Source organism: Pelodiscus sinensis, chromosome 29 (genome assembly GCF_049634645.1).
Source record: "Pelodiscus sinensis isolate JC-2024 chromosome 29, ASM4963464v1, whole genome shotgun sequence".
Classification (NCBI taxonomy): domain Eukaryota; kingdom Metazoa; phylum Chordata; order Testudines; family Trionychidae; genus Pelodiscus; species Pelodiscus sinensis.
In genome coordinates, this window is record NC_134739.1 from 11,558,072 (window position 1) to 11,772,447 (window position 214,376).

At 56.8% G+C, this 214,376-nt stretch overlaps 8 protein-coding genes and 1 long non-coding RNA gene across 23 annotated transcripts; 3 read left to right on the plus strand and 6 right to left on the minus strand.

Moving 5' to 3' along the window:
• The first annotated feature begins 994 nt into the window (after positions 1-994).
• PGAP3 (post-GPI attachment to proteins phospholipase 3) lies at positions 995-29,740 on the plus strand. 5 transcript variants are annotated; one of them, XM_075911398.1, is made up of 8 exons: positions 1,007-1,270; positions 3,763-3,860; positions 6,231-6,353; positions 13,793-13,855; positions 14,763-14,824; positions 17,338-17,474; positions 18,757-18,961; positions 20,559-24,333. In XM_075911398.1, exons 1-8 carry the CDS (start codon positions 1,084-1,086, stop codon positions 20,620-20,622), a joined length of 939 nt encoding a protein of 312 aa, XP_075767513.1. In that variant the 5' UTR covers positions 1,007-1,083; the 3' UTR covers positions 20,623-24,333. The 5 variants fall into 5 exon arrangements, with proteins under 5 accessions (XP_075767516.1, XP_075767513.1, XP_075767515.1 ...); XM_075911399.1 differs by lacking the exon at positions 20,559-24,333 and adding an exon at positions 28,787-29,740 and having other exon boundaries at positions 1,008-1,270; positions 6,201-6,353; XM_075911397.1 differs by having other exon boundaries at positions 1,012-1,270; positions 6,201-6,353.
• Positions 26,927-29,783, minus strand: PNMT (phenylethanolamine N-methyltransferase). Its single transcript, XM_075911402.1, has 3 exons — positions 29,630-29,783; positions 28,766-28,973; positions 26,927-27,362 (listed from the first exon to the last, which is right to left on the minus strand). The coding sequence occupies exons 1-3, from the start codon at positions 29,781-29,783 to the stop codon at positions 26,927-26,929; spliced, it is 798 nt and encodes a 265-aa protein (XP_075767517.1).
• Positions 29,784-32,926: 3,143 nt separating this feature from the next.
• Positions 32,927-36,188, plus strand: LOC102456618 (telethonin). The gene is made up of 2 exons (XM_075911403.1): positions 32,927-33,409; positions 33,794-36,188. The coding sequence occupies exons 1-2, from the start codon at positions 33,261-33,263 to the stop codon at positions 34,200-34,202; spliced, it is 558 nt and encodes a 185-aa protein (XP_075767518.1). The 5' UTR covers positions 32,927-33,260; the 3' UTR covers positions 34,203-36,188.
• Positions 36,189-38,179: 1,991 nt separating this feature from the next.
• TCAP (titin-cap) lies at positions 38,180-40,231 on the minus strand. The gene is made up of 2 exons (XM_075911404.1): positions 40,017-40,231; positions 38,180-39,474 (listed from the first exon to the last, which is right to left on the minus strand). The coding sequence occupies exons 1-2, from the start codon at positions 40,163-40,165 to the stop codon at positions 39,066-39,068; spliced, it is 558 nt and encodes a 185-aa protein (XP_075767519.1). The 5' UTR covers positions 40,166-40,231; the 3' UTR covers positions 38,180-39,065.
• Positions 40,232-43,135: 2,904 nt separating this feature from the next.
• LOC142821028 (melanoregulin-like) lies at positions 43,136-53,564 on the minus strand. Of its 3 annotated transcripts, none has more exons than XM_075911664.1 (5): positions 52,905-53,564; positions 49,879-50,013; positions 49,021-49,111; positions 48,557-48,720; positions 43,136-47,787 (listed from the first exon to the last, which is right to left on the minus strand). In XM_075911664.1, exons 1-5 carry the CDS (start codon positions 53,112-53,114, stop codon positions 47,635-47,637), a joined length of 753 nt encoding a protein of 250 aa, XP_075767779.1. In that variant the 5' UTR covers positions 53,115-53,564; the 3' UTR covers positions 43,136-47,634. The 3 variants fall into 3 exon arrangements, with proteins under 3 accessions (XP_075767779.1, XP_075767778.1, XP_075767780.1); XM_075911663.1 differs by having other exon boundaries at positions 43,136-47,856; XM_075911665.1 differs by having other exon boundaries at positions 43,136-47,856; positions 49,879-50,038; positions 52,905-53,038.
• A 1,285-nt stretch (positions 53,565-54,849) lies between these two features.
• Positions 54,850-95,259, minus strand: STARD3 (StAR related lipid transfer domain containing 3). Of its 5 annotated transcripts, none has more exons than XM_075911660.1 (15): positions 95,106-95,259; positions 73,074-73,355; positions 69,514-69,591; positions 68,596-68,673; positions 68,448-68,501; positions 68,215-68,332; positions 65,818-65,916; positions 65,112-65,167; positions 63,806-63,898; positions 62,993-63,055; positions 62,151-62,246; positions 61,524-61,603; positions 60,481-60,585; positions 57,782-57,875; positions 54,850-56,414 (listed from the first exon to the last, which is right to left on the minus strand). In XM_075911660.1, the coding sequence occupies exons 2-15, from the start codon at positions 73,287-73,289 to the stop codon at positions 56,310-56,312; spliced, it is 1,335 nt and encodes a 444-aa protein (XP_075767775.1). In that variant the 5' UTR covers positions 73,290-73,355; positions 95,106-95,259; the 3' UTR covers positions 54,850-56,309. The 5 variants fall into 5 exon arrangements, with proteins under 5 accessions (XP_075767775.1, XP_075767776.1, XP_014426122.2 ...); XM_075911661.1 differs by having other exon boundaries at positions 95,102-95,253; XM_014570636.3 differs by lacking the exon at positions 95,106-95,259 and adding an exon at positions 87,551-87,767.
• Positions 95,260-98,174: 2,915 nt separating this feature from the next.
• Positions 98,175-125,996, minus strand: PPP1R1B (protein phosphatase 1 regulatory inhibitor subunit 1B). 4 transcript variants are annotated; one of them, XM_075911265.1, is made up of 9 exons: positions 124,742-125,994; positions 119,474-119,534; positions 119,042-119,064; positions 116,337-116,412; positions 110,054-110,230; positions 106,165-106,242; positions 103,011-103,082; positions 100,987-101,136; positions 98,175-100,512 (listed from the first exon to the last, which is right to left on the minus strand). In XM_075911265.1, exons 1-9 carry the CDS (start codon positions 124,820-124,822, stop codon positions 100,439-100,441), a joined length of 792 nt encoding a protein of 263 aa, XP_075767380.1. In that variant the 5' UTR covers positions 124,823-125,994; the 3' UTR covers positions 98,175-100,438. The 4 variants fall into 4 exon arrangements, with proteins under 4 accessions (XP_075767380.1, XP_075767379.1, XP_075767381.1 ...); XM_075911264.1 differs by having other exon boundaries at positions 106,165-106,245; positions 124,742-125,983; XM_075911266.1 differs by having other exon boundaries at positions 106,165-106,245; positions 124,754-125,978.
• A 13,313-nt stretch (positions 125,997-139,309) lies between these two features.
• On the minus strand, positions 139,310-151,227 carry LOC142820993 (uncharacterized). Of its 2 annotated transcripts, none has more exons than XR_012898038.1 (3): positions 150,764-151,227; positions 150,514-150,668; positions 139,310-140,945 (listed from the first exon to the last, which is right to left on the minus strand). It is a non-coding gene; the product is annotated as an uncharacterized LOC142820993 (long non-coding RNA). The 2 variants fall into 2 exon arrangements; XR_012898039.1 differs by lacking the exon at positions 139,310-140,945 and adding an exon at positions 144,150-149,095.
• Positions 151,228-188,583: 37,356 nt separating this feature from the next.
• On the plus strand, positions 188,584-192,178 carry NEUROD2 (neuronal differentiation 2). The gene is made up of 2 exons (XM_006126220.4): positions 188,584-188,896; positions 190,560-192,178. The coding sequence occupies exon 2, from the start codon at positions 190,565-190,567 to the stop codon at positions 191,630-191,632; it is 1,068 nt and encodes a 355-aa protein (XP_006126282.2). The 5' UTR covers positions 188,584-188,896; positions 190,560-190,564; the 3' UTR covers positions 191,633-192,178.
• The last annotated feature ends 22,198 nt before the right edge of the window (positions 192,179-214,376 follow it).

Genomic DNA, 214,376 nt, shown 5'->3' on the forward strand with positions numbered 1-214,376 from the left:
TGTGATAGCTGAGCTCTGACAGCACTGCGGTCTAGTGGTTAGAGCAGGGAAGTCTGGAGGGCAGGATTATGGGAACCAATATCCAATCCCAAGATTCCTGACTCCCCTGCTCTGACCACTAGATCATGCTCCCTTCAGAGCTCAGCTCCCTCCGCGGAAACCTGGGAGTCGATATTGGTTCCCATAAGTCTCTCAACTTGGAGAGACAGACTCCATTTCCCATGATCCTCTCTTCTGAGGCGGTGCGTGTCCCTGTGTAAGAAAGTTATTACTTCCCATGATCCTCTCTGCCCTGAGTGGGGCTACACACTTTCCCATGATCCTCTTTGCTTTGGAGGGGGGGGTAAGACACTATTTCCCATGAGCCTCTCTGCCCTGGGAGCTAGACACTATTTCCCATGATCCTTTCTGCCTTGGAGGTGTAAGACACTATTTCCCATGATCCTCTCTGCCCTGGGAGCTAGACACTATTTCCCATGAGCCTCTCTGCCCTGGGAGCTAGACACTATTTCCCATGATCCTCTCTGCCCTGGGAGCTAGACACTATTTCCCATGAGCCTCTCTGCCCTAGGAGCTAGACACTATTTCCCATGAGCCTCTCTGCCCTGGGAGCTAGACACTATTTCCCATGATCCTTTCTGCCTTGGAGGTGTAAGACACTGTTTCCCATGATCCTCTCTGCCCTGGGAGCTAGACACTATTTCCCATGAGCCTCTCTGCCCTAGGAGCTAGACACTATTTCCCATGATCCTCTCTGCCCTGGGAGCTAGACGCTATTTCCCATGATGCTCTCTGCTGTGGAGGGGGTAAGACACTATTTCCCATGAGCCTCTCTGCCCTGGGGGGGGGACACTATTTCCCATGAGCCTCTCTGCCCTAGAGGCGAGACATTAGTTCCCATGATCCTCTCTGCCCTGGGGAGCGGACACTTTTCCATGAGCCTCTCTGCTGTGGGAGGGGCCGTCACTCTTTCCCATGAGCCTCTTCGCCCGCAGCGAGGAACGTTTGCGCGCAGCCCGTGTTTCCGGGGGGAAGCTTCCCCTTCCGGTGCGGCCGGAAGCGGCGGTCCCAGGGTCCGGCGGGATGACGGCGAAGGGGGCCGCGCTGCTGCTGCTGCTCGGGGCGGCGGCGCCGGGCTCGGTGCGGGGCTCGCAGGGGGACCGGGAGCCCGTGTACCGGGACTGCCTGGCCCAGTGCGAGCGGCGCAACTGCTCGGGGGCCGGCCTGAGACACTTCCGCTCCCGGCAGCCGCTCTACATGAGCCTCACAGGTACCGCCCCTGGGCCCTGGCCACGCCCACCCACCGTGTGGCCCCGCCCCTAGGACGCTAGCCACGCCCTCTTTCCTTGTAGGGCGCGCGAGCCCTGCCCATGCGACCTGGCCACGCCCCCTCTCCTAATAGCTCCACCCCATGCTCCTCATGCCCGCTCCCCAGTATGGCCTGGCACCAGTGGTAACTCCCCTCCCCCCTGCACGCACTGTGCCAGCCCCTCCCCGACCCACCCTCCAGATCTTTGTCCTCACCCTGTAACCCCTCATCCCCTGGTCCCCTAAGCAGCAGCACCTGCACGCGGTGGCATTCCCAGATCCTATTGGCTGTCGGGCCTCTGTTCCCCCAGGCCACAAAACTCCTGCCATCTGCATCTTCAGTAACCCTCCTCCACCCCAGGATTCTTCTCCTCATGCCATAAATCCCTCATCCCCAGTTCCCCAGGCAGAAGCACATGCATGCTCTGGCATTCCCAGACACCCCTTCCAGGAACTTGTTCCCCCAGAGCCCAGATCTCTCCCTTCCTTGCCTGGAACCTGTTTCCCTCAAGCCTTCTGATCAGTAGCTTGAAGGAAACAGGTTCAGGGCAGCTTGATGGAGGTGACGTGGGGAGACATTCAGGCTGACGGTGCAGCAAGCAAGCCAGGACCAGTGAGGTAATATCTTTTATTGGACTGACTTCTGCTTGTGAGCGAGACAAATTTACACAGAGCGCTTTTCAGATCTGGAAAAGGTAATTTGAGTGTCACACTAAATATAAAGTGAAGCAAATTGCTTAGCATAAGGAGTAAACATGTCATAAGAGACCATTCAAGGTGACCACTCAACACCTCTGCTGTAGCAAGACGGAGGCGGGCTAGTGGATTATTGATTGTTGTAATGAGCCATAAGTCCAGTCTTTTATTAACTCCATGATTTTTAGAGTCCAACAAGTTATGAATTTAAGGCGTTCCTTCTAGTTTTTCCCATCCTGTGTGGAATGAATTTTGTTATGTGCACCAGTATGGAGATAATATGTATACTTCACCTTCATATTGGTGCAAATAACAAAATTCATGTGGTGGAGGTGGGGCTGAGAGGATTGGAGTGTGGGAGGGGACTCAGTGCTGGGGCTTGGGGTGCAGGAGTGTGAGGGCTCTGGCTGGGGTGTGGGCTCTGGGGGCTGGGGAACCGGGTATGGGGAGTTCAGGGCTGGGGCAGAGTATAGGGTTCTAGGGTGTTGCTGGGGATGAGAAACTCAGAGGGCAGAGGGTTGGGCTCGGGGGTGGGTGAGAGCTCTGGTTGGGGGTGTGGGCTCTGGGGTGTGGGAGCCAGAGATGAGAGGGGTTCAAGGCTGGGGCAGAAGATTGGGGTTTGGGGGTGAGGGCTCTGGCAGGGGGTGTAGGCTTTGGGGTGGGGATGGGGATGAGGGGTTTGCAGTGCAGGAGGATGGTATAGTGGGGAGAGAGGACTCCCTCTAGCTTTTTTCCCCTGCCGTAGCACCTGAGCTGGGTGTGGGGAGATGTACCTCTCCCCACTGCAGCAGCTCCGGGGCGGGGACAGCAGGATAGGTGTCCCTCACTCCGTCTGGCAGGTTCAGGCCAGGGCTGGGTTTGGGCTGGGGGAGGGATGCCACAGTAGGTCCAGGTTGGGGCTTGGTTCAGACCAGAGGAGGGCCACTGCAGTAGGGCCAAGCCAGGGCTGGGTTCAGGCCATCCCTCCCCAGGGCATGTCCACATCATACAACCCACGTCCCTGTTGGAGATCTAAGCAGGTGTACTGAGGACTAAGTGAGCAGAGGCCAGGCTTTTCCTAGAGAAGTGGTTTCTTCCTGTTCAGACTGATGTATGTGGGTGTAGGGCCTTGCAGTGCTCTCGCCTGCTCTGTCCCCATTCTGGGCATGCCTACACAGAAGGAAAACCCTGGCTGGTCTGTGCCAGCTGACTTGGGCTTGTGGGGCTCGAGCTGTGGGTCTGTTTCATTGCTGGATAGATTTCTGGGCTCCAGCACCCTGCGAGGGTCCCAGAGCAACTCCGACATCTGCACAGCAATGAAATGGCCCCAGAGCCTGAGCCCCAACTGTGGTCGGCACTGGCCAGCCATGGGTTTTTCTCCGCTTTGTAAACAAGCCAGTAGAAAGGTCTCTGAATGCAGAACTCTCACTTTTGCCTGTTGGAGATCATATGCTCCGGTCCCTTGCTTATTTGTGAGCGTAACTTACAGCAAATACAGCAGAAGAGCAATCAGAAAACGCCCCCTAGTGCCGGCGCCTTCAGCACTGCGGTCAGTCAGTTGATTTCCTCGCTTAATGTATGTACAAAGAAGGAAGCATCCTGGACGTTGACACTACCAAAGGGAGGGTCAGACCCACTTGAGCAATAAACACATGGATGGAGCTACATTTCTGTGCCTTCCTCCTTCTCTGATCCACCCAGCCTGACCGGCTAAAATCAATTCTACATTGCACTGTTGTCACCTCCTAACAAGTGGCTCCCTCTTTGTGTCTCTTTCAGGCTGGACCTGCAAAGATGACTGTAAATATGAATGCATGTGGCTTACAGTGGGGCTTTATGAACAGGAAGGTCACCGAGTGCCTCAGTTTTATGGCAAGGTGAGCAGTATTTTGGCCCAGAGCCATTTGGCTCCTAATCAGAACTCCTATGACTAGTGCTGCAGTCATACAGTGCCTCTGTCTTTGCCTGGTTTGGTGAACTAGCAGCTGTTAGTTCTTGGACCAGCCCTGTGGAAAAAAAAGTCCTGTCATTTTGGGGAACTGCTTGTGCCTTGCTTATGGGCACTTGGTTCAAAGATGCCCCCCCACACACCCACACCCCAACCTGTGCCATGAAGTTTTTAAGTTTTTTGCTTCATAGAAGATGGCTTGCTTGGTCCCATTAGCAACCTGCCAGCTCAGTGGAAAGGAGGCTCATTGTTTAGAAACTAGTCAGCTCCTGCAAGTTCTCCTCTTTCTGTTTTTCGCCTCTTCATCTCTGCATGAGAAACAGGATCTTACAGGTGAGATACATGTGAGCGGTATCTAGCACTGTGGAAAGGATAGGCTGTGAGTGAGGCTGAGAATCAATAGACTTAGATTTGACTTGTACCTCCGCTTGTTACGGATGTTGGGAAATAATATATGGCCAGGTTTTCAAAAGTCCCCTCTAGTTAAGGCTTTTCTGGGTTTTTATTATTATTATTATTATTATCAGGGCTTGACAAATCATTGAATCTACTCGCCTGTGGTGAGTAGATTTCAGCCGGTCACCCTGTTCACAGGTGGCGCGTGCATGCACAATGCGGGTCTTGCGCATGCGCTGCGGGGCTGGTGAGTGGATTTCGCTGCCGTTTGTCAAGCCCTGATTATTATTATTTTGTAAGTACTCCTCTAGGGTACATCTACGCAGCTGCGTTATTTCAGAATAACTGACGTTATTCCGAAATAACATAGCGTGCGTCTACACTTCAAACCTTTATTTCAAAATAATGTCGAACTGGAGGACTTCTTACTCCGACTCCTGGTAACCCTCGTTTCACGAGGCGTAAGGGAAGTCGAAGGAAGAGGGTTCTTCCTTCTACTTCCTGTTGTGTAGACAGAGCCAAAAGCCAAATGAAGCTATTTCGACTTCAGCTACGCAATTGTAGAAATCCCCCTAGAGACTCCCATGACCTGTTTTTAGCAGGGCTGGGTGGTCACAACTTCCCTTGACCCCATTCGAAGCCCTGGGCTCGCTGCAGCCTCTGAAAATCAGGCCCACAATGCCTCAGCACGAGCTTTTCCTCAGAGAGCGTGAGCCTTAACCTCTTGGAGCCAAGGTTCCTGTGTAAAAAGCAAAATCACTAGTGGGGTAATTATATGCACCGACAGGAGGGTTATGTGGCTAAATCATTAATGTTTGCTAAGCTCTCCAAGAGCCTGGCATTGAAGGTGCTAGTGAGCGGCAAAGTATTCTGAATTATTCATTGTTTTCATATGTGCTGAAGGCTCCCACTGAGAAGCCTGCTGGGAACATCCAACAGAGACGTGTTTTATGATGCTTCTAAACAAACCAACCAAAAAAAAATCGTTTCCATCCTCAGTGAAAATCCATCCGCACAAGAGAGGTCCCGAATCTCTAGCCCATCTCTGCGACCAGGAGCCTGTCTGTGATCTGTGTGGATCCTGACTGGCAACTTCATAGAGGCTCAAAAGAATTTTAAACAAGATCCTTTAACCCCCTGTGCCACCCCGTTTCTGTGCCATATGCCCCTGATAACCTGGTGGCATTAGCATGCACGTCTGGGCTTGACTTCACTCTGATTTCAGCTCTGATCCTGTTTCCATTAGGCATCCTGAGGAATGTATATAGAGGCAGATTGGTCTCGTAGTTCAGGCACTTGACGTGCGTGGAAGTGCCAAGAATTCCCTGTATGACCTTGGGCAAGTTGGTCTCTCTCTCTCTGCTGTAGCTGTCTGCAAATCAGGCGGTAATTCTCTCCCTTTCTTGCCTATCTTGTCTGTGTAGGTAGTAACCTTTTCAAGGCAGGGACTTCCTTCCTGTATGCACATACGGCAGCTAGCATGGGCAGAGGGCTGTTTTTTAGGGCACGTTTACGTATTATTGTCATGTATACATTAGTCTTGCATAGATACAAGACTCATTTTTGTACAGCCTCCCTCCCCCTCACCCCCCCAAAAAAAAGTTTTGATAAACTGCAAGAGAAGAGTTGGCTAGAAAGAGGAAGAAGAAAATTCCGCTGGAAGGAGGTAAGGTTTAAAACAAAGCTCAGAGTTGTCCCAAGAACGGTGTTTGACTTTTTTTTTTTTTCACCTGGAGCTGCAATCTGACTGTTCCATCAGGGTGGAAGGTTTAATTACTGCCACGGACACCTGGCAGGAGGGAACTGGAAATGTGAATTTGTTTTGTTAACGATGTCCCTCTTTTTTCCTTCCCATTTTACTTTTATTTTCTAGTGGCCCTTTTCCCGCTTCCTGTTCTTCCAGGAACCTGCTTCTGCCTTTGCTTCTTTCCTTAACGGACTTGCCAACTTTGTGATGTTGACAAGATACAAAGCATCCGTCCCGCCTTCATCTCCCATGTACCACACCTGTATTGCCTTTGCCTGGGTAGGTAGCTTCACAACTTCTGTGGGTTCTGTCTCCTCATTCCTTTCCTTCCTCTTCCCCAGCTGCTTTATAGAACTTCCTGCTTTTATTTGGTTTTTAATAGTGACTCTGTGTATGATAATGGTCATTTAGATGGTGCTTTCCATCCCAATGTGATTTGCGGAAGGGACTGCTTAGGAAGGAACAATCCATTTCACACGTACAGAATGGGAAGCGACTGTTTAGGGAGGAGTACTGCAAAAAGGGATCTAGGGGTCATAGTGGACCACAAGCTAAATATGAGTCAACAACATGATGCTGTTGCAAAAAAAGCAAACATGATTCTGGGAGGCATTAATGGGCGAGTTGTGAGCAAGACACGAGAAGTCATTCTTCCACTCTACTCTGCGCTGATTAGGCCTCAGTTGGAGTATAGTGTCCAGTTCTGGGCACCACATTTCAAGAAAGATGTGGAGAAATTGGAGAAGGTCCAGAGAAGAGCAACATGAATGATTAAAGGTCTAGAGAACATGACCTATGAAGGAAGACTGAAAGAATTGGCCTTGTTTAGTTTGGAAAGGAGAAGAAGAGAGGGGACATGATAGCAGTTTTTAGGTATCTAAAAGGGTGTCACAAGGAGGATGGAGAAAAATTGTTCTCCTTGGCCTCTGAGGATAGGACAAGAAGCAAACTTCCTAACTGTTAGGGTGGTTAAACACTGGAATAAATTGCCTAGAGAGGTTGTGGAATCTCCATCTCTGGAGATATTTAAGAGCAGGATAGCTAGACATCTATCGGGGATGATCTAGACAGTGCTTGGTCCTGCCATGAGGGCAGGGGACTGGACTTGATGACCTCTCGAGGTCCCTTCCAGTTCTAGTGTTCTATGATTCTAAAATGCAGCTACGTCTGGAGTGGAGTTCAGGAGCGATCTGACAGCAGAAAGGGTAGGGAGGAAAGAAGTGCATCGGATCTGTTGAAAATGAGAGTATTTGAAGGTGGAAGAATGCAGTGGCCCAAGTGGGAATTTCTCCTTGTAAATGAGAGACGTGTGTGACATGGCTTTCACTTTGAAGAGTAGTTTTTTAGGAAGCACGTCACTGTTAAATGATGGCACAGATTTCATGCATATTGGCCTTGATCCCGAAATTGACACCACATGGGTTCAGCCATGCTCTGTGTGGAGCCCCACTATCTTCAACAGGACTTCTTGTAAGGGCTGGGTCGGTCAGTTGCAGGCGTGGGGCCCTTTTTAGGAGTGGAGCCTTCTGGCTGCTGAGTTGTTGGTTTCCAGCCTTGGTGGCAGACGGCCATGGACTGCTCAGGTGACCTGGAGGTCTGTCCAGTGCACATAGCCTGGCCAGGCACTGGGCAAAGGTCCCTCCATATCGTCTCCCTTGTGCCCGACTGGCCAAGCAGTTTCTGTCACTTTGGAGGCCTGGACGAGATTTTGACCTTCCACTTGTAAATCCCGGGTGTAACAACTGTGCCAAGGAGGCAAGAGTCTGGGGAAGCAATCGAGTGCCCAGCGCCGCAGAGGCCATGTCTAGAATATCGCTCCAAGTGGCGTCTCTCCAGTGAACTTGCTTCTGGAGCTCGGCTCCAGTGACACTTGGTGCATAGAGAATTAGAAATGAATCATGCTTTGTCTCTGGGCCTCTGTGTGCTCACCACAGCCCCTGTTACAACAAACCTAACTGAGGTCTCCTCTCTAAACAGCTGCCTGCAGGGCATATCCTTGCAATGAAGATCCTGCTAAAGAGAAATTCTCCACAGCCCTGTTGTTAATTTATCTCACATGAGCGGGAATTGCTCCAGAATTGGTGAACGTGCCTGCTCATTTTTGCACACAGTGCTTCTGTCCATTTCTGCGTCGCACCACTGAGGAACTGTGCAGTTATCTGCTCTCTAACATGGGCCACAGTCTCACCCAGTCACCCCTGTCTTGGGCCCGTTTTGTGTTTGGCTATAGCATCTCCTCCAGAAGAGCATCCAGCCTTGATCCGACGGTAGCTAGTGCCAGTTGCTAACTCTCGCTGCTTTAAAAAAAGGGAGACTTTGTGCCTGGTTCTGAGACCTTTTTATGTCGTCATCTGAGACGGCAGCAAACCTACGGTTTCACCCCACTTTCAGAGTTTTCCAGACAGGTGAGTGGGTGGGTTAGCCGAACGAATTCCTGGTTCGTGGCTTGCCTACTGCTAGGACGGTAAAAGCAGCCCTGCATACGTGCTGTTAGGATAGCGAGATGGGGGAGTTTGCTGCTCAGGTTTCCATTCACACACACAAAGAAACGTGACCTTGCTCCTTGCCCTAAGGGGATTACGAATGCCTCTTGTGTATTGTTCCCAGCCGCCCGTGATAGAGTACGGCTCTCCATGTAGCGATGAATAGTGCCGTGTGTTTGTGAAAGAGAGCAGACCCTCAGCTGTCACCGTCGGAGGCCGTCAGTCTAAATGCAGCGGATTAACTTGACTCGTTCTGTGTTGTTGAATTCCTCAGGTTACAGCCTCCTAGATGTGCTGTATTCTGAGGTGCTGGGTTACCCGACTGCTCTGTGGCAGCCTAAAATAGCACCCCGGCTTCTCCGTGCCCCCACGCCCCTCCCACTCCGGGACAGTAGAAGTCTTCCTTAGTATTCTGGGGTCCCTTGGAAAACTGCTCATTTTAATCCAGCCACGCCAAATTCTTCTGGGTTTCAGCAGCTAAATCAGGATGAGCGTCATCCAGATGAATCAGGTTACTCTGAGCCTGCAGTTGAGAGCAGGATGTGTCTCTGTCGTTAGCAAGGGGACTGCGCTTCACCGTTCCAGCTGTCAGCACCGGGCTATTCGATAGGATCAATTTTCAGCTGATTAAACCGTGTTTGCTTCCTGGTTTCTTAATGTAGCCTTTGGCCTGGTTCTCCTTCCTCCTTGAAAAGCAGTTTATTCCTTACGGCTCCACAGAGGGTTTCCCCTCCTTTGTTCTGATTCTTCCCTTACCCAGCTCTCATCTCGGCCCGTAAACTTTTCATCTCTGCCTTGTTTGGCTCCTTCCCAGTGCCCCCCTTGACTTTCTTGGGTGAGTTTGCTGGCACCAAAGAAAGGACTTTTGCTCACATGATCATTGGGTTATCGGCCCTCAGTAGCTAGGCTAAGCTTTCAGTTGGGACTTCACAGGCGATTGCGGTTCCCCTGGTCCATTAAGTCAGATGCCAAGAGCTGATGCTTCAGGGGAAGATGACAAACATCCCGCTCCTGGCTAGCTGGGCATAGTTGTATGAAGGGGGGACTTCCCTTCCTCGTGACGGCCGGGCTGTGCCCTGAAGCATGAGACCTGATTTTTCTCTCAGTGCATCATTACAGATGATACGGCTCATGAAGCTGTCCAGCCCTCACCTTGGATGGGACTACAGTGCTTTTGTGGCCCCACACCTGTGCGTTAGGGTCTGCAGCACACGGGCAGGCCCCAGGGGTGGGCTTGGCTGAGATCTGGGTGGAGCAGGTGTGCGTTGGACATAGCAAGCGGTGTCTGTAGCGCTGCCGTTGCTGGAGAGAGGAAAGGATTCTCCTTGTTGCCACTGGGAATTGGAATGCTACGGCCTTGAAAATCTGCAAAGCGAAAGCCCGGGTCGTCATGCAGGGCTGGGGGACCTTTTTTGGGTCAGGGACCACTGACCCACAGAAAAATCAGTCGGGGGCCACGCACACATGAGAAACAAACAAAAAAAATCCCCAAACAAATGATCCCTCGTTGACATGGGCCCCTGGCAGGCTCAGGCTAGTAGATTTTGTGTGCTCCAGCCCCCAGGGAGGGCGGCAGGGGCTGCAGTGCCAGCACAGGCTCCCCAATGCTGGGGGGAGCCCTGAGGGCCAGATCCAGGCAAGCTGGGGGCCACATCCGGCCCCTGGGCCTTAGGTTCACCCCACCCCCGTCCTATAGGGATTTAGAGTTCTTCATTCAGCCTAACTCCTAGGGGGCCTGGTGCCCAATGCAGCTGTCCACCCAGAGCAGGCAGTGAGGGGCAGGGGGAGCCTCGGGGAGGGGTTTGTAGGTGGCTAGCTGGGTGGGGAGCTCCGTAAGCTAGCCAGGGGTGGATACTAGGAGAGGGGCTTAGGCACCGGAGGAGTTGGCTTGGTGCCCCCAGTCTGAGAGAGGTGCCTTCCTCTGCACTGGCTCCTCAGCCACAAACCCTCTTCTGGAGCAAGGGCTGAGCTGGCTCAGGTGCCGAAGTCACCTGTGCCCGAGCCGCCAAACCTCTTGCTGTCTTGCCCAGCATTTCCTTGTACCCCCGCTGTCGTGCGCGGGCGCTCCGCCAGCTGGTGGGCAGCAGGAAAGGTAGTTACCCAGGCAGCAGAGGAGTGGTACCTGAATGGTGGATTTAGGCAGCCGTGTGCCTCTTCAGATGCCTGGGTGCCTTTTAAGGATCGTGGCCTAAGTGCCAACAAGGACCGTTGTGTGCATAAGCCAGGATGAGACTTGATGTGGGGTGGCAGATTATCCCTCATCTGTGGGGTTCTTGCACCTTCCTCTGCAGCATCCGGGGCTGGTGCCGGTCAGACAGGACGCTGGGCGAGACAGCCCGTGGCTCTGATCCATTCTTGCCAGCTCACACGGCGTGGGCTAGCTGGGGTTAATCCCCGTGTCCCGTGAAATGAGCGACGACTGGCTGGTGTGCGGTGAAACAGCAGCACTCCCTGGAGACACAGGCTGAGCCATGTTTAAGAGAAGGTGGTTAACACCTCTTCTGACCCTGGGCAGGTGTCCAAGTGCAGACCTCTTACTGCCGTGTTGCCATGGGAAAGTGCCCACACAGCCCTGTGGGGTGGAGACCGCAGTGGGGCCAGAAGTAGTGTAGGACCTGAGCAGAGGCTGCGAAGTGGCATTTATGGGCGCTGCACCGAAATCTGGCCACCTTTGGATCCACTTCTCAAAGCCCCCGCAATTACGGCGCTAGGCAGGCAAGGCGTTTGGATAGTGGACGCAGGCCGCCCGTTTGTCTCCCGAGTGTTCGGACAAACAGCTGATCCAGAAAAGTGTGCTGCTCCGTCAGCTGCTGCGTCTCCACATCCAGTGTTTGGGGCCCTCTTGGCAGGGAGATTGACGGGATGTTGCGTGGCTGTGTGACGCAAAGGAGGCTAATAGCGGTAGCCACGTCCTCTCCCATCTAGCCTGCCTCAGCTAACGAGGCGACGGAGCATAGCAGCTCGGTAAAGGGAAACGAGAGTCTTGCGCGACACTGGCCGTATTCCTCGCTTACCGAACACCACTGACTTTCCTGGAGTTAGGCGGATTTGGCCTGCTCTTGATTACCTCTTACACTCCTGCTCCTTCTAGAAATTCTGTTTGTCCTCTTCCTCCCTCTCTGGTCCCCATGGAGTAGTCTGGGAAATTGGTGCTCTTCCCCTCCACCTGCTCCCCATGCTGCCAGGAACTCCAGAGGACCTTTATGCTGCAGAAAGAACCCCCAGCAGCCAGTCTCAAAGCCCAACTCTGCATAGCAGGACGTGAGCGCCGGTGCTAAAAATAGCATGTCGACATTCCTGCTTGGGCTGTGAAACCCAACCTCCCTCCCCCTCCCCCTCCCCCTCTCCCACCCCCCGGGTTTCAGAGCCCAAGCTCTTACCCAGGGGCTGTAACCGTAGATTGTTTCTTTGCACTTAGTCGGTTTCTGGTTTCGTTAGTTCGGCCAGATGATTGATTCCCTCTGGTGATTTAAAGCTGCTTCCTGTGTCGCACAGGAGCATCCTTTTAATCTAGTAATTGGAGGCTCCGCTGGACTCTTCCCTCCATTCTAAGTCACTTTAGTGAGCTACTGTCAGTATTTGGCTTCCCCCCACCTGAGCTGCTGTAGGCTTGTGCTTCGTAGAATCCTAGAGCTGGAAGAGACCTCAGGAGTCAAGTCCAGCCCCCTGCCCAAGGCAGGACCAATCCCAACTCAATCAACCCAGCCAGGGCTTTGTCAAGCTGAGACTTAAAAACCTCTTGGGATGGAGATTCCACCACCTCCCTAGGGAACCCATCCCAGGGCTTCCCCACCCTCCTAGGGAAAGAGTTTTTCCTAATATCCAACCTAGACCTCCCCCACTGCAACTTGAGACTGTTGCTCCTTGTTCAGCCGTCTGGCACAACTGAGAACAGCCTCTCTCCATCCTCTTTGGAACCCCCCTTCAGGAAGTTGAAGGCTGCTATCAAATCCCCCCTCGCTCTTCTCTTCTGCAGACTAAACAAACCCAGATCCCTCAGCCTCTCCTCGTAAGCCATGTGCTCCAGCCCCCTCATCATTGTGGTTGCCCTCCACTGGACCCTCTCCAATGCGTCCACACCCTTTCTATAGTGAGGGCCATTAAACGGGACTTCATAAAATAAGAAACACTAGTCATGCCCTCCCCGCTTCCCCTTTGAAGATTCACTGGGGCTCGTGCACCCAGACTGCGGAAGGAGCCAAAAGGTTGGGTCCGTTAGAATCCTAGAACACTAGAACTGGAAGGGACCTCGAGATCATCAAGTCCAGTCCCCTGGGTGTGGGTCCGCTGAAAATCTCAGGTATGCAGCCCAAGGCTGTTGATTTCCTGATCTTATAATCCTTTTTGCGAGAGCTCATTTGCTTGCAGGGATTAAAATGTATCAGGAGAGAGCGAGAGAGACTGGGAGGGGGGAAAAGGGTGTTAATTGTGCACCAGGAGGCGTATGTGACTCTTATATAAGGTTGCAGGCACCGTGTGGAGGTTCAGTGTGTGTTCGCCTAAGGATTGCAAAGCTTTCTCCAGGCATTTAATTAAACTCGCAAAATCCCTGAGAAACAGGTATTATTATTGCCACTTCAGCTGTATAAACAGAATTGCAGCAAATGTCACCTAGGAGCTGTGCTTCAGTTCTGGCGTATTTTTAAATATATATGCTGCCGTGGCAAGAAAAAACGACGACAAAACCAGGCATGTAGAAATGAGCTTTCTGGGAAGTGAAACAGGCTCCGAAGGAGTGTTGGTGCTTCCCGCTCTTGCAGGTTTTACCCAGAGGTCGGCGGAAGATGTCAAACCGTGAGGCATGGTCATGGTGTGGGAATCACTGGATAAAGTTCTGTGGCCTGGGATATGAGATGAGACTAGATCACTGTAACAGTCCCTTCTGGCCTTCAGTATCTATGGAAGTGTTCGCACAGTGCGAGGGCCTTTGGCAGCGGCTGGTGACAGACGCCTGTGGGCGAGGTTGAGCCCCGAGTTCCTTCTGTGCAGTTCTGTGGGTGTCCGTGGCGTTTTGGGGTACATGAGGTTTGACAAATGGGTCAGCGTCCATTCTCCTCTCTGGTTAAATGGCGCCTTTGCTTATTAACCATGAAAGGGTTTGTCAAAAGCGTACTCCTAAGTTGTCGTTTCATGCGTGCTTGTGAATGGATCCAGTCTCCTGGGTTTCTCTTAGTCCCCTGCCCCAGAGACCTTGCAGTCTGCCCCCTACAGAACATCTGTCTGCCTCTTCCTTAGGTTTCATTAAATGCCTGGTTCTGGTCGATGGTCTTCCACACAAGGGACACCGATGTAACTGAGGTGAGTGCTACCCTGCTGTGAGGATCTGCGATTTACTCTGCTTCTCCACTCCCTGAAATCTACAAGGCAAACCCTGGGTGTACATGGGTTCGGTGTCTGCTGAGATATGGCTGAAGGGGGGTTGCCTTTACCCCCATAATGTTTAAAGATGCCCCTGTACTGCTGGTGTGAAATTAGAGGGGCTACAGAAGGGATCTGGTGAATCGGTCGGACCCATTCTGTCCAACAGCCGTGAGCGGAGTGAGCGCCCTCTGTGATGTGAGAGAAACCTGTGAAAATGTGACTGTAAAAACCACTTGACGCTACCTATGCTGGGATTGTCAGCTCTTTGGTCTGTGTTTGTCTAGCATCTAGCACGCTGGAGTCCGGGGCTGGGAGGGAAGCTGCCAGATGCAACTGCCAGACCAACACCAGAAACGGGCAGCCAGTTGTGGCGGGGACTAGCTGGCTGCATTTCTTCTTGGACCCCGTTGTGTCCCGTCTGGCTAGGCCCTGATCCAGCAAGGCGCTTAGGCGTGTGAAGCTAATGGTTCTACACTTGAACCTCCGTACTCCGGGTGTCCCTAATCCCAGCACACCCGTGGTACGGACCCTGGCAGGCGGAGGCGGAAGTGGTTTGGTGCGCTGTTGCTCCCTTCCCCCTAATGTCCCTGAGGCTTTTCCCTGCCCCTCCCATAGTGGCAGGGGATGGTGCCTGAGAGCAGCGGGGTGCACGGAGCCTCATGTGCCCCGGGGACCGCTGACTTCTGCCCATCAGGATTGACTAGATTAGAGAGAAGCGTAAATCTACTCTTCCCGGTTGCTATTAGCTCAGCAGTATGGCCCATTTATCTCCCTGCCTCCCATCGATGTCTGGGCTGTCCCTTGCCCTTCTACCGCTGACCTAACCAAGCCTCTCGTCCCACAGAAACTGGATTACTTTTGCGCCTCCACCGTCATCCTGCACTCCATCTACCTGTGCTGCGTCAGGTGAGCTTTGCCCCTCCCTGAGATAATTGGCGTCTCTCTGCCCGCCCACCTACAGAGTTGGCTGGCCGCCCTGCAGCTAGATATGCCATAATCTGGTCTTTACTTTCCTCCTTCCCTCTTTGTGTGAGAACCTGGCTGCTGCTTTGTTTAGCCAAGGAGCTGGGGAGGGCCCTGTCTGCGCACACAGAGGGAACGGTGTCTCCTTCTGAGAAGGAACATCATCATTGCTGCTTCCTCGCATTCAGAGAGACCTGTCGTAGAATGGTAGGACCGGAAGGGACTTTGAGAGGTCGTCTCCCCCAGTCCCCTGCCCTCACGGCCAGACTAAGGATTATCTAGAGACCATGCCAGAGTGGGGGTGTGGCCTCTCTAGGGTTAGCCACTCCAGGAACAGAAGGCACCATCTGTATGTGCCAGCGAGGTTTGTATTCTGCTGAAGAGGGCAGCTCGGGTGCCAGGTCTTGAGGCTTCTTATTGCAGTCCAAAGCTCTCAGCTACGCTACAGTTTACGAAGCAAGCCCTGGCGTAGAGTCAGGTATGGAGAGACACTGGCGTATCTGGGGCAGCAAAGTGAGCTGGGAGAGCCGTAGGCATTAAGAGGCAGGAAGACCTTCGAGCAGTGTTCCCTCTAACATTTTCCGTCCTTGGGCCGGTTGAAATTTCTTATGTGCACCATCAATATTGAGGTGGTTGTGTGTGTGTGTGTGGCTGTGCACCACCAATACAAACAAAACATGTGCACAGAATTGTAAGCAGTCCACGTGTGTGGAAGAAAATATATTCAAACAAGGGATATTTAACACAGAGCAATGCATATGCTATTTAATATGAAATTAAATAAAAAAGAAAAAGAACACTATCCTTGGAGTACATGTATCAACTTTTCTAACAGCTCAAGCTGGTACTTGCTATTTCTGACCCGTAAGAGTCAGAACTCTACCAAATAGCCAAGATCTGGCCTTAATGCAATACAATACAAAAATCGTGAAGTTCAGAGTTTGAGATCTCTGCAACACTCCCCAAACCATTCTGTGAAAAGAATCCTTTTCTTTCCTATGTTAAGCCATTAACTCCCATGTAAACTTTGGTTGAAATGCAGCCATGCAAATGTCCCGGCACACACACTTCCCTTGCTGCCTGTTCCCCCGCCTCAAGCCTATCAGAGAGGACTGTAGCGAGTCAGACACCCCAAACAAGCTGCCCCTGCCTCCACCTCACTGCACAGATGCCAGCACCCCCCGCTCCCCGCCCTCCCTGTTCCCAGAAGGCTTGAGAGTGCTGAGTTTCTGCCTGCCTCTCCTGCTGCAGAGGGACTCTCTAAACTCCCCTCTGACGCCCCATCAGCCAATTAATTAATTACTTCCTCCCCACTCCCCCTCCCCCTCTAATTGTCTCCTTATCTCCCTTTTTACGGCTGGGGAGCTCCTCAATTCAGGCAGGTAGCTGGCTCTGTTTAGCTGCTTACTCAGTGAGATGTCCCTCCGCCTGCAAATCAGCTGAGCTCCCTGCCCACACGGGACCTTTGAACTTCTGAGCGGGCGCGCAGCTTACAGGGAACCTTGCCTGTGAGTTCCCTAAACCCCGTGAACCATCCTCTGCCGGGGGTTGTGTCAGATGCTAACCTGCTTCTAGACTTCTGAGAATATCAAGTCAGAAGGAACCTTTGGATCTGCCAGTCTGACCTCGTGGGTGGCCCTGGCCACTAAATTCCCCCGGGGCCCTAGCCGGAGCTCAGTGGATGCCACAGGGAGATGCCATCAAGGCCCTGGGGCTGCGTGTGGGTTTTAATTTCTCCTCCCTCTCTCTGACGCATCAAGCCTGGCAGTGCCTGGAGATGGTGTGGGGGTGTTCCAGGGTTCTGAGCTCTCTCTCTCTCTCTCGGTTTCTCTCTCTCGGGCTAGGCTGGCTGGTTTTTGCTCACATTTCGGGGTCCAACAGGCCACCATAGGTGGGGCTGGGAAGGAATTCTCTCCCACGTAAGCTCGGCAGCGACCGAGGGAGGCCAGCCCTTCTGGCCTTGAAGTCTGAGGCTCTCCAATGGCTGGGAATAGGTTGGTGGGCGGGTGAGGGCCCAGCTCTCTGGGCTGGGAAGCGTTAGGATTGCCAGATGCCGTCACAAAAAATCCCGAACATGGTGGGGGGAAAAATTGGTTGAGCCAAAACAAAACAAAACAACCCCAGAGACCCCCAAAAAGTCACTGTGCCTATACATTCCTGCGCTCCCTGCCCCCGCCAGACACGGCTGGAGAAAAATGTCTCCCCGGCCTTCCGTCCGAGAAAAAACAGAAAATACCGGACATTTTACATATGTCCTGGGGTTTTTTTTTTTTACCGGACAGAAGACGTGATTACCGGCCTGTCCAGGTGAAAACCAGACACCTGGCAACCCTAGTAAACGTGCGAGGTGATGCAAGCTGCAGCAACTGGGGCAAAGCTTTTGGGGCATCCTGCGGGAGCTGTATAAGCCGCTGGAGTTTGCGAGCTTCTCTGCCTTGTTTTGGTTTCCATTGTAGGACCCTGGGTCTGAAACGTCCAGCCTTTGCCAATGCTTTTGGGGGTTTTCTGATCCTCTGCCTGGCCTGCCACGTCTCCTACCTCACGCTCGTGCGCTTTGACTACGGCTACAACATGGCCGCAAACGTGGTGATCGGTAAGGCCGGGGGGGAGGCAGCTTTTGGTTGGGGCCTTGGTTGCCGCGGGAACGGGACTGGGAAGGAACATGGGCCGTGGCACTGGGTGTGGTTCCCACGCAGCCTGGACTTGGGAGCTGCTTGGCGTTCGGTGTCGCCCCACGGGCGGGATGTGGCCGCTGGCGAGAGTCTGTCTCTGGGGTCTCCTCGCTGTTGCGCTGCTCCTGCGTGCTGAGGAAAGAGGGGCTGCTCCGTGCCCGGGGACTTGGGGCGTTCGTTGTCTCTCTAGCACGTGCTGGGGTGGCTCCTCAGAGTGCAGCAGTGTGCGTGGCTGGTGATTTCACCAGCACAGTCCCGACGCGGCGCTAGCCCAAAGGGCCATCTAGCCGGTGTCCTGTCGTCCGACAGCGGCCAATGCCAGGTGCTCCCAAAGGAGTGAGCAGAGCAGGGAATCGTCGAGTGGTTCTCCCCGTCAGTCGCCCGTTCCCGGCTTCTGACAACTCGCCTGCCAGGCTGTAGTTCTGGTGTTGCAGCGTCGGCCTGGCCATTCTGCCCCGGTGCCTCGTTCCCCGCTGCCCCCAGCTCTCGGGTTTATCGCGAGTCTCGCGTTCCTTGGAGCCCGCCCTCCTGGACTTGTGCGCATCAGTTTTCACCGCGTTTCACGGGGGCACTCGGCAGCCCTCGCGGCCTTGGGCAGCGTGGCCTTTGGTCCCTCGTAAAGGTTCGCACCCAGGAAGGCCGCTAACAGGCAGCGTGGGCTGCAGGGGGCTCAGAGGTGGATGCTGCGCAGCAGGAGGCTGGGAGCCACACGGGCCCTTCCCCTAGCCACACCAGGGGTCAGCTCTGTGGCCCGGCAGGGTCCTGAGGCAGGGCCCCGAGTGCGTGGCAGGGCACGGCTGAGACACCTGCTCTGGATGTGAGGGACAAACCGAGACGAGCAAAGCGACGAGGAACTGATCGGCAGGCAGCCTGCTAAGTCCATGGAGGCTGATGTGCACTTACAGGGCCCGGTCGCTACGGGCAGGTAGTGCCCTTGGGCTGGCAGAGGACAGAAACCCCTCCCAACAGGGCGAGCTCAGCCTTTGGGGAAGCGGGGGGAGGGTCATTGGCCAGCCCCGGAGGGGCCTGATCCTGGATTGTGGGCTCGGTAGGAGGAACCGAGTGCACGGGGAGAGGAGGCTCCAGGGGACGGGTGAGGGGGAGGAGCCGTGCGGCTCTGGAGTGGCGGAGGTGAGCCGTAACCCCCGGCCCAGCCCAAAGAGCGAGTCCTGCCTCTGACCACCGGCACCTCCTGCCTTCCAGGCCTCCTCAACCTCTTCTGGTGGCTCTGCTGGTGCCTGCAGAACCAGCAGCGTCTCCCGTACGTGCGGAAGTGCATGGCGGTGGTGCTGCTCCTCCAGGCCCTGGCGCTGCTCGAGCTCCTGGACTTCCCGCCCCTCTTCTGGATCCTGGACGCCCACGCCCTGTGGCACCTCAGCACCATTCCCGTCAACGTCCTCTTCTACAGGTCAGCCTCGCGCCCGGGCACCGCGATTCCTTCCCGGGCAGATCCCCGGCTTGGAGCCAGGCCTGGAACGGCCCCAGCGGCGCGCAGACCGTGCAGGCCAGGTGATCCCGGCTTACGCCGCCGGGCGGCCGTCCCTCCAGCCCCGTCTCAGGATGCCGAATCCCATTTAACTCATTAACCGATAAAACGGTTTAAGTGTCGCCGCGTAGCTGATTAAACGGGGGCGGGTAAGGGGGCTGCCAGCTCCTGGCCCCGTGCAGAAGGGGCAGCCCCGTGTGGGGGCCTGGCAGGGGCGGGGCAGCTTTCTGCCCACAGCTGCAGGCTGCTCCCCGAGTGACCGTTACCCGGCAACGTGCATCACCCTTACCAGGCGATGCTTACCGTCCCTAACCCGGCCTCGCCAGCCTGACAAGCTTGGGGGAGGCAGGCCTAGAAAGGTAGGAGGCGCTCTCCCTTCCAAGTGGGGCTGTCTCTAGCCTTCGGCATCTCAGCACGGAGCCGGTTCATAGGCGGGTTCTACCCAAATGGGAGCACAGCCCGGACAGCTGTCTCTTACGACCCACCGACTCTGAAAGCAGGGAGGAAGGGTGAGCGTGGGCATAGGCTGCTGGCCGGGGACTCCGGAGACCACAGCCTCCCTGTCTGATCTTGGACAAGTCACTTCGTAACTCCGTGCCTCAGTTTCCCTACCTGTACCATGGGCATAACGCCACGGGAGTAAATGCGTTAACAAGTCTGAGATGCGTAGGTGCTAGGAACAGGGGCCATACAAATACCCAGACAGCGCCCGGGCTCCCTCCGCATGGGCGTCCCACCAGCCCGCCTCACCTAACCCGGTACCCGCGCAGGGAAAGCCACCGGTGCGGAGCCGGGTGTGTCGGCAGCATGGCACCAAACGCGGGGCCGGGACTCGGAGCCGGGGATGTTTTCAGAGGGAGGAAATGTCCCGTGCGCTCGTTACGGTGAACGCGCTAATGGGGCGTGAGCAGTTGGGACTAATGGTGCGCCCGGTGCCCTTTAGCGCGTTGCTGGCTGGCAGCCAGGCCTAGCCGCCTCTCCTGACGGGCGCTCCCTACTGCCCCAGGACGTGCTGGGCAGGCCTGGGGGGGGGGGGGGGGCTGGGGGTTGAGTCCGTTTGTGTAGGGATCACATCTCTTCCCCCCCACCCCACTCCCCTCAGCTCCAGACTGCCGCTCTAGCCCGCCCGCGGAGGAGATGCTGCCCATTCCCAAAGCTCCCCCCAGGCCTCTCTGGGGCCCTGCCTGCTGCCGGAACCCCCCCTTCTCCTTGCATCTTCTGATCTGAGTGACACGCAGTCAGTGCCAGACTCTAGGGTGGGCCAAAGCGCGGGGGATTTCGGCTCGGTGCCCAGGCTGCCGTAGCGCTGACTTCCAGCCGGCTGGAGCTGGTGACTTTCAGACGGGATAATCTGCTGGCTCTTTCTGCCCTGGTCCAGATTTCCTACCCAAAAGTCCCAGCCCTTGTGAAAGCAGCCCCAGCTGGCTGCAGCGTTCTCCCAGGAGTGGCCTGGGCTCCAACCAGGCATCCAGCCGTGGCTAGGACCCAGCGCCTCACGCCGCGCTCGCTCTCCTTGCAGCTTCCTCCGTGACGACAGCCTGTACCTCTTGAAGGTGAACTCGGCCGTTATGAAAATGGACTGAAGCGGTTCGGGGGAGGCCTGCCCGTGCAGAGGCGGTAACCCCTCCCTGGTGGAAACTGTCCCTTGAGACTTTCCGAGCGCCGCTCCCAGCCGCGCTCTGGGTCGTCCGCGGCCTGAGGAACAGCGATGCCGGGCGCTTTCCGTGAGTCCAGTCCAGAATCCGGCCGTGCCAAGACCCGCTCTCTCCGCCTTCCCCTCCGGGGTGCGCCGAATCCTGGAGCAACATTCCCCCACCTTCCTTTTCTTTCCTCTTTTTTTTTGCCTTCAGAAGTTTTAATTCTCATCCCATGACTCGTTCCATTAGAGCATCCGTGATCCATCTCGCCCCCGCACGCCCCCGCACGCTCTGCAGTTACTGCTGCTCTGTGCTCCTGGGCCACGTGGTGCCTTTCCGTTTCCACTGTTACGAAATCTGTGTGAGTCGCCGCGTGCCGAGGGATTTCAGACCAAGTGGGAAACGTGGGTGAGCCAGCCCGGGGGGGGTCGATGGGAAGCCGTTGTGATCCCGTGGGGAGAGCTGGTCGTCGAACAGACTGGTCCACAGCGTCTCGGACTCTGCCGCCGGCCGCTGCCGAAATGGGCCGTTGCGGAGCTCCGTAAATAAGACGGAGGGGCCTGCAGGCAGCCATGGCTCTGCCTGTTGGATTCTCGTCCACAGCGCCTGTGGTTCTGAGCAGGGAAGCCGTCCGCACGTGGGAGGAGGTGGCTATCCCGGGTTAGCAGGTGGGCGGGACACACAGGCAGGCGGGACACACGGTCTTGTCTGACAGCGGCAGTCCCGCACTTACTGACCAACCTGCTGTGAAGTTTTGCAAGTAGCTGACAGCTCCTGTGTGCCCTGTGGGGGGGGGGGGGGTGCGCCACGCCACCCGCATCCTGTGGGCTACGCTGGGCCGTGGACTGACTCCCTGCAGAAGTGCTGAGCTGGGAGCCTCCTGGCTGGGGGGAGGTGCGGGGTCGGGTCTCCTCTCTCCTCGTTCGAGGGGTGCGGATGAAAATCAGGACAGAGTCGTGAGAGGCGGCACGAGCCAGTGGCCTGCTTGCTGGACGGAGCAGGCTTGTGGCCTTCGTGAGTCCAGCGAACGCCTGAGAGCTCTGGGCCCCGCTGGGACACGCAGAGAGTGCGAGTGCGGGGACCAGCAAGTGCCTTTTGCTTGCCGAGGGAAGGGAGCGAAGTAGATGGTGGCTCGTCCCCTAAGGGGTTGACTGTCGCTGTGTGGCAGCGCCACCACTAGGTGGCGAGCGTGGCCAATCTATCTGTGGTTGAGTTTGACGTGGGCTGGTTCGCGTTGGCATTGGGCTGCCAGCAGATGAAAGTCAAAGCGAGCTGGCATCCGTGTGCCCCGAGCCCCCCGGGACAGCTTGGGCCCTGGCTTAGAGAGCCTGTGAATCGCTGTATTGTTTACTCGCGAATCACGCCTGAGGTCGGTATGGGCCCAGTCTGTGTGGGACCCCCTTAGAGATAGCCGGGCCATTCCTGGCTCTGTTCAGTGCCTGGGGTTTTTAGCGCAGACTCCTAGTCTGCTGGAGGGGGGGCAGTGTTTGATTTGGGGGAGCGTGTGGGGGGTGTGCGTGTATCTGGCTTGTGGACAAAATTAGTGTTCGTTCTGTCGTTTAGGTAAAGTCCAGCTGTGTGTGTGGGGTGGGGCGGGGGGAGATCACACTCTAGTTGGAAAAGGAATTCTATATTTTGGGTGCAGCCAAAACGGAGGTTCCAGGGCCAGCTGGGCCCTGCGGCCGGAGGTGACGAGAGGGAAGGGGTTGTGCTATTCCAGGAGGTAATAGCCAAAGCCCTTTGCAGACAACGGACTGAGGGTCCACCCGTCTGCGCTGGGGGACGAGCACGCGGAGGACACGTCTGTGAGGGCCGATGCCCTGGGAAACGTTAGCCAAGCTGGGGAGACCTGGCAAGTGGCACCCGAGAGGGCTCGTCCTTCTGCTGCCCTTGGCTCGTGTTCGGTGCATGTTAGAGCCTGGGGCAGCAAGGCGGTGACCCCGCACAACTGTTTGTGATGGCTAACCGGGGGGGCGCAGATGGGACTGACTGTATTGGGCTGGGGGGCACACGCCTGTCTGGGTCTCCCTCACCACTTTGCCTTATCGTTCAACTGAGCTCCAGAGTGCATTGTGCTTGTAACGCCCTGGTCCTGCGCAGGGTGTCCGGGGCGCTGCCAGAATAAACCAGGAAGCGGGGCCGGGCGTCGGCTTGCGGGGGCCCAGGGCAGAAAGCTGAAGTCAGAGCACAAGCGGTTTCGCTTCACGGGTGGTGTCAGGCCCTGGGCTCTGCCCCGTGTGCTGGCCCTGCCTCTCACCGATGGCATAGGCAGAAAGCCAGCGGCTCTGGCACAGCTGGGCTGTGGCATGTGGATTGTGTGTTGGGGGGACCGGAAAGAGAGTGGACCAGAGGGCTGCGGCCTGTGACTAGCAGGAGTCCGGAGATGCCTGGGTATTCTCCCCTGAGCGCTTAGGCAGCTCTCGGCTTTCCCAGGTGGGGCTGGTGCCGGCTTTCCCCCGGCTCGGGGGCTCCTGACACGCCAGCCTCTGCGCCTTGTCAGCTGCCTCTGCTCTGTCCCTGGAGGCTGGCCTAGCAGGACTTCCCTGGCTTCCTCCTGTCCCTGAAGAGCCAGCAGCCCTTCTCCCCACTTGCTCCAGGTCTTGGCACCTGCTCTGCAGGCCCCCGGCTCTGATCTCCCCTCTCCAGCCAGAGCCTTGCCTTAGTCCAGCCTGGTGCCTTCAGTGCTCCCCAGTCTCAACAGCAGCATCTCCGGGGGGGGGACGCCCGACCTCTGGTTTTAAAGCGTCCTCGTTCCCTGCATGGGTGGACGTGCTCAAGCAGAGAGTTTTCAGGCCAGTTTAAAAATTCCTCTTGGAGCGGCGCAGCTTGATCCATCAGCCCCTCGCTTCCCGCAGGCGGGCGGCACCCTAGCGGGAGGGGGCTGGGAATGAGCCGCCTGGGGGCGTGGGGGCGGCCGGCAGGTGAGCGGACAGCAGGAGCAGCCGAGGTTTCTCACTTGCACGCGCTGGAACGATTGACCCCTGCCACAGAACCTGCGCCCGGCTCCTGTGAGCGGTGCCAGCTTCTGCCTGACGGGTGTAATTTTAGACCTAGCAAACAAACAAGTCCGGGCTGCCCAGCTCCCAGCCAGCACGGCACACTGTGTGCTCGCTCGCTACCCCCCAACCCTCACGTGGAAAACAACCGGCCCCTGCCGGGGCTTGGGAAGAGAATTTCCTGAAGGTGTCACAAGTGGGGGAGCAGCTGCGGGGGAAGGGGAGAATAGCTTCGTGGGTTTCTTTTTTCCTCCTTTTCCCAGGCTGTTTCCTTTTCTGGGCATGCAGGGGTTGGGCTGGGCTGGGCTACCGGGGCGCTCGCACGGGAGGTGCAATCATGGTAATCGGAGAACGGGGGCAGATTTGAGCTCCCTCTGCAGCCCACGCACGTGTCATGCGGGGAAGCGAACCTGACAGCCTGCTCTGGGTGCCACGGCGCTCCCGCGGCTCGGCGCAGGCCGCTGGCTTGATTGTGGTCAGGTGGCGCCCACGAGCGTGGCTACCGGCACAAGTGGCCCTGTGAGACTAGATCCGTGAGCCACCGAGGCCTCCCCATGTCCCAGAGCAGGCGGATTGTTGTTTGGTTGGGTTTTGCCCTCCCCTTCCGGAAAAACCATGTGGAGTTGCCAGAAAGATGAACAATAAAACGTCTTTAACCCTCTCGCTGCCTCGAACCCTGAATGGAGTGGGAGCTGCCCAGGGGCCCTCCGGGGAGCGGGCCTGGGAGGGTGACGCTGCTACCGCCAGCCCAGGAACCAGCCACCTCACCCAAGGGCCGGGGGCAGGAATCACGGGGATGGAGGCAGAAGGAGCTGGGAGATGGGGTGAGCTGGGAGCTGTGGTCAGGTCGCTAGTGCCCATGCTCGGACCTGCTGTGGTTGGGAGCAGCAGTGGGTTCCTTTCCAGGATACCTGATCAGAACCAGCCCCTCTCTGGACCCTCCCCCCCACCACCCGCGTGGATTTGGCTTGTGCTCTTTGGCTAAAGCTCGGTCTGTCGCACCAGCCTTCCCAGGGCGTCGTCCCCTCCCCTGCGATGGGTGGGGGCAGTTGCGATGCTCTTGAGGGGAGGCTGAAAACCAGAGCCCCCCCAGGAGGTGGTCTTGGGCCAGGGATTGCAGTAGGGCACAGCCGGCGTTCAGCCTGTGCTGCGGGGGGCAACCGCTCTAGCTACGCCGAGCTGCTTTCTCGACCGCCGCGTGTGCGCTCTGTTCCCAGGCCCTCGCCAGGCCCCCGACGGGAATGCAGTCGCGAGTCCAGCAGGGACGCAGCCGGCCCTGGCTCCTGTCTCCCACGGCAGCTGAAGCTGTGGAAGGGAAAAATCCATCTCACCTCAGATCAGTTAATCCCCAGAACAGAGCTCTCTGTCCTGGCCCCAGCGCTTACGTCCCGTGACGACCAGGACTTGGATAGCAACATCCCGCTGGCCAGCCTCGCACGTGAGCCTAAAATCCCACCCAGCTCATGGAGCAGCTGGAGACGGGGTTGGATTTATAGCCCGGAGGCTCTTTTGATGCCTCAAATGCCTTTCCCACACCCCCGGCAGCTCTGTAGAAGGGGGGGCAGGCCGGCTGCAGTGGGGCCCGACGGCTCAGGGCAGGGGTGAAACTCTTAACACAGCCTGGGAGACTGACTTCCCTAGGGGCGGAGGAGCCAGCCCACGCAGATTTTCCGTGTCCGCAGGTGGGGCAGCGTGGGGGCCCCTGAACCGTGCTGCGCCACCTCCCACCTCACCTGCGCAGCCCATGGACGTGAGAGACTCCGGCTAAGGATGGGGCCTTCACAACGGTTGTGGGGTTTTATGCTCTTAACTCACTTCTGCGCTGTTAAAATCCCATCCTGGGGATGTTTTGGAGAGAGAGTTAACCGGAGGGCGGGTAAACATGGGGTTTCTGCCCCCCCCATCTTCAGGAAAGACTTCTCTGCGCCCCCCCCCCCCTCCCAAAACATTTCTTTAAGGGGCTGGTTCTAATTTAACACTCCTGTGTTTACTTAAGTCAGCTGAACTATTAACCACTTTGCGACGACTTTAAATATAGACTCGCAGCTGCTTTGTAGGCTGTTTGTTTAACATTTACGCGTCCCCAACTCCGAGTCAATCCAGACAGCCCCGTTCGCCTTGAGTTCAGAGCGTTTATTTCCAATAGCTGCTCGTGCAGGAAAACAAAGGCACGGGGGTTCGCTCCCAGGTAACAGCAGGGGAATATACACCATAAATATCGAGAGAAAGTGCCAGGGAAATCGTGAAAACCTCTCTTGGTTATTAGGGGCTCTGACATGTTTTGAAACATGCTGTGAAAACCAAGCTGGGGGGCCTACGCTACGTGGGGTTCCCCCTGAAGTCTCTAACAGACGGGACTGGTCCCAAAACTCAGTTGTGCTAATTCCGCCGTTGGGATCCTGCTGAAATTCTACCTTGGCTCTTGCATTCTTCTTCTAAAGTGAAATTCCAGATTGGCATGTATATTCTGCCTCCCTCCCACTCCCCTTTGGGTTTCAGAGGGCGTGGGGGGGGGCAGCTTTTCGTGATCTGTTCTAAACCCGTGAAGAATGTTCCTGTCGGCTGGTTAGCACCGGCTGCGTCCTGCCCCAGAACGGGCCGCCTGCCACATAAGACGACGCAGAGAGAGACGCAAGCGCACGGAGGGCAGGGGTCAGGAATTGGGAAGTGGCCGAATTCTAATCCTGGCTCTTGCTCGCTTACTAGCCCCTACTTCAGTTCCGTGACTCGGTTTCCCTGCTTATCAAACAAGGCTGGTAATGCAGATCTGCTTCCCGGGGCGGCAGGCGGATTCAGCGGACCATGCGCTGTAAGCGCTTCCAACCCCCGGCAGCGCCGTATGAGCACCCCCAGGATTTCACTGGCCGTGTAAAGCACTAGGAGAACTCTGGGCCTACAGGAAGCCAACCCTGCCAGGTATCCCAAGAGCTGCCCATCCCCTCCACAGGAACAGAACCTGCCATTAATAGAAGCCTAGAATGTACGCAGGGAGAGCTCCGAACCAGCTAATCCACCGGCCTCCAGTTTTTGTTTTCTCTTTGCTGCTAAATCGGCCACCACCCGCGAAGGAGGCCAGCTCTGGAGCTGGAGGCGGGGGCTTTACTGAGGACCAGGCAGCCTGTGGAGGGTAGCTGCCTTGGAGGGGTGGCTCTGTTGCATTTCTAGCTACCAAGCTTCGCTTTGGGTCACATGCATCTCTGCGGCGAGTGTGGCTGAGCCACGGGCCATGGGCCACGGGTTTAAGGCCACGGGCGTCAGGCCACGGGCTGCTTCTGCGCGTGGGCAAAGAAGACCCCGCTCACGTCGTCCACGCCGATCTTCAGGCTGGGCGGCATGACGTAGGCGCGGAAGTCGTGGATCCAGTAGCCGCTCTTCCCCAAGGCGGCCTTCACGTCGGCCTCGCTCACCGGCACCACCGCGAGCTTGGCCTCGCCGGCCAGGTAGAAGGACTCCTCCAGCGCGCCGATGAAGAGGAAGTGCCCCCCGGGCCTCAGCAAGGTGGTGACGTGCCGCAGGGCTCTCTCGAAGCTCGGCCGGTCGGGGCTCACCGCCTCCAGGCAGAAGGTGGAGACCAGGGCGTCGGCCGGCTGGCTCAGCGGGGAGCCCAGCGGCTCGGGCTGGTGCACGTCGATGGGGAGGATCTGCCTCAGTTTCTCTCTCAGTTTCCGCTCTTTCTCCTTCCACTGCTCCCTGTGCGAGCCATGAAAGAGTGAGAGATGGTGGGGGGCACGGGGAGGGGGGTAGTGTCCCCAGCCACACCCGGGTGGGAAAAGGGATGGGGAGGGGGCTCCCCTAGGGCGGAGGGGGTCCGAGGAGCCAAAGGGCAAAGCAGGCCCATGGAAAAGCATCGCTTGGGGTGGGCTAAGAATCGATTTTAGGCCGGCTCCAGGTGCCACGGGGGTAACACCAGCATGACACGGAGCTTCTGTGCTGCAGAGATCAGAGTCCTGGGCCGCTCCTAGGGAGATGGAACCCAGTCTGTGCTGGGGGGTCCCGCCCGGCCGTTCCTCGCCCCCTGGCCTGGTGCCCAGCTGCTCACCTAGGGAGCTGTATCACCAAGGCTAGGCAGAGCCCTGTGCAGGCTAGAGCAGCGAGGGACTGCAGAACCGATCGGCAATGTTCCCTCTAATCTTTGCCACCCATGTGCGGAATAATATCTTATGTACACCCAGGCAGGTGCGAATGTGCACCACCACTAGTACCGCAAAACCTAGCTGTGGGCACTCTGCCAATCAGCAGGGCGGCAACAGAGTGTCTCCTGAGCGGCCGCCCAAGCGCCCAGCTTACAGGGAACGCTGCCGGTAGCAGAACCGGCCTGGCTCTCGGCAGGGTGAGCGCTCACAGCTCTGTGCCAAACCCGCCCTACGCACCCACGCGCTCCCCCTGGCTGGGATTTCCTGAGCACCAGGGCTGGCCCAGCGGCACGTCCGTGCTCCCTACAGCTTCCAGCCTCGGTGCAGGGGAGCCTGGCGGAAGGGGGACATGGGGTTCTGGCCCTTTCCAGCCCCAGCTCGCCCCAGACCCTGCCCGCGCGGGAGCAGGCTGGCTTCTCGCTTGTGGCTGTTTTGGCACATTCAGCCTTTTGGAGCACAGGGCCCTCCCAGCTCTGATTTCTGAGGAGCGTCCCCCCCGCCTACGGTGACGCTCACTTGTTGGTGTTTGGAGCCAGCAATTTGCTTTCCCCCAGCGGCTCCCACCCCCACCCCTGGCTCCGGGACTTCTCCTCCGGCCCTTTCGGAGCAGGGCTGAGTCTCGGAAGCCAGCGCCTGGCAGATCCGCCGCACAGTTGCTGGGAGCCTCTAGCCCCCGGTCTGGTGATGGGCTGGAGAGCTGGTGCCCACAGGGGGAAGGCGCCGCCCTGGCCCCTTTCACGCGGTGGCTCCGTAACCTTCCCATCCTCAGCTTGTCCCTCCCCCCGGGTCCATTCCCACTGGCAAACAGCCCCCCCCAGCTTTGGGGGGGTCAAACTCCACCCTCAAGTCAGGCTCCGGCCCCGGCCCACGGAGCATCAGTGGGGCCCCGGCCTGCTCACCCGCCCCTCCCTCGGGGAACCCGGGCTGGGTCTCTGGCTGCCCCCGCCCGCCGCCGCCTACCCTTTGCCCTCGATCTTGCAGACGTGTCTGATGTACGGGCTCCAGTCGAAGCCGCCGGGCTCGTCCTGCACCCAGCGGCGCAGCGCCTGGCGGTTCACCTCCAGGTAGTCGGTGGCGATGATCTCCTCGAAGTGGTCGCAGGCGCTCAGGAGCTGGTAGATGGTGGGGCCGGAGCCGATGTCGATGAGCGTGCGGCCGTGGATTTCACCTGGGGGCGAGGGAGACGGGTCCCAGGGCGCGTGCCGACGGGCGGGGGTGGGGGGCGGGTTTTGGTTGCCCGCTTTGCAATGGGGGAGGCTGGGAGAGGGGAAGGCGAATTTCAGCCCAGTCCTGGTGGGCCCTGGGCAGCCGGAGGGGCACTGCAAAACCCAGCCCTGGAGGGGCCTGGTAGCTTACACCAGCCCCCGCCCCGCTCTTCCCCCATAGGCTAAGGCATTTGCTTTCCCGGTGATGGCGCTTCGGGGCAGTTTTCTCCACCTCCACAGCTGCTCTGGTGGGGCGGGGGGCAGGCACCTGCTGCCCTCTGCCCGACCCACACGCAGAAGCCACAATACGTCCAGCTGCGCAGAGGTTGGGGAGGAAGGGGATTGTGACTCCAGCAAGGGGAGCAGGGTGTAGTGGGTAGAGCGTGTGAGACGAGGCACCAGGACTCCTGGGTCCTGTTCCCAGCCCTGCCACCCGTTCTCTGCATGGCCTGGGGCGTGTGATGGCACCAAACCGTGCCTCAGTTTCCCCATCAGTGGCAGGGAGACTCCCCTTCCTCCACGAGGCCTGCAAAACCTTTACGGGTTTTGAAAGGGGAGTGAAGCGGCTTCCCTGCTTCTGCCTCATCCCCGTCCCGTCCCTCCCCACCCCACCACCCACCTGTGGCGAAGGCCTCGGCCAGGCACCGCAGCTTCCAGGGCACCACGCAGTCCTCCGAGCTGAAGTCGGCCCGGGGGGGCATGTAGTTGTTTTGCAGGTAGGCGCGGGGGTTGAACTTCTGGTAGCTCTCCCCGACGGCTGCGATGCTGCTCATGGCTGGGGGATCGGGCGCCCGCCTGCTGCCCGGCTGGGGCCGTGGGAGCCCTTTATAGGCCCGGCGCGGGCGTCGCAACGCGCTAATCGCCCAATCGCATTAGCCAGGCTGATGGGATCTGGTGCTGGCTGCAGGGCGGGTGGAAATTGAGGCCATTTCTCGAGCTGCCCGGGCCCTGCCCGGCGGGGAGGGAGCCCTGGCGGGGGGGGGGGTTAATGGAGGCTGCAGGGACACGTCGGGGGTGGGCTGGGAGATTAGTTTATCTCGCACCGGATGATCATTTGCCAGGCGGATTGAAAGGCGACTTGATTGTGGCCGTTCATCCCGGCTAACTAGGTTAGTGTCAGCGCCGGGGGCCGGAGCCGGCTCCCCCCTGCCCAGGCGGCTGACGGGGCCTGTGTTTTCGCACGGGAAAGGGACGCTTGAGCGTAAGGGAAGTGTGTGCTCCCTGCCCCAGCCCTGCCAGCGCAACCGACCCCCATCCCTACCCCCCAGCCCTGGCGGCGCCCCCCGCAACCGACCCCCATCCCTACCCCCCCCGGCCCTGCCGGCACCTCCTGCAACCGACCCCCATCCCTACCCCTCCAGCCCTGCCAGCGCCTCCTGCAACCGACCCCCAGCCCTACCCCCCAGCCCTGGCGGCGCCTCCCACAATCGACCCCCATCCCTACCCCTCCAGCCCTGCCAGCGCCTCCTGCAACCGACCCCCAGCCCTACCCCCCCAGCCCTGCCGGCGCCTCCCGCAACCGAACCCCAGACCTACCCCCTCCCCAGCCCTGCCCCCCCGGCCCTGCCAGCGCCCCCCACAACCGACCCCCAGCCCTACCCCCCCCGGCCCTGCCGGTGTCCCTCACAACTGACCCACAGCCTCTGTCCCCCACCCCTACCCCCCAAGTCCTGCTGGTGCCCCTCACTCCCGACCCACAGCCCCTGCCCCCCCAGCCCTGCCGGTGCCCCTCAACTCCGGCCCCACAACCCCCCAGGTGCCCCCCCAGGACACACAGCTCTGTAGAGTCCTTTCCCTGTCAGCCCCTCTGGAGCCCAGAGGGTTAATTGCCCTGTAACCAGGCAGTGGTTTGTGGGGTGCAGCACAAGCAGACAGTCCCAGCTGGACCCCAACCTCCCCCGGCTCTCAGCCCCGACGGCCCCGGCCGACCAGCTCCGGCCTCTTGCTGCTAACGGGTCCCTGCTCCACCGTGGTTCCCTTGTGCTGCCCGTGTTGGGGCTGCCTGGGGGACCCCAGGGGTGCGACCCTAGCAGCTCCCTCGCCAATTTCAGCCTCTTTGCTCATTTCAGCCTCCCAGGCCGGAGGGAGCTTCCAGCCCAGGCAGGTGGACGAGCTCCGAGCCGGCCCGGGGATTGGATGGGGCTCCCCGGCTGGGCGGTAATGGAGTCGGGGGGCCGGCCTCCGGGCCTGTCCATTTGCGGCTGTGAAGATCTCTGCTGCGGCCGATAAGGCTGGAACCTGTGAGCGGCCCCGCGCCCTGCCAGGCGGGTTTGGAGACGCTGCCTCCGCTCATCACTCATGTCAGCGAGAGGCCATTAAATCGAAGCCATCCCGGGGGGAGGGGGGGGGGGCTCTCCGGTGAGGCTGCCCTGGTTTGATTTGGGAGCGGCTGGCAGGTTTCTCGGGGTGGGGTGGGGGTCACTGGCGGCTCAGCGGGGAGGCTGCCAGGGCCAGGCCGGTAGCTGGATCTCCAGCCCCCGCTGTGTCCGGGGTCCCCAGCTGACCCACACAGCGGGGGCTGCTCCCCGCAACAGGCCCCCCAGCCCAGGAGGGGAGGCACCAGCCTGTGCTGAGACCAACACCCGGGGGTCACTTATGTGCCGCGAAGGATGCCAGGGCCCATTCGGCCAGCGCAGGAATCCCGATGCCACTTCGTGCCCAGCCGTAGGAAAGGGCTTTTCAGGGAGGTTGGGGGGGGAGTGCCAGCGGGGGGAGGGGACTTGAACTGAGCCCCTGGGGAACCCTAATACACGTCCTCTATCCCCTGGCGCCCACCGGTCAGGGCTGACCCCAGCATCCTGGCTCTAGGTGGCCTGGTCTAAGCTGCCCCCCTCCCAGAGCTGGGCCTAGCAGTCCTGGGGGAATTCGGCTCGTGCTGGGCTTGCAGAATCCCCTCGGGACTGGACTAGGACCCAGGCGTCCGGGCTCCCAAACGCCCTCCCCTGCGCTAAGCAGGCTCCTCCCAGATCTGGTTCCCCGCCCGCCCGTCCCGATTCCCGGCGCTGCTGCTCCTCGCCCCACGTCGCCCCCTGGAGGAAGTGAGGCTTCCACGTGGTGCCCCCCCCAGCGCCCCTCCCAGGACCCTTTGGACTTTGAGTGTCTGTAATTAGCCCCTTCCCTGTGTCCCGGCAGGACAGACGGGCCGGGCAGCTCAGCACATTTTCTCCCAGCCGGGCGAGGTTTTCACATTGCGTCTCCGGGCCGGGGGAGTGTGCTGAGCTCATGGGCTCGCTCAGTTGTCACTGCCCCCAGGGGGCCCCACTGAACACAGGGCTGGGAGCTCGCCAGCCCCCTCCGGGGGGGGCACTAACACAGGGGGCTTCAGGGTCCGGTTTCAGGACGAGCTCACGTCCCAATTGGTGACTCGCAGGCCACGTGCTCCTGGGCCAACACGGAGCCCGTCCCGTCAATGAGAAACCCAATCCAAGAATTCCCCCCAGCTCTAGTTCCAGCTTCCACATGCTTTCTGGGGACACCTGGGTTCTGCCTGCCTGGACCCGAGCCATATGGGGCCAGCACTCACCTGTGCCCACACAGCCGGCCGGCCAGCTCCAGTGGTATCACCCCCATCCACCCTCCCAGCTCTGAGGCAGGGGGAGTCCTTTCAACCCCCCCCTTTTCCCCACTAGCCCTGGGCCTTGAGGTTGGGGGAGGGGTGTGGGGGGTCCAGTCAGTTCCAATGTGGGGAAGGAGGGGTTGAGATCCAGGACTCCTACGTTCCGTTCCCAGCTCTGGGAGGGGAGTGGGGTCTAGTGGTTAGAGTGGGGGAAGGCTACTCCTGCGGGGGGGTCTATTCCCAGCTCTTCAGAGAGGCAGAGTAGATCCGTTCACCTCTCTATGGCCAGAACGTTCCTCTCCCATTGGGCTGGGGGGTGGCGAAGGGTTAACAGTGGGTTAAGCCATGGGGGCGGGGGGGGTGTACAGTGGCCCAGGATTACATGCCCTGTGCCCCCAGCCGGCAGCGCCTGTAGCTCCCCCATGGCGCCATGAGGCAGGACGCTCTCAATGTGGGCCCAGGCGGGCGGTGCCCGGCCGGGGCTGGTGTCCAGTAACATACACGAGCGGCCGGTGTCCGGTGTCGGGGGCGCTGCCAAGTGACTGCGTGGGGCAGATATAGCCCCCGTGACGCACGGCTCGCAAATAGCTCCCGGGAGGCTATTTAAACCCGGCCGAGTGCCCAGGGCTCAGACGCAGCCGGACTCCCACAAGCAGCCGGACGCGGGCACCCCAGGCGGGCGAGCGGGGCGAGGATGTTCGGGAAGAGCGTGGTGCTGCGCAGCGCGGGGCTGCTCTCGGGGGCCGAGCTGGGCGCCCGGGTGCAGGAGGAGGACGTGGAGCGGCTGGAATCCTTCACGGCCGAATGGCGGGACCTGTCGCTCTCCACCAGGCCCGAGGAGGGGTGAGTGGGGGGCACACGGGCAGCAGGGCAGGGCCCCGGGCTCCCGGCTGCTTCCTCCCCCCCTCTGTCCAGGAGAGATGCAGGCCCAGCTCTGGGGCAGCCCCCCAGCCCTGGGTCTCACGGGGGCGGGGGATGGGGTGGAGCGAGGTCCCCTCTTTGCCCCCCCAGGCCTGCAGGGCAGCTCCCCCATCACGGGCGCCTCTGGAGCTCAGGGCACAAGGGGCCCCAGAGTCTCTCCCTGCCCCGTGGCCCCAGGGGTCGCAGTCCCCCGGCCTCAGGGGGTTGGTGGGGTCTTTGGGCTTGTCCGGCTCCCTGCTCCCAGGGGCCGATGGGGGGCAGCCGGGCGCCGCTCCCAGGTCCCTAACGCCCCCCCTCTGCCCTCAGCTGCTCCCTGCGGGAGGTGGACGAGCGGCGCAAGGAGACGTACTGGCAGCAGCAGGAGAGGCGCTTGGTGGTGCAGCGCTCGCCCTGGCTGGTCCTGCGGCTGGGCTGGCTGGGCGAGCCCCTGGCCCGCTACCGCCTGCCCTACCAGCGGGCGCTGCCCCTGCCCCTCTTCGTGCCGGCTGACCTGAGCGCCAAGGCCGAGCGGGGCGCCACCCCGCCCCAGCTGCGCCAGCTGATGGACTTGGAGCGGGCGCTGGCCGGGGGCGCCCTGCCCACCGGGCTGTGCCCGGACAAGAGGGGCCTGTCGGAGATCACCAAGGAGCTGCCGCCCGTCGTCCCGCCCAGCCGGCCCGACTTCGGCAAGGGCGGCTTCTCCCGCTCCCTGTCCCAGGAGGCGCAGAGGGGCTGAGGGGCCAGGCCCGCCCAGCCCAGAGGACTCTGTGTTCCTTGCTCGCGGCTCCCCCTGCATGAGAATGACCCACGCTGAGCCAGGCAACGCAGGGTTGCTCCAGAGGCCCATGCCAGGACTCCGTGGCTGCATGTGGCTTGTCGAGTTAGACTGTGAGGGACCACGGATTCGTACAGCGCCGTGCATGCTGGCGGTGCCGCAGCCAGGACACTGTCCATTTCAGACCGGTCTTCCCGGCCGAGCTGCCCCTCTGATAAAATGGTGCAGTGTGTGAGGGGAGTGTGGGATAGTGGTTAGAGCAGTTGGGCGCAGTGAGACAGGACACCTGGCTCTAGTCCCAGCTGTGGGAGAGGAGTGTGGGCTAGTGGTTAGAGCATTGGCGAGCCAGGACGCTGGGGGTTCTAGTCCCATCTGTGAGAGAGGAGTGTGGGCTAGTGGTTAGAGCATTGGGGAGCCAGGACACTGGCGGTTCTAGTCCCATCGGTGAGAGAGGAGTGTGGGCTAGTGGTTAGACCATTGGGGAGCCAGGACGCTGGGGGTTCTAGTCCCATCTGTTAGAGAGGAGTGTGGGCTAGTGGTTAGAGCATTGGGGAGCCAGGACGCTGGGGGTTCTAGTCCCATTTGTGAGAGAGGAGTGTGGGCTAGTGGTTAGAGCATTGGGGAGCCAGGACACTGGGGGTTCTAGTCCCATTTGTGAGAGAGGAGTGTGGGCTAGTGGTTAGAGCATTGGGGAGCCAGGACGCTGGGGGTTCTAGTCCCAGCTGTGAGAGAGGAGTGTGGGCTAGTGGTTAGAGCATTTGGGAGCTGGGAACCAGGACTGTGGAGTTCTAGTCCCAGCTCTGGCAGGGGAGTGTGGACTAGTGGTTAATGAACGTGGCTGCAAGCCAAGAGAGCTAGGTGACATCCCTAGATCAGGGAGGCTAAGTGCAGGTGGGAGGGGAGTGCAGTCTAACAGTTAGAGCACAGAAGGGCTGGCTAGGTACCTCCCAGGCCTGCTCCCAACCTTCCACCATTTCCCTTCTGTAAAATCGGGGCCTCAATCCGGCCAGGGAGGCTGCACTTGCTGGCTTGTGGGGAGCACAAAGTGATGCTGGCTGGTGCTGCAAGACAGGAGTGGGGGAAAGGGGGCGAAAGGTTCCCTGCCGTTGTCAGGCCAGGGGTGACCCCAGGTGCTCAGGTGCCCCCTGAATTCTCTGGGCTGATGTTCTGAGGCAAGGAATTCCCTGTCAGCGTCCCCACATTTCTCAGCCTGGTCTGGGCAGTCAAAGGAGCTGTGACGGTCCCCCCCACCCATGCTTTATGAAATTGGCTTTTGAATATAAACATGCATCACTTTTGCGCTTTGGGCAAAATGCCGCCTGTAACCCATCAATCGTAACGTTACAATCTGCTGGATCTACAGAGCCTCTTCTGGTGCACGGAGGGTTCTTGTATGTAACATTAGACTGTTTCTAGTTTTCAGTGTGGTAACGACAGCCGTCAGTGGTGCTCCGGAAGCCTTAACGAGGAGGTGATCAATGTAACGACTTGTAAACAGCCTGGTTTGTCCCTTCAGGCTAAACAGCAGGAAGACATATGACCATACCACCGTGTACTGGAATACCAGTTTGACCAGATAATTTTCCACAGCTGGGGGAGGGAGGAGAAGGGGGCGGCTGTAGCACAAAAGATTCCTCGGCCAAGAAACAGTCTGTTTAAGCAATGGGAAGTGAGCAGTTCCTTGGTTTTTGGCTGGCGTGGCAAACCCGGAAGGAGGGGTGGGGTCCTGGTTCAGGGAAAAAGAGTCGCTGACCTGAAGCTTGTGGCTAGGACAAGAACAGCTCTTTAGGTAGGAAATGGTTTGCACTAAATGTTAGGGTCTTAGAACTAGCTCTGCATTTTCTTTTCATTTAAATTTAGCAGCTTCCTTTGCTCTGTCTGTTTTCACTTGCAGTCACTTAACTCCTACTGTTTGTACTTAATAAAAACACTTTTGTTTACCAGCAAGCGCAATGTAAATACTAGTTAATGGGGGGGATGGGGTGGACAACCAGTGCGCATCTCTCCCTTTCATTGACAAAGAGGGCTTACCTGAATGAACTTACGCTGTGTAAAACTTTTGGAATAACTGGCTGCCTTTTGGGGCGGGGGGGGAGGAGAGCAGCACCTTCCCCCCCAACCACAGTCCAGGCCTTGTGTCAAGTGTAGGAAACAGGAGGTGAAAGTAAGAGAAGGTGCATCCGGGGAGGGGAGGGGTGATTATAGCAGGAGAAAACAGAGGCCGTCATGGATTTTGGGGGTGGAGGGGCTGCCCCCAGGTTTCTGTGTGGGGCAGGGCAGCACAGCCCAGTCGGGAAGTTCCCCTGCCCTCCGCCTGCGTCCCGGCTTCTCCCCAAGGACACTGGACAGGCAGAGCTGGGCTGGCAGAAGGTCGTGACCAGGGCATGGAAAATTCGGCCGGGACAGAACAGCTAATCCAGGGTGGGAGGCAGTGGTGGGGGCAGAGCTGCTCCCGGCAGGCCTTGGCAGGAGTTGCTGTTGTTTGGGGGCACAGGGAGCAGCTGGACCCCCCCTTCCACTTTGAAGGGCTCTAGCCAGGACACCTTCTGCCCCCCTCAACTTCCCACCACTCGCTGGCCCTCTGGGTGACGTGCTACCAGCGCCCAGAAACGCCAGGCTGGCGCCCCCATGCAGACGTGAACAAGCCTCTGGGGGCCCTTCCACCACCCGCCCCGCCCTCCCACATGCCAGCCGTGCCAAGGACAGAGGCTGTTTATGGCCTTGTTACAGCGCTGCGGGGGCCAGGAGCGGGGGCCGCTGAAAGGGCAGGGGAGGGGGTGGCACATGCGCTGTCCTGGCCTGCCGGGCCTACTGGCCAGCTCACACGTGGCATGGGCCTGGGGGGGATCCCAAAGGGGCATTTGCCCAGTCACAGCAAACTGCAGGGTGGCGCTTGCATCATGCTCAGTGCACGGGGCACCCCAGGCTGGGATGGCGGGGGGAGGGGTTGAGCAGGGCAAGAGCAGGGTAGTGGAGGGGGGGGGGGTTAGGCTGGGAGGGGGGAACAGCGAGGGGGACAAGCAGTGTGGTGGGGGCCATGGCTGGGATGGGGGGGTGTTGTGGGTCGGGACAGAGGGCACCGCAGCGCTGCCTGTGGAAAGTCCCCACAGTCCCAGCCTTGGCAGCCCCTCGGCACGTGGCCCGGCCCCGTGCGGGCACCTAACCCAGCGCTGCCTTTCCCAGGAACAGCCGCGCCTTCGGAAACCTCCCCTCGCCGAGCCCCCCCCAATGCTGCACAGCGCCTTGGCCCCCCCTTCCCCCCGCCAGCCGGGCACAGCCCCTGCTCCTGCCCCGGCTCCGGCTCCGGCTCGGAAAGCCCAGCCTTGCCCTGCTCCAGCGAAGCCGAGGAGGCTGTTTTGGAAGCGACGCGCCAGCACCAACCTGCAGGGCTCACCCCTCACTCCCCAGCAACCCCTATAATCCTTCCGAGGGCCAGCCTCTCGGGGGTGGGGGGGTACACTGGGCTGTGCTGTGTGTGAGTGAGGGAGGGGAACAGAACGTCCCCCCAACCTTTGTGGCCTGTCAGCTCGTTACCCCCCAAAACACTGTCCCCCACCACCATGGCCTCTGGGCAGGCAGGGACCAAGCAGAGCCCATGGGCAGGCAGTGGGGAAACTGAGGCACTGAGCTGGGGGGCGTGGTCACATGTCAGAGCTGGGCGTAGACTCCAGGCTCCCAGTCCTACGGTTCCTCCAGCCAGGCCCGACTGCCGGTCCCTGTGGGATTCACCCGGCTCCCCGCCTCTTCCCACCCTGCCAGGAGGCCGCCGGCTCTGGACAACGCCCCAGCAGCCCTTCGGCGGGTGCCCTGGGCCCAGAGGCACATCCAGCTGTGGCCAGTGCCCGCATGGGGCTAGCTCAGCGCCCATCCAGCTGGGGGGGGGAGCTCAGTGCAGCCCCCGGCGACGGCGCGCATGCCCCAAAGGAATGGGACCAAGGCAGGACGGGGGCTCGGGACTGGAATTTTATTGCCATACAAGGAAAAAAACCCCACATGGCTGGAAACTCCCCCCCCCCCCCCAGGGGCAGCTGGTCCCACCCCCGTCCCTGGAGTGGCACCGGGTCAGCCAACACTCCCACCCCGGCTGATTTCCATCGCGGCCCCCCCAGCCCACGACCCACAGAAGGGGCTGGGATTAGCCTTTCGGCTCCCCCCTGGGGGCCCCTTTGCTCCATCCCTTCCTGTGGGGCCCTCCTGCAGCCGGGGTGCTGCCCCCCGGCCCTTCCTGCCCCCTCACTATCACCACACTGCCTGTGCCCCTGCCCCCTTGGGGGGGGCAGGTAGGGGTAGCTGCAGCCCCTCCCCCACCTCCAGGAGCAGGGATGTGAGACCCCCCCCCCACCTCCAGCACTCAAAGCTCGTTCCTTGGGGACCCCCCAGCCCCCCAGGGGGACGCTCAGCCCGGCCCAGAGCTCCGGCCCCTCCACACCGCCCACTGTGGGGCCTGGGCCTGGCTTTCCAGGCCTGCCCTTGAGCGTCTCCATGGCAACGGCGGGCAGGGCTCCAGCTAGCAGCCGTGTGGACGAAACGCAGCCTTGGGCTTGATCCGGAGTCACATCCGGAGCTGTGGGGGTGCCGTGTAGACAAGCCCGTTGCGTCCCGGCGCCCCCGTTTCCAGCCCCAACCAGGAACCGCAGGAGGGGTTAACAGAGGAGATTCGAACCCGCTACCCTTGTACGGAGCCGGGGCAACTAAGGGGAGCGGGGCGAGGGGCAGGGCCCCGGGCACCCGGGCAGCCAGTGTGGTGCTGCGGAGACCCAGCGCTAAGACAGGCAGGGCGAGGGGCCATGAGCTTAACCCGGCGTGGGGAGGGACCCCGGCCCCTCAGCCCCTCTGCGCCTCCTGGGACAGGGAGCGGGAGAAGCCGCCCTTGCCGAAGTCGGGCCGGCTGGGCGGGACGACGGGCGGCAGCTCCTTGGTGATCTCCGACAGGCCCCTCTTGTCCGGGCACAGCCCGGTGGGCAGGGCGCCCCCGGCCAGCGCCCGCTCCAAGTCCATCAGCTGGCGCAGCTGGGGCGGGGTGGCGCCCCGCTCGGCCTTGGCGCTCAGGTCAGCCGGCACGAAGAGGGGCAGGGGCAGCGCCCGCTGGTAGGGCAGGTGGTAGCGGGCCAGGGGCTCGCCCAGCCAGCCCAGCCGCAGGACCAGCCAGGGCGAGCGCTGCACCACCAAGCGCCTCTCCTGCTGCTGCCAGTACGTCTCCTTGCGCCGCTCGTCCACCTCCCGCAGGGAGCAGCTGAGGGCAGAAGGGGGGCGTTAGGGACCTGGGAGCGGCGCCCGGCTGCCCCCCATCGGCCCCTGGGAGCAGGGAGCAGCTGAGGGCAGAGGGGGGGCGTTAGGGACCCGGGAGCGGCGCCCGGCTGCCCCCCATCGGCCCCTGAGAGCCGGGAGCAGCTGAGGGCAGAGGGGGGGCGTTAGGGACCCGGGAGCGGCGCCCGGCTGCCCCCCATCGGCCCCTGAGAGCCGGGAGCCGGACAAGCCCAAGGACCCCACCCGCCCCCTGAGGCCGGGGGGCTGCGACCCCTGGGGTCACGGGGCAGGGAGAGACTCTGGGGCCCCTTGTGCCCTGAGCTCCAGAGGCGCCCGTGATGGGGGAGCTGCCCTGCAGGCCTGGGGGGGCACAGATGGGGCCTCGCTCCACCCCATCCCCCGCCCCCATGAGACCCAGGGCTGGGGGGCTGCCCCAGAGCTGGGCCTGCGTCTCTCCCGGACGGGGGGGGGGGGGCAGCAGCCGGGAGCCCGGGGCCCTGCCCTGCTGCCCGTGTGCCCCACACTCACCCCTCCTCGGGCCTGGTGGAGAGCGACAGGTCCCGCCATTCGGCCGTGAAGGATTCCAGCCGCTCCACGTCCTCCTCCTGCACCCGGGCACCCAGCTCGGCCGCCGAGAGCAGCCCCGCGCTGCGCAGCACCACGCTCTTCCCGAACATCCTCGCCCCGCTCGCCCGCCTGGGGTGCCCGCGTCCGGCTGGTTGGCTGGGAGCCCGGCTGCGTCTGAGCCCTGGGCACTCGGCCCGGTTTAAATAGCCTCCCGGGAGCTATTTTGGGAGGTGTTGCTGGCACTGAGTGTGTGTGCGTGTGCTGCACTGTCATGCCCCCCGCCCCCGGGTGTGAGCGCATCTGTGGGGCCAGCCCTCGGGGTGCGCAGGCGGAATCCAGCCAGTCTCTGTGACCGGCAGGTCTCTCTGCACCCGGCTCAGCTCCTCCAGGCTCCACGCCGAGGTGAACGAGGCCCGTGGCTGGCGGCATTGGAGGGGGGCATGAGACCGTGCAATGCTGCTGCTCTAGCAGAGAAGGGGCGAGCCTGGGAAGGGGGCCGAGGGGGCTGGGAAGGGGGCTGGGAAGGGGGCCGGGAAGGGGGCCGAGGGGGCTGGGAAGGGGGCCGAGGGGGCTGGGAAGGGGGCCGAGGGGGCTGGGAAGGGGGCTGGGAAGGGGGCCGGGAAGGGGGCCGAGGGGGCTGGGAAGGGGGCCGAGGGGGCTGGGAAGGGGGCTGGGAAGGGGGCCGGGAAGGGGGCCGAGGGGGCTGGGAAGGGGGCCGAGGGGGCTGGGAAGGGGGCTGGGAAGGGGGCCGGGAAGGGGGCCGAGGGGGCTGGGAAGGGGGCCGAGGGGGCTGGGAAGGGGGCCGAGGGAGCTGCCAGAGAGCTCCTGGAGCCGACCAGGATGGGAACGCTCCCTTGGAGCCCAGACCAGGCCTCAGCCAGCCAGTCCTGTGACCTCACCCAGAGACAGTAGGCTGGAAGCCTGTTTCTATGGGGCTTTGCTTTCTTTCCCCCCGGTCGGTGCCCTGGCTGTGGAGATCAAGCCCCTCGTGCTGGGGGGTGGGGCAGGGACACAGCCTCAGAGCCTCGCCGAAAGGCCTTTTCCTTGCGGGGAAGCCGCACGGGCAGTGTAATGCAGGCAAGGGAAGGCTTTGCCTTCCTAACTCTGCCTACACTCCCCGACCCTCCAGGGGGCCAGGAAGGACCGGGCTGGGAGTTAGGAGGGGCTTGGCTCCATGGGGGGAGGTGTTGGTGAAGGGGGGGGGCTCATGTGGAAGGGGCGGGGCGGGGTTTGCCTTCCTCAGCTGCGCCTTCACCTGCCGCCCCTGCGGGAAAGGAATCCCAGCCCCCCACGAGGACTGGGGGCACCCCCAGCGCTGAAACCCACTTCGAGGACAAGACCCTCACAGGGGCTATGAACAGCGCTCAAAGTGGACACATTCGTCACGGGGCCTCTCCTCGCCCAAGCGCTGCAGCCACTGCAGATGCCAATACAGGTGGCACCTCCAAAAACCGGCACTCTCTGGTCTGGCAGGACCCGGGATGCTCCTGGACCAGAAAGCCCGGGAGCCCCTGGGTGGGAGGGCCAGCCAGGGCCGGGGGCAACAGTGTTGGGAGCCTGGGGGCAGCATGGGACTGGGGTTGGAGCCCTTTGGCAGCTCCACAGCAACCCCCATTACATGCAGGGCCAGAGCCCCATGGCAGCCCCATGGAGTATGGGGCCAGAGACAGAATCTACAGTAGTTCCATGGAATGTGGGGCTGGAACCAGAGCCCCACAGCAGCCCCATGGAGTATGGGGCCAGGGCCAGGGCCAGAGGCCCATGGCAGCCCCCAGAGTACGGGGCCAGAGCTGGAACCCCATGGTAGCCCCATGGAGAATGGGTCCAGAGCCAGAGCCCCATGGCAGCCCAGAGCAAGTGGGGCTGGAGCCCCGTTGCAGGAGCAGGAGCCTGGGTTGCCCAGGGTCCCGGCAGCAGCTGGGTGAATAGCCCAGCCAGGTTGCTGGAGGGGCGTGTCTGCTGGGGCAGCCTGCTGGCAGCAGGCGATGGGCTTGGGGGAGGTGGCAGGAGACCTCCCCTGGTCCGGCAAATTCTCGGGTGCCAGACCAGGGAGGTCCAACCTGTACTGAAGATAAGGAGGAGACAGTCTGGACCGGAGGTCTCCAAATGCACAGACCAGCTCCCCCACAAATGGATTGTCCTCAGCCCAACCCCGGAGGGCGCTGCGCTGCTTTGGGGAGAAGCAGCCGGAATACACTAGCCAGGCCTGGCGCTGCTGCATGCAGGCCCAGGCAATGCTGGCGGAAAGGGAGCTGGTTCGGTTCGGGTTGCAGCTGCATATTGCGATTGGAAAACTGCACTTTCCCCCGGCAAAGGCTCAGCCCCAGTGCATGCAGCGGCAGCAAGGAAGAGAGAAGCAGGGGGGCGGGTAATTTGTTGCTATGCCGACATTTCTGTGGCACCCTCGGGGAGAACAAAGACGCCCCCCCAAATATGCAGATGAATCAAACGGTTCTATTTTGTATACAATGTTACTGTGTAATAAGTCGAGCAAGTTTTCTCAGGAAAGCTTGTCGTGTTCTGAACCCGCGCGCTATACCAAGGGTTGGCTCCACACCATGGTTATGAGTTTACGTACTTGTGCATATAAAACTGCTCCTAGTTTGGGCTGCTAAGATCCACTAGAACAGGGAGGAGGAGGACTCAGGACGGGGCCATGACTGGAAGGGACTTTTCCCCCAGCCACTAGAACTAGCTCCAACTAGCGTTGTACAATCTACGAACAGACCCGGGTGAACTATTGACGTTACTAAGAAAACACTGAAACAGTGTGAAAGTAAAAGGAAAACCTGAATGGTGGGAAACTAAGAAAGGAGGGGAGTTTCACCTCCCCGAATAACGATGTCATCACGGCAAGAGGATTAAAAAAAACCCCAACAACCAGACTTGCGTTTTGAAAACCAGCTCTTCGGCATCTATAAGATTCAGAAAAGGGCAACAAAAATGATGAGGGGTTTGGAACGGGTCACATATGAAGAGAGATTGAAAAGGCTAGGAGACTAAGGGGGGATAGGACAGAGGTCTATAAAATCATGACGTGTGTGGAAAAAGTGAATAAGGAAAAGTTATTTACTTATTCCCACAATAGAAGAACTAGGGGTCACCAAATTAATTTAATAGGCAGCAGGTTTAAAACAAACAAAAGGACGTTTTTCTTCACTCAGCGCACAGTCAACCTGTGGAACTCCTCGCCAGAGGATGTGGTGAAGGCCAGAACTTTATCAGGGTTCAAAAAAGAGCTAGATAGATTCATGGAGGTTAGGTCCATCAATGGCTATTAGTCAGGATGGGTAGGAATGGTGTCACTAGCCTCTGTTTCTCTGGAGGTGGGTGACAGGGGAGGGATCATGTGAAGATTACCTGTTGTGTTCCCTCCCTCTGGGGCATCTGGTATTGGCCACTGTTGGCAGACAGGACACTGGGCTGGATGGACCATTGGTCTAACCAAGTACGGCCGTTCTTATGTTCTTACAAAATTTCAATAGCAAGTGATGTGGAAATGTGAATATCAAAGGCAGGGGAAATTGCCTTTGTAGTGTGTTAACTAGTTAAAATCTTTATTCCAGCCCAAGTTGATAGTGTTGAACACATAAATGAATTCCAGTGCTAGGAATGAGACACACCCAGCCTTGCTCAATTAGCTTCATTAACACAAGTCCTACAATTGACAGCTAATGGCTTTTGCTGTGATATATACCTAGGATTCTGCATTTCCACTCCAACTCCTCTGATGAAGTGGGTTTTACCCCACAAAAGCTTATCACCCAGTACATTTGTTAGTCTCTTTGGTGCCACGGGCCAGCTCTTCAACAAAAGAGGGAGCAATTTGACAGTGCGCATGCGATGGAGGCAGCATTTACACGTGCCGCCAAATGGCTCAAGTTCTCAGCATCACGGAGCGCTCCTCAGGATTCCAGTGAATACCAGCAGCTCCAGACACGCCGCAGTCTGGCTGGTGCAACCAGCGGTAAATTGCAGAGGAGACGTTCTGAGAACTCCCACGTCCCACGAGAGCGTGTCAGCAACGCATTCCACCCATGCGCCAGGCTCCCGGAGACGGGGATCGGGGTGCGCTTTGGCCGATGTGCTCGGATGGGAGACTGAAGAGGTGAAATCAGAAATGGCTGTTCTTCAAGCAGGGGCGTAGCTGCAGCCCATCCGCTTAGCGTCCATGTCCACCCAAAGCAGGGGCGTGGTGCTGCCTCAGTGGCCCGCAGCATCACTCGGGTACCTGAAATCCACGGGCATCAGGATCAGGAAGGGGGCGTGGCGCTGTGGGCGGGGCCGAGCTAGTGGAGTGTCGACGGGCAGAATTGAACTTGGGACCTCTGGAGCTTCGTGGATGAACCTCTCCAGCATGAGCTAAAAAGCCAGCGGGCCCTCTGCGAAGGCAGCACACTCATCCTCCCTCTCTGAGTGGTCTCAGTGCCGCGCCCAGGGGGAGTGCGGGTTACACTAGCACAGTCTGTCATCAGCTGTCCACCTAGAAGCTGGGCCCTAAATTTCCACCCCACCTACGCCTGTGACTCAAAGCACAGCTAGGCTGCGTCTAGATTGGCATGATTTTCCGGAAATGCTTTTAACGGAAAAGTTTTCCAATAAAAGCATTTTCGGAACAGAGCATCTAGATTGGCACAGACGCTTTTCCGCAATTCGGACACCATGCACCAGGGAGAAACCAACATCAGTTTACGGGCAGGTTGCGGCGTCACATCACACCTACGGCACACTGCTCTGGGCCAGGCCGACTCGGTTTCCAAAGCTTGGCCGTTACCCGGCGCCCGAGCACATCAGTCGGTCCGTTTCCCCCCCGATTGTACAAAATTAAAAAGAAGGTTCGGACGGACCCTGAGTTTCTTCGCTTAGTAAGTGAATGTCTGTGGGCACCCGCAACTCGCCCCCCTCCCCTGCGCCACCGGTGTCCTATCGACAGGCCGGCTATGGCCCTGTTGGGCCCCGGCCCTGCAGCGCAGTAGGGGAATGAAGTTGGCCTCCTTCCCAGCGGCCCAGGGGGCGGGGGCCCATCAAAGCCACTGGGATTAGCCAGGCATGCCCAGCACCCAGTTAACCGCACCTGACCGGGCAGCAGCTGATCCGGGTGCTGTCCCAGCCAGCCTTGGGAGACAGATTACCCGCTGGGCGCGCTGCCCTGTGCCCTGTGCCATTCCCCCCCCCCCCCCCAACACAGAGGTTAATGCAATTAGTGGGGGGCGGGTGATTTTGTGCCTAGCCCCTCCCTGCTCACTTCTACACCTCCCCTGGCAGATCACACTCTGGGTGCCAACAGACCAGCTGCACAGCCAGAGCGGGGGGAGGGGGGTCTATGTGGGGGGGCAAGAGGAGGAGCTTGAGAAGGGGGGGCAGGGCAGCACTTGCGGGTTTGCTAACAGAACCGCTGTGAATCCAGGGGAGCCGTCGCAACGTGCAAGGGGGACCCCCCCCCGATTTTTCCCACTCCCCTGGGCGCTGCCCCATTCCCGCTTCATCCCCCCCCGCGTCCTGCCTCCTCCCACGTCCCATGGCACGAGGGGGATCTCAGCCATGCGCACCCCCCGAGCAATGCGGCGACGCAGCCAGCAGCCTGTCAGCGCCTGGCCCTGTGCAGAGAAATCCTCCTCCCGGCGCCCGGCCCGGCGGCTGGCAATGCCCGGGCTGCGGCTCAGGCGGCACAGCCAGCCGGGCCCTGTCATGACCGCACAGCCCCCCCCACCCCCACCCCGTGGCCAGGCTGAGCCCCAGCCCTGCAGAGTGTTGGGAGGGCAGGGGCGGGCCCCGGCTATTCTGGGCCCCTGCCCGGCCACTCAGGGGCCCACTGCTGCCCTCCTGCACTGACCCACCACACCCTGCAAGGGGGCGGCTGGAGGAGCCCTGCTCCCCCCACCCCAGGGTGCTCCTCCTGCCCCTGCCCCCCCTCGGTGTCACGAGCCCGGAGCCCAGCAGCTAACACGAGATGCACCGGGGCAAAGCTGCCCACAGGCTTGTGTGCGAGGGGCGCCCGGCGCCCGGCTACCCCAGTGTGCTCGCCCCCGGGGCCGCAGCGGTGTAACCGCCGCCAGACGGCCCCGCCGCGGGCCACGGCCCTGCCCTCCCCTTGGGGCTGTTGGTTCAGGCTCGCTGCAGGCTCAGGCAGGCGGCAGCAGGGACCGGCCCCCCCTCCCCTTCCCTCCTCCCCCCCCTCCCGGGGTAACAGTTTTGCATTTTTCTTCGCCCCCTTGAGGGCTGGCAATAGGGTTGCTTTGGGTTTTAGAGCAAAACTCTCCGCCCATGACTCCAATGTGGGGCAGGGAACCTCTTTTGGGTCGGGGGGGGGGGCGCTGACACCCAGAAAAATCACGGGGGGGCTGCACGCAAATGAGGCAAAGCCAAAAAACCCCCCCAACCCCCCCACTGACGGGCCCCGACTGAGACAGACCCTCCCCCCGTTCCCCTCGCACCCCAGAGCCTAGGGGGGCCCAGCGGGGGAGAGGGTGGGGAGGGGGGCGAGACCGCTAACGCTGGGGGGGGAGGGCCCAACCAAGCCTCTGGCAAGCTGGCAGCTGGATCTGGCCCCCAGGCCTTATGTTCCCCCCCCAGACACGGGCTTGTGAGCGCCCCTTCTGGGGGTCACATTCTCTCCACCCCCCCAGCCCCCCCACTAATGCACCTTGTGCACGGGGCTGCTGGGCCCGGTGGACCAGAGTCATGTTGACTCCGGGCCGGGGTGGGGGAGAAGTACGGGGGGGGGGACCCTTTTGTCGGGGGTGGAACGGCCCTTCCGGACCCCAGCTCTGCCCTCCCGGCGGCACCGCTCCCCCGTGTCTCTGCAGCCGGGGGCTGGAACGCGGCCGTGGGAGGAGACCGCTCATCTCAGGGCGGTGCATGGAGCCAGGCTGCCCGTTTGCTGCTCCGTGCTCTTTGGACCGCCCCCCCCCAGCGCTAGACGGGGGATCGACCCCCAATGCTGTGCAGGGCCCCCCCGCGAGCCCCCCCCCCCGGCGGGGACACACGATCCTACCCGCGCGCCGTTCCGCGCGTACAGCCGCTAACGAGTCATTCGTTACAATTAGCGTAAGGGACGGACCGGCCTGGTCGGGTGGGGGCCTGGTCTGGGTGGAGGGGGCCAGGGGGCTGCAAGGGGGGGCGCTGAGAGGGGGGAGGGGGGATTGTCAGAGAAGCCACATCACGAAAGTGGAAACACCCTCCCCCTCCCCCCCCCCCCGGGACCACGACCCCAGCAAACCCGGCTTGTGTGATTGACGTTTATGACACTGGAATGACCCCCCCCCCCCACCCCCCGTGCCATGGCCAAGACATGCTCCGAGCCGCCCGCCGGGCCGGGTAACGCTCACGCAGGAGCCGGGACGGGGGGAAGCCGCCGCTGCGTTCCACCCCAGAGGTGGCTGCATAGAACCCCCACGCTACAGGCACCCCCAGCCCCTCGCTCCCAACAGGCCGGCAGCTCCGCCCCAGGCAGCCTGAGCCCAGCTTGGGGAGGGGGCTGCAGGGGTAAGAGGGCAGCCGGGGGCCGAGAACCCCCCGCCCAGCCCTGCCCATTCCCCGCCAGCTCTCAGCCTCAGCGCGGCTCCCCCCCCGGGCAGTGTCACTCCATGAGCTTGACCAGCAGGGACTCTTCATCCAGCACCACGGCCTCCTCCTCCTCCTCCTCCTCCTCCAGGTGGGCTCCCGGGCTGAGCGTCACTAGCACGGCCTCCGCGCTGGGGGGCTCGTCCTCGCTTGGGGCCCCCTCCTCTGCCTGCAGGGGGTAGTACCGCCGGGCGGCGGAGAGGAAGTCATCCCCTGCGTCCAGGATGAGCAGCCGGTCCTGGGGAGGGGAGACAGCCATGCTGGGATGGGGGGAGGCAGCTGGGGGGGGCAAAGGACTAGGACTAAGGCTGCCCAGCTCTGGAGGCAGCACAGAGGTGAAGTTGGCAAAACTGTGACCCTCCCCAAATCACCTTCTGAGCCCCCGCAACTCCCCTTAGGGGCAGGACCCCCCTCTGAGAAACACGCGTCTCCCTCTTGAATCTGTGTCACCTAAGGGAGAAGCCCGCACAAGACCTGATTTCATAGGAAGCCAGCAGATTTCATGGTCCGTGAGGCGTGTTGCAGGGCTGGGAATTTGCTAGGGTGCCAACGGCGACCAGCAGAAGGGACCCACATCCCCCTGACCCATCAGCAATGTTCCCACAAAGAGTTTCCATCTGTGTGTGGAATAAATGTTGTGATGTGCACCAAGGCATGTGCAGATGTGCACCACCTAGAGAAACACATTCTGCTGGCTGTGCTCAGCTGTGTGTGCCCATCAGCTGAGCGGCACCTGGACCGCTCCTGGGCAGCCGCGCAAGCGCTCAGCTTCCAGGGAACACTGCCCATCATCCCTCCCTGCAGTTGCAAACTCCGTACTCGGCAGGGGGATTGCAGCGGGGGAGGTTTCACTCCCCTCCAGACACAGAGCCTGGGGGCTGCTCCTGGGTGGGGGAAGGACGTTGCTGGGGCAGCCCCCTCCCCACTGCCCCACGCACCAGCACGAAGAGGTATCTCTCGGGGAGGCTGCAGTGGCGGTCGAAGAGGCTGGTCTGCTCGGCCAGGGCGGCGAGGAGCTGGCGGGCCCGCAGGGGCTGGCACAGGGAGCTGTAGGAGGCCATGGAGGTGACGTCGAGCAGGCCGTCTGCCTCGGTGCTGAACCCTGCACGGGGACGGGAGGAAGGAGGCCTCTGAGCCCACAGGAGTCCAGGCTTGTGCTGTGTGGGCCACAGATAAGAACCTACTACTGCTACCAGCCGGAGGGCTGGTGTCCTGGAGACTGCTCAGGAGAGGCAGGGTGAAGTTTGCTCTCTGGGCCCGACAGTGTGTGCGCCGTGGGGCCTGCAGCCCGTTGAACGAGCCCCTCTCGGCCATGTTGCCTGTGGGGACAGGGCCCCACACATTGGGGCGGGGACAGTGTCCTTCCCCTCCCCCCCATTCTGCAGGGAGGTGGGTGCCGTACCCAAGGCCTCGAGGATCTGTCTCCAGCGGTCCTTCACCTCGCGGCGGATCTGGCGGTGGGCGCTGATGTCGAAGCTCAGCCGGCGGTAGCCCTATGGAGAGGGACCGTCGGGCGGGGAGGGGTCAGGCCCAGGAAATCCAACGGCGCCAGCTCTCCCCCGCGGCCCGGTGCTGCTGCCTCGCCCTCACCCTGCTCCCAGGCTGGTGTGGGAGACGGGTGGGGCGTTCCACAGGGCAGCCTGCACGCCTGGGTTCTCTTCCTGGCTCCGGGAAGGGAAGGGGCTCTGGAGTTTGGGACTGCGGGGGCTGGGAAGTAGCTGTCCTGGAGTCCAGTCGCCGCACTCACTCCACTATGTGCCCTGGGCTGAGCGGCACCCTCGCCGTGCCTCAGTTTCCCCAACGACACAGCGGCGCTCCTTATTGTGAAGGCTAGGAGGAACCAGGAGCAGAGCATCCTGAGCAGGGCAGGGCATTTCAGAGCCTGGTAGGGCATTTCAGAGCCAGCCAGAGCGCAATCTGCCCCCCCAGCCCAGCTGTGTGCCTCAAGGGTCTTACACAGCTCTGCACTCACTCCTCTAGGGGAGTCATGTCCCAGTAGCACCTGGAGGTGCTCAGGGAGAGCAGGACCCTTCCCAGACAGCCCAATTCTGAACCGTACCCAGGCTAAGCAGTGCGACTGGGAGGGGAAACTGAGGCAGAGTGGGGGCATGGACTTGTTAAAGGTCAGGGCAGAGGCAGACACGCCCAATAGGCAGGGCTGCCGGGGCCCCCGGTGGTGCCCTCCACCCTGCGCCACCCCTGGGAAGCAGCAAGCTCCCTTCAGCAACTCCCAAGGGCCAGGGGGAGGGAGGGCACCGACCTCGGAGCCCCGGCGCAGCTTGGCCCGTTTCTGCAGCAGGTTGTAGAGCTCGCGGTCGTCGTCCCGCTCCATGTGGGTGTCGTCCGCCGGCTCGTTCCACAGGTTGGTGGCTTGGGCCCGTTTGCGCTTCCCGAGCTGGTCGAAATACCGGAGCATCTCACTGCAACGAGAGGAGAGCGGGCCCGGGCGAGAGAGCGGGGGGGCTGGGCCAGGCCGGGGGCTCGGGGCCGGGCTGGGGGCTCGGGCGCCGGGCCGGGGGCTCGGGCGCCAGCGGAGGCAGCCGGCTCAGAGAGATGTTGCAGCGCACAAAAGCTACACGCGCTAGTCTGGACGACTTCTTTTTGCGGAAACAGATGAACCCGGCTTCCCCTCCGCACTCAGCCTAGGGCACCGGGTTCTCTCACGGCCCTGGTGAAGAAAATGTCAATGCCGGGCCCCAGCATGACGTGACTAGAGGGCAGGCCCCTGGGTGGGCTGAGGAGGAGAGCTTTGGGGCGGGACGTGGGGGGGTCCAGCTTTGGCAGGGGGCAGAAGGGGCTGACCTTGAGCTGCTCCCAGTCAGTGGTACAGCAGGGGGGTTCAGGCAGCCTCCTGCCTCCCCTGGCCCCACAGATCATGCTGCGCCCCAGAAGCAGCCGCAGCAGGTTCCCAGCCAATGTGAGCGCAGAGCTAGTGCTCAGGGCAGGGGCAGTGCACGGAGCCCTGTGCGCTCCCTCACCCACCTAGGAGCTGGGCCTGTTGCCGGCCGCTTCTGGGGCACAGCATAGTCTATGGTGCCAGGCCAGGCAGGGAGCTGCCTTAGCCCCCCGCTGCTCACCTGTTCCCCCTGCAGCCATGAGCCCCCGGGCCCGACCTCCCACCAGTGCTGGGGCATGCCCCTCCCCCTCCCCCCACACTCATGTGGCCGGGGGGGGGAGAGGAGAAAATAGGGGGAGCTCCTGTCCCCACCTCCAAGAGACAGTTGAGCCTGCAGGAAAATCTCTTGGGGTCACTGGCATGGGGCAGGCGGGTACCAACATGGGTAGACCAAGGCTTCTTGCCCCAGGTGCCGGGGGGAGGGATAAAAAGGGGAGGCCTGAAAAGCCCCCTCGATCTTTGTGGGGTACGCGCCCGCGGGAGAGAGCCCAGCTCCGGGGTGGCAGCAGCAGAAACTCTCCCTCTGCAAATCCCGAGGCACGTGGGTGGCTGGGGGCCCCAGTATGGTCGCCCCCCCGGCGTTCCCTCAGCCCCCCACCAGAGATACCACCCGCCTTCCAGGGGGGGCTCCAACCTTTCTGAGCCCGAGATCACTTTTTGATCTATCTCCATATAAATACCCTGGCCCCGCCTCCTTCCCGCCCCTTTTCCAAGGCCCCGCCCCCGCTCTCTCCATCCTCCCTCACTTTCCCCAGGCTGGGGCAGCGGGTTGGAGGGCAGGCTCTGGTTTTGGGTTAAGGGATCTGGAGCGTGCGAGGGGCTCTGAGCAGTGGGGATGGAGGAGGTTCTAGGTGCCGGCTCTGGGAGGGCGTTGGGATGCAGGGGGGCTCAGGGCTAGCACAAGGAGGGGGGTTCATGACTAGGGGAGGAGCTTGGGATGTAGGCTCCAGCTGGGCGGCGCAGTGGGGCTAAGGCAGGGTCACCCCTGCCCTGGCCCTGCCCCATTCCCCAAGGCAGCCAGCAAACTCCCTCCCAGCCCGTTGTGCCCCCTCTGCTGGGTGGAGAAAGGATACAGGGTGGGAGGGGCACCTTGACATCAATCTCCCCCCCCCCCACCCTGCCCTGCCCTGCCCTGCCCAGCAAGCAGGAGGCTCCCAGGGGCAGGGGCAGGGGCAGGGGCAGGAGATGTGCAGCAGCAGGGGGAGGGGCAGCTGAAGTGCCAGCACTTGGCTTGGCCAAACCAGTCAGGATCCCCTGTGAGAGGCTCCAAGATCGACTGGCAGATCCCGATCGACTGGCTGGTGCCCCTGCTCTAGGGCAGCGGGTCTCACGCATGGTCTGCAACCAGCCTGCAGGTGGGCCGTGGGCTCGCCCCTCCCCCCACCAGCGCTGGCTTCCCGCCCAACCTCCCAGGCACCCCCCCCCATTTTGTCATCATGGTGGTGGGCTGGGGGTCCGCAGAGAGGTCTGCATTGAGCAGGGTGGGCTGCGGGCCAAAACGTTTGAGAGCCTCTGGACTAGAGGGAAGGGGGGCAAAGGTGATTAGGAAGTGGGGGTCAGAGGCATCTGCCAGGCAGCCCTGAGTGCATCTTCCCCCATCCTGGGGGCTGCCACATCTTGCTGCTCTGCCACACGCTTAGGGCCAGGCCCCCAGGGCAGAAATGCGGCTGGCTCTGGTGTGGAGCACGGCCGCTCCGGAACAGCACTGGGACACCCAGCATAGAGCCAGGCGTGCCGGGGTGACACCGGCCGCAGGGGTGGGACGGGAGACAGCAGGACGCGAGGCAGAACGTCAGTTGTTAAAAGCCACGGGCCTAAAGTTCTCCGCTCTGCCCAAAAGCAACATGGGACTTTTCATAGCCCCCTCGCCCCGGGTTTGAAGGTGGAGGGGGCTGCAGCACCAGGCTGTGAAGTCAAAGGACTCTACTGCTCAGGGCCGCTTCCTCAGTTCCCAGTCGTGCAGAACAGAGGGGAGGGCAGGATACGAGGGAACTTTTTCGGGTCAGGGGGCCACACGTGAGAAGCAAAAAACCCCCCAAACTCCAACGTCGCGGGGCCCCCGACGAAGCAGGAAGACCCTCCCCCCGTTCCCCTCGCGCACCAGAGCCTGGCAGGTTGTGGGGGACCCGGAGGCTCTGGGGGAGGTTCCAGAGTTAGGGTCTGGGGGGGAGGGTGCAAGAGCTTCGGGGAGAGGAATCTAGGCAGGCCGGGGGCCGGATCCGGCCGAGGGGCCAGATGGTTTAAAGCACCGAACAGGACGCGGTGCCACCCCTAGCTTAGCCACACCCATCAACCCTTGCTGGAGGCCTCAGTTTCCCCACCGAGATGGCAGCTAATTATTCGGGGAGAGGACTGCCCCTCGCCCCACGCAGCCTCCCCCAATTAATTACCTGAGCAGCGGGTTGCTCTCGGGCTCTTCTTGGACGCAGGCGCAACAGCAGAGCTGGTGCCAGACATCCATCCTGCCGGCGTCTAAGTGTCCATGGGGAGCACGCCAGGCCGCCAGCGCATCTCGGCAGAGCAACGGCTCTGGGGAAGGGCGAGGGGGGAACTCCGTGTCCCTCGGTTTCAGAAAAAGGCAAGTCATAAGCCCTGGTCATGTGAGAGGCCCCCTTCAGCAGGGCAGGCTGCCCGGAGCAAGGGGACGGCCGCCCGGCTAACCAGGAGGTTTTCTGCCTCGCTGGAGGTTACAGCGCAATGAAAGCGGGGTTGTTCCTCTCCTCGCACAGAGCAAACCCGTGGTGCGAATGGCTGGGAATCCCCCTCAGGCCTGGCTGGGGGATTCACGCCCGGGAAGGACAGGCAAGGCTGGGATGTCCTCTCGCCAAGGGCCTCTTGGGAGGAGCAGCTGGGCCCTGGTGGGATAGGGGCTGTCGGCCGACATTCAGGGCTTGCCAGCCGGGCAGGACAAGCCGGCTCAGGCCACCGAGCTGTCCCTGGAGAAATCGGTCTTCCCCATGGCTTTTGCCCACGTAGGAGCGTGCATGGGCGTGATCCACGGTGTTCTCCTCGCACGAGGGCTGTCCCGTCGGCCCCCGCGCTCGTGTCCCCTCACGCTCACGGCTCCGTTAGCCGCCCTCATCCCCTCCACCTCCAAAAGGTGGCGACCCTGCTGGAGACCCGTCCGGGGGCAAAGGGATGCCGAGGTCGGAGGAAGCCGGGCGCCTGAGTCTGGAAAAAGCCCTCGCACCCACCTTAGCACAGCAGGGGGCAGCGTTCCCCCCCCCAGCCCGGATGCGGCACCTTGTCCTGCGCCCTGCTGAGCAGAATCCCGCCAGACGCACGCGCCTTCCCCTGCACCCGAGAACTGCAGGATGCACCCGATACCGGGAGTCACTGTTCCCTGGCCCCCCAGTTACCCCGAGGGCGGGAGCAGGGGGGGAAGCTCCCTCCGCCGCGGGCAGGATGCAGCATTAGCTGCCCCCTGCTCGGAAGGCCCAAAGACAGGTCGGCTGCGAAGTTCAGCTGACCTGGCTTCTTGGCCGCGCTGCGGTGGGGTCTGGGTTATGGGCTTGTTTCACGAAGAGGGGCCAGAGGCAGCTGTGGGGCACGGAGGGGCAGTTCCGGAGCCTCCGGCGATGCCTCTGGACCAAGCAGGGCTGAAGGGGCGCAGCCACCGTCTTCATCACTCCCCACGCCAGAAGCTGCAAAATGCAGGCCAGGGTGCCCAGAGGCCCTCTGCTCATTTCCCCACCGACCAGCCTCCTACCCAGCCCCGGGCACCATCGTCCCAGGCCCCAGCGAGATCCCGGGCCCAGCAGGATCCCAAGCATGTTACCCAAACAGTGGGGGAGAGGCAGGGAAACCAGGCACAGGGAAAGAGATCGGTTTGCTCCGCATTCCCAGCCCTCTGCCGCTAGCCACTGGACCACACTGCCCGAAGCAGGGCCCCAGCCATAAAAGGCAGCCCCAGCGCCTCCCCTGCCCACGTTAACGCGACTGGCGATCAGCAACGGGCCACCGAATGGGCCACGAGAGCGGCCTCCACCTCCGTGGGCCGCAGGCTCGTCGGAACCAAGACGGGCTCCCGCCGTGGAGGGAAGCCAGCAGAATCCGGCCAGCCCGTGGGTGGGGAACGGTAACAGAACGTCTCATGGGCCGCAGGCTGCCCAGCTCCAGAGCCAAGCAGCAGGGGGCAGACCTGCCACTTGGGTCTGTCGTTACCCCCGGGCACCCGGGGCCCTTCTGCCTGGTGAACCACCCCACCCCCTTCTGCGCCTCCCTGCCCGGCCCTGCTCCGGGACAGGGCGGCTGCACCCGCTTTAGCATGGCTGCTCGCCGGGTGACAGCCGAGCGTGGGGCGCGGCGTAACCGGGCGACACACGTCAAAGGCTCTTCTCGGCTGTAGGGTTTTATTGGACGAAGGTACAAAGGGTCCAGGCAGCAGGTTAGTTGAGCGACACCCCCCCGGGGTGGAAAAACCCGAACACTCGCGTCACGCCGAGACCTGCGCCGGGCGGGGGACGAGCCAGCGGCGTGGTCAGCGCAGGGAGCGGACGGAAGACGGGAGGGGTTTCATGGTGCAACCAGCGAACAAGCAGAGGTTCCTATTTCTTGCGCCCCGGCTCACGAGCATTCGCCCACAGCAGGGGACTGCACTTGCTTCGAAAACCCCGGCGCCCCCTTGGAAGCCCAAGAGCCGACGCCTTCCCCTCCCCTCCCCGCCAGCCAAGGTTGCTCCCTCTGGGCTGAAATGTCTCCTCGAAGGCGGCCGTCCTTCTGAACGTAGATCCATTCCCGGCCCACGGGGGCCAGCACGCTCGGCTAAGCCTCCCTGTCAGAGCCCCTGAGCGGGGCTCTAGGGACAGGCAAAGAGCTTCAACAGCCAGCTAAGAACCGGGGTGGGGGCTCTCTGACTAGTGTTTATGGGGGGCGGGTTGCTTGGGGTGCCCTTCCCCCAGGCCTGGTCCCACTGCAGACCCACGGCTGGGCTGTACAGCTTTTTAGCGTGGCTGCAGGGTACGTCACAGCCCTTTGTGGACCCCACATGAGGATCAGCAGCAATACCGGGGCAAAAAGTGGGTGCCAGTGGGGGAGGGCCCCCCTCTGGCCGGGCACTTCATTCTTAACCGTTTGCCTGCTTGGCTCAAGAGCAGGGGATGTAGAGAACCTCACCCTCTTCCCAAGCTGCACTAAACCGCCCTGGATCAGCGTGCGCCCGCGTCCCAAGCCCCGGCAGGCGAGGAATGACAAGGGGCAGCCAAGTGCCCACCGGGCGTGACCAGCCAGCAGAGCAGCAGCCAAGGCTGGGGAACACGCCCCCAGTAGGGGTCCGTTTCCCACAGTCGCCGTTCCACCCTTCCGAGCGGCGCCATGAACCGGGATGCCTGGCTCCGCCTTCCCCTCGCCGCCGCAAGGCGTCTCAGGGAGGGCGGTCGCTCCAGGCGCATGAGAGTCACAGACGATCCGCAGAACATTTTAAAAAACGGACGGGAGACAAATGGGAGGGCTGGGGAGGGGGGGTATCCAGCCAGGACCCGCCCCCGCTGCAGGCGGTGGAGGGGGAAACCATGATCAGTAGGGCTTTTAGCATAGAGTTCGGTCCAAACAGGCTCTGTCAATTCCCACAGCTGCTCAGTGAGTTTGATCCTTGATTGGAGGGGTGATGAGGGAGGGACGCCTCTTCCTGCGCGCCTGTAAAGTCTGTGCGGGGTTCGCCACCCCCCGGCGCAAGGTCTGGCCCAGCCGTTCCTGGGGGAGGGAAGAGGCTGCAGTCCCTGTCCGATGCCTGGAACGGGTTCCCCACTTGGCCGGCGGCCAGGTAAAAAGGCCCCGAGGAGCGGCAGGCCGGGCTCTCAGGACCTGCCCGAGATCTCACCGACCCGCTGCCGGAGGTGGAAGGTGAACTCGAACATCGTGGCTGCCAGGCTCTGATGGATAAGATAGCGGGGAAGCCGACCCTACGGAAAACAAGACACAAACACTGGGTTTATGTTGCTGGCAAAGTGCATCCGCGGTTCCTATCCCGGGGTTTGGCACCGGTCCGGTCCAGAGGGTGCCGGACGAAGGAGGTTCAACCAGTAAGACACAGGCTGTCCCTGGCACACCGTTGGGATTGATCCACGGACATTTCAGAGGCGTTGGTTTTATAGCACAGCAGCAGAACAAATTCACCGGAGCCCTCCGCCTGCATCACAAAGGATGCAGCCAGGAGTCAGTTTCGCAGGCGTTGCTTCGGGAGCAGGGGGACCGCCAGGAGGGATGGACCCTGGCTTGGTACCCGGTCTCCGACAGCGGCCAGCCCCAGGCTGGCGTGAGCCACACGAAAGGCCATTAGGACTCGCTTGCCTGCGGCAGAAGTTTCTTCCTGGCAGGCAGTTGAGGCTGTCGCACGGCCCAGGCGGGCTGCCACGACCCTTTGCCATCAGCTGGGTGCTGCTGAGGCTGAACAAATTCAGAGCCAGTTCCCATCCAGGGAACCAGGACACAGAGCCCTGGGCACATCAGCCTGAGTGGGAGGTGCAGCTGGTTTGTGGCTGCTCTTGCTCTACCCCCCGATTTCATCCCCCAGCCGGACAGTGGATTTTTCAAGTGCTTTTCCGTCACCGTTAAGCAGCGGCGCAGCCAATCGGCTCCCCCCGATGAAGATGAATGAGGCCTTTGTGCTGCCCTGCTGCAGCAGCGGGTTACCACGTCAACCACCAAGGCTTCTGTACGCTGCCCGGGTCCGAGTGGACAGCAGGGTCCCAGCCCTGCAGCGCCCACCTCCGGATGGGAGCGTGGAAGGTGCCTGTCGCCAGGGGTGCAGACACTACCTCCAGGAGGGCCGGGAGAGGCCGTTTGTATCGCGGGCGGCTAGACACAAGGGTGGGCAGGCGGCAGGACAGCAAGATCAACTGTTGACTTCTGCTCCCTGCAGGAACGCACAGTCCCTCTCGCTGCATGTCTGCTCTGCACGGCGCTGAGGCCACCATTTGGTTTGGGGGACCCGGTTTGGCAGACCTGCAAGGGGCTGGATGTTCCCACAGGGCTCAGCACCTGCCCCTGGAAGAATCAGGCCCTGTTAAGGTGTCCCAAGCCCGGCGCCCAAAGTCGTTTTCGAACGTGGCTGCTGCACCCACGTGGCCAACCCTCCACAGCTTCGGCGCCGGGCTGCAGCCCAGCTGCCACGGGGACCAGGTGCATGAAAGGCGGGTTTGGCGGCCGCTTCCTGCCAGAGCATTGAGCCTTCCTGGACGGGGATTAGCGCTCACAGCTTGCAAGTCTTGAGGGAGCCAGGCCCCCCCATGGGCGAGGGAGCCCTGGGCGCAGGGGGAACCCGCTTTACCTTGAGGTCTGTGTTGAGGATCCAGACGAAGGTGCACACTTTGGGATTGTTGGCACATTTCAGGACGATGAAGCCTCCTGGCCCATTCTCGCCCCTGGGAAAAGGAACGGCACAAAGAGGGCACGGCTGTGAGGCTCTGTGGACTCGAGGGAGCAACCACAGACACTGCCGGGCAGCCGCACCCGCGCCGCACAGAGACACCGGCACAGTTTAACGATCCATTACATGGAGGAGGGAGAAAAATTATTCCCCTGGGCCTCTGAGGACCGGACAAGGAGCAAGGGGCTTAAACTGCAGCCAGGGAGGTTGAGGTTGGACATTAGGAAAAACTTCCCATCAGGGGGTCAAACACTGGGATAAATTGCCTGGGGGGGGGGGGTTGTGGAATCTCCATCCCTGGAGATATTGAAGAGCAGGTTGGACACACACCTGGCAGGGATGCTCTAGATCAGGGCCGAGGAACCTTTTTTGGGTCAGGGGCTGCTGACCCACAGAAAAATCAGTCGGGGGCCGTAGACAAAACCAAACCAAATCCTCACTGACGTGGCCCCTGACTGAGAAGGCGCAAGACCCTCCCTGCATTCCCCTCGCACCCCAGCCTAGGGGGCCCAGCCTAGTGGATGGTGTGTGCTCCAGCCCTATAGCGGGGCGGGGGGCCCTGAGCCCCGGATCCAGGCAAGCTGGGGGCCACATCCAGCCCCTGGGCCTTAGGTTCCCCACTCCTGATCTAGACCGTGCGTGGTCCTGCGGTGAGGGCCGGGGGCTGGACTTGACCTCTCGAGGTCCCTTCCAGTTTTAGGATTCATAGTCGGGTGCCCCAAGAGGCAGGAAGTCAGTGCTGGAGCAGTCCCTGGGCAAACCTAACTAGGCAGCAAACTGGGGAGGTTGTGCTGCCCGAGAAGGCCACGTCTTCAGCTGCCACGTGGAGAGTCACTCTCATCTGACGCCTTCAGCTTTTTCTTTCCCAGCAGATGGGTGCAGCGAGGCCCAGAGGCCTGGGTGGGGCCTAGTGGGCTTGTCCACGCCACTACACGCCCTGCCACCTCCACCAACGCCCGCCGACACGCCCAACAGGCGGCAGACTCCCCTCCGCGCCTGGCGGGGCCACTACGGCCGTATTTGCCCACACGGCAAGTGCTGCCTTGTTGCACAGCTGCTCTGTGGACAGGGGGCCTTGAGTCTCCGCCGGCTGCTGGAGGGGAGGGTGCGTGTGTCTGTCTCACCAGCGCGAGTCGCTGGACACGCCCTTTTTAGGGTTGCCAGATGGTTTAACCAAAAATACCGAACACTCCCCCCCCCAAAAAAAACCTCCAACACTGTTGAGAAAAAAAAGGGGGGGGGAGACCAAAGTTGAGCAAAAAAAGGACCCTGACAATTTAAAAACAAACAAACAAAAAAAACCAGCATGGCCCCTTTAAGGCCTTTGGGGCCTTTTTTTGCTGGCGGACATCTTGTTTTCCTCCATGCCAGAAGACAGCTTCCCTGCAGAACCAGGTAAGCGGAGGGGAAGGGGGCCCCGGTTGCTGAGTGTGTAGGGTTGCCAGGTGTCTGGTATTTTCACCTCCTGGCTGGGGAGGGGGGAGAATAATCAGAAAATACTGGACATTTTAGGTGTCCGGTATTTTCTGATTTTTTTTTAACCGGACAGGAGGCGAAAATACCGGATTGTCCGGGTCAATACCGGACACCTGGCAGCCCTGTCCCCTTGCTGATCGCTGTGAGAACCACACCCCATGGGGTCGGGGCAGCGACGGCTGGGCAGCTTGGTCACCACTCTTGGGCTGCCTGGTGGGGCAGAGCCCGCCTACGGACCCAGCCCGGACTTGTGACGAAAGGCGAGAGGCCCCCGCCCTTCCAGGTGGGATCAAGAGCAGGGACACGGCGCCGCGTCTCTGCTTCACGCCAGGAGGGATTTCTGCTGGCTACAGCCTTAAAAACAAAAAGTCTCGAGGCCTGAAAAGCCCCAGTGCCTTCATAGACGGGAGGCCGGGCCTGAGCCTGGGCGTTAAATGTCAATGACTCTGATCCGATTACTCAGAAAAACAAAGTCAGGGAGCGAGGCGCTGAGCTGCTGACCCTCCACCTGAGGCGCTGCCTGACTGTAACAAAGAGGCCTTGTCGGAAGAGATGCAGAGCCAGATTAATGTATCACAAGGCTGCCGGCCACTGGAGTTTGGGAGGGGAGAACGGCTGGAGAGCTTGGCAAGTGCTGCAAGTGAGGTTCCCCGCCTATGGAAGCACCCTCTGTTTACACCCCACGCTCCCTCCCTCTGGGTCCCGGGGCCTGTATTAGAACCATGCAGAACCCCAGGGCACGCGCCTGACAGACAAAACACATGATGAGTCCAGCGGCTTATTCCCCCTTTGAAGTTGCGATTGTCCGCCTGTGACAGCTCATTCCATGTGGAGTCAGCCGGCTGTCCCCACCCACATGCTGAGCGCGCGCCGATTGTTCTCTACACAAAGGAAGAGGGACACAGGAAGCAGGATACAGTGCCACAGACACATTGGCTGCCAGAGTTTTTGTAAAGTTGGCTGTTTCCATTTCAGTGTCAAGAAAAGGTCCCCCCCCTCCAGCTTCCTTCTTTAAACTCAAGTGTCTGTTTGCACTGAACAGATAATATTCCACAGGAGCATGAGTGATCTGGAAAAAACCACCCAACCAGACATTTCCCCGTGCCACTAATCCAAACTCTCACCTGACGTATTTGGACAGCGGAGGCTTCAAGCTGTGAGTGGTTGACATCCCTGAGGAAATATAGCGGTCTCGCCTTCTTTCAATGCGACGCACGTTTACAAAGTCCCTAAGGAAATACGGGGGGGAGGAATATAGGAACGGCCACAGTGGGTCAGACCAAAGGTACATCCAGCCCAGTGTCCTGTCGGCCGACAGTGGCCAATGCCAAATGCCCCAGAGGGAGGGAACACAACAGGTAATCCTCACATGATCCCTCCCCTGTCACCCACCGCCAGACAAACAGAGGCTAAGGACACTGTTCCTATCCATCCTGGCTAACAGACCTCCATGAATCTCTCTAGCTCTTTTCTGAACCCTGTTAAAGTCCTAGTATTCACCACATCCTCTGGCAAGGAGTTCCACAGGTTAACTGTGCACCGAGTGAAGAAGAACTTCCTTTGGTTTGTTTTAAACCTGCTGCCTATTCATTTCATTTGGTGACCCCTAGTTTTTATGATGTGGGAAACATAACTTTTCCTTATTCACTTTCTCCACACCAGTCATGATTTTCTAGACCTCTATCATCTCCCCCCTTAGTCTCCTCTTTTCTAAGTTGAAAAATCCAAGTCTTTTTAAATCTCTCTTCATATGGGACCCGTTCCAAACCCTGAATCATTTTTGTTGCCCAAGTGCACACGGCCGGGCCTGGGAGCTTTCGGACAACACAGACATGGAAGCTGCCACGTTCAATCTAAGCCCTCCAGAAAAAGGTCGTGGCAAACGTATTTTACCATGGAGACGCCGTGATGGTTACTCGAGGGACAGAGCAGATATTTAGTGCCTGGGCCAGACGCTGGGTTCTGGGTATGGCTTGGCTATCAATCTGGCACAGGACTCTGGGCAAGTCATTCTGCTAGGTAACCCACCCACAGGGCAGGTTAGACATGCCCTCTGGGTTCTGCTGTGTATTTCACGCGTAAGACGAGGGCTGGCCCAGAGCTCCCTCATGAAAAAGCTCCTTGATGTGTTGTAGGGGCTTGTACGCCTGGGGCGGAGTAAACTCACCTGGGTGACACTACCCCACCGGCAGCCCCAGCCGCAACATCATACGAGATCACGGTGTTATCTTCCACCCGCTGTAAGATCTGAGCGAGGGACAGAACAAGAGACGTTTCCTCTCCCCCTGCCTGGGGAGCCGCACACATGCCAACAGCTGCCCTTAAAATCGCCCACGGATCCAAAACAAGAAGAGCCTTTAGGGGCAGCCTCGGAGAGTTCAGGGTTCGCGTGGCCACGTGCGGCTTCGGGGGCTGAAAATGATCGGCGCTGCCCGCCTGTACAGCAAGCAGGCATTTCCTTCGCACCCTGGACACAGACACTGCCGGGAGGCTTTTGGGCAGGCAGCCTCCCCTGTCCTCCCCCACCCCCACTGCTTCTGTGGGAGGCAGCAAGTGGGTGGGGGGAGCAGGCAGCTGCACGGAGCCGGGCATGCACGGACAGCTGGCTTAAAAGCCAGCTCCCCACGTGGATCAGCTCCACTCCCTCCCTGCACTGTGCTGCTGCCTCTGATCCAGAGGCAGCAAGGGGGAGGGGGAGTGCATGTAGTTGACAAGTTTAACCAATAAGCCCAGGCTTATGGGTTCATCGAGTAGCCATCAACACGCTGACATCCCTACTGCACAATGCACGTACCTGGCAAGCTGCCACTGTTTTATTCCACAGGATCATCCTCTCCGGTTGCAGAATCACCTCCTGGTAGATGGTTTCAGCAGAACACTGCATGAAGGCCTGAGGGAAAGGACTCGGCCGTTAACCGTGTGACCCAGCTGCCTTCCCCTCGGGCGTGTATTCAACAGCCCAAGATAAAGATCGAGTGCTCATGGGAAGCGATAGCTGAAGAACTGGCTGCACCCAGGCAGGAACAGCGTACCGCCACCCTGAACAGAACCCCCGCTGTTATTCCACCCCGGGCTACTCCTGCGTCTGCCGCTTGTACCCAAGCGGGCAGCTGGTACAGGAGGTTCCCGAAAAGCTACAAAGAGCATTGGCCAAAACGAAACCCTCCGTTCACCTGCAGCCTCGGGTCGGTGTTTAGGGGCACTGGGAGAAAGCAGTAACACGGGGTCTGTTTACATAGGTGCCTTCATTAAGAGTCTTTTCACGTGCGATTTTTGCACATGCGGCAACGAACGCACGGAAACAAAAAGTCACCACAATGCGCCTTCGGTGAGCTAGGATTTCACGCTGAGCCACTGGAATGAATCATTTCCTAACAACATCTAATGCCCAACAGCATCTGAAGTGGGAGCCACCTGGTTTTGCTGGGCAGGCGGTCGCTATCCTACTGTGGTCCTAGAAAGAGGGGGTGGAACAGGGTGCTTTGGCCATCGGGTCCATCATTCTGCCGTTGCTCCCCAGCATATATTGGGGGTTGGAGCAGGCTAGTTTTAGGCAGCAAGCCCCGGTGTTATCCCGGAAAAGCGCTCCGGGGAAGAACGCAGCAGGCCGCATTACCGAGTCCTGCAGATCCTTACCTTTAAAATAAAGGTCTTGCCATGGAAAGGAATTTCAAAGGTGTAAACCACATCGCCAAACTCCTGCACAAGAGACAGTCAAGTTGCAGTTTACATGCAAAATAGTTCACCCGCCTACGGCACCTTTTCCCCCAAGATCTCCCAGCAAATTTTAGGCTTGTGCCACTGGCCGGGCTGCTCACAGGACAGTCCCGCTCCAATCACGCGAGTCAGCGCTGACACACTGTCCAGTGAGTTTGGCACAGGAAGTGAAGACAGTCCCCAGCTGAATTTTAAACGCGCTTCCCAAAATCCACAGGTCTACATGGCTGCAGACAAAACGCAGCCCGCTGCAGGTGAGCGCGAGGAGACACGGACACAGGATGAATCCGTAGCTGGATGCTTAGCGAAGGAGTCTTTTGCTTTGCCAGCTCCCTTAATGCCAGGCTGGTGTTTTGCAAGATGGCGACACTAACTCCCTTACTTTACCAACACCTGCTTTTGATCCTTTCCCACTCAGTCAACTGCAGCTCCCCATCAAAACTGTTAGTAAAGGCGAACCGCACTCCTCCACCTGCATGCGGCTGGGTGGGGGAAGGAGGAGGGAAGAGACGGATGGGTTCCCTCTTCTGTCAGACAAGAAGGTAATTTAACGTCTAATTAAATAAGAGGAGATTTACATTTAACTGAACGGGAATAAGATTCCTAATTCAATCACGTCATGGGAACGCTTGTTAATTTGTCACGGTGTAACCAGGCTGCGGGAGCCCCAGCGTTCCGGGGTCTGGGCTGAGCCCTCCGTGCGGTCTGCTGGCAAAAAGGGGAAATACTTGCATTGTTCTTTTCAAATTTCCAGTTTTCTTCCTGGGCTAGGATTTGGTCCACGACTGCCATTGCTTCTTTGCCTTGTTGGATGTATTCCTTCTCCTAGGAGGAAATGCAATCTATTTACAGCTCCCTTCGCTAACAACAAGGAGCGATTTTGCCTCCCAGTGTCCGGGCAAGAGAGGAAGGAACCTTCCATTATGGTCCCTGCTACAAAATTCCCCTTTCACTCAGGTAGCGGAAGGAAGCGCGTTGCACCCGGCAGGCCAGGTTTCTAGCCCGAGCTGCGTCTCACAACAGTTCAACCTTTCACCCGGGGAGATTCCCAAACCATTTTCACCCGACGAAATGGTACAAGCCACGAGAAGATGACTTCTCCCACTGAGATGCAGCCACTTCTGGGGCGAAACGGCAGCTACTTCGCTACACAACGATATGGGAAAAGATGCGAAGACGACTCCTGTGTCCAACTGAACGACAGTGGGACTTTACGGAGGCAGAAGGCCGCTCCTCAAGCCGGAATCTGATGCAATAGTGGAGTCAGCACTCGGGATGTGACGATTTAAGCTGTTAACCGGTTAGCCTCACCCTTAAAGGCGAGACTTACTGGTTAAGGTGAACCGGTGGGGCTGCAGCAACTCCCTGCCTGCCGTTGGCAGGGGGTGAGTCCAGCCCTGCGGAGGGAGAGGGGTTTCTTGTTAAAGTGCAGCCCCTGCCTATAGCGGGCCCAGGCGCCCCGCAGGCAGGCTGCCTGTGGCAGGGCGGGCGGGTGTCGTCCCAGCCCAGTGGCTGGTGCAGGGACGGGGAGCTCTCCAGCCGGGCTCGAGCTGGTTAACCCGTATGTTTAACCGGTTAGCCAATGAAACGGGAGTTTACATCCCTAGTCAACACCCCCTTCAGTAAATGGAAGAGCAAAGGAAACGGGAGGGACCAGGAAAGGCCACAGACCCCTTTAAAAGCCAACTAAGGGGGGAGAGGTGAAAGGGAACGATTCCCAGCGAGGGAGGGCGAGTCGGAGCAGTTTTTCCCAGAGCACCTGAGCAAAACCGCTCGGCTGCGGGAACGATTCTCCCTCCCCCCCCCCACCTCCCCGCTGCTCAGGACCCATTTCGTGACCTTCAGGTCTGAGCGCGAAGAGCAGGACTGAACCGTTCTCCCCTGGATTTCCTCAGCCCCCCGACGGGCACGTGCTGGCAGAATCAGCTGATTACAGACCCACACGTCAACGGGCACTGGGCAGCCAGCAGACGACAGACGCTCGGAGCCAAGGGGGGCCCAGAGGGTCCCCCAACACGATCCCCTCTTCTCCACTTACCTGCGCTGTTAGCAGCCTCCTGCCCACGCCTTCCTCATCTGATTCATTGTCTGATCCTGGAGAAAGGGACAGAGTCAGGAGGAAGCCAGAGATCCAGCTGGTTAAGATTTTTGATCCTGTGTGGGCCATTCCGCCCCCCGCATCTCCCCCCCCCCCCCCCCCCCCGCCACCCTGTGCAGGGAGAGGCTGCATGTTCTCTTACAGCATCCATGACAGAGGTTACGACAGAAATGCTCCCATCCCCCATCCCCGGTGCTGCCCCATCAGAAAACGCAGCAAACGCCCCTCTCTGCAGCAAGCTAGTGGGAACCGCACAGCCCTTGGGGGCCCAGGGCGCTTCCAGAGCGACCTCAGATTGTGCATTACAAACCCTCCGCCCCGAGCATGGGGTGCAACCCAGGAGTGGGGCAGTGCAGGAAAGTCAGGCCTCAGATGCCAAGTAGGGGGCTACTTTTCCACCTCCCGGCAATCTCTCCGACGCCACGGGGGGCACAAAAGCAGCTCTGCCCCCCCCCCCCAGCCCGTTCGCTGCACTGGAACGCTGCTCAAAGGTCGGGCTCATTAGACACAGCGCAGCGAGGAACTCCGAGGCGGATCACAGGGAAGCGGAAGCCCCCGGGATCCTGCGAGCGGACCAGGCTGAGGACACAGCCCCGGCCAGCACAAAGGTCACAGAGCGCCACAAGGAGGCAAAAGCATCCGTCACCTGCGAAGGACTCGGGAGGGGAATAGAACTGCCCGTCGGAGAGGGCGCCGGCATAGAGCAGCGGGCCCCGGAAAGCTGCCGCCTGCGCTGCCAGGTACCCTAGGGAACCAAGACACCCACTGTTAGTACACACAGGAGCTGGAGATCACTCCTAACGTTCGCCAGGCTTCCTTCTCCCCTCCAGGTTAAGTTACCCCTTGGAGCACCGCTCTGGGCCTGGAACCGGGGCTGTGTCTGGGCCACGCAGCCCAGCCCGGAAGGAGCTTTCAGTCCCGGCCCCTTCCCCTTTCGTGGAGACGCAGCCCTTTATCTGCCTGCCGATCAATGAGCGCCTTTGCCTGTCAAATCCAAAGGCGATTAAGCGCCTAATTAAATCAGAGCTTTCCCTCCGAGCAATCCAGCACACCCGTAATCCAATCGAAGCAGGACACGCTGGAGCATTTCTCATCTTCAGACCGCACCAGACCCAAACGGCCTCCGGTTTTTCCCAACCCAGCAAGACGGTTGCGGTCACGTCTCGCTCGACACGTTCTTCCTGAGACCCCCCCTCTCCAAACACACACACGCTTCTGGCTGGGAAGTCCTGAGAGGAGGAGACGCTCCTTTTAACACCCCACGTGCTGCCGCCGTGGAAGCTACAGGGCAGAACAGGACCCAGGGCCGAGCGCACGGGCCTGATTGCCAGTCGGGGCAGCACCGACCACTCCCACTCATGGTGCCCAGCACCTCAGAAACAGTCCTAGTGTTTAACGCCAGGAGGGCCCATTAGCTCATCTAGTCTGAGCTGCAGGACAGCACAGGCTAGAGCAGGGGTGGGCAAAAGGGCCTCGGCTGGCCGGATGCAGCCCGCCAAGAGGGTGGAGCCAGCTCACAGAGGCCCTGCTGCTCCCCTGCCCCCAGGCCAACCAGTTCTGACTTGAAGCTCTTTACTTGACAGAAGAACAGCTCTTTAGGGTAAAGAACTCGTATGCAACAAGCTTCTCAGTGGGTTAGAACTAACGAAGCATTTTTAGGTCATTTTAATTGAGTCATTTACTTTGATCTGACAGTTTTCACTTGCAATCACTGAAATCCAACTGTTTGCCCTTAAAACAAAAGTGTTTGTAGATCATCAGGCCCGGTGTAAATAACTGTTACGGGGAGGAGAAAGCAACCACTGTGCATCTCTCTCTTTCACTGCGAGAAGGCTGTGAAGGCTAGAACTATAACAGAGTATAAAGAGAAGCTAGGTCAGTGGTCCCCAACCTTTAGAGGCTGCCGGGCGCCAGGGGGCGTGGCCGTTCGCCTGCCGGGCGCCAGAGGGCGGGGACACATGCACGCCCGGGGGGGCGGGTGGCCCCCCCATAACCGCGTGCTCGGGGGCGGGGGGCCCCCCTGCAAGCGCCGTGCGCCGGCGCCCCCTCCAAATGCCGCGCCCAGGGCCGGCGCCCCCTCCTTCCCCAAGCGCCGCACGCCCGGGGCACGAGCGGCCAATTCGCGGCGCTCCCGGAGCTGGCGCTTACCATGCGCCCGGGCCGGCTCCGGCAAGACGCATGCACCACGATGGGCACCGTGTTGGGGACCACTGAGCTAGATAATTTCTTGGAGGTTAGGTCCATAAAAGGCTACTAGCCAGGGGATAGAAATGGTGTCCTTGGCCTCTGTTTGTCAGAGGCTGGAGATGGATGGCAGGAGACAAATCGCTTGATCATTGTCTTCGGTCCACCCTCCCTGGGGCACCTGGTACTGGCCACTGTGGGCAGACAGGCTCCTGGGCTAGATGGACCTTTGGTCTGACCCAGTCCGGCCGCTCTTATATGTTCACTGATAAAAGTGGGCAGCCCCTTATGAGCTTTCTCTGTGTAAAACTTATACATGGAGTAAAGTGAATTAATTGGGGTTTTGGCCCCTTTCGGGGGTTGGTGTCTGGGTCCTGAGCACGCAGAGCAGAGCCTCCCAGAGCTGAACTGGTTCCGTGTCTGCTGCTCTGTGGCGGAGGGGGGGGGACGATACCCCAATCTCCCTGTGCTGTGTCTGGGGGAAAACCAAAGGATCTGGCCCAGCAGGACAGGGGGGTGAGGAACCCGAGAGCAGGAAGGCGGGTGTCAGCAACATGATCAGCGCACCGGGGGACAAGCCCAAAGGGACTTCTGTGCTTCACCTCGTGTCACTTCCAACCACTGGTTCTCGTTCTGCCTGTCTCCATTTTGTCAAGCGACTTCTCGGGAGCCGGGATTGTCTCTGCAGGAAGGCATCTCTACCCCACAGCAGAGTCAGTTGATGCAACTGATCTTTACAACCTGCCTGGGGACACCTTCTAATCCTGGTCCCCCTTTGCACACACCGCGCAGAGACAAGCGGCCGCCAAAGCCCTGCCCGCTGTGTTTGCTCTAGCCACAAAGACGGAAAGAAACTTACACCGTTCCTCTTCTGCTTCCTGAGTTAAGACTTTGAAGTCCAGGAACCACGTTTCTAGCCAGGCGATAACGAAAGAGACGATAGGGAGGAGGTACCCAAAAGCCCCCTTGGCTAGCAGCTGGGGGAGGAAAGGGAAACCACACGAAGTGTTTACACAAGCTGGGCAGTCGCCACATGAGACTAATCACACAAAACAAACCCGCCCCTCCCACGAGCACCCCGAGAGCACTGACCTCCGAGAGGATCACCTTCACGATGAGGAAGGCACTGGACACCAGAGTAGTGAACTAGAAAGTGGAAGACAGTTACACAAGTGTCAGCTTCCATTTCGAAACAAGAGAAAAAGCCCGGTTCATGAAGTAGAGGAGATGGAGTCCTTACCGCAATGACCCACCAATGGCGGAGCTTTAAGAGTGCATAGCCCAGAAGTAACACAGAGAATCGGAAAAAAGCCAGGACCTTTCAAAAACAAAAAGAGCACCGATCAGAAGAAAACTCGTTATTATTTCCATTACACTCATGCCCAGACGCCCCAGCTGATCGTGCTGCACAGACAGCAAGATTTTCTGGGCAAGGACTAGCTAAATAGACAAGAGAAGAGAGGGGAATGGCCCCACATCTTCATTATCAGGAAGACTGACACTGCGGCGGTAGATCTTCCGGAGTTTGATTTAGCGGGTCTAGTAAAGGCCCAATAAATCGAACGCTGAGGGCGCCCTGTCGACGCTGGTATTCTTTGATTCTCAAGGAATAGGGGAAGTCGATGGCTTCCACCAATGTCCCACTGTGGGGACAGCGCTGAAGGTCAAATTAAGGTACGTCCACTCAAGCCACGCAATTAACGTAGCTGGAGCTGCATATTTCAATTCGGCCTTCCAGGTAAGGACAGACAAGGCCTTAGCAGGTTAGTGGGCGCGCTCAGCATGGAAGCCAGGACTTCTGAATTCCAGTCCAATGTCTTATGCAGAAAGCCCCCCGCCTCTATCTTAGGGTACGTCTACACAGCAACGTTGTTTCTACACCACAAGCCGATATTTCGAAATAATGTCGAGCTGGAGGACTTCTTACTCCTACTCTTGTAACCCTCATTTCACGAGGAGTAAAGGAAGTTGAAGGAAGAGTGTTCCTCCTTTGACTTCCTGCGGTGTAGACAGTGCCTAAAGCCGAAACAAGCTATTTTGACTTCAGCTATGCAATTGACGTAGCTGAAGTTGTGTAGCTTAATTCGGGCTTTGCCCTGCTGTGCAGACGTGTCCTTGGAGAGAAATCGCTCTCCCTTTGGTTGTTTAGCATACTTACAAATATATCAAAGAACGAGGTTTTAAACCGGTAAGCAATGATCTCGGTCTCCAAGTTCTTCTGAATGCCATCCTTGGTCTGAGGGTTAGAGAGATTGGAGACAAACAGATGTTGAGTGCACAGATAAACCAAAGAGGATAAGAATCAGACAATTCTGTTTCAACATCAGCCAGCTCAAGTTATGTATCCGGCTTGGCTGCTGACTGCATACATGGCCTCATGAGCAAATACTTAGCCATGTCAAAGTCCGCTCCGCTTCCATTTCGCTGGCCGATTCACACCTGGGGTACATCTACACAGCAACATCATTTCGAAAGAACTTAGTCTGCATCTACCCAGCAGAGTTATTTCTGGAGGACTTCTTACTCCGACTTCTGTAGCCCTCATGGTGCGAGGAGGAGGGGAAGTCGGCGGAAGAGCGCTCTATGTCGAAATAAGTGCTGTGGAGACGCTCCCAATTTCAAAAGACGCTACGCAGTTGACATAGTTCAGCTTTGCGTAGCTTATTTCGAGTTAAGCCCTGTTGTGTCAGCGTGCCCCTAAGTAACAGATAGCAGGAGCAGCACGTAGAGGCTTTGAGTGTGCTTATTGAGAAACACCTACAGGCAGTCCCCGGGTTACGTACAAGATAGGGACTGTAGGTTTGTTCTTAAGTTGAATTTGTATGTAAGTCGGAACTGGTACATATTGTAGGGGAAACTCTAGCCAAACATTTCTCCAGAGCTCAGTTTTATTCTCCCACACCTCACTTCCCTCAGTCCTTTATTCTCAAGCTGAGGTGTCTGCTGAGAAAAGCTGCTCTGCGTCTCCCTGGTCTGCTGGGGGGGGCGCTAGCTTTGTGTCTCTCTGGTCTGCTGGGGGGGAAGCAGCTAGTACGGGGTTGCCTCACCCCGTTTGTAAGTAGGGATCCGATGTAAGTCAGATCCGTGTAACCCGGGGACTGCCTGTACTGAGGTTAAAAAACAAACAAACCTCACACGCTGAAAACCAGCTTCTGCAAGAAAAATACTTGTGTGTCTTTTCCTCCCTCCATGTGATTCCCGTTGCTAACCAAGGACGCCTTGCCATCTCTCCTCCAGGCATCAAGTAGCCAACTTGCCTGGTAGGATTTCAAAGTGTTTCCTTTTTCTGATCCAATTATCGGAAGTAACTGCTTCTCTTAAAGCACCACTGACTGAAAGCACGCAGAAGGTGATCTGCCTGCCTGCCTAAGGATTCCTTTTCTTGTACAAGCCTGTGTCAAGACTCCATCAGGTTTGTCCTTGGATGAGATCGAAGGGCCGGCATTCTGACACTCACAAAACTACACTAAAAGAGGAGGAAGTTAGCACTTCTTCAGCTCCCAGGTCAGTGGGCTGTAGCTTGGAGCAGAAGTGCAAAAAAAAAAAAAAAAGTAGAGCATTTCCGCCTCGTTCTGCATGGGCATGCTAGTAGGGCCTACCAGCTACTGTGTCACTGTGACTCTACTTCAAACCATAGTTAAGGGCCTGCCAGCTGGATTTTTCATTCTTTTAAAAAAAAGCCCACAAATTCTATTTTAGAGGTTGGAACTGTGGTTTACGAGGGCCTGGATGGTTCAGGTAATTGGAACCAGCCATTCACCTTCAGGGAGCTGGATGGAATACAGCCCAGCTGGACTGGAAGTGGTTACAAGCTGACAGCTGTTTCACGGTCTACGAGAAACCAGTCAGTGGCTCCTGGTCCATAGCGGACAGCCATTCGCATCATAAAAGCCGCTGCTGTGCTATGCATCCTGTGCGGGACGCCAAGGACTGATGAGGCAGCTACCAAGACGTGTTCCCTACAGATCAGGTCTGGGGCCCGCTGGAGGAGAGCAGCGGTTCTGCACCATCGCTCCCCGGTCTGTGACGTGAGGATTTCAGTCTCCGGGACTGGCAGTCCAGCATGTTTCACAGCAGCGGCAGCTTAAAAATTCATTCCAAGAGTGAGTTTGACAGGAGATCTCGCCCCAGAAGGGCAGGGGCGAGGGATCTGGGCTAAACACCTTGGAGGAACGAAAGCTGAAACAAACATCGCCGCCCTGAGCAAAGGGCAACTGTTTCTGCAGCGTTCCTGTCCTTCAGAAGTGGACGTGCTTGGACAATTCGAGTCTGCAGGTGACGGGGCCACCTCCTGAGACCCGAACGAGTTGCCAACAAGCAAGAGCAGCCGTGGAGCAGTTTAGAAGCACTTAGTGATTGCACAAACCTGGCAATTCCCACCGCAGCGCAAGTGAGCCTTCGGAACATTTTCCAACTTACAGCCTCTGGACTCGAGGCCCACAGGTTACCGGTGAGTCCCGCTCACAAGCTAACACACCCACGAGACAGACTGGAGCACGAAAAAGAATTTGGCAGTTTGGACCCTGGTTTTAGTTCCAGGAACCACACTGCAAATCCACACACAAGTGATTCCTGCCCCCCCTTCCATCCAATGGGCTGTGGATGAGAGCAATTCCACAGGAGCAAGGGAATTCCCACAAGGAGTTTCTACTGTGACCGGTGGGTGCTAGCGGAGCACGGGCTGTTAATTTCCTTGAGCCTGTGGTTCCTCACCAAACCAGCAGTACAACCCCTGTAATTTCAGGGGGGGGCGGGAAACGCGTGTGGCAGGACCTGAACTGCAGACTGAGATCCACCGTTTAGCCCTGACTCTGGACAAGGTAAACAGGCCCAAAGGCAACAGCTGATAAGTCCTCCCAGGAGCCAGTCAGAATAAACAAGGCCAGAGGAGCAAGGGCTGCACATACAATTGAAGATGCATCAAACCCCAAGTGATTTAGCAAACCTCAGTCAAAGTTCCCTGTAAGCTGAGTGCCAGGGCGGCCACCCAAGAGACCCAAATGCTGCCCAGCTGACTTGCAGAGTGCCCGCAGTTGGCCTGCGTGTATTTCTACCGGCAGTGCACATCCGCACATGCCCCAGTGCGCATAACAAAATTTATTCTGCACTTAGATGGGAAAAAAACGTGGGGACATTGGTCCCAATCCTCCCGTTTTTTTACTAGAAGTCATTCGCACGCTCAGCCCCTCCCTGGCGCCTGCAGTTTCCCATCACAAGTGTGTCAGTGAGAGGTCTCTCCCTGTAAGGCCTGGCATAACCAGCACTTGGCAGAGGGCAGGGGACAAGACAGGCGGTGGCCAGCAAGAAGCCCAGTTCCCTTTACCGAGGAAGAGGATAGGGGAGAAGGCGCTTACACTCAGCAATGTAGCTATCCTAGGGGTCCCAAAACAGGCTGGTTCCCAGCTGGGATCTTAGCCAGACACACCCCATTCATAGGCCAAATCGGGGCAGCCCCCAGCCCCCCTCAGGACAGCCCTGATGGTAGCACCACATGGCGAAGCTGCTGCTTTCCTGACCACTAATTAACATTGCGAGCAAGGTCCCCACGTGCTCTGTGCCAAGCCCGGGGAGTGGTCGTGGGTCGATTTTTGTAACCGCTTTATGGGCCAGATCCTCCACTGGCGTAAAGTGCCCTGGAAACCAGCAGAGAACAGGGCTTTCCCAAACCAGCAGGAGAGATCCGCTCGCTGCTTCCCCCAGAAAGGGCCCTGGACTCACGTTGAGCTCGATGATCCACAGCAGAGACACGAACAGCAGGTCGAAGGTGACGAAGAGGCAGAAGGTCCTCCTGACGTCCGAGATGGCTTTCCTTTTCTCCGGGGAGCAGTAGTAGTGCGGGGAAAAGGCCTGGCTCCGCGACAGGGAGGAGCTCATAGACGCGATGGCCGGGAGGCTGCGCTCCAGGTCATGCTGAAAGTCTCTGGGCTTGCTCATTTTCGGCAGAAACAACTACGTCCGCCGGCAAAGGAAGCAGCATCCGGGAACGCGTCACCATATCACCTGTGGGGAAGACGAGGGGGGCCTTTTGAGACACAAAGGGATGCTCGGGGCTTTCCAAACCAAGCCGATTCCTACCCAATGCCTTGCGGCCCCAAAGGATGCCAAGCTAGGAAAACCGCTCCCATCCCATGCAGCAGAAATCCCCCAGCTAGAAGCCAGAGCTGGTAGGGAGGCCAATGTTTGCTCTTCAGTTTCTGGGAGCTCGTGTCACCAGCAGAAAGCAGTTGGGTTATTTTTCATGCCCTGGGTCGCTTCTCCACTGAGCCACTCAACACGAGTGGGGAACCCCCCACCCATTGTTCCAAATTGGTCCTGTCTAGAGCAGGGGGCTGGACTTGATGACCTTCTGAGGTCTTTTCCAGTTCTACGATTCTATGGTTCCCAGAGTCACACTCACTCAGGGGCACTGACCATGTGCCACAAAAGGGTCCGTCTCCAGGGTCATGAGTGCCCGCCACAACAAATCTGTCCACGTCGTCCTCATTCAAAGCACGTTTTGTCAGCATGGGACACTTGCCCTGTGGATCTTAGCAGCATCGGTGGCAAATGCTATCGGGATGCCATGGCATTGAGGACAGAGGTTTTTGCAGTGCCACAGACATGGGCAAGGGGGCTCTTAAATACACGCGTCCAGGGATAATCCCAGGCCACCCCGCTGTGGTGGAACAAATCAGTGAGTGGGGGCAGGTAAGGTCCCTAAAGGCGAAACGTTTCACACTGCTCTTGGATCACGTAACACTGCTCCACAGGCTGCCCATCCCCTCAACAGAAGCGCAGCCCAGGTTTAAGCCACATTACGATCCCTCGTGCGCCTGAGCCAGGCCCGCTAGCTACACAGAGACTTTTCTCAAAACTCTGGTTAGAATCGCCAGGGAGGTGGATTTTATCCAGCCTCATGTATCGACGGCCCCGAGAGCCAAGTGCTCACTGCAGCGTCTTTATTGCTGTCTGTACAGTCAAGGAGGTAGGGAGAACAGCTGCATGTCCACACCCAGAGACTGCAGCGCTAGGCATTCTGAATAAGCCTCTGAGCTGAGCCGGTGTGATCAGAAAGACCGTCTGGCCCTGATTTAAGTGCCCTGTAATAGTTTTCCCCTTGTGTGTGTCAACAGAAAAAGGCCACGCAGCAATTCTGTAAAGCGCCGTGTTTAACTCGGGGAGGCTTGGTGATACACCGAGGTGTATCTAATTCACGAGGGCTGGGTACCATGGGCTAGTGAGATAGAGCAGTAACTATCTGAGAAACTAATGCTATCAGATAGTTGACTAGTGACTCGACTAGTCATTTCCCTCCCACTTGCTGCCTCTATTAGAGAGGCAGCAAGGTTGTGGGGGGTAGAAGAGCAGGAGCTGGGGGGAGCTGGCTTAAAAGCAGGTTCCACCCAGCACCATCTCCGCTGGTGGGGGGGCGGCGGCGGCAGGGGAGGCAGAGGCGTAGCAGGGGACCTGGCACGAACCGGGAATCGGCTGATTCCTGGCCTGCACCCAGCCCCCTCTGCTGCACTTGTGCTTTTTAAAATGTATTACGAGCCCGGTGGTTCTGAATACATTTAAAAAGCAGAGCGGCAGCGGGGCTAGGTCCCGGGGCCAGGAGCCAAACCCCACTGCGACTCTGCAGTCCACCCCCCCCCACATATCAAATAATCGACTAGTCAATTAGCGGATTAAATGCTACGTAACATCCCTAGTACGTACTGCAGAGGATTATCAGCATTTCTGGTAGGAACGTGTGGATTTCACTTGATGGGGTGCGGCGAGAAGAGAAAACCAAAAGCAACGCACAAGATCTAGGGAAGACAACTCCGGTGCCCAGGCACAAGACAATGGGGCAAGCTACGCGGTTCGCTTCTCACAGCCTGTCTCCAAGGAAGCTGCAAGTCTGGTTTTGCAAATCTAGGAGCCCAGGGAACGAGAGAAAAGAGTTGAGCGTCCTGGGGGAGGGGGATCAAAAGCTATGCATGGAGACAGGCTGCCAGAGAGAGCACGCAGAGGGAATCTGAAGACGCTGGGCCCTCCCACACTCAGGGAATGGCAGGCCTCGGGGTAAACCTAGAGGTGTGTCCTGGCCGTTTCATTGTTTAAGATGTTTTCTCTCTAATTATTTTCACTGTGCGCAGGCTCTCTGGTCGCTGCATTACCCACTCTCAGGGAAGAGACTCAGGTCTGAGCCTACAGCTCGGCAGGCTCCAGAGATCGGCTGATGCTTGCTTACAGGAATCAGAGGGGCAGCCGTGTTAGTCTGAATCTAAACAACAAGAAGCCCAGTGATACCTTATAGACTACCAGATGTATTGGAGCATAAGCTTTCGTGGGCAAAGACCCACTTCCTCAGATGCATGTAGTGGAAATTCCAGAGGCAGGTATAAATATACAGGCACAGGGAAAGAAAGGAGTACCAATCAAGAGGAAGGCCAGAGATAAGGAGGTCAAAAAGCTGATGCTTATGTGGACTTTATTAAGGTAGTGCCTGTATCACGGCCTGGCTCCCGACACCGCCAATGCCCCACTAGGCTGATACACCACCACCGCCCCGAGACGCGTTGGGCTTACGTCGGCGACCATAGGGGGATGCTGTGACCAGTAGACACAGGAGGCTATGTATATTGGCTGTCATTCCTGTTAACTGCATGGATCCTTGCTGGGATGGGCCCACCTGAACCCTACTCTCCACTGGGAGCCCCCCACCCCGCCCTTAAAACAAGGGCAGCGTGAACACGTACCACCGCAGTAAGTACAGCAGTTGTCGTTGGACGTAGGCTTTTAGTGTCTACCCACCCTATGTGCAACCTGCTGAGGCCATCACAGTCAGCGCTAGGGCCTGGTCTGAAAGGGGGAGAATCAAGGGATACCCCTAAGCCAGGTGATGGCTTAAGACTTGAGAGCAACAGCACCTGATAAGCCCATGACAGCTCTTAGGTTAGGGATGTCAAATTTAAATGGGATCCCCTTCCAGGTGGGGGACTGCTCGGGCTGGGCTGGGGGACCAGTTAGCCACCAACTTCCCTAAGCCAAGGTGCAATACCTGTGACTGGTACCGATAATAAAAGACATTCCTTAACACTGCTGAAACATATTGTTCCTGTCCATACATGCAAGAAGCCATCATGTTCTACCACTGATGGCGCCCCATCTCATTCCCCAGCTGCAAGGGTCGCTGTAGGACAGGACAGGGCCAGGGAGGGAATCACCAGGGAGCCATACAAGTCACTTTCACAGTCACGTTTCTGACAACGGCAGCACTTTCGGAGAAAGACGGCACTTGGTATAAACAGCAGGAACAAGCCCTTCCTCTTCTAGGGGCGATGGGGGAAGAGTCTCCAGCTGCAAAGGTTAAGACATCTGTGAGTGCTAAACAACAGATCGAGGTGCACACACAGGGCCGCAGTCTCTAATTAGAGTGTCATTGCGTTCTCAGCTCAAACGCCACTTCGCACTTATAGTCCTCTGCAGCTTTCAAGTACAGGCAGTCCCCGAGTTACGCGGATCCGACTTACATCGGATCCGCAGATACGAACGGGGATTTTCTCGCCCCGGACTACAGGAGCGGCGGACGCCCAGTCCCGCCGCCCCCGTCCTCCGGGGCGAGAAAAGCTGCTCTGCCTCTCCCTGGTCTGCTGGGCGGGGGAGCCAGATCAGCGCCACGGTCCCGCCTGGGTCCTCCTCCGCTTTGCTCAGCGTCTCCCTGGTCTGCTGGGGGGGGACGCAGCTAGTGCGCCCCCCCCCACCCCCAGCAGACTAGGGAGACATGGAGCAAAGCCCCGGGCCTGTGGTAGAGCAGGTGGGGTGCTGCCGGTTGGCCCAGCAACACCCCAGCTGCTCTGCCCCAGGAGTCCTGATTCAGCCGCTGCTGATCAGTTTCAGCAGCAGCTGAATCAGGACACCTGGGGCAGAGCAGCTGGGGTGCTGCTGGGTTGGTCCAGTAGCATCGAGGAGCGGCGGCGCTACTGGACCAACCCAGCAGCACCCCAGCTGCTCTGCCCCAGGCGTCCCCAAGTCAGCAGCTGCTGAAACTGACCAGCGGCTGACTACAGGAAGCCCCTGCCCTGGGCTTCCTGGAATCAGCCGCTGATCAATTTTAGCAGCAGCTGACTTGGGGATGCCTGGGGTTCTTAAGTTGAATCCGTATGTAAGTTGGAACTGGCGTCCAGATTCAGCCGCTGTTGAAACTGATCAGTTTCAGCAGTGGCTGAATCTGGACGCCAGTTCCGACTTACATACAGATTCAACTTAAGAACAAACCTACAGTCCCTATCTTGTACGTAACCCGGGGACTGCCTGTATCTCACAATCGTCCATCAGTTCCTCACCATCTCCCCCCACCCCCCACACACCCAGTCTGATGCATGAATAGAATTACCCGCTATGGGGTGAAAAATACCATGTCCAAGATCACATGCCACCAAGACTAAGAATTCAGAAATGCCTAGTTCCCACACTCTGCTCAGCCTAGAATCTCTTCTAGATAAAGCCAAAACACACCCCTGCGCTCTGTGAGGTTTTTTTTTTTTAAGACGTGACATGCGGTGAGGCCAGCACACTAATTAAGAACAGCAGAGAGAACGCTAGAGATGTGCAAAGAGCAAGTGGAATTCTGCAAACCTGTCTTGCATCCAGCGAGAAACAGGCCCGAGGGAGAGGGGCCCTTTGTGTCTCCAAACAATTCTGAAGCTATGAATGCAAAAGCACAGGGAAGAGGCACCGCACCACACGGACAAGCAAGTGAGCAGAACACCTCATTAGGGATGTCAAGAAGCGTGTAAATTCATTAAGTGTGTAGACGAGCACATTTTTGTCGACTACACGATTAATCAATATGGGACAGCACTCAGCCCCAGCCCCTGCTGCGTCCGCCAACTGCCCCCGCTGCGGCTCTGCAAAAGAAGTAATTTAGGAGTCACAGCGGGGATAGCTCCCGGGACCTGGCGGGAGCCGGGACTGACCCCAGCTGCCTGCCTAAAATAATTTTTCTGCAGAGGTGCAGTGGTGGCTGCTTCAGGGACCCAGCATCAGCTGGGTCTGAGCCAGGCTGCTGGCCAGCCCTCTAAAAAAATTTACTGGCGGGGTGAGGGAGAGGGAATGCGTGTAGTCAACAGCATTAACCGAGTGCCCAGAATGTGTTGGCCACCCTTGGCCTAAGAGCTAAGACAGCAGTGGATCCAGCACAAAGAGCTGGGGCAAGGTTGTGGAGCAACTAGCAGCATCTAGCATGACCCCCCCGGGGAGGGGAAGAGCCACATGCAGCTCACGAGCCTCGGGTTGCTCACCCCTGCCATATGCTTTTGCTTATCGTTTAATTGTCTGCACTATTACAACTCAAACCCCAGTAGAACGTCTGATGCAAGGCCTTTCTTTTCTGGGTGCTACCAGCACCGGATGGTTCTATTAATTAGCAAAGGTGTTTGGAGAGGCAACAGGATTAGGGTTGCCAGATGGTTTCAACCAAAATATCGGACACACTTGACATGACATCATAATCGACATTCCATCGGATTTAGAAAATACCCGACATTTCTGTTCTCATTTCTATTTTCTCAATGTGTTTCCCGAAGAGAAAGTTTCAATACTGGACTGTCTGGTTCAAAACCAGACACCTGGCAACCCTAAACAGTACTGTGCCTGAGGGTTTATTTTGTTTGTTTTTACACAAGCTTTCTTCTGTGTGAAAGATTCATCACCGAGCACCCTAGTGCTCTATTACATATTCACATGTTCGCCAAAGTCTCTTGCTGTAGCAGGACGTCGGCTCAATCCCTCGGAAGAGACACCCTTAGCTTGGCGCTGCGGCTCACGAGGGGCTGCTCAACTGCCAAACGGCACGGGTTTGAGAAAGAGGAGCGGGGAGAAGAGGAGCAGCACTAGCGGTCTTGAGAAATTCCATTGGCAAGGCCCCAGGAAACGAGAACCCGATCGATACCCGTCTCATTCAGAAAGCAGCAGTAACGTTATTACAGTCTGTCAGGGGCAGAGTTCGTTTTCCTCCCTTATTCCTTTTTCAAGCATGGACCGTACACTGGGATAATTCAGTGACTGGCGTTCCCTCTCGGAGGAGGAAGGGTTTCTAGCGACTAGAGCAGGAATTCGGGAGAGAGGCAGCTCCTGCAGCACACGTAAGGTACTCTTGTCTTCATTTTCAAGACCTTTAACTACCCAGCCTCATCCAATCCTTCGTCTCCCGTTTCCTGATCAAGATACTGACTCCCATCTCCAACTGGCTGACAGCAGCATCTCGCGCCCACCTGTTAAGTTCCCCAACAAGCACCTTCTTGCTTTTTCCCCGCGGTAAGCACTCCCACCGCTACTGCACTATACCCCGCCAAATCCCTCGAGAAACTCGTCTTTGCTGCAATGCCTACAAAAACCAGGTCACTGGGGAGCTCAGACCCATCCCGTCTTCCCAATGGGTATCTCTTAGTGCCTTCTGGCGTTCTCCCTTCTGTCTGCACTCACCTGTTGTGTCTCCTCTTCTACTTAAAGGGTAAGCTCATGAGACGGAGAACACCTTTGTTCGGTGTCTGTACAGCACCTAGCACATCAGGGTTGCAGTCTATTACTGTGGAGCCTGGATGCTACTATATAGTACATAGAATAAAAACCCAGCTCTGCTATTGACTGCGTGGCCATGGCTGAGTCACTTCGGGAGGCTGAGATACCTGTACGGTTGTGCTGCAAGAATTAATTGGTGTTTATATGGTACTAGTAAGTGCCAAGTTTCATCTTCAGATGCCAAGAATGTACATACAGCCCTTACGCCGCAAGTGACAGGGGGCCGCCTCTCACCCAAGCCAGTGGCAGATCAATATTTGCGACACAAAGGCACCTCGGGATTCAGGGAGGCTGCCTACGCCGGCAACTGACCTACCTGGGCACTCATTAATGGATTTAACTGTCCCCTTCTTCTACAAAGGAATTTCACAAGCCAATTACAGAGAGTGCGCGCAGAATCCACGCCCAACCTGATATTGTTCCTGAACCCAGCACCAGTTTCCCCAGGGATGGACCTGGTTCCCCCATTCATGTTTCCCAGGGCTCGAATAAAGACATTAAGTGGATGTTGCATTATAAAGCCAGCCTTCCCTGCATTTAACACCTCATTTATGTCAAAAGCGAAGTCTGGGATACGTCCAGCTGCCTCATCAGCATCAGTACTACACCCCCTTCCCTTCTTTTACTGTTCTAAATTCTGGGTTAACCCGATCTCCACTCCAGGGTCCAGCTCATCTGATGAAGTGGGTTTGGCCCATGAAAGTTCATGATACTACAGGTTGAACGTCTCTCATCTGGCACCTTTGGGACCTGACCAGTTCCCAATGAGAGAATTTTCTGGACCACGGGAGGACAATATTGTCTATCAGCATCACCAACACTTCCATTACTTACTGAGTTCTTAGAAGACGTTTAGGGGATAAACTAGAGCTAAAACACAGCACAGAACACAGAGCCAGGACCGGTGGCTGTAAACAAACTTTATGGGACTGCAGGAAACTTGGCCATACCCATGAAAAGTGGACATCCAGTGAACTCAAATCATGCTGGATGACGGGCATTGCTGGACTAAGGATGCTAAATATCGAGTAAATGACTAATCGAGTTTGTATCAATACAATCTGTATTGAGTACAGGCAGTCCCCGGGTTACGTACAAGATAGGGACTATAGGTTTGTTCTTAAGTTGAATTTGTATGTAAGTCAGAACTGGCTCCAGATTCAGCCGCTGCTGAAACTGACCAGGGGCTGATTACAGGAAGCTGGAGGCAGAATTGCTCTGCCCCCAGCTTCCTGGAATCAGCCACTGATCAGTTTCAACAGCGGCTGAATTTCGAGCCTGGGACAGAACAGCTGGGCTGCCAGGTAGGTCCCTGCAGGACCAACCCAGCAGCACCCCAGCTGCTCTACCCCAGGGTTCACAACAAAAGCCTGGTCTGCTGGGGGGGGGGCACTAGCTGCGCCCCCCCCCCCAGCAGACCAGGGACACGGGGAGCAAAGCCGCAGCGGCGGCAGGGTGCTACGCCTCTGAGGCTTTGCTCTGGCAAAGCCTCAGAGGCGCGGGACCCCTCCACCTCCCCGGCTTTGCTCCAGGTGTCCCTGGTCTGCTGGAGACGGTCCCCAGCAGACCAGGGGCACCCGGAGCAGCTTTTCTCGCCCCGGAGGTGGAGGTAGCGGGACCGCTGCGCTCTGGGCGGTCCCGCTGCCTGCGAGCTCCGGGGCGAGAAAGCCCCATTCGTAAGTGCGGATCCGACATAAGTCGGATCCGCGTAACTCGGGGACTGCCTGTACACAATTAGTCGATAAGGGGCCACTTTGGCTCTGCAGTTTAAAAGTAGTAGGAGCCAGGCGCTCAGGAAGAGCCGCAGCAGGAGTAGGTCTGGGACTCGGCTCACGCCGGGTGCGGACCACTGCAGCTCTGCCTTTTAAATGTATTAAGGGCTGCCTGGCTTTTACTACATTTAAAAGGCAGAGGCGCAGCAGGGAACCCGGCGCAAAGCAGTCTCGGCTCTGTGCTCCACTCCGCAAGACATCTCCAGGGGCTCCGCGAGGTTGACAAACTGGAAACATCGATAGGTACAACACATACAATCAGTGGACCGCTAGGGCTCCGCATAAGTACAACACATACAGTCAGTGGACCGCTAGGGCTCCGCATCAATTTTTATGCATATAAAGGGCTCCAGAGCCCCAAAAGTTTGAGAACCACTGCTCTAAGGTGCGACAGGACGACTTTTTTTTTTTTTTAAAGTTACAGACTCACATGGCTATCCCTCTGAGCCAATAAAACTTTTGTTAGACAAGTCCCAGAGGAGAAGCCACATTAGTCTGTATCTGCAAAAACAAAGAGGAGTCCTGTGGCACCTTAAAGACTATTTAGGTATCAGCTTTTGTGGGTAAAAGCCACTTTGTCAGATGCATGGACAAACATTTTTCTTGTTCAGAGGTGCTAAAACTCTCCCCACACTGTCCATGACAAAAGTTCTGCAGCTGCACGTGCTCGTGTAAACAGTGCGCTGTCAGCAGACAAAGCCGCGCATGGGGGGCGAAAGTGGCCGTACACAGCGGCTAACCTGCCGAAAGCTGTGCAGCGTAGACAAAGCCTACACGTGGCCGTGGCTATTCATCTGTTGGAGAGGCCCAAGCCCGGAGGAGCAGATGGGGCTGCAGATCAGGGTTTAGGCACGCTGGCAGAGCGGTTTGCATCGCGCCCGGTCGCCCTAGTCTCGCCACCCCCTCCTTTTCTGCAGCCGCGCGTTGGCCTAAGAACCTGAATAGGAAGCAAGCCTGTCGACAGACTTTTCAAGTGTCAGATAAACGTTCCGAGCACATAACACGCCGAGTGCCTTTCACATGGATCTGCCCCATGAGGCCTGAAGTGCTAACACACACACAGATGTTATGGCCTGAAAGAGACACGCGTGTCAAAACGCTGCAGGGGGTTCGCATCCAAGTGTGGTTAGGTCATCGCCTACGCCCTACACGGATAGACGCTTCCGGCCTACCCTGTCACCATCCACCTGAAGTGCCTGGCTTCTGCTGACTCAAGGGTGTTTGCATGTTAATGCCATGTCTTGCAGTAAGACGACAGTTTAGAAAGAGTTTCTCTTTGCCGCACACTCCCTAGACTTCCTATTACAGATGTGTGTTCTCAGCTCATAAAATGGCTAACAGCTCATTCGCAAGTCACCTCCTTTGATAGTTGCAGATTTTACAGCAAGTTGTGTCAGAAGACAAACTGCCTCAAGAGACTATTAGACTGCGAGCCTTTCAAAGAGATGAACTACAGAAGGTTTCCTAGAAGTTTTTTAAAGTCCTGGGTTCCCTAGAGGATAGACATGTTTTTAAACGTAACCACCACTGTACTCCCGAATAAAGGGAAGAAATCCACACTGCCGATTTCTCTGTTTCTTTGCCTGAGCATACAGCTCCCATCTCTCTCTCCGGATCACAGAGAGACAGTTTTGTTAATACACAGCAATTACATTTTTGATCATAACAATCATTAGCACTTATGAACCACTTTACAAATGTTAATTAATGTTCAACACCCCAGAAGGCAGGTAAAGATTATCTACTGAATACGCTTCCCCTGGTGCTGGAATCTTAGAAAAATGTAGGGTGTGATTTTAAAAGCAAACTTTTACAGCTTCTCTTTAAAGTCTTTCTGGACAAAAAGTTTTTCAAGTATCGAAAAGGGTGTTACAAGGAGGAGGGAGAAAAATTGTTCTCCTTGGCCTCTGAGGCTAGGTCAAGAAGCAATGGGTTAAACTGCAGCAAGGGAGGTTTAGGTTGGATATTAGAAAAAAACGTAACAGTCAGGGTAGTTGAGCACTGGGATAAATTGACAAGGGAGGTTGTGGAATCTCCATCATTGGAGATATTTAAGAGTAGGTGGGACAGACACCTGTCAGGGATGATCTAGACAGTGCTTGGTCTGCTGTGAGGGCAGGGGACTGGACTTGATGACCTCTTGAGGTCCCTTCCAGTTCTAGGAGTCTATGAATTAACCTCTGCTCCGTGTTTCTGAATGTTTCCGGATCATTTTATGTATGTGTGGGAGCTGCCAGAAACAAGATGCTAAGGCCTATCCTAAAGTCTAACTGTAAAGTGAGAGAACAGAGACAAGGATGGAGGAGAAAAGCGAATAGCAAAGTACAGGAGGCTTGCAACGCGATTCATTCCTGAGGAAGCGTCGCAAGTCGGGGGCGTAGGCGCCGTCGTAAATGAGGGCCAAGGACGTAAGTCGGGAGTTTCCGGCCCCTTTCCCACTTACAAAAACGGCTGTAAGTGCTGGGGGTCGGAACTCAGGCGGTCGTATTGCGGGGGCCTCCTGTAGCGAGCCAGTAATCGCGTTCTTGGCTCCAGGCTGAGAATACAAAGTTTCACGGTTTCCACACGCTTTGGGCAGGGCCTTTGCCCCAGACACAGCCTCTACAAATCCTCCAGCAGCTTGATTGTTACTTCGAGAGGAGGGTCTTGGAGCCTAGTGGGATGGGAAAATCCCTGTGAACTAACTGAAGGGGGCTCCCACACCTGGGGGGTGGGGGGGACAGGACAGTTGCCCAGCTGTCTGCAGAAGCGCAACACGGAAGAAATTCTCCTCCCTTGCCCTGCAGCCTTTGCAAAGAGCATGGCTGTTAGGAGGGTGAGCTGGGCTCAGCGAGGAACAAGGTTACCTGGGTGTCCTCTCCCCGTGGCCGCTGCTGCCCTGAGGAATCCAGGCCCGTCCTTTCCCTGGGTCACTTCCAGACCTTGCTCAGAGCCTGCTCTGCACAGCATGGCCTCACAGGGCAAAGGCAGCTTCTTCTGGGGAGAAGCCCTTCTTATCCAGCAGTGCCACAGGCAGGTGCCATCCAGCCTAGGCCCAAATCCTCCCCACTCTCTCCAGCGAGCAGCCTGGCCTCCCAGCAGGAGGAAGGACCACGTGGGGGAAGCCGCCTCATGCTCCGTGCCACAAGGCTGCTGAAGGCCTCGGGCTCTATTCCTAAGCCAGGGGAGAACTCAAACCTCAGACCGCCCAGCCTGGGAGGGAAAGTGTGCCACAAGGCCAAATAGCAGCGGTGGTCAGAGGGGGGAGCCTGCGCTGTATTTAACCCAGAGGGGGGGGTCCTGTATCCCGCACCAGTGCCCAGATGAGCCGTGCTCTTGATTCTGTCCCTCCATACCAACACTTTGCCCCTCCTCTGCAGGGCAGAGCCCCGCAAGCTGCCTCCACCCCCCACCCCACGAGAAGCGAGAGCTCCCACAGCTCCCTTTCAGACCCCGAAGCGTGGAATGGCAGCCATCAGCTCTGACCCAGGGACACGTCTGACAAGGCTCCCTAGTCCCCCAGAGCAGGGATGGCCACCCAGTGATAGGAGGAGTCCTCCGTCCCATGGCACAGGCTTGCTGCTACAGCTGAACTCCAACCCCCATGATGTGCCAACGAGACTGGACCACACGCCGCTCTTCAGGTCCTTATTAGCGGATCTTCTCCTCCCCCCACCACCAAGAACAAGGTGACACCCCCCCCCCTTATGTCATAGCCACAACTAAGGCTGCAATAGTGCAGTCGATTAATGGATTAGCAAAAGCTTATCGGTTAATGCTATAGATTGCATGCATCCCACGACCCCCGCCAGTAAATTTAGCAGCCTGGCTCAGTCCTGGCTCGCGCTGGGTCCAGGACCGAACCCCGCTGAGGCTCTGCATTTAAAGCATATTAGAAGCCAGGCAGCCTGGCTCAGTTTGGGCTCACGCCGGGACTGGGAGCTCAGCGTCCTCCCACCGGACAAGGGCTGCTGCCACCCCATGCTGCTGCCTCTGCATCAGAACAGCGTCAGGGCGACAGGCAGCTGGTCCATGAGGGGGGCTGGTTTTTAAAACTGGCTTCCCTTGGACCAGCTCCCCCCTGCAACCGGTGGTAGCGGGCTCCTCTGGAGTGGGGCTGGAGCGCACTGGCCCCCGGTCCCACCCCCAGGGACTACAGAATAGTCGAGTAACTGATAAGAATCCAGGAGGTTACTTGACTGTTCAATTAACCGATATTTCACATCCCCAGGCACAGCCCTGATCACAGGTGGATTTGTGAGCCCTCTTCCTAGTTAAGCTCTTTGTGCAGACCGGTCACGTTCTCCTCCAAGACATCCCCCCCTTCATCAGCCGTCCCAATCCCACCGAGCAGCCAGCTCGCCGGCAGGCCCACCGCTGCCGCCCTCCTTCCCACCAGGCTCCGCTTCCACACGGGACTCTCCTTCCCCTGCCCGGTGAGCCATTCCATCCCTGAACTAGATGCTCCCCGCAGACGCCAGGCAGCACAGCCCCGTGACTTACCAGGAATCAAATGTGGGACCGGGTCACTAACAAGAGGAGGTGAATCAAAACCCAAGGCCGGGGGAGAACTCCGAGCCTTTGCTCCTGGTGCATCTCCCAAAAGTCTTGCCTGGGAAGGCCAAACATGCAAGACGGCCACACAGCAGCGCAAGTTGGAGCGGTGAGCCCCTCCTCCCCAACAAGCAGAACAGTGACCTTTAGGCCCCTTTACTTCTTCCGCTAGCCACCAGACAACAGCTAGGGCAGCAGGAACACCAGACTAGGGACTCTCGATCCTGAATCCACACTCTAGGTCAGAGGCCTTTTGACAACAGTGCACTTGTGGTTACCAGTCACATGGGGTGACTCAACAGCAGTATGGGAAAGGCAGGCCAGCCTCCTCGCTCCTCACATCGCCACTTCCCCCTGCTCCGAAGCCACTGAATAGATCAGCATCAGCAGGCTAACTGTCCCAGGCGTGCGCCGGCCCTGGGGACGTCAGGGAACCGAACCCGAACGGCAGAGATTAATTTGGATCCACACAGGGACCTCTGAGCAGGGGGGTTTGATTCCAGGCCACAAAGCGCACGGATACTCGAGCCTTAGGCGATCAGGAGCCAAACGAGCGTTCCACATTATCCCACAGAGCCACGGCGGCCGTGACTTCCCTGTTCACGGTTATCGTGATCGTACGGGATGTATGTTTTTTCCTCACAACAAAACAACCGACCAAGTATTATTTGATCAACGACAACTGGTTAATAACACATCCAAAGCCTTCGGCTTGGTTAATAATTAAATCATTCAGGGGTTTGGTATTCTGTGCTGTGGCCGCAGTTGACACGTTACAAGAGCCACTAGCGGCTCGCAAGCCTCAGTCTGAGTATCACTGATCTGGCAGAACGAGGTGATCTCCCCCCCCCCCCCCCAAGAATGATCCTCTGGCATTGAACCTCACCATGCACAAGAGCCTTCCTCCGACCCATGCAGCCGGCTGACCCAGACCGGCTGAGCATGCCCTAAGATAGCAAAGTCCCTCGCCTTTCCTAGAGGCAGAATACTTTGTACAGAGCATGCCGCGTGACTCATGATCCCTGCCAGCTCTTAGGGAACCCTCCCTCCCGCCTTTGTAGTACCCGCCGTCTGGTTATGTTACTGGGCCTTCTGGGCACGCCCAGGGCTCACCAGTCCCAGAGCACGGCAAAGTGTGACCACTGTCTGTGCAGAACGGGTGCTTTCAAAGCGCCGTGCCAACGGCAGACGCACTGTAAAGACAGAGGGCACTTCTCCACCATGTCCTGCAACCAAGGGATCAAAACAGCCTCCCGCCAAAGCCTCATGCCTCACCCCATTTTCCCAACATCGCTCGAAACCTATCGAAAAAAATCATAATCCCACTACACAGCCACATCTACATACCTTCTTTATTGAAAACTACCGTAGCCCGTCTGCTTCCAATTTGCAGTCACCCCCATTCAAACTAAGACCCCCCAGCGTGGCCGCCTCATTAGCCCTTCACACTGGCAAAACAATTTTCAGAAGGCTGCAGTGGGAACGTAGTTGTTTGAGCCTCTGATTCACACCCACTCCACCGAGCTCTCTGATCACAGCAATTTTGAGTCTAGCCTCCCCAACTCCCCTGGAGTTTCCTGTCTGACACCGACCACTTCCCTCCCAGCCCAGCGCCTGCAAGTCAGCAGAAAAAAAAAACACCCTGCCTAAATATTCAGGAAGGCTGATTTCCATGCCATCGATCAGCTGCAACACACCAACATGCAGACTGGCAACTCAAGGTCTCACAACTGTGTGATGAAACCTCAAGGTCTGATGTAATTAGTCACTGTTTTCATTAACAATCCCCAGCAGCTGCCACCTTGAGTTTGGAGACAGACCTTAATGAGCAGACTCTCAGGGCCTCATGTAAAGATTAGAATTAAACATGCAACAGATTAAGTTTAACTGCAAGTAGGTTTAAGAAACACAAGATCTGCTATTAGCCCATTACGGGTCTGGCCTCTGGCAGTGGCCAGTATCAGATGCTTTCAAAGGAGATAAAATTCATCTCCTATCCACAAAATACTCCGAGCATTAGGGGGTTCCTGGGCGGAGAACTTTTATGACCCCATCAGGCCTCACGCTAGCACTTGAGATGTTATTATGAAGCCCTGGATGAAATCCAGTTTGCCACTAGCTTCCTGGAATTGTGACTGCCACAGGCTGACTATGCTCCATGCCAAACAGCACTTCCTTTTATTTCATCAAAATTTAATCTGCCATTAATTTTACTAATAGACAACTTATTCACTCGAGAGCTTGGATTCGGTTTGCACACTGCTCAGAATGGGGGAAGTTTGTCTGGGAAGTTTCATGCATCCAGGACAAAGCACCCAGTAAGGAAACTGCTCAGATTTCACTGGATTTTTAATGGAGATTTTAAAAACTCCTCTGACTTGCGTCCTTTACTATAACAGGATCACCTTTCGCTGGGTGCTCAGCTCCTATGGTGAGCCATGTGACACAATCACTTAGAAAGGTTCCGATTTATAAACACGGGAAGAACGTTATTCTGCCTGAACAGTAGAAAGTTCTTCTAAACCAGGGTGAGGAACCTTTGGCCCCCGGCTTGTAAGGATCTGGCCTCCGAGGCTCAGGGCTCCCCCCAGCTTTCAGGAGCCTGTGCTGGCTTTTCAGCCACCCTCTGCCCCACTGGGGGGCTGGAGCACACCCTCTGCCCCACTGGAATCCTCTAGGCTCTGGAATGCAAGGGGGGTGTCACTGAGGGTTTTTTTTTTCTTCTCACTTGTATGTGGTCCCCCGACTGATTTTTCTGTGGGTCAGTGGCCCTCCTCGCGAGACTTTAACCAGCGTCACTGCAAGGTGGGGATAGTTGCGAAAGTCACCACAACGTTTTGTTTGCCCATGCCGTTGCTGCCAGGGCCAAAGCATACCTTTGCGTCTTTGCTGTCGAGTAGATCAACAGAAGGCGTGCCGTCCTAGGAGCACGGCATTGGTCTGAAAGCTCAAAGACAGGCAGCAGCCATCTCCTTGCACTGCAAAGTTTAAACCGCACTCAAGTTGGGACAATACTCGTCACAGCACCAAGTGAAAAATCATTAGCAGCAATGGCAAAAGCAGACCTATCCAACACACCTGCAGTGCAGGGATTCTAAGAAGCATGGGCAAGGTGCATCCGCAGAGGTCGGGCACGAGGGAAAGCAGGCTTAGAAAGAAGGGAAGCTACTGGTCCGGTTGGACAGGCAGCCCCCTGAAAGAACTGCCCTCCAGCCTTGAACTTAGCTCAGTGTTTCTCCAAAAGGTCCGTGAAACCACCCTAAGAAACTTGCAAACTGGCCGCTCCAGTGTGTTTATTTACCAGCCTCGCAGCTCCCATTGGCTCTGGTTTGCTGTTGGCAGCTAAGAGGAGGAGAACCACGGGCTCCCCTTAGCTGCCACTGGCGAACTGGAGCCAATGGGAGCCACAAGGCTCCACGGCCACGGAGCCGGTAAATAAACACACCGGAGTGGCCGGCTGGCAGGTTTCTCAGAGAGGTTTTGCAGACCACTTTGAGAAATGCTGCACTCCCATAAAAAGCAAGGGCAGCTACATGCAAGAACAGGAAAGTGGAGAACTACAGGTTCCGAGAGGATGACTACGCAGCACAGTGGAAAACCCGTTAACTAATACGATTTTTAACAAGGCTTGATAGCTAATGGCGACAGGACAAATGAGGGTCAATTACAGCCCACTAAGGCTTTTTAAATGTTTGCCCTCAGTACGAACAAAATTGAATTGATAAGTAAGAAAACCATTTCTTAAAATGAGTCATTCTCCTGGTATAAACATAGTCAAACCTCTGTGGAATGTCTCTGCACCCTCAGAAAACGGAAACAATAGGAGTATTTAGAGTTTTTTTTCAAAAAAAGAGTGCCAAGAAAAAAAACAAACGCAGCCTGCAGCTGCGTGGCTCGCTCATTCCCTTGCAGAGCTGAGGGTCACGATATGTTTTGCAACACAAGCCTGTACAAATAGAATATGCCATTGAACTGGCCACGATTCCATGAATGCCAGCCTTTCACGTTACATGTTGTAGATAAAACAAAAAACAGGACTAAGTAGCACTTTCAAGATTAACTAGATGGTTTATTAGGTGATGAGCTTTCGTGGGCCAGACCCACTTCCTCAGATCAAATAGTGGAAGAAAACTGTCACAACCATATATACCAAAGGATACAATTAAAAAAAAATGAACACACATGAAAAGGACAAATCAAATTTCAGAACAGAAGGGGAATGGGGGGGAGCTAATATCATTATATCATTATTAGCTCCCCCCCCCCCATTCCCCTTCTGTTCTGAAATTTGATTTGTCCTTTTCATGTGTGTTCATTTTTTTTAATTGTATCCTTTGGTATATATGGTTGTGACAATTTTCTTCCACTATTTGATCTGAGGAAGTGGGTCTGGCCCACGAAAGCTCATCACCTAATAAACCATCTTGTTAGTCTTTAAAGTGCTACATAGTCCTGTTTTTTGTTTCAGCTACACCAGACTAGCACAGCTACATTTCAATCATTAGTCCTATGAGTGTGACTATTACTGCACAGTACATAGCTTTATCGGCTGTGGAAGACACCACAAGCTCTAGGGATATTCGTGGCTTATCCTGTCTGGCAAGTGTTGTTAAACGGAGAGAGGAGGGGTTCTACAAGTCAGGAACTGACTTCTGGTGTTTACCAATGATTAGGCGTGACCTTAAGCAAATCGCTTCATCTCTATATGCATTAGTTCCCCTGTCTGTAGACAGGATGTGATACCGCTTGCCAGCAAAGGTCGGGAAGCTTAACTAGTTAATATTTATAATAGCACCCGGAGGTCTTTGGCTGGTAGTGCAAGGCAGCATTAGCAAACGCTGCCTGCTACAGCTTTTAGCTCCACATCTCTCTGCCTCTGCATGCTCCTAATAAATGTTTACTGTCTACAGAGCTCTCCCCTCATCTCCCTGCTCAGTTGGCTCTCCTGTTTATTATCAGGACTGCCAAAAAAAAAATCAGATTATTTTAAGCCACTGAAATGTAACGGCGCCCTTGGCGAATTAGCGCATAAAGCAGCTTTCAAAGGGTTTGATTAAAAACAGAAGATCGTTGACAATCACCAGTTTCTCCCTCCACCCAAACATCAAATTCCATTGTCAATCAAGATTCACAGTGAGAACATTAAACCATAGCATGGCTTCTCTTTTAGACAACGGGTGTCCCCGTTTACTCTCCGTTTTATCTAGTCATCAATAGCTAATGGGGACTATAAGAAAATGTGATTTTACTCATCGGATCTGCCTCTTTCCCCCTGCCTTTTATCTGCTTTGTCTAGCCAGACTGTAAGCCCTTTGCAGCAGGGTCAGTACAGGTTGAACCTCTGTAATCCGGCACTCTAGTCCGGCACAATTTTAACTAGTCAGATGTCTGGTGTGGCCAAGTTTCCCACGGTCCCAGAAAGTTTGTTTACGGCTACCAGTCCTTGTTCTCGGTGTTCTGTGCTCTTGTTTAGCTCTAGTTTGCCCCTAAATGTTTTCCAAGAGCCTAAAGCAGTGGAAGTGTTGGTAATACTACAAGACCACATTGTCCTCCGAAGCAAAATGCAGGACAATGTAGCACTTTAAAGACTAACAAGATGGTTTATTAGATGATGAGCTTTCGTGGGCCAGACCCACTTCCTCAGATCAAATAGTGGAAGAAAATAGTCACAACCATATATACCAAAGGATACAATTAAAAAAAAAAAAAAAAGAACACATATGAAAAGGACAAATCACATTTCAGAACAGGAGGGGGATGCAGGGGGATACATTGTCCTCCCATGGTTCAGCAAATTCTCTGGTTTGGCACCAGTCAAGTCCCAATAGTGCCAGACTAGAGAAGTTCAACCAGTGTATCTATGTGGCAGGGGCAATATCTCCATGTACTATTTACTCTTAACTAAGTTAATATTAATTCTCATTTGTAATCCTGCAGCATCTAGAGCAGTGGTCCCCAACCTTTCGTGGCTGCCGTGCGCCCGAGTGCAGGGCCACTCACAAGCCGGTCGTCCATGGGCAGGGCTGCTCACGTGCCACGCTTCCGGAGATGGGGCCACACATGCATCGCATGCCCGGGGCCGGAGCCGCCCACGTGCCATGCACCCGAGGCCAGCACCGCACACGTGCTGCGTGCCTGGGGCAGGGGCCGCCCATGCACCCTGCACGCGGGGCCGTCACCGCATATGTGCCGTGAGCCCGGGACAGAGGCCGGCCACGTGCTCTGGGCCGTCACCGCACATGTGCCGCACACCAGGTCTGTTTAGTCTGCAGAAGCGAAGAGTGAGGGGGGACTTGATAGCAGCCTTCAACTTCCTGAAGGGAGGTTCCAAAGAGGATGGAGAGAGGCTGTTCTCAGTAGTGACAGATGGCAGAACAAGGAGCAATGGTCTCAAGTTGTGGTGGGAGAGGTCCAGATTGGATATTAGGAAAAACTATTTTACTAGGAGGGTAGTGAAGCATTGGAATGGGTTACCTAGGGAAGTAGTGGAGTCTCCATCCCTAGAGGTGTTTAAGTCTCAGCTTGACAAAGCCCTGGCCGGGTTGATTTAGATGGGATTGGTCCTGCCTAGAGCGGAGGGCTGGACTTGACGACCTTCTGAGGTCTCTTCCAGTTCTGATTCTATGATAAGGGGATGGTTGGATGAAATAACATGATCTTGGTAACTAATTGACCATTCATTTCCAGTTGGAAATAGGTCAATGGAGGGATGATAGGAGTTGCTATAGGGAACTTTCTGGGTGTCTGGCTGGTGAGTCTTGCCCACATGCTCAGGGTTTAGCTGATCGCCATATTTGGGGTCAGGAAGGAATTTTCCTCCAGGGTAGATTGGCAGAGGCCCTGGAGGTTTTTCGCCTTCCTCTGTAGCATTGGGCACAGATCACAGCTGAAGGACTCTCTGCATGTTGGGGCCTTCAAAGTATTGGAAGGCTTCAATATCTGAGACATAGGTGAGAGGATTATTCTAAGAGGGGTGGGCGAGATTCTGTGGCCTGCACTGTGCAGGGGGTCAGACTAGATGATCATAATGGTCCCTTCTGACCTTAAAGTCTATGAGTCTATGAGATGTTTCAGAGGGTGCACATAAATGCCCCTGCGGGTGCCATGGAACACGCGGGCACTGTGTTGGGGACCACTGTTCTAGAGGATGATCATTCTAAGGGATAAGGCACTGGATGTGGACTCAGAAGATCTGGGTTCAAATCCCCGTTTAGCTCCAGACCACCTGTGTAATTCTGGGCAAATCACAAAACATTTCCTGTGGGCATTTCCCTTCCTCACTGTGATGCTGCAAAGATATGTCATGGGATGAGGATCATGTAAATATCTAGAGAGACTGGAGCCTTCTTAGGCTAGACAAACAGAAACAGCTCCTGTCCTAACAGCCTAATAATTTAAACACCACAGCACCCAAAAGCACAATGGGGATCCAACTCCGAACGTGGCCTCATGCTCTAATGCAATACCAAAATAAGAGTAGTACCGGTTGTTTGTTTGTTTTATTTCCTGCTACGACAAAAAGGTAAAAGGGTCAAATCTAGCTCTGATTTTAAGTTCCATACGTTTTTAAAAATTCCAATAGAAACCCAATACGTTCTCCCGAATGGCTGAAGCCAAACTTTAAACACTGGAAAAAATTAGAAGTGGAAATGTCTCAAGACTGACTGGAAAGATTGAACATTTATTCATAGAGCTGTGAGAAATGCTTATAACAAAATTAAAAGAAACATGTGACAAGCACATTGTAAGTGTTCATATTTTTTAAAACTCCAATCATTAGAAGTTTGGGAATTTGTAACACTACCATGAATCAGTAGAATGGTAACATTTGCAATAAACACTGGTGGTATCCACAGAAATTAATGGAGGGGAAAAAAGAATCTGAGCCCACAGCACATTATATAGCTGGTAAGAAGGGACCGGTGTGTGTCAGACCTTTTTCTGGGCCACAAGAACAGAGAGAATGAGCGGGGGAAATGATACAAACCCCCCTTCTCCCTGTAGACCTCAAAGCAATTTAAAAAGGGGAGTTAATCACACACACCCTGGAATACAGAGAAGGGATAGGACTTGCCCAGTTATAGAATCACACAATAACTAAGCCAAGAGTCCAGATCCACAACCCCAGACACCATTACTGTGTCACCTCCAGAGAGGATTTGTGGGAATCGGCGAACTGTTATTTCTGCTCTCCAAACCAGCTGTCTTTTCATGGGACTGACAAGCACCCAGTGCACAATGAGGACAACACAGAATGAGCGCCACTGCGGGCTATGAAAAGGGGTCAGCTGGGCCCCGCGGACAACAGTGCTGAACAGACAGAGCTGACACTTGGGGGCTCCACTCAACCTGCTAACCAGCCCCCACAGACCACAGCCTGCAACCCAGGAAGGGGGGCAGGCGGGAGGCGCAGGGTCAAAGCCTGGGACAGACTCGGGCTCGGGGAAAGCCACCCAGCGGAGTCTGACTATGGGGCCGAACAGACAGACAGACAGACGGGGGGAGCCCTGGGAGGGGCCGGACAGATACCAACTGTGGGTGGGGGGAAGGAATTAAAGGCACAGATGAGGGAACGAGAACAGAGGGGGGGATACCAAGTGGGGGGGGGCAGACACCAGGCCGGGGGGGGGGGGAGAATAAAGGCCGTTGGGACAGACACGGGGGGGGGGGGGGGTTATTGTAGAAGGGCGCTGGGACGGGCACATGGAAGTGGGGGAGGGGGAGATTGCAGGACAGACAGACGGACACGGGGGGGGGGGAGGGAAAGAGCTGAGGGGGACACGCAGACAGGAGGACGGACAGACGGACACGAGGGGGGGGAGAAGGACGGACGGGCAGACGGGGGGGGGGGAGAGACGGGCCCCCGGGGGCCCCGGGCCGAGACGGCCCCGTCGGTACCTGCCTGTGGCCCCGCAGCTCCCCCGGCGCCGGGAACCGCTTCAGGCCGGAAGCAAAACCCGACTCTGGGCGGGCGGCTTCCGGCTCCCGCGCGGCCCATAGGGCGCTTTCACAGGGCGTCAGCGCGACCCCTGACCCCGGAAAGGATCGGGTCCCTGCGTGCCGGTGGGAGAGACCACCCGGCACGGGCCGGCCGGGGGGGGAGTCAGCGGGGACAAACCATCGCGGGGAGGGGGGAGCCGGGCTGCTGGGCATTGGACAGCCAAAGTGGGGAGGAGAGCTCTTCTTTGTGGGGGAGGGGACCCCCCCTTCATGGAGAGGGGAGACCCTCTATGGGGGGAGGACCCCCCTTTATGGGACGGGGAGACCTTCTGGGGGGAGGACCCCCCTTTATGGGGAGGGGACCCCTCTATGGGGGAGGACCCCCCTTTATGGGGAGGGGAGACCCTCTGGGGGGAGGACCCCCCTTTATGGGAAGGGAACCCCTCTATGGGGGAGGACCCCCCCTTTATGGGGAGGGGAGACCCTCTGGGGGGAGGACCCCCTTTATGGGGAGGGGAGACCCTCTGGGGGGAGGACCCCCCTTTATGGGGAGGGGACCCCTCTATGGGGGGAGGACCCCCCTTTATGGGAGAGATGACACCCCCCACTTAGCCTCCCCTGTGCTGGGAAGGGTTCAATGCCGGAAGAGGCTGCCTGTGGGGGTGGGTGCAGCGCAGGCACCTCGCCCGTGCTCGCCCGCAAAGGTGCCAGCATCCTGATTCCTGCTTGGCTGGTGGAAGTAGGAGCCCTAGGACCCCTCCCCTCCCCCAGTAGAATAGGAGCTGGTGCCTCCTCTCTTAGCTTGGCTCCCCGTCTGTCTGCCTGGATGTCCAGCCTTCTCCAGAGTCTGGGACCAGCTGAGATCTGAGCACCGCTTGTCCCTGAAATTCAAGCAGCAGAGGGCCAGAGGACGGGGAGAGGGGCCAACTGCCTGTCTAGAAACTGTCCAAGGCTTTCACCAGCCTGGTATTCTCCCTTCGGAGCCTCAGCATGGCGCCTCCAACTCACTGGTTCCCGTCTTGCTGACGCTGGGGCAAATCGGGAGTAACTGCTGAGATTAGTGGAGTTGCTTTATCGCAAGATGAGTGTAACTGAGAGGAGACTGGGGTCCGGGAGGCTGAGGGTGCCCGGGGAGAGATGGATTGCGAAATCGCCTGCATTTGCTGGTAGCCCTTTCTAGTTAGGCAGCAAAGCCTGGATGGAGAGCTTGTGTCACCGAGTGGTGTGGGGGAGTCACCAGGCCCTGCACCCCCATCTGCAGAGGTGACTCTCAGCCGGCAGGTAGAACAGAAAGGTTATTAGTTCACAGGGACACAGCGTAGCACAGACTTGTCAGCACAGGAACCAGCAGCAGCCAGCACCATCCATCTTGGGAAAAACGGGGCCTAGAGCCAGGGCCCTCGGCCCTTCCCTGTATCCTAAGCCAGTCACACACTCAGCATCTGGTCCCAGCCCTGCCTCCTTTGTCCAGCTTCCCAGGCAAAAGATGTCACCTGTTTACATCCCCCCCCCCCACCGTCCTAGGCTCATGTTACAACGAGCCTGGGCCACTGTGAACACTGGGCAGCCTCCCTTCAGTAAGAATCACACCTAAAATTCCCATCCGGGCACTGGTGCAGTGCCAGGGAAACTGAGGCGCGCACACCCAGAGTTACTACAGAGCGGTACAGGACAGTAGAAATCACCGTGACATAAGAAGCGAACAGAGTGGAGTCATCCCCACTTTGTCACAGGGAGGTCAGTGGAGTCTGGGTGGCTCTAGACTGAGGAACAAGACTGGGAGTCAGGAATTCTGAATGAGGCCGCTGCATTCCTCACTGGATCAGCCCAGAACAAGCCCTTACATGTATGCCACCTTCCGCGGGAAGGGCTCAGGAGACGAGACAGGCCGGTGTTGACTGGAGAATACAGATTGAATTGGTTAAAAACATGAAACCGGCCCTTGTCCTCAGTGGGATGGTTGCCAGGGACTTGCAACTTGGCAGCTTTGTTGATTTCCTTATGGAAAATCAATTGGTGGAAAGAGGGTATTGCTGGCGTCTCTCCTGGCTGTGAGCAGATCTCATGCCAGCCAAAGCAAAAACCAGTTCCTGGACAAACACAAAGGTATGCCTATGAGGAGGCTGCACGAGGCAGCCAAACCCCTGTGTGGGACGGATAGCTCAGTGGTGTGAGCATTGGCCTACTAAACCCTGGGTTACCACCTCAATCCTTGAAGAGGCTATTTAGGGATCTGGGGTAAATCTGTCAGGGATGGTACTTGGTCCTGCTCAGGGCAGGGGACTGGACTCAATACTCTCTCAAGATCCCTTGTAGCTCTAGGAGATAAGTGTATATCTCCATATAAATACAGACCAAGAGGAGCCCAATAAGGCATAGCAAGGTGGGATTAGCTGGGCTAGTCACTTCCCAAGCCTAGAGCCTCCAAGCTATTTTGGCACCAACCTGCTGCTGATTTCAGGGGCACTGATTGTGTTCAGCATATAAGACTTACTGGCCAATTGTCACCAATAGCTAGCACTGCAGACGTCATGTACCCAGCAGCGAGCTGTGGAGACCAGCAGCAGCTCTAGGTTACTGCTCTATTCTGGCCCAGCTGTGGTGGGAAGTTATTACTGTCTGATCCATTGGTTGGTGGCTTCAGCAGAGAGGCCCCTGAATGCCCCACTGGCCCTGGTTTTATTTCCCCCACCTTTCCCATCCTTGGGCAGAGGGCAGTACTGTCAGGCTCAGACAGCAATCTCCGCTTTAACCAACTGGCACTGCAGCCCACATGCCCTCTGTCGCCATCTCTGCAGCTCCCCAAGCCCCCTGGAGCACGAGGAACTCCGAGTTGCGGCCGAGTCTTCTGCTTACCAGCAAAGAGGCACTGATCATGACACCAGGTCAGGTGCCTGCCTCATGCACTTACTGCATAAACCTGCTCCTGGGAGCTCTTGGATTTGTTCCTGGGCACTTGGTGACCTAGGGAGGAAGAGCCAGGCCTACTGTGCCTCCTTCCCCCTCTCCCAATCAAACAAACTGCACGTGGTTATTTACAAAGCTTTATTACAGCCACAAGGAGCTGGTCGGGTGCATGGAAGGGGCATTGCTCAATACAGGATCAAAGGGTACAGAGAGGAAAAGAGAGAGAGAGAGAGACCTAAACTAGGCTAAGAAGCTGCCTCTTGCTCGCAGCCCCCCCCCGTAGGGAGGACCGAACCATGGAAAACAGCATTTGGCAAATAAAAGAACTTCTTGCCTGTTCCATGTTAACGTTCCCTCGAGGGGGCTGGTTCCAATCCAGCTCAGGCCGCTAGCCGTCCGAAGCGTCCGTGGAACAAGGGAGGGGTTCTTGGCTCAGGTCCCGGAAGGTAAGTGGCCACGTGGCAAAAATCACCCTCCCTGGCACAAACCGGCCTCTGGACTCTCTTCTCCCTTGCCAGAGGTGGGGGCTCTAGGGGAGTTAGGCACCAACAACAGCTTTGAGGAACCAGAGCTGGGTCCTTGTGCAGATCCAGCTGGAGGCACGTTCCTGGGGGAAGCTGAGGCGGAGCCTGTCTGCCCTCAGGATATGAACCGGAGGACTTCAGGCTCCGGGGCTGGCAGTCCGCTATGATCTGGTCCCCCCTTCTATGTCACACTTTCCTTTTCAAGTGCTCCTGCCTGCCCTGTCTCCTGTGTTCGGCGTCCCTACACCTGGATTCTGCTGGACTGAAAGTCACGGAGATGCTCTGCTGAGGGAATCCTCTTCAAACTCTCGGGTCAGCACTCCCCGAGTCGCCCTGGGCTTCCCTCTGCAACAGGGAGCTGGAGTTTGCCCCGGCGGCCCCCTCACACGCTGCGGCTCTTCAGAGGAGCTAAGGCCTGGTTTGCTTTCATGAAACGTACACCCCAGTGGCACTAAAGACCTGATCGTCACCAGGAAGGAAGGAAGGGGAAGGAGAAGGGGAAAGGAAGGAAGGAATCCCTCCCATACCCTAGGGCATCTCATGCAAGAACAACTCCAAGACTCGTGAGTCTCAGGTCTGTTCGTGTGGGCAGGGGACCCGCCTCTGATGAATCGCTATTTGACACTCTTTGCTCACCACCCAACGTTTGGCAGGCCCCAGCAAAGAGGGCAACGCTGAGGGCTTAATTCGAAATAAGCTACACAAACCGAGCTACGTCCATTGCGTAGCTTATTTTGAGATCGGGAGCATCTACACAGCACTTATTTCGAAACGGAGCCCTCTTCCTCCGACTGCCCTTATTCCTCGTGCAATGAGGGTTACAGGACACGGAGGTAGAGGCGGGGAGAGAAGATGCAGCCGCTGTAGATTGAGCCCCCTGGGGCAAGGAGAGGGTCACGGGTTCGAGTGCCGGGTCCACCGGGGGTCCGCTCGGCTCGGCTCTGGTCGGGCAGAGCTGGGGCAGGCGGGATACCGGAGGTCTCCCGGAAAAACTCTGCCGCGTCTAAGGAACGCGTCTGCTTTTCCGAAACAAATTCAGAAAAGCAGGCATGTTTTTTTGGCATCCCTGCAAACCTCGTTTTATGAGGAAGAAGGGATGTTCCGAAAGAGGGTTTTTTCGACATTTGGTCCCGTGTAGACAGACGAAATGGTGGAAAAGCCTCTTTTGGAAGAAAAGCAGAAAAAGAGACACAAATTGCATCTCTTTTTCCAACTTTTCTTTGTGTGTAGACACAGCTGGAGTAAGAAGTCCTCCAGCTTGACGGTACGTTGGCACGATTTCGAAATAACTACCTGCTGTGTAGACGCGGACTCAGTTATTTCAGAATAGCGCTGGTTATTTCGAAATAGTGTTGCAGTGCAGACGTTCCCTGAATGGCCCCAAAAGACTGAACTCCCCGGTTGAGGACGCAAGGGAAGTTTGGCCTCTGTACTGCACCGGGACATGGGATTGTCTCCCAAGGGACGGATGGAAGCCCCAGAGTTTGGCACGTTTTGATGGATAGGCTAGAGCGCTAAGTAAATGGAGAAAAGGGAAAATCTTGCAGTAGCTTCCTGGCCTGGGATGGATTCAGCGCCCCGTAGCAAGAGGACTTGCCCACCTCTATCATCTAGATGGACATGCAAAGGCTTTCAAACATCTGTCAAGCTGCCGCCTTTCGCCAGCATTAAATTCACTTCACATAGACAAGCCAGCCACTGGCGGGTGACGGGAAAAACCAGAGAGATGAGAAAGGAAATTGGGGGGGAGGGGGGAATAAAGTAAACGAAGCCGTTAAGGAAAGAGAATCCACGGCGTGGAGCAGGAAGACGAGCGCAGTCCTTCGAGGGGACAGTTTCTTCTGTCTTCCTTCTGCCACCCAAACTAACTGTTCTCGACGTTCACAGAGTGCGGGGGTCTCTCTGCAAAGCCGACGTGTCTCCGCTCCTTGATGTGTTCTGGGGAGGAGAAAAAGGGGGGGGGGAGAAGATGCAGCCGCTGTAGATGGAGCACCCTGGGGCAAGGAGCATTGCTACTATTGGTTTGCATGTGGCCGGGTGCGCAGATCCTGAGTCGAGCGGAGTCCTCCGTGTATGGCTGGGAGGGGCAGGTTCTTGGTTTGTCCAGCGCCCGGGGCCCTGGATCTTGGACCCACCCTCGTCACCACCAAGGGAGATCAACAAAGCGTCCCCTCCCCAGTGGTGGAAGGCCACTGTTGTGGGTTAGAGGAGGCTGCTGTTATGGATGTTCGGGAAGGTCTGAGAGCCCCTTATGGAGCGGGGCCCCCGAGGCGTTGCATTGCCTGGCTCTGTTTACAGACACCGCATCTAGCACTGATTAAGTATGCGGAGGCTCCTCCTACACCACATTTCCCACCGCCACCCAGCCCGCACCCCCAGCCCTCTTCTGGCTCCCGAGGCTGAGGACCTTACCGCTTGGAGAAGGACTATCCTGCCCTGGATCCGGCTCCTGGTTCTTGGTCCCGTCTCCTTCAGTGGCTTCAGGTTTCTCCCACTCAGCGAGTGAGTTCAGCTCATCCCCGAGCTCCGCGATCCCGCCAGCGAAGGAGACTTTCTGGCCACCTAGCAGGAGCACACCCCAGCGGGTCACTCACACGACGGGCGTCCCCGGTCCCCATCCCTGCGGGCAGAGGGCTCCCGGCGGCAGCGAGACGCCTGCCTCACAAGGTCCCCCTGAGTCGGTGAAATCCTGAACAAGCAGCGGTGCCCCAGACCGATCCAGAGCCAACCCTCCTTCCCTCGACATTATCCCCTGCCTGGATACAGACCTGTCCTGGAGCCCCCCTGCTCCAAAACTCCTCCCAGTCAGCCCATCGCTCTCCACACGCAGGCAGGGAAAGCGCAGCTGGGAGGTTAATGAAAGACGATGGGGGCGGGGGGTGGGGGGGAGTCCTGATGGGTTTGCAGCCACGAGCGGCTGCTGCCTGAATTTCTGAGACCCCTGGGGCTCGGCTTGCAGAGGAAGTACATAAGAACATAGGAACGGCCGTACTGGGTCAGACCAAAGATCCATCTAGCCCAGTTTCCTGTCTGCCGACAGTGGTCAGAACCAGGTGCCCCAGAGCGGATGGACCGAAGACAATGAACAAGCCATCCATCTCAAGCCTCTGACAAACAGAGGCCAGGGACACCATTCCTACCCCCTGGCTAATAGCCTTTTATGGACCTAACCTCCAGGAATTTATCTAGCTTTTTTAAAACTCTGTTATAGTCCTAGCCTTCACAGCCTCCTCTGGCAAGGAGTTCCACAGGTTAACCGTGCGCTGTGTGACGAAGAACTTTCTTTTATTAGTTTTAAACCTACTACCCATTAATTTCATTTGGTGTCCTCTAGTTCTTAGATTATGGGAACAAGTCAATCACTTTTCTTTATTCTTGTTTGGGTTTGGAAGCAACATGGCTAAACTTGGAGAAGGAGAAGTGAAATGGACAAACCCAGGGGAGCTGGTGACCAAGGCTCTGAAAATGCGGCCCAGCCTGCCTTAGGCCTTGACTGCACTACAAATGCCAGCCTGGCACAGTCCCCGGCTATAGACGCTCGGGGATTGTGTAACTGCTGCGAATCTCGGCAATGCAGGACGGCAGCCGGGCTCCTCAGGAGTGGACAGGAGCCTGCATGTAACCGTTAACGGTAACGAATAAACCCAGGCCTATCGGTTAATTGTTTGAACGGTTACACTTGTCAATCCCTAATAGATGCAGCTTGTGCCAGAAGACAGTGTTCCTCTGTTGGCACAGTAAGACGGCCTCCCTGAACATAAGAACATATGAACGGCCACACTGGGTCAGACTAAAGGTCCATCTAGCCCACTGTCCTGTCTGCCAACAGTGGCCAATGCCAGGTGCCCCAGAGGGAGTGAACAGAACAGGGAATCATGAAGTGATCCTTCCCCTGTCACTCACCCCCAGCCCCTGACAAACAGAGGCTAGGGACACCATTCCTACCCATCCTGGCTAATAGCCATTGATGGTCCTAACCTCCATGAATTTATCTAGTTTTTTTTAACCCTGTTAAAGTCCTGGTTTTCACACCATCCTCTGGCGAGGAGTTCCACAGGTTAACAGTGCGCTGCGTGATGAAAAACTTCCTTTTGTTTGTTTTCATCCTGCTACCTATTCATTTCATGTGGTGACCCCTAGCTCTTGCGTTAACGACATTAGCTAGTCCGACAAGACTTTGTAGCGGACACCTGGCGTTAGAGACGGACTTGAAAATGGCGCTAAGTTTAGCCTTGTTGTTTCCAAACCCAAACAAGACACATGCAACACCAGGGCTGATAAAGTCTGGGCCCAGGTTAGGGCTGGGCCAGGTAGGAGCAGCCTCTGGAAACAATGGAGATGTGGCTGGGACGCTTAACCCGCGAGGCATTGCCGGGTCTGCCACCCACAGCACCAAATCGCCAGGGATCCTGTTCTCTACCCCGCCCGCAGATTACCTTTCCTTTTGTGCGACTTGGCGACAGCGGGGTAGATCCGCGGTTCAAAGGCTCTGGTCTCATTTCCTGGGGCTTCTCGGGGGAGCCGCGGTGACCGAGAAGAGAGAACAACACGGAATCTGCAGAGGAAATCACCAACAAAAGGGAGAACCCAACCGGCCAGGGACCCAACTCCTATCCCGGCTCGATGTGCAATATTCGAGCGCGCCAACTGCCCAGGGAGAGCCCCGGCTCAGGGTGGGTGGGCTGAGAGGAGAGCCCAGACGCTTCCTGCGTCAGGGTGATGCTCTGATTTACACGAGGCTTACTCTGAAGTGACTCCTTTTCTGCCAAAGGAGCTGAACTGGTTAGCCCCAGGAGATTAGCGGATCACGTCCCTTAGGCGGGGAGGAACCCAGTGCTGGGGGAATCACGTCTCTCAACAACCGGGTGCGAGAGCCAGGGCCGTCCAATCCCGCCGACCATGGTAACCCGATAAACGAACGGGTTAACCAGCCGGCCGCGCCCCCCGCAGCGTGACAGGCCCGGCTGGGTGACGGTTAATCAGGCACGGCGGTAAGCATGCGGGCAAGGCAGTCGGGGGAACCGATGGACCCGGGACCCCTTTACTGTCAGACAGAGGCGCCCCCGCCCAGAGGAAGTGGGCTGCGGAGCTGCCGTGGAGACCAGCCCAGGCGGGTTCCGCTTTCCCTAAAACTAGAGGGGTTGCCTGCACATTGAATGGGAAGAGTTCAGGGGCCTGTTGTTCCCCCACCCATGGAAACACCCTCCCCCTTAACTCACGTCCCTGCGGCAGGGAGAAGCCAACTCCCCCGGGAGCCAGCTGGTCTGTGAAAGCGGAGAGGCACTAGCCTTCCAAGCAAGGGCATACGCCAGCCCGTCCCCACACACCGCTCTGGGGGGCGGGGGGGCAGGGGAACGGGGGCCCAGAAGGGAACTGCCCCCCGTTGGAGAAGGGCTGAAGGAGGATTTGCCAAGCAGGGTGTCTCATTGGTGCGGAGTTCACCCTGCTTCTGCCAGCCACACGTAATCCTGACCCCTACGTTTGCCTGTTTTCCCTGCAGTTACCCCAGGCTCTTTCCCAAGTTTTAGCTCAAACCTCCCCCCAAAAAGCACCCCCTCTCTGACCTGGGTGTGGAGACCTGCGGCTCTCCTTTAACTCCAGCCACACCCCTGGCGTGCTGATGAGAGTCCCCCAGTGCCTCCCCCCAATTCCTCTTGCAAGGACAGAGCAGTTCGCCTCCTACTGGCTGGGGAAGAATCCGAACACGTCTCGGCGCCAAAAGCCCCGGGTAGCCCCTCCACTGCATTTGCAGGCAAGAGCGGAAACAGCTTGGATTCGCCTCCGGCGCTGTCCCACAATTCCCAGACCCTGCCCAGAAGGGCGGACAAATTCTCGCTCCAGCTGCCTGGCGAAGAATCCTTGGGTACATCTAGACTACAGGCTTCGGTCGACAGATACTGTCAACCAAGCTTCTGTCGAAAGAGAGCGTCCAGACTACAGCCCGTTCTGTCGCCAAAGCAAGCCGCGTTTTCGACAGTCTCGACGCTCTCTTTTGAAACAGCACAGTGTGGATGCAATCGCGCCTTTTGTCGACAGAATTCTATCGACAAAAGGCGTTCTTCCTCGTAGAATGAGTTTACCGCCATCGACAAAACTGCCACGTTCGGTCGACTTACTGTCGACAGAACGCGGGGGTAGTGTAGACGCAGGTATCGTTTGGTCGACAAAAGTCCACTTTCATCGACAAAACCCTGTAGTCTAGACACACCCCTAGAGTGGCCCCGCTCACTGCGCATGGAACCCCCACGGCACGTGGGGTTCGCTGTCCCGTGCCGTGGCTCTGAGACCACGTACGGCGAGGGATAAGAACAAGTTTTAGCTCAAACTTCTTACCCACGTTTTAGCTCAAACAGCCTGAGCTGAGCGCCAGCTGGCTTCGTAGCTCATGCTGTAGAAACGCCTACGCTAAGCTCCAGAGGGCCTAGGTTCAAATCCAGAAATGCAGCCACACACAGGAGTGAAACCCCACAAAGGAGGGGCCCAGTCCTGGGGTGGGCGAGGCTATTAACTCTGCAGAGTAGCTGCCAAATCGCACGGCCGGGTTTTGTCTCTCGCGGCTGCCAAGCAAAACGGCTGTAGCAGAAAGTGAAAGCGACCCACTTCGTTTCCTCGGGCGTGTAACTGGGACTGCTGGAGTCCGGGCGGGCTGCTCCCCCTCTTGTGACAGGGCCGTTAGCCCGCGTCACCCAGAGCCAGCCTTGCTCCAGAAAGTTCAAGTGGCACCCGTCCCAAAAGCGAAACCAAGCCTGGGTTTCAGTTCTAAGCCTCGTCGGGCTTTGTAGTGACCCAGAGACGGACACATGAGGCCAGATGCAGCCCTGGGTGAAACCAGGGTAAATCTGGAGCGGTTCCCTCGCCTCCGGTGGAGTCACTCCAAATGTAACATGGCGGGAAATGAGACCAGACTCTGATCTGGTTGTGATCCACAAGGGCCAGAGTGCGGTGATTGGTGTAAATCCAGAGTGACTCCATTCGTGTCTCTCTGGTTCCACCCCAGAGGAACTCACTGCTGATTCTGGCCCCGGGTTTTTTGCCAAACAGCCGCGCCGGCCCAACCTACTGCGGGAGGAGAGAGGCAGGCGTGGGGTGGGGCCGTGAACGCAGAGAAGGCTCCTTCACTAGGTTGCTGGATGCACACGGACAGCCCCGGTTCGCTCCGACGCCAAATCTTGCGCCACCAGCTGCGTTCCCGAGTGTCAGCCTATCTCCCCTCCGCCTGCCCCCCTCCCTGCACACCAGCCTGGCTGTCCCCTCCAGAAGCAGGGGGGTTGGGTGTGCAGGTGGCACGGACACCGGGGCAGGTGTGAAACCCCAGGCCCGTCGCCCCGAGGTGAGAGACGCCGGCGCGATGACAGGTGCCTCCTGGCCTGAGAAAACGTCTCTCCGCTGTAATCACCTGCTTCCCGGCGCCTCTGGAGCTTAGCGGGGGGGGGGGGAGGGTGCACGCACGCCGGGGAAGGGGTGAGAGCCTGTGAAAAGCGGCGTCAGCTGGTTCCCAGCTTGGGCTGGGGCTGTTTTCTCGCTGTGTGAGAGACTGAGGCTGCAGCCCCCCCTTCGCTGGTATTGCACGCGAGGGAGCCGTCCCCTTACCGGAGTGCTGCTTCGGCAGCATGGGCTTCGGGCGGGCGGCCGTCTCCAGGGCCAGAGGCAGCTCCTTCGTGACCTGGTCTTCTGGAAGGAATAGAGCAGCCAGATAAGCCTTCTGGGCGATACCGCGCCCAACCCCGTCCCTCCCCCCCGGCTGAATTTAAATGCCCCCCCCTTTTCTGTGACTCACCGTCCAATCGCCCTTGGTCCCCTCTGATGGCTGTTTGGTGGGGTGAGTGTGGCAGATCTCAGCAGACGGTGTCCCTACAGGGGTAGGGGAATTTCCCCCTGCCACCGCTGGCTCGGTGCACCCCCTTTGTCTGCAGCTGCGGCAGACTGTCCAAGGGCTGAACGGGGCCTAGGGATCGGCCGCCCCTCTCAGCCCTAGAGATGCTGCTGCCAGGTCAGGTGACAGACCCCCGCCGGGGGCTAATTCTTCAGTCCCACATAGTGGTTGAGTGGCTAGGCCCGGGGGAGAGGACTCAGGAGACCTGCGTTTTACTCTGTGCCTCAGTTTCCCCTCCCATCTTTACTCGCTTTAGACCGGGGTGGGGAACCATTTTTGAGGCAGGGGCCGCTGACCCACAGAAAAAACAGTCAGGAGCCGCACGCCAGGGAGAAGCAAAAAAAAAAACCCCTCACTGACCGAGGAGGAGGAAGACACTCTCCCCACATCCCCCGAATGTGCTCCAGCCCCATGGTGGGGCAGCGGAGGGGCCTGAGCACCAGCGCGGGCTCCCCAGTGCTAGGGGGGCCCCTGAAACTCAGGGGCCGGATCCGGCTCCTGGGCCTGAGGTTCCCCACCCCGATTTAGACAGTAACTGCGAGGCAGGGGCTGCGTCTTGCTCTAGAGACGTAGAATTCCCTGCACACGGGGCCCCTGCTGGCTGCGGAAGCCCCTGGGTGCCCCGGTAATACATCTAATCACGGAGCCCAAGGAGGGCCATCCGCAGCTGCTACCCTCCCTTCCTTCAGATGCCTCCGCTACCGTGCGGCCCGTCGGAAATCCGCCAGTCGGCGACGGCTGGGGGCTCCTTGGGACAGCTGGTGCGCTGGCTATCGCTAATTGCAGAGGCATTGCTGTCGGGAAGGCTGGGTCTGGCTGATTAGCTCCTTCCCGCTGGCCCTGCCCCCTCCCCACTTCATCCCCGACTTGTCTTCGGGGACTGTACGTTTGCCGGGCGTCGGGACAGGCGCCGCGGCTTCCCGAGTGCAGGGCCCTGCCTGGCGGGGCCCCGCTCCCGACCAGGCCAGCGAACGGCTCCTGGGACACAAATCTGAAACAGGACGAGGACGATTCCCCCCACCCCCAGTGCTTCCGGGAGAGGCGCCTTCCAAACGCCGGCGTTGATTTCTCGCTACTGTTGCATCGGCAGGGCTCTGAGGGCGTGGGGAGCCCGGGGGTGGACGGGGAGGGGGCTGCAGGGCAGGAGGGAGGGGCGCGGGCAGAGCAGGGGAGGGGGGCAGCCCGAGGCTGGGATAGCAGGTGGGAATGTGCCGAGGCCGGGGCTGGAGCCCCACCAAACAAAGAACTTGCCACTAACCCCTCCCAGCCTTTCCCAGCTCGCGCTGCCCAGCACAGACGGGTGCGGAGCTGCCAGAGCGCCAAGAGAAATGCCCCCGGCATGCCCAGGCCCATGCGGGCAGCTAGTGGCTCTCCCCCCGTCAATGCCATGGGGAGTCGGGTGGGGAATCGCTCCCCCCCGGCCGGCACAGGGGGAGCAGGTGGGTGGGCTGGGGTGGGTGAGCGTCTCTGCTCGCATGCCAAGGCACCCGGCTCCCCGCTCCTTTGTGCCAAGCAACAGCGATGTGGTTTCCTAGGTGACTGATGGCTCATGGTACCGGGAGGGGGGGGCGTGTGCTTGGTGTGTGTGTGGGGGGGTAGTTACAGGTTTCTCCCTAGCAGCAAAGGCGCTAAATGAAGGGATATTTTAGTATGCGCAGCGGGTCCCTGGCAAGTGGGATCCAGGAACGGGCTGGGCTTGAGGGGGGATTGCGAGGCCTTTATATAGAATTTTGCTATTCCGGCTGCCTCCCACCCGCTTGCAAAGCGCCCGCCCTCCCCGCGCCGATCCAGGGAAAACGGCCTCGGCTCACGCACACGGGCAGGAATTTGCTTGCCAACTGCTCTCCCGCCCTTCAAACCCATCACCTCCCTCGAGGGCCGGAGAGGTTAGAAGCCCCCCCCGCCCCCGGCCCACCCTGCCTTCCCCTCACCACAGATGGCCCAGAAAGCCCCGCGACCCTCTGCCTGCACGCGTGCCACCCCAGAGCCTTTGGCCAGCCCCTGACCCTCCCACACGGACGTCACGGCCTGTCCCAGGCGCACGGCTCGGGGTCCCACCCATCCAGCCCCTGCAGCTGGAAGATCTGAGCCTCTAGGGACCCTAAAGAGCTGAGACGTGGTCTGAGCCCCTCAAACAGGAATCTGGGGGGGCAGGCCAGCAGGATGCCCTTGGACGTGCCAGGAGCCCTCCAGCTGGAGCACGGATGCGAACGCTCCTGGAGGAGCCAGCAAACGCCCTAAGTGGGACCAGGCAGCCTGGAGCCCCCTGCAGGTCAGCGCCCTGGAGACTCGCCCGGCTCTCGGGTTTAGGGACGGCGCTCCTGGCTTGAGGAGGCTCCAGCGAGGAGAGCGGCGACCCACCCCTGTGCTATCGAATGGGACGGCCCTGCCAGCGAGAGAGCCGTGAGCCGTGCTGCGGTCAGGCCCAGGTGGAAGGGAGCATCACTGCCCGCCCCCCCGTGGGGAAACTGAGGCACGACCTGGCTGCCCCAGGTCAGCCATGAAGCATCGCTCCCGAGTCCCAGCCTGGCAGCGAGGGGAGAGCTGCAGCTGCCGCCAGCCACAGGCGATGCCCGCGGGCTGCGTGGTTTGCAAAGTGCCGTTCACCCGGAGCCCTGCGAAACCTGGCGCTCACCTTGCCAGACGGGACGCCCACCCTCCTGGCCCCCGGGGCCATCCTCGCAGCACGTGGTCCCGCTGCATCCCCCAGCCCCAAATCTGAACCTGAGCTCCCCTCCTCGGACTTCCATCCCCTCCTCCCCAGCGACGGCGCTGCTGGGCTACACAGGCGCAAGGAGCCTTCGCGACTCGTGGTGCCACTACTCACAGCAGTCGCCTGGCGGGGGGGCTGGGAGCTGCTGGGACCTCACCACGGCTCCCAGGCCCCACGGAGAGCTCCCCGGGGCCGCCTGGAGCCACGGCGAGCTCCCCGCGGCCGCCTGGAGACACAGCGAGCTCCCCGGGGCCACCCGGAGCCACGGCGAGCTCCCCGGGGCCGCCCGGAGCCACGGCGAGCTCCCCGCGGCCGCCTGGAGACACAGCGAGCTCCCCGGGGCCACCCGGAGCCACGGCGAGCTCCCCGGGGCCACCCGGAGCCACAGCGAGCTCCCCGCGGCCGTCTGGAGCCACAGAGAGTTCCCCGTGGCCGCCCGGAGCCACGGCAAGCTCCCCAGGGCCGCCCGGAGCCACGGCGAGCTCCCCGGGGCCGCCCAGAGCCACGGCGAGCTCCCCGGGGCCGCCCAGAGCCACGGTGAGCTCCCCGTGGCTACAGGGCCCCTGTGATGAGTTCAGAAGCTGCAGGGAGCTCACTGCAAGGGCCACAGCCCCCGTATTCAGAGTTTGTGCCATTCACAGTCAATGTGGGGACGCCTCTGCCAGGAAGGGTGAGGGTTTCCTGTACTGCACGGTGAAGTACCAACTGGCACCACTAGGGGTATCCCAGCTATCCCAAGGGGGCACTTCGGGAGCTGCAGGACGTGCGGGCAGCTCGGTGGGGCCGAGTCGAGGGGCGCCTGCCTGTGCCCCCTGCAGCCCTCCCCCCACTTGCTTTGGGCACCAGCTGCCCCTGCCCCCGCCCCGTGGCTACGGGTGCTGCGTTTCCCTTACCCGGCGCGGGGCTGCTCTCCAGCTCGCATGGGCCGGGGATCTCGGTGTCCGCGTCCTCTGGGTCACACGACTTGCTGTCCTCGGCCTCCTCTTCGGAGCTGTCCCCCTCCTCGGCCGCCTCCTCGTCCTCCAGCCCGCTGCCGGCCTCCAGGTGGGACTGCACAATGCGCTGCATGGCTGGAACGCACAAGGAGCACAGGCTGTCGCACGAGGGGGGTACAAGAGCCAGCGGGCAATGCCAGGTGCCCGAGAGGGAGTGAACAGAACAGGGAACCATCCAGTGATTCCTCCCCTGTCGCCCGTTCCCAACTTCTGGCAAACAGGCTAGTGACACCAGCCCTGCCCATCCTGGCTAATAGCCACTCATGGACCTAACCTCCATGAACTTACTTAGGTTTTTTTAATCCTTTCATAGTCTTGGCGTTCTCAACATCCTCCAGCAGGGAGTTCCACAGGTTAACTGTGCGCTGTGTGAAGAAATCCTTCCTTTTGTTTGTTTTAAACCTGCTGCCTATTCATTTCACTTGGTGACCTCTCCTTCTTGTGTTGTGGGAAGGAGTAAATAACGTTTCTTTATTCACTTTCTCCACACCGGTCGTGACTTTGTAGAGCGCTCTCCTAGCCCCCCTTCCATGTCTCTTTTCCAAGCTGGCAAGTCCCAGATTTATTAATCGCTCTTCATATGGCACCTGTCCCAAACCCCTGGTCATTTCTGTGGCCCTTTTCTAATCTTTTCCCCATGCCTTGAGATCCTTTTAAGTATCCTTATTTAGATGCCCTCAGGTGAGCTGAACTCAGCTGAAAGTCGGTTTTCGGACTTGCTGATCCTTCAGGAGCCCATCCAGTTGGGGAAAACTGACCTGACTGCAGGGGAAGGGGGCAGAACGTGATGCCCCACCCAGGACCCCGCTCAGATGTGGGGTTGGTTTTTTCCGACATAGTGTGTGGATTCAAGGTATATTTCACGGAAGAAAAATAAACAGATCGGGGTAGATGAAATGGGGGGAGGGGGGTTACTGGTAGGAATTGCCCCTGTATAAAACTATGGTACGCCCATATCTTGAATACTGTGTACAGATGTGGTCTCCACACCTCAAAAAAGATATTTTGGCCTTGGAAAGGGTTCAGAAAAGGGCAACTAAAATGATTAGGGGTTTGGAACGGGTCCCATATGAGGAGAGGTTAAAGCGACTGGGACTTTTCAGTTTAGAAAAGAGGAGACTGAGGGGGGATATGATAGAGGTCTATAAAATCATGAGTGGTGTGGAGAGGGCTGATAAAGAAAAGTTATTTATTAGTTCCCATAATAGAAAAACTAGAGGACACCAAATGAAATTAATGGGTAGCAGGTTTAAAACTAATAAAAGGAAGTTCTTCTTCACACAGCGCGTAGTCAACCTGTGGAACTCCTTGCCAGAGGAGACTGTGAAGGCTAGGACTATAACAGAGTTTAAAGAGAAGCTGGATAAATTCATGGAGGTTAGGTCCATAAAAGGCTACTAGCTGGGGGATAAAATGATGTCCTTGGCCTCTGTTTGTCAGAGGCTGGAGAGGGGTGGCAGGAGACAAATCGCTTGATCATTGTCTTCGGTCCACCCCCTCTGGGGCACCTGGTGCTGGCCACTGTCGGCAGACAGGCTCCTGGGCTAGAGGGACCTTTGATCCGACCCAGTACAGCCGCTCGTTATGTTCTTATGAATTGGAGGTGGCTGTAAACACAGCCAGGTAATAAACCACTGTCAACAGTGGATCACTGTCTCCCAAACAAGGCTGAGTGCATTCCTTGCTGAGGACTGCAGCCCTGCCACGGCGAAGAACAAAGGCAACGTTGTCTTTGTATGAGCGAAGTGCAGGGTACAAAGGATTGAAAAGAGGTGGCTGCAGGCTGGCAGGAACAGGGGTCTGAACAAGGCACGTGCTCCCCACAGCCCTGCCCAGAGGGAGAATCAGGGCGTGGGGCTAAAAGGGGTGAAAAAAGGGGGCAGGACTCCTGCGTTCACTCCCTGGCTGTTGTCTGGGGCAGGAGTCGGGTTTCTTGCTTCGTAACTGCGGGCGGGAGTGTGGTATAGTGGTTAGAGCAGGGACCGCCTGGCAGTCAGGACTGTGGAGTTCTGTTCCTGGCGGGGAGAGGGAATCCGGTCTAGTGGTTGGATCCCGGGGGTGACAGGAACTGGATTTTGTTCCGGACTCTGCGGGGGAGTATGGTCCAGTGGTGAGAGCGGGGCGGGGGGGGGGGGGGGGTTCTTGGCTGGTCAGTGTCGGCATCTCAGCCCCTGCCCCTCCTGCCCAGGTAGTGCTGATTTCTTTGGCGACCCGACCCTAGGAGCCAAATCCCAGCAGACCTGGGCAGAATGAGACCGGGTCCCTTTCCCACGCTGGTTGGCTTGTTCCGCCCACAACCAGGACTGATCGCAAGGGCCTCCCTGCTGGATTCGGAGGGAGGGGGGCAGAGAGCCCCATGCTGGGCCACCCCTCAGCCCCTGCCGGCTCCTGGGCAGCTCAGCCAGCAGGCCAGGCAATGCCCCGAGGGGAGGCAGGCGGTGGGCGGGCGGGGCTGCCCTGTGTGGGCTGGGATGCCCCATGGCCACTCAGGGACAGACCGGCACAGCACCTGCTCTCCAAAGGGCCAGGCCGTACCCACAGCTCCTGAGCTCAGGGGCCACGGGCAGAGCACAATGTGCCTCCCCCATCCAGGAGCCTGCTCTGGCCCCGGACAGAGTTAGAGGGGCCCCAAATTGACCCCTCCCCCACTTACAATGGGGCGTCACGGCCACTGTGGATCAGCCAGGGGAGGAGGGGGCTTGGGAACGCCCCGGCCATACCTCCTCCTGCCCCGTGCTGCTCCCGGCACTGGCTGCGGAAAGGGGGCGATTCTTGGAGCAGGGGGCTTCCGAAGCTGAACAACTGGCCCTTGGGCGGGTCGCTTGAAAGGCAGACGGGTGCCAAACTGCCGGGGGAGGGGGAGGACAAGTCAGGAGGGCGCAGTACTGGGGCCAGTGGGTGAAATGTACAAGGGGCCAGGCGAGAGGGTCCAATTGTCCCTTCCGGGTCCACGCTGTGGTGTATCCCACCACGTTCTGGGTCCCTCTGGCCCCGGCTGGCTGCGCCCGCTGACCCGGGCTGGGGGCTCGAACATTCCAGTAGCGGGAGGGTCTCCGCGCTGCTATTTTCAGCACCACAGACCACGCCCTGCGAGCATATGAGAGACGGGGGAGCCGTTGCCTTCCCAAACCCCCAGCCTGGCCCACCCAGACTCCGCTCCCCAAAACGCCTGCTGCAGGCATTCTGGGGGCGGAGTGTTGCTGCCCCCCGCACCTGCCTCGCAGTGCTCCTGGCCAGGGAGCTGGAGCTACACGCTGCCTGCCCTCCTTGTGCTCAGGCCCCTCCGCGCTGCCTTGCCTGCCCGTGGTATGGGGGACGGGGCGGGGCCTTCATGGAAGGGGTGGGGCCAGGAGTGGGGCTGGGGTCACCGACCGCCTGCAAGTCAGCTGACCGGGGCTCAGACCGCATGGGGGCTTGGCAGTCCCAGAGAAAGCCTGGGGGATTTCACCCTGAGGGACCGACCCAAAAGGAGCCCTGGGGATAGATTCCCGCTGGTGTAAACAGGCCCCACGGTGCTGGAGTGACTCTGGTTCACATCCGCTGGGTCTTTCTGGGGTTTTCCCAAGTGAGGCAGCTTTTGCTGACCTAGGCTCATCCCAGCTGGGCCCGACGCTAACCAGCGGGAGGCTCGATATCAATCCAGGGCATGATTTTCCCTGAATGACATACCCGGCAGCGTCGGGGGCCTTCCCTCTCTTGCTGCCATGCCGAGAGCAAAGCGCCTTCGAAGGCAGCGCGGGAACGAGGCGGGGGCTGGGAACGCGGGGGCGGGAGAGCCAGGCCTGACTCCTGGCAGCTTTCACAGCTCCTGAGATGCCAGAGAGACAGGTGAGAACAATACTTGCGTGCAGATCAAGTGGGAGCAGGCGGCGGATGGGAAATTGCCATACACGGCACAGAGCGTGTGCGTGCGTATGTGTGAGTTTGACGCAGTGTGTGCGCATGGGAGACATTGTGATTGTGTAAGAGAGGGGGAAGGAGGGGGAAGTGGCAGAGCAAGAGATGTGCTTCCTAAATCCACTCCTCAGTCTTCCTTCCCACTAGCCACCCCTCAGGGTGCCTGCTATGTGCCTCAGTTTCCCCATCTGTGACATGGCAGCAGCTGCCTTTGCCCACGCTGCGTTGGAGGGGGAGCCTGAGCTCTAGGCTGCCTGCCAAGCACCCAGAGACCACAAGGACGGCCGCCAGAAGGGGTGAGCGAAGCGGAGTGATGACCCTGCCTCTCACTTACCCTCCCGCAGCAGCGGCTCTGGCGTCACGCACCCCGCAACGAAATTCCTGCGTCGCAGGAAACTCTTACATACTTGGCAGCACCCGCAATGCAGACAGATTGTCAAACGCACACGCGGCGGCCAATTAGGGCTTTAAATAGATCATGTCAGTAAACACGCGGGGGCCCGATTCGGCTCCCTCTGACACGGGTGTAACTTCACCGGCTCTGCGCCCGGTGCCGCTGCTTTACACCGGGAGGGAGAGAAAAGAATAGAGCTTGGGAAGGCGGGAGAGAAATTTACCCTCGTGGAGAGGGCCCTTTCCAAACCTCACCTACCATCTAAGTCCCACATAAAGACCTCAAGATAAGGCTTAAGGCGGACACAAAAGGTATGCTGGCCCATTGCTCAAAAACAGAGGGAACTATTTGCCAACCAGGACAGCTGATAGGCAAACCCGGCGAGAAAAGCACAGACCTTAACTTCCCCACTGCCCAAGAGAACCCCAGCCTGGAACCCAGAGGCACTGAGAAAAGGACAGCGTACTCTGCCGCCCAGCCTTTGCTGAGAACCAGCTGCCTTTTAGCTCTTGCTGTAGAGGGACGTGGCTTTATCTCGCAACATCCCATGTTCAACTCCATGCTGATCAGGGTCCATCAGCTTTACGGTTCGATCTTAGAACTGGAAGGGACCTCGAGAGGTCAAGTCTAGTCCCCCACCCGCACGGCAGGACAAGCTCCATCTAGATCGGGGTGGGGAACTTCAGGGCCGGGGGCTGGATGCAGCCCTTGGCTTGTGTGGATCTGGCCCCTGAGGCTCAGGGCTCCCCAGCCAGCACTGGGGACCCCGTGTTGCGCTCCAGCCCCCCTGCCGTCTCCCCGTTGGGCTGGAGCGCACATGGGTCAATGGCCCCTGACCCATAAAAGGTTCCACAGCCCTGATCTAGATCATCCCTGACTCCCCAAGCATCTGTCTCGCCTGCTCTTACACATCTCCAGGGATGGAGGTTCTACAGCCTGCTTAGGCAATTTATCCCAGTCAGGGGCGGTCCGTGAGCCTAGGCAAACTAGGCAGTTGCCTAGGGAGCTGCCGGCCTGGGCACCCAACGATGACGTCACGGGGCGCCGGGGTGCCCCATGATTACGTCACGGCCATTGACAGCCATGCAGGCAGGGGCGTCGATCGCGCCTTCCACCTGGGACGCCAGCTGCCGCATCCGGACTCAGACCGCTCCTGATCCCAGCGCTTAGTCCATATAATTGTCAGAATCTCAGAGGGAGCAAATTCCCCAGGACAAGGAAGCTTGGACTAGTGGCGTGAACAAGGGACTGACAGCCAGGATCGCCCTGTTCTAAGCCCAGCTGAGTGGCCCTAGTGCAAGTCACTGTTCCCACGCTGTGCCTCAGTTTCCCTACCTGTAGCATGGGGATGGCGCAATTTAGCTCCCTCTTCATGTTGCGGCTGGGCTTATTTGATCTCTCTGGAGCATTTAGCCTTTTTCAAGTGCCACCCCTCAGGCCTGAGGCATTTCAAATAAAACACACTGGCTGTTTTTAATGGGGCGTAGAGGAGGGAAAAGCCCGAACAGCATCCCGGCTCCCCCTGCTAGCCTGGCTCTGCGGGAGCCCCAAAGCTATGATCTAGAGGGTCATGCGGTCTTTAAGGAGTTTCACTTTTCCCTTGAAGCTTTTGGAAACCAGACCTCAGTGCAGGGAAATGTGAAACTGAGGAGAAGCAGGAAGTGAAACTGACGAGGTGAGATGGCTTTACCGACAAGGAGGGGAGTGAAGGATGAAACATGCCTCTGTGGAAAGGCAGGGCATCCTTTGGGGGCGGAACAGGACTTGAGAGCGATCTGGACCTCACAGGTGTAGCAGGGTGTACGCGAGGCATAAGCTTTGCACTGTCTCTCGGCCCAGGGCTGGCCCCAAGCTCGCTTTTTACAAGAGATGGAATAAAAGCCAACGTACCTTTAAGGGAGGGTGGGGTGTAGGCACACGGGTTGGTCCTCTTGGTTTTCAGCAGGTGGCCCTCGCCCAGCGTTCTCTGGAAGGGAGGAGAGAGTCAAGAGCACCAGAGCAGAGCAACCCCGAGAGTCGCCAGGTCACACGGGCCTTGGAGGGCCAAGCTCAGGACTGGGACAGCGGGTCCAGCAGCCACCCAAGTGACTCAGCCAAAGAGGCCCCGGTTCAGCTGCCTTCCCTGGATTCACAGCAAGGACCCCCATGTGCTGCCCGCTGCCCCTCCCGAGGCGGATGCTGTTGTGAAGCAAAAAGCAGGGAATGCCAAGCCACCCTCGGACCCGGTGGAGGGCAATTTCCGCGCCCCTGTGCCAGGGCCTCACCCCTCCGCCCCGCGCTCAAACCAAAGCCTTGCGCCGGGGAGGCAGGTGAAAGGCCCTGGCTCCGACGCTGCCCTCCGGTGCTGTGCTAATTTGCCCACTTCTCGCTGGGTGGTTTCTTGGGACACGTGCGAACGCCTTGTGCTGAACAGCCTGCGGCAGCTGGTGTCTAGCTGGGATGCTCCCTCTTCCCCAGGCCTGAAGAAAAGCTGTCTGGGTCCTATCAAAGATATTACCCCATCCCCCACCTCGTCCCGCTCGCGTCCTGGGACCCACACAGCTCCCATGCTGCAAACTAAGGTGTTTAGGCTCTTAGCTATCCCCAATATTACCGCAGCGGGGCCGACAGCCTAGCCGGGCCCCTGGGCAAGGCGGGGGGGCGGGGGCCTGTGCCATACCTCTGGAAGAGGCGGGGCACAGGTGGAAGGGGCGGGGCTAGGGCTAGGCAGTCAGTAGCACAGCAATTTAAAGGATCCCAGGCCCCAGCCATCGGGGATCCAGGCCCTTTGTCCTGCCCCCCCCTTCCGGCGGGCCTGCATCCCTGGGAGTTTGGCTCCTAAACTCCTTTGGGGATTCGAGCGCCTCTATGCGCCACCCAGAGAGAGGGAGCGCAAGGTCACCGTGCACAGGAGAAGGGCTCTGGGGTTCTGCCGCCTCCTGGGGGTGAGTGGCTCCCTAGCCCAGTCGGGTGGCAGAGAAGTAGGAATGGCTTTCTGGGGAGAACAAGGAGCTGGTTGGCCGATGGGGGGGGGGGGGGGGGCAAAAGGGGCAAGCACCAGGGGGCCCAGTGATTCAGCAGCTGCAGCCCCATGTGGGACACTCTGGGTGGCACTGAGGGGTTGGGGGGAGGGGCTGCAGAGCCGCCCCCCTCCCCTCCCGCCTTGCTCAGGGGCCCGGTAAGTCTGCAGCAGCCTGCAAAAGTTTTTGCCCCACTACATTTGCTAGTCTTTAAGTGCCCCAGGACTCCTTAGTTTTTGCTGAGACTTTCCTGGGGAGAGAGGATCTAGGGGGTGGGCTGAGGACTCCTGGGGGAGGAGCCCTTGGTGCTGGCAGGCCTGAGGGAAAGGGGCTTGAACTGAACTTGGCTTCCCTGTCAATCCCCCAAACTCCCAGGAGCAGCGATGGTGGTCGGCGGATGAGAGGAGGCCGGGTGAGTTTGGATTCTAACAGGCGAGTGGACTGAGTCTGAGCCCACGCGAGTGGGCTGCCCCTCCTCAGACAGGGCGGTCCACGCCGCTCGCGAGACTGTCAAACCCCCGTCTGATGGCGACACGTTTCATTCGCCGTCAATGCGGACGGGGGCCGACTTTGAACTGGCCCCACGGAGGCCAAAGTCTCCGCAGGGCTCTGCCCACGACCTCCCGCGAGATGCCGGGGCTGTTCGGTCCCCGCCAGGCGGCGAAAGTTTGCGGCAGCTCTGGGCTAAGTCACAAATCTGCTACAGTCGCGAACGGTGCATTCTGCGCCTGGCGGGGTGGACTTGAAGAGCAGCCAAGCCCTGCACCGGCTCCTAAGGGCTTCATCTTCCATCCCAGCTTAGCCCTGTGCTGCGCAGCAAGGAACTTAATTTCATGCGAGATCAAGGAGAAGTCATGGGAAACGTGGGCAGAGATCGTCTCCCGCTGGGAGCTCCTGGAGCGCGGGGACTGAGCCGGGCTTGGCAGCTGCTGAAGTTGTTTGGGCGCTTCCAAGGTAACTCTGCACGAGGCCGTCTATCGCTGCCGGGCTGGCTTCACAAGGGCAAGGCAAAGGCCCAAGGCCAGGAGCCGGGGCCGGAGGGGGGGGCACCCAGCTGTTGTCAGGGGCATTTTCTCCCGGAAAATGAATCCTGCGGGACGGCAGTGACTTGCAGCGCTCCTGGAAGTGAGCGCCCGAAAGCAGCCGCCGTCGGCAACCTGCGTACACTTCGCATGCCAATGCCCCTTCTCCCCCCCCCCACTATTCCAATCCTCAGTTCTGCTGGTGCCCCTCCGTCCTGACCCACAGCCCATGCCCCACACTCGCCCCCACGCCCACGCTCGCCGGGGGACGAGGGCGCTGCCAGGGTCGCAGCTTCCCCCACCGGAGGGTGAACTGGGACAAGTCTCTCGGGAGACGGGTCAGGCCCTGAGGCTGCGTTTGTGCCTGTTCTGAGCCAGTTACACCCCTCGGGGGAAGGGACCTTTGTAGCGGCCCCATTGCCTCCACCTCCACCCTCCCAAGCAACCCTGGGGAGGGGGCTCCTGAGGCTGCCAGGCTGGGCAGATCCTAGGTTGTTTCACTGCGTCTCCATTTCCCCAGCCCGTCCACCCCCCTCCCTCCTTGCAGGGCCTGCTCCCTCCTGCCTCCACTGACCTGGTAAGGGGAATATTCCTCTTCTGCAGGAGCCAGAGGGCGGGAGAGAGGCGGGAAGAAGGAAAAGACAGTCAGGCCACGAGCCGGGGCAGCAGGACGACAGATCCCCAGCGCTCGGGCTCAGAGCAGCTAAGGAGGGAAGGCAAACGCCGCCTCGGTGCAGGGCCCAAAGGCCAGCCCGGAGCTGCCCCCTTTTCCCCGCTCCTTTTCCCTGCTTCTCCCTGGGAAGGCGTCGCCCGCTGTGTCTCCGCTGTTGGCCACAACCAGGAGAGATCCTGCCGGCCAATGGGTCTGGCATCCCCGCCCTCTCCCCGGCGGTGGCTGAGCCCCTGCCTTCCTGGAAACCTCCCTGTGCCTGGCCTGCCCCCTGCTCTCTGCCGTGCCCCCCGGGCTGGGATAGCAGCCCCAGCCCCCTCGCCGAGCGGACCTCACCTGGGGAGGAGTGCTCCGACATCTGGAAGAGCATGGCGGGCGTGGGCCTCCGGCGGCGGATCTAAACGGGGGCATAAGGGGGAGAAAGGTTTAAGCGTCACTTGATTACCCCACGGGGCAGTGGGGGAAAGAGCAAATACTCCAGACCCCCCTCACCTTCCTTCCTTCCCCCCCCCGGCGTCAGAGCCATTGTGGTCCCCAGGCCTGGCCTCGGGGGCCACCCAAGACGCGGCATCGGGCTGCTCAGCCAGGAAGCTCGCCTGCCCCAGAAACAACACGGTAAGGTTGGGCCAGCAGGACCCTGGTTTCACGGCCGTCCGCGCTGACCCATACGGTCCCACGCACCCCGTCTGACCCCGGCTCTTGTGTTAGGGTTGGATGGCCAGCAACTCGGGGCGTGTTTGGGTTTGTACAGCGCCTGGCGCAACGGGATCCTCGGCCAGGGCTAGGGCGCCTGTGAGCTACGGTAATACATGTAATAAATAACACAACCCGCCCCCCCGCCGGTAAACCAGCACCATCGCAAGCCCTCGCCAGCCCCTCACAGGCCCGCCAGCCCTGTGGCTACTCACTCGGGCCACTTCTCTCCCACTGCCCGCAGCGGCCAAACTCTGCCGTGGCAGGCAGCACTGTCGCCCTCTACTGGGCAGCACTGGGCGTGCATGTCGAAACCACGCAACATCAGCCCACGGGGATCCCCGCCACGGGAGGGAGCAGGTTTCCAACCCTGCCACGCAGCGCTGGACACTAGCCCGTCCTGCGGGAAGATCCCCAAGCAGCCAGCCTGCCCACCCGCCCAGTTTTCTCCTGCCACGTTGGAATCAAACACCTGGGATTTCGTTTTTGCAAAATGAGGCCGTTTGCCACGCCCGTGGCTGCGGGAAACGTGGCTCAGGGGAAGGCTCAGGCACCAGCAGGCGAAAAAAGCCCCCCCCATGGCAGATTATTTTGTTGTGTTGGCTATTGCCTTCCCTCTCTGTCCGTGGGGTGGCAGGGGTTCTGTGGGGTGTCATCAGGAACCACATTTGTAAGGTGGGCACCGATATTTGGGTGCCCAGCTTGAAATCTAAGGAGGATTGCCTAGTGGTTAGGGTCTCACTGCCTGCTCTGCTGTTCCGTATGATGGGGGTGAGGGGACACAGCAGTACCCAGGAAATGCATCAAAGAGACCTGATTCATTCTTAGCCCCCCCCAACATCTAGGCACCTGGGACCCTTTGAGACACCCCAAATCAGGGATCCAGGATCTGCAGCATCCACAGCGAGTGGTCACTTTAGAAGTGAATGGGGGCCCCGTTTTGCTTTAAGTGCTCCGGGATTTTGTCCGGCCCCGGCATTAGCTCTCAGCTGCTACGGTGGGTCACGGGGGAAAGCCCCCTCGACAGGCAGTTGGGGTGCATGGGACTGTGCTTCTCCAAGGGTGCCTGGACCTTCTGGGCGTGCAGCTCTTTGGATGGGGCGCGTGTGTGTGCGTGCACACTTTTGCCCGAGTGTGCCGTGATTTGACACGAATGCCTGGTGTGCAAGTTTGGGTGTTGGAGTGGTGTGTCCGTGTGTCAGTGAACTTGTGTGTGCGAGTGTGTATCGTGGGAGAATGGCTGTGTGGTGCGCGCCAGTGTGGTGTAGCAAGGGTGTAAGTCGGGGCAGGGGGAACCTTTCTTGGGTCGAGGGCTGCTGACCCACAGAAAAATCAAGCGGGGGCCGCACACAAGTGAGAAGACCCTGACTGAGTGGGAGAAAGACCCTCCCCACATTCCCCTCACCCCCCAGAGCCTAGGGGGGCCCAGGCTCATAGATTTTGTGTGCTCCAGTCCTGCGGGTGGGTGGCAGCGGGTGACCCCTGAACCTCAGGGGCCGCATCTGGCCCCCAGGCCTGAGGTTCCCCACCCTTTGTGTGAGTGGTGCAGTGTGTGTGTGAGAGAGCGGCTGTGTGGGGTGTGTCAGTGTTGTGTATTAGTGTGAGAGGTCTCGGCCCATCCAGTTTCCAGGGAACATAAGAACAGCCAGACGGTCCATCTAACTCAGTGTCCCGTCTTCCAACAGTGGCCAATGCCAGATGCACCAGTGGGAGTGAACAGAACAAGGAATCATCCAGTGATCCCTCTCCTGTCTCCCGTTTCCAGCGTCTGACAAACAGAGGCCAGCGACACCATTCCTACCCATCCTGGCTAATGGGTAGGACCTGGACCTATCCTCCACGAATTTATTTAGCTCTTTTTTTGAACCCTGTTACAGTGTTGGCCTTCAAAACATCCTCTGGCGAGGAGTTCCACAGGTCGACTGTGTGGTGCATGAAGAAATACTTCCTTTTGCTTGTTTTAAACCTGCTGCCGATTCATTTCATTTGGTGACCCCCTAGTTCTTGTGTTACGGGAACAAGTAAATAACTTTTCATAATTCACTTTCTCCACACCAGTCATGATTTGTAGACCTCTAGCCTATCAGCCCCTTAGTCTCCTCTTTTCTAAGATGAGACGTCCCGGTCTTTTAAATCTCTCTTCATACGGGACCCGTTCCAAACCCCTCATCATTTTTGTTGCCCTTTGCTGAACCTTTTCCAGTGCCAATAGAAGAAGAGGTGACCACATCTGTATGCCGTATTCGAGATGTGGGCTACTGTGGATTTATACCGAGGCAGTAAGATATTCTCGGTCTTATTCACTGTCCCTTTTTTAATGATTCCCAACATTGCTTGTTTTTTTGGCGGCTGCTGCACAGTGAGTGGATGTTGCCAGAGAACTCTCCACAATGACTCCAAGATCTCTCTCTCTCTCCAGTGGTTATGGCGAATTTAGTCCCTATCATATTGTACGTATAGTTGGGATTATGGTTTTCCAATGGGCATCACTTTGCTTTTATCCACATTAAAATTCATTTGCCATTTTGTTGCCCAGTCACCTAGTTGTGTGGGATCCTTTGGAAGCTTTTCACAGTCTGCTTCAGTCCTAACTCTCTTGAGCAGTTCGGTATCATCTGCAAATCTGGCCACCTCGCTGTTTACCCCTTTCTCCAGATCATTCATGAATATGTTGAAAAGGGAAGCTCCTAAGCCCAGGGACCCCCTTGTGAGGAGATGGCAGGAGAGGCTGGGCCAGAAAATCCAGCTGCAGCGGGTGCTTGCTCCAACCTACGGGGATGAATTGTGCTGGGCCATGAGACCTGATGCACCTCTCCTTGCCCCAGGGCAGAGTTCCCTGTAGGCTGAGTGCTTAGGCGGCCCCCCAGGAGAGATTCAAATGCCGCCAGCTGATTAGCAGAGCCCCCACACCCGGCAGCAGGAGTTAACAGTGGTGGTGCATGGAACAAAATTTATTCCACACGTGGATGGAAAGAGTGAGGGGGCCACTGCTCTGGGCGACTCCAGACTAAAAAGTCAGATGTGGATTTCACCCCGCAGGAGCAAGGGAGAGATGGAGGGAGAGAGACAGGCGCCTGGAGGAAGCGCCAAAGCCGGGTACAACTTACATGGGGCACTTTGGGTCATTCCAGGGGCACAGGCGGAGTCTCTGGGTGATGGGCCTGATTAATAGCACCCGGGCAAGGTGCCAGCCCCATGCTGCCTCACCCCTGGATTGGGTGGCACCCCCACGCGAAGGGAAGGGAAATCAGTCCCCGTAGCCCCTTGGCCTCCCTACTGAGGGTGCGATCAAGGGGGCCAATTGGTGCAAACGGCGTCATCTGTCGCTTGGCCACGGCTCCACCAGTCAGGCCTGTGGGCTCCGATCGCGGAGGCACCCGCCACGCGTCAGATGGTCACTTGACGGGCCCCTGGGAATGGAATTTCCCTACAACCCTGGGCAGCGTTTGGGGGGGGGGGTTTGTTACCCCTCCCCAAATTGCAAGCCTCAGGCAGGTGAGAGCTTTGCCCTCCCCCGCACAGTCCCATTGGTCTGACTGAAGCGCCGCCCCCCATCCGTTGCACGTGTCAAAACATGCCCATGCCTAGGAGGGGACCCGCATTTCGCTTCTGGCCGGTAACCCCGAGCACCACCGTTCTCTCGGGTGCCCAGCTGCACCGTGCGGCGTGTGCGCCCGGAGGACGTTGGCTCGACTCACCGCTCACGAGGGTGAACCGTGCAAGCGGAGCAGGCTCACTTGTGCAATTGCACCAGGTGTCAGGTGCTGGACCCCAGGGTGCTGCCGCCCCCCCCATCTTGAAGTGGATCTATAGGGGATCACAGCTTGGCTCGCTGGCTCCCCGCACCCCCACGACACACCTTGTCCCGGCCCTCCTGCCTGGCATGCGCGGATTGTGTCCTGTCCCGACCGGCCACACTGCTCACTTTGGAGCTCCACCCCCCACCCCCCCAAGACAGAAGGGGGCTTTGATCCGACCCCCTCCCCACCACCCTTCCGATCTTTGCTGGGGGCTCACGGGAGCGGGAGCCCAGGCACCTCCGGAGGCAGGAAATCCCTTTCCTAGGAGCCTGGCTGGAGGCACCAGGCGGCTCACTCGCACCTGTGCGGCTGGCGAGGGTTTTGCAGCCGGATTTAACCCAGCGCGGCCACTGACACGCACCCAAGTGGCTGCTCTCCCGCCACGGGGCCTGGTCCTGCAAAGAACTCAGGGTTTGCCCTCCTGGCTGCCCAGGGCAGGCGGCTTTTGTGACATTCCCTCCGCGTAACACACAGCAGCCTGAGCCTGCTGACAGCCTGGTCCTGGCTCCGTGCATCTCAGGGGGGATGGAGTTGGAGCAAAGGGGAAGAGGTGCATTCAAGGGGGGGGGTGCTCAGCCCTTGGCTAGCCAGGGATCAGATTGGGGGGGAGTCAGTCTATCTAGGGCCTGGCACTCAATTGGTGCAAATCGTCCCCTTTGGGGTCACTATAGTTGCACGGATTCACACCCACCTCCGGTGGCACGTGAGTGTGAAGATCGAGAGCGTGTGGGACCGTGCGCTGAGCTGCATTGACGCAGGTTGTGTCCCTGGGCGACTTGGGGGCGCCGCAATGTGCACACGCCACAGTGCATGCGAGGGCACGCACGGGCGCGCGTGCGAAACGGGGGTGCACACGAGTGGCGAGCAGTGGGTGTGCAGGAGGGCTGGGGCCGTGCGCAGGTGCGAGGGTACCCGGGCAGCAGAGGGTCCGGGCTGTGTGAATTGCGTGTCTGCGAGCGCGTGGCTATCGGGCAGGGGATGTCCAGGAGCGGGCGCCCGTGCGGAGGGGGAGGCGGAGGTGACCCTAGCAAACAGGCACCAGCCCTACCACCAGCACTTCTCCGCCGTGTCACCCCCACATCCCAAACCACCCCCACCGCGCGCCCGTTACCATTTCCACTGCCCTGGGGTCCAGCTGGCTGGGGGGCGCCGGGACGGAGAACTGGATCTTCTTGCGGTCCTTGGGATCCATCGCTCCCTCGCTCGCTCCCTCTTCTTCCAGTTCAAGTCTCTCTCTCCTGCCCTCCGGCTCCTTCGCCCGCTGAACCCTGCCAAGCGCTGCCCCCTCTACCAGCCCGGGAGGACCCTGCTGAGCCCAGCGGCTCTCCCTCTGCTCCTCTCCTGCGCCCTGTCCGCCAGCAGAGTTAGGCAGCTCCTGCGCCCTGCTCCATCCCCGCTGCACAGTGAGTCCCGGAGTAGGGAGGGGAGAGGCAGGGAGAGGAGGAGGAGGGGAAAAAAGGAGGGGGGAGCTAAACTGCTACTGGCTCTGTGGAGTCACAGCCTGAATTATTAATCTCCCTGGGCAGGGGGCAGAGGGTTCGCTTAATGAGCCCTGGCAGGGAGCGAGCTGGGGGGGTGTCAAACAAAACCAGCTGCATCTGGTCTTAACCCTTTCACCGCCCAGGCGGAGCTGCCCTCCCAAAGCAAATGGATAATGTCCAGGGGAGAAAGCACTAGGCTGGGAAGCAGAAGATCTAGGTTTGGTGCCTGGTTCTGCCACTGAGCGGAAAGCAAGTCATTTAGCCACCCCGTGCCTCAGTTTCCTCCAGCTGGACCGCAATGAGAAATGGCAGTTAGTGAAACAGCGTCGGGCACAACAACTTTCCCAGCCTGAAAACAATGTCAAAGAAACCCCCCTCCCCTCCAACTTTCAGGGTTTTCCCAGAATGAACATAATGGGGCACAGGGGCCCCCCAAACTTTCAGTGTTTCAGAACAGTGACAATATCCCACTGACAAATTCATGATTTTCTGGCACGAATCAACTTTTCATTCCGATCTCTAAGCTCATTTGACTGAAAAGACGTTTCAGGGCGAACGGTTGAAATCTAAACCGAACCCTTCCAAAGGATCAGACCGTTTTCAATTGGGTCCAAAACAAGGAGAAAAATCAAATTGGTTCTTCCGTTGGTGAATTCTTTAAAGATCTCAACTTTGTATCCCGATTTGAGATGGGGGGGCGGGGAGGATGTCATAGAATCATAGAACAGTAGAACTGGAAGGGAGCTCGAGAGGTCAAGTCCAGTCCCCCTGCCCTCATGGCAGGACCATGCTAGATTTAGATCACACCTGATAGGTGTCTGTCTAACCTGCTCTTAAATATCGCCAGAGATGGAGATTCCACAACCTCCCCTGGCAATTTATTCCAGTCTTTAACCACCCTGATAGTTAAGAAGTTTTTCCTAATGTCCAGCCTAAACCTCCCTTACTGCAGTTTAAGCCCATTGCTTCTTGTCCGGTCCTCAGAGGCCGAGAACAATTTCCCCTCTTCTTCCTGTGATACCCTTTTAGAGACCTGAAAACCGTTATCATGTCCCCTCTCACGTCAAACTCTTTAACCACTTCCCCCGAGCCCTAGATAGGATACATGCCTCATTCTTTGCAAAGCACGGAGACTGAAAGATGAAAATCCTACAGATCTAGGAGCCACTATTGTAAGTTTCGACAGGCAGCTACACTGGATGTGTACCTAAGACTGCTCTTGTCGTGTGTGTGCACAAGACCATGTGCTCTGTGCATGCATGTGCATTGGTTCTGGGCATGTGTCCAGTGTTTGTGTGCACCTGCGTGTGCATTTGGCGGAAAACATTGGCACGATGAGTTATGTTTTGTGTACGTGCATCCAAATGTGCCTTGGTTGCAAGCGTGGGTGTGGTGTCCACGTGAGTGTGTGCAAACTCTGTTTGAATGTGCAACGTGGAAGCCTGCCAGTGTGTGTGTGTGTGCGTGTGTGTAGTGCTTGTGGACTGACACACACCTCATTCAAACTAGTCCTCCAGCAAGCACCTGCTAGCCTGGAAGCTGGTGCATTTCAAAGGGCCAGGCTAGTAGATGGTAGTGGATGCAAGCACTAGAGAGGGGCGGAGGAGATCTGGCTTCGCCACAGACTCTTTGTGTGACCTTAGCAAAGTCACTTATATCCCCCCAGCCTCAGTTCCCCATCTGTAAAACAGGGCTCACACCTGCCTCACACAGGTATCAGGGTGGGAAAAAAAGGCCATGAACAAATATAAAGACCAGCTAAATATCTAATAGAGTTGGTTTTCCTCGGAGGAATTTTGACATTGCCATGTGCCCCAAATCAAAGCAAAAGGTCAAAAGACGGGAACTTATTTAGAAACGAAACATTCTAAAACGTTAACTCAGAAATGTCACCGTTTTCCAGCGCAGGGTCCTCATGATGCAGGGCCGCCACTCAGCGGGGAGACCACAGTGCATCCTGGGAGGTGAAGGCCAGGTAGGGAGGACGACTGAGGGGGGGAACAGGCATAAGGGAGCTGGAACTACAACTCCCACGAGACACTGCAGCCACTTGGCCGGGCCACAAAGATTATTAGGCAGCCGCTCCCAAACTAACCATTTTGTGTTGACTTTCCCCATGGAAAATTTTCCCAACATTGATCTTGCCCCACAGAGAAACTAGATTTGTTTAACCCACCCCATTTTCAGGGGTGAGGGGGAGGGGAATGTTTCGCTTGAAATGTTTCCATCAGCCCTAGAGTGCTGATAGCTAGAACTCACTGGTAGCAGGTGGTACTGATGCAGCTCCAGCTTCCCCATTAAAACTTTGATTAAAACTTTCCATCACTACTCATCAAACCCCGCCAGGGAGACTTGGAGTTATTTAAGATCCTTGCATGTGGAGTCTTTAACATCCTGGCGGGAGGCTTTTCTAAAAGATTGGCTCCCGTTCTGCTGTGGAACTTACGTGGCGAGGGAGACTCATTCTCTTCACCGTGAGAATGACTGAGTGGGCGTCTGGCCGGCGTTGTGCAGCAGGTCAGACTCGGTGGTCATGGGGTTCGTTCTGGCCTTTGCGCTCTCTCTCTGAAATGCCCATCTTAAAACCTCAGGATCCCCAGTAGTGCTCCCGGTAAGCTGGCCGCTAGTGAAGCCGCTTGGGAGAGATGTCAATGCAGCCCAGCTGATTAACAGAGCACCCACAGCTGGGTGTGTGTTTATGCAGGTGGTGCACATCCTCACATGCCTCAGTGTGTTTAAAATTTATTCTGCACATGGATGGAAAAGATTAGAGGAAACATCGGTGCCCAGCCGGTGTAAATCAGCGCGACTCTACTGAGGTTGTTGATTGCCACCAGCCAAGGACCTGGCCCGAGAACCATGCCTGAGCCACAATAAATAGGCTGTTCTCGCCACCACAGGGTACGACCAAGAAGGGGGCGTCTACAGCCCCAGGAAATAGGGAAGGGAGGGGCCTTGGACACCAACCCGCTGATTTCAGGAGCTGCCAATGGCAGAGGGGAAGCGGAGAACGAGGGCCTGACTGCCTGGATCAGCAGCACCTAAGGGGGCATGCGCAGGTCATTCTGCAACGCTCTGGCTCTGCCGAGCAAGCGGCTCGGCCCACGTGCTCTGCTAACCCCTGCCTGGCCCGTTTCTCACCATCCTGCTCCTTTAGCCGGATCAAGAGCCCTTGGGGACAGAAGGCAAACCCCAGAGCTGGTCGCATTCAAGGGTACCACCCCACCTGCTTGCAGGGTGCTGCCGGTAACGATCCGCAAAGCTACATCCTCCTCCACACTTCCCCAGAGACTCACTGCGCTGTTCTGAGCTGAGACACGGCCTCCCGCACTGACCAGTCCTGTCTCCTTGTGTAAGGCCAAGAGGCAGAACTGAACCGGGGACCTCTGGGAGCTTAGCGCAGGAGCCTCTCCAGCTGGAAGCGAAGGCTGTAGAGCAAACTCATTCTCCCTCCAAGTGCCACAACACGAGCGAGTGAACCCCACCCACTAGGCGAGTGTATAACACTTGCACTCCCCCATGGGCCTCTTGGCCTCCATCTTGCTTTGGGGCAGAAACGATCTTTCTTGTTCAGTGTTTGTACAGCACCAAGCACCCTCCAATCCTGACCTACCACTGCAGCGCCCAGGGGGCACAGGGATAGAAATAAGCAGCAATGAGAGAACTCATTTGCCTGAAGCATTCCAACACGACTGGCACTACCTGCTGAGTGTTCTATCCACGCCCGGGGGACTTTAGCACCAGCATTGCTTTTTCACAAAAAAAAAGGGTCTTTTTTGGTAAAAACCTCCCAGAAACAGCTGATGAAAATTCTGGCTTTCATTGACTATTTGCAAGTTTTCCTCAGCAAACACCCATCATTTCCCATTTCTCCTGTGTCAAAAACCGTCCCTTTTGGGCTTTGGACTGGGGGGGAGGGGAGGGAGGGAATCTTTTTGTGATTTGTTTCAGGCAAAAGCTGAAAAGTTCTGTGAAAAGTGTCACGATTTTTTTCCCCCGATGGGAAATAAAAATCCCTTTTCCAGTCAGCCCTCGAGCACAAGATTCACCAGCAACGCATCGCTTCTAAAAACGGACACCGTGGTGAGGCCCGGGAGTTCGTGACGCTGGTTTTAATAATATCTGGCTCTCAGAGAATGCTTTTCAGCAGGCATCCTCCTCACAACACGCCTCTGAGCTAGAGCAGGTGGGAAACTGAGGCACGGAGACTATAAGTGACTTGACCAAGATCACCCGGGAAGTGTAAGGCAGAGCAGGGACTCAAACCGGTCTCTGGCGAGCACCCACACCACTGCACAATCCCGTCTCGGCTCACTTCGCCCATTGAGCTCTGAGCCCCGCCTGTTCCGTACGGTTTGTCGTGGCCGGTCTTTGCTAGGACATAAGGTGTGGTTTTGTCACACAGTAGCTAATTAGCAGGTGGCATTGTTCTAGTGTAGATAAGCGAGCCGTGGCGTTAACACCTGTGAGCACGTCACTGCAGGAGCTTTTCGTCTCAGCTAGAGTTTGCCACTCGGTTGTGCCTTTCCTGTGTCAATACTTGGTTGGAGTCCGTTTGGATCACCGCAAAAGCCCGAGTTAGTGGCTTGCAGGGATTTCAAACGGTAGAACTCCCACCAGCTGGAAGGGGAGCCGAATTAGGGCAACATGGAAACCACCCCCTCGTACCTGCCACCCCCAGGCCTGCCTGTGCTCTCACCACTGGACCATGCTACCTCCCCCAGAGCCGCTGAGAACAAGAAGGGCCCGATGCTGGGGAAACCGATCATGCAGCACTTGGCCCTCCGAGCGCCTGAAACTCCTGGGCTGGCAGCATCAAATCCCCTTTGCACGGCTTAAAGGAAGAGCATGGAGCCGCTCCCCTCCCCCCCCACCCCTGTCACTCTGCAGAAGGCTCCTGGCTCCCCCGCAGCCCGCCCCCACTGGGGCTCAGGTGGTAGCTGCAGCTCGGAGGCTCGTGACACACAGAGCTGTGAGTCACCCAGGGCCCGCCAGGCCTGCGTGGCGACTGTTAGCACAGGGGCACTGGAGCGATGAGCCCAGGCCTGCTCCGGCCGGGGGCTGGGAATGCACCAGCGCCGTCGGGGGGAGAGCCCCCCCGCTCTAGGGAGAGCGGGAAGCTGTCGCCAGCCCCTCCGGAGGCAGCTGGACTCTGCTCCTTGGGCATTGGACACCCCCACTGCAGGGATGGGGCCACCGGGGCGACCTGAGGCTGTGCTCTGGAGAGCAAAGGACAGCTGCTTGGGGGGACCCTGATGAGTATGGGGGGGGCTGGCTGGGAACCCCCCCAAAGAGAGGCCCTGCAGAGCAAGGGGCAGGCTCAGAGTTAAAATAAAAGCTAAGTTGGGGCGATTCCTAGCCCCCCCCGGCTTGAAAGGAATCACCCAAAGATCACGAGATATTGACAGAGCTCTCGGGCCTCCCTCGACAGCTGGCGACCCCCGGGGAGGGATGGGGTTTGCCGGCTCGTCACCTGGTAGATGGCACGGGCAGTGCCCGGGGAGCTCCGAGCTACGCTGGAGCCCATGCGGGAAGGAGCCGGGATCCCCTACAGCCTTTCGGGCCCACGCGCGCCTCGGCAAGCCGGCCAGTCATGCTGCATTAAAAGCCCCCCCAACTTCGGGGCTTGTCCGGAGCTGGGATGGCAGAGCTAGGGGGCGACTTGCCCACAAAGGGGGTAGGGTTCGCTTCCCCCGTGAGCACCCTGCTGCTGTCCCCCGGCACCAAGCCGGCAGCGGGGCAGGGTCTGGCAGAGGGCTGGCATGGTGGAGTGGAAGGTTGTTATGGCAACAGGTCCTTTTCGATTGTTGTTAAACAATCTTGGAACTTTTTTTTTTTTTTTAAGCCGCAGGAGGTTTTTCCTTGGTGAATTCTCCGCGGCAAGCGCTCAGCACGACCGGTTTCCTGGCCACCCACCAGAGAGCCGTGGGTTTGCAAGAAGCCTCCCCCCTCCACTGGCACATTCTCCCCCCCCCCTTCCAGTTTCCTCCCGGGGTGGAGGGCACATGCAGCTGCTCGTGCCTTGCGGGAAGCAAACCTGGCAGGTGATTGACCGGCAGCTCAGCGCAGGGACTCTGGGGATGTGGCCAGGGCAGGGGGAACTGCAGGTTGGGGTTGGGAGGAAGGGGTATTAGCAGACCCCTGCGCATCCGGGGGCAGGGCAGGGATAGCAGGGGGGCAGGATGCACCTTGGAAAACATAAACCCAACGATGCCTATAAAAAGCACTGGGTCTACACCAGCTGCTCCCACTCACAGGCCTTGGAGTCACTGTGGGCAGCGCTCCGACCACGTCAACAAAGCAACGAGACGCCAGGGAATCGGGAGGCGAGGCAGAAAGCATCCTCTTGCCGCTTTGCGAGCCCCCGGCACGCCCCCAGCCGGAGCAGACGTGGTCGCCCCGTCTCAAGTGAGGGGCATTGGCCTTGGCCAAGGGGCCGACGGGCGATCGGTCGTTGCCGCGTGCGACCGTCTTCCGTGGGAGCCGGGGACCCTCAGGCAGCCCGTAAGGCCGATCCTCGAGCCACAAGTGCTGTTCCAGTGAGGACAGACGTTCCCAGGGACAGCAGGAGGCTGCTGGCCATGAGGAGGAGCCAGTCTCCCCTCCCCCCCGCGCCTCTTTTCAGCTCGCTGGCGGGGAATTCAAAATGCAGGGAGCCACCGCGTCGGACCTGTCGCCAGGTTGAGCCATCCTGGCCCAGGGTCTCCCAAGTGTCAACGGCATCCCCACAAACGGCCATCACTATCACACCCCTCCACACCCCTCGACACCCCACACACAGCCATCACTATCACACCCCTCTCCATCCCCTAACCACACCCATCGCAAACACCCCTCGACACCCCACACACAGCCATCACTATCACACCCCTCCACACCCCTCTCCATCCCCTAACCACACCCATCGCAAACACCCCTCGACACCCCACACACAGCCATCACTATCACACCCCTCCACACCCCTCTCCATCCCCTAACCACACCCATCGCATACACCCCTCGACACCCCTTACACAGCCATCACAAACATGTCCTTCGACACCCCTCCCCATCTTCTAACACACCCCTAACAGCCATCACAAACACACCGCTCCCCGTCCCCTAACACAGCCATCACAAACACACCCCCAACACACCCCGACACCCCTCTCATCCCCTAACCACACCCCTAACAGCCATCACAAACACACCGCTCCCCGTCCTCTAACACAGCCATCACAAACACACCCCAACACACCCCTCGACACCCCTCTCATCCCCTAACCACACCCATTGCAAACACCCCTCGACACTCCTCCCCATCTCCTAACACACCCCTAACAGCCATCACAAACACACCGCTCCCCGTCCCCTAACACAGCCATCACAAACACACCCCCAACACACCCCGACACCCCTCTCATCCCCTAACCACACCCATTGCAAACACCCCTCGACACTCCTCCCCATCTCCTAACACACCCCTAACAGCCATCACAAACACACCCCTCCCCATCGCCTAACAGCGATCACAAACACACACCCAACACACCCCTTGACACCCCTCTCCATCCCCTAACCACACCCATCGCAAACACCCCTCGACACCTCCCACACAGCCATCACTATCACACCCCTCCACACTCCTCTCCATCCCCTAACCACACCCATCACAAACACCCCTCGACACCCCCCACACAGCCATCACTATCACACCCCTCCACACCCCTCCCCATCTCCTAACACACCCCTCCCCGTCCCCTAACACAGCCATCACAAACACACCCCCAACACACCCCTCGACACCCCTCTCCATCCCCTAACCACACCCATGACAAACACCCCTCCACACCCATCACACTCCCATCTCCTAACACCTCATCACATCCCTTTACCCACCCTCACACACCCCATCCCAACCATGCCCCTCACACCCCCATTCCCTAACAACCCCCCTCACCGCTAACACAGCCATTCCAAACTCAGCCCCTCACACACCTCTGTCAAACACACCCCTCCCACCCCCCATGCCCTAACACTTCTCACACCTATGGGCATGTATTCATGGACACACCCTCACACACCACATACATGCATAACTCACACACATCTCACACACCCCTAATAGCCCTGTTCCCCCCCCCCCATCCCGACACACGCATGGGCACACAGATGCACATACAGGCATGGTCACACCAACGAGCACCCCCCTTATCACTAACCCTCCCCCCACATCACAACCCCTTCCCGGGCACTGGGCCCGGTCCTGCTCCTTTCGTCCGCTGACTCCCGCCGGCCGGCCAGCCGGGGGGCCAGAGAGAGCAGCCCCGGCTTTGGAGCTGGCGCAAACACGGCGCCTTGACTCCACAGCAATTTCTCTTGCAAAGAGCGAGTAAAAATAGCAGAACATTTCAGCTAATTGCCACTTACAGGCTCACTCTCGGCGAGGAATTAAATTACATTTTATTACTTTGATTTGCTTTGATGGAACATCACGGGGCTGCTTTCAGCTGAGAGAAGCCTTCAGCTCCAGGGCGGGAGGAGGCCCGAAAAGGAAGAGGAGGAGGGGGGCTCAGGAGCTGGGGTGGGGGGTTCAGGAAGGTGTTTGGGGGAGGGGCTTGGAAGGCAAGCTCTTTGGGGGAGGGGCTTGAGGAGAAGGGGAAATCTGGGGATGGGGAGAGGAAAGGCTATTGCTAAAGGGAGGGCACGTGGAGATGGAGAGAGGGGAGTTGAAATCCTGGCATGTGCTCCATTGTCCCCCATTTCCCCAGCTCCCCTACAACAGCCCCCCCAAAACCTCCCCGTGCAGCTCCCCCGGAGCAGCACAGATTACCAAGGGGCAGGTGCACTGACAATCCAGGCCTAGTTTCGGGTTAATTTCACCTGCACATGCTCAGTTCTACCCCAGGGCGAGGGGCGCTGCCCCGCCCCATGCGCCTCACAGACCCCTAGAACTGAAAGGGACCTCGAGAGATCAAGTCCAGTCCCCTGCCCTCACGGCAGGACCAAGCACCATCGAGATCTTCTCTGACAGGTGTCTGTCTCACCTGCTCTTCAATATCTCCAGTGATGGAGATTCCACAACCCCCCAAGGCAATTTATTCCAGTGTTTAACCACCCTGACAGGTACGAAGTTCTCCCTAATGTCCAACCTCAACCTCCCTGGCTGCAGTTTAAGCCCATTGCTTCTTGTCCTGTCCTCAGAGGCCAAGGAGAACAATTTTCCTCTCTCCTCCTTGCGACACCCTTTTAGGTACTTGAAAACTGTTGTCACGTCCCTTCTCAGTCTTCCCTTTTCTAAACTGAACAAGCCCAGTTCTTTCAGTCTTTCCTCGTAGCTCATGTTCTCTAGACCAGCAGTTCTCAAACTTTTTGGGCTCCGGAGCCCTTTCCATGCGTAAAAATTTATGCGGAGCCCCAGTGGTCCACTGATTGCATGTGTTGTACCTATCGATGGTTCCGGTTTGTCAACCGCGCGGAGCCCTGGGACTCTGCGGAGCAGTTTGAGAAACACTGCTCTAGACCTTTCATCATTCTTGTTGTGCTTCTCTGGACCTTCTCCAATTTCTCCACCTCTTTCTCGAAATGTGGCGACTGGAACCAGACACACTACTCCAGCTGAGGCCTAATCAGCGCAGCGCAGAGCAGAATGACTTCTCCTGTCTTGCTCACCCCACATAATGCCTCCCAGAGTGATGTTTGCTTGTTCTGCAAGTGTCACACCGTTGACTCATATTTATCTCCTGGTCCCCTAGTGCCCCTAGATCCCTTTTAGTAGGACTCCTTCCTAGACAGTCGCGTCCCATTTTGTACGTGTGAATTGGATTATTCCTTCCTAAGTGGAGCACTTTGCACAAACGCAAGGACAAATGCAGTCTGAGCCCCACATCCCTGGCCTGGCCCATACCGTGGGGCTTTTAGCGCTGTGCTGACATAGCCTCAGTGTCTGGCTTTTCCAGTCTCCCCTGCTGGGTCAGCCCGGCCCCGTGTTAACACACAGGGAAGGGTGAGCACAAGGATACCAGGCCGGGAGGCCAGAGTCTTGCCAGCGCACACACATCCAGTAGGCCTCCGGGCCCCCTCCTGCAGTCTCCAAACACACAACCCCCAACAGATCACACCGTGAACTGTAATCGCCCCCAGAGAAGGGATTAAACCAGCACCTGCTAGCCCGGCCCCGGACATGGCACGGAGATGCAGGAAGGCCAGGCTGGTACCTCACTGTCGGTACCTCCCCGGCAATCATCCCCTCCCCCATGTGGGTGTCAGTGTGGGGGGCCGGGCGATAGTCACGGGGGGTATGTCTACACTACCCCGCTATTTCGAACTAGGAGGGTAATGTAGGCATACCGCAATTGCAAATGAAGCCCGGGATTTGAATTTCCCGGGCTTCATTTGCATAAGCCGGGCGCCGCCATTTTTAAATGCCGGCTGGTTCGAACCCCGTGCCGCGCGGCTACACGCAGCACGAACTAGGTAGTTCGAACTAGGCTTCCTATTCCGAACTACCGTTACTCTGCGCGGCATGGGGTTCGAACCAGCCGGGATTTAAAAATGGCGGCGCCCGGCTTATGCAAATGAAGCTCGGGAAATTCAAATCCCGGGCTTCATTTGCAATTGCGGTATGCCTACATTACCCTCCTAGTTCGAAATAGCGGGGTAGTGTAGACATACCCTGGGTGTTCACGGGCCCAGCGATGGGCAGGGGGAGCTAATGTCAGTCATGCTTTTGGGTCAGTGGGTTTGCTCCCCCGTCTACTCTTGAAGGGGCAAGGAAGGTCTCAGACCCAGAGCACGAGGTGAAACAAGAGTGACACCCCCCCGCTTCCAAGGGACTAAAAAAAAACCCCCCACACACCTCCCCCCCCTCTCCCCCGAAAGGGACCAACAGGAAAAAAAATCAGTCAGGGCTGCACACGAGTGAGAAGCAAAAACAAAACCCTCGCTGAGGAGCAGAAAGACCCTCCCCACAGTCCCCTCGTACACCAGCACCTGGGGGGGGGGCAGGCAACTAGCCCCACCGTGGGGCCGATCAGCGCACCAGCATACGCTCCCCAATGCTGAGGGGGGGAGCCCTGAGCCACGGGGGCCACATCCAGCCCCCAGGCCTTAGGTTCCCCCCTCGGCTGGCCCATGCGCAGTGGGGAGCAAAGGTGCGAACACCCCGCTCCTCCCCAAGGTGTCCTGCGTGGTCTGCCATGGGGCTGCCCCCCCCAGCCAGGGAAGGCTGGTGCTGATTCCACCAAGGCTGGGAGGTGGGGCTGGGTCATGTGGGGGGGCGGGGGGGCAGCCATCAGCCCCTTCCCCTTCCCACAGAAATTCCTGCATCCATGCCTGCCTGGACTAATGCATCCTCCAAGCCAAGCCAATTTTTGGCTGCACCCTGCCCCGCGCCAGCCTCAGGGAAAAGGCTGCCTGCCCCCTGGGGCCATTTAGCCGGGGGAGGGGGACAAAGTGCCCAGCGGGGTTACACAATTCCTCTCCTGAGAGCCCTGGGGAGGCGGAGGCCAGAATTTCTCCTACCCCCCCGCCCATGTACTCCTGCCCCGCTGGGACCCCCCGCAGGGGTGAGAACATGGCTGGGTCCAGGGCTGGCCAGCAGGAGGGAAGGGCGGGGAGGGGGCGGGAAGGGGAATTCATCACAACTGAACTAGGGCCCCAAGCTCAAGGCCCCCCAAACCTCTGTAACTGAGCTGAAATGGGGGGGGGGGAATGAGACCGGAGGGCCCCAAAGTCCTCACCCTGGGCCTCCCCAGGGTCCCCAGCCTTTCTGCTCCCACTGCTGCCCAAGGGGGGGCCTGGCAGCTGCGGCGTAGTGGGGATGCCACCCCCAGTATCCCCCTTGTGAGCCCCCCAGCTCCCTCCCAAGTGCGTTTAAAACACGACTCCCCTTCTGGGGCCTAGTTTACCAGCCAGGTCTCCAGTTTCCAACAGCCTGGAGATTCCCACGGCCCCAGCTGGGCCAGGCCACGCGCCAGGGCAAGGCACCTTCCTCCGCTTCCATCTCCCCTGCGCCGCCCTTCTCCCTCCCCGCGTCCCGCCTGCCCCAGCCTAACTGGGTCACAGGTGGGGCTGAGGCCCATCTCCCCTTAAAGGGCCAGTCACCCCGTGACAGGCAGCCCGGCTGGGCCAAGTCCATTGGACACCTGACTGCATCCTGCCCGAAGGAGGGGGAGATGTGGAAAGACCCAGCACGGGGGGGGGGGGGGCATCCCCCCCACTTTTTACCAGCCAAAGGGTGACCAAGAGCGGGGAGGGGATGGAGAAAGCAAACGGGGGGGGTGAGGGGAGGCGGGAGAGGGACCAGAGGACTGGGTGATCCGTGGGTGTGGCCTATGGGGGAGGGTGATGCCAGGGGGTGGGGGGGCACAGTTCACATGCCAGTGGGCCCCACACCTTTTAGGAAGCTTCTGCAGTTCCTGCAGCAGCCCTGGGATGCTTGCAGAAATAGCGACACCCGCAGCGCAGATTGCTGGCCGGTGTCGAGTGGCGTGAATGCTGGGTTCTCTGTAACGGGAAGGCCTTCATTCGTGATTTGTGGACTTCAGTAACTCAGGCAGAAGCCAGAGGGCTGTGACGGAGGGGAGGGAGAGCTTCCATGACCTGCAAGGTGCAGGCGGTCAGACACGATCCCTTCTGACCTTAAAGCCTCGATTCCCTGGTGGAAGCCAGCCTGGTGAGAACCAACTGAAAACTTGGGACAACTTTGGGGTGTAACAAGTGGCCTCCCTTTCTCCCCCACACCAACACGCTCTGTGAAAAGCCGGCAGCATTCTCTACATTTCTACATTTCAGTTTTTCACCCAGCCTTTTCATTCACCAAAAAAAGGCATTTTCTTGCTGAAAAATGGCTCTTTGGTAAAGAACAACTTTAGGGTCACCAAATGAAATTAATAGGTAGCAGGCTTAAAACAAACAATAGGAAGTTTTTCTTCATGTTGCGCATGGTCAACCTGTGGAACTCCTTGCCAGAGGATGGTGTGAAGATCAGGACTTTAACAGGGTTCAAAAGAGAACTAGATGCTTTCATGGAGGTTGGGTTCCTCTATACTTATTATCCAGGATGGGTAGGAATGGTGTCCCTACCCTCTGTTTGTCAGAGGCTGGAAATGGGCGACAGGGAAGGGATCACTGGATGATTCCCTGTTCTGTTCACTCCCTCTGGGGCATCTGGCATTGGCCACTGTCAGAAGACGGGAACTGGGCAGGATGGACCTTTGGTCTGACCCGGTATGGCCGTTCTAATGGAAACTGGGGTGGGAGACATCCCCTGACCCAGCAAATGGGTCCACCTTGAGCCTGGCAAAAAGGAAACAAATCTGAAATTTGTCTCAGAATCATTGCCCTAGATTTTTTTGACCAGCTGGAGAACTCTGGTATCGGTGGGACCATCCGGGTCTCTTGTACCACCAGCAAGGACGACAATGAAAGGGACCCAGATTTCCACCAGCCGCTGTGCCAGCATGAGATGCCATGAAGGAACAATCGGTTTCACACATACAGAACGGGAAGCGACTGTCTAGGAAGGAGCATGACAGAAAAGGATCAAGGGGTCCTAGTGGACCACAAGTTAAACATGAGTCAACAGTGCGACCCTGATGCAAAAAAGGCAAACGTGATTCTGGCATGCATTCATGGGCAAGTTGTGAGCAAGACAAAAGAACTCATTCTTCCCCCCTACTCCGCGCTGATTAGGGCTCAATTGGAGCATTACGTCCAGTTCTGGGTACCACATTTCAAGAAAGACGTGGAGAAATTGGAGAAGGTCCAGAGAAGAGCAACAAAAATGATGAAAGGTCTAGGAACCATGAGCAGTGAGGGAAGACTGAAAGAACTGGGTTTGTTTATAAAAGAGAAGACTGAGAGGGGACGTGATAGCGGTTTTCAAGTATCTAAACAGGTGTTATAAGGAGGAGGGAGAAAAATTGTTCTCCTTGCTCTCTGAGGCTAGGACGAGAAGCAACGGGCTTAAATTGCAGCCAGGGAGGTTTAGGTTGGACATTAGGAAAAACTTCCTACCTGCCAGGATGGTTAGATACTGGAATAAATTGCCTAGGGGGGGTTGTGGAATCTCCATCCCTGGAGATATTGAAGAGCAGGTTGGACAGACACCTGTCAGGGATGATCTAGACGGAGCTTGGTCCTGCCTTGAGGGCAAGGGACTGGACTCGATCTCTCGAGGTCCCTTCCAGTTCTAGGGTTCTATGATACAGTACAGCTGGGGGGGTGGGGAGGCAGGACCAGAAGCATCCAGGCAGCAGGAACGGACGACTAACAAGACCGTTACTGGAGACTGTCTCCAGTTCTCGTGGCCATGCTTCAAGGAGCAGGTCAGTCGGTAGGCAAAGGGTGAGAAGCGAGCGCCACAAACACTTTTGAGCTGGAAAGCCTGCTTGAAAGAAAGACACTGGACAAGCTCTATCTAGTGTATCCAGGCCAAGGTGAAAAAGTGGCTTTATCACCCTGCACAAGGTGCCACATAAAGAAGAAATTTCTGGTCGCAGAGGGCTCTGTAATCTAGCAGACAGCGGCAGGAGGAGCCAGTGGCTGGACGGGGATGCTAGACACATTCAGACTAGAAATAATGTGCAATTTTTTTTGCAGGGACTTAACCATTGGAGCCGCTGACCTAGTCGCGGTGGATTCACCATTGCTTGAAGTCTTAAAGACTGGCTGTCTTTTTAAGAGACACACTGACTAGCTCACTGCCAAGGTATGGGCTGGAAGTAGCAGGAGGGTGTCTGGTGCTATGCAGATCAGGTTAGATTGTTAGACTGGGCCCTTGTGACCTTAGTGCTTATGAATCTCTCAACCCAGCCCAGGCCTGGCTGTCCGAATCGGGGAGACACCAACTTCCAGGGGTCAGAGCGAAACGTCACTTCTTACATCCAGCTGTGGCATGGCGGGTTCATCAGGGGTCTGTCTGCAAAGTGCCTTGAAGGTGCAAAGCGCCATGTGTTACCTGCAGCCGGATCTCAGGGGTCTGATGCTTATGCTAAGGGCCTTTTAATCAACTCCCGCAGCATAAAGGGGCCTCAAAGTGGATAGAAATCCCCCCTCCCCCAGATTCCCACCTGCTCCCTGGGCGGCACAGTGCTGGCAAAAGTCTCTGTGCTCCTCTGGCCCCAGGATCAGGGTGGACACTAAGGGTACCACATGGCTTTAGGGCTTGTCTCTGCAACCCAGCTCTAGTTGACACAACCACAAATCCAGCCACACTCCTAATCTAAGAATGAGCAGAAACTCTCCCGCTCTCCAGCCCCCGTGTCTCCGCACTGCTGGGCCAGCGGCGCCGCAGCAGCGGGAACCGGCATCCGTGGAAGGAGCTGCACGTGTCGCAGGGACGTCAGTAGCCACTGCCCGGCTCAGAGGCTCTCCCGTGGATGCTGGGCGGTCCGTTCCAGACGGCTCCCTGTCGCTGGCCTGCTCCGTCCCTTTAAGAAGGGCAGCTGCTAGACTTGGCAGGACTGAGACGCTCCTGGATGAGGAAGTTGGCACCAAAGAGGCTGGGGAGGAAAATCTCAACCCAAACCGCCCTCGCCGTTGCACCTCACGTAGGCCCCGGGCTGGATCCCAGCCGTCGGTTGCTCAAGTGGCAGCAGAGCTGGGTGGGAGGGTCTAGTGGTTAGAACCAGGAGCAGAGGGAGAAGAGCTGGGAGGGCTTCCGGGTTTCATTCCTGGCTCTGCTGCTGACACGACCGGCAACCCGAAGTTTCCCCTCTGCTGGGTTTCCTGGAGACTGAGACCGCCATACACTTGGGGCTGCTTGGAGCCACTGGGTGGCATCAGCTGGAAGTGACTGGAAGGGCGTTAATGAGGACCAGTCTCATGCTTCAGGGCCAGCCTGCCCACTGCCTGCAGGGGTCAGGAAGGGGATTTCATCACAGTTTTCCGAGTGTTTTCCACCTTCCTCTGAAGCACTAGGGCCAGAGGGAAGCACAGGCCAACCCACACCAGGCCTGCCAGGTACACGGGTCTCCACAGCGTGAGCTGAGCTGCCCCTTAGCTCAGTTGCCGGGGTCCCTCTTAGCAAACCTGACGCTCCCCCCGGGCGCGTGCATACGTGACAGGCCCGGCAGGCCGGGAAAGGGGTCTATTCCCAGCGCTGCGGAGGAGGCTGCGTTGCATTGGAACAGGGGTGGGTGGGGAGCGCATTGAAGAAGTGGCGCGTGGGTGCCGGGCGTGGGAGGGTGAGGCGAGGGGGGGGGGGTGAGTTTAACTCGTTCCTGTCCCAGCTGGGAACCTGCACGGGGCCTCGTGTGGCTCTTGCGCCCCCTCTACTGGCCACACTGCGGAGAGACCGGCCTCCCTGCCACACACGCTGCCGTGGGGCTGCCCCAGCCAGGGACCCTGCATGAGCTTTCAATAGGGCCAGAAGGGAGCGTTAGCACCACCAGCCCGAACCCCTGTCAATCTCAGGGCAGACAATCTCCCCTAATCCAAGACCAGCCGCCGCTCTGGGCCCGAAGCCACCCAGTGAGGGAGAATCTGCCCTTTCCCCAGGAGCTAGCACTCAGTTGCCATCCTATCCCCCACTTCGCTCAGGTGGGGAAACTGAGGCACAGGGAGGCGGGGAGGGAATAACTCTGAGAAGGACCTAGAACTGGGAATTCAACCCCAGGAGTCCTGTCCATTAGCACAGTGCATTGGCTGGGAATTAAGAACCCGGGTTCTGTTCCCAGCTGTGCCGGATGGGCATGGACCGGTCATTGCTCTGTGCCTCAGTTTCCCCCCCACACCCACCTGGTCTATCAGGCCTGTAACCTTGCCAGGGGCAGGGACTATGCGCCCAGCCCCTCGGGGTCTTGATTGTGGTGGGGGACTCCAGACTGTGCTGCAAACGAATGCAGACCCCACGGCCTCTCCAGCTGCAGCCCCGCCGCAGACGGGTCGCCAGGCCCTGCTGTTCATGACCCTGCCAGAGCGAAGGTCCGAGTGCGGCAGAGCCCCCCGACGGCCAGCAGGGGTCAGCCCTCAGCCACTGTTTGCAGCAGGCCGGAGGTTTGGCAGGCAGAGCCCTCCAGCCGGTTGGCACGGCTGGTGCCTGACGAGTTAAGAACTGGGCATGAGCTCAATGACCTTGGCGCCGGGGAGCCGGATCAGAGGCAGAGGCTGGATCGGAGCAAATTTGGCAAATTGTCGCTGGCCGGCTCTGCCAAGCCTCCCTGGGCAAGCAAGGTCCGTTCCCAGCCTGTCCTCTAACAGGGCCTGTGTCTCTCTGTCTCTCCCGGCAGCGCCCTGCCTCTGATCCCGGTGAGCCTGGGAGGCCGGATCCACCATGCCTCGCTGCCCCCCGTTTGCCAGGGTACTGTTGGCGCCAGCATCTGAGCCGCAAGCAGGGCGCAAAGTGTGAGGCCTGGCGGGCGGCATTTGCTGAGAAAGGCTTTGCCAGCGAATTCATGGGCCAAGGGGGCCCTCTACCTGCCGCCTGGGGATGTCGGCTCTGCCGGCTGATTCCCTTTGAATATCTGTGGCAAGCACACGTCAGATTTCAGCCCTCACCGGGGGTCGGGGGGAGGGCAGAGGGATTCCCGGCAAACACCCCATCTCTGGACACAAAGAGTGGGATGCCAGGCTGCCCTTGGGGGCAATCCAGCCTTCCGGGGATTTGGCTGGGTGTCCGGAGAGCAGCAGGTTGGACTTGTGGGCGCCGCGCGGGCTTGGAAAAACTCAGCGGCGGGGAATTGAGTTGGGAAGGTCACATGGCCTAGTGGTGAGAGTGGAATAGGATGCAGGACTCCTGGGTTCTCTTCCTGATTCTGGGAGGGGAGTGAAGGGTCTAGTGCTTTGGGGGCAGGAGACGCCAAACTTCTGGGCTCTTTCCCCAGCTCCTCATGCAACCTTGGCTATGTCTGCACTGGCATGATTTTCCGGAAATGCTTTTAATGGAAAAGTGTTTCGTTAAAAGCATTTTCGGAAAAGTGTGTCTAGATTGGCAGGACACTTTTCCGCAACAGCACTTTTTGCAGAAAAGCATCCGTGGCCAATCTAGACACGCTTTTCCGCAAAAAAGCCCCCATCGCCATTTTCGCGATCGGGGCTTTTTGGCGGAAAACAAATCTCTGCTGTCTACACTGGCCCTTTTGCGCAAAAGTTTTTTGGAAAAAGCCTTTTGCCCGAATGGGAGCAGCATAGTATTTCCGCAAAAGCACTGACAATCTTACAGGAGATCGTCAGTGCTTTTGCGGAAATTCAAGCGGCCAGTGTAGACAGCTGGCAAGTTTTTCCGGAAAAGCGGCTGATTTTGCGGAAAAACTTGCCAGTCTAGACACAGCCCTTGTGTTTACCTGCCTAAAAAGTCATAGAATCCTGGAACGGGCCGCGAGAGCCCAGCCCCCTGCCTGCACGGTGATCCCCTCGCCCTGTGTTCCCTCCCGGAGGGCGCAGAAAGGAACAACCCCTGTTGTGCACCTAGCTGCAGATGTTGCTCTGAGATCTCCAGCCGGAAGGTGCTACAGGGGGACAGTTCAGCCCCTTCCCCAGCGCTCGGAGCCTGCCTGGGCCCCCCGCAGCAGAGTGAAGGGCTGAGCAGCCCTCGCTGGGATTTGAACGTCCAGCCGCAGGAGCATCCCTGCTGTGAAAAGCCTGCACTTTGCTGCTCCTCCCCAGGGTGGAGACAGTACTGGGAGGTCCTGGAGGCCTCCGCAGCTGGGCTCAGGTCCCCTCTGCCGCGCCATGTGCCAGGACCACATTACAGCAGCCCCGCTGCAGAGATGGCAGGGGCACAAGGAACTTGCACAGGAGCCAAAATCCTAGGGGAGAGGGTGAGCATCAGCTTTAGCTGCCCTCTCTCATCCCCCAGCATGATCACAGAATCAGAGAACCCTGGAACCGGAAGGGACCTCGAGAGGCCATTGAGTCCTGTCCCCTGCCCTCACGGCAGGACCAAGCACCATCTAGAATCTAGATCATCCCTGACAGGCGTCTGTCCAACCTGCTCTTGAATATCTCCAGCGATGGAGATTCCACAACCTCCCGAGGCAATTTATTTCAGTGTTTCACCATCCTGACAATTAGGAAGTTTTTCCAAATGTCTAACCTAACCCTCCCTGGCTGCAATTTAAGCCCTTTGCTTCTTGTTCTATCAGAGGTTAAGGAGAATGAATTTTTCTCCCTCCTTGTAACACCCTTTTAGGTTCTTGAAAGCCGCCGTCATGTCCCCTCTTGGTCTTCTCTTTTCTAAACTAAACAAGCCCAGTTCTTTCAGTCTTCCCTCATAGGTCCTGTTTTCTAGCCCTTTAATCGTTTGTGTTGCTCTTCTCTGGACCTTCACCAATTTCTCCATCTCTTTCCTGCAACGTGGTGCCCAGAACTGGACACAACGCTCCAACGGAGGCCTAATCAGCACAGAGTAGAGCAGGAGAACGACTTCTCGTGTCTGGCTCACAACGCTCCTGTGAATGCCTCCCAGAGTCAGGTTTGCTTTTTTTGGGCAACTTCCTCACACCCTCCGAGCCAACAGCGCCTCCTTGTGGGCGTCTGATGAGGGCAAGAATGGGAGCAGGGGGGGCGAGCGCAGCTCTGGACAAAGAGGGTCACAGGACCCCTTAGAATCACACCACCGGGGAGAGGGGTGTGATCGGGACAGAGTTCCCAGGTGGTAACCCTGGCACAGCCCCACTCACAGCGCATGGAGAGGCTGGGCTGTGATGGGGAGGTGGCGTTGCCAGGACCGAGTGTGGTGTGAGCAGCTGAGCCTTGAGGAAACTAATCCCTCTGGTATAACGAGGCCAGTTATCTCCTCCCAGGAGATGGGGCAAGACCGGGCTGCGAGTCAGGCTCTCTCTGGGGTCTATTTTTAGCTCTCCAGGGGCATGGGAGCAGGTCTAAGTGATCAGAGTGACCGGGGAAGTCTACGGAGCAGCAATGTGTTCAGCAGTGACAGCCGGGCAGCAGCCGCCAGGGTTCGATTTCAAGCTGTGCTACTAAGCTGCTGCAAGGCGGTGCGGTGCCTCAGTTTCCCCAACTGCAAAATGGGGGTAAGGATCCCGACTGCCCAACAGGGGGCATAAAAATACATGAATTGACATGGGAGGTAAAAGTGCGGAGCAGCCGAGAAATGCGACCCCTGTTCCGGGAGGCGGGGGAGGCAGGAAGGGGGCTAAGCGGCCTGGGCTCAAACTCCACCTGAGGCTTGGCACTGAAGTTACAATGTTCTGTTCTCAGCTCCCAGAGCGGATCAGCCCAAGAGTCATGTAGCCCCATGTCCCGTCTCCGACCCAGCCACCCCAGATGCTTCAGAACAGTGCAAGAATCCCCATCCAAATGGACAATGATGGTGTAACTATCCCTTATTCATCCTGTTTATTATAGCCAGCCAGGGCTGCGCTTTTCCGTGTCAATATCTCATCCTCTTAACAACAGTCCTGCTACATCGCTTGGCCTCGCTGCAGATCTCCGTGCAGGGAGCTCCTCATGCCATCTGAACCTTGGGTTCCCTTTCTCTCAGGGCCTCATTTCAGTTTCACTGACTGTCCCCGTAGTCCTTGTATTAAAAGGGCAGCGCTGGACTGGATCTGGCCTAATCCCACTGATAAATCCCCAGTTACCACCTGGTCCTCAGCACCTAAAAGGCAGATGGCACGCAGGAGAAAATGATGGGACTGCCTGAGATAAATTCACATCCCTGCTGCGATGCTCAAATCCAAGGAAGAATTTGGCCTACTCTTTTATTGCACATATTACGGTAGCAGGGAAGGTCCCTCATTAGCATCGAGGTTCCGTTGTACTAGGTGCTGCCCATTCACGAAGTAGGAGCCAGGCTCTAGCCGGAAGAGTTTATAGGCTAGAGATACTTCCACGACCAGATCATGCAATGGGAGCAGCGGGAGGAGGAGGAGCAATTGCTGGGAAGGTTTGGCAGCGTGAAGGGCACCGGCGGGGTATGGTTAGCCTACAGGAGCCGCGAGAGGCTGGAGCGTGCTCAGTGCAGATGGAATCTTTGGATAGTTTAGCTGCTAAACCCTGACAAGTCTCTACTGAGCGCGTGCATAGAATCATAGAACTGGAAGAGACCTCAGGAGGTCATCAAGTCCAGCCCCCTGCTCTAGGCAGGACCAATCCCAACTAAATCAACCCGGCCAGGGCTTTGTCAAGCCGAGACTTAAACACCTCTAGGGATGGAGACTCCACTACTTCCCTAGGGAACCCAGCCCAGTGCTTCACCACCCTCCTAGTGAAATAGTTTTTCCTAATATCCAACCTGGACCTCTCCCACCACAACTTGAGCCCATTGCTCCTTGTTCTGCCACCTGTCACTACTGAGAACAGCCTCTCTCCATCCTCTTTGGAACCCCCCTTCAGGAAGTTGAAGGCTGCTATCAAATCCCCCCTCGCTCTTCGCTTCTGCAGACTAAACAGACCCAAGTCCCTCAGCCTCTCCTCGTAGGTCATATGCTCCAGCCCCCTAATCATTTTGGTTGCCTTCTGCTGGACCCTCTCCAATGCGTCCACATCCTTTTTGTAGTGGGGGCCCAGAATGGGACACAGTACTCCAGATGTGGCCTCACCAAAGCTGAATAAAGGGGAATAATGACATCTCTGGATCTGCTGGCAACGCTCCTCTTAATGCAACCTAATAAGCCATTAGCCTTCTTGGCTACAAGGGTACACTGTTGACTCACATCCAGCTTCTCATCCACTGTAACCCCCAGGTCCTTTTCTGCAGAACTACTACTTAACTGGTTGGTCCCCAGCTTGTAACTATGCTTGGGATTCTTCCGTCCCAAGTGCAGGACTCTACTCTTGTCCTTGTTGAACCTCATCAGATTTCTTGTGGCCCAATCCTCCAATTTGTCTAAGTCACTCTGGACCCTATCTCTGCCCTTAAGCGTATCTACCTCTCCCCCCAGCTTAGTGTCATCCACAAACTTGCTGAGGGTGCAATCCATCCCCTCATCCAGGTCATTAATAAAGATATTGAACAAAACCGGTCCTAGAACCGAACCTTGGGGCACTCCGCTAGAAACCGACCATCATCCTGACATTGAGCCGTTGATCACTACCCGCTGGTCCCGGCCTTCTAGCCATCTTTCTATCCATCTTACCGTCCATTTAAACTGCAAGCTGAGTTTTTTGGAGGAGGGTTATAATTTGGCCAACTTTGGGCAGATTTTCACAGGGATAATCAAGGCACATCTCTGATCCCTGAGCAATCAACCCTCTGGCTAAAGTTCAAGGCTTTCCATCACAGCCTTGCTAGAGCTTCTTAAGGAAAGGGATGTAAGATTATGTATTGTTCCCTACATTCACTTTTGGAAATAGCTTAAACACCCACCCCCCCTAAAAAAAATTAAATCTCCGGCAGACATCCAGCATGGTAAATTTCAACCCCTATGCTGTCAAGTAACTGAAAACAGGTTCTTATAATGGAAACTATCAGGGAATCTTAACTATATGTACTGCCTATAGTTAGTACACGTTACATTGGTTTGGTGTGGCTAGATATTGAGAATCCTGCTGCAGCCACAGTTAATTTCTGGGGTGTGTGTGTCCATTTTAATGGCCAATTCACATCTGAGCAAATGGCCCAGTTCCTTATTTTGGACTGAACTGAACTTTTGTCCAAATGGCTGCACCAGTTGGAAGCTGCATGAAATGCAGACCTGGGATCCATATAGTGATGGGCCCTGTTAAACTAACAGTAAATTCCAGGTGTGCAGCCCCTGAATTGTGAATTATCTTCAAACCCCATTCCCAGTCTTGGGGTTGAATGGAAGTTTTCAACAGAAGGCAAAACCCACAACAGTATTTATCTGGAGCGGTTTTGCTTTGACTTTCCCCAAAGCAAACGTCTGTGGAAAATCTTCCAATTTCTTCCTAATCAATAATTTCACAATTTCCCCCTTGGAATAGAGAACTGTTTTTGAGGCAAAGTTTAAACATTCCATTTTTTTGGAGAAAAATCATTTTGCATCAAAACACTCTTGTTTAGCATTTTGCCTGTTTGAGGTTAAAGATGCCCATTTGGTTGAAAATGACATTTCTGGGTTACGGAGTGGCCTGAAGGTATGTAACAAAACAAAAAAATCTGTGTTGCTTTCCCACCGTTTTCACTTCCTCTACTATTGAAATGCAGCCATCTCTGGGGTGGAGCGCAACAGCTGCTTAACAGCCATGCAGGAACACTACACAACTCACAGTGGGACAAGACGGAAAGATGAATCCTGTATCCAAGTCAAAAAAAATCCTTGTATCTTGTTCATTAACAACCAAGGACTTGAGTGGCTAGTTTTTCTACCTCTGAATTATTTCCCCAGGCAGTCTCACCCTGATGTCATAGCTTATCCCTGACTTCACAAATAGTTGCCATGGAAATGCCTGCGATGCAAAGCATTGTGGGATGGGCACTATCAGGCTTCAGGGAAGGCAGGCAGCAGGAGCTCTGAGACAATCTGGTTTCGTTACAGACGACCTTCTGTGATGGGGGGGGAAGATGCGGGAACAGCCTCGCTTCGCTTAACGGGGCCATATTTCCACACTCCACACGCACACACACTGTCTCAGCACCCAACACGGAGCCCTCGCTCAAACAAAGCCACCGCGAAGCCAACGCACCATGAGTTCAGGGTGCAGCCCAGTTAACCGCACAGCCAGAGGTGAAAGCAGGAGTCATAGCTAGATCCGGACTTCGCAGACGCTACAAATTCAGGGGATGTTTGCGCTGAGGTTCTGCGCGTCCTGAAGAGATGGAGAAACAGTCTCCCAGATGCTCAGGCAGGGGCTCCATCTTTTGGTTGTTTGTACCGGCCCTAACACCATGAAATCCTGGGCCATGTTACAACAATACAAAATGTAAACGACAACAGTCACAGAGCTAATGAAAGGATGTGTCTAAAGGGAGACGTTGCTTTGAAACAGTTGGGATTATAACTGTTGGAAAGACCTTCCCCCCCCCACCTAGTTTTCCCCCGTGTTTTAAACACAGATGTTCAGCTTTCTGAAAGAGTATCGGGGCCGTTTTCCTGGTTTGGGGTTCCTTATTCCCCTCTTTCATCCCTCTGGTTCTGGAAAAAGGAATGGGGGAGAAGAGAAAGGAACATTTTCCATTGGGCTGAAAAAAGGTGGAAAACGTTATGAAAACCCACCACCAACTCCCATAAGAACGGCTGTACTGGGTCAGACCAAAGGTCCATCTAGCCCACTAGCCTGTCTGCCAACAATGGCCAGCGCCAGGTGCCCCGGAGGGGGTGGACTGAAGACAATGATCAAGCGATTTGTCTCCTGCCATCCGTCTCCTGCTTCTGACAAACAGAGGCCAGGGACACCATTCCTACCCCCTGGCTAATAGCCTTTTATGGACCTAACCTACATTAATTTATCTAGCCTCTCTTTAAACTGTTATAATTCTAGCCTTCACAGTCTCCTCTGGCAAGGAGTTCCACAGGTTAACCGTGCGCTGTGTGAAGAACTTTTGCTTATTAGTTTTAAACCTGCCACCCATTAATTTCATTTGGTGTCCTCTAGTCCTTATGTTATGGGAACTAATGAAGAACTTTTCTTTATTCACTCTCTCCACACCACTCATGATTTTATAGACCTCTAGCATATCCCCCCTCAGTCTCCTCTTTTCCAAACTGAAAAGTCCCAGTTGCTGTAGCCTCTTCTTGTATGGGACCCGTTCCAAACCCCTAATCATTTTAGTTGCCCTTTTCTGAACTCTTTCCAAGGCCAAAATATCTTTTTTGAGGCTCTTCGACATTTTGGATGAAATTTTTCATTTAAAAAAAAAAAAACCTGGCTGTTTCTCAGCACGAAACATTTGAGCCGGCACCTCATGCATCCTTTTGGAGTGGGCTCTGTGAAGAATTCTCTGGCTTGTGTTTTACAGTAGCTCAGACCGGGGGATCTTAGAGGTTCCCTCCGGCCTTCACATTTATGAATCTACTTCCCCAGGGAGCAAACCTGCCTTGGCCAAAAGGGAAGAGGTTAGCTGGGACCCGACTGCCTTTTCCCATTTGTCATTTCCCGGGAAGGAGAAATCTCAAAGCCCTGTGTAAGGAGAGACCTCTCATAAAGGCCTGATCCCATTAGAAAAAGTTTTCCTGGAGTTGTGACTATCCCGAATGAGGCTGCAGGAGGCAATGCGGTTTTCTCCGCACAGGAAAGCACGTTCAGTGATACCAATAGTGTTACATGGTTACAGGGGCACCGAGTAGACAGGGACTTTCAGGGCTGAGTTACCCCACCCTGCCTGTTGTTCTGCATCCAATTCCAACTGGCTCATATACTAAAGCGGCATTTGCTCAAGCATTACATACCACGCTGCTATGCCGGTATAAATGCAGCTCTTTGCAGCCTAGCTCTACCCCTTCCCAAGCCATGGGCACCCTCCTCTGCTGAATTAGCATCCCCACTAGTGTCTGTGACAATGGAGATCCCGGCTCGGTTGAGGAAGAGCCGGTGCAGTGACCGTAGCACTCACCTTGCGGAAGTGGCTTCAACTCCCTGACTGCGTGAGTGGCCCAGTGAAGATGGGAAAGGGTTCATGATATAAGCGAAGGCGGTACGCACCCCTGCGGCAAGTAGAACCAAAACCCAAACACCCAGGCGACCTCAGGCACATCTCCATGGGCGCATCTACACAGGGAAAAGATGGGAGGAGTTACTCTACTACCAGAATGGAGCGTTCCCACAAGGCAGCCCCACTACGTACAGTGTAGACTTGTGCCTACCAGCCTGGACCCCGGCCAACCTGGGTTCCGTTCCCCGCTCCACCCCGGGCCTGCTGTGTGACCATAGTGTAGGGCAGGTCCCGGCTCTGTGCCTCAGTTTCCCCATTTGTAAAAAAACACTGCATTAGGAGCCTGTGGTCCTTTGTAAAGCACTCTGAGATCGACTGGTGAAAAGGAGCTAGGTGTGCCTTTAGCGATGCTGGTCTGTTTCCCGGTCTGGGCTGCTCTCCTTCCGGACGGGGTAATGGTACTGCCGCCCAAAGGCCAGGGGAGGCGAAATGCACGGAAAGTCGGGAGGGGCTTGGATCCTACACTCAGCAGGCCCCACAATGACTAGACTTCTGCCACAGAGGAATCCTTCCATTTCAGCAGCGGAGAAAGGGCTGGTGGCCAGCCTAGGCACGGGAAAAGTTCCTCTCCACAGCACCCGGCCTAAGCTACATTCCCAGATCCGTTTGCTGCCTGCATTCCCAGAAGAAAGAATAAAGTTAAAACAGCTGTTAATTTATAAACCAATTTAACCATGACTGGTTAATAAATAGCTAACAGCTGCCAAATCCACTACCCCTCAGCTCAAGAGAGGGGCACTGTGGGATGGCAGAGACGAACAGATTAATCTGGATGGTTTTTCTAGCTCTCTCTCTCTCTCTCTCTCTCTCTCGCACACACACACTCTCCTCGTCCCTGTGTATTTATTCCTGTGGATTTTGGCCTTCCCCCCAATCCAGTTGCAAAAGGTGAAAGGAGGGGAGGGTTTCTAGATCCATAAGTGGAGGTGGGTGTAAACAACACACAAACAAGCTGCATTCCTCCTCCTTGCTAGTTTCCTGCTGGATTTTAGCCTGTGTCAGGGGCTCGGCCAATGTAGCAGGGATGGGGAACCTTTTTGGGGTCGGGGGCTGCTAACCCACTGAAAAATTACTTGGGGTCCACACAAGTGAGAAGCAAAAAAACAACCAACCCCCGCAAACAAACATGGCCCCCAATTGAGGTGAAAGACACTCCCCACATTCCCCTTGCACACCAGAGCCCAGGCTAGATTGTGTGTGCTCCAGGCTTGCAGGGGGACAGCAGAGGGGCTTGAGCTCCAGCGTGGGCTCCCCAATGCTGGGAGGGGGAGCCCTGAGCCTCAGGAGCCAGATCCAGGCAAGCTGGGGGCTGGATCCGGCCCCCTGGTCTTAGGTTCCCCACCCCTGCATTAAAACATTAAGGCTGCGTCTAGACTGGCATGATTTTCCGCAAATGCTTTTAAAGGGGTTTAGTTCGAACTAGGGTGGCTAATGGAGGCATTCGAAGTTGCAAATCAAGCCCAGGATTTAAATATCCCGTGCTTGATTTCCATCTTCCCGTCCGGTCGCCATTTTTGAAATTTACAAGTCCGGACTAACTGCCTGTATCTACACGTGGCAGGGATCCGGTATTTCGAATGAAAGCCCCTAAATCGAACTACCTGTTATTCCTCCTGCAAGGTCTGGGTGGGGAGCTCAGCTCCAGAAGCCCTGGGCAGATGGCAGCTTCACAGCTGGTTCCTCTTGTGTTCCCGACCCCACACCCAGAGAAGCTAGACATGGAAGGCTGTCGCTGGAAAGCTGCCCCTTCGAATTCAGACTGGTCACACCCAGGAGCCCGGACGCAGAGGGAGACAAAGCAGGCTGCTCCCTAAAGCAAAGCCGCTCAAATTGCCCTCGCCTCTGCCTCTACCCCCTTAATCTAGGCTGGGTCAGGAAACCCATTACACATGAAAGGGGTGGCTGGTCATTTCAGCACACCGCTCCCCCCACTTCTTACGGCCAGTTGGTTCAGCTTGCTCCGTTGATGCTGGCAGCCTCCGTTTTTGCATCTGCTTCTGGAGATCAGAGAGGAACCCAAAACAACAGGCCCTACCACACCCATGTCACTATAGGGAGGATAGCAGGGGGCTGGTGCTAGCCTGGGGTTGATTCTCTGCTCTGCCAGGGTATGTCTACCCTGCACACTTATTTCAGAATCAGCTATTCCGGAAGAAATACTCCGAAATAGCGGATTTCGAAATGGCGCGTCGACTCTGCAGCCTCGAAATGAGTCCTAGGCAGGCTCCCCTAATGTGGCCACGCTACCTTGATTTGGAGGCACTGGGGAGTGATGACTTTGAATGGCCCTGGATAGGAGCTATGTCGAAATAGCAGCAGTGGCGCGTCCACACAACAGCTGTTTCGGAAGAGGCGCTACTCCTTGTGGAATGAGGTTTACAGAAGTGGGAACAAGCCGCCCGTTATTTCAAAATCACGGAATTGCCGTGTCAACGCTCACATCGTTATTTCGGAATCACGGCCGCTGTGTAGTCTTAGGGTTGCTGGATTGTTTCAACAAAAATACCGGACACACTTGACCTTACATCACAATCGACATTCCATCTTATTTAGAAAATACCCGACATTTCTATTTTCTCAATTTGTTTCCCAAACAGAAACCTCAAATACGGGAGTGTCCGGTTCAAAACCAGACACCTGGCAACCCTAGCATAGGCGCACTCCCCATACATGCCTTGGCCTGCCCTGGGGCAAGTCACTTAGCCTCACTGTGCCTCGGTTTCCCCATTTGTAAGTAGGAAAAAAACAACAGATTATTGGGGCCAGTGCTTGTCTTCTGGAGATGGGGGGGGGCCAAAATAGAACATTGTGACTGAAATCAACCTAGGAGAGCCGGGGGTGAAAGCCATCAGGGCCTCAGACCAGGATCCCCAAACGCAGAGGCTGCCATTAATTCTAACCCCCTCCTGCTCGCTGAGGAAACCCAGCTATGGACTCGACTGCTCAGACCCGACTCTCAGCTCTAGGCCTGCTTGACATCTCCTGGGCTGAGAGGAGAGGGCAAGGAGCGGGGGTTGAACTAGACCTAGACAGAACCAGCTGCCTCATGGGCAGCAGGCACAGTCCGGCCCTGGAGTGTTGGGATCCAGCTGGGAATCCAAAGGCGGGGGGAGTGGCGCTGGGGACCCTGTTGCGCCCCCCATGAGGTTGGAGGGAGGGTAGGTCCAGCTGGAAAGCCCAGATCCGGACAATCCCAAAACCCAACTAAGTTTGGAGTCGGGATTTGGGCCTTTCTATAGTTGAGAAGGGTAGCGTTTGGGGAAGAGTTCTGTGGGTTGAAATGAGATATAGGGCAGGGGCCGAGGGTGGGGGCCCATGGATCTCATTATCAGACCCTCAGCTGGCATGAGTCTGTGACACACCATTGAAGTCAATAAAGCTATGCTGGGTTGACACTGGTCAACCCTTTGCTGGCCCCATGCCTCAGTTTCCCCCTTCTGTGACACCTCCCCTTCCCATGTAAAACACTTGGAAACGATCAGATTTCTATACCACTCTGCTAAGCCCTGGCAAGACACCTACCACCCGCTTTGGATCAGGGCTGTCTATCACCAGCACACACAGAGCTCAGCCTCTCAGCGCCTGCTGTTCACGAGAGCTCCAAAAATTGTAAAGCCCTGAAAAAAATAAACCCCCCGAATTGGACGCTGGGGGGAGTCCTGGGCTGCGGAGCCTGGTTTTGATTAGATGGCAAAATCTCGTTCGAAAGGTTCGCTGCCTTGGAAAAAGGGGACAACAAAGGCAGAAAAAGTGGAGGAGCAGGAGGGGGCTAAGAAAGAAAAGTTCAGATAACGAGTTTGACGGAAAACAATCTTGTCCTTTCATGAAGAAATTGCACTTTTAAGTTAGCTCCACACAGAGGAATCTCAGGGAAGGAGACTTTCAAATGCAAATCTCGGTAAAGGGACGGAACATATGGGCAAAGCAGAGCACTTACTTTTCAGAATGAAATTATTCGTAGGGGCTTTTTGTTTGTTTGTTTGTTTGTTGTTTTTCTGCGTGTGTGAAGGCATGGGTGGGGGGGGGGGGGCACGTCGCCTGTTTAATTGGACTCCCAAATGGATAGGGCTCTGTTAAGACATTAGGCCTTTGTTAGGAGCAAAAGATGGGGAGGCTACTTCATTATTGGCCGACGTGGAGAAAATAAAATCAAACTCGCCTCCGAAACCGAAGGGAGCTCCCAGATCGAAACCCGACGGGCCAGATACAAATTGGCCACTGAGACCACTGGAGCTGGGTCCATTTCCACCAGCGAGGACTGGGCCCAATGAGGGGGAGTCTCCACTGCACCGTTATTTCGAGATAACGAGCGTCATTTCGAAATAACAATGCGAGCGTCTGCACAGCCAGGCCGTTATTTCCAAATCATTTCGAAATGACGGGCGGCTTATTCCGAAATCCGCGAACCTCATCCTACGAGGAATAACGCCTCTTCCGAAATAGCCCCTCACCAGGGCCATTCTAAATTATTCCTCCCCGGTGCCTCCTGGGGCTCTAAATCGAGGTAGCCCGTCTACATTAGGGAAGCCTGCCGTGGACTCGTTTTGAGGCTTCCCTGCAGTGTAGACGTGCTATTTCAAAATAAGCTATTTCAGAAGAACGGCAGTGGAGCCATACCCTAAGGCTACGTCTACACGATGAGTTTCCTCGGCAAAAAATATGCTAATGAGGGACTTATTTGCATGAATCACAATCTCATTTGCATATTTTCTGCCGATCCGGTTTTTCGCTAGGGTTTTGTGCATAAACAAGCAGTGAGGACGTTTTCTTTTTGCGCAAAAACCCCTTTTCCCGCAAGATCGGTACACCTCCTTTTTTGGGGCATAAGGCGCTTGCGGGAAAAGGGGTTTTTTGGGCAAAAAGAAAACGTCCACACTGCTTGTTTATGCGCAAAAACCCTAGCGAAAAACTGGATCGGCAGGAAATATGCAAATGAGATCGCGACTCATGCAAATGAGTCCCTCATTAGCATATTTTTTGCCGAGGAAACTCATCGTGTAGACGTAGCCTAAGTGAAGGAGCAGGATTCTTTCAGGATTAGCAGCATCCGAAGAGAGCAGGGAGAAAGGGGGACTTGGGGCATAGATACGTGTGTTTGTCAGGGCAAGGTACCACATGCCAGAAGCTGTCTGTTAAGAAATGTGGGTGTCACTCACAGCCACGTGTTGTAGTACAGTGCTTCTGTCTGAAAGTCTGGGTGCGCATACGAAGAGCCCTGCAAATCCGCATAGACCCACTTGACAGCCGCACCTGCAGGTGCGAATCTCCGTGGATCACTTTGGCATAGGCAAATACCCCGTTTTGTATCTGCACGGCTCTACATAGACATGTATCTGTGTACGGGGTATCAACCATTATTACACACGCAGCACGTCTCTGGTGTGCAAGCACCATGCTGGGTGGCGGGCTGGGTTCTCTTCCTGGCTCTGTCACTGGCTCAGTGCAATGCTGGCCCCGTGCCTCAGTTTCCCCCTTCTAGCTCCCGTGTAAAGCACTTGGAAATGATGAGTGGCACTTCTATGATAGTGTGTGTATGTGCACTCAAATGCACATGAAAATGCACATGTGGGTTGCACGGAGACAGGGTTTGCGCAGGGGTGTGACTAGGAGACTGCGAGGTTGTGTGCTTGTGTACCTGTGATCAGCTGTATGCATGTGTGTGGGTGACAAACAGCACGTGCAGGCAGAGCCTTGAATGTCTTCCAAGCACTCTGGAAGTAATTGATTGCCTCAGCCCCTTCCCATCTGGAGGGGAGGGGGAATGTTTCGCAGCAAGTGGGCCTTGGAAACACCGAGCAGCATGAACCAGCCCAGAGAGACACAGTCCACCAGCCGGGGCACCCCCATGGGGCACACAGGACACACCCGGCAACACTAGCCTGCTGCCTTGGGTTACACCACCAGGCTGGGACCTCGTATTCCATGCCCGGCTCCTTGGGGCAGAGAATGCCTCGCACAAGCCCCAGATCTTGTGTGCAGCTTCCAGTTACTCGTGCAACCTTGGCTTTAGAACATAAGAACGGCCGTACTGGGTCAGACCAAAGGACCATCTAGCCCAGGAGCCTGTCTGCCGACAGTGGCCAGCACCAGGTGCCCCAGAGAGGGTGGACCGAAGACAACGATCAAGCGATTTGTTTCCTGCCATCCCTCTCCAGCCTCTGACAAACAGAAGCCAGGGACACCATTTTATCCCCTGGCTAACAGCCTTTTATGGACCTAACCTCCATGAATTTATCCAGCTTCTCTTTAAACTCTACTATAGTCCTAGCCTTCACAGCCTCCTCTGGCAAGGAGTTCCACAGGTTGACTACACGCTGTGTGAAGGAGAACTTTCTTTTATTAGTTTTAAACCTGCTAGCCATTTGTTGCACTACGGGACGAAGAGGGAACAGGGGCCCTGGAAACAGACCTCATCTATCTACCCCAGACTGGGTGCCACCCCAGCAAAGCAGGCTGCCTCACCACAGCCCTGTCCTCCCGGAGCCGGAGGCTCTCACCCATCTTGGGGGCAGTTCTAGTCTTTGGCCCCGGGGCACTGTCAGTGGGGGCCGGGCAGCACTGGGTGGCTTTGCGCTGGGGCCACCTCAATGGCCGAGTGGGCTGAGACCTGCCAACTCATTGCACAGGGAGAGTCGTTCAGCCTTGCCGGTGCCTTATTAAGATCCAGCACCAGGGGCGTTCATCTACAGCTGGAACTGGCTCCAATTTCTGGATCAGAATCAAGCCCTCCTTTGAGATAATCAGCAGCACTCGCAGAGACGTTATTCCCTGGCGTGATCCAGCTGCCCCTCTGTTATTCCCATGCCTAGACAACGGTGACTAGACTGTGGCTTTATCCAAAGACCACTGAGACCATAGATGAGGATTGTAACCAAAAGAACAGATCCCTGCAAAAATTAAGACCGGGGCTTTATTGTTATGCCTTCCAGCAAGAAACAAGGGGGGTTCTGCAGGGACCAGTTCCGGAACCAGTTCTGTTCATATCTTCATCAACGATTTAGATGATGGCATAGAGAGAACAATTATTAAGCTTGCAGATGCTGCCAAGCCGGGAGGGGTTGCAAGGGCTTTGGAGAACAGGGTCATAATTCAAAACGATCTGGACAAACTAGAGAAATGGTCTGAGGTAAATAGGATGAAGTTCAATAAGGACAAATGCAAAATACTCCACTTAGGAAGGAACAATCAGACTCACACACACATGATGGGCAGTGACAGTCTAGGAAGGAGCCCTGCAGAAAGGGATCTAGGGATCCGGGTGGGACCACACGCTAAATATGAATCAGAGGGACACTGTTGCCTAAAAGGCAAACATGACTCTGGGCTGCATTAACAGGAGTGTTGTGAGCAGGATACGAGCAGTGATTCTTCTGCTCTGCACTGATTAGGCCTCAACTTGAGGATTGTGTCCAGTTCTGGGCACCACATTTCAAGAAAAGTGGATCATGGACAGTTCTCTGACTGCATCTACCCAATGTGCAGCGGCAGTCAAAAAAAAAAAGCAAACAATGTTGGGAATCATTAAAAAAGGGATAGAGAATAAGGCAGAGAATATCTTATTGCCTCTATATAAAACCATAGTACTCCCACATCTTGGATACTGAGTACAGATGTGGTTGCCTCATCTCAGAAAAGGTATCTTGGCATTGGACAAAGTTCAGAGGCAGCCAACAAAAATGATTAGGGGTTTGGAACGGGGCCCATGTGAACAGAGATTAAAAAGACTTAGACTTTAAGCTTAGAAAAGAGAAGAGTAAGAACATAAAAAAGGCCAGACTGGGTCATACCAATGGTCCATCTAGCCCAGTACCCTGTCTACCAACAGTGGCCTAAAGGAGGGATATGATAGAGGTATATAAAATCATGACTGGTGTGGAAAAAGTGAATAAGAAAAAGTTACCTACTTGCTCCCATAATATAAGAACTAGGAGTCACCAAGTGAAATTAATAAGCAGCAGGTTTAAATTAAACAAAAGCAAATTTTTCTGCATGCAGCACATAGTCAACCTGTGGAACTCCTTGCCAGAGGATGTTGTGAAGACTAGGATTTTAACAGGGTTCAAAAAAGAACTAGATGAATTCATGGGTATTAGGTCCATCAATGGCTATTAGCCAGGATGGGTAGAAATGGGGTCCCTAACCTCTGTTTGTCTGGAAATGGATGGCAGGAGAAGGATCATGTGAGGATTCCCTGTTCTGTTCCCTCCCTTTGGGGCATCTGGCATTGGCCACTGTCGGCACACAGGATCCTGAGTTAGATGGATCTTTGGTCTGGCCCAGTATGGCCACTCTTATGTAAAAAAGTGGAGAAATTGGACAGGGTCTAGAGAAGAGCAACAAAAATGATTAAAGGGCTAGAAAACAAACTATGAGGGAAGACAAAGAACTGGGTTTGTTTAGTTTGGAAAAGAGAAGACCGAGAGGAGACAGGAGAGCATCTTTCAAATACCTACAAAGGCCTAACAAGGAGGAGGGAGAAAAATTGTTCTTCTTGGCCTCTGATGAGAGGACAGGAAGCAATGGGCTTAAATTACAGCAAGGGAGCTTTACGGTGGACATCAGGGAAAACTTCCTAATTGCCAGGGTGGATAAGCACTGGAATAAATTGCCAGGGGAGGTTGCGGAATCTCCATCAGTGGAGATATTTAAGAGCGGGTTAGACAGACACCTATCAGGGATGGTCGAGATGGTGCTTGGTCCTGCCTTGAGGGCAGGGGGCTGGACTCAATGACCTCTCAGGGTCTCTTCCAGTCCTAGGATTCTAGGGTCCACATGACCATGGGCCCCACCACCACCACCAGAAGCCTGGAAAAATGCAAAGAAAAAGACATTTTCGGGGGAAAAAAAATCTCATGATTTGGAGAAGGGCTTTGACTTGTGATTTCGGAAGGGTGCAGAACCAGTTTGCCTGGAGCTGCTGTGACGAATGGGGGCTTGGCTGCCAGTTAAGACAAACAACCTCCCCCCCCCCCCCCCCCCATTGCAAGGCAGGGCTTGGAAGCGCCCCGCAGCACAGAGACGAAGGTGCCACTCTCCACCCAGAGACTGGGGTGTGCGATCAAGCCACTGAACCCCACATCTCCTTGCTTTAATGTGCAAGACCCAGCATGGACCCATCCGGACACAGACCAAGGAGCCACGAGAGTGAACCAACCTCCTTCCCCCGACCAGAAGACAGGGTCTGAGTGCAGATTCCGGATGCAGATTCAGGACTGGGGCGGGGGGGAGGTGTTCACATTTAAGACACCAGCTGCCTCACCCAGAATCTCAATGTGGCTTTTGTGCCGGGGGAGGCTTTAGAAAGCCCCAAGCCCTCGTTCAGTCTGCCTAGAAGGGTTAAATTCTTTTGCCTGGTTCACCCCTTCCCAGCAGCTGGGTGCAACACCACATGTCACAATAGTAATGTAATTTGTAAGTTAACAATGGGCAGATTGAGGTTTATATTTAATTACAACGTTTGCACCAACCTGGACTCACCCTTATTCATCAATAATGCATGGGTTTGTGTTTATCGCTGCTTAATTAATCCGCGCTTACGACAATTAAAGGCTTGCAAAATCCCCGAAGGGGGCTGCAGGGGAAACGCCGCAGCGCCTGCTGCTAAAGGCTGCACGGTGGGGCAGGGAAGGACAAGGCTGGCACCAATCTGCCAGCAGGATTGTAGATGGAGACCCCGGCCGTTGAATCTCGGCACCTAGGCGGCGGTAGCAGGAAACTCTAAAAGGTGTTGATCCTCTTTGGACCAAAGACCCAGAACATTGGATCAGCGTTTACCTAGGTGTATCTCTGCTGCTGGCAGTGAGGAGGCTGGACTAAAGCCAACTTGGGTTGGTCTATGTGGAGTGCCCTGATCCCATGTGGACGCACTCTTAAGATGGCCAAATGGCCCCAGAACTGTCCTACCTGAGCACCTCACACTCTTAACATCATTTCCCCCCCGACAATCCCTCTGTGAGGCAGGCTATTCTCCCCATTTTACAGATGGGGAAACAAAGGCACGGACAAAAATAAGTGACTTTCCCAAGGTCACCCCATAAGTTTGTGGCAGAGAATAGAATTCTGCCTGTTTCCCAGGTCCCCACCTAATGCCCTAACCACTGAGCCATCCTTCCTAACCCTTCCTGGTTACATGCTCACAGCTGTTACAAGAGTGCTTCATGTTTACTAGGTAACGTGCCAATGAATGGCGCTCCGGAACTGACAGCCTCGTATCTGGGGTCTGTAGGCCCCCTAAGACCGGCTGCTGTAGCACACTACGAAGGACTTTCCCCATGCTCCTCTTCCCACGGTGACAGAAGACTAGCCAGTGCTTGTGAAACGTCACCAGGCAGACCCAGCAGTGGATTTAGGGCAGGGTGAGTGGTGTGGCTGCCCCGGGCCCCGCGCTTCCCGAGGCCCCGCGCATGCGCCTTGGCACCACGGTGCATGCGCTGTGTCAAAGGGGGGCCCCCGTGAAATTTTGCTGCCCGGGGCCCAGCGGCACTCTCATCCGCCCCTGGGTGGACCTGAACTGGGGACCTCTGGCGCAGTGTTTTTCAACTTTCTTTATAAAATACCCCTTATAATTTTTTTTAAAGAACCCTCGGTACCTACTGTTTTCAGACACACCACATTTTTTTTCTAACACTGCAACACATTTGTTTAAACAACTTAAACATAGGCGGGCGGGCGCTGAAATTTTTGGGTGTAAAAAGTACAAAAATAATGCAGCACTGTAAAACAAACAAAAATTCCGTTTTCTCCAAATTTCAGTGGTGTTGACGTACCCCTCAGACGCCTCTTGAGTACCCCTAAGGGTACCAGTAGTTGAGAAACGCTGCTCTGGCGCATAGTACAGGACCTGCTACAGCTTGAGCTGAAAGACAGCTAGTGCTCAGCTAAGGCTGTAGCAAACTCCTTCTGTGTCTGCTCTAAGCGCCACTGCATGGGACAATGAACTACATCCAGCAGGAGCGTGGGATACACTTGCAGGAAATCCTGGGATAAAAAAAAAAAAATCAACCTGTGGAACATCATGCTGCAAGGAGGGCCTAGCTCAGCGACAGGCAACGGAGGCCAGTGAGTGGGCCACAGAAGTGACCCTCCATCCTTTCCAGGGGCCACAAGTTGTAACCAAGACAGGCCAGTTTCACTCACGGCACTTGCAGGCGGGCGGTGCCGACTGACCCGTCGCCACGCTGGGATTGGCTGCAGAGGGCGCAGCTGGCTCTCACAGCTGGTGTCGGGTGCAATCAGCCCGCCCCTCATTTCACGTGCCCTGGTTTTACAGGCATGTCCCTTTAAGAAAGCCACATGGCTGGAAACTAGCCGAACCCAGCCACCGTGCGTGTGGGCAGCGGTAACGAAATGGCCCACAGGCCACCCAGAGTACTCTGCTGGGCTGCAGGTTGCCCACCACGGGCTCAGATCGATTTCCCCCCCAACCAGGATTAATGGATGAGCAGCAACTCCGGGTGAAACAGAAAATAGAGGACGCAGCTGGAACATAAAGATCCTTTGTGGAGGCGGCCGGACACAGATGGACCCAGGAGCTCCCTTGGGTGCTGTGGTTTCCCGGCTGACACAGCTCTTGCAGCTCAGCCTCAGACCTGGGCTGGTTGGGTGCAGCCCTCTGGAGGGGAGGAAAAGCCACAGAAGCAGCAGGGAGATGGATCCAAGTGGGGCCGGGGAAGCAGGAGAGAGAGAAACCAAGTTTATTTGTAATGCTCTTGTGCCACAAGGAGAGCTGGGCTGCTCATCTGCCAGACACTGAACCCCGTGGCTTAGCCCTATGTGGGACGTAACCGTGTGCTAGCTTCAAACGTGCACTGAAGCAACTTGCTGCGTGAGGGCCTGGTGTGCCGGCAGCCAGAGCCTGCACCATCTCTCCGGCAAAGGGGAAAAGGCAGCTCTCGGGCTTTCCACTGGGTTCTCTCCTTCCGGCCCACACACTATGGGGCCTTCAGCAGTGCCCTCTCCCCCCATCTCCAGCATCATGTGATTGCATCTGATGCCACTTGTTGGTAGACTTAACGGTTGTGAAGAGAAGTTTGACAATGTGCAACAGCTGCCAGAGTCTGCAGAGAGCCTGAAACAATTGCTAGGATGCTGCCCAATTCTTCTCCGTGGGACATTACTACCAAGGTTGCTGCTCTTGGGAAGCCCCTGCCAACACCACTCTCCGCTCTCGAATGCGCTGCCTGTTTCCAGCTCGGGTGCGTGAGTCTAAAGAGCTACTGAACAGCCAGCTCCAGTGGCAGCTCGTCAGCGCCGCTGCTTGAAATCTTGGGTCTCAGAATGGTTGATGAAAGGGAGGGAGGGGCCCCCAATTTTAAACAACTAGAGCCGGCTGCAATTTTGGTATTTCAAACTTCTGAGGAAATTGCAGATCCGAGGAAGCCGTTCACCGCCCTTCCCGCCCCCAACATGCTTTTCCAATTAGCTCGACTCTGTCAAGGGCTAAGTTGGCAAGGGGGTTGTGGAATCTCCATCGCTGGAGATATTGAAGAGCAGGTTGGACAGACGCCTGGCAGGGATGATCTAGAACAGCGGTTCCCAAACTTTTCGGCATCACGCTCCCTTTTTGATTTTTAAGAAACCCTCACGTCCCCCCTACCCATAGCAGCAAAACTTGAGGAAAAAAAGGGGGGCCAAAAAACAAAAGTAGGGGGGCTGGCTCACCGCACCCCCCCCAGTTTCGGAACCCGTGATCTAGAAGGTGCTTGGTACTGCTGTGAGGGCAGGGGACTAGACTTGATGACCTCTTGAGGGCCCTTCCAGTTCTAGTGTTCTATGAGTCTATGAAAGGGATTCAACAATAAAACAGGAATGGACAACCGGGAATGGGGAGACGGGCATCAGTGGCCCTCCACCTCAGTAGGCTGCAGTAGCCCACGGTGCACTGGGGTCCCACCTGCAGCCCCACAAGCCTCCCTTGTGTACCAGGGCACTGATGCCCTGCACTTACCTGCTCCTCCTCCCCCCCCCCCCCAGAGCTGGAACATCACAAATCAGCTGTTCGTGGTGTTCCAACTCGGGGAGGGAGGCGTGGGGACGGAGTGCGAACCAGGCGATTTGCTTTGCAGCTCCTCCGAAAGTGCTGGGAGGGCGGGGGAGGAGCAGGGAAGAGCGGGGCTCTAGTGCCCCAGTGCATGGGGGGGGGGGGAGGAGGAATCCAGGAGCTCCGCGGGCAGCAAGTTGCCCACCACTGGGATGTGCAAGGGGCATGTGAACAGGCCAAGCCATGGGACAAGCTAGTAAAAGGCCCAGAGCACAGGACTGCCAGGACCAGAGCTAAACTCTTCCCTATTGTTTAGGGAAAATAAACAGACAACGTGGGCCTGGCAAGGAAAGGTCACTGAGCTCTTGTGAGTGCAGGGCAGTCCAGCTCCATCCCTCCCCAGACCCGAGAATGCTGTTCTCCAGCCAGACCTTACAGCCAAAGCAGGAAGACACCTGGGCTAAACTTAGATCACGGCTCCCCAGGAGAATGAACTGTTTGCAAACACACTGGAGAAGGAAGCCGCTCATGAGGTTGTGCAAGGGGAGAGGGAAATGGTCTTACTAAAGAACTCAGTGCGGAGACAGGAGACTGCATGCTGCACCGGGAAATACACTAGGGCTGTGTCTACACTGGCAAGTTATTCCAGAAAATCAGCCGCTTTTCCGGAAAAACTTGCCAGCTGTCTACACTGGCCGCTTGAATTTCCACAAAAGCACTGACGATCTAATGTAAAATCATCAGTGCTTTTCCGGAAAAACTATGCTGCTCCCGTTCGGGCAAAAGTCTTTTTCCGGAAAACTGTTCCGGAAAAGGGCCAGTGTAGACAGCAGAGATTTGTTTTCCGCAAAAAAGCCCCGATCGCGAAAATGACGATCGGGGCTTTTTTGCGGAAAAGCGCGTCTAGATTAGCCACGGACGCTTTTCCAGAAAAGAGTCCTGCCAATCTAGACACGCTTTTCTGAAAATGCTTTTAACGGAAAACTTTTCCGTTAAAAGCATTTCTGGAAATCATGCCAGTGTAGACGTAGCCCAGGGAAATTCAATCTAGCGGGGATACTATAAGGTGGGAGCATAACTGGCTGGAGAACTGTTCTCACAGGCTGTGTCTAGACTGGCCAGTTTTTCCCGGAAAATCAGCTGCTTTTCTGGAAAAACTTGCCAGCTGTCTACACTGGCTGCTTGAATTTCCGCAAAAGCACTGACTTCTTACTATAAGAAATCAGTGCTTTTTGTGGAAATACTATGCTGCTCCTGTTCGGGCAAAAGTGTAGACAGCTCAGATTTGTTTTGCGCAAAAAAGCCCCAATCGCGAAAATGGCGATCGGGGCTTTTTTGCGCAAAAGAGAGTCTAGATTGGCATGGACGCTTTTCCGCAAAAGCACTTTTTGCGGAAAAGCATCCGTGCCAATCTAGACGCTCTTTTCCGAAAATGCTTTTAACGGAAAACTTTTCCATTAAAAGCATTTCCGGAAAATCGTGCCAGTCTAGACGTAGCGAGAGAGTAGTGATCAATGGTTCACAGTCATGCTGGAAGAGCAGAACAAGGAGGGGGCAGTTCTGCAGGGATCAGTTCTGGGACTGGTTCTTTCTGTTCAATATCTTCATCAACGATTTAGATGGCAGAATAGAGAGAACGCTTATAAAGTGCGCAGGTGCTACCACGCCGGGAGGGGTTGCAAGGCCTTTGGAAGACTGGGTCATAATTCAAAATGAACTGGAGAAACGGTCTGAGGTAACTAGGATGAAGTTCAATAAGGACAAATGCAAAATACTCCACTTAGGAAGGAACAATCAGTCTCACACACACAGAATGGACAGCGACTGTCTAGGAAGGAGCCCTACAGAAAGGGATCTAGGGGTCCTAGTGGACCACAAGCTAAATATGAGTCACAAGTGTGACACTGTTGCAAAAAAAGCAAACATGATTCTGGGTTGCATTAACAGGAGTGTTGTGAGCAAGACAGGAGACGTCATTCTGCTGCTCTACTCTGCGCTGATCAGTTAGAATATTGTGTCCAGTTCTCGGCACCACATTTCAGGAAAGAGGTGGAGAAATTGGAGGGTCCAGAGAAAAGCAACAAAACCGATGAAAGGTCTAGAGAACATCGCAAGGAGGAGGGAGGAAAATTGTTCTCCTGGCTTCTGAGGACAGGACAAGAAGCAATGGGCTTACATTGCAGCCAGGGAGGTTGAGGTTGGACATTAGGAAAAACTTCCTACCTGTCAGGGTGGTTAAACACTGGAATAAATTGCCCAGGGCGGTTATGGAATCCCAGTGTAGGTTGTTGAGATTTTGGTTGGGGTTTATTTATTTATTTGCTTTTCACTTGTGTGTGGCCCTGATTTCTCTGTGGGTCAGCAGCTCCTGACCCAAGAAAGGTTTCCCACCCCGATGTAACAGATAACATGCAAGCTAAGAGAGCCAGGAGGCCGTGTGAAATAGAAACAGAGCCATCCACAGGGCGGAGAGAACATGAAGAGACAAAGAGGAGATGAAAAGCCTTAGGCCAGGAGCACCCTGCAGTCCTGGCTCCGTGGATCCCACAAACAGGCTGGCGGGATTAAAAGCAGAAGCTTGCATCCCACGCTGGGTGTCCACAGGAGAGGGAGGTCTCTGGGCAGCTTAGGGGGCTGGGAACACGTGATGCAGGGGTCAGGTTGAGGGGGGGCTGACCCAGTTGTGCTACTGACCTACTCCCACTTTTTCTACATGCCACAGCTCCTCCAGGGCGTGGCTACTTTCCCCGCTAGGGGGCAAGGACAGATCTGTGACCATGAGGCAGAGATGGCCTCGGTGTGACAGAAAGCCCCTGAAGAAACACCTGACAGGGAGAGAGCGGCATGCCCACAGCTCTGGGGCATGAGCTCTGCTTAGCTGCAGGACGGGGGCAGAGTTTGTGGCCTTTGGCGATAAGAGCCACGAGGCCAGAAAGAACCAGCCCTGCTGGAAATGCTGGGAAGCAGCAGGGAGCTAGAGAGAACCGAGTCCTTAGTGTGTATTTGTATTTAGCTCATCATCTCCACCTAACAGCATTTGCCCCATTTCACCATAAGTTCACTTACTTCCCAGGCAAGTCCAAAGGCAAACCGTCCCCAGATGGGCCAAGCTCTCACCAAACTGCCTGCCTGCTTGCTTGCCTCCATTCAACTGCCCCTGCAGCTGGGCCTGACTTATATAGACCCCCGCCCCCGGCTCCTCCCACTCCCAGCAGCCTCTGAGAGGACTGAGACTGGAGTCAGCTGTTCAGGAGGGAGGAGTTTGCTGTTCACTTTGTCCCAAGCCACTTGCAAGCCAGAGCTGCTCTGTTCTTAGCTCGGTCAGCCTGGCGCCCTGTTGTGCTGGATGCTGTATACACACATGCTCAAAGGCAGCCCCGCCCTGGAGATCTGGCTATCTGAATAGAGAGGGGAACCAGAGACACTCAGATCTGCCCAAAGTCACGTAGCAAGGAATGGGAACGAAGGAACCCATGGCTCTCTCCAGGACCCTATTCACTGGGCTGCGCTCTTCCTCTGTTTCTCTTCCTCTCTCTGGGGAAGTGCAGTCTATCAGCTACAGCTGGCTGATGGGGCTCCTGCATCCTATTCTTGGCTCTGTGAAGCAGTGGGGTCTAGTGGTCAGAGCAAGCATCTATGACAGCGGTGGGCAACCAGCGGCCCGTTGGGATTCTGTGTGTAGCCTGCAAGACTTTTTGTTAACCATTGCCCATGTGCAGGACAGGAATGGAAAGGGTTAACTTCATACCCAGTGAGCATTTGCCTGCCCAGCATGCTTATGGGATACCCAGTTAACCAGCAGCCTGGGCTGGCCAGAGCTGCCTCAGGTGTGGTTCAGCAGGCCCAGCTGAGCTTGGGAGCCTGGTTAAATATACAGTTTAATGGGTTAACTTGTGAAACGGGATTTTATGTCCCTAGTGCAAGGTTGCCAGGTTCCATTGGTTTCTGTCTGTGGAGGTTTTTCCTCCGACTGATATTACGAAAGGGACATGCATGTCGAGCCAGGGCACAGGACGGGAGGGGCGGGGTGACTGCACCCAGCATGGACTGTGAGAACCGGGTGCCAATTCCACCACGCTCTGCTGCCAATTCCACCACCGCCCTAGCCTGGGAGACTAGCTTGGTTCCGACAATCTTGCGGCCCACTGGGAGGAAGGAGGGCCGCTCCACGAGCCTCCATTGCCCGTCGCTGCTTGATGAGCTGGGAAGCAGGGCTCCTGCCGCAGATTTCCTGTGCAATCCCTGCCTGCCCCGTGCCTCAGTTTCCCCCTCTGCAGAATGGGGGGGGCTGATAGTACCAACACATGCCCCCCCTTCTTGAGGGGTCTGAAAGGCTCCGTTCCTGAACCCGTGGAAATCTCAGCGAGACCTTGGGATGAACTCGCGAGAGGCCGGCTTAAAAATCAGCTGTTAGCACGAGGCGCACGGGTGGTCAGCAGCCAAGTGCGCAGCCTCTCTGGCACCTGGCCCCCTTGGTTAGTGTGAGCCTGCCTGCGCCAGCGACGCCCGGCGTGGTGCCAGCCCAGGATGGCAAAGGGCGGGCGCGACGGAGCCACTGCAGCCTCTGCACGGTGCCAGCCAAGCGGTGCCGTGTGGGGATTGCCCTGGGGAAGCGCCAGGGCGCCGGAGAAGCCCCCCCAGCCAAGGGAGAGCTTCCCATTCCCACCAGCCTGGGCTTCTCACCCAGGTCCTGCGAGCCCTCCCTATTAAAGGGCTAGGCCACCTCTCTGCCTCGCTCCCTCCATCTCTCTCCCTTTGCTGTTTGTTTCGTTTCTTTCCACCTGCTCTCTCTCCACGTCTACCCACCTCCTTGGCTCTTTCTCTCTCCCCCAGACGCCATGGCTGCCTTCCCGCCCCCCTGCCTGGCTCCCCGTGAGACCTGCCCCAATAGGTCTTCCTCTAGACAAAGCTAGGCCCAGACTAGATTGTCTGGGGAGGAGTCCTAGAATTAGACGAGAGGAAGGAGGGATTGTTCCCGGGGACTTCTCAGCTACCCTCCCCCCCCCCCACACCCAGCCCCAAACAAATAAACAAACAAAAAGCCCCCCAATGCCGGCGCCGTCCCTTTAAGATGCTACCCAAGTGCGCGGCTGTCCCGGATCAGCCGGAGCGCCTATTAAAATTTTATGCGAAGAGTAAATGGGCCAGGTCTCCAGCTTCCTCGCTCCCATCGAATGATTTATTACTCGCAAATACCACAGAACTAATTAGTATAGTAATTAATTAATACGAATTTGCATATTTGCATGTGCAATTAGCGCAGTGGAGTGATTACTCTGAAAATGAGAACTTGGGCTTGTCAGATGTTAGTGTGAACTGGACTGGAAAGGCTCGTGCCAATGAACTTTCGCGGCATTACAATCTCGGCTAGGAAGCTAGGCGGGTGGGTGTGCGGGAGGCACAATCGCTGGGGGGGGGCAGGGGGGTTACACCCAGCTTGGGGTGCAAATACAACTTGCTTCGCACTCCTGCAGCATGCACTAGATCAAAGCCGCCTGTGTACCAGCGCCCCCTCCTTTCCCTCACCGCTCCCCCCCCCGAAACATCCCTTTTATTCATCTATTTCTTCCGATGGCACCGGTCCAAGTTTGCTGGAATCAAACCTTATTGTTATGCATTATGTTTCCCTTTTGTAGCTAAGCTATGTGTAATGGGATGGTGCAAGCTGTTTTCTAACCAAGGCCTTGCATTAAGAGCGGTGCCACGTTAAAGGTGCAGCAGCCTTTTTTCTGGTGCAGCAGGGACGGGGCTGAGGGGGGGAACTGAACCCCAACCCCGCCGCCCCCAGCGCTGCGGCCTTTGCGGATGAAAGGCTGCGGGGGCAGGGGGGGTCATTTCGAGCCAACCTCGCCGGGCCGTTTTTAACCTGCCTGTCGTGGTGGGCGATTTGTTACCGGGGCGCCATCATGGCTAGGGGAGCGTGAGGGAGACGTGGGGAATGGCAGGGCCGGAAGGGACCTCGAAGAGCCCCGGGAGGCTGTTTTCTCATGGGTTTCCCTTCACGAGCACCCCTGGCCCCAGCTCCGGTCGCCGCTCCGCCCCACTGGGCAGATTCCCAAAGCCAGGCAGCCATTTTGATTTTGCAAATGCCCCCGTCTCTTTGCCATGGCCCTTGCCAGGCAACCTCAGCTGTGATGACTGTTCTAACCATGGGCCATCTCCATGGCAACTCCCCTCACCATGCACCATCGTCATGGTAACTGGCCTTGCCACACACCCTTGCCATGGCAACTGTCCTCACCCGCACTATCGTCATGGTGACTGTTCTCACCTCCATCGGTGGGGCTGTCGCCTAGGTGTCTCACTGGTGGGCCTGTCAGCCGCAGGGATTACGCCTCCCCCGCCCCTTCTTATAGGGTGGTGGCCCTGAGGTGTCTGGGGTCCCCGCCATGATGCAGCTAGTGCTGCTGGGGGGGGGCAGGGGGTATTTGGGGTGGAGGGCTCCGGGTGCATTTCTTACGCCGGGTGGGGAGGGCGGAAACGGCAGGAGATCGTTCTGCGCAGCACACACGAGGTGGGGGGGATAAACAGAGGCAAAAATGCAGCCAGACCCCCCCCTTATCTTGCTGCTCCTGAAATGGGGGAGCGCCAGGCCCGGTCGGCCTCCACAAATAACTGCCTTTCCCACGCACGCCCCATCCCAGCTCCCCCGGCCTCGGACCTGGGCTCCCCTGAAAGGAGTGGGGGGAGGGGGGGTTGGCAGTGCGGGACCCCCGCCCCTCCAAAAAGTCTGATGCGAAGGCGCGCCGTGACTCAGTACATTTCCACAGGCTCCAAAGCTTGCGGGAGCGTTTCCTGTCTGCTCCAAATGCCATGGCAGCCGGCCAGTTCTGTAATATTCCATGTGCCGCCGCGTGGGTTCGGAGAGACCCCGGCAGCAATTGGCGGGGGGTTGGGGGGAGTTTGTGGATCCAGCAATGAAGCGGCACATGGGGAGGGGGGAGGCAGGGGACTGGGGGGGTCACTTTCCCGTCCCAGCGTGCGGCACCAGCCAGGGTACCGGAAAGCGGGTGAGGGCCGTACTTCTGCCGCCCTGGCAGGGCTGGGCCCCGGCTCGCTCACACGCTGTTCTCTGAAATGGGACTGCACTGGCACCATCTGGGGAGGGAGGCGGGGGGAGGGGAGCGGGCCTTCGCACTTGCTCTGGCTCCCCGCAGACCCGCCGTGGCTGGTGCCAGAAGAGCTCTCGTTAATCCATGACATACTGTGGGTGTGCGGGCGCCAACGGCGCACTTGGGTCTCAACCTGGAGCCTTTCCATCCCGCCCGGCTGCTTGCTGTCTCCGGGAGGAGCCCACCACGGGGGGCAGGGAAATGCCCTGGAAATCAGAGCCCCATGGACGAGGAGTGGGGGCAAAGAAGGGGGGGAGGATGTGTCTCCCCTAGTAGCTTTCCATCGCCGAGCTCTCCGGTAGCCACAAGGGGGCTGGGAACATCAGGGGCACTTCCCTGGCCTTCCCTTTGCGATAGGGCCCAGGTCAGCACTGTCCATGCTGTATCCTACTTCCCAGGTCAGCCTCCTGCCGCCCTCCTCAGCCCCATGCTGCATCTCACGGAGATGCGACCCGCTCCAGCTCAGGCTGGTGCAGCCAATTGGCTGTGACATCATAGCGCGGCATGTGTGACATCACAGCCCCGTACTTCTGGGACCCCAGCCCGCTGCTTGTGATGTCACGGGCTTGCCCCACGGCGCAGATTCCGGGGCTGAGAATTGGAGATAAGGCAGGGCTGCGATGAATAGAAAGGGGGCTATTTTATAAAGGGAGCTGGACTCAGCCAGCCACACCCCATGGGTTTCCTTAGCTCCCGCTCTGCCCTGTTCAACACAGACACTCAGTAAACCCTGAATATGGACTAGAGCTAAGTTGCACCAGGATCCTTCTCTGTGGCCAGCACTGTTCTTTTTCTCCAAGATATCTTTTCTCCTCCTCTCCCCCTGCACTTTTCCCTTCCCTTATTGGGCAGCCCTGGACATGATTACAGCTGCCACCACTAGGTGGTGCTGTTACTCACTGTACTTTTTCTTGGTGTGCAAGCAAGTGTAGACAGTTGGGGAGATAAGCTGGTAGCGCTGGGTTGAGCAAGGTTTTGTGCAGGGGCAGCTTTGGGAACCCTATGTGCAGCAGGAGACTTTACACTGTGACTTTGGTCAGGGCCAGTTCTGAGGCCAGAGTTGTCGTTGTTGAGCTGAGATCCCTGAGGCCGGGGATTGCCAGCACGCTGGGGGGCCAGCTCAGTCCAGGACTGGTGAGCGTGCGAACAAACCAAACCCTGGCTCCATCACACTGATTTAGCCTCCACTGGAAAGCCAACTTGCAAGGCCCAGGTCACCTGCTACTCCTGGGCATAGGGCAAGAATGGTGTCAGCGATGGGATACTAGCGTCAGCAGAAAGGGTGACAGCATTGTTCTTATCACAACAGCGACTGGTATTTCACTTTAAGAGAATCGGGAAGGTTTTTTTGTGCACCATCCATTCATGTGCTTCTTGATTCTTTCATTCATGTTCTCTCACTGGCGCCTGCTCCCCCGCCCCCCAAGCAGTGCATATCTTCTCCTTCCCCCTCCCCACACCCTTTGCAGGCCCTCTCTCAAGCCCAGGGAGCCATCCCCCGCCCAGCACTGCCAGACCCAGAGACCTGCTCTTTCCCAGACTCGTCAATTACACGACTCACCCGGGGACTTGTAAACAATTTTTAAAGACACAGTCAGTATTAATTATGCAGATAATCACTTGGGAATTGTCCAGTTACAAACATAACCGCTGTCGGAATGGCGTGGGCTGGGAAGAAAGCATCTTGCGGCTGGAGAGACACGCATCTCCCAGCTCAACTCACGCGGCGCCAGGTGAGGTGGCTTCTGGTCACAGTCCGGCCAAAGAGTGTGCCGACACAGGACTGGGAGAGCCGGTTTCTATTCCCATCTCAACCACAGACTCTCCAGGGGACCTCAGATTAGTCATGTGGATGCTCTAGGCCCTAATTTTTCTAACGCCCTCAAGATGCTAAGAGGGTACCCAATGGGTTGCATATATGGACTTTAAAAAGATCTCTGAACAATAGGTTGAGTTCAATCTATACCCTCAGGGTATGTCTAGACTACAGGCTTTTGTCGACAGATACTGTCGAAAAAGAGCATCTAGACGTTCTCTTTTGAAAAAGCATAATGTGGATGCAATAGCCCCGTTTTTCGACAGAACGGTCAAAAAAAGGCGTTATTCCTCATAGAATGAGGTTTACCGCCGTCGACAAAGCTGCCGCGTTCTGTCGACTTACTGTCGACAGAACTCGGCGGAAGTGTAGACGCAGGTTTAGTTTTGTCGACAAAACCCTGTAGTCTAGACACACCCTCGGTGTCACGAGACAGCACTCGATTTATAATAAACACTAATAATGAACCACAGCCTTGACTACGGACCGGCCCTCGATTTGCTCCCAACTGAGGCTGTGAACTCTCTCAGGCTAGCTAAAGCAAGTCCAAGTTCTGGGCATGGTTGCTAGGACTTCACAAGGGGAAAAGCAATTAGCAGAACTCATTCATTTCGAAAAAAATAAACTAAAAATCCCTGAATCGCGCCCAGGCCTGGGAAGGGCTACCCAGGTCTCACTAGATGAATTCTGCCAAACAAAGCAGCCCGAGGGGTTTGAGATCTGCTCCAAGTGATCAATACCGGAGAAACAAAAGTGCTTGCGATCAGCAGGGGCATGCTAATGGAAGTCCAGAGGTGGCAACATTCAGGCCAGGTTTCACAGTGTAACAGACAGAGTGATGGCATGGCCAGGTGGCCTATTTCAAACAGATGAGATGCTCCCTCATGTGACGTGCAACCAGCCTGTGAAACTCACTGCCACGTGTTAAGTCCCAGCTACGTCTACACTGGCGGCTTCTTGCGCAAGAACTCTTTTGTGGAAGAGTTCGTGTGCAAAAACTCTTCCACAAGAGCGCGTCTACACTGCCATGTGCTTTTGTGCAAGAGAATCCATGGCAGTGTGGATGCTCTCTTGTGCAAGAAAGCTCTGATGGCCATTTTAAGCATAGGGGCTTCTTGCGCAAGAAATTCATGTTGCCTGTCTACACTGGCCTCTTCTGGAAGAGCTCTTGCACAAGGGCTGTGTCTAGACTGGCCAGTTTTTCCGGAAAATCAGCTGTTTTTCCGGAAAAACTTGCCAGCTGTCTACACTGGCCGCTTGAATTTCCACAAAAGCACTGACTTCCTCCTGTAAGAAATCAGTGCTTCTTGCAGAAATACTATGCTGCGCCCGTTCGGGCAAAAGTCCCTTTTGCGCAAAACTTTTGCGTAAAAGGGCCAGTGTAGACAGCTCAGATTTGTTTTGTGCAAAAAAGCCCCGATCGCGAAAATGGCGATCGGGGCTTTTTTGCGGAAAAGCGCGTCTAGATTGGCCACGGATGCTTTTCTGCAAAAAGTGCTTTTGTGGAAAAGCGTCCGTGCCAATCTAGACACGCTTTTCCGAAAATGCTTTTAACAGAAAACTTTTCCATTAAAAGCATTTCCGGAAAATCATGCCAGTGTAGATGTAGCCAAGAAGGCTTATTCCTCGTGGGGAGAGGAATAACTCTTCCGGAAGAAGCCCTGTTTTACAACGCTGTACTGTACATTTACTTCTGGAAGAACGCTCGTGCAGTGTAGACAGCAGGCAAGTTTTTGCAGAAGAACGGCTGTTCTTGCGCAAGAAGCTGCCAGTGTAGACATAGCTCCAGAGATTAGTGAGAGTGAGGTGGGGCGAGGGGAAATCAGACATTTGTATGGAGTTCTAATAATAAGAGTTAAAAACAACCAGGCAGAGCTCTAATAATAAGAGTTAAAACAACCAAAAGCTTTGGCAGCATTACGAACTCACATGCTTCAGGGCACTGAGCAACCTCTCGCAGACAAGGGTCAGGAGGGAAGATCCCCTGGATCAGTGTTTCTCAACCAGTGGTACAAGTATCTTTAGGGGTACTTGAGAGACGTCTGGGGGGTACGTCAACACAACCGAAATTTGGAGAAAACTGAATTTTTGCTGTAAGTTTTACAGCGCTTTGTTATTTTTGTACTTTTTACACCCAAAAATTTCATCGCCCGCCCAGCTATGATTAAGTTGTTTAAACAAAAGGGTTGCAATGGTAGAAAAAAATGCGTGTGTCTGAAAACTGTAGGTACTGGGGGTACTTATAATTTATTTAAGGGGGGGATATGATATGAGGGGGGATATGATAGAGGTCTATAAAATCATGAGTGGTGTGGAGAGGGCAAATAAAGAAAAGTTATTTATTAGTTCCCATAATAGAAGAACTAGAGGACACCAAATGAAGCTAATGGGTAGCAGGTTTAAAACTAATAAAAGAAAGTTCTTCTTCACACAGCGTGTAGTCAACCTGTGGAACTCCTTGCCAGAGGAGGCTGTGAAGGCTAGGACTAGAACAGAGTTTAAAGAGAAGCTGGATAAATTCATGGAGGCTGATCATTGTCTTCGGTCCATCCCCTCCAGGGCACCTGGTGCTGGCCACTGTCGGCAGACGGGCTACTGGGCTAGATGGACCTTTGGTCTGATCCAGTACAGCCATTCTGATGTTCTTGATTTGATTCACTCCAGCATTTACTAGATTCTTCTGGTCTAGAAGATTGTAGGAAAAGCCCAGGCACCAGGGCGATTTCAATGCCATCTTGCACAGCACGTGATCTCGAGGGAGGGAGCCAGCCCCGGTTAAACTGACCTGGAAGGTGGCCACAAACCAGGATTGGAAGGGAGGCAGAGATGCTGCAGCTGAGATGACAGCAGGCACAACAGGAAACCTGCGGAGGCCTTGGATCCTGTTTTCAGTCTGTTTTGTCCTCCGCTTCCTGTGTGCCGTCGTAGGGTCCCTGTTGCTTAGGGAAAGAAAAGAGGAGAGACGGCATAAGCCAGCCATCGGGACATTAACTGGGCAGCCAGGACTCCCGAGTGCCACCCGTGGCTCTGACACTGACCTACTTGTCTCTCTGTGCCTCAGTTTCTCTACCATCACGACTCCCCAACGCCCTTTCATGCCAGGTGCTGAGTAGAGGAACTGAATTTCTTGCACACTCCCAGAGGGAGCTGGAGGGCTCTGGTAATACACAAGGGCAGGCAGTCTCCATGAGTCCATCCACATACAGTGAACAGGTTCAGGCTGCTTGGGATTTTGCTTGGTAGGCAAGGAATGCAATAAAGAAAGAACAAATATAAAGTCCCCCCTGAGAAAGAATGCAGGGGGAGTGACTGGCTCTTTGAATGGCCTCCCAGCCAGGCCCCCCCTGCAGAGAGGGGGAAAGAGTCCCCCATTTGAAGCTGCAGGAGGCACAAAACAGATTTGCGGCTGCTTCCTGGGATTTCCGTCGCTGCCTCCCATAAGCCGAGGGTGGGGAGGGTGCACAGGAGTATGCACCATGAGGCAGGGCTGAAGGGCACTGTCCCAGCTGTGGGAAGGGGGACCCCAGGGGGCCGCGAATCAGGATTCAGCAGAGTTTGGAGGGTGGGGGAGAAAGAGCCCAGGGCGGAGATAGCAGGGGGCTGCCCGCTGAGACTCACACGGTGCCCAGCTCTGACCGCCCTGCTCCCAAGCTCCCTTCCCTTTCAGCCCCCTGGCAGGCTCTTTCAGCAGCAGGAGCCTGATGACCCCTCAGCCCCTCCCCGCCCAGGCACAGCTGCCACCCCCACCTGAGACACTGAGCAGCAACAGAGGGAGGGGCCCGTCGCCAGCCAGGAGGGCAGACTGGCTGCCAGCCTCCCCCGAGGAGCCGTCTCACGAGTGGGCGCAAGAAGGGAATCTGGCTTATCCCCTCTGATCCCTCCCGTCCTTTGGCCTGGGTGAGGGCCCATTTGGCTGCTGAGTCCGGAGCTGCTCTCAGGCCTTTATGGGACCCAGCCGGGCCTGAAAACAAGGACAAACAGCCCCGGGCGGGCCTGCACACCCCACATGGGGTGGCCCAGGAGAGCGGCCCCGATGGAGGCGCAGGCTTCGCAGGCGTTTCCGCGCGGCACTGACGACCGGGAGCAGCGGGGAGATAGAGATCAGAGTGAGGCGAGACAGCCACCAAATTGATACAGACACCTGGAATTAGCAGCACAGGAGGGGAAGGGGCGGAGCCGAGTGCGAGTCAGCAGAGCAAACGGGCGTGGGGCCATCTGCGCCCCTGTGGGCCTTACCCTTGCGCTAGGCACTGCCCACGTGCCTCACCTTTGCCGTGCCTCAGTTTCCCCGAGCAGGACAGGAGGACAATGGTAGCGACGGGCTTTAAGGAAACATTCTGAGAGCTGTGCATGCAAGGAGCTAAAGAAGAAGCCCTCAGGCCTCTGCATCAGGAGGGCGGTCTCATCGTTCTCGTGTTACAGATGGGGAAACTGAGGCATGCAGGGCAGGAGGCGGGGGCGCGACCTGCTCGAGGCCATCCCAACAGGTCTGTGGCAGAAACGGTAACAGAACCTAGTTCTCACAAGTCCTGATCCAGCGATCTATGCACTAGGCAGCATTGCCTCTTGCAACAGCCTGGGGGCTAGAGAAGGGGTGTAGTTAGCAGTAGGAAGTGCTCCTAGCCACAAACTCAGCACTGCCTGGAACCTGGCTCTTCCTCCCATCCCACTTTCCAGAGCCCAGTATTTAACCCCTGGTCCTCGTATCCCCTTTATCCATCCCCTGCAGTGCCTCATCTGCTTCCTTACATCCGTGCTGCCCCTTCCCCAGATAACTCTCCTCCGCTGCCCTCTCATCCGTCAAATTCTTTCAGCTTTAAAACAAACCAAAGGAAGTTTTTCTTCACTCGGCGCACAGTTAACTGGTGGAACTCCTTGCCAGAGGATGTGGCGAAGGCTAGAACTTTAACAGGGTTCAAAAAAGAGCTAGATAGGTTCATGGAGGTTAGGTCCATCAATGGCTATTAGCCAGGATGGGTAGGAACAGTGTCCCTAGCCTCTGTTTCTCTGGAAATGGGTGATGGGAGAGATCACATGAGGATTCCCTGTTGTGTTTTCTCTCTCTGGGGGATCTGGTATTGGCCGCTGTCGTCAGACAGGATACTGGGCTGGATGGACCGTTGGTCTGACCCAGTCTGGCCGCTCTGATGTTCTGCGATCCCCCTCCTCCGCCGAGCCTTCCAACTAACTCAGAATCAGCCGTCTGGGCCTGCTCAGAGAACTCCCACTCCAACAGGACTTCCGGGTGGGCCCAAGAGGAACCTCTGGGTTTGAGGGGCCTGCCTCAGTTTCCCCAACTCTATAAAATGGGGGTGAGGAGCCTTCCTTTGACCGTCTTGTCGCTTTAAATTCTAGAGACTTTAGGGCCGAGATTGTGTCTCACCGCGGGTGTGTCCAGCGCCGAATACAACGCCCTCCCCCCCGCCTGCGGGTTTGTACAGCGCCGAGCGCCCCGGGTCCCTGCTCTCAGCTGGGGGCCTCAGGTGTGACTCTCACACCGCATCACTGCTGATTTATACAGTTTGGGGTGGGGTGAGGTTTTTCCTCCCCAAGGAAAATTTCAGCCACAAACAAACCCCTCAATTTAGTCAATCATTTCCCCTAGGAAAACGTTGGGGGTTTGGACCTGACATCCCGCACCTCTTTAAACCCCAAGTTTTCAGCAAAACAAAACCCAGCCCAGTCCGGGGCCAGCTCAGAGACGTGCACAATCCCTTCCCCCCAGATATTTTGCTCCAAAATAAACCCTCGCCTGCTTTGTAGACAAGCCAGGCAGGTTGCGGCACCTCTCTGCAAGACTGCTCCCCGGAGCCCACAGCCTCCCAGCCTGGATCTGCCCTGGGAACCAGCCCCTGGCCTGGGAATAACGAGAATTATCATAGGGCTCACCTAGGAGCCCCCTCATGGGCCAGACCCTCGCTGTGCTGGACACTGCATAGACCCCCAGCAAGCGGATGGTCAGTCATTTGACTAGCTAGCCAGACCCAACCTTGCAGCCCTGTGGATGGAGCACTGGCCTGGACTTCAGCAACCCTGGGTCCTCGTCTGGCCCTGCCTCCAGTCTCTTGGCTGGCTGGCCTTGGGCAAGCCCCTTCCCAGCGCCGTGCCTCAGTTTCCCCATCTGTAGAATGACACTCCTCTTCCCTCAGGAGAGCCCCGTGCGATCTACGGATGAAGAAAGCCGGTCGCTGGACCTTCATCTCCATGGCTTTCCAAATGCAGCATGAAGGCAGGTCTGCAGCATTGCCTGCCAGATGGGGAAACTGAGGCCCAGCATGGGTATGAGCCCATCCGGAGATTAGTGGCAGAGGTGGGACCACTGCAGGAGCCCCATGCTTTACCTACCAGGCCACGCTGCCTCACGCGAACCAGCCCCTCCCGTGCCCAGCTTGGCCGATAGCCAGCTCCCCTTCGACTCAGCACCCGGGCGTGCATCTCCCATCTATTTTTACGGCCCCGCAGGATGACAGAGCACAGCCGTCGCTATATTAATAGGACTGAAGCCCATTAGGAACATCTGTGTCAAGGGGAATCGGGGGGAGCCGCATTAAGAATCGGACCCTGCAGGGATTCACCGGAGGAATCCGGAGCTGGGGGGGAGGGGGCTGGATGGGTGTCGGGGGGGGGGTTCCTCTCCCCCCCCCCTGCCATTTTCCCTGGCGGTGGCTCCATTACACGCATTATCACATCGATCTATCTCTAGCCTTCACCTCCCAGAAATATTGCCGTGTGGCGTCAGCTCCATCTGGCACTGCCTCGGCTCCCCTCCCTCCCCCCCACTGCAGCTCGCAGGGAAGGGCGCAGGCAGAGAGAAGCCAGGCAGAGCCGTGGAGCCGGCTGCTCGGCAGCGGGCAGGGCCCGGTGGCAGCCCAAGCCCCTCTGTTCTGCCTCACGCCAAGTGCACGCAGAGCTGGCCGTGACTCCCCCGCCCCCGGCCCCCCGGCCAGCGGGTCTCACCTGGCCAGGCCCAAAGGGTCTCTGGTCTCTGCCGAGGCCACGGGCCCGTCAGTGCCAGCGGGCGCTTTGGCGAGGTGGGAGCCGAGCAGAGCCCCAGCCAGTGGGTGTCCCAGAGACACTGGGGGGGGGGGGGGGTCAGTCTCCCCACACGGCTGAGCTGGGCGGGTTTGTGACCCGAGGGCTGAAATGGTCTGAGGCAGCGAGATGGGCCACAGACCCGCAGAGCCTTCGACAGGCCTCGTGTCACACGGCGAGGGCACGGACGCCACCGCGCAGAGGGGGAATGGCCACGAAGGCACCGAACGAGAGTCCCACGGTGCCCGGCATCCCCGCCCTGGGCCCCTCCCCAGATCTGCCAGCGCCCCTCATCCCAATGAAATCATCCCCCTCCCCCGCCATCCCCGCCCTGGGCCCCTCCCCAGATCTGCCAGCACCCCTCATCCCAATGAAATCATCCCCCTCCCCCGCCATCCCCGCCCTGGGCCCCTCCCCAGATCTGCCAGCGCCCCTCATCCCAGTCCTAACCCATCCCCTCCCCCCCATCCCAACCCTAGGCCCCCTTCCCAGATCTGCCAGCGCCCCTCATCCCAGTCCTAACCCATGCCCCCCCCATCCCAAGCCTGGGCTCCCTCCACCAGCTGTTAGAGCCCCTCAGTCCTGAGCTGCCCTCCGATGCGCCCTCACATCTTTCCCACCCACGTGTGGATTTTTTTTCCATCTGTGCACGGAATAATTTTTTATGTGCACCACTGTGGGTGCACCACCAGGAGAAACCCCCTCCCCCCCAGCTGTGGGCGCTCAGCTAATCAGCTGGGCAGCACTGGAATCTCTCCCGAGCGACCACACAGGCAGGGAACACGGGTGTCACCTCCCCCCCTCGGCTAGCCCAGCCCTTGACTCTGGCCTCCCACCCCCCTGCCATCAAACAGGTAAAATCCTCAGAGCCCCAGGGACAACCACAAACCCAGACGCTCTCCTTCCACCCCAGGGGGGTCACAGCCCCTCGGCTGTTCTGCTGCCCTTCCTTCCCCAGCCATTCTCTTTCTGGCCCCTCCCAGGGTAAGAACCACAGCTGCTAACTCCCCCTGCCCTGAGCTCTTTGGGACCATCCCCATAAGGCTGCCCTGCCCTGCCCTGCTCCGCCCCCAGGCTTCTCAGCTGAGTGGCTGCCCCGCCCTCGCTAGGCCCAAACTAGGTGCACCTGCCTCGTTCTTGGAAGCAGGACTCCTCTCCCATCAAGGGCCTGTGATGAGGGGCGGCCTCGTGCCCCCTGGGGAATGGGGGCTTTGCCCCTTAGGCCGCCTGTGATGAGGGGCTGCCTACGAGGGACTGACCCAGCACAGCCGGGCGCCTAAACCTCTGGTCGCTGTGCGGGGACAGCGCAGGATACCCTGGTCCACACAGGGCAGGTCCCACTGTCCCGGCCCCTCCGATTGTAAATCCTCCCACACAGGCACCAGCACCAGGCTCCAGGCTGGGGCTCCTGCCACACAACGAAAAACGGGCACCCCAGCCCCAGACCAGCAGCACCCGGGAGGTGCACAGCGCCCCTGCCAGGAGGCTGATAGCTCCCTCGGACTCCCTCCTTGTTCCTCGCCCGGGCCCAGATGAGATGGGTCCAGGGGCCCGTCGCTTGCAGCTGGGCCAGCGACCAGCCTGCCCCAAACCTCTCCTTCCTTTGGGCATCTGCCGCCGACTGAGGGCACCGTGTGGCGGGCGTGGGGGAGGGGGTGATCTTCTGAAGGCATGCAGACAGAGCACGGGGTCAAGCGAGGTGACCCCTGCTTCCCTTCACTGCTCCCCCAAAGCCTGACACCTGAGAGGACAGGCAGACAGTCCGGGAGAGCACCCAGCCGGGGTGGTGCGGAATCTCTGTGCACCCACGAGCAGATTGTCCTCGGCTTTGAGGGATGGGGAAAACCAACCCCGTCTGTGGATGTCTCCAGAGCAGCAGGGCTCGGCTGAAGGTTTGGGTGGGAGCAGCAGGGGGAGGATGGAGGAATGAACCTCTGACACTCAGCCCCATGTGTCGGGGTGGGGGGGAAATTATACAAAGGACAGCCCAACGCAAAACCCCATCCGGTGGCACAGCCACCCTGCCTGGGCGGCATCTGCATCGCAGGCCAGCTGCCAGCTGCTACTCCCAGGATGGCTCGGGGAGGGGGCCAGTGAAGGGGGGGCAGCCATCCAGTACAGAAAGTCCACTGCACAATTAAGACGCATTTCGGTTTTCATCTCGCTGCTCCCCTTTCGTCCTCTCCACTTTCTCCTCTCGCCGAGCGGCTGGGCCTGCTGGCCTCTCGCAAACCCCAGGGGTTCCTATTCCAGGTCAGTAGCCTCCACAGGGCTTCCGGGTTCTGTTTCTGGTGGCCTCCCCCTGGAGAGTACGGGTAGGTTGGCAGAAGAGGGCGGGAGGTTTAATGCCATCGACTTAGCGCCTACGCTGCTTCCTGGGGCTGTTAAAGTCGCCTCCTTTCCTGCCAATCTGCCCCCGGGAACGGTGATTCCCTTGGTCATTGGCCTTCTTACGCTATACTCACTTCAAGGCACCCACCGGGACCTTGGCATCACTATGAATCAGGCCTTTTGTCATTTTCAGACCCCCTCTCGGGGTTTTACACAGCGACAGGTCCTGCCCCACAGAGTTTGCAATCTGAACACCCTAGAGCTACAAAGGATAGGAGGGGAAACTGAGGCATGGGAGGGACTCACCCAGGGTCACTCAGTGGTGGAGCTAGAGCCCCCAGGCCGCCTTAGCTCTCATGTAGCATAGGAAGGATGGATGTAATAAGACTGAGGTTGGAGAGGCAGGACTTCTGGGTTCTACTCCGGACTCCACCATTGACACCCTAAGTCAGCGGCTCTTAGACGGCGGGTTGGGCCCCACCACTGGGCGGTGGAATGTCGGGTCCTGGGGCTCGTGGCTGCAGGGGGATCAGGTGAGGGGGGGACCTGTTCCCTGCCTGTCCTGGCACCGCAGACTGCGCTGCCCCCCAGGAGAGGCAGGAAGCTGCCTTACACCCCCTCCCCCCCCCGTACCGCTGACCAGGAGCTGTTTGAAGTCAGCCCCTCCTGCCCCAGCCCTGACTCCTCCCCCCAAAGCCAGAGCTCCCTCCTGCCCCAGCCCTGACTCCTCCCCCCAAAGCCAGAGCCCCCTCCTGCCCCAGCCCTGACTCCTCCCCCCAAAGCCAGAGCCCCCTCCTGCCCCAGCCCTGACTCCTCCCCCGAAAGCCTGAGCCCCCTCCTGCCCCAGCCCTGACTCCTCCCCCCAAAGCCAGAGCCCCCTCCTGCCCCAGCCCTGGCTCCTCCCCCCAAAGCCAGAGCCCCCTCCTGCCCCAGCCCTGGCTCCTCCCCCCAAAGCCAGAGCCCCCTCCTGCCCCAGCCCTGGCTCCTCCCCCCAAAGCCAGAGCCCCCTCCTGCCCCAGCCCTGGCTCCTCCCCCCAAAGCCAGAGCCCCCTCCTGCCCCAGCCCTGGCTCCTCCCCCCAAAGCCAGAGCCCCCCTCCTGCCCCAGCCCTGACTCCTCCCCCCAAAGCCAGAGCCCCCCTCCTGCCCCAGCCCTGACTCCTCCCCCCAAAGCCAGAGCCCCCTCCTGCCCCAGCCCTGACTCCTCCCCCCAAAGCCAGAGCCCCCCTCCTGCCCCAGCCCTGACTCCTCCCCCCAAAGCCAGAGCCCCCCTCCTGCCCCAACCCTGACTCCTCCCCCCATAGCCAGAGCCCCCTCCTGCCCCAGCCCTGACTCCTCCCCCCAAAGCCAGAGCCCCCTCCTCCGTCTAAGTAAATGAAACAAGAAGAGTTTCTTCCTGAGGGCTTTTGATGAAGCAACTCCCGGTCACCAATCTCCTTATGCTCTTTGTTCAACCCCCTTCCAGGCATCTGAGCAGCTGCCCAAAGCCCCCATCCTCAGCCCCAACCCGGAGCCCCCGCGCCAGTCACATTGTGCCAGGTCACGGCATCAACCATTTTCTTCAACCGGGTCATGAGTAAAAAAAGCTTGAAAGCCCCTGCCCTCCATGACTCCCCATCTGCGCCTCAGTTTCCCCAACTGTAAAATGAGGAAGGGCGCAGTAGGCGGCTTGCCAGAGTCAGTCAAGGGATTTGATAGGCCGGCGAGGGAAGGATGCAAGTCGCATGATGTGGCCCAGCCTCTGGCCAGCTAGCACCACGTCGGAGATTCGGGCTGGAGACACCAGGCCTGACCTTGGTTCACGGTCGCTCCTGAGCCCTCCGGGAGGTGGGTGTGGAGAAAAGGCCAAGCGGGGTACACCCCCTCCTCCTCCACTCTGGGTTTCAATGGCAGACCAGGGTCGCCCCGGGGAATTGGGGCTTGACTTTACTCCTGGCTCTTACACCCTTATGCTCTTACAGCAGAATCCTAGAACGAAGGAACGTGGGGAGGTTGACCCCAGGCCTCGTGGCAGGACCAAGCCCCACCTTGGTGGGCGAGGTGACTCCGTCAACGAGCCTCCGCCGGTGCTCCCGTGACAAGGGCGTCGGCGTCCCGCCCCAGAGCTGCGCAGCTGCGTCTGGTGCCCTCGCAAGCTGCCGCCTCCCTCCCCTCTGCCAGCGCGTGCTCTCGGGAGAGGGGTCGAGCGACACACTTTGGATCTTAATACGTCCAGACGAGGAAAATCAATTTCAATCTCCACCACACGGAAGCAGCCGAGCAGAAGGGGACGGAGCATTTTTCCAGTCACTCGGCAACCGGGGAGCTGGGGAGCGAAATAAATAAATAAATCCAACTCCCTGGGCACCGGGCAGATGCTGTGAGTGCCCGGTGGTGTGGTCAAGCCCCTGCAGGGTGTGGGGCGACAGGAAGCTTTCTTTTCCCCCAAAGAAATGGGGGGAGGTGCCGGATCTGTGCAGAAATAAGTCCAGAGAATCACTGGACAGATGCCTGGTAAGGATGGTCAGGGACAGACTTTCTGGCCTCGCGTGGTCCCTCTCAGCCTGTTAGCCTGGTTCTACTGTGGAGCCCCTATGAGCCCGGGGGTTCTCTGCAAAGTGCCAAGGGGCGCTCGGCTCTTTCAACCGTCACGGAGCAGGCCCTACGGGTGCACGTGCATGGGAAAAACGTGTGAGCATGCATAGATGTACGTGTGGCCACGTGCACTGGCGTGCACACTTGGCCACATGCGTGCGCCTGCCTGTGTGTACGCACGAACACGGGCTCACACCTGTCTAGTCAAGACAGCCCCTGCGCCTCTGCCCTGTGTTTGTCATTCACACGTACCTGGGATCCGTGCACCTCACCGGCACTGGGCCCAGCTCTGGTTCACAATCACTTCTGCAGCACGGCCGCTCTCAGGTCCGCTACCGAGGGCGGTGCACCTCTGGGGGACAGACATTGCTTGATTTGGACAATATGAGGCCTATCCAGTGTGGCTCACTCCTAGACCAGAGCAAGAGCTAGGCCTGGACACGCCTACGTTTTGTGAAGGGATGGAATGTGTCTGATCACCTGGGAGCCGCATGCAGACAGCTGGCCATGTGAACCTGGTGTTCTTTGGCCAGATCCCGGGCTCTCCACTCCTGGGAAGCCAGGAGGCTGGATCTCAACCGTGTCCCAACAGGCAGTGGGGGAGGCGAAGTCAGGTGATCTGCTTGTCTCAGCCCCAAATGCTGTTTCGCACGGGCTTTGTTCAGGGAAAGGCCTACCCCGGGCCCCTGCGACAGGCCTGGCTGGCATCACCTTTGCTCTGAGCCTGCTTCTGATGCTGCCAACTCAGGCTCCCCCTGCAGAGTTCAGTCTCGTTCCACAACCCAGAGCTTGAGGGACAGGGAGGTCCCTGCGGTTGGAAGAGCAGGAGAAAAGGGAGCGGACAGGTAGCTGTTTTTTCAGCTAAGAAGGAGCTGGATATGTTGAGACACACGGGGCTGACACCCCACTATGCTATATATGACCCGCCGTTACCCCGTTAGGCTGCGTCGACACTGCAGGGCTACGTCGGGATACCGGAGGTACCCTAAGATAGCTATCCCTTCACAGCAAGCCCGAAATATCCAAATATAACGGGCTTGCTGTTCCGACGTCCCTGTAGACCTCATTCCACAAGGAGGAAGGGACCTTTCGGAACAGCGGGTGATTTTGAAATAAGTGCTGTGTAGACAGCGCCAAGTACAAAATAAGCTATTTCAAAATTGACTCGAAATAAGCTACGCAATGGGTGGAGCTCCAGTGGTGAGCTTATTCCGAGCTCCAGGTGCAGTGTAGACACACCCTTACTGCCCACTGCAAGCTTACAAACATAACGGATAGGTCAGCGGGGAGCAGCCGAGTATCTTGATCATACCCCTCTATTTACAGGTGGAAACAAAACACAGAACTGTGCTCTTCGATTGCTAATTCAGGAAGGGTGGAGTGTGAAACACAAGAAGGAAGTGTGTGCCAGAGAAAGTGTGTGTGTGTGTGTGTGTGTGTGTGTGTGTGTGTGTGTGTGTGTGTGTGTGTGTGTGTGAGAGAGAGAAATAAAGGAAGGGATGCATGAGAGAAAGTGTTTGTGTGTGCATGCACATGCGTGTGTGTGCATGTGTGTGAAATAGAGGAAGGGGTGTGTGAGAGAGAGAAAGTGTGTGTGTGTGTGTGTGTGTGTGTGTGTGTGTGTGTGTGTGTGTGTGTGTGTGTGTGTGCGCGCGTGTGTTGTTACCTACCCGCTCTGTGTTCTTGGGGAGCCAGCCCATCATGCTCATGGAAGAACTTCCCTCTCCTCCCGCCTCTGCTGGCCCCAAAGCCAGTACCCAAAGCAATGAAAAGGCAGGACAGACCCACCCAATGCCCCTGCCGGCCCCCACACACACAGGGTGACAGGGGAAAGGAAACACCGCCAGCCTCATTTGCGTGGAAGATGGGGCAGGAAGTCTCCATGACCATGTAGAATGGAGCCCAGAGAGTCCAAAGCAAGAACCCCACTGCAGGCTGGGACACGGAAAGCAGGAAAGCACGGCCTGATGGGAAATCTCTGCTCTAGATGCTAATGAACCCGGGCCGGCCCACACGGCTCCCAGTCGCAGCGCTACCCCAGCAGGGGCTGGAGCCGTGAGCCCTCCAGAGAGCTGCAGCAGCCCTAGGCAGGTGCAAGTCAACGTGGTAGCAGCAGGGCAGGGAGCCACGAGCCCCTTCGCTCTGTTTTTAATTCAAAGCCTTTGGCCCCAGACAAATCTGGAGGGAGGCTGGTCCCCAGCCCCGCCCCTTCCACCTCAGGCCCCACCCCCTTTTGCCCCAGGCCCCGCCCCTTCTTGGGCAGATCCGGCCCATGACCCCGAATGAAAATTCATTGAGTGGCCCCCCTGTAAACATTATTGCCCACCCCTACTGTGTTGGTATCCAAAATACTGAAAGTGCCTCTCAGCATGATCAGCTCCTGGGAAGGAACATCGCCCGTAGCCAGGAATGATCCAATCAAAGCACTTCAGAATAGTCCCTTGACCCACAAGCAAACCGAGGGTGTGTCTACACAGCACCGTGATTTCGAAATAGCAATGCGAGCGTCTACACAGCAATTCGAAATAATTTCAAAATAACAGACGGCTTCTTTCGAAATCTGGAAACCTCATTCCACGCGGAATAACGCTCATTCCGAAAGAGCTAGGTCAGGATAGCCGGAGTGTGGACGCGCCACTGCTGCTCTTTCGAAATAGCTCCTCCCCAGGGCCTTCCGCATTAGGGAAGCCTGCCTCCGCCTACTTTGGGGGCGTCCCTGCAGTGTAAACGTGCTATTTCGAAATAAGCGTGCGGTGGCGACGTACCCACATTAGAGTCCTTCTTGATTGTTATTTCCGCACGAAGCCAGGGGTGAAGGGTTCTGACACCTGGATCTAAAGGCTGCATCTGTTCCTTTGGGATTTCTCCTCGCTGATCGTGCTGGGGGCTCTGTTCTGCCCGCTCCAACCCTCCGGACCCCCCAGCTACCATCACCATCTGGGAACCTTGCTCAGTTCAAGCGTCTCGGCGTGGGGAGATCTCGCTCTCCCTCTCCCCCCTCTAGGTACAGCCTCCTGACCCTGCCTTCTGAGATCAGTTCTGCTTTGCCAGCCCTAATGCTTGTCATCAGATTTGCCTGAGAGTTCTTGCCACTGTTGTGCTTATTTGGCTTCCCTTCTCTGGTTACTACCTGGAAATAAACAACTTCCATGGGTAACCTGGTTGCTTTTCACCCCGCCCCCCCATTGAGGTGTTGTTTTGGCTTCCCCATTCCCTCTGCAGCCGGCTCCTTGTCCCTAAGCTCAAGGTGCCTGTAGCACCCACAACTCCTGTGGGGTTTGCGCGTCACGCGGGAGACCAGCCGCAGGGCTGTGGGGTGCAAGCGGGGACAGGGAAGTGCTGACTCGGGGGGGGGGGGGGGGGGCGTATGACGGTGGCATCTTAAAGTGCTGTTTAAGCAACCCACTGAGTCCAAGGGCGCATGAGGGTCAGGGCCTGGCATTTGCTGTGCAGCCAGCTGAGCCCAGGGACCCACAAGGGGTGAGGGGTGAGTGCTGAGAAACCGGCCTCTCCCACGTGCTCTGGTGGGAGGGGGTGTCTGGGTCTGGGTTTAGCTTCTAGGGTGGGAAGGACCTAGGCCTGGGGCCCTTGGCTCCTCGTGTGTGTGTGTGTGTGTGTGTGTGTGTGTGTGTGTGTGTGTGTGTGTGTGTGTGTGTGATATTGACAAATGCCCAGACATTTACCTACCCTCTAACCTGCTTAGTGTGGGGAGGGGGGATCTAATCAATATCACAGCCCCTCCCCACGCCCAGTTCCAGCTTCGGTGTGGATTGGATCCAGCAGCAAGGACCGTCCTCTGCTAGAAACCTTCCCTGGCACCTGGCTCGGCCCTCCTGAGAAGGGGGGGCGTCAATTTGGGAGCCTCCCCCTCACCCCCTGCTACCGGGCTCCTTCCCTGGCTCGCTGGTGGCAGCTCTGGGGAGGAAACCGGGCTGGTTAATTTTTGCAGCCTGCTCACCGCCTGAGCTAGATCTGGGTCCCCCCCGTACCCCTTATTCCTCCCCCGGACAGGAGTCTGCCCCCCACATTCCAGCGGGGGGGCTGCCCCGGCTCGCCCCCTCCTCATTGTTCAACCCGAGCCCTGTCTGGGGAGACCGCGGTCCCATTCTGCAGCGTGTGGGCAGATCTGTAGATTTGGATTTTTTTTTTTTTTTTTGAGTACAGAGTGACAGATGGCGATTCCTCCTTCCCCAGAGAGAAAAATCTCCCTGAATGCAGGCGCATGTCAATCACTGGCTCTCATGTGATAGCTCCTGCCGATGACGTGCCAACCATATGGCATTGGCATCAGAACTGGTACCCCCTTTGCTGGGTAGGCATGCCACACTCTGCTCCTTTTGGATAGCGCGCTGAAGGCAGCCGCGGTGCCTTGAGGAGCCTTGCTCTGGTCCCAGAAGATGCCAGGGACAATGAAATAAGCATCTCTCCAGGTAGCGCGGAAGGTAAGTTATGGACGCCGCGGAGGGCGGCGGGGGCTTAGCCACTTGACCGGCTAAAAAAGCCGCCTCCGTGGTTATTTATTTATTTTTTCTCTCCTCCAGAACTGGCTTGATTTTATTTTTTTGGTAAGCCCCGATCTCGACAGGGGAGGGGTCTGATTTCGATCCCCCCCCTCCCCCGATTGAATTTGCTCTAGCGCCGCCAGAATGCCCCCCGAAAATAGAGCAAATCAACTCTGGTCCAGACGCGGTGCCACCAGGGAACGAGGTACCGTAGATCTCTCGGCCCACGCATTTGGGGAGGAACAAAGATGAAGCGAAGAATTTGGGGCTGGTTTTTTTTAATGGAGGAAAGGTGCCTTCGAAGCCAGAAGACTCCGGCTTCCAATGTTGCCGGTTCCCAAAAGCCAAAGCCGCCCTGCCCGCCCAGACAGACACACAGACAAAGAGAAGGCGAAGGAAATTGACCCGCGATCGCTCCGGTCGGTCGCCTGGCTGGAGAGAACCGGGCTAGCCGGCGGGGAACGGTGCTAACTCCGGAGTGGCAGCGAAGACGCTCCGGTGTCTGGAAGTGGGGCTGGGGGCCAGGGAAGATTCGTTTTTTTAATAGTTAATTTGGATTTTTTTAAAGAAAAAATTACCCCCGCCCCCGTTCCGTGCATTTATTTGTTTTTAGCCTCTCGGGGGTTGATCTGAAACCGCAGCTGGAGTGTGATTCGGTCTGGCTGCGTCCAAGGGGGTTGATCAAACCCACCCAGACGTGGCGTGGGGAGGGGGGGGGGCAGTCGCCTGCCACGTCGGACAAGCGGGGCCGGGGGGGGGGGGGGGGTCGGATCGGGCCCCTCTAGAGAGAAGGGGGCTCGAAGTTATTCACAAGAACCCGGCGGCCTGTGTCAAGTCGGGCGAAAGCCGGGGGAACGGGTCTGACCCCACGGAAGGAAAAGTTGAAGCCCCGAGCAAGGAACGGAACAGAAATGGACACGAGGGGGGAGAAGCCGGCACTGGGGGGGGGGAGGCACAGACACGCGTGGGGAGAAATCTGCGTCCGAACATTGAAACCCCCGCTCCTGATCCAAAACGGGGCGACACTAAAGACGGCGGGAAACGCCACCAACGATTTAGGGCTAAAAATCGGGTGCCCGACTGATCCGCCCAAATCCCTCGACCCCGTTAGCCCCTGTGCCCGGATTGAGCAGCCGGCGAGGGGGGGAGGCGGGTCATTGCCCCCCTGCCGAACGGGTCGCTCGCTGGGAGCGAACCGCCTATCCACGGCCGAGCGGGGTGGATCTGGACTGAGCTCCCGGCGTGGAGGTGCCTAAGGCGGTGCCGCTGGAAGCGGGGCTGCGCTCAAGGGCAGAAAGGCCATCACATTAGCAACCCCCTCCAGCTTCATTGCCATTGCCAACTGCCCCCTCTCCTTCCCATTGAGCCGTGGGGGGGGGGGGGTCCTCAATTGCCTCCCCCCAAAGCGAGTGTTCTTAGGAGCCAGCGAATCACACCCCCACACACTGGGCCGGGCCGCTTCCTGCCACCGAACCGCAGACTGGGGAGGGGGGAGGTCCGGCCCAGACGGTGACCAAGGGCATTTTGGCCGGAGCGTCGCTAAAATGTTTCCTTTCTCTCCTCCCCTCCCCCTGCCCGCCCCGCAACCCTCCCCCCCCTCCAGCCATCATGCTGACGAGGCTCTTCAACGAACCCAGCCTGCTCCCCGACGTGCAGAAATTTCCCGGCTGGGCGGAGGAGTGCGACGAAGATGAGGGCAGCGAGCCGGAGGAGAGGAAAGGGAAGAGCTGCCCGCTGCAGGAGGAGGCGAGGGAAGGCTCCCTGGGCGAAAACAAAGAGGAAGGGGACCTAGGCGGGGACGAGGAGGAGGAGGAGGAGGAGGAGGAAGGGCTGGAAGAGGCCGAAGGGGACCGGCCCAAGAAGCGAGGCCCGAAGAAGCGGAAGATGACCAAGGCCCGGCTGGAGCGCTCCAAGCTGCGGCGCCAGAAGGCCAACGCGCGGGAGCGCAACCGCATGCACGACCTGAACGCGGCGCTGGACAACCTGCGCAAGGTGGTGCCCTGCTACTCCAAGACGCAGAAGCTCTCCAAGATCGAGACGCTGCGCCTGGCTAAGAACTACATCTGGGCGCTCTCCGAGATCCTGCGCTCGGGCAAGCGGCCCGACCTGGTGAGCTACGTGCAGACGTTGTGCAAGGGCCTGTCGCAGCCCACCACCAACCTGGTGGCCGGCTGCCTGCAGCTGAACTCGCGGAACTTCCTCACGGAGCAAGGCCAGGAGGGCGGGCGGTACCACGGCCCCAACTCCTCCTTTGCGCTGCACCCCTACCCCTACCCGTGCGCGCGGCTGTCGGGCGCGCAGTGCCAATCCAGCACCATGGCCAGCTCCCACGCCTTGCGGACACATGCCTACTGCGCCACCTACGAGACCCTCTATGGGAACGCGTCCCCCGACTACAACAGCTCGGAGTACGACGCCCCCCTCAGCCCGCCCCTGTGCATTAATGGCAACTTTTCCCTCAAGCAGGACTCGTCCCCGGACCACGAGAAAAACTACCACTATTCTATGCATTACTCCGCCCTGCCCAGCTCCCGGCCGGCCGGCCACAACTTGGTGTTTGGCTCCTCCGCCATGCGCGCTGGGGTGCACTCCGAGAACATCTTGCCTTACGACATGCACCTGCACCACGAGCGAGGCCCCATGTACGAAGAGTTGAATGCCTTCTTCCACAATTAACCCCCCTTGTGACCACCCCGACCGCCCCCCCTCACCGCCACTGCACATAGCAACCCCCCCCCCACTTCCATTCTGTCCTAGGGTTTAAATGTTGCCTCCTTCACCCCAAAACTGTGAACGTACAATTGTTAGGTGTCTCCCTGTAACACACACACACACACACACAAAGCTCAACTTAAAGCTGTCTGTGAACCAGTCTCCCTTTTAATTATCCCCCCAGAGAGCAGACCAGAACAGAGTATACACTGAAAAGAAAATTTACTTTGGTGCAATATATATATATGATGTAAAAAATGTTTATTATTTAAAAAAAAGCTAACCTTCGGGGTTGCAGTCGATTGAAACAATGTCTATTTTGGACAAATGGAAAGAAGGTTTTAGGGAGAAAAAATGGAAAATGATGCTCCTCTCCCCCTCCCCCGATCATTTTTAAAGAGCAAAATGTTGCTAGTAAAAAAATGGGGAGAAAAGTGGAGAAATAAAGCAAATTTTCCTCCCCCCTCCCACATAAAATATATGTTTGGCAACACATCAAAGTACATTTTAAACCAGGCCAGCCCATTTGGGTTTTTAATTAATTCCTTCGTTTAAATTCAAGATGCTTTTAGAAGGGGTTATCTCAGAAAGGGGGAATTCTGTATTCTTTCCGACGATTAAATATAAGATCCCACGGAAGTGTAACTAAGAAAAAAATGTTTGCAACTTCAAATCAGCATTTCAATGCAGTGAGAACTTTTAGAAGCAATAAAGAGGCAAACAGAAGATTAATCTATATATATATATCTATGCAAGTAGGTACTGAACTAGAAAAGTAAAACACAAAAGAATTCATATGGAATATTAGACTATGGACCAAGCAACTTGTTGAGGTTAAAAAGGTGCACTTTTTGATTTGAAGGGAACGGAATGTTTATGTTCCTTTCATTGTTAACAATCAGTGACTTCCGCGTTTTTGAACACCCTTGTACCACAAGTAACATATTTTCCAAATTGTGTGTCATGATGTTTTTTACCTGTTTTAAAAACTTTTAAAAAAGAGGAAAAAAAGATTTCTATGAAATGGCAAAAATGTTTTGTTATGCATGGGTAGGAGCAAAAAAAATGCAAATATGCAAATTATAAAGGTGGTGTGAAGAAAGCACTTATTATGCTATATATTTTAGTTGGCTATTTTTCCTATAATGAGTAATCTTTAAGTTATTTCTTTATGTAATGCATTTTGGGGGGAGGGAGGGGAAATTTGTGTAAGGAATACATCCGTATAAAAATATGATCTCAAGACCCAAACTGATATATCCTGGAATTATTTTTGGTGCATCAGTCTAAGTTGTTTCATTATTAGTTATTCCGATTTTAACGCATCATTTAAATCAGGAAACATTATGAAATATTTTAAACCTGCCTACAACACCTTTAAACATACCAGCATTTTTAAATACAAGAGAGGAAGAGAATTTCTGATAAATGTTTTAAAAAAAGTTTTACAAAAAAAAATTGTAGCAAAGGTGAAAATGTCTATCAGACACCAGAAGTGCTTTTTGTGTTTCTGTTCCGTTTAATTAAGATTAATAAATATTTATGTCAAATGATATGCAAAAGAACAGACAGTTTCTTACAATGATGTAATTTTTAATCAGTATTGGTTTGCTGTAATCATTCACACAAAGTCTCTCGGTTTTCCATACGCCCCAAAGTTATTCTTCATTTTCGATAGCGTCCTAAGGCAGATCTTAAAGGCATCCAAATTTTTATTTTCCCTTACATCTTTCTGACACTATCTTTCAAAAGTGAGATCAAAAAATGTAAGCAAACGAAACAGAGGCTGAGAAACTTACCAGAAACTAGTGTGTGTGTGTGGGGTGGGGGGTGCTTACAAGCTAGAGAGGTTTACAAAGTAAATAAATAAATTGCATGCATCAGTATAAAAAAGAAATATTTTTCCAGACTCTAAACTCGTATTCAATTGGATGTTTTAAGTATTACTCACAGTGGAAAATTCCACTAGAGCTGATCTCTTCTGTGAAATGCACCAGTATACTCATTTGACGTTAAGAGCAGCCGTCAGTTGTGATTTGATTCAAAAGTGTAATTAACAAGCGTCCTAAGACGACAATTAATAAATATTAAATGTTGACTCTGTCATGTTTACTAGTTTACTTGAAATACTCATGCTAAATATATATACACGAGACCCCATTCTTTCAGCCTAAGCATTCTCAGAGTACTTTTTTTTGAGTGAAGGGGCAAAGGAGATTTCAGAGCGACTCCGTTCCCAGATGCTTAACTTGTCTTCAAGGCAGCTGTCGATTGGCAACACGCTTAAAAATATATAGGGACTTTTGGAAGAGTCACGTTAGATTGTATAAAGCCTAATGCAGTTTCCTTGTCTCGTATCCAGCTGGCGTCTCCTTGCAATCTTTTTAACAATGTTTTTTTTCCTTTCCTTTATTCTGCACTGTACTTGCGCGATAAAATTAGAACAACCACCAAAAAAAAAAAAAAAAAAAATCGAAATACTGGTGCAATGCATGTATGATTTGCCAAACAGAAAAAAGAAAACGTTTTGAGATAAGGCGCATAGGGCGTGTAGGTTAATATTCCTGCTTGCAGAATTTTTAAAAAATATATCATTATTATTTTTTAAAAACACCCCTCCCCAGCAGCACTGATATAAAACCTCTGTCTACCAGGAAGGTGATGTGGAGATGGGGGGGCACCGATATCACCCCTACCTAAATGCAGCCGGGCCATCCAGCTGGTTCGGAGGGAGGCAGAGGTCTGAGTCATTCATGATGGCCCCCGAAGTGACACTAAGGGGCTGGCAAAGGCCAAGCTTTTGGTCCCCCCCACGCCCACACGCCCACACGCCCCCACGGTTTGCTATTGTCTGCGAGCCGGGCGGCGTGTGCCCAGGCTGGGAGCTGTCCAGAGCTCCCTGGTGCTGAGCAAACAGCTTCGCAGGCAAGCGACGCTTCCTATTCAAAGGGAAGTTCAGGCCCCGAGCACCAATACAAGCCGCTGGCGACCCTGCATCCACCCTGGTCCTTTCATCCCCACCCCTCTGCTTGGCGCGGGAATCCGGAGTCGGGACTAGGGGGCGCAGGGGTTCCTGTCCACACGGGAACACCAGGCTGCCGCCCCACCACCCGGCCCGCTGGAGGGGAGACGTGGCCAGCCAGGGAGCGATCTGGACAATCGCAGGAAGGGCAGGCAAAGGCCCCCTATAAACCTGTCTCCCCAGGCTGTTGGCTCCCTTTGGGGGAGGCCCGGGCAGAGCCAAAATGCGCCAGTTTCAATCTGCCGCGCCGCGGAGTTTGGCTCCAATTCCTATTCGGTTTGCGGGGTTTGTTTTGACCCCCACTCCTCCTCCAGGAAACGAACAAGCCACCAGGGCAGGTGGAAAGGTGACCGTGAACTTACCTGCCATTAAAAACCGAGAAGGGGGGAGGGGAATAAATCGCACCTTTCTTTGAAGGCTAATTGAAGGTTTTTTTCCCCCTTCCTATAATGAGAGACACTCTCTCACTGGACCTGCACCCTTACACCGCAGAGAAGAGAAAGGGGACCGTGAACCTTCCCACGAAGCACCCACTCGAAAGGGCTGCTCCCTAGAGACACACACGCGTGCGAACCAGGGGTACAGCTGTGTAGATTGGGCGGCTCCGCTTCTAGGGGTACTTCGGCTATGACCCCTCTGTTACGTCTACCAGCATCGAATCCAACGACCTAACTCGGATGTCTACGCTATGGAATTATTTCGAAGTAGTAACTCCCGAAATAGCTATTTGGACATCAGTATTTCGGGAGTTATTGTTTCAAAATAGTGACTGCTGGCGTTATTCTTTCGAAAAAACTATTGTTTCGAAATAAATGCCCGGTGTAGACCGGTGGTTCGACACCCCTCGGGAGGAATCGCTTGCACACAGTCGGGGTACAGATAATGTTTTGGGTGAGACGAAAAGGGATTTTTTCCTGGGGAAAATCATTCGGAGTTCTGACTTGGCCGAAGGAAGGGGGCACACATGAGGAATCGGGTCTGGCTCCAATTCGAGGAGCACAGAAAATGGCACCTTTAAATTCGCGCTAATTCGGTGCAGAGACAACTGGCTGATTCCCCTCCTCCCCCAACCTTCTCGCTGAAGGTGTGCAGAACAGGCGAGGGCCCCCCGTGGGGGAAATACGGGGGGGCTTTTATCCCCAGAAAGCTCTGTCCTCCAGGACGCCAAGAATGTGGTTTTTAATTCGGATTTTCAAAGTTCTCGAAACGGGCTCAGAAGCGGAACTCGCTTTTCAACTCCCCCAGAAGGGAGTAAGGAACCCCCCTCGCCCCATAAAGAGTGGGAGCAGAGAACTTTAGCATTCAGAAGCTCTGATACCAGCCCACACCACAGCGGGAAAGTGAATCCAGCCGCCGCCTCTCTTCACTTTTGAACCCCTACAAAATATCCCTGCTAGAAACAGACAAACCTTCGCCCAACCGCGCCGACAATTCGATTCGCAGCCACCCGGGCTTAACCGGCGTTGGTTTGAAACATAGCAGAGAATCGGGAGGAAAAGCGGCCCCAGCCAGCTCGGAAGTTGGGAAGTTTATTAGAAGAGGGGCTAATTTTAGGGGCGACGGAAGAAGGGGGTAGGATGAAATCCGCGGGGTATAATTTCTCCTCAACGCCCCCCGCCCCTCACACACAAAAGTTTCCCCGTTTTGCGAAGTTCTTTTCTTAACTCCTCTGTCCAGGTCTGCTTTCCTCAGGGAATCTAGAAATGACCCCCACGCCCCAGTAAGCGGTTTAAGAAAAACGTGCCGCAACTACGGAATGCAGGAGCATTGTCCCTAAAAACACACCAGTTAAAAGCTTTCGCCTCTTGGCTTCCAAGCTTGCCGGTTTCCAAAGGGAAAACTCGGGGTTTGCGGTGGCATTTCCTCCCTACGATCCATCCCTTTCCCCGTTTACACATGCCCAGCGAAGCGGAGAGCTCGGCTGTGTCAGAGCAGGAAAAAAAAAAGAGTCCAGCCTAATTCGAATCGAGATCCACGCTAGAGCTATGGGAAGCGGATCAAAGCCACCGGCCGCGGTATGTCAACTCCCCAGTGGAGCTGCAGTCTTTAGGGCGAACAATTATTTCCCGTAACGATTCTTCAAGCTTCCCCTTCTGTTTGATGTGTTTAGGACCTACAGGGGCCGGCGAAAGACACTCCCCCCCCCCCCAAAGACGCAACTGTTAATAGAAATAATACCTGAGACACGGAGCAAAAATCGGCCCCCCCCCTCCCCCCCCAGCAACAGTGTTTGGAAAAGACGGAAAAAAAAAGTTGTGCTCACTTTTCAGTCTTGCTGGGGGAGGGGGCGCCTAAGCAGAGCCTGGATTTTCAGAATCACATTTTCAACCCCTACCCATTTCCCTCTTCCTCACTAGGGCTGGCTCTTGCCCCTGGGGCTGGCTGTTTCCACAGGGCCAACCTGCCCGGCGCCCTGGCAAGCGAGTTTAGCTGGAAACCGTTCCCGTTCGCGGGCAGGCTGGTTCACTGGGGTCGGCGGTGGGAAACCAGTGAGTGGTTCTCTTTTTGGAGCATCATGCCAGGCGCGCCTCCGTGCCAACTGCCAGCCAAGGGGCACTGCAGGGAAGAGGTTAGCCAGCTAGCCGGATTCTAGGACATCTGTTCATTAGATCGCCGTTTTAAAGGGAAAGGCCCCGGTATGGAGGCGCACCTCAGCCTGCGTCCTTTGCCGGAGCAAAATCAAAGCCCCTAGACCTGGAGAATGGGAGGGTAACGCAGACGAAGGGACCAGAGAGGGGGTGTGTTTACATAGCTGGGCTGGGGGGGTGCGTTGGGAAATAGGAGCCTTTTGCAAATGTGTGAAGGCGTCTCTAATTTTTTTAAGTCTCTTCCCTCCCGCCTCAAATTCTTCTTTTTCTTCTGCCAAATTCCCGGAGTTGAAAAATCCAACAGGGTCTCCGTTTGCACCAGAGTTTGGCATTTTTAAATAAAACGCTCGGAGCGTTCCCCGCCTCCCCCCTCTGCGCCCATTCCGCCCTCCTTAAAAGCAGCGACTCTTCGCAACCATCCGGACTCGGTCCACGTGGAAACCGCTGAAAAATGTGAACATAGAAACAATATTTGCTCGCTGGCTGAAAGACAGGGCTTGGTTCAGTGTCACCTTGGTCGTACTGAAAAGGGGACAAAGATTTCCCGGTCATGGTAGGATGAAAATAACTTCCCCGCATAGGGTAGATTAGGCTAATCCCCATCAATATTGAGAGAGAAGGATGGAGGGTTTTACAGAAGACGATAGATAGATAGATAGATAGATAGATAGATAGATAGATAGATAGATAGATAGATAGATAGATAGATAGATAGATAGATAGATAGATAGAATGGGGAGGGAAAGAAAGAAAGAAAGAAAGAAAGAAAGAAAGAAAGAAAGAAAGCCCCGAGGATTTCAAATTAGGAAAAGGGTTTAGACCCACTCTTAAATCCGCCCAAATTGTTCAAAACGGAGATTTTCTCCCGCAACTGACTTCTGAATATTCCTCCCTCCAAATCCGAGGAACACAATTTAAACGCTTTTTAAAACGCTCCTGCTAGTCGGTCGCCAGAGTGACCGACTCGCAGCTAAGTCTATTTCATTTTAAAAGTTTTATTTTCCCCCCCGGCTTCCCTGACTGTCTTTTCAAAGCAGCGGTGGCCAAAGAGAACCGCGTTTCTCTGGTAGGTTTTTCCCCCCTTTCCATGACAAAAAAGAAGCGAATGTAAACACTCCTGTATGCCAACCTACTGCCGCCGTGTGCCCACTGGGCAGTGCCAGCCAAAAGGGGGGGGTGAGAGGAGGAGTCATTGCTTCAGTTTAAATTTCATGGCATCTGTTCATTATTATACAGTGTGGATTTTTATATGGACAGCTAAATTAAAGACAGATTTCTGCCAAAATTGCAGCTACCATAAAAAATGGTGATACAGGACCTGGTAGCTTTGCTTTTTTAAATAAATAAATAAAATAGCCCTAGAACTAGATGGTAAGGGAGGTTTTTTTTGAGGAGGGGGGTTTTACTGTTGCAATGAGTCTTAAATGGGGGGGAGGAGATCAGTGATATTTACCAGAACTATCTAACGTGTGTGTATCTCTGTGTATAGATATAGATAGAGGGGTGTATGGAGATAGAGAGATTATATAAAAATGCTTTCTATCTATCTATCTATCTATCTATCTATCTATCTATCTATCTATCTATCTATCTATGATGTTTATAAGGTCTTTTTCCCCCCCTAAAAATCACGATTCTCGGGCGGAAAGCAGGGTCAGTCCTTTTAAAATCGCGTGGCAAGACAAGCACATTAGATGTCTTCGGATTATGGGAGGCAGCTTCTAAAAAAGCAGAGAATGAAGGAGGTTTTTCGGGTTGTTTCCAGGAAGAATCTGCACATTTCAATTACCAAAAAAAAAAAAAAAAAGTCCACAGGGTTAGATGAATTCCCGGGGATTTCAAAGCCTGGTGCCTAACCCTCGGCTGGATCGGAGGTGGAGGGGTGGCGATTCATGGTGATTTTTTCCTGCCCCTTGGACAGTCTGTCTTTCCATTCCCCAGCCCCCCACCCCCACCCGCCATTCCAATCTGACAGGATTCATATCAAAAGAGTTAAAACAAGGACATCTGTGCCTAGAATTACTGTGAATACCCAAACCTGCCAATGACTGTTGGCATGAACCGAGTAACAAATGCCTGCTACTTCGGAATGCTGAGCAGCTTGGCAGCTCGCGTGTGCAAGGTTTGGGGGGGGGGCGGAGGGGGGAGGAGAGAGATCCCTCCCTACTGGACTCAATTGAAACTTGCTGCTTTCCTCAGCACCCGGCCACGGCTCGGCCTCTGCTCCGCTCCACACTGCAACCCCCCCCCCCCCCCCATGCAGTGCACTGAGAGCAGGGAAGCCAAGGGAACTTGCAACCCCGGACTGGTTCCCCTCCAAGGTGAGTTGCTCGCCTTGGGGGGGGGGGGGGGATCCAAGAGCGAAGGAGCCGCGGTGTAACACGCCCGGTGCCCAAAAGGCTAAGAAAGTGAATGAGGTGGATGCGGAGAGACGGGTAAACCAGGTACAGAACAATCGCATGGATCATACTGTACCACAGCCCCCGATAGTGTGGTCATGGAGAAAGACACACGCATAGACAGACAGACAGACAGGCAGATAGATGGGTGTATGCGGATAGACAGGCAGATAGATAGACAGATAGCTACTTCCATTTCAGTATGTAGGTAACTTTAGTCTTCCTATATACAATAAGTAAATCCACACAGATAACCGAGCTATCACTTTATCTCTTTACAATTATAAACATATATTATAGATATGTAATGAGGGTGATGTGTGTGACGTCAGATTGCTATCTAGTCAAGTGTACGTACCTGAGCGAGATAAATAAATAGAAGCATACGGATATAAATACAGTGAGGGGGTGTAACTTTAGTTCCACTTATTTGGAGACAGTCTGTATGCACTCGGATAGGGGGTGTGTGTGTGAGGGATAGCAATTCCAGCAGACACCCTTTCGCTCTGGATTCTCCTATGATATGCATTCACACCTCTAGAAAGCACAAGGCCCTGCCTTCCTTCCTGCTAAGAGCGGGCTATGCTCTGGGTACCTAGACAGTTTCCAAACAGATCCGTAAATCATTCTAGAGTGTAGTCCTCTGTCCATTTATTACAGAGACTCACAGAAAGGCCGGGCCGGCAGGCGCCCGGGAGGTCAGGGCAGCCTCCTGCACTCAGGTAGGATAAAATAGAGCTAGACTCGGATGTACACACCTCCCTTTTTTTGCTGGTGTGGCACAAACACCGACTTCATCCGGTCCTTACGCGTCTCTCGAATGCATTACCCGGCTACATCCAGTACACGGGTCCTCCAACGCCCCCCCATCGGCCCCTCTGTCTCCACGCTGCTTTGTATCTAACTGCACAGAGAGATGTGCACGTAGGGCATCTACAAAGAAATCCCACGACCGTGTGGACAGGGCTACACCCACACGAGGGAGAGAGCCACTGTGTCTACATAGCGGCCAGCGGCAGCGCAGGTTAGCGGGGTTACACCGTTTACACCAGCGGGCGACCTCTCCCTAGAGGAGACCTAGGCGGAGGGCAATAGACACAGTTTACCACTCGGCCACAACAGAAGCCTCGCCCAGGGTGCCCAGCTGCTCTCGCTGGTTGCGCACCTAGAGAGGGGTGGACAAATGCGCGCAGGAGTGTCACTGCGCTTATTTTGCGCGCCCTTCCCCGCCGCCCTCCGCGGCTCCCCCTTTCCCCCTCTCAATCCACATTCGGATGTGAGACTGGCCGAGCTTGTATTTTCCCAGCCAAAAAAGCAGGCTGCTTTTCCGCCAAGAAAATGAAGCTTTCTCCAGGGGGAGTCGCGCGCCAGTCGGCACCCAGTGCCAGCTGGGGGAGGAGGGGGTGGGGGGCTGCAAGGAGGAGTCTAACTCGCATCTAAAATTCCAAGACATCTGTTCAGTATATAAGTCAGGCCCTGCAACGCCTGCCTGAGCCTTCAGCCCGTGTCAATATCTCCGGGCCAGGCGTGCGCCAGCCCAGAGTGTGTGTGGATGGGGGGGACCCCGTTCCAGACGGACTTGCCCCCCTCCCCTTGTATCCTGTGGGAATGGATTGCTCTGGGGGGTGGGTGCTGAGGGGGAGGACACCGACCCCCCCACTGTGCTAGTTGTGAAGTCGAGCGACCTAGTGAAAGATGCCAGCCCCTTCCCCGCTCTGGCGAGGCTGTTGGCAAGGTTGCCACGCAAGGTTAGGGGAGGAGGCTTTCAACAGCAGCCAGAATCAATTAGTCGGCGGCCCTGTTATTACCCAGTTTAATTTGGATAAAGGTTTAACCACAAACACACACACAAAGGCTCACACACAGAGACACACACACAGACTTTCTCTCACACACAAAGACTCACACACAGACGCACAAACACCCAGACACACACACACACACACAAACACACAGAGACACATACAGACCACAAACACACACACACACAGACTCACACACACACACAAACACACAGACACACACAGACCCACAAACACACACACACACAGACACGCACAAACACAGACTCACACGCAGACTCACAAACACACACACAGACCCACAAACACTCAGACTCACGCACACACGGAGACACACACACACACACACACACACACACACACACTCACTGCTGCATCTAAACAGGATCCGCGCTGGAGGGCGGGGTGGAAGAGGCAAGATTAACATTGTGGATCAGACCTGGATGCGAGCTGGGGGGCAACCCCCCCCCCCCGCAAGGCCTGGGGAGAGAAGCCGCGGTCTAAAGGAAACCGACGGGATCAGCTTACGCCTGGCAGCGACTGGGAAAGCCAGTGAGCCAGAAAGGAACAAAGCAATTAGACCCTCGCTCGGCCGGCGGGTTCCTTTGAAAGGTGACCGAAGGCCAGGAGGCTGGAGCCGGAGCAGGCGAGGACCGGGCAGGGCCACTTCGTGGCGGTCTCTCTCCTGTTGCTTTTCAAAGCTGCCCCCTTCGCCCCGTGTGACTGGCGAGGCCGCCTGGAACTGACCAGGGCTGAGTGTCAGGGCAGCTACCGCCCTTCTGAAACTGACAAGAAGTTGTGTGTGGGGGGGGGGGCGATGTTAGTGTGGGGGGGGGGGGCGATGTTAGCGCTGTCTCTCGACACCGGGATGAGCTCAGCTCCCCTCGCGCCCGCCTTACCTCGCCTCGCGCCACTTGCACTTTTCTGGGAGAAACAGGAGGGGGGTGGGGATTTTTCCCACGACCACGCTGGGAAATTCCGAGGTGACTTTTGTCCCACTTCGCACAGGCCAGCTCGCTCCGGCCGGCCCGGATACCCACTGTCCAGAGCCGCCGGTGCGGAGGCGCGGGCTACGCCCGGGTGCTGAATGAACGATTATTATTTAATTACCGCCGGCCCTGTCAGAACCGCGCCAGCCTCCTTCCCGCGGCCTGGGAAACGGGGCTGAAGTTGGGTTTTAACCCAAAGTGCCACGAACAACGCCCCCCCCCCAATCATAGAGCCGAGACAGGACGAGCTAGGGCGGATCGCCGCGGGGCAGGGCTGACCCCGGGGCGCGGCGCTAAGAGGGGGGCCGAGCGATCCAAATTCGGGGCTAGGGCCTGGGACAGATCCGGCCCCTTCCCCACGCACCGGCCGCTCCGCGGGACAAAGGCCGGGGGCGGAAGAGTTCGCGCAGGCTCCGGTTCTTGGCAAGGGTCTGCCTGGCCGGGGCTGCACCAGGTGCCGGCCGCCTGAGCTGCTGTCCCAAGGCGCCGGGCGAAGCCTGCCCTGCCGCCGGCCTGGGTGGGAGGGATTTTTAAAGCTACAGGAGCAAGAAGATCCCCCCCGCCCGGGTCTCGTCCCCTGGGAGCGGGTGGCTCATGGAGAGAGCAAGGGGGCTCCGCCTGGCTGAGCGGTAGCCCCAAGCTGTCCCTCCAAGCCAGGGACCTGCCCCACGTCCCCTCTGTGCTGGGGGACGTTCAGGCCCCCCAGGGTGCATCCACAGGCCTGGGAAACCCGGGTCTGTGAAAACCAGGCTCCTTGAGTGCCTGGCTCCAGGCCTGCCCCCCTCCAGGCTGGTGAACCTGGGCTCACAAAGGGCCGGCCTGGGTCTCGCAGGCCTCTCCACGAAGGGGCCATCATAAGCAGGCAGTTCCCACATACTGACCACAGGCAAAGATCAGCCAAATCTCCACCCCCACCCCACTCTGCTGAGCCCCACTCTGGGGCGTAGGCCCAGCCCAGGGCTGAGGAGAAGGGAAAAGTGCAGTGAAACCGGTGACCAGAGTGCATGTGAGAGAGGCCTGGATTTGTGTGGGAGAGGCCGGAGGGGGGGGGCAGGTCTTGCAAATTTCATCTGGGAAATGTCCATTTTGTTGCTACTTGCCAGCTGATTTACAGCCCCACGCACCAGTCTTGCTTTGGCCTGTATCCCTCCCCCCACGCGCCCATTTCTCTCCCCAGGTTGGGGATGGCCAGGCTTGGGGGAGGCCTGTATTGGATCAAAGTAGCGTCTCCCCTCCCCCTTCTCGCGCTCTCTCTCTCACACTTACTCTCCCTCCCAAGTGACTTTAAGCAGCCTGTTCTTCATGCTGGTGCTCACAGCTGTAACCCATCTGCTTTGATTGAACATTGACAGTGATGAGACAGGAGCGCGGCTTGGTGCATCCTGCCTGCCTGGTGCTGACTGTGGCAGGGGGAGGGGCTTGTATGATTATTATTTATTATTATTATTATTAATTAATTATTAGTATTTGCACCTGGCTTGCATCTTTGGGGGCGGAGGGCAGGAGGAGACCAGGTTAATAGAATCAGGGTACCCTCAGTGGGGGGGAAATGAAAGGGGTTTTAACTTTTCCCCCAGCCTCTTAGCTTCCCCCTCTCTGGCAGGGACCTAACACGCACACGCATGCCTGTGCGCACACATGTCTAGCGCCTTTTAAAAAAAGACAGGTGGGCTTGACACAGGGGGATGGGTTTGTAGGTGGCGGAGTCTCGATAGCGGAGAGGAACGCAGAAGGCTGAGAGGGCCTGGAACTGGCTGCTTCGCAGACGGACCCTGGCTGCCCACCCCTGTGCGATTCCCTCCCCTGGCTCCGATGAGCAAGCCCGGGGCCAGCCGATGCCAAGGCTCTGAGCCTCGCGTGGGCTGCGGATGGCTGGATCGGGGCCCAGCAGAGGCTGGTGACATTTGGAAAGCGAGGAGGCGAAACCGACGCGCCAACGATTAGGCCGTGCCGTGACTTTTCGCTCTTCCCCCGGCGGCTCGGACCTATCTCGGCTTTGCCATCCTGAACGGGGGAAGGGGACTTCGCTCCCGTCTCCCCTCCTCCCCATGCTGGGGTATTCTGCATCTGGCAGAGGTGACTGCAAACATGTTCACATGGGGAGTGCCAATGGGTCTGCTGGATCAGGGTCCGGTTTCTTGAAAGGGCTGGGAATCTGGTTGGGAGGAGATGCCTCCTGTAAAAAAGGGGACACCTTCCCAGAAAACTGAGTGTGTCCATTCTGGGGGCGTCAGGGAATGAAGGATGGGGGGGATTTAATCTCTGCGATCCCTGACCCAGGCCAGGCAAAGAGAGAAAGAGTAGAGTACCCCCATGTGGGAAGGGTTTGGTTTTGATCCCAAGAGGCGGCCTCTTTATCTCCCGGGACGTTCCAAAGAGGTGAGTTCTGCAAGGCCCTGCAAGGCCCACACTGAGGGTACGGCAACTCTGTGTTCATATTTTTGGGAAGTGGTATGCAAATAGCGCTCACATTTGCATACCTTCTTCCAGTCTTTTCCCGGAAGAGGCTTTTCCGCCATTTGGCCCTGTCTACATGGGGCCAAATGTCGGGAAAAAACCCTCTTCCGAAAGCTCCCTTATTCCTCTTAAAATGAAGTTTACAGAGGCTTTTGGAAGATGGAGCCAAATGGCGGAAAAGCCTCTTAGGAAAAAAAATGGAAGAAGGTATGCAAATATGAGTAGTACCATAATTTATCGAATATACCCCACACCCAAATATACCCCGTGGGGCGGGGGCAGGGTTTGTAAAAACAAATATAACCTGTGGGTTATATTCGCTAAATTATGGTATTTTCATACTTTTTCCAAACTCCTCCCTCCACCCCGCAGTGTAACCGTACCCTGAGAGATACCAATAGAAAAACCCCAGCAGGAAGGCTACAGCATTAGCCCTCAGAATTCAGAGCAAGAATGCACATGCTTGCCAAGCTGGAAAGGGAACATTTACACTACAGAGGAGATCGGAGCTGCTGCTGTCACTCTTCCAGGGCTCGAATGAGCGGGTCTAGGGCAGACCCGCTATTTCAAATGGAGAGGGGTGCTCCGATCGATGCCAGTAGCCCTGCTTTCACAAGGAATAAGACTAGACTGGTGTTTTTTTCTGGGATAATCCTGGAAAAACTCCATCGCGTCCAGGGAACATGTTTGCTCTTCCACTTTTTTTTTGCAGAAGAGCAAACACACTCTTTCAGGGAGCCCTGCAGACCTCGTTCTATGAAGAATAAGGGCCCCACTGAAAGAAGAGGCTTTTCCAGAAAAGCAATTAGGAAAAGCTACGCAAATTGCAGAGCACAATTTGCGTAGCTTTTTCCAGTAAAGGAGTGTAGTCTAGACCTAGCCAGAGGGAAGTCGGATGGAGAACTCTCTCCCTCCAACTTCCTGCAGTGTGGGCAGCACCAAAAGTCGAGTAAAGCTACTTTGACTTCAGCCACTCAACTAACGTCACTGAAGTTGCGAATCTGAATTCGTCCTCGTCCCGTAGTGTAGACGTACCCAGAAACCAAGCAGGCTGCTCCAGGAATCAGAGGCACTTCTTGTGCTAGGCTGGCTGGCAGAAAGCTGCCTGCTTCCTTCCCTCCAACGCCCCCTAACCAGCACTCAGGACCAGGAAGTCCCTAAGGATTTAAAATTAGAGGCACATCCCTTTCCTGAGATCTTGGAGTCATCATGGAGAGTTCTCTGAAGACGCCCACGCAGTGCGCCACAGCCGCCAAAAAAGCAAACAGGATGTTGGGAATCATTAAAAAAGGGATAGAGAATAAGACAGAAAATATCTTATTGCCGGCATATAAATCCATGGTACGCCCACATCTGGAATACTGCGTACAGATGTGGTCACCTCATCTCAAAAAAGATATACTGGCATTAGAAAAGGTTCAGAGAAGGGCAACTAAAATGATGAGGGGGTTGGAACGGGGTCCCATATGAGGAGAGATTAAAGAGACTGGGACTTTTCAGCTTGGAAAAGAGGCGACTAAGGGGGGATAGGATAGAGGTCTATAAAATCATGAGTGATGTGGAGAAAGTGAATAAGGAAAAGTTATTTACTTGTTCCCATCACATAAGAACTAGGGGCAAATGAAATGAATGGGCAGCAGGTTTAAAACAAATAAAAGGAAGTTCTTCCTCACACAGCACACAGTCAACCTGTGGAACTCCTTGCCTGAGGAGGTTGCGAAGGCTAGGACTAGAACAGGGTTTAAAAGAGAACTAGCTAAATTCATGGAGGTTAAGTCCATTAATGGCTATTAGCCAGGCTGGGTAAGGAATGGCGTCCCTAGTGTCTGTTTGTCAGAGGGTGGAGATGGATGGCAGGAGAGAGATCGCTTGACCGTTACCTGTTCGGTTCACTCCCTCTGGGGCACTTGGCACTGGCCAGTGTCGGCAGACGGGGTATTGGGTTGGATGGACCTTTGGTCTGACCCAGTCTGGCTGTTCTTATGTTCCTCATATGGCAATAACACCAGGCAGGCCCAGAGAGCATCAGGCCCCCAGGAAGAGATGGAGCCAGGGACAATTTCCCCATGAAGAGCTTACAATGCAATGTGCTGATCCTGCAACCACGCTCAGACGGGAGTCCCTGGCCCTCCTGCATTGACCCCTGCCCTCGGAAGGAGGGCTACCCCCTCCCCACCCATGGATCTAATCCCAGGCTAGAACCTCTGACTCATGCTCATGACCCTACTCAGTCTGTATTAGCTGGGGGCTGAGAGAGGCTAACTAAGAATGGCAGAGAGGGGAGGGAGGAAGAACATGAAAGGGAGGCTGTGTTGATTAGTGGCTAGAGCATGGTCGTAGGACACCCCTAAGTTTTATTCCTGGTGCTGCCGCTGGCCTGCTCAGCAAGTCACGGCTCTGTTCTGGGCCTCAGTCACCCCATCTGTAAAATGGGCGCTAAAAGGCTGAAATCCTTCATCACTGGTTTTCAGCTCTTTGGATGAGAAGGGCTACAAATGAGATACTGTTTATTATTCTTTTGCCTCCCTGCCCCCCCTTGGGCCCCTGGGAAACCTAGATTCAGCCTTCAGCTGGCAAGTTCTGTGCTGCCATGACACGTGTGGGCCTGTGGGGGCGTTCTGAGTTCAGAGCCATCCCAAGGGAGTAGCTCGGGGACTCGCCGGTGGCTCATCTGTGAAATGAGTTGGGGAGGTCTCAATCCCATTCCCAGTGGGCAGAGCCAAATCCGCCCTCCTGACTGCCACTCACGGCCCCCAGGCTGGCCAGCTACAGTAGAGACTGAGGGCCATGTGGGCCATGAGCATGACCTCTGCCTTTGGCCTCAAGCCTGCAGATGGTGCCTCGGACTTGGGGGGCAGTGGGCAGTGGTGTGCAGAGCCTATTTGGCCAGTGCCCCTGCAGTACCCACGCTGGGAATGGGAAGAGCCCTCCTGCCGAGCAGCACTAGCCCTCCTCCCCTGAAGATTTGCCCTGTCTAAGGGGAGCGAAGGACGTGGGCTGGAGGCCCACAAGTGTCATGAGTCAGCTGGCCTCAGCCTCTGCCATAACAGGCCCGTCTTAAACTATGCCATGCTGCAGCAGGCTTCAAGCAGGGGTCTGGTTATAAATCTGACAATGGAGGGGACAGAAGAGGGGTCTGGCAATGGAGGGGGAAAGAGGAGGGAGGACCTCGCCCCCCCCATTGCCAGACCTCCCCCTTTGCCCCCTTCCACTGCCACACCTCCCTCTCTGTCCCCTCCATTGCCAGACCTCTCTCTCTCTGTCCCCTCCATTGCCAGACCTCCCCCTTTGCCCCCTTCCACTGCCACACCTCCCTCTGTGCCCCCCTCCATTGCCAGACCTCCCCCTTTGCCCCCTTCCACTGCCACACCTCCCTCTCTGCCCCCCTCCATTGCCAGACCTCCCCCTTTGCCCCCTTCCACTGCCACACCTCCCTCTCTGTCCCCTCCATTGCCAGACCTCTCTCTCTCTGTCCCCTCCATTGCCAGACCTCCCCCTTTGCCCCCTTCCACTGCCACACCTCCCTCTCTGCCCCCCTCCATTGCCAGACCTCCCCCTCCACCGCCAGACCTCCCCTCTGCCCCCCTCCACTATCAGATTTCTGCCGATGGGGCCCTGAACCAGCAAAAGTGGGTTTGGAGCCGGCTCCGGAGACAGATGAGACGTGAGCAGGGGTCAGAGGAGACAGATTCCTCCAGCACAGAGCCAGGGGCCAGGTCCAAACACCTGGTGTCTGGCTACCTGCCACAAAGGGCGCGGCCGCAGCCCAGTGCCGAATCGAGAGCAGCGCAGGGCTGTCAGACAGCAGGAGCTCATGGGTCCCTTCCATTGCTGTACCAGCCCCCCAGCCCTGGCACTTGCCTGGGAACCCGGGTGCAGGGAAGGAGAGCGGCCCGGGGGGCTGTTGAGAGAAACGTGAGGGACCGTGAGGGCAGAGAGGAGGGACACAGAAGGAAACTGAGAGGGGCCTTTGTTTTCCAGTCTCTGCCTAGACTGTTAGGGCCTCATCCCGGAGCAAGGCTGGGTTGGGGTTAGCCGAGGGCTCCGGGCGACCCCAAGGGAATGCCCTGTTCTCCTGGACTTCAAAATCCTTCAGCTCTACCCCCAGCCTTTTAGATTATCCTCAACTCTGCCATAGCCCTGAGGGATGCTAGCCAGGGACCAGGACCCCACCGCGCCAGGCGCTGTACGGGCAGAACAAAGAGACGATCCTGCCCTGCGGGTACAAATGAGGACACTGAGGGAATCGGGGGGAGGGTCTATGGAAGGGGAAGCCTGGTTCAAAACCCAAAGGTGCTGGGTTAACACCCAATAAGTGAGCAGGGGCTGGGGTCTCATTCTCTGTTTGTGCTTGCCGAGCGTAACAGGCCCCTGGCCTTGGCTGGGACTGCACCGATCACCATGGGCTTTTCTCTCCCAGACATCTTGACTCAGACAGATCCCAGGGACTGCTCAGGGGTCCCTCGCCGTGGAGTGAAACCGAGCCAGCGCCCCCCCCCCCCCACCTGGGCCCGGGATAACCCTGCCAGCCTCTGGCGTGCACCTAATTGAATTTCACTTGACTATAAATCTTTCTGTTAAATGTAATTGAAAAAAACACACCTTTGGAATCATCCCATTAACCCACCATCCTCTTTATTAGAGTCATTAAGCCCTGCTAAAGTTAGAGCCGGTCGCATAGGCTGGAATGCTGCATAATCCCAGCCAGGCAAACAAACTCGGAGCAAAACTAATTACATTGGGAACAGCTGTGGTAATAATCCTAATTCAACCCACTTGGTGCCTGCATTCCAGAGACTCGGGCCACTGAGGGAGGGGAGATGCGCAGGGCGCACAGCACCAGCCAACCTGGAGAGTCGGCTGGATTTGAATCTCTGTGGCCGTGGGCTCCCCGCAGAGGAGTTGGGGTCACTCACCGCACACCCGTGGGGCAAAGTCTTGCTGGGCTACCCGTGCCTGTTGATCAGCTTTGATGGCAATTTGGTTGGTCGGTCCACATGTCGGCAGAGAAATCAACATGCAGATCTAACCCTTTCCCGCCTCCTGTCATCTGACGAGCATGGCTGAGGTGAGGGGGCACACGCGGCCCTGAGACAGTCACTGCTCCGAAAAACTTCCACCCTAAACAGACACGGGAGGAAACTGAGGCACAGAGAGATGGAACATGCCCAAGGTCACCCAGCCAATCAGTGTCAGAACTGAGACTGGAACCCAGGCAAATCTATGGAGCCCACACACCTACTGGGGTTCACTGTCCCACGCAGTGGCACTTAGACCACGTACAGCAAGTGAGAAGAAGGGAGCTCTACAGCCAAAGTTGAGCGCCAGCTGGTTTTATAGCTCAAGCTGTAGCGACTCCTGCACCGAGGTCCCAGGTTTGAACCAGCCTGGTGGTGGTTACATCAACAACAGGAAATTACTTTGAAATAACGTATTTTGGAAGGTCTTGCTTTGAAATAAAAACTCCTGAAATAACCATTTCGAAATAAGCGTTTTTCCTCGTCACAAGCAGGCGCGGAGATAACAAGCTTGGCAGTGTGGACGCTCGCCTTGTTATTTTGAAATAACTCCCCTGCAGGGGCCACATTGAGCCTGGCAGCGAACGGATGCGGCTCCCATCGGGGCTGGCACCCACTTAGAGCAGCGCTGATTGGGGCAATTGCTCTGCACCACAGCCTGAGAGCAGCCGGCTCTCGAGACGCCAGCACTGCGTGTTCTCACCGCCGGGTCCCCAGAAAGATTCGCTCTCTCCCAAGAAGCCCGAGGAGATGTCCGGTTCCCCTCCCCTTCGTCAGCAGCACTGACAGATGGCTCAGGACACAGTCCCCGGCGTCAGTTTGGGCAGATGGCTCCCACGGGCGCCGCTCCAGGAGTCCAGGGGATGAAATTCCATCAATGGAGGTGGACGTGTCGGTGTGGAAGGTAACCCTGAGCCTGGGGCAGCTCACAGAGGGCCAGCGGGTGGCACTGCCCCTCCCCCCGAACCCGGGGAGCCAGGGGAGAGAGAGTGGTACCCGCTGCGCTCACCTGTTGCAAAGTGGAACAAACGTGTTGGTTGCCGTGGTGACAGTGGGGGGGTTGGCTTCGGGGTCAGACACGCCACAGGTGGGCCAACGCCGGCCCAGAGGGCGTCAATTGCTCCTGGAAGTGGAGGGAGTCTGGTGGTTTAACCCGGAGCATCCTCCCCGCACGCCCCTGGCCCACGTGAGCAGCGATGCTCCAAGGGCTCAGCCACGGGCTGTGGGCACCTGGGAGACTGGCCTTGAATTCTGGAGGCTGCTTCCCCTGCCAGCATACTTTGCTCTTCGCTGCAGGGTGTCTCTCCCCCCAGCTATTCCAACCACAGGCTCCCTGCCACCCAGCTCTGCCAATCCCTGTCCCAACCCTCAGCCCCGCACAGCCAGACCTGCTGGTGCCCCTCAATCCTGCCAGTCCAGACCTTCCGTTCCCCATTATCCCAACCCTGGGCGCACGCCCCCAGACACACACCCTGCTCTGCTCAGCCTACCCCCAGCTCCTTCATGCTCCAGTTGGGGCCCTAGGCCTGCCGGGCAGTTGCTCACTGCGGCACGTTGTGCGGTAGCGTGGCTGAGTCGAGACCGTCCAACTCATCTCACTTATGACTTCAAATCCCTCCCTAGGACCGAGGCCTCCAGAACAATCTAGCACAGCAAACCCCCCATCCCCTCCGCACGTGCCCCCAGCGTGCCAGCCACACCCTTACACAGCTATTGCTGGGGAGTCCCCGTGCGGTAAGACGACATGCGGAGGGGCCGGCAGGCTGGGTGAATTGCCAGATGGGCCCCGGAGGTGCAAAGCGGCCAGTCCTGTGTGAGGTCTAAATGGAACAGCTGAGAATGGCCGTTCCCCGGCTTTGTTTGTGGGGCTGCATCTTAATTTCCACACCAGTTTCAACAAACCAACCCAACCTCCCTTGTCACAGCTACGCAACCTGGCCTCGAGGAGTGGGGTTTATTGCTTCGTGCGTGTGCTTGTGTGTGTGCACACACGTGTGGGTGGGCGCGTGTGCCAGCTCCGGGGCACTTCATTTGCACAAGCGGCATCAAAGATTGTTAAAAAAAAAGTGGGGGGGGGGAGGCGCGCGGCGGTGGGAAATAAAAACGGTTATTTGCATTGTTGGAAAATACCGTGGGGAGCATTTGCTACCAACGTAGAGTGGAGCTTTTTATTAAAGTTGCCAAAAATTTGTGTTAGCTAATGGCTTCTTAATTCTGTCTAAAATGAGAGAAGGAAAATTATGCTATTCATCTTGTATTGGTTCGAAATCACATCTGACAACTAATCGATCATACTGTGGAACATTAACTCTTTGGATCGGGGCCCAACTTGCTCGCTCGCTCTCCATCTCGCTCGCTCTTGGCGTTCATTTAACTGCTTTACTGCTGGTATGTGACAATAGCTCCCAGAATTGTGTGTGTTGGTGGGGGGGGGGGGCGCAGGGTGTGTTGAATTATTTGCCTTTCTCCCATTTGTAGCTGGCTTGGTTCGTTTCGTTGCAATTCTTCCCCACCGCCTGCGACACCCTGGTTTCTAAACCCACGGCCGGGCTTGCCAGCGCTTTGAGGGGTGACCTTCACTTGACCTTGCTCCCGCCCACCCCGCCACAAGATGCTGATAGGGTCTGATCTTCTGCTGTCCTGCCCCTCCGGCCCCGTGCGTGGCTCCCCTGCCATTGGGCCTTCGCTTACCCTCATCCTGCTGCTTGTGGGGTCATTTACACCAGTGCAAAGGGGGCTCTAAATGGGAGCATTTCACGCCAGCTTGGGATGACCAGATGTCCTGCTATTAGGGGCCTTGTCATATATACCCCCCCCAAAAGTCCCATTTTTTCACATGTGCTCTCTGGGCTCTTTTGCCCTGGTTCCAAAGATGCCAGAAGCTGCAGAGCAACTGACACTCCTGCCCCTTAGTGGCAACTTTTTTCTCTCTCAAGAGTTTGCTGGATAAAAACCAAAAGGCTAAATTTTTCAAGGCCAAGCACAGGAGGCCATCACATCGGGCCAGGAGGGGGGGAGGTTTGGGGGTGAAGGTGTCAGATGGGGACTCATGGAACCTGGATTCAGCCCCCTGTAGGACAGACTCTGCGTGTAACCCTGCACATGCGTGTAACCCTGCACGTCATGTCGCCTTCCTCCCCGTCCCTGCGTCCCCATCCAGAACATGGCATGTGCAGTTACCCTGCGCCTGTCCACAGCCAAGGACGCTGGGGCGTGGGGTGCAAAGTAGAGCCCTAAGGAACGGGCCTGAGATGCATCGGCATGGATTGGCTGAATTGGTGCCTTGTTAATTTCCTGCTGCAATTTCTCAGAAGCTGGGGGGCAGGGGAGAGGGGAGAAGCTGGTGGCATTTTGGGGGGGGGGCACTTTCTCTCCAATTTGAAATTGCAGCTGAAATGTCAGTCCCAACGTCGAAAATGAACTGGGGAACAAAACGGGCCCGACTCGATCTGCTTTTCCTGCGGCTAGCAAACGTCCAAACCGCCAAGGGTGGCCAAACGTTTCATCGGGAAAGTGGAAAACGTCTTTTGTGTATGCACTGCAGCTTTCCCCATGCAAGGAGGGCCGGGAGTCCGGTGGGCTCCTTCGGGATGTGGGCTTCTTTTAGAGGAGGAGGGAAGTTTGAGCAGGCTCGGGGCTGCATGGCAGACCTTCAAGAGACATACAGAGAGCCCCAAATCCGCGGGGGGCGTACATCGAGCTGCCTCCCCCTGAGCAAAGACACTTGCCGCGACGTACACCGCCTGGAATCATTTCTCCCCTCCGCGTTGACTGGCCGATGGGGCAGAAGAGGTGACAAGAGGCAAGGGTCCCTTCAAGGCCTACATAGAGCGAAGGGCAAAGCATCTGTGTGGCTACAGAGCTGGGTAACCAGGCCAGGCGCCGGAGTCCGGAGTCCTTGTCCCTTCCTGCAGGAGTCCCCTGCCCCAAGCTTGCCGAGGGGGCAGAGGCGGCAGAACATGCACCCAAGCTCCTTCGCTTCCGCCTCCCCCCCCCCCCCCAGCCTTGCAAAGCTATCGGAAAAATCAGGGGCCTTACGCTGCCTTCAGAGCTGACCACCCGGAAGCCCAGAGGCCAAAGTTAATGCAAGAGCAGTTCGCAAGTGACTGGAGCGCGCAGATGGAACCATATGTTGGATCAACACAAGACATCTAGGGCCCGTCTACACTGCCGAGGAGATCGGCGCGGCCGCTGGTTCGAACGAGCGGGTCTAGGGAAGGCAGCTCATTTGAACAGAGAGGGGCGCTCCGGTCGGTGCTGGCAGTCCTGCTTCCATGAGAAGCTAGGGAAGAGGGAAGAGCGTTCTCCCTTCGACTTCCTGCCGCGTGGACGGCACCAAACGTCGAGTGAAGCTACTTCGACTTCAGCCACCCAATTAACGCAGCTGAAGTTGTGTCTCTGAATTCGGCCTTGTCCCCTCGTGTAGACGTACC

Coding starts and splice junctions, on each gene's coding strand:
- PNMT (XM_075911402.1), bottom strand. CDS start 29,783: ATGAGCAGCATCGCAGCCGTCGGGGAGAGCTACCAGAAGTTCAACCCC. Junction 28,974..29,629: donor GGCCGAGGCCTTCGCCACAG/GTGGGTGGTGGG, acceptor CCTCGCCCCCAG/GTGAAATCCACGGCCGCACG. Junction 27,363..28,765: donor TGCAAGATCGAGGGCAAAGG/GTAGGCGGCGGC, acceptor TGGCTCGCACAG/GGAGCAGTGGAAGGAGAAAG.
- PGAP3 (XM_075911397.1), top strand. CDS start 1,084: ATGACGGCGAAGGGGGCCGCGCTGCTGCTGCTGCTCGGGGCGGCGGCG. Junction 14,825..17,337: donor ATCTACCTGTGCTGCGTCAG/GTGAGCTTTGCC, acceptor TTTCCATTGTAG/GACCCTGGGTCTGAAACGTC. Junction 18,962..20,558: donor GTCAACGTCCTCTTCTACAG/GTCAGCCTCGCG, acceptor CTCTCCTTGCAG/CTTCCTCCGTGACGACAGCC.
- PPP1R1B (XM_075911264.1), bottom strand. CDS start 124,822: ATGGATCCCAAGGACCGCAAGAAGATCCAGTTCTCCGTCCCGGCGCCC. Junction 119,535..124,741: donor ACCCCAGGGCAGTGGAAATG/GTAACGGGCGCG, acceptor GCCCCCGTTTAG/ATCCGCCGCCGGAGGCCCAC. Junction 100,513..100,986: donor GGATAGTCCTTCTCCAAGCG/GTAAGGTCCTCA, acceptor TCTCCTCCCCAG/AACACATCAAGGAGCGGAGA.
- NEUROD2 (XM_006126220.4), top strand. CDS start 190,565: ATGCTGACGAGGCTCTTCAACGAACCCAGCCTGCTCCCCGACGTGCAG.
- LOC102456618 (XM_075911403.1), top strand. CDS start 33,261: ATGTTCGGGAAGAGCGTGGTGCTGCGCAGCGCGGGGCTGCTCTCGGGG. Junction 33,410..33,793: donor TCCACCAGGCCCGAGGAGGG/GTGAGTGGGGGG, acceptor CTCTGCCCTCAG/CTGCTCCCTGCGGGAGGTGG.
- TCAP (XM_075911404.1), bottom strand. CDS start 40,165: ATGTTCGGGAAGAGCGTGGTGCTGCGCAGCGCGGGGCTGCTCTCGGCG. Junction 39,475..40,016: donor TCCACCAGGCCCGAGGAGGG/GTGAGTGTGGGG, acceptor TTCTGCCCTCAG/CTGCTCCCTGCGGGAGGTGG.
- STARD3 (XM_075911660.1), bottom strand. CDS start 73,289: ATGAGCAAGCCCAGAGACTTTCAGCATGACCTGGAGCGCAGCCTCCCG. Junction 63,899..65,111: donor GGAGGCTGCTAACAGCGCAG/GTAAGTGGAGAA, acceptor ATTTCCTCCTAG/GAGAAGGAATACATCCAACA. Junction 60,586..61,523: donor GGTGGGGTAGTGTCACCCAG/GTGAGTTTACTC, acceptor GTATTTCCTTAG/GGACTTTGTAAACGTGCGTC.
- LOC142821028 (XM_075911663.1), bottom strand. CDS start 53,114: ATGACCAGGGCTTATGACTTGCCTTTTTCTGAAACCGAGGGACACGGA. Junction 49,112..49,878: donor AGCTGCGCCGGGGCTCCGAG/GTCGGTGCCCTC, acceptor CCCTCTCCATAG/GGCTACCGCCGGCTGAGCTT. Junction 48,721..49,020: donor ACAGATCCTCGAGGCCTTGG/GTACGGCACCCA, acceptor GTCCCCGTGCAG/GGTTCAGCACCGAGGCAGAC.